Consider the following 243,793-nt stretch of genomic DNA (forward strand, 5'->3'; position numbering starts at 1 on the left):
ACCTTAGGCAAGTTATTCAACCTTTCCAGGCCTAGTTTTCTCATCGGTGCTGTGCAGATAACGAAAGAACCTACTTCAAAGGATTGTTGCAAATATTAAATGAAAAATTAAAGCATTTAGCCCAGTGCCTAGAAGGCAATCGCTGACACATTCCATTGCAGAAAGACATAATAGAAACAATATAGTATCAAACATTTATTATGCCAGCTACTGTGATAAGTACTTTAAATTCATTATTTCATTTAATCCTTTGAGATAAGCATTATTTCTTATTCACATTTAACTCGAGGAAAGGGTGGTTTAAGGAATTTCAGTAATCAGAGAACTATACAAATACCAAGTTAGCACAATCACCCTCAGGTATGCACATGTAATTTCATGCAAACATATGCATGCATGCAAATACAAGAATATTTACATACCCTTTGTTGCCTGTACCATGTTTCCTGGCACTTCCACCTGGATTGATGATGCTGTAATAACATAGTGGCATTAGTGGAATTGGCTGGAGGAGCACCCACTCAACCAGAATGGCTGTTTTATTGGAAAGGGTGATGCATTGCAAAAGGCCCAACTCTGTCTCTACCTTGCCCTCGAAACTAGAATACGTCATTTAACTAAGTCTTTGGGCCTCAGTTTCCTCATCTGTAAAATAAGGGGATTGGCTCAGGTCTTCTCTAATCAGCTCTGAATCAAAAGCAGCTCTCAATCCTGCCAGCTTGTATAGGCAGTTCTTTACAAACACTCTCGTCCCCATGGCAACGGCCACTCAGCGCTCAGCAGCACTGGTATGCCGCTCTACTCCGGCCAGCAGTACTATTTCCATCGCAAATTCCTGGGTGAATAGAGGGCTTGGATCAGGGAGGGATCTGTTCATCAGTAATCTTAAAGCCCCTGGCTTTAAAAGAAAGTCTAGAATTAATTATCTGTGGGTGGTGCATATGTGCTAAATCAGAAAAACAGCATCAGCGTTTAATTCACAATATCACCCATCTAGGAGGTGGAGGACCTATCTTACCTGAGGTGAGATTTAGATGGTCACTTTGCCATTGAAGTGCTGAGTCAATGAGTAGAGGAAACTGTGACCCAAGTTATTTGAAATTGGGAAGGATGGATGCCAAAAGAACATTTCCAGAGGGTGTTTAAATCAATCTAGATTTTTGAGAAGCAATTCCTATATTTATTTCCAAGCTACATAGATAGACTCTTTTATTATCTTATTACAGCAGACATTATCAGAACTCCATCTTGGAAGCACAGAGGTTCTGGGGCAAAGGGACTGAGAGTAAAGATGCAAAAGAAAGAGAACATCTCTTTTAGAAGAAAGGAGGAGATATCCTTGAGAAAGCTGCCCTATATCTGCCCTACCCTCTATTTTCTTTCTTTTTTTTTTTTTAAAAGACAGGGTTTCACCATGTTGGTCAGGCTGGTCTTGAACTCCTGACCTCAGGTGATCCACCCGCCTTGGCCTCCAAAGTGCTTGGATTACAGGTGTGAGCCACCATGCCCGGCCCCTACTGTCTATTTTCAAGGCTTCACCAAGTTGTTTTCAGAGTCTGTTGTTGATAATGGTGAAATGGTGATGATAGCAATGATGAATTCATGGCGAGGATTAGCTCTTGCCTTTTCTTCCTCCACATTGCATAGATTTGAGCCAAAGGGGGCATTATTCTTTTATAATTCAGATGAAAAAGAAGCATATGCTCAATAAGATAGAGTTTGAAGAATTGCTTGTCTCAGAGGAATCGTTCCAGGAGAAACATAAGAGACTCCTCACTAGGTTTCCAGCTGAGGGCAGCATTGTTAGCTTTTGCTGACTCCTTATGGCTGCCTACTGAGAGATCTGCAGAGGAAAGGCACTGAAAACAGGCAAACAATGTGAAGGTGGACTGGGAGGTTGGGAATCAGTCTAGTGAGAGTTCCCAGAAGACTGTCTGTAGTGAGGGACAGAGCTGTGTCGATGAGCTGAGGGAATCCCGGAATGAATGGATGATCTTTGCTGAGGATTGTATGAGCAGCAAAACTTTCTGAGCTATGACATGCAGGGCAAATCAAAGCTGGCTGCTCCTTAGAAACCTGTGGTATTGGACTTGCTGTTTTTCCTCTTGCCACTAGAGGGTAGAATATGAAAAGAAGATTAGAGTATTTTCATCCTCTGCCTAGTTAGCCATGTAGGAATTCTAAGTGTTAAAGGATAAGAAATCTTAATCTTGCTAACATATATATCTGTCCAAGCTATTTCCTGGCTTACACATATTCAATGGCTCCCTAAAGTTTCCAAAATAAAGTCTGAGTTGATGAGAACGGCATAGAAGCTCTTCCCAAATTCGCCTTGGTCTTCCCTCCTAACTCTGCCCTGTAGCCCCCTGCTCTTCACTTAACATACAAATTCATGGGAAGTAGTGTGGTGGAAAGAGCATGGGTGTTGGAGCCAACTGGAAGTCAATTAACCATCCCAGACCACTTATTTTCCATCAGTACCAAATGCAACTCACCACTAATTCCTGTCTCTTCTATCTCTGAGAAACTCTTTGAGGGCAGTGACCGTGTCTACCTTGGTCAAATATCTTTAGTGCCTAGCATTCTTCATAGGAGTTGATTAAATATTTATCAATCAAAATAATACATGAATAATTACATCCATAGCACTATTGTCCTCCTAGTCCAAGTTACTACCATCTCCCAAGTGGCCTCCCTACATCTCCTTTGGCTCCTTACAATCCATTTTATACGCTACAGCAAGAATGATCTTTCCAAAATGCAATTTTGCTTTAAAACTCTTCAATGGCTTTTCATTGCTCTTAAAATAAATACTGTTATTTTCTGAATATGATCCACAAAGTAAATATAATTTCATTTGTTAGCAGTTTGGCCACTTGCTAGTTATGTGATTATTAGAAAGTTAGTAAATCTCACTGAATTTTGGTTTCCTCCTCTTAGGCTCACTCCTGTAATCCCAGCACTTTGGGAGGCTGAGGCGCAGATCACCTGAGGTCGGGAGGTCAAGACCAACCTGACCAACATGGAGAAATCCTGTCTCTACAAAGAATACAAAATTAGGCAGACGTGGTGGCACATGCCTGTAATCCCAGCTACTCGGGAGGCTGAGGCAAAAGCATCGCTTGAACCTGGGAGGCAGAGGTTGCGGTGAGCCAAGACCATGCCACTGCATCCAGCTTGGGCAACAAGAGTGAAACTCGGTCTCAAAAAAAAAAGAGGGGCCAGGCATGTGACTCACGCCTGTAATCCGAACACTTGGGTGGAGGCTGAGGCGGGTAGATCACTTGAGGTCAAGAATTTGAGACCAGCCTGGTCTACACAGTGAAACCTTGTCTCTACTAAAAATACAAAAAATTAGCTGGACGTGGTGGCAGACGCCAGAATCCCTTCTACTCAGGAGGCTGAGGCAGGAGAATTGCTTGAACCTGGGAGGCAGAAGCTCAGTGAGCCGAGATCGTGCCACTACAGACTAGTCTGGGTGACATGAGTGAAACTTCATCTCTTAAAAAAAAAAAAAAAAAAAAGCCAGGTAAGGTGGCTCACACCTGGAATCCCAGCACTTTGGGAGGCTGAGGCAGGCGGTTCACCTAAACTCAGGAGTTCAAGACCAGCCCGGGCAATATGGCGAAACCTCACCTCTACAAAAAAATATAATCAGGTGATCCGCCTACCTCGGCCTCCCAAAGTGCAGGGATTACAGGCATAAGCCACTGCACCTGGCCTACCATGCTTTTTTTTTTTTTTTTTTTTTTTTGAGACAGAGTTTTGCTCTTGTTACCCAGGTTGGAGTACAATGGCGCAATCTCGGCTCACCACAACCTCCGCCTCCTGGGTTCAGGCAATTCTCCTGCCTCAGCCTCCTGAGTAGCTGGGATTACGGGCACGCCCCACCATGCCCAGCCAATTTTTTGTATTTTCAGTAGAGACGAGGTTTCACCATGTTGACTAGGATGGTTTCGATCTCTTGACCTCGTAATCCACCCGCCTCTGCCCGGTCTGCCTTTTTTTTTTTTTTTTTTTTTTTGAGACAGAGTTTTGCTCTTGTTGCCCAGGCTGGAGTGCAATGGCGAGATCTCAGCTTGCTGCCACCTCCACCTCCCGGGTTCAAGTGATTCTCCTGCCTCAGCCTCCCCAGTAACTGGGATTATAGGCATGTGCCACCACATCCAGCTAATTTTTTGTATTTTTAGTAGAGATGGGGTTTCCCCAGGCTGGTCTCGAACTCCTAACCCCAGGTGATCCACCTGCCTCGCCCTCCCAAAGTGCTGGGATTATAGGCGTGAGCCACCGTGCCCGGCACCCATGTTCCTTTTTATTCCTACTTCTCTATCTGGTCCCATGTGGAGTTTCCTTCCTCTAAGAAGCCTTTCTTGACATCCCATGCCTTGTTTGGGTAGCCCTTTCATGGCATACTAACACTTATCAAAGCATTTGTTATCTATTCCTTACATAGTGACTGACATTTAGCAATTCTTCAGTAAATATCTGTTGAATCAATTCCAGACACTGCATTTCTCTTTCTCATGTACTTTGTACATGTGGTTTCTTATTTCTGTTCTAGACAGAACATCATGACTGCTACATCCACATTTCCTTCCTAAGGAAAACTTTCCAACCCACAGCCTCTGTTGAAGAGGTCCCAAGGTAGCCATAGTTATGTCCCTTTTGCCTTAGCTGACTGGACCAGAATTGGCATCTGATGCAATGGTGGATAACCCAGAACCTGGCCAGCAACTTCCAACATATCTGGCAATTAAAAAGGAGTAGGTTGATCAGATGCTGTCTCTCTTTTTAAAAATTTATTATTTTTAAAATATATGTAATATGGGGGTCTCACTATACTGTCCAGGTTGGTCTCAAAGCCCTGGGCTCAAGGGATCCTCCCCACCTTGGCATCCCAAAGTGTTGGGATTACAGGTATAAGCCAGTGCACCTGGCCCAGATTCTCTCTCTTTATTTATTTATCTATTTTTATTTATTTTTTTGAGACAGAGTCTCACTCTGGAGTACAGTGACGAGATCTCAGCTCACTGCAACCTCCACCTCCCGGGTTCAGGCAATTCTCCTGCCTCAGCCTCCCGAGTAGCTGGGATTACAGGCGTTTGCCACCATGCCCGGCTAATTTTTTGTATTTTTAGTAGAGATGGGGTTTCACCATGTTGACCAGGATGGTCTCGATCTCTTGACCTCGTGATCCACCCACCTCGGCCTCCCAAAGTGCTGGGATTACAGGCATGCGCCACCGTGCCCAGCCTTATTTATTTATTTTTATTTTTATTTGAGACAGAGACTCCCTCTGTTGCCCAGGCTGGAGTTCAGCCATATGATCTCAGCTCAGTGCAATGTCCGCCTCCTGGGTTCAAGTGATTCTGCTGCCTTAGCCTCCTGAGTAGCTGGGATTACAGGCACGTGCCACCACACCTGGCTAATTTTCATATTTTTAGTAGAGACAGGGTTTCACTATATTGGTTAGGCTGGTCTCAAACTCCTGACCTCGTGATCGGCCTGCCTCGGCTTCCCAAAGTACTGGGATTACCACACTCGGCCTATTTATTTATTTTATTTTATTATTGTTTTTTGAGATGGAGTCTCATTCTGTCACTTAAGCTGGAGTGCAGTGGCGCAATCTCAGATCACTGCAACCTCCGCCTCCCAGGTTCAAGCGATTCTCCTGCCTCAGCCTCCTGAGTAGCTGGGACTACAGTTGCCTGCCACCACGCCTGGCTAATTTTTTGTATTTTTAGTAGAGACAGGGTTTCACCATGTTAGCCAGGATGGTCTCGATCTACTGACTTGGTGATCCACCCCCTCAGCCTCCCAAAGTGCTGGGATTACAGGCGTGAGCCACCGAGTCTGGTCTATTTATTTATTTGTTTATTTATTTATTTATTTTGAGATGGTGTTTTGCTCTTGTCACCCAGGCTGGAGTGCAATGGCACGATCTTGGCTCACTGCAACCTTCACTTCCTGGGTTCAAGCAATTCTCCTGCCTCAGCTTTCCCAGTAGCTGGGATTGTAGACTCACACCACCACACTAGGATAATTTTTGTAGTTTTAGTAGAGATGGGGTTTCACCATGTTAGCCAGGCTGGTCTCCTACTCCTGACCTCAGGTGATCCCCCTGCCCTCGCCTCCCAAAGTGCTGGGATTACAGGCGTGAGCCACTGCACCCAGCCTCTCTTACTCTTTAAAATTTGTGTTAGCAAAAGGAGAAAATACAGCTTTTTTTTTTTTTTTTTTTTTGAGACAGGGACTCACTCTATCACCCAAGCTGGAGTTCAATGGCACAATCTTGGTTCACTGCAACCCCCTCTGCCTCCCAGGTTCAAGCAATTCTCCTGCCTTAGGCTCCCGAGTAGTTGAGATTGCAGGCAGCTGCTACCACACCCAGCTAATTTTAATTTTTGTACTTTTAGAAGAGATGAGGTTTCACCATGTTTGCCAGGCTGGTCTACTAATTCCTGACCTCAAGTGATTCACCTACCTCGGCCTCCCAAAGTGCTGGGATTACAGGTATGAGCCACCGAACCCAGCCCGAGAATGCAGCTTTGAATGATAAGAACAAAAGCTAAAATGATACCTAAAGAAAGCTAGTAATATTAAGATAAATTCAGAGCCATGAGGAATCAAGAAAAGCTACAAGGAAGTAGAAACTATGAGGTAGAGAATATTCATCTGAAGGGCAAAATAAGGAGTCAGTCAGTACCAGTTGAAGAGGCCCTGCCAGGAGGAAAATAGCTAAGTCATGCTAATGACTGAACACCAGAGTGAAAATATTAAAAATGTCATCTCTTGTGCTTCTGGGTTCTTAATTTTCCTGAGTTTCTGTGACATAGATATTTAAAATAAAATTGTTGAACTAAATGGAGCAAGTTACTATATGCCACACAGAGTTCCTAACTGATGCACCATTTCTCTGTTTTGGGAAAACCCAGCCATCCTTTAAGGCTAAACTTCTAGCTCCCTCCTCTGTTTTCTCTCTTCATTTGGAGAAGCACTTGTCACATTAGCTACATTATTGGTTTGTCTCTCTCTACTCAGAGAGTATGACTGTGAACTCTTTGAGGTTATCTTGTCTGTGTTTCCCAGCAGCATACTGTATCTAGCAGTATACTTGATATATAAAAGATGCTCAGCATATAAAACCAACTACTGTTCTAAGTACTTTGTAGATTTTAATTTATTTAATATTCCCCAAAACCCTCTGAAGTAGATCCTTGTATTTTTCTCATTTTACAGATGGAGAAAGTGAGGCACAGAGAAAGGTTTATGAAAAGTTGCAACGATTCAATCCAGGAAATTTGGCTCCAGAGTCCCAGAGCTTAACTACTATACTATACAGCCTGAACTAAAGGGGAATGAGGACAGGGAATACTAGTTAGTATGAATATTTGAGCACTTATATAAAAGTACTTTCACACATATTATATGAGGCTATCAAGAGTCCCCTCTTTGTTGGAAACTAGCCAGCAGTTCTATCCCTGAAATACCAAATACCCAGATTCTTCCTACAGGCACAGAAAAATGAAAATAAGTAAAGAGCACATGCAGACTTATTTTGTAAAAAAAAATCCATGGGCTCTTATTTTGTAAATTCCATGGACACCTGGTAGGTGAGTTTGATTTATAGGCTAATGTCTAAAGAAATAATTGTATTGGAGTATGAAAACCTTTCATCTGGGGCAAAGCAGCCACTTTCTCAGCTATTCTAAGAACTGAGTCTCTCCCTAAAGCCAACAATTGACGGTATATATGTGGGGTGGTAGGGAGGGTGGATATAGTGGTGATTCCATTTTGTATTATTGTTTTGAAAGGAGTCTGGCTTTAGGAAGCTCTTGCAGATGCCTTTATTGGCAGTGTCAACCGTTTCTTTTGAGTTGCCATGGCACCGAAAAGCCAAAGTTGAGGGGCTGTTTATTAGTGAATGATTAGGAGCCAAATAAAAAGGAAAGTTCTTCGAGGGAAGGCTGGAGTTGTTTGGGGAGTAGAGTGAGCTGGGTGTTTAAGTATTGGTATAGGGTTAATCCAGATACCTCTTGGCATGATTCATATACAAGCAACAAAGACTAGAACAAACAGGAAGGCTACCTAGGAGCTTCCTAGCATGGTTTCTTCTTCCTAATTGCCTATATCTAAGAGAGATCTGAGTAAGTGACCAGGGGAGAGGTCTGAAGCTAGCAACTGTTCAGCACTGAAAATGTTCTTAAGTATTAATGGTGCCCTGTAGGGACAGGAAGAGTCTTTGGGCTCCTCAGAAAGTGAGGGAACAGCAGGAGCTGCCTGTACCTGAATAAAATTCACCAGGGAGGTGAGTGAGATTTCTGTTTGGGATGAATTCCTGGTGACACAGCCATATGGCTTTTGCTGACTGCCATCCTCCAGACAGTATACTCTTTTTGGGGAGCAGCTAAAGTATATAGAGGATTGTGCTTTCCTCACTGTTATCTTTAATCTCTCCCCCATCATTAGCTGGAACTCTTAAATGAAGACTCAAGGTGCCCCAATCTATCCTTCCAGCCTGAATTCCTGCCCAAGATCGTGGGTCCTCCTTCCCTTTCCCCAAGCCACTTCCCCACATCTCTGATTTTTCTCCCTAGAGTAGGAGGCTCCAGGGGACCACAGCTGACTCTGCCAGGCACAGAGGGTTGAGTCATCCTGCAGGCGTCAGAGCTGTTAGCAACGGCTCTGCTGATCTGTATGCAGCTCCAACTCCCTCTCCAGTTCAGAGTTTTGGAGCCGTCTTGTTCAAAAGTAAAGAACAGAACACAGATGGCTGGTAACAGGATCCCACAGGGGCCTCCTTTCCTACTGAGCCCATCCTGCTAATCCTTTTACAGAAGACAAAATAAATGGTGAGTGGAGAGAAAAAAAAAAAAATATCGGCTTCTGCACTGTTCTGTGGGTCCTGGTGAAAGATCTCTAATAATAACCCCAAGCTACTCACTAAATTTCCCAGGCATATTCTCTCCTTGATCCTTCTTTCTCTTCATCCACTTCATTTCCCTTCCAATCTCCCATTCTCCAACCTAGTTCCCTTTTCTCTGTACTATCTTAGAATCTGATGGAGTATTTTGCCTGAATGCCTTCTATTTGTGCCAACAATTCTAATCCATATGTGTATAGAAAAATCAAAAGTACTGGAAGTTCAGAGTGGCCGATTTTATCAACTTTATCTCTTGGGAGATCCCCATAGTTCCTTCTCTTCTTCTGAGGTAGCACTGTACATTATAAAGAACACAGACTTTAGGTCAGGGCTGAGGCTCACACCTGTAATCCCAGCACTTTTGGAGGCGGAGGCAGGTGGATCACTTGAGGACAGGAGTTTGAGACCAGCCTGGCCAACATAGCGAAACCTCATCTCTATTAAAAATACAAAAAATTAACTGGGCGTGGTGGTACATGCCTGTAATCCCAGCTACTCAGGAGACTGAGGCACAAGAATCTCTTGAGCTCAGGAGGCAGAGGTTGCAGTGAGCTGAGATAGTGCCACCACTCCCCAGCCTGGGTGAAACAGCGAGACCTGAACTCTGTGCTAAAAGATACAGAAACAAATAAATAAAAAGTTAAAAATTCTGCTCTGCCATTTACTAAATGTGTGAGGTTGGGCAATTTACTTAATCTCTCTCAACTCCAGGTACGGCATCTGATGATATTTATACTAGCATCTACTTTGCCATTTGGCTTACGGATTAGATAGAGGTAAAACATACTATCTGGAAAATAATAGGTCCCCAATAAATATTAATTCTCTCTCTTTCCCCCCTGTTGCTATAAGTGCCAGGTCCCTGTTTTCAAGAACTGAAAGAAAAAAAATCTCCCACTGAGAAAGTTAGCATTCATGCTCAATTGCTGCTGATACAATTGAGGAGAGAGTGGGAAGTGTGGGTGAGTTTTGCAAGACTAGAAGTCTTTGTAAAAACTAGAATGTGAATACACTAATGTTGGTTTTCCCCAATTTAGGGATTCTTGGTGAAGAGCGCTGGTTTCCTCATGCTGCTGCTGCAGCACGGTTAATACTAATTTATTTTCCTTAGAAAACAAGATGGTGGCCAGGCCTGGTGGCTCACGCCTGTAATCCCAGCAGTTTGGGAGGCCGAGGCGGGCGGATCACCTGAGGTCAGGAGTTTGAGACCAGTCTGACCAACATGGAGAAACCCCATCTCTACTAAAAAAAATACAAAATTAGCCCAGCATGGTGGCACATGCCTGTAATCCCAGCTACTCATGAGGCTGAGGCAGGAGGATTGTTTGAACCCGGGAGGCAGAGGTTGAGGTGAGCTGAGATCGTGCCATTGAACTCCAGCCTGGGCAACAAAAGCAAAACTCCATTTCAAAAAATAAACAAACAAAAAAACCGAAAACAAGGTGCTGAAGCCGGGCGTACAGTGGCTCACGCCTGTAATCCTAGCACTTTGGGAGGCCGAGGCAGGTGGACTGCCTGAGCTCAAGAGTTCAAAACCAGCCTGGCAACATGGTGAAACCCCATCTCTACTAAGATACAAAAAAATATTAGCCAGCATGGTGATGAGTGCCTGTAATCCCAGCCACTGGGAAGGCCGAGACAGGAGAATCGCTTGAACCTGGGAGGCAGAGGTTGCAGTGAGACAAGATTGTGATATTTGTACTCCAGCCTGGGTGACAGAGTGAGAGACTCCATCTCAAAAATAAAAAATAGGCCGGGCGCGGTGGCTCAAGCCTGTAATCCCAGCACTTTGGGAGGCCGAGGCGGGTGGATCACGAGGTCAAGAGATCGAGACCATCCTGGTCAACATGGTGAAACCCCGTCTCTACTAATACAAAAAATTAGCTGGGCACGGTGGCGCGTGCCTGTAATCCCAGCTACTCAGGAGGCTGAGGCAGGAGAATTGCCTGAACCCAGGAGGCGGAGATTGCGGTGAGCCGAGATCGCGCCATTGCACTCCAGCCTGGGTATCAAGAGCAAAACTCCGTCTCAAAAAAAAAAAATAAATAAATAAATAAATAAATAAAAAATAAAAAAATAAGATGCTGGTTTGCTGATTATGTGGCTTTAGGTAAGTTCTTATCCCTTTCTGGGCTTCACTAGAACAAAAGATCACTTTTCTTCTTCACTCCAGGAAATGAGGAGGATTGGAGGATTGGTTGAAGTCTGTGTAAACTCCAGGAGAAATGTTAAATACAGGATGGTATTATCCTTGGCACCAAGAATCCCGGAAGTGTTTTTGTACAATCAGGTCAAATGCCATTGTTCAGTTTATGTGATTACCAAAGACTCAGCTGACACAGAGTTATGGTTTGACATGGTTCCTTTGTTCCAGATAATAAACATGTGTAATGTCAATTATACTAATGTGTTTTGTTCTAGTCGAAACAAGAAGGAGGCTGATGATGAGGCTGGGACATCATACTTCATTCTCTCTGACCCGGCTCACTCTGACAACACGTTTTTCCTGTCTCTCTTTGTAACTGGTAATTAGGTTCTCAGCTGAGCTGTCAGGAATCTTGACAGGTTTCCCAGGCAGTCACCATATGACAATTTACAACTTTGGGCTTTTCACAACTGGTGTGTTCCCTTCCAGAGAATGAAAGTTTCTCAATCCTATGTTCCTCCTATCATTCAAAGAGTCTGATCTGAGAGAAATGGTAGTGTTCTCAATGCATTATCTAATTCCAAAGCAGACTGTTGGGTCTCTTGGCAGTGATGGGGAAAACCTCTGTATTCATGTGTATCCTGAGCAAAAAGGGCTGCCTCTATGGTGTGATAATGGAGTGAAAGTCATCAAAGCCAGAAGTGGCACGGGAGTATGGGAATTTAACATAGCCTTTCAAAAGGAGAGGAAAAATAGTAAAAATTAGTAGAGTTGTTTTTTCTTTCTTTTCTTTTTAAAAAAAGGGGGGGGGCAGGCGCAGTGGCTAACGCCTATAATCCCAGCAATTTGGGAGGCTGAGGCAGATGGATCACCTGAGGTCAGGAGTTCAAGACCAGCCTGGCCAACATGGCAAAAACCCATCTCTATTAAAAAAATACAAAAATTAGCTGGGTGCAGTGGCGCATACTTGTAATCTCAGCTACTAGGGAGGCTGAGCAGAAGAATGGCTTGAACCCAGGAGACAGAGGTTCCAGTGAGCCAAGGTCACGCCCGTGCACTCCAGCCTGGGTGACAAGAGTGAAACTCTGTCTCAAAACAAAAAAAAAAGAAAGAAAGAAATTTTTAAAATTTTGTAAAGGTGTGATAATGATACTGTGATTATTTTACAATAAAAATCTTTGTTACAGATACATACTGAAGTATATACAGGTGAAATGTTATGATGAGTTACAAGAAGTTTATTTAAAAATACTCCAGAGGCCTGGGTGAGGTGGCTCACACCTGTAATCCCAGCACTTTGGAAGGCTGAGGTGGGGAGATCATCTGAGTTCAGGAGTTCAAGACCAGCCTAGCCAACATGGTGAAACCCTGTCTCCACTAAAAATATAAAGAAAACTTGCCAGGCGTGGTGGCTCACGCCTGTAATACAAGCACTTTGAAGGCCAAGATGGGCGGATCACCTGAGGTCGGGAGTTCAAGACCAGCCTGACCAACATGGTGAAACCCCATCTTAAAAAAAAAAAGAAAGAAAATTGAGCATGCTCTACTACAGATACAAAAAAAATTGGCTGGCATGTAAAATGCAAAAAAAATTAGCACGCCTGTAATCCCAGCTACTCGGGAGGTGGAGGCAGGAAAATTGCTTGAACCTGGGAGTCGGAGATTGCAGTGAGCCTAGATCGTGCCACCATGACCAGCTAATTTTTGTATTTTTAGTAGAGATGGAGTTTCTCCATGTTGGTCAGGCTAATCTCGAACTCCTGACCTCAGGTGATCCGCCCGCCTTGGCACACCAGCCTGGGCAACAGAGTGAGACTCTGTCTCTAAAATAAATAAATAAATAAATAAATAAATAAACAAACAACTCCAGGGAGTGTTGAGTGGGTGTGATGGCTCATGTCTGTAATCCCAACACTTTGGGAGGACAAGGCAGGAAGACTGCTTGAGCTCAGGAGTTCAAGACCAACCAGGAACACATAGTGAGACCCCCGTCTCTATAAAAAAATTTTAAAAATTAGCTGAGCATGGTGTCATGCACCTGTAGTCTTAGCTAATTGGGAGGCTGATGGAGAGGATTGTCTGAGTCCAGGAATTTGAGGCTGCAGTGAGCTATGATTGTGCCACTGCACTCCAGCCTCGGTGATAGAGGGAGACCCTGTCTCTAAAATACAAAAACAAACAAACAAAAAAACTTCAGTGGGGAGAATAAAGGTTTATGGGAGAAGAGGTAAAAGATAATGATAAAGTGTTTATTTCAGTTGAAGCTAGCTAATGGACATGTGGAAGTTTATTATCTATTGCACTCCTTTTGAGTATGTTTGAAATTTTCCATAAAATAATTTAAAAAATCCTAGGGAAAGCCTGAATATCTTTCCACTCCCAAATGTATGAAATAATTAGAAGAGAACATTCTTGCTATAACAATTTCAGGAGAAGAGATCAGGATTGGAAGGAGCATCTTTTTTTTTTTTTTTTTTTTTTTTTTTGAGACGGAGTTTCGCTCATGTTACCCCGGCTGGAGTGCAATGGCACGATCTCGGCTCACCACAACCTCCATCTCCTGGGTTCAGACAATTCTCCTGCCTCAGCCTCCTGAGTAACTGGGATTACAGGCACGCGCCACTATGCCCAGCTAATTTTTTGTATTTTTAGTAGAGACGGGGTTTCACCATGTTGACCAGGATGGTCTTGATCTCTTGACCTCGTGATCCACCCGCTTTGGCCTCCCAAAGTGCTGGGATTACAGGCTTGAGCCACCGCGCCCGGCCTGGAAGGAGCATCTTTTAAGGGGTAAATGAAGGAAGAGGACTCTGCCAGGACAGGAAGATGGAAGAAAATCTGGTTTTAAGTGGTGTTGAAAAACCCAAGGAAAAACACAGTTTCAAGATGGAAGGAGTGTCAATGATGTCAAGTATTGCAGATGACAGGAAGAAAATTATTAAATGACTTCATTGGACATTGCAACCAGGAAGTCAGTCTTGACCTTGGCAAGAGCAATTTCAGTGGAGGTAGGAAGACAGACAACTTGGAATTCCAAGAAGCTTGGCCGTAGACAGGAGACAGAATTTTTCTTTTCTCCCCAAAGAGGAATAAACTAGGTTTTTGTTTGTTTGTTTGTTTTTAGACAGAGTTTCACTCTTGTTGCCCAGGCTGGAGTGCAATGGCGCGATCTTGGCTCACCGCAACCTCTGCCTCCTGGTTTCAGGCAATTCTCCTGCCTCAGCCTCCTGAGTAGCTGGGATTACAGGCACGCGCCACCATGCCCAGCCAATTTTTTGTATTTTTTAGTAGAGACAGGGTTTCACCATGTTGACCAGGATGGTCTTGATCTCTTGACCTTGTGATCCACCCGCCTCGGCCTCCCAAAGTGCTGGGATTACAGGCATGAGCCACCGCACCCGGCCCTATAACATTATATGTACCATTTTATCACCTCCTTTGAGAATCAAAACAAAACAAAACAAGTTTACCATTTTAAGCATTTTTTAAGTATATAGTTCAATGGCATTAAGTATATTCACATTGTTGGTCAATGATCACCACCGTCTATTTCCAGAACTTTTTTCATCTTCCAGAACTGAAACTCTGAGCCCATTAAACAACTCCCCTTTCTCTCATACTGCAGTTCTGGTAAACACCTAACCACCATTCTTTTTTTATTTCTTTTTTTTTTTTAGACAGGGTCTCACTTTATCGCCCAGGCTGGAGTGAAGGTGGCGTGATCTTGGTTCACTGCAACCTCTGCCTCCTGGGTTCAAGCGATTCTCCTGCCTCCTGCCTCCGCCACCTGAGTGGCTGGGATTACAGGAGCATGCCATCACTCTCAGCTAATTTTTTTTTTCCTTTTTGTGGAGAATGGGGTCTTGCTATATTGCTCAGGCAGGTCCCGAAGTTCTGGGCTCAAGGTATCTTCCCGCCTCTGCCTCTCTAAAAGCTGGGATTACAGGGGTGAGCCACCATGCCCAGCCACTCCTGGCAAATTTTTAAATTTTTAGTAGAGATGGGGTTTTGCCATATTGGCCAGGCTGGTCTTGAACTCCTGACTTCAAGTGATCTGCCTTGCCTCAGCCTCCCAAAGTGCTAGGATTACAGACATGAGCCACCATACCTGGACTTCTACTTTCTACGTCTATGAATTCAACCACTTCAGGTACCCCTTATAAGTAGAATCATACAGTATTTATCCTTTTGTGACTCACAAACTTCAGTTAGCATAACATTCAGAGTTCATCTAGGTCGTAGCATGTGTCAGAATTCCCTTTCTTTTTTAAGGCCAAGTAATATTCACCTAACCCGTATTTAACAGGAAAAAATAACATAATGAAACCAATTTGTATTTTGAAACCTTGTAAAAAATGACATTGAATGAAACAATGTTATTCCAGGACCTGTAGTATGTCATTTTGCTGAAAGTTGCAGTTTCCAAGGACGTACTATAGATGACATTGAGAGCTTAGTGCATATATATCACATTTTATTTATCCCCTCCTCTACTGTTGGACACTTGAGGTGCTTCCACCTTTTGGCTATTGTGAATAATGGTGCTGTGAACATGGGTGCACAAGTATCTGTTGAGTCCCTGCTTTCTAGTTTTGGGGGTTGAGTTTTTAATTTTATTTATTTATTTATTTTTTGAGACGGAGTTTCGCTCTTGTTACCCAGGCTGGAGTGCAATGGCGCGATCTCGGCTCACCACAACCTCCGCCTCCTGGGTTCAGGCAATTCTCCTGCCTCAGCCTCCTGAGTAGCTGGGATTACAGGCATGCACCACCATGCCCAGCTAATTTTTTGTATTTTTAGTAGAGACGGGGTTTCACCATGTTGACCAGGATGGTCTCGATCTCTTGACCTCGTGATCCACCCGCCTCAGCCTCCCAAAGTGCTGGGATTACAGGCGTGAGCCACTGCGACCGGCCTTTTATTTTATTATATTGTTTTTGAGACAGGGTCTTGCTCTGTCACCCAGACTGGAGTGCAGTGGCACAATCATGGCTCACTGCATCCTCAACCTACTGGACTCAACTGATCTTCCCACCTCAGCCTTCCTAGTAGCTGGGTTTACAGGTGCACTCCACCACACCTGGCTAATTCTTATATTTTTTGTAGAGATGGGGTTTTGTCATGTTGCCCAGGCTGGTCTCAAACTCCTGGGCTCAAGCAATCCACTAGCCTTGGCCTTCCAGAGTGCTGGGATTATAGGCATGAGCCACTGTGCCTGCCTGTGGGCTTTTAAAACAAACAAACAAAAAAGTAGGCTTGGTGCAGTGGCTCACACCTATAATTCTAGCACTTTGGGAGGCTGAGGTGGGAGGATTGCTTGAGGCCAGGAGACCAATCTGGTCAATATAGCAAGACCATGTCTCTATTTTTTTTTTTTTTTTTTGAGACAGTCTCACTCTGTCACCCAGGCTGGAGTGCAGTGGCATGATCTCAGCTCCCTGCAACCTCTGCCTTCTGGGTTCAAGCAGTTCTCCTGCCTAGCCTCCCAAGTAGCTAGGACTACAGGCACATGCTGCCACATCCCGCTAATTTTTTTTTTTTTTTGTATTTTAGTAGAGATGTGGCTTCACTGTGTTGCCCAGGCTGGTCTCGAACTCCTGAGCTCAGGCAATCCACCTGCCTCGGCCTCCCAAGGTGCTGGGATTATAGACGTGAGTCACTGCCCCTGGCCTTTCTTTTTTGAGACGGAGTCTTGCTCTGTTGCCTATCTCACTCAAACATTTCTACAGAAGGATGCCTGATAGAAGTGTGGTTTTACAGGCTGGAAAATAAAAGCTGATCATGTACAGAGTTGCTTCTTGAGCTCTACATTCTCATATAATGGGATCCATTTTGTGAAAATCTTTTAAAAATGCCAATCCTTTTAAAATGCCTGCACACGGAGGCAGCAGATTCTTCCATTTTAACCCATAAGAATAGATAAATACTGGGCCAAGGTATCCAACAGTTGGTAGAATACAATTCAATATGAGAAAGTCCTGACCTAAAAACCTTTGAGTATCAAGTGTCTATCAGATAAGCAGCTGCAGCAAGCCATTAATAAGTTAAAGCAGCCACCTCAGAGTTCAAAAGAAATCCAGCCCTGAAGAAATAAAGCAGTGGATGGAAAAGCAGTATAGTACAGTGGTGGTTAAAAACATTGACTTTGGGTTGGGCACAGTGGCTCATGCCTGTAATCTCAGCTACTCAGGAGGCAGAGGTATGAGAATTGCTTGAACCTAGGAGGCTGAAGTTGCAGTGAGCTGAGATTGTACCACTTCACTCCAGCCCAAGCAACATGGTGAGACTCCGTCTCAAAAAAAAAAAAAAAGACATTGACTCTGGAGTTCCACCTCCATTGCTTACTAATGTCAGTGTCTACCCTTTTGTGTCATTCTCATAACCAAGCTGAGGATTCCTTTCTTCATCTGTAAAATGGGGTTAAAATTACCTTCTTCAGAGGGTTGCGTGAAGATTAAGTAGGTAAGATTAGGTAACATGTAAGGTGCTTAGCACCATGGCTAGTCCATGGAAATGTGTTTGTTTGGTTTTTTTTTTTGAGATGGAGTTTCGTTTTTGTTGCCCAGGCTGGAGTGCAGTGGCTGGATCTTGGCTTACTGCAACCTCCACCTCCTGGGTTCAAGTGACTCTCCTGCCTCAGCCTCCCGAATAGTTGGGATTACAGGCGCGCACCACCGTGCTCAGCTAATTTTTGTGTTTTTATTTATTTATTTATTTATTTATTTATTTATTTTTTGAGACGGAGTTTCGCTCTTGTTACCCAGGCTGGAGTGCAATGACGCGATCTCGGCTCACCGCAACCTCTGCCTCCTGGGTTCAAGTAATTCTCCTGCCTCAGCCTCCCGAGTAGCTGGGACGACAGGCGCGTGCCACCACACCCAGCTAATTTTTGTATTTTTAGTAGCGATGGAGTTTCACCATGTTGACCAGGATGGTCTCGATCTCTTGACCTTGTGATCCACCTGCCTCGGCCTCCCAAAGTGCTTGGATTTTTTTTTTTTTTTTTTTTTTTTTGAGATGGAGTTTCACTCTTGTTACCCAGGCTACAGTGCAATGGCGCGATCTCGGCTCACCACAACCACCGCCTCCTGGGTTCAGACAATTCTCCTGCCTCAGCCTCCTGAGTAGCTGGGATTACAGGCACACGCCACCATGCCCAGCTAATTTTCTGTATTTTGAGTAGAGACGGGGTTTCACCATGTTGACCAGGATGGTCTCGATCTCTTGACCTCGTGATCCACCCGTCTCAGCCTCCCAAAGTGCTGGGATTATGGGCGTGAGTCACCACGCCTGGCAATTTTTGTGTTTTTAGTAGAGACGGGGGGTTCTCCATGTTGGCCAGGCTGGTCTCGAACTCCCAACCTCAGGTGATCCACCCACCTCGGCCTCCTGAAGTGTTGGGACTACAGGTGTGAGCCACAGTGCCTGACTGGAAAATGTTTTAAAGTGTTAGCTATTACTATATATGTGTAAGGAGGTAAATATTCATCCCACTGCTCTGACATTACCCTCTGGCAGGCATCCCATGATCAGTGCATCACGATTATGATCGTCTGGGACATCTGTGACTGTGGGAAGGGTCGGGCAGCATGTTTGTGGACTGAGAGGTTTTTGGAATGTATCTTCAGGACCAATTGGTGATTTTGTTATGCCCTTTGCTTTGGCTGACATCTACCAGGATTTTAAAAAATCCACATGAATTCTTAATAGATTTCTGCAACACAGTATATGAAACACAAACAGCTAGCAATCAAAACATAAAATAAGTTAATATTTTATTGGCTTAGGATTTTCTTTAGGTTTCCTCTTTGGACTTTTCTTTTTTCTTTTTTTTTTTGAGGTGGAGTTTCGCTCTTGTTACCCATGCTGGAGTGCAATGGCGCGATCTCGGCTCACCGCAACCTCTGCCTCCTGAGTTCAAGCAATTCTCCTACCTCAGCTTCCCGAGTAGCTGGGACTACAGGTGTAAGCCACCATGCCCAGATAATATTTGTATTTTTAGTAGAGACGGGGTTTCACCTTGTTGACCAGGATGGTCTCGATCTCTTGACCTCATGATCCACCCGCCTAGGCCTCCCAAAGTGCTGGGATTATAGGCGTGAGCCACCGTGCCCGGCCTGGACTTTTCTTTACTAAAGAGAAGTAATAGACTAGAAAGAAGTCTTTTGGGGCCAGGTGCAGTGGCTCATGCATGTAATCCCAGGACTTTGGCAAGCTAAGGCAGGAGGATCGCTTACAGCTAGAGTTTGAGACCCACCTGGGCAACATGGCAAGACCCTGTCTCTACAAAAAATAAAAATAAAAATAAAAAAATTAGCTGGGCATGGGGTTGTGTGACTGTAAGTCCCAGCTACTTGGGAGGCTAAAGTTGGAGAATCCCTTGAGCTCAGGAGTTCAAAGCTACAGTGAGCTATGATCCACACTGTACTTCAGCCTGAGTGACAAAGCAAGACCCTGTCTAAAAAAAAAAAAAAGTCTTGTGGTTGAAAGTGACAATTCAAATCAGCTTAAGGGTGGAAAAAAAGACATATATTAGGCCCTGTAACTGAAAAATCAGTGCCGCAGGAGCTTAAAGAGTTTTGTTAAGTATTTTACTCTGTCTCCCCTTTTTCTGTCTCTCCACACACCATACCCAGCTCCCAATCTCTGGGCATTTTTCTCTATAGATTAGGTTTTGTTATAAAGTTGTGTGTCCATATTGGGGTAGGGGGTTCAGCTGGTGAACTGGGGACTTGGGTATTGGCTGCTGCCACCTAGTTTAATACATCCCAACACTGAATGCCGCCATTGATACTGTCTACACACAGGAAATGAACCAGGGAAATTTCTAATATCCGTTTTAATCAAATGCTTCCTTTGGTCAGGCACAGTGGTTCATGCCTGTATTCCTAACCCTTTAGGAAGCCAAGGCGGGCAGATCGTTTGAGGCCAGGAGTTCGAGACAAGCCTGACCAACATGGCAAAACCCCTTCTCTATTAAAAATATGAAAATTAGCTCTGCATGGTGGTGCATCCCTGTAATCCCAACAGTCAGGAGGCTGAGGCATGAGAATTGCTTGAATCTGGGAGACAAATGTTGTGGTGAGCCGAGATCATGCCACTGCTCTCCAGTTTGGGCAATTGAGTGAGACTCTGTCTCAAAAACAAACAAACAAACAAAAAAAACAAATGCTTCCTTTACTGATATGTTGTATTATACTCATTAGAGACAGTGAGTGTCTCAAAGTTCAGGTTTTAGACAACCACTTAAGCTTGCCTGTGGTGACCTTTCCTACATAACCTGCTTTCTCCTACCCACTGCCCAGAAACCCCTGAAGAGGGGACAGAGGTCTGGCCTGGTTATCAGATGGCGCTATGTAAATGGTTATCATGAAACTTGTCCTTTATTTCTCCTCTTCATAAATTTACTCCACACAAAAATGTTAGAATATTGAAAAGTAGAATTTGAAGTCATTTGAGACTTTGTGAGGATGAGCAGATCAGAACTTGGAGGAGCTTATGAACCATAGACATACTTTATAAGCAATTAAAGCAGGCTTCACATAGATCATACAGAGGAAAGCTTGGATCTTGGTAGTTTATTTTATGCAACAGAGGGATCCTGGATGAGGGAGATGGGGTCTGTGTGGGAGGAACTTCTGTAGAAATTCTAGATTTACATCATCCCAGTTTATGACCCCACAGGCAAAGCAAAGCTTCTCTCTCTCACATAGCAGTATATAAAATCTAAATAAACATCTCTGTGTGGTCCAGCTTGGGCTCTGTGTCATGTGCCCTTCCCTGCCCTAGTTGCTTCACCAAGGGGTGAGATATTTTGGTTGCCCATGCTGTGATGGTGCCCACCCATAGCAAGAGGCCCAGAGTGACAGCCCCACAAGAGCTCCGCAGAACAATGGAGAGGAAACTTCTCTAAGAACTATAGAGTACTGGTGTTTTTTTTTTTTGAGACAGGATCTCGCTTTGTCAACCAGGCTTGAGTGCAGTGGCATAAACAGGGTTCACTGCAGCCTCCACCTCCCAGACTCAATGATCCTTCCATCTCAGCCTCCTAGTAGCTGGGACTATAGATGCACACCAGCACACCTGGCTAATTTTTGTAATTTTTGTAATTTTTGTAGAGGCAGATTTTCCCCATGTTGACCACGCTGGTGTCAAACTCTTGAGCTCAAGCAATCCAACCACCTTGGCTTCCCAAAGTCTTGGGATTACAAGTGTGAACCACCACACCTGGCCACGGGGAACTTTTGCCAGACGAGGGAGAAATTCTGGACAGACAAGAACCACAGATGTTCACTACCAGTGGAATAGAACTGTACTGAGGGTACCTGATATGGTTTTCGTGGGGATGCTAGCTAGAGTAGAATATATTAGTACTTGTGGTCAGGTGAAAGAAAGCATCTATCACCTAGATACAATAGAACTTTCATATCCACGCCACTTTTGATCTTCACTATAAGTCTGAGATATGGGTAGAGCATACTCATTTTACAGTATATACTTTTGGGAGTCAAGAGACACAGAGAAGCATAGCAGAAAACACATCGTTTACATGACAGGACCAGGTATAACTCTAGTATGTACATCACTTTGGGAAGCAGGTGACTTCCAGACACTCTTAGAACCTTAGACAATCCTGGCCGGGTGCAGAGGCTCACACCTGTAATCCCAGCACTTTGGGAGGTGGGCGGATCATGAGGTCAAGAGATCAAGACCATCCTGGCCAACATGGTGAAACCCCATCTCTACTAAAAAATGCAAAAATTAGCTGGGCGTGGTGGTGCATGCCTGTAATCCCAGCTACTCAGGAGGCTGAGGCAGGAGAATCACTTGAACCCGGGAGGTGGAGGTTGCAGTGAGCCGAGATCTCACCACCATACACCAGCCTGGTGACAGAGTGAGACTCTGTCTCAAAAAAAAAAGAGAACCTTAGACAATCCTGAAAACATCTAACATGTGTTAAGAATCCAGAAATTCCCATCGGCCAGGCACACAGGGCCAAAGTGACAGCAACTTTCAGAGAACTCTAGCATGTGTGTATATCTTTTCCTAGAGTTCTCGATCACACTAACCTTTGCAATAGCTGTTTTTCCATACACTCCAGGCAAACAGCTTTCATTCACTCACTTTTCTTGATATCTCCCACACCTAACCCAATTTCTGACACATAGCAGAAAATGTTTGCAGAATTATTGAACTGATAGCAAACATTTGTTGAATGTCATTATATACATTATGCTAAGTTTGTGGACATAGATATAAATAAGACAAACATTCATATGCTTGTGGAGATCATAGCCTGGTGGGAAAGGCTAACAAACAGTTCTGTGTGAGGACTATTTGGTTGCAAACAACAGGAACCAGACCCAATGTAGCTTAAGAAACACGGGAATGTTTTGGTACACACATGCTGAAAAGTCCAGGATTAGGATTGACTTCAGACAGTTAGTTCCAGAGCTTCAGTGATCTGGTTTTATCTTAAGAACGTGTTTTCCACCGAATTGCCTTTGTTCTGGGGCTTCAAAGCAAAAGGTAACAACAATTTCAGTCCTTATATTCTCTCAAGGTAATAGAATGTAGTAGTTCTGAGAATTACTTAAACCTGGGAGGCGGAGGTTGCAATGAGCCGAGATCATGACACTTCACTCCAGCCTGGGTGACAGAGTGAGACTCTATCTCAAAACAAAAAACAAAAACAAGAATATAGTGGCTCAGGGTAAAAGCTGAGTTTGACAACTGGCTTTACCACAAACTGGCTATAAGAACTTTGACAACTTGCCAGGGATGGTGGCTCATGTCTGTAATCCCAGCACTTTGGGAGGCTGAGGTGGGCGGATCACCTAAGGGAGGGAGTTCGAGACCAACCTGACCAACATGGAGAAACCTCATCTCTACCCAAAATGCAAAAAATTAGCCGGGTGTGGTGGCACATCCCTGTAATTCCAGCTACTCAGGAGGCTGAGGCAATCCGGTTCAAACCTCTGCCTCCCGGATTGCTTGAACCCGGGAGGCAGAGGTTGTGTGGTAAGCCAAGATCATGCCATTGCACTCCAGCCTGGGCAACAAGAGCAAAACTCCATCTCAAAAAAAAGAACTTTGACAAGTTAATCAAAATTCTCTGTGCCTCAGCTCAGTTCTACTATTTCTTTCTTTTTTTTCTTCTTTCTTTCTTTCTTTCTTTTTTTTTTTGAGACAGAGTCTCACTCTGTTGCCCAGGCTGGAGTGCAATGGCGCGATCTTGGCTCACAGCAACCTCCGCCTCCCGAGTTCACGCGATTCTCCTGCCTCAGCTTCCCGAGTAGCTGGGATTACTGGCATGTACCATCACGCCAGGCTAATTTTTTTTATTTTTTGTAGAGATGGGGTTTCACCATGTTGGTCAGGCTGGTCTCGAACTCCTGACCTCGTGATCTGCCACCTCGGCCTCCCAAAGTGCTGAGATTACAGGCATGAGACACCGTGCCCGGCCAGAACCACGATTTTTTTATGACTGCACTTTAGGTACACTTTTAGGTTCGTGAATAAGTACTGAAGGGGTGTTCCCTAAAAAAAAGAGAAAAATTTCGCCGGACGCGGTGGCTCACGCCTGTAATCCCAGCACTTTGGGAGGCCGAGGCAGGTGGATCACGATGTCAAGAGATCGAGACCATCCTGGTCAACATGGTGAAACCCCATCTCTACTAAAAATACAAAAAAAAAAAAAACTTAGCTGGGCATGGTGGCGCGTGCCTGTAATCCCAGCTACTCAGGAGGCTGAGGCAGGAGAATTGCCTGAACCCAGGAGGCGGAGGTTGCGGTGAGCCGAGATCGCGCCATTGCACTCCAGCCTGGGTAACAGGAACGAAACTCCGTCTCAAAAAAAAAAAAAAAAAAAAAAAAGAAAAGAAAAATTTTTGAGATGAAAGAATATAAACTCTACTTCTTCTCTGCATAGAACTCTTCCGTTTGTTTGCTGCTCTTGTTCCAAAACTTCCCATTACTCAACCTGCTAAACCCACAGTCACTTTTCAAGAAGTTTTATCTCTTTTCTACTATCACCAATATATAGAGTGGCTTAGATCTGTATTTCCAAGTCTTACTGTCATTCCAAAAATTACTATAAACTATTAGAATCTCAAAAACTCAACTACATATTGATTACGCTGCCCAGTGTACCTCTGAATTCCACGGGAGAGGGCGTGGCGAACCAAGTTGTGTAGGAATGGGATATTCCACACTACAGGGCAAACTTATCAGTAGCGGGCGGATGCTTTGGGGGTGGGAAGAGGGAAGGAAAGGCAGTGCAGATAAGCTCTTCTTCTTCAGATCTCCGGGGTGAAATGAGTGCACCTGACGCCCGCGTGGCAATTAGAAGCTCCGCGAACTCAGGGAGGCCATGCTGGACAGAGGCTCGGAACCCCGTGCCACCCAGACGGCTCCGCCCGTAGCAAGCGTTGCGCGCTCCTGTGAGGGCGCGCGCGCATGTAGTCGTGTCTCGCGCAGGGTCGGGCCTGTCAGGCAGGAAATCTCGCGAGATCGGAGACGAGGGATGACGGTCGGGAGGAGGGGAGTGGTGTCGGGGAAGGGGGGGAAACCTGGGCAGCGGTCGGGCTCTGTGGCTTCAGGGCTCGGGCAGAGAGAGGGAGGGTGGCAAAGAGAGTGAGTCGGTGCCGCCGCCTGTCTGAGGAGAGAGGAGGGGTCCCGCTCGCCCTGCGCCCTTCGCGGGCCGAGAGCACTAGGCACTCGCGAACATCTGAGGCCTCCCGGCCCCGGGGGACCCCGCCCCGCCGTCCGCCGGCCGGCCCGCGGCCTCTCTTCCCTTTGTGAGCGCCCCCTTCCCAGGGGTGGTGGTGGTGGCGGAGGGCTGCGCGTGGGCCCGCCCGCCGAGGGGCCGCGGCGGGGGACCGAGAGGGCCTCGGCTGTGTGAGGACAAGAGGCGGCCGAGGCCCGGGCCGGTTCCCCCGAGGCGGCGGCGGCGGCGGCGACGGCTCCCGGCACTTCCCCGCGCCATCTTAACTGAGCCCAAGAGCTGAGGGCGCCTCCTCGACCCCGGTCGTCCCCTCGCCCCCCCCCCGCCCCTTGTTGCAGAGCTTGGGCTTCGCGGCTCGTTGGGGCTCGGGGGGGGGGCGGCGGTCTGTCGCCGGGCCCCCTCCTCCTCCTCACTCCTCGCCCTCCAGGGTAGCAGCTACCGGAGCGCTGCAGGGGGCTGCGCCTGCCTGCTCCGCCCCGGACCTGTCGGCGAAAGGGTAAGGGCACCTCTGCTTTGGGAAAGGGAGATATGGAGGGGGGCGGGGAAATTCGGCCCACTGGGGCCTGTGTGTGGAAGAAGGGATGTGGGGGTGGGGTGGGGGAGGGAGACAAGGAGGGTCTGTGATTCTGTGGGTGGGGTGAAGAGACTGGTGAGCTGGGCGCCCTCCTGTTTAAGGGGCGAGAGCAATTCCATTCCTTTTTCCTGAGGGTCACCGGAAGGGGTGGTGGAAGGGGATGTTTCGAGGAAGGTGTGGCCCTCACTGGGAGACTGGGTTGATGTGCACCCCGGTTTAAAGGCACGAGGTCCCTTTCCCTTCTGGTCCTTCTGCTCCTCCCGCTCCTTCTCCTTTGTAGTGTGTATGGATTCTTGGGAAGGGAGACTGCTCTGGGTGGCTTGCTGGGTGGATTCCACCCCCCAGCACAGGAAATCTATACCCCTCTTCTGTAGGGGTGATGGAAGCGTTTCTCTCCCCCTACCCTTCCCCCTTCCTCATCCTCTAGTCTACTGCAATGCTGCAGAAGTCCAAGGCAGTTTCTTCATACACAGACCCATGTATACACAGAAGGGAGGGGGAGCTGGAGAGGGAAGTAATGGCGCTTCCCTTGCAAAGGTTACTCTTTTTCCTTTGGTTTTAAATTCATGACAGTACCGTTTTAATACTCTTTCCCTGACATGTGTCCATGGGAAGTGTATCTGTATCTATTCCTGGTGTTATTGTTGAGGGGACATGGCCTTTCGAGAGGGACCCCGCTCATGTTAGAACAGTTTTGATGTCTTTTTGAGAGATGTGTGGATTGACATTTTTTTGTGAGCAGGTTGGCTTTTCGTTAGAATTCAAATAAAATAATTTTGTACCTCCTCATCCTCATTTCCCTTCTTTTTTTCTATGACTTTTATAGTTCCTCAAGAATTACTGGCCGGGCGCAGTGGCTCACGCCTGTAATCCCAGCACTTTGGGAGGCTGAGGTGGGTGGATCACGAGGTCAGGAGATTGAGACCATCCTGGCTAACTCGGTGAAACCCCGTCTCTACTAAAAATACAAAGAATTTAGCCGGGCGTGGTGGCACTCGCCTGTAGTCCCAGCTACTCGGGAGGCTGAGGCAGGAGAATTGCTTGTATCTGGGAGTTGGAGGTTGCAGTGAGCCAAGATCGTGCCATTGCACTCCAGCCTGGGCAACAGAGTGAGACTCCGTCTCAAAAAAAAAAAATTATTAACGATTGTTAACATACAGACAGGCTGTCTGATGAACATTTCTCCCTAAGCTGTGAATTTTTAGGGTTAATACTGTTTTGTATAATATTGAAATTGGAATTTTCTGAAAATGGTTAGGTTACAAACCTTTCTGTAGCTGATGCTTTGTTTTTATTAATCTGCCTAATTATTCTGTAATCTATTTTCTGTAGTCAGTCATTTTTTTCACTTCTTTTGCTTCCTATCGTATTTGTCTGAAGACAATCTTATCTGGTTTACAGTACTACTTGTTGGTTTTGTCCTTAGTTGACTAGAAATAAATAAAAATTTAATCATTCTGGAAATGTGCTGCCAAGTGCTTTTTGTGACCAAAGAGTAGTTTTCAAGTCTCCATGTACTGATGATACATTTTTTTTTCTTTTTAAGTGTTTAGAAAATACTGGTGACGTGATTTCAAAATGTTCCACATATGACTATTAATAGAATTAAATAATTGTTTTCACAAAGTGAGGAAGAAGATTAAAATATGTACAGATAATGGGTTGTCTTTTGTGTATTTAGTGTTTTAAGCTCTACTTAGTTACTTGTTTTTAAATACCTCCAAATGCCATGTACATTTTATGTTGTCATTAAATGTTGTCCAGTAGAGCTTTTTTGATGTGTTTGTTACATTCTGAAACCTGTTTTAAGATAGGGATATAAAGATGTTAGTAGCAGCGCTAGGTACTAACTTAGTTTCTGTCATTTTATATCATGATTTTGATGTAGGAGACATGGTATGTTAAATACATTTTTTAATGTTTTTTTCTCAGAAGATGGAATTCTCTTTGCTTTATTCCCTTTTAATGGTCATCTCAATTCATTGAACTGAAATAACACTATTCATTTGAGTATTTATTTCATGGGACAAAGCTGCATGTTGTTGATACGTAGAGTTTTCTCCTTTATGGCAAATTAAGCCAGGAAATCTAATTCTCCATTATTATGGCTTGTTGATAATTGATTCATATATACTAGCATGTGTCGATCCAAGTGTACTGCTCAGTAGAGTGACTGCTTTTACCTTGGTAAGTTGTAGGCAGAGCAGATTTATCAGTAAAGGCTACAAAACTTAAAGGATTTACATAGGGTATAGGTTAACTATTTACTTGCTTTGTTTCATCATGCTATAACTAAGGAGTACTCTAAGACAATTGAAAAAAAAAAAAACTTCTTTCATAGCTGGTAGAAATGTTGCCTAAAAGTGGAAAAGTATGTTCATGATCAATTAGATAAATACATTATTAAGGAAAAATTGCCTGAGGGTTATTTCAGATGACCTCTGATGCCGCAGAAAGAAAATGCTGAGAGCTAATAGTCTGAGTTGATTCCAGATTAGTATGGCACTTTATGTTTCTAAATAGTTCATCTACAAAATGGCAGTGTACATCACTTCCTGTTCTTTCACAACTGGCTCTTTCACTGGATTCTCTTTTAATGACTTAATTTTTGGCATTCCGATATCTGATTTGTTAATTTGGTTATAATTCTCATGTTTTAAAGGTGGAAGAATTTCTGAGAATCAGCTGGATTTAAAGTCTTTTAGTTTAAGATTATTTTGATGGTAACAAAACATTGCTTCCAAACTAAAGGATAATATTGCAAATGAATTTAAACTCTGAGAGGTTTTAAAGAAATACAGCAGTGTACAGGATTAAAAATATGAGTGCACTAAATAGAAAAGAATTATCTTATTTTTTATAATGTTGATTTTGGGGAAAGTGTGGATATGGCACATTATTGAATGGATGTTGATATAAAATAAACTTTCTGTGTAACAAGGTATATGCATGACATTTGGTCTCATGTTATGATGCCATTTTAACAATAAGGAAGGAGCTTATTAGTTACAGGATACTAGAAAGACTGGATGCTCATAACTAACCGTAAGAGTATGGTTTATATTAAGAATTTGCCAGTTCTTAGTAGACATGAATATGTAGTAAATCCAGAAATTATCTAGGGGTCAGTTGTTGGCATTGAAATTAGAGTTAAGATTAATCTGTCTTTCATGTCTTTCACCTGGAAATAATTCTGGGTTTTGCATTTGGCTTATTTGTATATTAAAATCACTTAATTTTTCATTTGTATCTCTGTTTCATTATCAGTAATTTCTATTACTTATAACAATTAATGGTACTCATGCAAATTTAATCTTTTAGAAATTAGGAACATTTTTGGTATATGTTAGTTGAGGGCTGCTGTTTGGATGAGGATCATATGTGAACGAATCCCTTCAAAAAAGTATTATTTCTGGGCTGGGCAAAGTGGCTCACACCTGTAATCCCAGCACTTTGGGAGGCTGAGGTGGGAGGATTGCTTGAGGCCAGGAGTTCAAGAGCAGCCTGGGCAGCACAGTATGACCCTATCTCTACAAAAAATTTTTATTTAATTAGCAGGGACTAGGTATGGTGGTTTTTGTCTATTATACCAGCACGCTGGGGCGCTGAGGCAGGGGATTACTTGAACCTAGGAGTTTGAGGCCAGCCTAGGCAACATAGTGAGAATATTAATGGGGCATGAAAAATGAAAATATTAGTGGGGCATGATGGTGCATGCTTGTTCTAGCTACCTGGGAGGCTGAGGTGGGAGGATTGCTTGAGCCCAGAAGATGGAAGCTGCAGTGAGTTGTGATCATGCCACTGCAGTCTAGCCTGGCAACAGAGTGAGACTGTCTAAAAACAAAGCAAAAGCCCATGTTGTGGCTCACACCTGTAATTCCAGCACTTTGAAAGGCCAAGGTGGGTGGATCACCTGAGGTCAAGAATTTGAAACAAGCCTGGCCAACATGGTGAAACCCCATCTCTAACAAAAATAAAACAAATTAGTTTGGCGTGGTGGTGGGTGCCTGTAATTCCAGTTACTGGAGAGGTTGAGGCAGGAGAATTGCTTGAACCCAGGAGGTGGGGGTTATAGTGAGCTTATATCTCGAGACTGCCCTACTACAGCCTGGAGTGGCCCCTGTCCTACAGAGCAAGACTCTGTCTCAAAACAAAACGAAACAAATTAAAAAGTATTATTTTTCTAGTAAAGTTTTGCATAAGATTGAGATGTTCATTAAGCAGAGTGCCAACATATGCTTATCTGCCTTTAGGTGTGTGTGCTTTTTTTTTTTTTTTTTTTTAATTTGAGACAGAATTTTTGCTCTGTCATCCAGGTTGGAGTGCAATAGGGCAATCACATCTCATTGCAGCCTCAGCCTCTTGGGTTCAAGTGCTCCTCCCACGTCAGCTCCCCAAGAAGATTGCACTTACAGGTGCATGCCACCATGTTTGGCTAATTTATTATTTTTTTTGGTAGAGATGGGGTTTTGCCGTCTTGCCCAGGCTGATCTTGAATTCCTCAGCTCCAGCGATCTGCCTGCTTTGGCCTCCCAAAGTGGTGGGATTACATACATGAGCCACTGCACCTGGCCTGATTTCTATACTTATTATTAATGGCTGGATTTTAAAAATTATTCTTCAGGTTTTCCTGTTATAAAATGTGAGAGGATACAACCTATATTAGTTCATTCCATTATATTCTATTGTCAAGTTGAAGTATTTTAGTTTTTAATAATACAAATTGATGTTTAATTTAATTAAAGATGTCTCATACCTTCTAAAAATCTATGTGAATTAAAAAGTTGTGTGGAGTGACTAGCAACAGTTATTTTCCCTTGGGATATTTCTGTCATCATTTGGTAACAGTTATTTCTGTATCAGTCTATTTTGTTTGTGCCAGAAGGAGACTTTTTATTCTAAAATACAGTCTAAGGCTGTACCTTCTTGATAACAAAATGAAGTAGCCTATAAAAGTTGGAAGAGTGTTTAAAATGTTAAGTACCTGGCATGTAAATAAAGTAAGTAAAAGTACAAATTGTTAAGTACCTTGCATAATAGATATATTACAGCCTGCTAAAAGTGCCAGTGACAGTTATGCTGTAGGTTATTATTTAAATATAACTACATTTAATTACCTTCTGACTTATCTTTAAAGCTGAGAAGGAACTAATTTTTCCTTCTGATAAAATTATTCCATCAAATAGTTTTATGCAGGTTTAGAAGTAGATGAATTACTACAACATTTAGAAAGGTATTCAAAGTTTAGTTTCTGAGAAATAATAATCAAATAATAGGATGGAACAAAACTTTCTGGTTTGCAGCTACCAATACACTTACTATATATTAATGTCAGCCTGGCGTGGTGGCTCATGCCTGTAATCCTAGCACTTTGGGAGACCCAGGCAGGTGGATCACTTGAGGTCAGGAGTTCGAGACCAGCCTGGCCAGCGTGGCAGAACTCTGTCTCTACTAAAAATACAAAAAATTAGCCGTGTATAGTGGTGTGTACCTGTAATCCCAGCTACTTAGAAGGCTGAGGCAAGAGAATCGCTGGAACCTGGGAGGTGGAGGTTGCAGTGAGCCGAGATTGCACCACTGCGTTCTATCCAGTGCAACAGAGCAAAACTCTGTCTCAAAAAAAAAAAAAAAAAAGGCTGGGTGCGGTGGCTCATGCCTGTAATCTCGGCACTTTGGGAGGCCAAGTTGGGTGGATCAGCTAAAGTCAAGAGTTTGAGACCAGCCTGGCCAAAATGGCAAAATCCCGTCTCTACTAAATATATAGTAATTAACTGGGCATGGTGGCACACGTCTGTAGTCCCAGCTACTCGAAAGGCTGAGGCAGGGGAATCGTTTGAACCTGGGAGGCGGAGGTTGCAGTGAGCTGAGATCCTGCCACCGCACTCCAGCCTAGGTGACAGAGTGAGACTTAGACTAAAAAAAAAAAGGCTCAGTGCAGTGACTCACGCCTGTAATCCCAGCACTTTGGGAGGCTGAGGCAGGTGGATCATGAGGTCAGGAGTTTGAGACCAGCCTGGCCAGCATGGTGAAACCCTGTCTCTACTAAAAATACAAGAAATTAGCCAGGTGTGGTAGCTTGTGCCTGTAGTCCCAGCTACTTAGGATGCTGAGGCAGGAGAATTGCTTGAACCCTGCAGGCGGAGGTTGCAGTGAGCTGAGATCACACCACTGCACTCTAGCCTGGGCGACAGAGCGAGACGCTCTCTCAAAAAAAAAAAGTATATATATGTCACCATTTACTAGTGGAAATGTATAACTAGTTTTTTTTTTTTTTTTTTTTTGAGACAGGGTCTTGTTCTGTTACCCAGGTGGGAGTACAGTGGCACAGTCATGCCTCACAGCAACCTCTACCTTCTGGGCTCAGAGCCATGAGTAGCTGGTACTATAGGCCTGTGCTACCATGCCTGACTTATTTTTAAGTTTTTTGTAAAAACGGGTTCTCTGTGTTGCCTAACCTGATCTCTAACTCATGAGCTAAGGCAATCCTACCTCCTGTCTCCTCAAGAGCTGGGATTACAAGCATGAGCCATAGTCCCAGGCCTGTGGTAACTTCTTCATTTAACTATTAATGCCTCACTTTTTCTTGTCTTTTCCTTTATTTATTTATTTATTTATTTTTTGAGACAGAGTTTTCGCTCGTTGCCTAGGCTGGAGTAAAATGGTGTGATCTCAGCTCACTGCATCCTCTGTCTCCGGGGTTCAAGCAATTCTTCTGCCTCAGCCTCCCAAGTAACTGGGATTACAGGCGTGTGCCACCACGCCTGGCTATTTTTTCTGTATTATTAGTAAAGGTGGAGTTTCACCACATGGCAAGTCTGGTCTTGAAATCCTGACCTCAGGTGATCCACCGCCTCAGCCTCCCAAAGTGCTGGGATTACAGGCGTGAGCCACCGTGCCCTTTAATGTGAAGATAGTATATACTGGGTTTAAATAGGCTAATTCTTGCTAAGTACGTATTGCCTGATACATACTAATACTCGATAAATTATTGGCTATCACATACTAGGTACCTAATAAATATGAATTTTTATAAGTACATAAGAGTCTTTTTTTTGTTTGTTTTTTTTTGAGTCAGGGTCTCACTCCTGTTGCCCAGGTTGGAGTGCAGTGGCATGATCTTGGCTCACTGCAGCCTTGACCTTCCAAGCTCACGTGATCTACCCACCTCTGCCCCTGCAAGTAGCTAGGACTGCAGGCAAATGACGCCACACGGCTAATTTTTGTATTTTTTGTAGAGATTGGGCTTTGCCATATTGCCCAGGCTAGTATCAAACTCCTGAGCTCAAGTAATTCCACCTGCCTTGGCCTCCCAAAGTGCTGGGGAGAGTCTAATATTTAAGGATGAGTTGCGTTATATAATTTTGATTTGATACTGGATTTTTATATTTGGAGTCTGACATATTTTTGAAAGAAATGGCTAGACTAACAAGGTAGCTTTGTAACTTTTTGCACCTATGATGGGCTACTATGTAGTACTTAATAGTAAGGGGAGTTTTTTGTTTTTTTTTTTCCTTTGGGGTGGAGTCTCACTGTCACTCAGATTGGAGTGTAGTAGTGAGATTAAAGTTCACTGCAGCCTCAATCTCCTGGGCTTGAATGATCCTCCCGCCTCAGCCACCTCAGCAGCTGGGACTACAGGCATGTACCACCACACCTGGCTAATTAAAAAAATTTTTAGTATAGATAAGGTCTCACTATATTGCCCAGGTTGGTCTTGATCTCCTGAGTTCAAGTGATTTTTCTGCATTGGTCTCCCAAGGTGGTGAGATTATTATAGACATGAGCCACTGTGCCCACCTCTGATTGGAGTTTTTAATCTACCACAGGTTTTCTTTTTCCTTTGCTGCATATAAAGCCTGTCTTAAGAAATGACATTTAAGGCTGGGTGTGGTGGCTCATGCCTGTAATTGCAGCACTTTGGGAGGCCAGTGGGGTGGGCAGATTACTTGAGTTCAGGAGTTCAAGACCAGCCTGGCCAATGTGATGAAACACTGTCTCTACTAAAAATACAAAAATTAGCTAGACGTGGTGGTAGACGCCTGTAGTCCCAGCTACTTGAGAGGCTGAGGCAGGAGAATCACTTGAACCTGGGAGGCAGAGGCTGCAGTGAGCTGAAATTACGCCATTGCACTCCAGCCTGGGCAATAAGAGCAAAACTTCGTTTCAAAAAAAAGCAGTTACATTTCTTTTCCAGTACTTCCTTTGTTTATTTAAGAAACATTTAGTATCCCTCTTCTGCCTCCTGGAGCTCTTTTCACCGTCCTTGGCTTTGAAGGCATTCAGAGTACCCATGTTCTTCTAACCTTTTTATATAGACATCTTTTATAGGTGTGTCCTTACCTTGAAAGTGGTTTATATTCCAAAATGTATTAATTCAACAAACTTTAAGTGATTATTATGTGCCAGTAAGACAGTATATCAGCCCTGGGAAAAATCTACCTTCTGAATAGTTTTCTCAAGCTTGATATTCGTAGGAAAACAAGGACTTTCCTATGGTTTTTAGTTCCTCCAAGTCAGTGCTTTCAAACTTCAGGTTGTGATATATTAATGGCTTGTAAATTCAATTTAGTGAGTCATAATAATAATTTTTAAAAGTAATGGGGAGTGTCAGTGTGGTGCATAAAGTAAGGGCAAGCATTATTATGGGAAACTTTTGTTTGCTTCTTTTTTTTTTTTTTGATGCAGGGTCTTGCTCTGTTGCCCAGGCTGGAGTGCAGTGTTGTGATCGTTGCTCATTGTGGCCTCCATCTCCTGGCTCAAACGATTCTCGCATCTCAGCCTTCTGAGAACTGGGACTACAGGTGTGCGTCACCATGCTGGCTAATTTTTGAAAAAATTTTTTTGTACAGACAGGGTTTTGCTATGTTGCCCAGGATAGTCTCAAACTCCTGAGCTTATCCTCTTGCCTTGGCCTCCCAAAGTACTGGTATTATAGGTGTGAGCTACTGCAGTTTGCCACATTTTTATATGTTCTGGGTACCCAGTTACATTTAAAAAAAATTTATATATTAGTTTGTTCTCACGCTGTTATAAAGACATACCTGAGACTAGGTAATTTATTTAAAAAAACAGGTTTAATCAGTTCACGAGTCTGTGGGCTATACAGGCATCTGCATCTTGGGAGGCCTCAGAAGACTTACCATCATAGCAGAAGGGGAAGCGGGCATATCTTCTCACGACTGGCAGGAGAGAGAGAGACTGTGCATGTGTGCACACACAGTCAAGCGAGTGAAGGGGGAAGTGCTACAAACTTTCCAACAACTGTATCTCCTGAGAACTCACTCACTATCAACTAGAACAGCAAAGGGGAAATCTACCCCTATTATCTAGTCCTACCTCCCACCAGGTCCCTCCTCCAACTTTGGGGATTATAGTTCAGCATGAGATTTGGGTGGGGACACAGAGCCAAACCATATTACTTTCTCTCTTTTTCTTTTCTCTTTTTTTTTTTTTAAGATAGGGTTTTACTCTGTTGTCCAGGCTGGAGTGCAGTGGGGTGATCATGGCTCACTGAAACTTCTGTGTCTTGGGCTCAAGCAATCCTCCCACCTCAGCCTCCTGAGTAGCTGTGCCACGACGCCTGGCTAATTTTTGTCCTTTTTGTTAGAGACAGGGTTTTGCCATTGTTGCCCTGGCTGGTCTTCAACTCTTCGGCTCAAGCGATCTGCCCACCTTGGCCCCCCAAATTGCTGGAATTACATGAGCCACTGTGCCTGGCCTAAAATTTCTTTTTTTTTACCTTATCCCTTTTACTTCTAATCTGCTGTCTCTGAAGTGTGCTTGTTTTAGTTTGCTTTTTCCTTTTTCTTTCAACAACTCTCCTTCCATCTCTACTCATTCATCTCTAGTCTATTTGGTGGTCGTATTGGGTATATTTACCTAGGAAAGGTAAATATACTAATAGCTTAGGAGATGGTGAGGACTTTGTCTAAAAGATCCTGGGCAGGGTACTAACAGTTTTGGGTAATCATGGTAACTTCTGAGGTTTTTGTATTGAGGTTTTTGTATGTGTTATCAGGTATCTAATGTCACATGCTATGTGTGAGTGCAGTTTTTCATGAATTGCAGAATTTTTTAAAAAAGAAGACTTTATTTTTTATTTTGTTTGTTTTTAAGATGGTCTCACTCCGATTCCCTATGCTGGAGGCCAGTGGCATGATCATGGCTCACTGGAACCTTGACTTCCCAGGCCCAGGTTTCATTTGAGTCTACCAAGTAGCTGGAACTACAGGCATGCGCCACCATACTTGACTGATTTTTTGGTATTTTTTGTAGAGATGACACCACATTGCCTACGCTGGTCTCGAACTACTTGGCTCAAGTGATCTGCCTGCCTTGGCCTCCCTAAGCGCTGGGATTATAGGCATGAGCCACCTCGCCTGGCTGAAAACTTTTTATTTGGAGCATATTAAGAAAATACCTTTTATTCTTATTTGGGAGCATATATAGATTTAATTTAACCCTATTGAAATATGTCTTCATAAAATTATTATGTGACTAATTAAGTATATTTAAAAAATATCAGGCCAGGCGTGGTAGCTCACACCTGTAATCCTAGCACTTTAGGAGGCCGAAGTGGGTGGATCACTTGAGATCAGGGATTCAAAACCAGCCTGGCCAACATGCTGAAACCCTGTCTCTACTTAAAATACAAAAAAATTAGCTGTTGATGGTGACGGGAGCCTGTAATCCCAGCTACTAGGGAGGCTGAGAACAGGATAATCGCTTGAACCTGGGAGGCAGAGGTTGCATTGAGCCAAGATCATGCCACTGCACTCCACCCTGGGTGACAGAGTGAGATTCTGTCTCAAAAAAAAAAAAAATTAGTGTGGTACAGTGTGTTACATCTAACCATAATTATGTTTTAGTTGATGTTTTTAATTTACTCATGGTAGTAGTTACAAGCCTGTAGTTTGTATTTTGGATTGATTTCTTACAATTTATTTCCATTGAGACTGAGAAAGAGGTTTCAGAAAAAGTTGAACACCATTACTAAACAAGGTCAAGGTTTTTCCGTTTTTAGACTTGGGAAATTTAGTGTTACTGAAAATTGGAAAAGCTTTGTCTTTTTGCCAAAAGCATCCATATCCTTGATTGTACTTGGTAAAGAAACTTTGCTCTTCATTGTTGCACAGAAACTTTGTATAGTATGTGTTGTTTTATTTAATATATAGTATTTAAGTAATCTCCTGCTGTGTAAGTGGTAGATGATGTTGATAGGGGCCATTACATGATAGGAGTATGGTATTACAGTTGGTTTTATTTACTGGAATTTACTAGAATTTACTAGAATTAGATTTCTGAGTCCTAGAGGGGCAATATAATGTGCTCACTTTCAGATTCTTTTTTGTTTTTGTGTTTGAGACAAGGTCTTGCTCTGTCACCCAGGCTGGAGTGTAGTGGCACAATCACAGCTTGCTGAGGCCCTGACCTCCTGCACTGAAGCAGTCCTCATACCTCAGCTTACCAAAGTGCTAGGATTACAGGCGTGAGCCACCATGCCTGGCCTAGATTCTTTACATTGACATGTAGTTACTAGTGATAATGATATTTTAATTCTCTAGAAAAGAACAAATAATTTGAAAATTGCATAATTAAAAGATCATTTTATCTTCAGTTTGGGTAGTGACAAAGTATTTTTGTGTTTTATATATGAATGTCCAATTCTATAAAATAATGCCATAAATCTTAAATCAATAATAAAAAGGTTGGCCAGGTGTGGTGGCTCACTCCTGTAATCCCAGCACTTTGGGAGGCTGAGGCGGCAGATCACTCGATGTCAGGAGTTCAAGACCAGTCTGGCCAACATAGTGAAACCCTGTCTCTACTAAAAATACAAAAATTAGCCAGGTGTTGTGGCAGGCCCCTATAGTCTCAGCTACATGGGAGGCTGAGGCAGGAGAATCGCTTGAACCTAGGAGGTGGAGGTTGCAGTGAGCTGAGATTGTGCCACTGCACTCCAGCCTGGGTAACAAAGCAAGACTCCATCTAAAAAAAAAGAATAAAAATGTTGTAAAAAGGAAAATACATGAAAATATTTCTATTTGAAAAAGAAATGGGCCAGGTACGATGGCTCATGCCTGTAATCCTAGCACTTTGGGAGGCTGAGGTGGGGGATCATGAGGTCAGGAGTTCGAGACCATCCTGGCTAACACAGTGAAACCCCGTCTCTACTAAAAATACAAAAATTAGCCAGGCATGGTGGCGCATGCCTGTAATCCCAGCTGCTTGGGAGGCTGAGGCAGGAAAATCGCTTGAACCCAGGAGGCAGAGGTTGCGGTGAGCTAAGATCGCACCATTGCACTCCAACCTAGGCAACAGAGCAAGACTCTGTCTCAAAAAAAAAAAAAAAAAAAAAAAAAAAAAGAAATGACTGGTTGTGGTGACTTATGTCTGTAATTCCAGCATTTTGGGAGGCTGCGGCAGAAGGTTTGCTTGAGGCCAGGAGTTCAAGACCAGCCTGGGCAACATAGTGAGACATTGTTTCTATAAAACATTTAATAATAATGGTAAAAAAAAAAAAATTTCCTGGGCCTGGTGGCCGATGCCTGCAATCTCATCTACTCAGGAAGCACACACAGGAGGATCACTTGAGCCCAGGAGGTCAAGGATGCAGCAAACCTTAATCAGGCCACTGTACTCCAGCTTCTTTGACCCTGTGTCAAAAAACAAACAAAAACGTGAAAGAAATGTTCTCTAGTAGAGAAAATTGATAACAACGGAAAAGATAGAATTTGGATATTTCTTTGTTTTCATGATATTTTGATTGAATTGATTATACAAACTAATATATAATAAATTGGTTGGAGAGAGCAACTACATTCAAGAATAGAATAGTTTTGCAGGAAAATAGAAATATAGTTGACATGAGTTTTGTTATGAATTTAATATGTATTAGATGGATAAGTCAACAAGTTAGAAGAATAAATTGCTGTGGTGAAAGATGTTATATCAAACCCCTGAATAACGGATTATTGCCAAATGAATTTGTTCTTCCTTTGATTGAATACATGTGAAATGAATGCCATTTTAAATTTAATAATGAAATAATAAAGGTGGTGGTTTTAATGTTTTTTGCATTTAGTAGTTTTTGTATTGGAATTAAATTAGGTTAGATTAGATTTCTGCCTATAAGCAGGGCCAAATGTGATTTGTGAAATTGTTTTTAAAAATGTTTATCAACATGTTGGACTTTGTAAGTTGTGTGCTTTTCAATAGGAATCAAGGAGCTTGAATTTGAATTCTCTTTTCTCTTTAGATGGAGTTGCTCTGTTACCCAGGCCGGAGTGCAGTGGCGTGATTGTGGCTCACTGCAGCCCCTGCCTCCTGGGTTCGAGCGATTCTCTTGCCTCAGGCTCCCAAGTAGCTGGGACTACAGATGTGCACCACCACACCTGGCTAATTGTTGTATTTTTAGTAGAGATAGGATTACACCATATTGGCCAGGCTGGTCTCGAACTTCTGACCTCAGGTAATCCACCCACCTCAGCCTCTCAAAGTGCTGGGATTACAGGTAAGCCACAATGCCTGGCCTTTTTTTTTTTTTTTAAACAGGGTTTGCTCTGTCATCCAGGCTGGTGTGCAGTGGCAGCTATCATGGCTCACTGCAGTTTCAGCCTCCCAGGCTCAAGTGATCCTCCCATGTCAGCCTTCTAAGTACAGGTGTGCATCACCATGCTTGGCTAATTTTTTTTTGCATTATATGTGGAGATGGGATTTTACCATGGCCCAGGCTGGTCTCAGCTTCTGGGCTCAAGTGATTGTCTGCCTTGGTCTTCCAAAGTACTGGTATTACAGGTGTGAGGCACCATTTTAGACCTAGAATTTTTTTTTTTTTTTTTGAGACAGAGTCTTGCTCTGTCACCAGGCTGGAGTGCAGCAGTGCAGTCTCAGCTCACTACAACCTCTGCCTCCTGGGTTCAAGCGATTCTCCTGCCTCAGCCTCCTGAGTAGCTGGGACTGTAGGCATGCACCACCACGCCCAGCTAACTTTTGTATTTTTAGTAGAGACGGTGTTTCACCATGTTGGCCAGGATGGTCTTGATCTCTTGACCTTATGATCCGTCCGCTGCGGCCTCCCAAAGTGCTGGGATTACAGGTGTGTGCCACCATGCCCAACTGAAACTGTGTCCTTTTAAAAATCCTTTTGGAACACAGTCATTAAGCCAGTTGGTTTACTTATGCTGCAGTAAATTTGGAAATCAATTTTAATTTAATACTCTTAAGAGATACTCACATAGTTTTAATTTGTAATTTGTTGATATGTACTATGAAAACACCAAGTAAAAATAGTGGTTGATGGAATTTGCTTTTAAAAACCACCAACTGGCTGGGTGCAGTGGTTCATGCCTGTAATCCCAGCACTTTGGGAGGCCGAGGTGGGTGGATCACGAGATTGGGAGTTTGAGACTCAGCCTGACCAACATGGAGAAACACCGTCTCTACTAAAAATTCAAAAATTCACTGGGCATGGTGGGTGCGCCTGTAATCCCAGCTGCTTGGGAGGCTGAGGCAGGAGAATTGCTTGAACCCTGGAGGCGGAGGTTGCAGTGAGCTGAGATCATGCCACTGCATTCCAGCCTGGGTGACAGTGCGAGACTCCATCTCAAAAAAATAAATAAATAAAATAAAGACCACCAATTTAGGCCAGGTCTGGTGGCTCACACCTGAAGTCCCAGCACTTTGGGAGGCCAAGGCAGGCAGATCACCTGAGATCAGGAGTTTGAGACCAGCCTGGCCAACATGGTGAAACCCTATCTCTACTAAAAATGCAAAAATTAGCTGGGTGTGGTGACTCTCAACTGTTGGGAGGTGGAGGTAGGAGAATTGCTTGAACCCTGGAGGCAGAGGTTGCAGTGAGCTGAGAGCGAGCCACTGGACTCCAACCTGGGAGACTCCACCTTAAAAAGAAAAAAAAAGAAAAAAAGACCAGTTTAACCAGTAAGTTATGTAGCTTTCATATCAAAGTAAGATTCATCAATGAAGCCTGTATTTCTTTTATCTTTTGAGTGCTGCATTCTAGGCAGTGTGGTTATTAAAATAGTTTCAGTAATGACACGTCTGTATTTATTAATAAATTTTTTTGGTATGTTATTTTCTTGATACTGTGCCAGTATACAGAAATGAGTAAGACTTAATCCCTCCCATTTTGTAGTTTAGTAGGGATACAGGCTTGCAAGTAAATACATACAATAGTTTAGTGCAGGGTTTCCCAACCATGACAGTATTGCCATTTTGGGTAGGGTAGTTCATTGTTGTGGGGATCTGTGCTATGCATTATAGGATATTTTGCAGCATCACTGGCTTTTACCCATTAGATGCCAGTAGCATTATCCACAGTTGTGACGATCAAAAAATGTTTCAGATATCGCCAAATGTCCCCTAGGGAGCAAAATCAACTGACTGAGAACTTATTTAGCTGTTATACAGGTAGAGTTAAGGGGTGTTTAGGAGTAGTGACTCCTGAAGGAGCGAGATTTTATGGGTCTTGAAAAAATAATAAAAGTGGAAAGAGTATTATATACCTGAGAGCATGAATGAGCAGTATCGAAGAGGGTGATTACTGATCATTTGTGGCTGTAGGTTATTTATGTGATATGGGATGGCTATTTGGTAAAATGAAGCTGAAAAGGTACTTTTGGGCCCTATCTTTTTGCTTTTCTTTTTTGAAACAGGGTCTCACTCTTTTGCTCAGGCTGGAGTACAGTGGCACAATCATGGCTCACTGTAGCCTTGACCTCCCTGGCTCAAGCAATCCTCCCACCTCAGAGTAACTGAGACCACAGGAGTGTACTACCCACCCCCTACAATGCCTCTAACCAAGCAGCTGGGACTACTGGTGTATACCACCATGGCCAGCTAATTTTTATAGAGACAAGGTTTCTCCATGTTTAGGCTGATCTTGAACTCGTAGGCTCAAGCGATCTTCACACCTCAGCCTCCGAAAATGCTGGGATTACAGGTGTGAGCCACCGTGCTTAGCCATTTTTCTTTTTTTAAAACTGTTTAATTGAGGTATAATAATTAATGCAGCAAAGTGCATAAATATGAAGTGTAAGCCTATTGAATTTTTTTTTTTTTTTTTTTGAGACGGAGTTTTGCTCTTGATACCCAGGCTGGAGTGCAATGGCGCGATCTCGGCTCACCGCAACCTCCGCCTCCTGGGTTCAGGCAATTCTCCTGCCTCAGCCTCCTGAGTAGCTGGGATTACAGGCACGCGCCACCGTGCCCAGCTAATTTTTTGTATTAGTAGAGACGGGGTTTCACCATGTTGACCAGGATGGTCTCGATCTCTTGACCTCGTGATCCACCCGCCTCGGCCTCCCAAAGTGCTGGGATTACAGGCTTGAGCCACCGCGCCCGGCCTGCCTATTGAATTTTTACAGATGTATATGTTCATGTAACCACCACAAATAACAAGGTATAGAACATTCCTAGCACCTCTTATAGTTCTTTCTGTTTTTTTACAGACAGGGTCTTGCTCCTTTGACCAGGCTACAGTGCAGTAATACTATCATAGCTCACTTCAGTCTTGAACTCCTGGGCTCAAGTGATCCATCTCAGCCTCCTAAGAAGCTAGGACTGACTACAGGCGTATATAGGGATGGAATTCGCTATGTTGCACAGGCTGGTCTTGAACTCCTGGCCTTAAGTCATTTTCCTGCTTTGTGCTCCCAAAGTGCTGGGATTACAGGCATGAAACACCATGCCTATCTTTCTTCTTAAAATTTTTATTTTACTGGTTGTTCTTTCTGACTGCTTTTAACAGTAGGTGTCTCTCAACACAATGTTTTTCTCTGTCTCCCTTTCATCCTGCTGACTTCCCAATTCCATCCCTTATACCCAATTGCCTAAGATATCTTTTATTATTATTTATTTATTTTTTAAGACAGAGTCTTACTCTGTTGCCCAGGCTGGAGTTCAGGGGCACAGTCATGGCTCACTGCAACCTCCACCTCCCCAGGTTCAGGTGATCCTTCCACTTCAGCCTCCCTAGTAACTGGGACTATAGGTGCCCACCACTACAGCTGGCTGATTTTTGTGTTTTTTGTAGAGATGGGGTTTCGCTGTGTTCCCCAGGCTGGTCACGAACTCCTGGGCTCAAGCAATTCGCCTGCCTTGGCCTCCCACAGTGCTGGGATTACAGGCGTGAGCCACAATGCCCAGCCGAGAATCTTACTCTTCTTAAAGACATATTGGGGTGAACATATCTAAATTGAGCTCATCTTCTTAATCTTTTGCAAAAGTTTCTGCTTATTTAACTACCTAGTTCAATGTTAATAACATGTTTTGTTTTGTTTTTGAGGCAGATACTGGCTCTTTGACCTAGGCTGCTGGAGTGCAGTGGCATGCGCTGCAGCCTCGAACCCTTGGGCTTAAGTGATCCTCCTGCTTCAGCCTCCTCCCAAATAGCTAGGACTGCAGGTGCATGCTGTCATTCATCCCTGACTAATGTTTTGATATTTTATAGAGATTTTTGTAGATACTGTGCCAGGATACAGAAATGAGTCAGATTTGATCCCTCCCTAGATTTGCCATATTGCCTGGGCTGGTCTCAAACTCCTGAGCTCAAGTGATACTCCTGCCTCAGCCTCCCAAAGTGGTGGTATTACAGGAGTGTGCTACTGTACATTTTATTTATGTATTTATTTGTTTTTGATATGGACGGAGTCTTGCTCCGTTGCCCAGGCTGGAGTGCAGTGGTGTGATCTCGTCTCACTACAACCTCTGCCTCCCAGGTTCAATCAGTTCTCCTGCCTCAGCCTCCTGAGTAGCTGGGATTACAGGTGAGCACCACCATGCCCAGCTAATTTTTGTATTTTTAGTAGAGACAGGGTTTCACCATGTTGGTCAGGCTGGTCTCAAACTCCTGACATCAAGTGATCCGGCTGCCTCAGCCTCCCACAGTGCTGGGATTACAGGTGTGAGCCAGTGGTGCGGGTTTTTTTTTTTTTTTTTTTTTGACACAGGGTCTTGCTCTGTCCCCCAGCCTGGAGTGCATTGTGGCAATCTTGGCACACTCCAGCGTCTGCCTCCAGGGCTCAAGCTATCCTCTCACCTCAGCCTCCCAAGTAGCTGGGATTACAGGCGTGCACTACCACACTTGGCTAATTTTTGTAGTTTTTGTAGAGATGGAATTTCGCCATGTTGCCCAGGCAGGTCTCAAACTCCTGACCTCAAATGATCTGCCTTCTTTGGCTTCCCAAAGTGTTGGGATTATAGGTGAGAGCCACCGCACCTGGCCCATCACATTTTTTTCAATCAGTTTTACCAAGGTATAATTTATTTGCAGTAATTTCACATTTTTAATGCACAGATTAGTGGCTGTAGCAATCACTTTAGTACTTTTTATTTCCCCCGCAAAATTTCCTAGGCCCCTTTGCAGTCTCATTTCAGTCTTACTCCTGTGCAGCCACTGATGCGATTTCTTTCTTTGTTTTTTTGGAGATGGAGTCTCGCTCTTACTCTGTTGCCCAGGCTGGAGTGCAGTGGTACAATCTCGGCTCATTGAAACCTCCGCCTCCTGGGTTCAAGCAGTTCTCCTGCCTCAGCCTCCTGAGTAGCTGGGATTACAGGTGCATGCCAACACGCCTGGCTAATTTTTTGTATTTTAGTAGAGACGAGTTTTCACCATGTTGCCCAGGCAGGTCTCGAACTCCTGAGCTCAGGCAATCTGCCCACCTTGGCCTCCCAAGGCGCTGGGATTACAGGTATGAGCTACCACACCTGGCCTCCAATGTGATTTCTATTACTATGAATGAGATTAGTCTTTTTTAGGGTTTCATAGAAATGGAATTATACAGTATGCAGTTTTGTGTTTGGCTTCTTTCTCTTGGCATAACATTTGTGATATTTATCCACGTTGCACGTTTCAGTAGTTCATTTCTTTTTATTGCTTAGTAATAGTCCAGTGTTTGGCTGTATACCACAATTTGTTTATATCTTCACCTGTTGATTGATATTTGAATTATTTCCAGTTTTTGGCTATTATGAATAAGATTGCTATCAATATTTGTATATTAGCTTTTTTATGGACATATGTTTTTATTTCTGCTAACCCTAAGTCTTCTAAATTAGAAACTTTGGGATTATTTTTGATTCATTTAATCTCTTTTCTCACTTATATTCACACAATAGTTATGAAGTCATGGGATTTCTTCTTTTGAAATGCGTTTCTTTCTTTGTTCTCTTTTCCAAGTATCTGTAACATTCTTGTGAGAGGGGGTGTGTGTGTGTGTGTGTGTGTGTGTGTGTGTGTAGCTTTATTTTAGTAGTAAGGGATGTAAGGATGATTGTGCAGAGGATACATTTGCTCAGTGAGGTTTATAGTCAGGTGGGAATGCTGACATTGAATTTATAGTATGGGGAAAAGGGCTATTGCCGTTGGAAGCACTCTGTCCCTAAAAGTAACATTTTAGTCCTTATTTTTGTTCTGGTCTTATTATTGCTATTTTTAGCTTGTTTTTGTTTTCTTGTGTATTCATGGATATGTACGTGGTTGTAAAGTGGTGAAAAAGGTTATCGTCATGGATGTTCTCATTGCTGTGTGAGCTTGAGCAAAGCACTTAATCTCTGGGCCTCAGTTCATTGTCTGTAAAATGGGAATAATCATACTTTCCACATAGTGTTAAAAGGATTAGAGGCCAGGTGCAGTGGCTCACACCTGTAATCTCAGCACTTTGGGAGGCCGAGACAGGTGGATCACAAGGTCAGGAGTTCGAGACCAGCCTGGCCAATATGGTGAAACCCTGTCTCTACTAAAAATACAAAAAATTAGCCGGGTGTAGTGGCTTGCGCCTATAGTCCCAGCTACTCAGGAGGCTGAGGCAGAAGAATTGCTTGAACCCGGGAGGTGGAGGTTGCAGTGAGCCAAGATTGCGCCACTGCACTCCAGCCTGGGTGACAGAGAGAGACTCCGTCTCAAACAAGAAAAAAGGGATTAGATGCGTTATTATATGTGTAACTCTTAGTTTTTTTTGTTTGTTTGTTTGTTTTCGTTTTTGGTTTGTTTGAGTTGGAGTTTCACTCTTACTGCCCAAGCTGGAGTGCAAATGGCGCGATCTCAGCTGACTGCAACCTCAACCTCCTGGTTCAAGTAATTCTCCTGCCTCAGCCTCCCTAGTAGCTGGGACTGCAGGTGTGTGCCACCACACCCGGCTTGTTTTTCGTATTTTTAATAGAAATGAGGTCTCACCATGTTGGCTAGGTTGGTCTTGAACTCCTGACCTCAGACTATCCGCCTGCCATGACCTCTCACAGTGCTGGGGTTACAGGCGTGAGCCACCGAGCCCGGCCTATATGTATAGCTCTTAGAATAGTACCTAGCATATTGTGTTAGGTAAGTGTTAGCTAGTATTATTATCTTAATTCTACATTATTTAAAAGGCCATCTTTTCCTCTCCCGTTTCAGTTCCTCTTACATATTGGTATAAGACTTTTAATGTAGCATCTTATTTTTTATTTCTACAAACCTACAAAAGTACTTTTTTTTTCTTTTTTGAAGCAGAGTCTCACTCTGTTGTCCAGACTGGAGTGCAGTGGTTGGATCTCGGCTCACTGCAACCTCCGCCTCTCAGGTTCAGTGATTTTCCTGCCTCAGTTTCCCAAGTAGCTCAAACTACAGGCACATGCCACCACGCCCGACTAATTTTTTTTTTTAAATTTTTGGTAGAGATGGCATTTCACCATGTTGGTCAGGCTGGTCTCGAATTCCTGACATTAAGTTATTCGCAAGTCTTTTTTTTTTTTTTTTTTTTGAGACGAGTTTCGCTCTTGTTACCCAGGCTGGAGTGCAATGGCGCGATCTCGGCTCACCACAACCTCCGCCTCCTGGGTTCAGGCAATTCTCCTGCCTCAGCCTCCTGAGTAGCTGGGATTACAGGCATGCACCACCATGCCCAGCTAATTTTTTGTATTTTTAGTAGAGATGGTGTTTCACCATGTTGACCAGGATGGTCTCAATCTCTTGACCTCGTGATCCACCCGCCTCGCCTCCCAAAGTGCTGGGATTACAGGCGTGAGCCACCGCGCCCGGCTATTCACAAGTCTTGACCACCCAAAGTGCTGGGATTACAGGTGTGAGCCGCTGCGCCTGGCCTATAGAAGTACTTTCTATATCATAATCTGGCAACTATTTGTGTGTATTTGTTTCAGCTGTGATATACAAACAGTAAAGCCCTTAAATGAAATGTTTATACAAATGTATCTACCACTTAGATTAAATTATAGAAGGTTTCCAACATTTGAAGGCTCCCCCTTGTTCCTTCTCCCTCAATAACCATCCCTCTGTATCTGTTCTGGCTCTTTACCAAAAATAATCTTTGCATATAGTTGTTTTGTTTGGTTTTTAAGGTTATCTGTGATTGACCTCTCCATATCTATACAGCCTTCTTTTTCTCTCTGTCTCTTCTTTTGTCTCTCTTGTTTGTTCTCTCTCTCTCTCTTTTTTTTTTTTTTTTGAGACAGGGTCTCAGTCTGTTGCCCAGGCTAGAGGGCAGTGGTGCGATCTCAGCTCACTGCAACCTCTGTCTCCCAGGTTCAAGCGATTCTCCTGCCTCAGGCTCCCAAGTAGCTGGGACTACAGGAATGCGCCACCATGCCTGGCTAATTTTTGTATCTTTAGTAGAGACGGGGTTCCGTCATGTTGACCAGGTTGGTGTCGAACTCCTGACCTCAAGTGATTTGCCCATCTCGGCCATCCAAAGTGGTAGGATTACAGGCGTGAGCCACCGTGCCTGGCCAATACAGCCTATTTCTGATTACTGTGCAGCACACTTCTTTGCTTCATGATGTCTCTTCTTTCTCTCTGTCCATTCAAGTCATCTTCCATGAAGTTGTCCCCAACTGCATCAGCTTACACTGTTCTTGTTCTTCTCTAAGTTCTTTTTGGCTCATTTATCAGTGTCCCAGTTTAGTACTTAATGAGATATTTTCCTTTTTTTGTAAGTACTTAATTATCTTAGCTTTTACTAGGACTATGGTTATTTTGTGTCCCTCCCATTTAATGTCTAGCATAGGGATATATGGTACTAATTGTTGAATAGATTCTAATTGAATTTAAAAGTTTAAGTTCTTTAAGTGTTGGATAGCAGCTACCAGTTATAGTAGAGAATTTGGCAGTGAACTAGAGCAATTATTTATAAAACTAAAGTAAAAAGCTCTGCATAGTATCATGAACCCATATAAATCTTGATGCTATTCCACCATATTAGACTGTAGTTGAATCAGAAATGCTGAACCTATGGGAATTGTTTGTATGGGTTACAGTAGGTCTGTAAACTTACTGAGCTTGTGTACAATTTGGTATGAATATGCACATGTGCATTTTTCTAGGGTAGGAATTAATACCTTAATTGACTCTTCCAAAGTATCTGTGACTCAAAAAATTAAGATCCTGTGCGCTAGCAAAAAATGTCATTTTACAGATTAGACAACTGAGACTCAGAGAGAAGACAGAAGAGGAATGGCTTACTCATATAGTCATTGTTATTTATAATGGTAATCCTGAGTCAACAGGAAAATATTAATTAGGTTCAATCTGGTCTGCCTTATAAAAAGGGAAATAAGACTTCATGGAAGTGTCTAATACAGTTGGTAAATGTTTCCATCCCATATGGTTAAAGTAAACTTTAAAAAATTGAGGTGAAATTTATATAACATAAAATTAATCATTTTAGGCTGGGTATGGTGGCTCATGCCTGTTAAGCTCAGCACTTTGGGAGGCCGATACGGGTGGATTGCTCGAGCTCAGGAGTTCAGACCAGCTTGGGCAGCATGGTGAAACCCTGTCTCTATAAAAAGTGCAAAAATTAGCTGGGCATGGTGGCAGGTGTCTGTAGTCCCAGCTGCTTGGGAAGCAGAGGCCAGAGGATCACTTGAGTCTGGGAGGTGGAGGTTGTAGTGAAGGGAGATCATGCCACTGTACTCTAGCCTGGGTGACAGAGTGAGACCTTGTCTCAAAAAAAAAAAAAAAAAAATTTAACCATTTTAAAGTGAGCAGTTCAGTGGCATTTAGTACATTCACAGTATTGTATACCTACCACATGTGTGTTCCAAAGCATTTTCCTTAACCCTCAAGCAAACTCTGCACCCATTTATTGTAGCAGTTGCTGCCTATTTTCCTCTCTTCTGTGTCTGATAATCACCAGTCTTTGTTCTATGTCTATGGATTTGCCTATTCTGGATACTTTATTAAAAAGGAATCATATAGTATTTGACCTTTTGTGTCTGACTTATTTAGCATAATGTTTTGGAGCTTTATCCATCATGGAGCATGTATCAGTACTTTATTATTATTATTATTATTATTATTATTATTATTATTTGAGATGGAGTCTGGCTCTGTTGCCCAGGCTGGAGTGCAGTGGCATGAATTCAGCTCACTGCAACCCCCACCTCCTGGGTTCAAGCTATTCTTCTGCTTCAGCCTCCTGAGTAGCTGGGATTATAGGCACATGCCACCATGCCCAGCTAATATTTATATTTTTAGTAGAAACAGGGTTTTACCATGTTGGCCAGGCTGGTCTTGAACTCCTGACCTTAAGTGATCCACCCACCATGGCCTCCCAAAGTGCTGGGATTACAGGCATGAGCCAGCATGCCCAGCTGTTTAATACTTTTTGGCTACTATAAATAGTGCTAATGTGAACATACTTGTATGTTAATATGTACTGTTTTCAGTTCTTTTGGATATATACCTAGTGGTGAAATTGCTGGGTCCTCTGATAATTCTGTGTTTAACGTTTTAAGGAATGGCCACCTATTTTCTATAGTGGCTGAACCATTGTATATTACCATCAACAATGTATGAAGGTTCCAGTTTCTTTACATCCTCTCCAACAATTATTTCCCATTAAAACAATTTTATAGGCCGGGCATGGTGGCTCAAGCCTGTAATCCCAGCACTTTGGGAGGCTGAGGTCGTTGGATCACGAGGTCAAGAGATCGAGACCATCCTGGTCAACATGGTGAAACCCCATCTCTACTAAAAATACAAAAAATTAGCTGGGCATAGTGGCGCATGCCTGTAATCCCAGCTACTCAGGAGGCTGAGGCAGGAGAATTGCCTGAACCCAGGAGGTGGAGGTTGCGGTGAGCCGAGATCGCGCCATTGCACTCCAGCCTGGGTAACAAGAGCGAAACTCCGTCTCAAAAAAAAAAAAAAAAAAACAATTTTATAGTCATCCTTTTGATTGTGAAATGGTGCTTCTTTGTGCTTTTGATTTGCATTTCCCTGGTGACTAATGGTGTTGAGCATCTTTTCATGTGCTCATTGGCCATTTGTTTATCTTCTATGGAAAGTAGAAGTCTGCTTCAATTAGTAAGAAAAATCTTTGAAGATATAAAGTATTTGGTGTTTCTATATAATTGTCAAACTGGTACAAATAAAAAATACTGTGGTAATTAAAAAGAGAAAATATGGTGAACTGGTTTAAACTTTGAAAGGAAGTTTAAAACCCTTCTAACATTATGTACAGTTATAAACTTTAATGCAAAAACGCAAAAATAGCCGGACGTGGTGGTGTGCGCCTGTAATCCCAGCTACTTGGGAGGCTGAGGCAGGAGAATCACTTGAACCTGGGAGGCAGAGGTTGCAGTGAGCTGAGATAGCACCACTGTACTCCAGTCTGAGTGACAGAAGAGCGAGACTCTGTCTCAAAAAAGAAAAAAAAAGATTATGTACAAGGATTTTATTGCAACATTTTTTATTTTTATTCGATAGATTTAGAGGCCTGAGAAATTTTTTATTCTTCTTCAATTCAAAGCATGGAGAGAAGTAGTCACATGGAAGATTGACAGTACCCATTGGATTTAATGGGAAAAAAAAAAGGGCTAGTTATTCACAGAGAAGTCTTAGAGAAATTAATTGGATCATCAGAAAAGGGACAGTTATACATTGGAAATAAATACAAAAAATTAAATAGAACACATTGAGTGGCTTCTTTCCTTAATACAAGCTGAAGGTATGTATTTGCCATCTTTTAGGCTTGTTTTATTTTAAAACTTTGCTGAGTAATCTTTTTTCTTTTTTTAAGATAGAGTCTTGCTGTTGTTGCCCAGGCTGGAGTGCAATGGTGCCATCTCCGCTCATTGCAACCTCCACCTCTCAGGTTCAAGCAATTCTCCTGCCTTAGTCTCCTGAGTAGCTGGGATTATAGGTGTGTACCACCACACCTGGCCAATTTTTGTATTTTTAGTAGAGACAGGATTTCTCCATGTTGGTCAGGTTGGTCTCGAACTCTCAGCCTCAGGTGATCCGCCCACTTTGGCCTTCCAAAGTACTGGGATTACAGGCAAGAGCCACTACGCCCAGCTGGAACTCATTAATTTTCTGAAAGGGGTAATTATCTTCAGGGCAGGGTTATCTTTTATTCTTTTATATCTTTTAGTTTACTATTTAAAAAATATTTGTTAAATGAAATTACAATCAAGTTTTTATCATATTCCTCCTACGTATTTATTTCTGAACCCGGCATCTAGGGCAGTGCCGGGGACATGGTAAAGTTCTGGTAAATAATGAATGAATTATGCTTATTTTAGTTTGCCAGTTTTCTTTTTTCTTTTTTTTTGATATGGAGTCTCTGTTGTCCAGGCTGGAGTGCAGTGGCCCTTTCTTGGCTCACTGCAACCTCTACCTCCTGGGTTCAAGCAGTTCTCCCTGCCTCAGCCTCCCAAGTAGCTGAGATTAAGGCGTCTGCTACCACGCTTGGCTAATTTTTGTACTTTATTTATTGGAGAAGGGTTTTGCCATGTTGGCCACGCTGGTCTTGAAATCCTGACCTCAGGTGATCTGCCCATCTCCCAAAGTGCTGGGATTACAGGCATGAGCCGTGGTGCCTGGCCCCTCCACTCCATTTTTAAATTGGTTATTTGTTTTCTTATTGTTTAGTTATGAATTCTTTATATATTCAAGATATAAGCCCTTATTAGATGTAGTTTTACAGGTATGTTCTTTCAGTTTATGGCTTTTTTTTCCCCACAAATTTATTCTTAAATGTACAACAGGTTCCAGTACAACACTTCAGTCCAGCTATAGGTGGCAAAAGATGTTACAGCAGGGAATACATTTTTTTTTTTTTTTTTTTTTTGAGACAGAATCTTGCTCTGCCATCAGGCTGGAGTGCAGTGGCGCGATGTTGGCTCGCTGCAACCTCTGCCTCCTGGGTTCAATCGATTCTTCTGCCTCAGCCCCCCAAGCAGCTGGGACTACGGGTGTGTGCCACCACATCTGGCTAATTTTTGTATTTTTAGTAGAGATGGGGGTTTCACCATATTGGCCAGGTTGGTCTTGAACTCCTGATCTCGTGATCCGCCTGCCTGAGCTTCCCAAAGTGCTGGGATTGGCCAGGTGCAGTGGCTCTTTTATTCAAAGTTATTTTGGTTGTCTTGGGTGCTTTGCCTTTTTTTTTTTTTAATGTGTGTTTTAGAATCAGTTTGTCAATTTCTGCAAAAAAGGCTGCTGATCTTTTGGGATTTTGTTGAATCTTTGGATCATTAGTGGGACCATTGATATCCTGACAATACTGAGTTTCCCAGTCTATGAATTTGGTAATTTCTTCATTTATTCAGGTCTTTTTTTGATTTCCCTCATCAGTGTTTTGGAATTTTCAGCATACAAATCGTGTACACATTTGTTAGAGATAAGTATTTTGTAAATTTTTTTTTCTTTTTTGTGATAGTCTCTCTCTCTGTTGTCTAGGCTGGATTGCAGTGGTGCGATCAAGGCTCACTGCTACAGTTATCTCCTAGGCTCAAGTGATCCTCCTACCTCAACCTCCTAAGTAGCTGGGACCACAGGCACACACCACCACCCCTGGCTAATTTGTTTTGATTTTTAGTAGATATAAGGTCTTGCTGTGTTGCTCAGGATGGTTTTGAACTTCTGAGCTCAAGTGATCCTTTCACCTCAGCCTCCCAAAGTGCTGAGAGTATAGGCATGAGCCACTGAGCCCGGCTGTGATTTTTAATTTTACTGAAAAATGTTATCTTCCCCCCAAAAAATTTCAGTTTCTTTATCAGTGTGTAAACATACAATTGATTGTTTTGCTTTTTTGGTTTTTTTTGAGACAGTCTTGTACAGTCGCCCAGTCTGGAATACAGTGGCACAATCTCTGCTCACTGCAACCTCCATCTCCCAGGTTCAAGTGATTCTCCTGCCTCAGCCTGTTGAGTAGCTGGAATTAAAGGCACCAAAAACCATGCCCAGCTAATTTTTGTATTTTTAGTGGTGACAGGGTTTCACCATGTTGGCCAGGCTGGTCTTGAACTCCTGACCTCAGGTGATCCACTTGCCTTGGCCTCCCACAGTGTTAAAATTACAGGCATCAGCCACCGTGCCCTGCCAGCTTATTTGTTTTTTGAGACAGGGTCTCACTCTTACCCAGGCTTGAGTACAGTGACACAGTCTTGGCTCATTGCAGCCTTGACCTCCTGGGCTCAAGTGATCCTCCCACCTCAGCCTCCCAAGTAGCTGGAACTGGCTAATTTTTTTTTTTTTTTTAAGATGGGGTCTCACCCTGTCACCCAGGCTGGGGGTACCGTGGTATGAGTATGATCTCAGCTCATTGCAGTCTCTGCCTCCTGGGCTCAAGCAGTTCTTCCACCTCAGCCTCCCAAGTAGTTGGGACTACAGGTGCATGCCATCATGCCTGGCTGATTTTTTAGAGATGGTTTCTCCATGTTGCCCAGGCTGGTCTCAAACTCAAGCAATTCACCCACCTCGGCCTCCCAGAGTGCTGGGATTACAAGAATGAGTCACTGTGCCAACCATAATTGATTTTTTAATATTGACTTTGTATTCTGAAACCTTGGTAAATTCACTTATTTCTAGTAGCTATTTTTTAGACTGTCTGGGATTTTCTATACACAATTATGTTTATTAGTACAGTTTTATTTCTTCCTTGTCAGTCTGAATGTGTTTTTTTCCTTTTTGCATTATTGTACTGGCTAGGTCCTAAAGTACAACATGTAATCGTTGTAGTGAGAGTGGATATCCTTGTCTTATTCTCTATCTTTTGAGGAAAATACTTAATCTTTTTTTTTTTTTTTTTTAAGACGGAGTTTTGCTCTTGTTACCCAGGCTGGAGTGCAGTGGCGCAATCTCGGCTCACTTCGACCTCCGACTCCTGGGTTCAAGCGATTCTTTTGCCTCAGTCTTCTAAGTAGCTGGGATTACAGGCATGCACTACCATGCCTGGCTAATTTTGTATTTTTAGTATGAGAGAGGGTTGCTCCATGTTGGTCAGGCTGGTCTCAAACTCCTGACCTCAGGTGATCCACCTGCCTTGGCCTTCCAAAGTGCTGGGATTATAGGCGTGAGCCACCATGCCCTGCTGGAAAATACTTAATCTTTTACCATTGCATAGGATATTAGCTTAGGGATTTTTTTTTTTTTTTTTTTTTTTTTTTTTGAGATGGAGCCTCACTCTATTATCCAGGCTGGAGTTCAGTGGTTCGATCTCAATCTCAGCTCACTGCAACCTGTGCCTCCCAGGTTGAAGTGATTCTTCTGCCTCAGCCTCTCAAGTAGCTGGGATTCCAGGAGCCCACCACCACGCCTGGCTAATTTTTGTATTTTTTGTAGAGACAGGGTTTCACCATGTTGGCCATGATCTACCTGCCTCGGCCTCCCAGATTGCTGGATTACAGGTATGAACCACTGTGCCTGGCCAGCTGTAGGGTTTTTATAGATACGATTTATCAGGTTAAGGAACTTTCCTTCTGTTTGTGGTTTTCTAAGAGTTTTTATCATGAATTCATTGTTTGTCAAATACTTTTTTGGGGGACATTTGTTGAACTCATATGCTTATACTTTTTTAGACTGATAACAGTGAATTATATGGATTGATTTTTACCCCTGAGGGGAATCCCACTTGATAATGATATGTTCTTTTTATAAATTGCTAGTATCTATTTGTAAATGTTTTGTTCCAGATTTTTGCATTTATATCTATTTGAGATCCTGGTTTATAGTTTTCTTGTTCATATTTGGTTTTGGTATCATGGTAATATTGGCCTCACAAGGTAAGTTGGTAAATGTTTATATGCTGGAGTTGTTTATATAGAACTGCTATTCTTTCTTTTCTTTTTTTTTTTTTTTTGTTTGAGATGGAGTCTCGCTCTATCGCCAGGCTGGAGTGCAGTGGCGTGATCTTGGCTCACTGCAACCTCTGCCTCCCGGGTTCAAGTGATTTTCCTGCCTCAGACTCCCAAGTAGCAGGGACTACAGACACGTGCCACCATGCTCAGCTAATTTATTTTATTTTTTTAAGTGGAGACGGGGTTTCACCATGTTGGCCAGAATGGTCTTGATCTCTTGACCTCATGATCCGCCCACCTCAGCTTCCCAAAGCGCTGGGATTACAGGCATGAGCCACTGCATCCGGCCTATTATTTCTTTCTTAAATATTTGATAGACGTTTCCTGTGAAACCATCTGGGCCTAGAGTTTTCTCTAGGCAAGGCTTTTAATTATGAATTCCATTCTTTAATACAAACAGTGAGTTAGGTTATCTTTTTTGTTTGTTTGTTTGAGACAAGGTCTTGCTTTGTCAAGCTGGAATGCAGTGGCACCATCATGGCTCACAGCAGCCTTGACCTCCTGGGTTCAAGCAATCCTTCTGCATCAGCCTCCCAAGTAGCTGGAACCACAGGGATGTGCCACCACACCCAGCTAGTTAAAAATATTTTTTTGTAGAGATTAGGTTTTGCCAGTTTTGCCATGTTGCCCAGGCTGGTCTCGAACTCCTGGGCTCAAGTGATCCTCCCTCCTCAGCTTCCTACAGTACTAGGATTATAGGTGAGAGTTACTGTGCTATCCTCTATCTTTTTTTTTTTTTTTTTGAGATGGAGTCTCACTCTGTTGGCAGAGATTGCCACCCCAACTCCTGGGTTCAGGGGTTTCTCCTGCCTCAGCCTCCCAAGTAGCTGGGACTACAGGTGTGTACCACCACACCCAGCTAATTTTTGTATTTTTATAGAGACTGGGTTTCACCATGTTGGTCAGACTGGTCTTGAACTCCTGACCAGCCTCAGGTGATCCACCTGCCTCAGCCTCCCAAAGTGCTGGGATTACAGGTGTGAGCCACTGTGCCAGGCCCCTGTATTTTTTTTTTAGTGAACTTTGATAGTTTGTATTTTTTCAGAGACTCTCCATTTCATGGGAGTGATCAGATTAACTGGTAAAATTATTCGTAATAATCCCATGTTATTCTTTTAATGTTGATAGGGTCTGTAGTGATACCCCTCTTTAATTCCTGATACTGCTAATTTATGTCTTCTTTCTCTTTGGCATTAGTCTGGCTACAGAGTTACCTATTTTACTTTTCAAATAACTAGCTTTTGAGGCTGGGCGTGCTGGCACACGCCTATAATTCCAACACTTTGGGAAACAGGTGGGTGGATCACTTGGGGTCAGGAGTTCAAGATCAGCCTGGCCAACATGGTGAAACCTTGTCTCTACTAAACATAAAAAAATTAGTCAGTGTGGTGGCAGGTGCCTGTAATCCCAGCTACTCAGGAGGCTGAGGCGAGAATTACTTCAATCTGGGAGGTCAAGGTTGCTGTGAGTCAAGATTGCCCCACTGCACTCCAGCCAGGGTGACAGAGCGAGACTCCATCTCAAAACAAACAACAACAAAAACTAGCTTTTGATGTCGTTGACTTTTCTCTATTGATTTCATTTCTTTTTTTGTTTTACATTTGTTTGATATTGGCTCATTATTTCTTTTTGCTGTGTTGTGTTTAATTTGCTCTTCCTTTTTTTAAAAATGTTTCTTAAGCTGGATGCTCGTGTTTTGGTATTAAATCTTTCTTCTTTTCTAGTATGAGGGTTTATGTTATACAATTTTCCTGTGTCTCTTTTTTAAATTCAGAATATTTTCTAATGTCACTTTTATATTTCTCTTTTACCAACCATATGTATTTAGAAATGTGTTGTTTAATTTCTAAATATTTAGGAATTTTCTTGGTATTTTTCTGATTTTTGGTTTCTGATTTAATTCTGTGTGGTCAGAAAACATACTGTCTGAATTTAATTCTTTATTTATTAAAATTTGTTTCAGGCTGGGTATGGTGGCTCACACCTGTAATCCCAGCACTTTGGGAGGCTGAGGCGGGTGGATTACTTGAGGTCAGGAGTTCAAGACCAGCCTGGCCAACATGGTGAAACCCCATCTCTACTAAAACTACAAAAAATTAGCCGGGCATGGTTGCAGATGCCTGTAATCCCAGCTACTTGGGAGGCTGTTGCAGGAGAATTGCTTGAACCTGGGAGGTGGGGGTTGTGGTGAGCTGAGATCACGCCACTGGACTCCATCCTGGGTGACAGAGTGAGACACTGTCTCAGAAAACAAAACAAAACAAAAACCAAACTTGTTTCATGGCCCAATATATGGTCTATTTTGGTTGTTCTGTACATACTTGAGAAGAATGTGTATTCTGCATTTGTTGTGTATAGGGTTCTATAATGTGAATTAGGTCAAATTAGTTTAAGTGTGGTTTATGTTTTCTGTATATCGACTGATTTTCTCTATTTGTATTCTCAGGTATAGAGAGGAATGTTGAACTGTCAACTGTAATTATTCATTTGTTTTCAGATAGAAAGCCAGTAACCATACAACTTACCTTGTTTGTTTAGCTTCTCTGAGAGATCGTAGTCCTGTGTTGCCTCTTATTCAGTGTCCAAAAAGTAGTTTTCTAGTTATTCAGGTGTTTATGGCAGGAAGGTAAATCTTGTTCTAGTTAGCTTATCATTGCTCAGAAGCAGAAGTTGTTCCCAAGTTTGTATACACCAAGTTTTAAAAAAAATTTTTATTGGTTTAAATTTTATCATAATGTTATGGCCAATATTGCAACATCATTATTGGTTGAATTGTGAGAGCATGGAGTGATATCACAGTTATTATGAATATGAATCTGTGCTTTTATGCACCAAGGGATAAATGGAGTAACATACTTCTGAAATGCCTGTTTGGGCTATTTAGCAGAATAGTTTATACCAGATATAGCATTCCTTATAAATGGATTTATAAGGATAGTTGATAATTGCCTACTTATATAAAATTAAATATTTGTATACTTAGCACTTCAATAGTGAGAAGCCATTGCTTTTTCCTTAGTAAAACAGCATCATTTAGAATAACTGCACATTATTTTTTCTTTTTTCTTTTTTTGAGACAGAGTCTCACCGGGCTGGAGTGCAGTGGTGCGATCTCAGCTCACTGCAACCTCCGCCTCCTACGTTCAAGTGATTCTCCTGCCTCAGCCTCCTGAGTAGCTGGGACTATAGGCTTGTGCCACCACACCCAGCTAATTTTTTTTTTTTTTGAGACAAGAGTCTAGCTCTGTCGCCCAGGCTGGAGTGCAGTGGCGTGATCTCAGCTCACTGCAACGTCCGCCTCCCAGGTTCAAGTGATTCTCCTGCCTCAGCCTCCTGAGTAGCTAGGACTACTGGTGTGCACCACCACGCCCGGCTAATTTTTTGTATTTTTAGTAGAGACACGGTTTCACTGTGTTAGCCAGGATGGTCTTGATCTCCTGACCTCATGATCTGCCCACCTTGGCCTCCCAAAATGCTGGGATTATAGGTACGAGCCACCTCGCCTGACTTAATTTTTATATTTTTTAGTAGAGACGGGGTTTCACCATGTTGGTCAGGATAATCTCCATCTCTTGACATTGTGATCCCCCTACCTCGGCCTCCCAAAGTGCTGGGATTACAAGCGTGAGTCACTGCGCCCATGCTATTAGCCACTGCTGTTTTCTTCATGGAAACTCAGCTATTGTTTTTAGAAGCATAATCGCTATAATATAAATGGTTAATTGAATAGAAGTTATAGTTTGGAGGCCAGGCACAGTGGTTCTCGCCTGTAATCCCAGCACTTTGGAAGACCAAGGTGGGTGGATCACTGAGGTCAGGAGTTTGAGTCTAGCCTGGCTAACATGGCAAAACCCCATGTCTACTAAAAATTAGCCGGGCGTCATGGCACACACATGTAATCCCAGCTACTCGAGAGGTTGAGGCATGAGAATTGCTTGAATCTGGGAGCAGAGGTTGCTGTGAGCCAAGAGTGCACCACTACACTCCAGCCTGGGCAATAGAATGAGACTCTGTCTCAAAAAAGAAAAAAGTTTGGAGGTTTATATGGCTTGCTGGTATTCTTTTCTGGCATTTAAAATCCCTTAAACTCTTCTTTTTTCATTTGCTTTATTATATAATTCATATTTTGTAGAAAATATCAAAGGATACAGAGGAGCAAAACCTAGTTTATTGACAATATTGAACATTGGTAAGTTGTTACTTAGTAACTGTGATATTCCACGCTTCTCAAATTTTACCAATGGTTAATATTGTTAATAAACTAGGTTTTGCTTTTCTGTGTCTTCTGATATTTTCTGCAGTATACAACTTACAAATCAACATATTTTACCTCCACCTGTGTGTTAATAAGTAAATAGAGACACGCTAACATTTGCTAAGGAAAGAAAAGAAATATTGGGCAGAGAAATAGGACGACTCATCCACTTCTCCTTGGTTGCTAAAGTATAGAAGCTGGGTGACCTACATATCTTCCTTTGGAAGTTGTGCTTATCAGAAAAAAGGAGGTCAATAGTAGGAGGTGCCTATTTTTGTGTGGTGTTAGATTACTTGTCGGAAGTTGTCTGTATTGACTGCTGACCTTTAGTTTCTCTTTTTGCTGTTTAGAAAATAGTTTGGGCCCGGCGCGGTGGCTCACGCCTGTAATCCCAGCACTTTGGGAGGCCGAGGCGGGTGGATCACGAGGTAAAGAGATCGAGACCATCCTGGTCAACATGGTGGAACCCCATCTCTACTAAAAAATACAAAAATTAGCTGGGCATGGTGGCGTGTGCCTGTAATCCCAGCTGCTCAGGAGGCTGAGGCAGGAGAATTGCCTGAACCCAGGAGGTGGAGGTTGCGGTGAGCCGAGATCGCACCATTGCACTCCAGCCTGGGTAACAAGAGTGAAACTCCGTCTCAAAAAAAAAAAAAAGAAAAAAAAAGAGAATAGTTTGAAATTTGGCACAACTGACGTAAGTTTCCTGTTTTTTTTTTTTTAATGGAGCCTTTCACAAATTTATGTGTCATCCTTGCACCTCGGCCATGCTAATCTCTGTATTGTTCCAAATTTTTAGTATATGTGCTGCTGAAGTGAGCACACATAAGTTTCTTGGTCGGGCGTGGTGGTTCATGCCTGTAATCCCAGCACTTTGGGAGGCCAAGGCAGGTGGATCATGAGGTCAGGACATTGAGACCATCTTGGCCAACATGGTGAAATGCCATCTCTACTAAAAAGACAAAACAGATTAGCTGGGCATGGTGGCGTACGCCTGTAGTCCTAGCTACTAGGGAGGCTGAGGCAGGAGAATTGCTTGAACCCAGGAGGCGGAAATTGCAGTGAGCTGAGATCGTGCCACTGCACTACAGCCTGGGCAACAGTGCAAGACTTCGTCTCAAAAAAAAAAAATTTATTGGCCGGTGTGGTGGCTCACGCCTGTAATTCCAAAACTTTGGGAGGCCAAGGCTGGAGGATCACTTGAGGGTCAGGAGTTCAAGACCAGCCTGGCCAACATGGTGAAACCTCATCTCTACTAAAAATACAAAAAGTATCTGGGCATGGTGTCAGGCGCCTGAAATCCCGGCTACTCAGGAAGTTGAGGCACAAGAATCACTTGAACCAGGGAGGCAGAGGTTGCCATGAGCCGAGATCGAACCACTGCACTCCAGCCCGGGCCACAGAATGAGACTCTGTCTCAAAAAAAAAAAAAAGAATTTTATTATAAGACTATTAAATTGCTGATAGACGGAAAAGGAAGGCTGGAGAGACAGTCTAGGGTAACTCCTGGGGTCTTGCTTGATATAAGGAATGAATTGACAATTTCATCAGGATGCCACCCAAATGAATAAGTACCAATTGTTTTTTTCCAGAGTTGTATCATTTGCTCAAGATTCAGAATCTCCAAAAACCAAGTACATGTTTCCTAGAAGGAAATACCTAGGCATAAGAGAGGTAATCTCTCAAAAGGAAATCTAAGATCATTAGTAAAACATCCTCACAGATGCTGGGAGGCCAGCAAGAAGCTGTTCTTTACAGGTATACAGAAGGGATTAAAGGGGATAAAACTAGAGACTGGAATCTTGAGAGGTGTTTTGCTCTAGAACAGATAAGAGGTAACAGAGACTTGAACAAAAGGTAGTGGCAATGGGATTGGCAGTGAGGGTTTTGATGTGAAAAACATCGTGGAATCTAAAATTTAGTAACAAATACTTCTTTTAAATACACAGATGACTGTGGAGTGCTTAGATAACCTAGAGGAAGTTGATGAAGTATTATAGAAATCTGGCTCTGTTACTTAGTAACTATATGATAGTGAGCAAATTACTTAACTTCTTTGAGCTTCAAGTATAGTTTGAGGTGATAATTATTTTAAAACAGTTGTGAGAATTACATATATATATTATTATTATTATTATTTTTTTTTTTTTGAGGCAAGATCTGGCTTTGTTACTCAGGCTGGAGTGCAGTGGGTCAACTGCAGCCTCTGCCTCCTGGGCTTAAGGGATCCTCCCACCTCAGCCTTCCAAATAGCTGGGAGTACAGTTGCGCACCACAACGGCTGGCTAAGTTTTCTTTTCTTTTTTTTGGTAGAGATGGGGTTTCACCATGTTGCCCAGGCTGGTCTCAAACTTCTGGGCTCAAGAAATCCTCCTGCCTTGGCCTCCCAGAGCTCTAGGATTACAGGCGTGAGCCACTTTGCCCAGTCTAGTTATGAGAATTAAATAAGCAAAATGCCTGGAATATAGCAAGAAGTCAATGAGTGTTAGTTCCCTTCCCCATTAAACAGAAAAATAGGGAATATTTCTTTTGATTTTTTTTGTTTGAGGGTGCTACAGGCAGGTGCTATAGTTTGTTATCTTTGTATACTTGGTTTTAGAACTTAATGCCTTTCTATATGGTTCGTTCTTTTTTTTTTTTTTTTTTTTGAGATGGAGTCTCGTAGTGTTGCCCAGGCTGTAGTGCAGTGGTGCGATCTCAGCTCACTGTAGTCTCTGCCTCCTGGGTTCAAGCGATTATTCTGCCTCAGTGTCCCAACAAGCTGCTACAGGTGTGCGCCACCATGCCCAGCTAATTTTTTTGTCTTTTTAGTAGTGACAGGGTTTCACCATGTTGGCCAGGATGGTCTTGATCTCCTGACCTCATGATCCGCCCACCTCGGCCTCCCAAAGTGCTAGGATTACAGGCATGAGCCACTGAGCCCAGCCCTATATGGGTATTCTTATGGAAACAGATGGAAAGTATTCCGGATTAGAAATCAGTTTCAGATTTAGAATTTTAAAATAAGCGTTTTATTTTTACTTAATAATTTCAGATGTACAGAAAAAATGCAAAGGTAGTACAAAGTTCTTGTATACCTTGTATACCTTTCATGTACTTTCTTTCTTTTTTTTTTTTTTTTTGAGAGTCTCACTCTGTGGCCCAGTCTGTGGGACACTGCAACCTCCAGCTCCTGGGTTCAAGTGATTCTCGTGTCTCAGCCTCATAGCTAGGATTACAGGCACACGCCACCATGCCTGGCTACTTTTTGTATTTTTTAGTATAGCCAGGATTTCACCATGTTGGCCAGTCTGGTCTCAAACTCCTGACCTCAAGTGATCTGCCCTGCCTCAGCCTCCCATAGTGCTGGGATTATGGGTGTGCCTCTAATGTTAACGTTTTAAATAACCATGGTACATTTGTCAATGCTAACAAGTTAACATTGTTATAGTATTATTAACTAAACTACCAACTTTATCTAGATTTTCCACTAACATCCTTTTTCTGTTTCAGGATCTAATTTAGGATACCCCCTTGTATTGAGTACATTTAGGTTTTTTAGTTACAGTTCTGTTAATTAACTGTGACCTTAAGCATGCCACCTAATCCTTCAGTCCCTTGTGCATCCAATATACCTTTTATTTCTGAAGTTTTGAATTTATTTAATGTCTGTTATACAGTGTGCTGTATTTTTATTTTGAAATAAGATTATAAGATTTAATCAATACACCTGATCTTTTTGACTGTAAAATTTAATTTTTATCTTGTAATTTTACTTTAGTATTAAAGGAAAACTATAATAGTGTTGAGTTTTGGGAAAACTCAAAAGAGTTTTTTCTTCCATTTGAACAAAAATGATAAAAAAAGAGGTCTTGTATTTTTGTCACTGGTAGAGGGTCATGACTGCAAATTGTCCAGGTTCATGGTGTTTTGAACAAAGAATTGGACCAAACGTCCAGCAAAGCAAAGAAAGAATGAAGTAGGAAAAGAACGAAAGCAGGGATTTATTGAAAATGAAAGCACACAACAGTGTGGAAGTGGACCTGAGCAGCGTCTCAAGGGGTCCAGATGTAGAATCTTCTTGGGTTCACATACCCCCTAGAAGTTTCCCATTGGCCACTTCATGCTCACCTCATGTAACTGAATTGGTAGCCTGCAATCAGTCTGATTGGTTGCAGAAAACAGCCAACTAGAGGCTCATGTGAAGTTACAATGGTCACACTCCTGTGCAAATATCTGATTGGTTGCAAAATCTTTGTAAGCTCACATCTGCAAAAAGCTATCAGTCAGAGGCCAGGGTGAAGTTACAAAGTTGCAAATGAAGACTCTACCAGCAATCAGTCTGATTTGTTGGGGCCAGCCAATTTCTCATCTGCAGTGCTCAGAAAAGGTCAAAGGGAGTAGCCTCTGGTCCTTTACTTAGGCAAGGAAAGTTAGGGTTTTCCTTTCAATTTAGTTCTAGGAAGTTGGCATGAAACAGCCTTAGGTTCTCTGCCTGCAGACCTATTCTGCTGCCTCATCTTCCCCCAAGAGATGTGATCCCCATAAATCTTTATGGGCGGCAGAGGGACTGAAGGTCTTTCTTCTGTAACTGCTTCATGCTGACTTGGGGCGTAGTCTCTACCTGTTGGAGATCACAGAACTCTCACCCTGTTCTGTCTAGTGGAGGCAGGGTGGCTTTTTGATGGCCAGGGTGATGTCTTCACCTGGAACTGGCTGGAACGTTTGCTGCATGATCATCTGAAGCTTCATGATCTCTAGGTGAGAGGAAATGAATTTGTTTAAAAGACTTAAAGGGGATTTTGGGAGTCGATACCTAGGCTGTCAGGAGTGTTATAGAGATTTGCTGGAGAAAAAAACAAAATCTGGTCTGTTCTGGAATCTACGTGTTTCCTTAAAGTCTTAGCACCAGTGACTCCATTTTGGTTTGGTTTGTTGGGGCCTAGTGCATGAGCTTAGTCCAAAACAATGGCCTCCCAGGATTTTGTTTAAGAAAACTCCCCTTTTGGTCAGGTTCTCACTTAGGTGAGTACTTGAGCTGTGGAGTTTGAGGCCAGTCTGGGCAACAAAGCAAGACTTTGTCTCTACTAAAAATAAAAAACAAAACAGCTGGGCATTGTGGTGTGTGCCTGTAGTCCCAGCTGCTTGGGAGGCTAAGGTAGGAGGATCACTTGAGCCCAGGAGATGAAGGCTGCAGTGAATTATGCTCGTGCTGCTGTACTTTGACCTGGGCAACAGAGTGAGACTCTGTTTCTAAATAAATTTAAAAAAAAACAAAACAAAACTTAGGTTTTCAGATTACTAAATTGGATACATTAGTGTGGCACACTTTTATAGGAAACTCAGAAGATTGGCTTGAATGACTAAATTAAGTTAGAAATTTCTTTGATATTGAAGTGGAGATGTCATACAGTTTTATAAGTAAATAAATGTAAATAAGTATGTTTATAAGTACTTATTTTGTTTTTTTGAGACAGAGTTTTGCTTGTCACTCAGGCTGGACTGCAATGGCGCAATCTCAGCTCACTGCAGCCTCCGCCTCCTGCGTTCAAGCGGTTCTCCTTCCTAAGCCTCCCAAGTAGCTGGGATTACAGGCATGCACCACCATGCCTGGCTAATTTTTATAGAGATGGTGTTTCACCCTGTTGGCCAGGCTGGTCTTGAACTCCTAACCTCAGGTATCCACCCGCCTCAGCCTCCCAAAGTGCTGAGATTATAGGGGTGAGCCACTGCACCTGGCCAAAATTTTTTTTTTTTTAGAGAGAGACAGAGCACGACTAGAGTGCAGTGGTAGAGTGCAGGCTAGAGTGCAGTACTGTGATCATAGTTTACTTCATCCTTAAACTCCTGTGCTCAAGGGATCCTCCTGCCTCAGCCTCCTGAGTAGTTAGGACTGCAGATGTGTGCCACCACACCTGGGTAATTTTTAAATTTTTGTAGAGACAGCATCTTGCTATGTTGCCAGGCTGGTCTTGAACTCCTGGGCTCAAGCAGTCTTCCTGCCTTAATCTTCCTAAGTGTTAGGATTGTAGGCATGGAGCCACTGAGCCTGGCCCTCATTCTCTTGTCTTCAGGGCCTTATCATAGTTATCTTTTTGAATTACTGGTAATGCAAAAGAGTGTAAGTAAAATTTGACTTTCAGTTAATAGGGCTAATGAAAGAGTGTAAAAAGATCCTTCACTCTAGAAATCAACTAAGGCAGCTCTGTTAGTGTTGCAGGACTTTTCCTTAGTTCAGCTAAAGATGGGGTTCTTGTCTGTCCCATGACCATGAAAATTTAGGCTTGCAGACGCTTTAAAGGGTGAGTAAAGCAGAAGGTTTTATTGGGTGAAAAGGGAAAAAATGGGGAAACAGGGATTCTCCACAAGGCCAGAGTCCTCTGCTAGAGCATTTCCTGCCCTGCTGTTCAAATCTCAGGTTCCGCACAGAAAGAGGAAGGGTCAGGTTCCTCCCTGCTGCAAAGGGTGTGAACCTTCTGAGGCTTCACTCCAGTGGGCAGCCTGGTTGGAGTTTCTCCAGGGACCCCTTACCACCTGGCTATCTCATTCCCCCTCTAATCTTAACTGTCCTTAGATTAAGGACACGGACAAAGACCCATCTTAACTGTTTCCTGCTGACAGGGGCACTGTTTTGGGAAAACAGCAGTCAGAGGCCTATTTAGGGGTTCCCAGTAGAAGGGGTCATTGTCAGAGGCTCCGATTGCATGATCATTTGGAGTTTGATGGCCTGAAGGCAAAATCAGACAAACTGGGTTATTAGAAAACATGCATCAAAACGAAACAAGGGGAGGGGTAAGGACAGCTCAAAAATTCTGAGGCCTTTTGCCACTTTTCACAGGGAGAGGGAGGCCAAAAGCCCAAACGGTAAAGATCCCTTTTACTGGCATGTTGGGCATCTGGATTCCCTTCCTCTGAGCCCAATCCTAAGCCAACCAGTTTAAGGTTTGGGAAATAAATTCTTTCTGGTTTGGAAGATGTATTTGAGGGGAGTGTCTTGTAGTACAGAGACACAATACCTATTAGTGAAGAGAAGAAGTGAGAAGAAAGGAAAAAAGAAGGCGCCTTTTAAAGGAGTCCCAGAGGTTCAGGATGCATTTGAAAGGGGTACAGACTGAAGATAAATGGCTACCCATCTAGAAAGAGGGCCTCCCTGGTTCCCTTATCTTCCTAGCAGATACCCAGGATGTGTGAGGGTGAGAGGAAAGAGCTTCTTTTGTCCTTGCATCCCATTGACCTTGGCAGGTGCCACCATGAGTACCAAAGCAGCTTGCACCCATTAAGCTGGGGTGCCTAGACAATAGAAATTACTCGCCTCACCTATGTCTCTTTCCCACCTACTGTCAGTAGCCTTAGAGTTCTCTAGACCTTATTTATGCCATGGATATTAGTGTGGCCTTTTTCCACGAAACAGGAAGCTTGGAGTTGGCTTAATCGGCAGGAGTTAGCCACACTCGCCTGCACTGTGCCTTTTAACCTCTATTGTCATTTGCCTCTGGATCCCTCAGATCCAGTTTTTTTTTTCCTAGGGCTTTGACCCAAAACTTGGAATTGAGTGTGGGACAAAAATGTGTCTTGGGGGTTGCATGGACTCCTTATCATAAGCTGAATGCTAAGGTGAAACTGTGGAACGGAGTCTTCCTCCATTAAGGGAGAGGAAAGGATATAGTTATGGTTGCTAAGATTTGGGTGCATGGTGCTTGGCTTTGGTTAGCTCCCTTGGTCTTACTTTCCCAAAAGGAAACCTCTGAGTGATGGGCATTCTATATATTCCCATTGCCTGGCAGAATTTGCAGGATAATTGCTCAGAACTAGAATATTGGTCCAGATTTTTAAATTACCTGTCTCTCTTGTTCTTTCTGAGATGCAGCTGGAGATTGCTGGTTGGTTCAAAGGAACAGAAGGGTTAGTGTAAAATGTAGGTGAAAACTTAACTAATGAGTTTAGAATTTAATGACAAATAATGATACATTTTGGAACATAATTTCTCTCTTTCCAGTCCTCATTTTTGTTAAAAAAATCATGATAGGACTGAGTGGGTTACAAAATAGACCTTATATTTTGATTATTTGAATAAAGTGTAGCAAGAATAATTATGTCTACATAGGCCTTTTAGATTGGGCTTGATGGAACTCTATTCCTCAAGGAATCTCAGATAAAACCTTTTAAAGCTGAGTCCAGCCATGGGCTGGGTGATCTTCTCCTCTTAAGGTCCCAAGATAAACTTGGAGCTCCTAGACCTGATAGAAAGTGACATTCTTTGTTGACCACAGATCAGGAACCCTGTACAGGGACTGTGAAATGAGGATATTAGGCCAGTTTCCCCATGGTACTTTTATTTGTTCTGTAAGTCAAGCTTGACTCCTTAAAGGGAAGCATACCCTTCCAGTAAAAGCCTTGGTAAAATAACCATTTTCTCCATTTATATTCTGTTGCAAAAGAAAAATGGATTCTCATTGCCTTGATGCAAACACTTATATTGCCATAAGAATACTCACAGATAGGCTGGGCGTAGAGCTCACACCTGTAATCCCACACTTTGGGAGGCCGACGTGGGTGGATCACATGAGGTCAGGAGTTCCAGACCAGCCTAGCCAATATGATGAAACCCCATCTCTACTAAAAATATAAATTAGCTGGGCATGGTGGCTGGCACCTGTAATCCTAGCTACTTGAGAGACTGAGGCAGAAGAATCGCTTGAACCTGGGAGCTGGAGGTTGCACTGAGCTGAAATTGAGCCACTGCACTCCAGCCTGGGCAATAAGAGTGAAACTCTGTCTCAAAAATAAATAAATAAAAAATAATAAAAAAAATAAAAGAATACTTACAGATAGTTTCCCAATTTTAGAGGAACTAAGCAGACAGAAACATACATGCTTCAAATTTTTGTTCATGGGAATATACCTTACTCAATTATTAAAGGCCGTAAATAGTTCAAAGTAAGTTTCCTTGACTCTGAAAAACAAAACAAGGATCAGCATTATTCCAACCAAAAGTCAAAAAGATTGCTTCAGCTTTCTGAGTTCAGTCCACTTAATTAACTCTTGTTTTGCTTGATATTGTAAATACTCAGAAAATGAAGAGCTCATGAGAACTGTTCATTTTCCTTTGTAACAATCTCCATAGTTATCAGAAGTCTGTATTTAAGAGCACCTGTTAAAGTCTTACAGTCTATTATAAACCATCTTCTGAAAAGAATTAAAACAAGACAACAATCATCTGTGAATACCAAAATGTCCAGTATAGTCAGAAACACAATTGACAAAGAAGTTTGGTTATCTCTGTGGTTTACAGTAACTTAACCTTAATTATTATTGATAGCATATACGGAGACGTTAGAAATTTAGAAATCCCATGCAATATTGGAACACATATAAGTGTTATTTACTAAGATATAACCTAAAGAAGATTGAACTTAATTTTGGCAATCCCATGTACATAAATGTGTCAAATAATCCTGTTTATCTCTCTTTTCTAGACACTTCAGGGGCCCTCTGAAGTGTTTGAAAAGCTAGGTGCCAGGGAAGACAATTTTGAAACAAGTTTGATTTTGGGAAGGCTGTTAAATGTTTGAGGTTTAAAACACTTGATATTATGAAATAGATTTCCAGATTACCATAAGTTATTTATTTTGCCAAAATGATGACTCAGAAATTAAAAACAAAAAACACTTTTTTTTTTTTTTTTTTTAAAAGAGAGGGAGTCTGGGCAGGAGTGCAGTGGCAGGATCTCAGTTCACTGCCACCTCTACCTCCACGGTTCAAATGATTCTCCTGTTTCAGCCTCCCAAGTACCTGGGATTACAGGCGCCCACCACCACACCTGGCTAATTTTTTTTGTATTTTTAGTAGAGACGGGGTTTCACTATGTTTGCCAGGCTAGTCTTGAACGCCTGACCTTGTGATCACCTGCCTCAACCTCCCAAAGTGCTGGGATTACAGGTGTGAGCCACCGCGCCTGGCCGATAAAACCTTCTATAATGCTTTACAAGTTTACCCTTTACAAATTTTGCCAAAGAGCAGATTAGCACTTTAGGAAAACCTTATGCTTTTATTTTAATGCTCAATATACAGAAAAACCATATAATACCCTTTTTTGAATTTCGTCACTATGATCACACAGAGAACTTCTGCAAGATTCATTTCCACGGTTCTTCCACCAATTCTTTGAACCATCAGCTTTTTCCTAATTTAACTCAAAAGAATTCTTTAACCCTAGGCAAAATAACGTTTGTTTACATTTCCATGCCTTCTTATAACCTTTTACTAAAAAACACATTTTACTGTTCTTACTCACCTTGCATATAAATCTATTTCTAGTAGTTTCAATTAACTGCTAGAAATTTTTAACTTTAAGGTAAAACTTGGTAAGTTGCTTTAATTGTGTGCTAACTACAGCCAAGGTTTGCCTTCTTACTTAAGGGCATGGTTAGTTCCATATGTCGCCAGGCCTTAACAGTTGTGAAGCAGGCAAGATAGACAGTTCTCAAAATCCAAAAAGCAGTTTATAATCTCAAAACACTTAGGAAACTTTGCATCTGACCTGCATTTTACCGTAGTCTTTAGGGCTGTTTTTATTTGGTAAAGATTAAAGTCAGATGAACTGAAATGTACCACAGCTTTTGTTTTGCCTTAAAAAAAATTAGATCCAGGCCGGGCGCGGTGGCTCAAGCCTGTAATCCCAGCACTTTGGGAGGCCGAGGCGGGTGGATCACTAGGTCAAGAGATCGAGACCATCCTGGTCAACATGGTGAAACCCCGTCTCTACTAATACAAAAAATTAGCTGGGCATGGTGGCGCGTGCCTGTAATCCCAGCTACTCAGGAGGCTGAGGCAGGAGAATTGCCTGAACCCAGGAGGCGGAGGTTGCGGTGAGCCGAGATCGCGCCATTGCACTCCAGCCTGGGTAACGAGCGAAACTCCATCTCAAAAAAAAAAAAAAAAATTAGATCCAAGCCCTTGTTTTTTTTTAGGCCAAATTAGCTCTTTTTACAGGCGTCACACACAGTACACACACAGATAGGTGGAAGAAAACCCAATCACTGGGTGGGGGTCTTTAAAAGACAGGGCTAGGAAAACATGCAGGTATCAAACCAGAAAGAAACATTCCCTAAGCCAAAATTGCTAAACAAAACCTTGCCAGGGAGTTACAAGCCAGGCCCTCAGGATGTGTAAAACAAGATGGGAGGCTTGTAGAACAAACCATACAGACAAGCAAAACACACCATATTGGCCATGGCCCAAGACTAGCCCCACAAATCCTTTTTCACAATTAAAGCTTTACAGAAAAAACAGTGATAGTTGGGGGGCCTGGCCTAGGAAAGGGAAAAAGAAACTTTAAAGGTTAACCTGGTGATGGGGTAGAGATGGGGAAAGAAAAGAAACAGTTTAAAAATGCCTGAGGAAGAACTTCTTATTCTTATGCAAGTGGTTCCTCCACCAGGGAGAAAAGTTTAATTTCTGTCCCACAGGGTTGAAACTCGTTGGCTGGGGAAGGGAAAGGTTGCCTTGGTGTGGCTGGGAACCAGTCTGCTGGCTATGTGGGACCCTTGGGCCACGTGTCCCAGTCCTGGAACAGAGGGGAGAGTGGCTGGGAGCTGCTGCTCCCCAGTCCCTCCTGAAAAAGGAAGAGAAAAGACCATGAAAAGGCCCCAGACCCGCAGGAGCAACAGGGGGTGGGGGTGTGGTTTCCCATAAGCTCAGAAGTCCAAGGATGAAAAGACTTAGAAAACCACAGTTAGAGGTTTTGAGTTCCCATTTCACTCACTGCTTCTTGAGCCCAATGTTGGGTGCCAAAAATGTTGGAGGACTTTTACTTTAATTGCAGGACTTTTACTTTAATTTAGCTAAAGACAGGATTCTTGTCCATCTCATGGCCAGGAAAATGTAGGCTCCCAGATGGTTTAAAGGGTGAGTAAAGCAGAGTTTTATTGGGTGAAAAGGGAATAAAAGGGGAAACAGGTACTCCTCAAGGTCAGAGTCCCCTGCTAGAGAGCTTCTTACCCAGCCGGAATCTCAGGCTCCACACTGGAAGAGGCTGGGCCAGGCTCCTCCCACTGCAATGGGCGTGAACTTCCCAAGGCTCCATTCTAGTGGGCAGGCTGGTAGGAGTTTCTCCAGGGATCCCTCCCACCTGGCTATCTTATTTGGACAGTTTTCCTTGGGAGATGATGAAACCAAGAATACACCCTGGGAAAAAAACAGTGAAAAGAGGGCAAAAAGGGTAAATCTAAATGTAAAATAACAATTTGAAAACAATATATTTTGAATATTGAATTAAATACTTGCTTCCTTTTGGTAATAATTTGTTTTTTTTTACATATTTTATTGAGATGGAGTCTCACTCTGTCACTCAGTCTGGAGTGCCGTGGCACCATCTCAGCTCACTGTAACCTCTGCCACCTGGGTCCAAGCAATTCTCATGCTTCAGCCTCCCAAGTAACTGGGACTACAGTTGTGTGCCACCACATCCAGCTAATATTTGTATTTTTAGTACAGACGGGGTTTCGCCATGTTGGCCAGGCTGGTCTCAAACTCCTGACCTCCAGTGATCCATCTGCCTTGGACTCCCAAAGTGCTGGGATTACAGGCATGAGCCACTTTGCCCAGCCCCTTTTGGTAATAATTTTTTGTTTTGAGACGGAGTTTCACTCTTGTTGCCCAGGCTGGAGTGCGATGGCACAATCTTGGCTCACTGCAACCTCCGTCTCCCAGGTTCAAGTGATTCTTTTGCCTCAGCCTCCTGAGTAGCTGGGATTACAGGCATACACCACCACGCTTGGCTAATTTTGTATTTTTAGTAGAGATGGGTTTCTCAATGTTGGTCAGGCTGGTCTCGAACTCCCGACCTCAGGTGATCTGCCCGCCTTGGCCTCCCAAAGTGCTGGTATTACAGGCATGAGCCACTGCGCCTGGCAATTTTTTTTTTCCTTGAGATAGAGTCTTGCTCCATTGCCCAGGCTGGAGTGCAGTTTCAGAATCTCAGCTCACTACAACCTCCACCTCCTGGGTTCAAGCGATTCTTGTGCCTCAGCCTTCTGAGGTAGCTGGGACTACAGGTGCACACCACCACGGCTGGCTAATTTCTCTATTTTTAGCAGAGATGGGGTTTTGCCATGTTGTCCAGGCTGGTCTCAAACTCCTGACCTCCAGTGATCCATCTGCCTTGGCCTCCCAAAGTGCTGGTATTACAGGCGTAAGCCACCTTTCCCAATTTGGTGATAATTCTTGCCTTACCTAAACTATAGTTAACCAAATTGTATGTGTGCAATAAGAATGGTTATACCAGAAAGGAAACACTTTTTCTTCATATCCCCTATCATATTTGTTTTATGTTGCACTGATAAGTTACCATATTATATTATTTTATACATGTGAGTATCTTGGGTATTTTAACTATTCCCTTTTTAAAAAAAAAAAAATTTATTTTTGAGACAGAGTCTAGCTCTGTCACCCAGGCTGGAGTGCAGTGGTGCGATCTCGGCTCACTGAAACATTGACCTCTCGGGTTCAAGCGATTCTCCTGCCTCAGCCTCCCTAGTAGCTGGAATTACAGGTGTGCGCCACCATGCCCAGCTAATTTTTTGTATTTTTAGTAGAGACAGGGTTTCATTGTATTGGTCAGGCTGGTCTCAAACTCCTGACCTCATGATCTGCTTGCCTCAACCTCCCAAAGTGCTGGGATTACAGATGTGAGCCACTGTGCCCTGCTAACTATTCCCTTTAAATTTTCTTGAAAATCAAAAATGGTATGACTAAGATTTCTTTTTATTTTTTTTCTTTTTGAGACAGAGTCTCTGTCACTTGACTGGAGTGCAGTGGCATGATCTTGGCTCACTGTAACCTCCCCCTCCCAGGTTGAAGTGACTCTCATGTCTTAGCCAATGGAGTAGCTGCCACCATGGCCGGCTAATTTTTTTGGTATTTTTTCATAGAGACAGAGTTTCATGATGTTGGCCAGGCTCGTCTCAAACTCCTGGCCTCAAGTGATCCCCCTGCCTCAGCCTCCCAAAGTGCTGGGATTACAGGCATTAGCCACTGCCCCCAGCTGGTTATTAGATTTTGGTTATTGAGCTTAGTTCAGTAGTTTCATTTATCAGAAAACATGTTGCCATTTTTGAAAGTACTGCTATGGAACTAATAAGACCAAGCTTTCGATGAAGATTTTATAACTTCTAGGTATTTGTAATACTGGTATTTTTGTTACTGAAATTTTTAAATTCTCTGGAAAAAATAGTTTTTTTTGTTTTTGAGACGGAGTCTCGCTCTGTCACCCAGGCTGGAGTGCAGTGGCGCAATCTTGGCCCATTGCAACCTCCACCTCCCAGGTTCAAGCAATTCTTCTGCCTCAGCCTCTTGAGTTGCTGGGATTATAGCCACACACCACCAAGCCTGGCTGAGTTTTGTATTTTTAGTAGAGACGGGGTTTCACCATGTAGGTCAGGCGGGTCTCAAACTCCTGACCTCGTGATCCACCTGCTTCGGCCTCCCAAAGTGCTGGGATTACAGGCATAAGCCACCATGCCTGGCTGGAAAAAATAGTTTTTAAAGTACTTCATGTATAACTAGAACATAAGGAAGATTAAAACCATTCCTGATTTACCACCTAGAGATCATCAGTGTTATATTTCCTTTATTATTGCTTCTCTGCGTATTTACTATATAGGCAATATATAGTGTAGTAGTAAAGGAGGGATTTTCTGAGATGAAACCCTTTGGGTTCAGATTTCTGTTCCACCACTTACTAGGCTGTGTAGTCTTAACAAATTGCTTAATTTCTCTGAATTTTGAGTTTCACATTTATAAATAGGGACTAATAAAAATAGATATTGTTTGCTATATGCCAGGTACCTTGCTAAGTATATTATGTGTAAAATCTTACTTATTCCTCCTCACATCTTTACTTAAGAAGTACTTAAAAGTGACTTTAAGAGGATCAAATGGGCCGGGCGTGGTGGGTCACCCCTGTAATCCCAGCACTTTGGGAGGCCGAGGCGGGCAGATGACAAGGTCAAGAGATCAAGACCGTCCTGGACAACATGGTGAAACCCCATCTCTACTAAAAATACAAAAGTTAGCTGGGCGTGGTGGCACATGCCTGTAGTCCCAGCTACTCAGGAGGCTGAGGCAGGAGAATTGCTTGAACCCAGGAGGTGGAGGTTGCAGTGAGTGGAGATTGTGCCACTGCACTCCAGCCAGGCAACAGAGTGAGAGTGGCTCAAAAAACAAAAAGAGGATAAATTGAAATGTAATGTACTTGGTATAGGAATTTTATCTATTTCCTTTTTTTTTTTCTTTTTTTTGAGATGGAGTCTCGCTCTGTCAATGCCAGGCTGGAGTGCAGTGGCATGATCTTGACTAACTGCAACCTCTGCTTCCCTGGTTCAAGCCATCCTTCTGCCTCAGCCTCCCAAGTTGCTGGGATTACAAGCAGCTGCCACCATGCCTGGCTAATTTTTGTATTTATTTATTTATTTTTTAGATGGACTCTTGCTCTGTCACCCAGACTGGAGTGCAGTAGTACGATCTTGGCTCACTGCAACCTTGCCTCCCGGGTTCAAGAGATTCTCCTGTCTCAGCCTCCTGAGTAGCTGGGACTACAGGCGCCCACCACCATGCCCAGCTAATTTTTGTATTTTAGTAGAGATGGGGTTTCACCATATTGACCAGGCTGGTCTTGAACTCCTGGCCTTGTGATCCACCTGCCTTGGCCTCCTCAAGTGCTGGGATTACAGTGGGAGCCACTGCGCCCAGTCTAATTTTTGTATTTTTAGTAGAGATGGGGTTTCACCATGTTCGCCAGGCTGGTCTTGAACTCCTGACCTCAAGTGATCCACCCGCCTCAGCCTCCCAAAGTGTTGGGATTACACACATGAGCAACTGTGCCAGCCTATGTATTTCTTCAAATTGGTTTTATAGAGTATATTTAACCTATTGTTAAAACTTATTTTTGATTGAACTTATTAGCCTACCTCTGGTTTATTTTGGCATTTAATGTACAAGATATAATAATCTAACTTGGCTTTTTGAAGTAGAAAACATGGAAGTGGGAAATGAGTTTTGCATTCTATTTCAATTCTAATAAAATGAGGAAGCTGTGGAACTGCCTTTATATTCTGTAGGAAAAATGGTGTGGTGGATCAGCAATGTTTTCCATAGGAATAAGGGGATGGTATTGAGAAGACTGTTAGAAAAGATTCATATGTGTAATCCCAAATTTAAACATTGTTCCAATATTACTTTTTCTTTTTTTGTCCTATTTACTATTAGAATTATGTGAGCATCAAAAGAAATGCAAAAGTTTTCTATTTTAAATCCAAGTTTGGTTGAATCATGGATGTGAAATCCAAAGATATGGAGGGACAACTGTACTAATAGCAACTTTATGCATATTAGTAAAAAATTGGAAACAACTCAGATGACCATGAGATGGTGAATGAATTTTAAAAATTGTGTTTTCTATACAGGTGAATGCTGTTCAGCAACAACATGGATGAATCTCAGAAACATTATGTTAAATGAAAAAAGTAGCCACCAAAGACTACAAAGTGTATGAATCCATTTACATGAAATTCCTAAAAAGGCAAAACTATAGTGACAGAAATTGGGTCAAAGAGGCTGTGTGTGGTGGCTCATTCCTATACTTCCAACTTTTTGGGAGTCCAAGGCAGGAGGATCACTTGAACCCAGTTCGAAATAATATAGCAAGACCCTATCTCTACAAAAAGTAAAAAAATTAGCCAGGCATGGTGGTATGTACCTGTAGTCCTAGCTACTTGGGAGGCTGAGGCAGAAGAATTACTTGAACCTGGGAGGCAGAGGTTGCAGTGAGCCAAAATCATACCACTGCATTTCAGCCTGGGCAACAGAACGAGACTACATTAAAAAAAAAAAAATTACATATATATAATAGTATAAAGGGCTATGGAAACTTTCTGGAGTGATGGAAATATTCTTGGTTGTAATGGTAGTATCAAGACATACTATATATGCATATATCAAAAGTTTGATAACTTTTACACTTAAAATGGGTAAATTTTTTTGAATATAAATTACCTAATGCATCTGAATTCAACATATGTAGAATAATTATTGCATTAAGTAGCAAATTAATATCTTTCTCTTTTTGAGACGCAGTCTTGTTGTATCACCCAGGCTGGAGTGCAGTGGCATGATCTCCACCCACTTCGGCCTCCCAAAGTGCTGGGATTACAGGCGTGAGCCACCATACCTGGTAATATCTATTAATATATCATAGAGAAGTATATGACTGATATTATTTATTTATTTATTTTGAGACAGAGTTAGGAGCACAATGCTTCATCAGTGATACATTTAAAAAAAAAAAGAAAACAATGGTTTTAGATGGTAAATGATTAGTAAATACATAAATACTAAATAAATATTGTACTTTACCTTGATACCTTGAGTTTGCTTGTGGAAGTGAGTGCAGGAAGGGATGCAGTTGTGAATTACTGCAAAGTTGGGAAAGACAGGTTACCTGAAATGAGATGGAAAATTGTATCACCAGGCTGGGTGCCGTGGCTCACATCTGTAATCTCAGCAGTTTGGGAGGCCAAGGCAGCCCCACCACTGAGGTCAGGAGTTTGAGACCAGCCTGGCTAATGTGGTGAAACCCCATTGCTACTAAATATACAAAAATTAGTCGGGTGCAGTGGCACATGCCTGTAATCCCAGCTACTCAGGAGGCTGAGGCAGGAGAATCCCTTGAACCCACAAGGCAGAGGTTGCAGTGAGTTGAGATCACGCCACTGCACTCCAGTCTGGGCAACAGAGCAAGACTCCATCTCAAAAAAAAAAAAAAAAGAAAAAGAAAATCGTAACACCAGGTGTGAAGAATAAGTGTGAATAACATCCAGTGAACGGAGGTAGCTGATACATGTTTAAGGTTTGTGTGGATGGGTGTTTGTGTATTTTGCATATATATATTTTTTCATTCTTTGGTTGCTTTTATTTCTAAAACTAGATGTTGCCTAATTTTTTTTTTTTTTTTGAGACAGAGTTTTACTCTTGTTGCCCAGGCTGGAGTGCAATGGTGTGATCTCAGCTTACCACAACCTCTGCCTCCTGGGTTCAAGCAAGCAATTCTCTACTAAAAATACAAAAAATTAGCCAGACATGGTGGTAGGCACCTGTAATCCCAGCTACTTGGGAAGCTGAGGCAGGAGAATTGCTTGAACCCAGGAGGTAGAGTTTGCAGTGATTTGTGCAATTACGCCATTGCACTCCAACCTGAGTAACAGAGCAAGACTCTGTCTCAAAAATAAAAAATAAAATAAAATTTAAAAGGCATGAGTAGTAATTCTGTGACTTCTCTTAAGAATTTCCTGGCCTATAAATTGCACTTTATAAATATTAGTGGAACAAATGAGAGAAACAGTATGCAAGATGGATTGGAGAGAATGAGACTAGAAACAGAATTCAGATGAGGTTATTACATTAGTCTAGACTACCAGCAATGGATAGAGAAAGAGATGCAAGTCTCTTGGATTTAGCAATTTATTGGATTGATGTTAGAGGAGAAAAAAGAGGCAAAAAATACTGAAGATCACATCTAGTTTTGTGGCCTCAGAGACACAAATGATAGTGGTGCCATTATCCCACGTGGGAAATGCAGGATGGACTGCTGAGTGGAATCTTGGAGTCATATGGTAGTTCTGCTTAGCTTTTTAATGAACTGTTAACTATTTTTCACCTCACATTTCTGGGTTTTTTGTTTGTTTGTTTGTTTGTTTTTTGAGATGGAGTCTTGCTCTGTTGCCGGGCTGGAGTGCAGTGGCGGAATCTTTGCTCACTGCAACCTCCACCTCCCGTACACCCCACGTTTCTAAGTATTGTTATTTTCAATATTATAAATGGAATTTTTGGCCGGGTGCGGTGGCTCATGTCTGTAATCCCGACACTTATGGGAGGCCGAGGTGGGTGGATCACCTGAGGTCAGGAGTTTGAGACCAGCCTGGCCAACATGGCGAAACCCCATCTCTACTAAAAATACAAAAATTAGGCTGGCCACAGTGGCTCACGCCTGTAATCCCAGCACTTTGGGAGGCTGAGGCGGGTGGATCACGAGGTCAGGAGATCAAGACCATCCTGGGGCCAACATGGTGAAATCCCATCTCTACTAAAAATACAAAAATTAGCTGGGTGTGGAGGTGCGTTCCTGTATTCCCAGCTATTGGGGAGGCTGAGGCAGGAGAATCACTTGAACCTGGGAGGCAGAGGTTGTAGTGAGCTGAGATCATGCCACTGCACTTCAGCCTGGCAAAAGAGCGAGACTCTGTCTCAAAAAAAAAAAAAAAAATGCTGGGAGTGGTGGCAAGTGCCTCTAATTCCAGCTACTCAGGAGGGTGAGGCAGGAGAATCGCTTGAACCCGGGTGGCAGAGGTTGTAGTGAGCCAAGATAGTTCCATTTCACTCCAGTGTGGGTGACAAGAGTGAAACTCTGTCTCAGAAAAAAAAAAGGAATTTTCTTTATTTCCTTTTCAGAAAGTTCATTGATAGTATGTAAAAGTACAGGCTAGGTGCAGTGGCTCATGCCTGTAATCCCAGCACTTTGGGAGACCAAGGTGGGTGGATCACCTGAGGTCAGTAGTTTGAGGCCAGCCTGGCCAACCTGGTGAAACCTCATCCCTACTAAAAATACAAAATATTAGGCATTGTGGCGCACACCTGCAATCTGGGCTGCTTGGCAGGCTGAGACAGGAGAATCTCCTGAACCTAGGAGACGGAGGTTGCGGTGAGCCAAGATGGCACCACTGCACTCCAGCCTGGGCGACAGAACAAGACTCCATCTAAAAAAAGAAAACCAAAAAAAGACTGTAGTTTCTAAATACCATTCTCTACTAAAAAAATACAAGGGATTGGTGGCGCTTTGGTAGGCCTAGGCAGGCAGATCACAAGGTCAGGAGATCGAGACCATCTTGACCAACATGGTGAAACCCCGTCTCTACAAAAAATACAAAACTTAGCTGTGTGTGGTGGTGTGCACCTGTAATGTCAGCTCCTCAGGAGGCTGAGGCAGAATTGTTTGAACCTGGGAGATGGAGGTCGCAGTGAGTTGAGATAGCGCCATTGCACTCCAGCCTGGGCGACAGAGCGAAACTCTGTCTCAAAAAAAAAGTACAACCAATTTTTGTATATTAATCTTTTATTTTCAAACTTTGATCTCTTGTCACCCAGGCTGGAGTGAAATGGCATGATCTTGGCTCACTGCAACCTCTGCCGCCTGGGTTCAAGCGATTCTCCTGCCTCACCCACCTGAGTAGCTGGAATTAGAGGCGCTTGCCACCAGGAGAATCACTTGAACCCGGGAGGCGGGGGTTGTGGTGACCTGAGATCGCAACATTACACTCAGCCTGGGCAACAAGAGCAATACTTTGTCTCAAAAAAAAAAAAAAAAAAAAAAGTAATACATGCATTTAGGGAATAAAAGTTTGAAAGTTAGAAAGGATCCATGGACTGAAAATAAGTCTCTGATATATCCTTCCATAGATCATTTGTGTATGTGTGTGTAAAGATACATCTTTTTATATAAATGGGTACATATTATTTATACGTTTATGCCTTGTTTTTTAGAAACCTAAATCTTCATATCTTTATCAATGCTATGAATTAAATAGTATTTATAGTGATGTCCTTATGTATACCCTTCTACCCAACAACCATCCTACCCAAAACTCAAATAGATTTTGAACATTAACTTTGCTTTTCATCTTTGCTCTTCTTTCAGTTTGAAATTAGGTGAGTGGTTCAGGAAATTGATTCTGTGTATTTCTCACCATTAATTACCCATGTGATTTTGAGAAAAGACACTTTACCCTTTGGGACCAAATAATCTCTTAATTTCTTCCAATTCTAAACTTTTGTAATTACATGTAATGTGTATAAGTAGTTTCAAACAATAAGCATCAAATTAGTTCTTTGTAGGTAAGCCTGATTCATACTATAATGTCAAATTTCTTGCTGGTATTTTTCAGTTGTATTTATCATTTCAGTTATTGGTATAATTACATATATGTGTGTGTTTGTATGTGTGTGTCTGTTGAGGGAGGATATAGTAGATAGTATGATCTCTACCAATGCAGTGGAAAGAGGCAATTTTCTTTCTCTAAAGGGAGTGCACATTTTACTAAGTTGGCTGTTTTCTAATCCTGAACCCTCTGACCAACAGATATGGGGAAAAGGGCTTTATAATATTAAATCAATTGCTTAGGACCAACAATGTCCTTTTTGTGAAAATCTGAAGGTTCTTAAAAGATGGAATACCATGACATCATCATTGTTGATTCAAGGAGCATTCCTCAAGTAATACTGAATATGCTGTGATTATCAGTACCCTCTCCCATCTTCTTTTTGTTGCTCTTGAATGATGTTATTGTCAATTATTTGACTATGTTTTGCAAATTTGGAGCAGTTACTTAATTCTGAAAATCCTACTTTGGTCTGAGATTTTAAAATAAACTATATTGGATTTTATTCTTTTATCAGCTTTTATGATTGGACAAAGTGATACCACCCACAAAAATTATGCCTTTCACATTTTCCAGTGTAAATAGCCTAATAAGTGATAGGTTTCTCTGGTCAACTTTTGTGGAACCAGGAACAAATTAGATCTCATTGACTATTTGTGTAATTGTTAGTTTCTTTTTATTGTTCACTTTATTAGGAAGGACATGGTAAATTACTTTAATATTTTCCTCTAAGAACAGATTAGATAATTTTTAAAAAAAGTAATCTGGTGCTCACACCTGTAATCCCAGCACTTTGGGAGGCCAAGGCGGGCGGATCATGAGGTCAAGAGATCACGACCATCCTGGCCAACACGGTGAAACCTTGTCTCTACTAAAAATACAAAAAAATTAGCGGGGCGTGGTGGCACATACCTGTGGTCCCAGCTACTCGGGAGGCTGAGGCGGAAGAATTGCTTGAACTCAGGAAGCGGCAGTTGCAGTGAGCTGAGATTGCCCACTGCATTCCAGCTTGGTGACAGCAAAACTCCGTCTCAAAAACAAAAAGTAATCTAATAGACTTTTAAAAAAAGAGAATTATATATGCTGTTTCATAGTACCTTTAAAAACTTGTTACAGATATTTATATTTTAAAAGCCTGATTTAGGCCAGGCACGGTGGCTCACACCTATAATCCCAGCACCTTTGGAGGCCAAGTTGGGTGGATTACCTGAGGTCAGGAGTTTGAGACCAGCCTGGGCAACATGGTGAAACCCCATCTCTACTAAAAATACAAAAATTAGCCAGGTATGGTGGCACACACTTGTAATCCCAGCTACTTGGGAGGCCGAGGCAGGAGAATTGCTTGAGCCCGGGGGACAGAGGTTGCAGTGAGCTGAGATCATGCCACTCCACTCCTGCCTGGCTGACAGAGTGAGACTGTCTCAACAACAACAACAAAAAACCCCACCTATATATAGTGTGTCCATTTTTTTAGTCCTACATTTTGTTTGGGTATTTATGTATGTGTATTTAGCAGACTGAAAGAATTATGGAGTCTAGGATTGCTGCAAAAGCTCCTCGCTGCTGTTTCTTTCCTGTAGTTTTTTTCATGACAGCTATTAAAAGTGAACAAGATCTGGAGGATAGCCTAGAAAAAAAGAAAAAAAAAGTGAACAAGACTTTTTTTTTGTTAGTTTACATTGATGGCTCTGTTATAGCAATATTCTGAAAAGGTGCAGGGCAACCAGGATGGTGCTAATTTTTATAATAAAGTAATTTTGGGAACTTGAGTATGTATAGAAAAGCAGTTATGCACTGAGTGTTATTAACTCTAGTCTAACAGTGTAATGATGTATTTCAGGGTTGTCTTTTGGGGGTTCTCATATATTTATATATCATATTTTTTACTTTTCCCTGTCTTCTAACAATCCAAACAATATACATAGGTGTTCATGGATCTTTTTTATTTATCTTTTTTCCTGGTTATAGAAATGGAATATATAATTATTGTTTAAAAGTTTGAACATAAGGAAAGCAGACTTGTGATACTGGCCATAATGGTCACCATAACTACCTAGAAATAATGCTTAACATTTTGGTATGTTGTCCCCTTGTCTCTACAAATTATTTTGTGTATATGATACTATATTGTGCATAGAATTTTTGTTTTTCTTTAACCTTTTAATTATAAAATCAGATATAGAAAATATGAAAAATACATAGCAGCTGGGTATGATGGCTCATGCCTGTAATCCCAAGCCCTCCTTTGGAAGGCCGAGGTGGGAGAATCACAAGGTCAGGAGATCAGGATCATCCTAGCTAACATGGTGAAACCCCGTCCGTCTCTTCTAAAAATAGAAAAAATTAGCTACGTGTGGTGTAATGCACCTGTAATCCCAGCTACTTGGGAGGCTGAGGCAAAAGAATCGTTTCAACCTGGGAGGCGGAGGTTGCAGTGAGCCGAGATTGCGCCACTGCACTCCAGCCTGGGCGACAGAGCGAGACTCCATCTCAAAAAAAAAAAAAAAAAAAAAAAAGGCCGGGCACAGTGGCTCATGCCTGTAATCCCAGCAATTTGGGAGGCCAAGGCGGGTGGATCACGAGGCCAAGAGATTGAGACTGCCCTGGCCAACATGGTGAAACCCCGTTTCTACTAAAAATACATAAATTAGCTGGGTGTGGTGGTGCATGCCTGTATTCCCAACTACTTGGAAAGCTGAGGCAGGAGAATCACTTGAACCTGGAGGCAGAGGTTGCAGTGAGCTGAGATCGCGCCACTGCACTCCAGCCTGGTGATAGAGCGAGACTCTGTCTCAATAAATAAATAAATGAAAAAATAAATACATAGCTTAATGAATTATTATTATAAATCATACAATCTTGTAACCACTACCTAAGGCAACAAATAGAACTTGCATGAAGCTTGTGGTCTCCCTATCTTCTATCGGTCTCACACCAGTCACAACCGCTTCCCTTTCCCTAAATTAACCACCATCCTAACATTTATAGTAATCACTTCTGGGAGTTTCTTTATGGTTTTATACCCAAGTGTGTACCACTAAACTCTATTACTGAGTTTTGAGAGTGCTTTAGATATTCTGGATACAAATCTTTTTTCAGATATGTGATTTGAAAATATTTTCTCCTGGTCTCTGGCTGGACTTCATTCTTTTAACAGTGTCCTTTGCAAGAGAAAAAGTTTTTAGTTTTGATAAAGTTCAAATTAGCCTTTTATGGATCATGCTTTTGGTATTATGCCTAAGAACTCTGCCTAATCCAAGATAACGATTTTCTCCTTTTTTCTAAATGTTTATAGTATCAGCCTTTTATATGGAGTTTTGAGTTCATTTTTCTGTAAAGTGCAAAATATAAGTCAGATTTCAATTTTGGATGTCCAGTTGCTGTGGCACCATTTTTCAAAAGATTACCTTTTCTTTATTGCACCTTTGACAAAAATCAGTTGATCATATTTGTATGACCTGTTTCTGGACTTCTGTTTTTGTTTCATTAGACTGTGTGTATCCTTTCATTCATTACCACACTGTCTTGATTATTTGTAGCTTTATATTATGTCTTCAAATCAGGTAATATGAGTTCTTCACCTTTATTTTATTATTTTATTTTAATTTTTTCTTTTTTGAGACAAGTCTTGCTCTGTCACCAGGTTGGAATGCAGTGGTGTGATCTCGGCTCACTGCAACCTCCAACTCCCTGGTTTAAGCGATTCCCCTGCCTCAGTCTCCCGAGTAGCTGGGATTACAGGCACACACCACCATGCCCAGCTAATTTTTGTATTTTTAGTAGAGACAAGGTTTCGCCATGTTGGCCAGGATGGTCTCGATCTCCTGACCTTGTTATCTACCTGCCTCGGCCTCCCAAAGTGCTGGGATTACAGGCACGAACTACTGCATCTGGCCCCACCTTTATTCTTTTTAAGTTATTTTGGCTAATTTGGAGCTTTTGCCTTTTCATATACATGTTAGAATCAGTTTGTTGATCTCTACAGAAAATCCTGTTGTACTCTGAGATTGTGTCGAATCTATGAATCATTGAATTTTTGGATCAGAAGAGAATTACCTCATAATAATATTGAGTGATTCACCATAAATACAGTACATCTCTCCATTGAATTAGGTGGACTTTGATTTCTTTCACCAGATTTGTATTGTTTTTACTTTACAAATTATACCCATGTATTATTAGACTTAGGTATACTCAGTTTTTTGCCATTGCTATTTTTTACATTTTTGGGATTTTCTCTGTACACAATAATATTATTAGTAAGTAGAGTTTTCTTTCTTTCTGGTATGTATGCCTTTTAGTTCTTTTTCTTCCTTTATAAAGCAAACACTGACTAGAAATTCTAGTACAGTGTTGATTAGGACTGCTTAGAGGGGATATCATTGCCTTCATTTTCTTTTTTTCTTTTTTACTTTTAATTTTTGTGGGTACATAGTAGGTTTATATATTTATGGGGTACATGAGATATTTTGAAACAGGTGTGCAATGTGAAATGAGCACAAAGGAAGAATGGGGTATTCATCCCCTCAAGCACTTATCCTTTGAGTTGCAAACAATCCAATTATACTCTTTAAGTTATTTTAAAATGTACAAATATGGAACAGTGTACAAATTTGCATGTCATCCTTGTGCAGGGGCCATGCTAATTTTCTTATTCCAATTTTAGCATATGTGCTGCCCAAGCAAGCACCCTTTGCATTATTTCTAATCTTTAGGGGAAAGCTTTCAGTCTTCAAGCATTACATATGATGTTAGCTGCAGGTTTTTTGTAGATACCTTTAATAGGTTAAGGATGTTCCTTTCTATTCCTAGTTTTGAGTGTTTTTATCATGAATAGATGTTGTCAGTTTGATTTTCTGTCTCTGTTTATATTTCTTCTTTAGTATGTTTAGAATGGAGAATGACAATGATTTTCTAACGTTGAACCAGCCTTGCGTTTCTGGATAAATCCTGCTTGATTGTGCTGTGGTATCATTTTTATATATTGCTGAATTTAATCTGCTGATAATTTTGTTGATGATTTTGCTTTTATGTTGATGATTTTTGCTTTTATATTGGTCAGAAATCTTCAGTTTTTGTCAGTGTTTTGGTTTGTTTTGATATCAATGTCATGATGGCTTCATAAAATGAATTGGGAAATGTTCTCTCTTCTAAGCTTGAAGAATTTATGTAGAATTGGTATTTTTTTTCTTTAATATTTAATGGATTTGATAGTGAAACTGTCTAGGCCTGGAGTTTTCTTTCACATACATGTGACTAATCAGGTTTATTTCTTCTTGAGTGAGTTTTTGGTAGTTTTTATCCCTGTTAAAATAATTTGTCCATTTCATCTATATTGTTAGTTTACAGCTGTTCATTGTATTTCCTCATCTTTTTAATGTCTATAGGGTCTGTAGTGATATCGCTTTCGTTTGTTTTATTAGTAATTTGTGTCTGCTTGTTTCCCTTTGTTAGTTTAGGTAGAGGCCTTTCTGTCTTATTGACTTCCTCTGCTTCCCTTCAAAGAACAGCTTTTGACTATTGATTTTTTTCCTCTGTTGGCTTTTTGTTTTCTCTCTTTTTTTTTTAACTTTTTATTTATTTTTTTAAAGATGGGGTTTCACCATGTTGGTCAGGCTGGTCTTGAACTCCCGACCTCAGGTGATCTGCCCGCCTTGGCCTCCAAAGTGCTTGGATTACAGGCATCATCTACTAAGCCTGGCGGCATTTTGTTTTCTATTTCACTGATTTCTATTCTGTTCTTTAGTATTGCCTTCCTTATATTTACTGTTGGTTTAACTTGCGTTTTTGTTTCTATATTCTTTTTTTTTTTTGAGACGGAGTTTCGCTCTTACTGCCCAGGCTGGAGTGCAGTGACATGATTTTGGCTCACTGCAACCTCCTCCTCCCAGGTTCAAGCAATTCTCCTGTCTTAGCCTCCTGAGTAGCTGGGATTATAGGCGCCTGCCACTACGCCTGGCTAATTTTTGGTATTTTTAGTAGAGATGGGATTTCACCATGTTGGCCAGGCTGGTCTTGAACTCCTGACCTCAGGTGATCCGCCTGCCTCGGCCTCCCAAAGTGCTGGGATTACAGGGGTGAGCCACCACGCCTGGCCTCTTTCTATATTTTTAAGATAGAAGCTTTAGAAGCTTAGATTATTGATTTGAGACCTTAGTTTTTCTAAAATAGCAGTTAGTGCCATGCATTTCCCTCTAAGCACTGCTTTAACTGTATCCTATAAATTTTATGTTGTATTTTGGTTTTTATTCAGTTCATAATCTCTTCTAATTTTCCTCAAAACTCCATTATTGACTCATGGATTACTTATAAGTATGTCATTCACTTTCCAAATGCAGTCATGTACCATGTAACAATATTTCAGTAAACAATGGACCACACATACAACTATGCTCCCCATAAGATTATAGTAATTGTATTTTTTTTCTTTCTTTTCTTTTTTTAGAGACGGGGTTTCACCATGTTAGCCAGGATGGTCTTGATCTCCTGACCTGGTGATCCACCTGGCTTGGCCTCCCAAAGTGCTGGGATTACAGGCGTGAGCCACCATGCCCAGCCATATTCTTTTTTTTTTTTTAGATGGAGGTACACTCTTTTTGCCTAGGCTAGAGTGCAATGACACAATCTCGGCTTACTGCAACCTCCGCCTCCCGGTTTCAAGCAATTCTCCTGCCTCAGCCTCCTGAGTAGCTGGAACTACAGGCATGCACCACTATGCCTGGCTAATTTTTTGTATTTTTAGTCGAGGTGAAGTTTCACCATATTGGCCAGGCTGATCTTGAATTCCTGACCATAGGTGATCTGCCTGCCTTAGCCTCCCAAAGTGCTGGGATTACAGGAGTGAGTCACCGCTTTGTTTGTTTTTTTTTTTGTTGTTGTTTGTTTGTTTGTTTTTGTTTGTTTGTTTGTTTTGAGATGGAGTTTCGCTCTTGTTACCCAGGCTGGAGTGCGATGGCGCAATCTCGGCTCACCGCAACCTCCGCCTCCTGGGTTCAGGCAATTCTCCTGCCTCAGCCTCCTGAGTAGCTGGGATTACAGGCACACGCCACCATGCCCAGCTAATTTTTTGTACTTTTAGTAGAGATGGGGTTTCACCATATTGACCAGGATGGTCTCGATCTCTTGACCTCGTGATCCACCCGCCTAGGCCTCCCAAAGTGCTGGGATTACAGGCGTGAGCCACCGCGCCCGGCTGTTTGTTTGTTGTTAAAGAGAAGAGGTTTCACTTTGTTGCCTAGGCTGGAGTGCAGTGACTATTCACAGGCATGATCAGAGTGTACTGCAAACTCACACTCCTGGGCTCAAAGTGATCCTCCAGCCTGAGCCTTCTGAGTAGCTGGGACTATAGGCACCCACCACTGTGTCTGGGTTCCCCCGTTTTTATTAACTATATTAGGGGTATTAGGATGTTGTTCATTTCTTCTTTTTAAAACTCTACATTGTTAAGGATATTAACTCTTTCTTATTTAAGTTTGAGACTTTTTTTTTTTTTTTTTTTTTTTTCTTGGTCCCTCTGTTTGCTTCCTTTCTTTTTTTTTTTTTTTTTAAGAGAGAGAGAGAATAGGAAGGAGAAAAAAGGAAGAGAAAGAGAGAGAGAGAATGGGGAGGAGGGAGAAGGAAAAGAAAGAGGGAGAGAGAATGGGAGTATTGCTTTCTTGCCCAGGCTAGAATGCAATTTAGTAATGGGTATTGAAAACCTCTTTTATACTGATAATTATACTTAATGATGTAATCAGGAAGGAGTAAGGGAAGAAGATAACAAACAAACAGCCAACCAATATTTAATTTAAACCTATGAAATGCTATGCGATTACTGAGGAGTGATTTACTTCCAATTATATAGTCACCTTTGGAATAGGTGTGAGGTGGTAATGTATGTTTTGTGTATTTGAAGTGGAGAGTACTATAAATATTTATTAAGTTTACTTGTTCCGGGTCTGAGTTCAAGTTCTGAATATCCTTGTTAATTTTCTATCTCGTTGATCTATAGAATCGTTAGCTCTTCTTGTTGCATTGATCCTTTTGCCATTATGTAATGTCATTCCTCGTCTCTTTTGATCTTTGTTGCTTTAAAGTCTACTTTATCAGAGGTGAGAATTGCATCTGCTGCTTTTTGTTTATTAGTTTATTTTTACTCTCTGTTCAATTGGTAAATCTTCCTCCTTCTCTCTGAGTCTTTGTGTATTGTTTCATGTAAGATGGGCCCGGATGCAGCATACCGATGGGTTTTGGCTTTTTATCCAATTAAAATATATGTAAGTTTAATACCAGCATTTGATACTAGCTGGCTGTTTTGCCCATTAGTTGATGTGAATTTTTTATTGTGTTAAAGTTCTTTGCTTTTTGATATATTTTTGGAAAGGCTGATATTGGTTGTTCCTTTATATGTATAGTGCTTCTTTCAGAAGCTCTTGTAAAGCAGGCCTGGTGGTGGTGAACTCTCTAAGTACTTGTTTGTTCGCAAAAGATTTAATTTTTCCTTCGCACATAAAGCTTAGTTAGGCTGGATAGGAAATTCTGGGTTGAAAGTTCTTTTCTTTAAGGATGTTAAATATTGGTCCCCACTCTTTTCTGGCTTGTAGGGTTTCTGCTGAGAGATCTGCTGTAAGTCTGATAGGTTTCCCTTTATGGGTAACCTGAACTTTCTCTCTAGCTGCCCTTAGTATTTTCTCCTTCATTTCAACCCTAATAAATCTGGCAATTATGTGCCTTGGGGTTGGTCTTCTTGAAGAATATCTTTGTGGTGTTCTCTGTATTACCTGGAGTTGAATATTACCCTGCCTTGCCAGGTTGGGAAAATTTTCCTGAATGATATCCTGAAGAGTATTTTCCAACTTGGATTCATTCTCTTCATCACATTCAGGTACACCTATCAAACGTAAATTAGGTCTTTTCACATAGTCCCATATTTCCTGGAGACTTTGCTCATTCCTTTTCATCCTTTTTTCTGCATTCTTGTCTTCTCGTTTCATTTCACTGAGCTGGTCCTCGACTTCTGATATCCTTCCTTCTGCTTGATCAATTCGACTGTTTAAACTTGTGCATGCTTCGCGAAGTTCTCGTGTTGTGTTTTTCAGCTCCATCAATTCACTTATATTCTTCTCTAAATTGTCCATTCTCATTAACATTTCGTTAAACCTTTTTTCAAGGTTCTTAGTTTCTTTGCATTGGGTTAGAATAAGTTCTTTTAATTCACAGAAGTTTCTTATCACCCACGTTTGGAAACCTGCTTCTGTTATTGGAATACCGGTGTAATCTATTAAGCCTTGTTCCGTTACTGATGAGGAATTGCAATCCCCTGTAGAGGGAGAGGCATTCTGATTTTGAGTATTCTCTACCTTTTTACGCTGGTTTCTTCCCTTCATTATATATTTGTCCGTCTGTCGTCTTTATAATTACCGACTTTCTAACTGGGTCTCTGACGTCCAACTTGTTGATTCCCTGCGCCGAAATCTGAGCAATCCACTGAGCCGGCCAAAAGAGCGGTGTTAAGATTGATGGTGCTTTTCTGCCCGGGAATATCCGGACTCTGCACCAAGAACTGGCGTGCTAAGGCACCAGCAAAACCGCCACGCCGGCCACAAGAGTCGCCCTGGCGACCCGTGGAGCTCCTCCACTGGGAATCTCGTGGTCCGTGAGCAACTAATATTTGTCTGAAAGTGTGGCGTCCTCTCGTTCTTTGAGCTTTCACTGGGAGGTACGTGCCCGAGCTGCTAATCATCAGCCATCTTGGATCTCTCCAGTTTGAGACTTTTTAAAAGTTTATTTTATTATTATTTTTTGAGACAGGGTCTTGCTCTGTCGCCCAGACTGGAGTGCAGTGGCACAGTTTCTGCTCACTGTGGCCTCCACCTCCTGGATTCAAGCAATTCTCCCGCCTCAGCCTCCTGAGCAGCTGAGACTATAGGCATGCACTACCACACCCATCTCATTTTTTTTTTGAGATGGAGTTTCGCTCTTGTTACCCAGGCTGGAGTGCAATGGCGCGATCTCGGCTCACCGCAACCTCCGCCTCCCGGGTTCAGGCAATTCTCCTGCCTCAGCCTCCTAAGTAGCTGGGATTACAGGCACACGCCACCATGCCCAGCTAATTTTTTGTATTTTTAGTAGAGACGGGGTTTCACCATGTTGACCAGGATGGTCTCGATCTCTTGACCTTGTGATCCACCCGCCTCGGCCTCCCAAAGTGCTGGGATTATAGGCATGAGCAACCACGCCTGGCCCCTAATTTTTATATTTTTAGTAGAAACGGAGTTTCACCATGTTGGCCAGGCTGGTCTCGAACTCCTGACCGCAGGTAATCCACCTGCCTTGGCCTCGCAGTGTGCTGGGATTACAGGTATTAGCCAACTCACCTGTCCTATCTTTTTTAAAAAAAATTCTTAGAGTTGTACTTCCTGCTTTTGTATCAAGTTTATCTGCTTTTTATTCTTTTATTTTATTTTATTTTTTGAGATGGAGTTTTGCTCTTGTTGCCCGGGCTGGAGTGCAATGGCATGATCTCGGCTCACAGCAACCTCTACCACCCAGGTTCAAGCAATTCTTCTGCCGCAGCCTCCCTAGTAGCTGAGATGGCAGGCATGTGCCACTACGCCTGGCTAATTTTGTATTTTTAGTAGAGACAGTGTTTATCCATGTTGGTCAGGCTGGTCTCAAACTCCTGACCTCAGGTGATCTGCCTGCCTTGGCCTCCCAACGTGCTGGGATTATAGGCGTGAGCCACTGTGCCAGCCTGCTTTTTATTCTTTTTGGTGTCTTTTACTGTGTTCCTTCCTCTCAGATTTCCTTTTTTATATTGTCAAATATGTCTGTTTCCTTATTGCTTTGGATGTAGATCATAGATAAGTTTCCTCACACTGGTTACAAAGAAATTTACTCATATTTCCTCCTAGTACTTATTTCATTTTTTAATATTTGTGTATCTGATCCCTATGTAAATCTGATGTTCAGTTTGAGGAAAAGGTATAATTTTTCTCTCATATGGCTATTAGGCTCTCCCAACAATACATTTTTATCAAATCAATCTTTGCCGCATTGATTTGAGATGCCTTTTTGAGCCACTTAGCAGTAATGTTTATGGTAAGATAAGTGATAGGCATATAATTTTTTTTCCAAATGGATTGACAAGTTTTCGCAATTTATTTCTTCTCCTTTAACTGTGTGTGTTAAATTTCAAGGTAGACAAACATGGGTTTGTTTCTGCGTTTTTTTTTAGGTTATTAATATTCTTGTTTTGTTTTAGTATTTTACTCTTGTGATGGTGATAGTATTGTGTTATATTTTGGTCTTTGGTTGAGCAAGTATTTCAATCCCTAATTATTTCTTGTCTATCTGAGTTTTTGGAAGTTGCTATCCTGCATTTTCTCTGTTCTTGACAACTTTAATGTTTTTATGTATCATAGTCTTACGCATTACTGTTTGTTCTGTAAGTATTTGTGGAAGTGAAATTATTTTTAGGAGCTGCAGAGAAGAGGAGTATATTCTTTTATTCAGCAATATTTATATAATATTAACTGTAGAAGGTAAGGGGTAGGAGCTAGAGAGATGATACAAAGATGAATGAGACACATTGTCCCTGCTTGTTTAGGACAGAGAGTTAAATAATAGCAATATAATATGGTATATGCTGCGGGATGCTTTGGGGGCATAAAGGGAGGGTGACCAACTCTTCCTAATAGACTTAAGATTTTACAAACTTTATGACATTTAATCTAAATCTTGAAAGACTTTGAGTGGGAATTTGTTAGGTAGATAACAAAGAAGATGCAGATCATGGACCAAGTTAGAAAATTTTAATGTAAAATAATTCTTGTTAGGGTACTAAAATTTATTCAAAATTCTTAAATGTGGTCTTAAATAACACTGAAGTTTGTTATTTTTTATAGGTTAATTGAAAATTAATACTTTATATGGAATTTAGTTCAACCTACTAAGTTTAGGAATGAGAAGTTAAGTGACTTTGCTATGGTCAAAATCAAGTTTATAGGGAAAGAGTTGTCTGTGTGAAATTCATTACTTTCTCTCACTGTATTTTTCTTTTATGTCGGTTAGAGTTGATTAATACACTGGCATATGGTATCTGAACAGAAAAGGAAGTTTCCTGTTGTTGAAAATACTGTGGGTACATTTTGAGTTATTGTGTATTTTAAAAATCTCTTTTATACACTTGACATTCAAAAGAAAAAACAATCTCTTTTATGTTATCTTCTCTATTGATGAGATAACTGCATCAGAAGTAAATTTTTAAGTATTGACTTGGAAAGCCTGCCAAGACACAAAGATTATCTCATTTTTTAAAAGTGCTGTATACTGGGAACTTTTTTAAGTACCACAGGTGTTTATGATGATGAAACGGGTTTAGGAATTACTGCAGTAGTATCCACACTGCCTTTTCAGTGAAATTGTAGACATGAGATAAATTTGTAGATGCTATCAGTATATGACCTTATACTGACTTTTTTTTTTTTTTTCTATTTCTCTACAGTAGTTTATGCCAGCTTCATTCATACAGATGAACCAAGGATTGGGATAGCAGTATAAAATTAGAATCAGACAGCTGACTGCTCAGCAGGATGCCATCAACTAACAGAGCAGGCAGCCTGAAGGACCCTGAAATTGCAGAGCTCTTCTTCAAAGAAGATCCAGAGAAGCTCTTCACAGATCTCAGAGAAATTGGCCATGGAAGCTTTGGAGCAGTGTATTTTGTAAGTGTTAATGGCTTGATGTCAGTGACCAGCATTTACTTAATGTCCACTCCTGACAGAGCAAAATACAGTAAATAAAAAGAGATATAGGGCCAGGCAGGGTGGCCCACGCCTGTAATCCCAGCACTTAGGGAGGCTGAGGCATGTGGATCACGAGATCAGGAGTTCGAGACCAGTCTGACCAATATGGTGAAACCATCTCGTGCCTGCAATCCCAGCTACTCAGGAGGCTGAGGCAGGAGAATTGCTTGAACCCGGGAGGTGGAGGTTGCTGTGAGCCAAGATTATACCGTTGCTCTCCAGACTGGGCGACAAGAGTGAGACTGTCTCAAAAAAAAAGAGAGAGAGAGATAGGCCACAGTCATTTTATAGTCACTTGCATAGGAGAGAGAGAGTGAGTGTGCGTGTGTGTGTGTTGGGGGGGGTAAGATTCAAATATAAAAATTGTTTTATTGATTGAACTTCTTGGAATATTGAAAAAATGAGAAAGAATATGATTTTGTGGGCCCGGCTTGTTGGCTTACGCCTGTAATTCTAGCCCTTTGGGAGGCAAGGTGGGTGGATCACTTGAGCCCAGGAGTTTGAGACCACCCTGGGCAACATGGTGAAACCCTGTCTCTACAAAAAATAAAAAACTTAGCCAGGTGTGGTGGTGCAGTCCTGTAGTTCTAGCTACTCAGGAGGCTGAGGCGGGAGAATCATCTGAGCCCAGGAGGCAAAGGTTGCAGTGAGCCGAGATTGTACCACTGCATTCTAGCCTGAGTGACAGAGCTAGATCCTGTCTCAAAAAAAAAAAGAAAGAAAAAAAATTACTTTGGTTTAACTTACATGTTACTTTTCTAGAATTCTTAGCACACTGTTTTTATGAGTCTTATGGCTTGCATTGCTATAGAATTAAATATTGCAGAACACAGACTTTCTCTGATTTCTACTTCTGTAAAGTCTCATTCAGAGTCAGTCTTAGTCTTCTGGGGTCTAGGATCATTATTTGACAGATATACCAAAGTATGTTTCTTTTATATGCATTTGTGTGTGTGCACGTGAGTATGAGCTAAAAAAAAAATGCATCAAATTTGCTGTTTTAATTATTTGTAACATTTGTACATTACTACTATCTACTTCTAAAACATTTTCATGACCCAAAGTAGAAACTCTGTATCCATTAACAGTAACCCCCATTTCACCCTCCTCCCAGTCCCGATACCTGTAATCTCCCTTCATCTCTATGAATTTGCTTAGATATTTTTAGATATTCATAGAAATGGAGTCAAACAATATTTGTCCTTTTTTTTCTAGTTTATATTATTTAACTAATTGTTTTTGAGCTTTATCCATATTGCAGTATGTGTGAGAACTTTATTCTTCTTTATAGCTAAATAATATTCCATTGTATGTATAAACCATAATTTGTTTATTCATGCATCTGTTGATGAACACATGGGTTGTTTCCACTTTTGACTATTGTGAACGATGCTGCTGTGAACACTGATGTGTATCTGGTTGAGTCCCTGTTTTCAGTTTTGAGTAGGTACCTAGGAGTGGAATTGCCGGTTCCTATAGTATTCTGTGTTTGTTTGTGGAACGGCTAAACTGCACCACAGCAGCTGCATCATTTCCATTCCCACCAGCAACGTATGAGTGTTCTAGTTTCTTCACATCCTCAACAGTGCCTTTTGTTTTCCACTTACTTTTATTATAGCCATCCTACTAGATATTAAGTGATACCTTATTGTGGTTTTGGTTTGCATTTCCCTGATGACTGATGATGTTGAGCATCTTTTCAAGTGCCATTTGTGTATCTTCTTTGGAGAAATGTATATTACTTTTCCCATTTTTACATTTGGACTGTCTCTTTCTTGTTGAATTTTAGGGGTTCTTAGTGTTTTTTTGTTACTGTCTTTGTTTTTTGAGATGGAGTTTTGCTCTTGTTGTCCAGGCTGGAGTGCAATGGCTCAATCTCGGCTCACTGCAACCTCTGTCTCCCAGCTTCAAGTGATTGTCTTGCGTTAACTTCCAAAGTAGCTGGGATTACAGGCACCCACCACCATGCCCAGCTAATTTTTGTATTTTTATTAGAGATGGGGTTTCACCTTGTTGGCTATGCTGGTCTCAAACTCCTGATCAGGTGATCACCTGTCTGGCCTCCCAAAGGGCTGGGATTATAGGCATGAGCCACTGGGCCCGGCCAGGGGTTCTTAGTATATTCAGGATATAAAATCTTTATTTGATACATGTCCCTTCCCGCCCCTACCCTCTGTCTCCCAGCCTAGCCCAGTGAGTTTTGTTCTCTTCCCTGTGCTCAAGTGTTCTCATTGTTCATCACCCGCCTATGAGTAAAAACATGCGATGTTTGATTTTCTGTTCTTGTGTCAGTTTGCTGAGAATTGACGGTTTCCAGATTCATCCATGTCTCTACAAAGGACACGAACTCGTCATTTTTTATGACTGCATAGTATTCCGTGGTGTATATGTGCCACATTTTCTTTGTCCAGTCTATCAACGATGGGCATTTGGGTTGGTTCCAGGTCTTTGCTATTGTAAACAGCGCCACAATGAACATAGGTGTGCATGTGTCTTTATAATAGAATGATTTATAATCCTTTGGGTATATACCCAGTAATGGGATTGCTGGATCAAATGGAATTTCTATTTCTAGATCCTTGAGGAGTCGCCACACTGTCTTCCATAATGGTTGAACTAATTTACATTCCCACCAACAGTGTAAAAGTGTTTCTTTTTCTCCACATCCTCTCCAGCATCTGTTGTCTCCAGATATTTTAATGATCGCCATTCTAACTGGCGTGAAATGGTATCTCAGTGTGGTTTTGATTTGCATTTCTCTAATGACCAGTGATGATGAGCATTTTTTCATGTTTGTTGGCCACATATATGTCTTCTTTTGAAAAATGTCTGTTCATATCCTTTGCCCACTTTCGAATGGGTTTGTTTGTTTTTCTTGTAAATCCGCTTTAGTTCTTTGTAGATTCTGGATATTAACCCTTTGTCGGATGGGTAGATTGCAAAAATTTTTTTCCATTCTCTTGGTTGCTGGTTCACTCTAATAATTGTTTCTTTTGCTGTGCAAAAGCTCTGAAGCTTAATTAGATCCCATTTGTCTATTTTGGCTTTTGTTGCTGTTGCTTTTGGTGTTTTAGTCACGAAGTCCTTGCCTTGGCCTATGTCCTGAATGGTATTGCCTAGGTTTTCTTCTGGGGTTTTCATGGTGTTAGTTCTTATGTTTAAATCTTTAATCCATCTGGAGTTAATTTTTCTATAAGATGTAAGGAAGGGGTCCAGTTTCAGCTTCCTGCATATGGCTAGCCAGTTTTCCCAACACCATTTATTAAACAGGGAATCCTTTCCCCATTGCTTGTTTTTGTCAGGTTTGTCAAAGATCATATGGTTGTAGATGTGTGGCGTTGTTTCCAAGGCCTCTGTTCTGTTCTATTGGTCTATATCTCTGTTTTGGTACCAGTCCCAGGCTGTTTTGATTACTGTAGCCTTGTAGTATAGTTTGAAGTCAGGTAGCGTGATTCCTCCACCTTTTTTCTTTTTGCTTAGGATTGTCTTGGCTATGCAGGCTCCCTTTTGGTTCCATATGAAGTTTAAAGTGTTTTTTTCCAGTTCTGTGAAGAAGGTCAGTGGTAGCTTGATGGGGATAGCATTGAATCTATAAATTACTTTGGGCCCTTTTGGTTCCATATGAAGTTTAAAGTGTTTTTTTCCAGTTCTGTGAAGAAGGTCAGTGGTAGCTTGATGGCGATAGCATTGAATCTATAAATTACTTTGGGCAGTACGGCCATTTTCACAATATTGATTCTTCCTAACCATGAGCGTGGAATGTTTTTCCATCTGTTTGTGTCCTCTCTTATTTCCTTGATCAGTGGTTTGTAGTTCTCCTTGAAGCAATCTTTTACATCCTTTGTTGGTTGTATTCCTAGATATTTTATTCTCTTTGTAGCAATTGCAAATGGGAGTTTGCCCATGATTTGGTTGTTTGTCTGATGTTGATGTAGAGGAATGCTTGTGATTTCTGCATATTGATTTTGTAGCCTGAGACTTTGCCAAAGTTGTTTATCAGCTTAAGGAGGTTTTGGGTTGAGATGATGGGGTCTTTTAAATATATGATCACAAAAAAAAAAGAAAGAATGAATAAATAAATAAATATATGATCATGTCGTCTGCAAATAGCGACAATTTGACTTCTTCTTTTCCTCACTGAATGCCCTTTTTTTCTTTTTCTTGCCTAATTGCTCTGCCTAGAACTTCCAATACTGTATTGAATAGGAGTGGTGAAAGAGGGCATTCTTGTCTAGTGCCAGTTTTTAAAGGGAATGCTTCTAGTTTTTGTCCATTCAGTATGATATTGGCTGTGGGTTTGTCGTAAATCGCTTTTATTATTTTGAGATACGTTCCATCGATACCTAGTTTATTGAGAGTTTTTAGCATAAAGGGCTGTTGAATTTTGTCGAAGGCCTTCTCTGCATCTATTGAGATAATCATGTGGTTTTTGTCTTTGGTTCTGTTTATGTGATGGATTGTGTTTATAGTTTTGTGTATATCGAACCAGCCTTGCATCCCTGGGATGAAGCCTACTTCACTGTGGTGGATAAGTTTTTTGATGCACGGTTGGATTCACTTTGCCAGTATTTTATTGAAGATTTTTGCATCAATGTTCATCATGGATATTGGCCTGTAGTTTTCTTTTTTAGTTGTGTCTCTGCCAGGTTTTGGTATCAGGATGATGTTGGTCTCATGGAATCAGGGAGGATTCCCTCTTTTTGTATTGTTTGGAATAGTTTCAACAGGAACGGTACCAGCTCCTCTTTGTATGTCTGTTAGAATTTGGCTGTGAACCCATCTGGACCTGAACTTTTTTTGGTTGGTAGGCTATTAATTGCTGTCTCGACTTCAGACCTTGTTATTGGTCTATTCAAGGTTTCAACTTCTTCCTGGGTTAGTCTTGGGAGTGTGCAAGTGTCCAGGAATTTATCCATTTCTTCCAGATTTACTGGTTTATGTGTATAGAGCTGTTTATAGTAATCTCTGATGGTAGTTTGTATTTTCGAGGAATTGGTGGTGATCTTCTCTTTATCATTTTTTATTGGATCTATTTGATTCTTCTCTCTTTTCTTTTTTATTAGTCTAGCTAGTGGTCTATTTTGTTGATCTTTTCAAAAAACCAGCTCCTGGATTTATTTATTTATTTTGAAGGGTTTTTTGTATCTCTATCTCCTTCATTTCTGCTCTGATCTTAGTTATTTCTTGTCTTCTGCTTGCTTTTGAGTTTTTTTGATCTTGCGCCTCTAGCTCTTTCAATTTTGATGATAAGGTGTTGATTTTAGATCTTTCCTTGTTTCTCATGTGCGCATTTATTGCTATAAATTTCCCTCTAGATGCTGCTTTAAATGTGTCCCATAGATTCTGGTATGTTGTGTCATCATTCTTGTTGGTTTCGAAGAACATTTTTATTTCTGCCTTCATTTCATTGTTTATCCATTTGTCATTCAGGAGCAAGTTGTTCAGTTTCCATGTGATTGTGCAGTTTTGAGTGCTTTTCTTAATCCTGAGTTCTAATTTGATTGCGCAGTGGTCTGAGAGACTGTTTGTTATGATTTCCGTTCTTTTGCATTTGCTGAGGAGTGATTTACTTCCAATTATGTGGTCAATTTTAGAGTAAGTGCGATGTGCTGAGAAGAATGTGTATTCTGTGGATTTGGGGTGGAGTGTTCTGTAAATGTCTATTAGGTCTGCTTGGTCCAGATGTGCATTCAAGTCCTGGATATATACTTGTTGACTTTCTGTCTCGTTGATCTGTCCAGTATTGTTAGTAGAGTGTGTGTGAGTCTAAGTCTCTTTGTAGGTTGTTAAGAACTTGCTTTATGTATCTAGGTGCTCCTGCATTGGGTGCATATGTATTTAGGATAGTTAGCTCTTTTTTTTTTTGAGACGGAGTTTCGCTCTTGTTACCCAGGCTGGAGTGCAATGGCGCTATCGCGGCTCACCGCAACCTCCGCCTCCTGGGTTCAGGCAATTCTCCTGCCTCAGCCTCCTGAGTAGCTGGGATTACAGGCACGCGCCACCATGCCCAGCTAATTTTTTGTATTTTTAGTAGAGATGGGGTTTCACCATGTTGACCAGGATGGTCTCGATCTCTTGACCTCGTGATCCACCCGCCTCGGCCTCCCAAAGTGCTGGGATTACAGGCTTGAGCCACCGCGCCCGGCCGATAGTTAGCTCTTCTTGTTGCATTGATCATTTTACCATTATGTAATGCCCTTCTTTGTCTCTTTTGATCTTTGTTGGTTTAAAGTCCGTTTTATCAGAGACTAGGATTACTGCTATCCCTGCTTTTTTTTTTTTTTTTGCTCTCCATTTGGTTGGTAAATCTTCCATCCCTTTATTTTGAGTCTGTGTGAGTCTTGCATGTGAGCTGGGTCTCCTGAATACAGCACACTGATGGGTCTTGACTTTTTATCCAGTTTGTCAGTCTGTGTCTTTGGATTGGGGCATTTAGGCCATTTACATTCAACGTTAATACTGTTATGTTTGAATTTGATCCTGCCATTTTGTTACTGGCTGGTTATTTTGCCTGTTAGTTGATGCAGTTTCTTCAGTGCATCGTTATTCTTTATCATTTGATACATTTTTGCAGTGACTGGTACTGGTTGTTCCTTTCCATGTTTAGTACTTCCTTCAGGAGTTCTTGTAAGGCAGGTCTTGTAGTGATGAAATCTCTCAGCAATTGCTTGTCTGTAAAGGATTTTATTTCTTCTTCACTTATGAAGCTTAGTTTGGCTGGATATGAAATTCTGGGTTGAAAGTTCTCTTCTTTAAGGATGTTGAATATTGGTCCCCACTCCCTTCTAGCTTGTAGGGTTTCTGCCGAGAGATCCACTTTGAATCTGATGGTCTTTCCTTTGTGGGTGACTCAACATTTTTCTCTGGCTGCCCTTAGAATTTTTTTCCTTCATTTCAACCCTGGTGAATCTGACGATTACGTGCCTTGGGGTTGCTCTTCTTGAGGAATATCTTTGTGGTGTTCTCTGTAATTCCTGGATTTGAATGTTGGCCTGTCTTGTTAGTTTGGGGAAGTTCTCTTGGATAATATCCTGAAGAGTGTTTTCCAACTTGGATTCATTCTCCGTTTCACATTCAGGTACACTGATCGAGTGTAGATTAGGTCTTTTCACATAATCCCATAGTTCATTGAGGCTTTGTTTCTTTTCACTCTTTTTTCTCTAGTCTTGCCTTCTCATTTTATTTCATTGATTTGATCTTTTATCTCTGATATCCTTTCTTCTGCTTGATCGATTCGGCTGTTGAAACTTGTATATGCCTCACAAAGTTCTTGTGCTGTGTTTTTCAGCTCCATCAAGTCATTTATGTTCTTCTCTAAGCTGGTTATTCTAGTTAGCATTTCGTCTAACCTTTTTTCAAGGTTCTTAGTTTCTTTGCATTGGGTTAGAATATGTTCCTTTAGCTCAGAGAGGTTTGTTATTACCCACCTTCTGAAGCCTGCTTCCGTCAATTCGTCAAACTCATTTTCTGTCTTGTTTTGTTCCCTTGATGGTGAGGAGTTGTGATCCCTGGGAGGAGAAGAGGTGTTCTGGTCTTTGATGGTTTCATCCTTTTTGCGCTGGTTTCTTCCCATCTTCATGGATTTATCTCCCTTTGATCTTTGAAGTTGGTGATTTCAGGAGGAATCTCTGAGCTAACGTCCTTTCTGTGGCAGTTAGGCTATATCTTTTTGGCCTGTAGAGGTGCTGCTGGGCTGCCTCGGATTCAGTCAGGTTGCTGGGTGGGTGGTCTTCCCCTGGAGTTTGTTTGCAGGTGAGATTAGCCCCGCCTTCTTAGTGGAGTGTCTCCTTCCTTGAGCTCGATCTTCCTGGTTGGGGTCAAACTGGTGTTTTCACTGCCAAGCTCTCTAGTGCAGACTTCAGTTTGAGTTTTGTTGGAGGTGGGGCCTCCTGGGCCTTATAGCATGTTTTCCTGCTTTCAACTCTGCCTCTTTCTGTGGGATGGGTTGTTCTGTCCCGCTGGTGTTGGTCCAAGCTTCCTCCCAGATTCATGCAGATGGCTTGCAACACCAGGTGGGAGCCATTTCTCAGATTTGCCTCGACAACCCACGGCGCCCCTCAGTCTGGTGGGGCTCTTGTGGATGGTGGGTTGCAGGAAGGATGAGGTAAGCACAGGATCCAAATTGGAGAGCACCAAGAGGGTGACATCCCCGACCCTCTGAGCCAGCTGCACGTTTCAGGTGGGGACACGCTCTGCCCTGTCTTGGTTCACCCTCCCTGGGCAGCTCTCGCCCTGCTTTGGCTCCTTCCCTGGGCTATTTTCAGAGTCCTACCAGTCCCACCAAAATGAACCCAGTATCTCGTTTGGAATCGTGAAGTCCTCTAGCCCTCTGTGTCTCATTCGCTAGGAGCTGCATTCCAGTGTTGCCTCCTGTTAGCCATTGTGCACCAACCCCCCCAATTTTTTTTTTTTTTTAAGGCAGAGTCTCACTCTGTTGCACAGGCTGGAGTGCAAGTAGAAATGGAGTTTTGCCATGTCACCCATGCTGGTCTTGAACTCCTTACCTCAAGTAATCCTTTTGCCTTAGCCTCCCAAAGTGCTGGGATTACAGGTGTGAGTGGCCACACCTGGCCTGTTTTGTGTTAGTTTTTATATATGGTGTGAGGTAGAGGTCTAACTCCTTTCACTTAGTTTTTTTTTTTAATTTTTTTTTAGGCAGGGTCTCTCATTCTGTTGCCCAGGTTGGAGTGCAGTGAAGTCATCACAGTTTGCTACATTCTCAGCTTCCCTAGGCTCAAATTTTCTTCCCACCTCAGCCTCCAGAATAGCTGGGACCACAAGTGTGTGTCACGAGGCCCAGCTATTTTTTTTTCTTTTTTCTTTTCTTTTTTTTGGGGAGAAATGGGGTTTTGCTATGTTGCCCAGACTGGTCTTGAACTCCTGGGCTCAAGCAGTCCACTTGCTGTGGCCTCTCAAAGTGCTGGGATTATAGGTGTGAGCCACCACCTGACCCCAGCTTCATTCCTTTGTGTGTGTAAATCTAGTTTTCCCAGTACCATCTGTTAAAGAGACTGTTCTTTCCCCCATTGAATTGTTTTGGCATCCTTGTCAAATCAATTGGCCATATTTTATAGATTCGTTTCTGAATTCTTAATTCTATTCCATTTATCTGTATGTCTATCTTTATGTCAGTACCATACCATTTTGATGACTGTAGCTTTGTGGTAAGTTTGAGATCAAGAGGTTTTACTCCTCCAACTTTGTTATTCTTTTTAAGGTTTGTTTGAGAGCTCCTTGAAATTTCATATGAATTGAGGATTGGCTTTTTTTTTTCCTTATTAGCACTTTCCAGTTGACATGGCTTTTTTATTTCTGTAAAAAAAGACTGTTAGAATTTTGATGGGGATTGTGTTGACTCTATAGATCACTTTTGGTAGTATATGCATCTTAATAATATTAAGTCTTTTAATCCATGAACATAGAATGTCTTTCTAAACATTTATTTATATCTTCAATTTCTTTGAGCATTATTTTGCATTTAGTTGCAAATGTTTTGCTTCCTTTCAACTTATTCTTAGGTTTTTGGTTTTTTTGGTTTTGGTTTTTTTTTTTTTGAGCCAGAGTCTTGCTTTGTCACCCAGGCTGGAGTACATTGGCACAATCTTTGCTCACTGCAACCTCTGCCTCCCAGGTGATTCTCCTGCCTCAGCCTTCTGAGTAGCTGAGATTACAGGTGTGCACACATCACACCCAGCTAATTTTTGTATTTTTAGTAGAGATGGGGTTACACCATATTGGCCAGGCTGGTCTCGAACTCCTGACCTCAAGTGATCCACCTGCCTCAGCATCCCAAAGTGCTAGGATTACAGGTATAAGCCACTGCACCTGGTCATTCCTAGGTATTTTATTCATTCAGATGCTAGTGCAAGTGAATTACTTTCTTAATTCCATTTGAAATTGTTCATTGCTGATGTATAGAAACCTAACTGGTTTTTGTATCTTCATCTTGTATCCTACAACTTGGTTGAGTTTGTATGCTCTAGTATCTTTCTGTTGGATCCTTTGAAATTTCTATGTACAGGATTATATCATTTGCAGATGGAGATGGTTTTACTTCTTTCTTTCTAACTTGGATGCCTTTTGTTTTTCCTGTTTTAATACCCTTGGCTAGAACTTCTAGTACAGTGTTGAATAGCTGTGGTGAAAGTGAACATCTTGTCTTGTTCCTGATATTAGTGAGAAAGCTTTTTCAGCCTTTTACTATTAGGTATGATGTTAGCACGGGGTTTTTAATAAATACCCTTTATCATGTTGAAGAAGATCCTTTTATTCCTATTTTTTAAGTGTTTTTATCACGAAAGTATTGGATTCAAAAGCCTTTTCTGCATCAAGCTGGATCACGTGTTTTTCTTTTCCTTCATTTATTAATGTGGTATATCAAATTGATTGCTTTTCTTAAGTTAAATCACCCTTGCTTGTCTGGGATAAATCAAACTTCATCATGGTTTGTAGTTCTTTTAATATACTCTAGGTTTCTGTTGATAGTATGGTGTTGGGGATTTTTCATTCCACATTTGTAAGAGATGCTGGTCTGTAGTTTTCTTGTGATGTTTTTATCTGGTGTTGGCATTAGGGTAATACTGGCTTCATAGAGTGAGTTAGGAAGTGTTCCCTTCTTTTCTTTTCTTTCTTTTTTTTTTTTTTTTTTTAAGAGATGGGATTTCACCATGTTGGCCAGGATGGTCTCAATCTCCTGACCTCGTGACCCACCTGCCTCAGCCTCCCAAAGTGCTGGGTTTACAGGCGTGAGCCACCGTGCCTAGCCAGTTCCCTTCTTTTCTATTTTTTGATAGAGTTTGTGAAGGATTGATATTACTCTTCTTTAAATATTTGGTAGGGCTGGGCGCGGTGGCTTATGCCTGTAATCCTAGCAATTTGTGAGGCCAACGCAGGCGGATCATCTGAGGTCAAGAGTTCGAGACCAGCCTGGCCAACATGTCAAAACCCCATCTCTACTAAAAATGCAAAAATTAGCTGGGTGTGATGGCGCATGCTTGTAGTCCCAGCTATTTGGGAGACTGAGGCATGAGAATCGCTTGAACCCGGGAGGCGGAGGTTGTAGTGAGCCAAGATCGCACCACTGAACTCGACCCTGGGGGATAGAGCAAGACTCTTGTCTCCAAAACAAAAATGTTTGGTAGAATTTACTAGGGAAGCCATTTGGTTCTGAACTTTTCCTTTTTCTTTTTCTTTTCTTTTTTTTTTAGACATGATAGACCAGGATGTTCTGAACTTTTCTTTCTTGGGAGGTTTTTGATTACAGATTCAGTCTTTTTACTTGTGATAGGTCTGTTGAGATTTTCTATTTTCTTGAGTTAGTTTAGTTAGTTTGTACGTTTTAGGAATTTGTCTGTTATAGATTGAGCATCTCGCATCTGAAAATCTGAAATACTCCAGAATCCAAAACGTTTTGAGTGTTGACATTACACGCAAAGGAACTGCTCATTGGAACATTTCAGATTTTGGATTTTCAGACTTGGGATGCTCAGCTAGTAAGTATAATGCAAATAATAAAAAATGTGAATAAATTTGAAATCTGAAACACTTGTAGTCCCAAGCATTTTGCATAAGGTATACTCAACCTATAATGTTGTCATATAGTTCTATTTCTGTAACATTCCCCCATTCTTTTCCTTTTTTTTTTTTTTTGGAGACAGGGTCTCACTCTATCAACCAGGCTGGAGTGCAGTGGCATGATCTTGGCTCACCGCAACCTCTGCCTCCCGGGTTCAAGCAATCCTCCCATCTCAGCCTCCCAAGTAGCTGAGAATATACAGGTGCATGCCACCACACCTGGCTAAGTTTTGTATTTTTTGGTAGAGATGGGGTTTCACCATGTTGGCTGGCCTGGTCTTGAACTCCTGACCTCAAGTGACCTGCCAGCCTCAGCCTCCCAAAGTACTGGGATTACAGGTGTGAGCCACTGTGCCTGGCCCCCCATTCTTTTCTGATTTACTTACTTTCATCTTCTCTTTTTTTTTTTTTTTTTAATTTTCACCGAAATCTCATCTTGAAGCGTCTTCTCTTTAGTTATATTTTGAGATTTTCAATAAAAGACTCTTAGTAAACTTATCATGTTCATGTAAAGGTGACATATTATATCACCTTTAACTTTAAAAACAAAAGTATTAAAGGAAAGAAACCATTACTTGTAATTATTTTCCCTCCAGATAACCATTGATAATGTTTTATTTTAAATGTTTATTTTCTGTTTTTACTTTTTTTTTTTTTTCTGAGACGGAGTCTCGCTCTCATGCCTAGGCTAGAGTGCAGTAGCGCGATCTCAGCTCACTGCAACCTCCCCCTCCCAGGTTCAAGCAATTCTCATGCCTCAGCCTCCTGAGTAGCTGGGATTACAGGTATGCACACCATGCTTGGCTAATTTTTGTATTTTTAGTAGAGGTGGGATTTCACCATGTTGGCCAGGCTGGTCTTGACCTCCTGACCTCAGGTGATCCACCCACCTCCCAAAGTGCTGAGATTACAGGCGTGAGCTACCATGTCCAGCCTCACTTTAAATCTTTTCAGCTTTTGAAATAATATGTAAATAATTCATATCATCCCTGTTTGATCAGGACCCTCCCAGTTTTAGCAGTGAAAGTCTTATGTCCTAGAAACACCTTAGCCCAGGGCAACCTGAGATTGTTGGTCACCCTATATGTAAAACTGTAAATAATGTTTAATGTGTATTCTGGCATTCATTATGCTTTTCAAAACAGAAGCAAATAGTATTGTTATGTATTTTGCTGTATTGCTCATTTTTTTTTCTATTTAATCATATATGTATTTGAGATACCATAATTTGCTTTTTGTCATTTTATATGATTAGATATTTAATTCATTCCTCCCCCCTTTTTATTTTGCTAGTAAAAGTAATGCCATTATAAATATCATTATATTTCCCCCTTATGGACATTTTTGCCACTTTGGAGGGAAAAGGAGGAAAAGGAGAGTAAGTGAATAACCTAGAAAATAATGAAAAAGGGGCCAGGCGTGGTGGCTCATGCCTATAATCCCAGCACTTTCGGAGGCTGAGGCGGGTGGATCACGAAGTCAAGAGATCGAGACCATCCTGGTCAACATGGTGAAACCCCGTCTCTACTAAAAAATACAAAAATTAGCTGGGCATGGTGGCACACGCCTGTAGTCCCAGCTACTCGGGAGGCTGAGGCAGGAGAATTGCTTGAACCCAGGAGGCGGAGGTTGCAGTGAGCCGAGATCGCACCATTGCACTCCAGCCTGGGTAAAAAGAGCAAAACTCCGTCTCAAAAAAATAAATAAATAAAAAATAATAAAAAAAAGAAAATAATGAAAAAGGGTATTACACAGGAGACGATTAACAGTAGCTTTGAACTGTCGGTTATTAATAACTACAACACAGTAATAAAGCCATATGGCATTAATGCCCAAGTAGGCAAAGAGAAGAGTGAAACCAGCAACAGTAATTGTACAATATATTAATTTAAAGAGCCTTTTTTGGAGGAGAAATATCTTATTATGTGTGTCCATTTGGTAGTTTCTTATGCAGGTATACACACACACACACACTCACACACACAGAACAATGTATTTATTTACTTACAGAAATTAGCTCACTTGATTGTGGAGGCTGACAAACCCAAAGTTTGGAGAGTAGGCTGGCAATGTGGAGACTCAGGGAGGAGTTGCTGTTTGAGTCCAAAAACAATCTGCTGCCAGAATTCCCTCTCCCTCAGAGGGGGAGGTCAGTTGTTTCTTAAGGCTTTCATTGACTGAATGAGACCCATCCACATTATGGAGGGCAATCTGCTTTACTTAGAATTTACTGATTTATTATTTATTTATTTTTAGACAGAGTCTCACTCTGTTGCCCAGGCTGGAGTGCAGTGGTGTAATCTTGGCTCACTACAGCCTCTGCCTCCCGGATTCAAGTGATTCTTATGCCTCAGCCTCCCACGTAGGTGGGATTACAGGTGTGTGCCCCCGTGAACAGCTAGTTTTTTGTATTTAAAAATTTTTTTTTGAGATGGACTCTGGCTCTGTAACCCAGGCTGGAGTGCAGTGGCGTGATCTCCCTTCACTACAGCCTCCACATCTGGGTTCAAGCGGTTCTCCTGCCTTAGCCTCCCAAGTAGCTGGGATTACAGGGGCTTGCCACCACACCTGGCTAATTTTTGTATCTTTTAGTAGAGACGGGGTTTCACCATGTTGGCCAGGCTGATCTTGAACTCCTGACCTCAAGCGATCCACCTGCCTCAGCCTCTGAAAGTGCTGGGATTACAGGCATGAGCCACTGGCACCCGGCCTGAGTTTACTGATTTAACTGCCATCCAAACAGTGCCTGCACAAAAACATATAAACAGTATTTGACTAAAGATCTGGATACCATGGCCTAGCCCGGTTGACAGATAAAATTAACCATAACACTGTTATATGATTACTCCACAGTTTGTTTCTCCATTCTTCTGTTGGCAGAAAGCTCTACTGTTTACAGTTTTTGACTATTATTAATAAAGTTGCTGTGAACAATTCATGTGTAGTTATTTTTATGGATGTTTTTGTTTCAGTAAATGTCAAGGATGGGGTTTTGAGTCATAGGGCAAGTATATGTTAGTTTTTTGTTTGTTTGTTTGTTTGTTTTTAGAGACGGGGTCTCGCTATGTTTCCCAGGCTGGAGTACAGTGGCTATTCACAGGCGAGATCCCACTACTGATCAGCATGGGAGTTTTGAACTGCTCCGTTTCCGACCTGGGCTGGTTCACCCCTCCTTAGGCCACCTGGTGGTCCCCCGCTCCCAGGAGGTCACCATATTGATGCCAAACTTAGAGCAGACACCCAATCGGCATAGCGCACTACAGCCCAGAACTCCTGGGCTCAAGCAATCCTCCCACCTCAGCCTCCCAAGTAGCTGGGACTACAGGCACGCGCCACCGTGTCCGGCATATGTTAATTTTATAATCAATTCCCAGATGATTTAATCAAGAGGTAGAAATTTTATACTCCCATCAGCAGTTTATGAGAATTTGGTTTGCTCTTTATCCTCTCCAATATTTGGTATTGACAATCATTTTTATTTGCATTCTGGTGGGTGTGTAGTGGTATTTCAATATGTTTTGTTTTATTTTTGAGATGAAGTCTTGTTCTCTTACCCAGGCTCGAGTGCAATGGCACGATCTTGGCACACTGCAACCTCTGCCTCCGGGTTCAAGTGATTCTTCTGTCTCAGCCTTCCCAGTAGCTGGGATTGCAGTTTTTTGTATTTTTATTTTTCATTTATTTATTTTTAAATTTTTATTTATTTATTTATTTATTTTTTGAGGCAGAGTCTCACTCTGTTGCCCAGGTTGGAGTGCAGCAGCTCAATTTTGGCTCATTGCAACCTTCAGCTTCTGGCATCAAGTGATTCTCCTGCCTCAGCTTTCCAAATAGCTGGGATTACAGACATGCGCCACCGTGCCCAGGTAATTTTTTTATATTTTTAGTAGAGACAAGGTTTCACTGTGTTAGCCAAGCTGGTCTTGAACTCCTGACCTCAAGTGATCCACCCACTTCAGTGTCCCTAAGTGCTGGGATTACAGACGTGAGCCACTGTGCCTGGCCTAATTTTTGTGTTTTTAGTAGATACCAGGTTTCACCATGTTGGCCAGGTACTTAAGGATAACTTGCAGATTTTTGATCTACTGCTTTTCAGTTTCTTTTTCTGAGATTGTGCTTTTGTCAGCTTCTGACTCTGGTTTCTGTCTCCTAAGCCTGGCTTTCTTCTTGAACTTTATTTTCCTTTATCGCAAGTTCAGAGATGAAGCTGGGGTAAATTTGGAGTTCATTTTGCATGCTGTTGATTTTTCAACGATTGTTGTTCCTAAAGTTATGCCTGCATTTGTTGCCCTCTGATAATTTTATATGATTGTTTTACATATATTGCCTGCTTTGTCGGCTTAATGCAACCACTGCCTCCTGGGTTCAAGCAGTTCTCCTGCCTCAGCCTCCTGAGTAGCTGAGATTACAGGCACCCACTACCATGCCCAGCTGATTTTTAAATTTTTAGTAGAGACAGGATTTCACCATGTTGGCCCGGCTGGTCTTGACCGCTAGTGATCCACTCGCTTCAGCCTCCCAGAGTGCTGGGATTGCAGGTGTGAGCCACCGCACCCAGCCTCATTCTTTTTTTATGGCTGAATAGTACTTCATTGTATATATACACCACATTTTCTTTATCCATTTGTTTGTTGATGGACACTTATGTTGTTTCCAACTCTTGGCTATCATGAATAGTGCTGCAGTAAACATGAGAGTGCAGATATTTCTTTGATAATACCGATTTCCTTTATGTTGAGCATATACCCGGTAGTTGGATTGCTAGATGATATGGTAGCTCCATGTCTAGTGTTTTGAAGAACCTCCAAACTCTTTTTCATAGTGATTGTGCTAATTTACATCCCCAACAGTGTACAAGGGTTCCCTTTTCTCCACATCTTCTTTCCTCTTTTTTTTTTTTCCATGTAACCTCTGCTGTGTAATTTAGATCCACATCCTCACTAGTCATATTTATTGTACTTACCTGGGCTTTTCATATATCCTTCTCTAAAGATGTGGTATTGGCCAGGTGTGGTGGCTCATGCCTGTAATCCCAGCAGTTTGGAAGGCCGAGGCGGGTGGATCACGAGGTCAGGAGTTCGAGACCAGCTTGACCAACATGGTGAAACCCCATCTCTACTAAAAATACAAAAATTAGCTGGGTGTGGTGGCACATGCCTGTACTCCCACCTACTCAGGAGATGGAGGCAGAGGTTGCAGTGAGCCAAGATTGCGACATTGCACTCCAGCCTGGGAGACAGAGCAAGATTCCGTCTCAAAAAAAAAAAAAGGATGTGGTGTTTTGGAGCAGTTGGTCTTTCATTGTTAAATTGCAAAGTTTTGAATTTCAGCAGGTTTTTCTCCTCTTTAGACCTGCCTGTATGATCTACAAAGTGGGGAAAGTAATGTTTCTTGTCCATTTCCTTTCATTAAAGAGACTAAATTAAGTCCCATCTTTGCAAAATATCAGTGATTTAACTTTTTCAAAATAAAACTATAAAATTGCATTATTACGATTCTAGAACTTTGTCAGTAGTCTTTTTTGATGAGTATGACTGAAGTTGGTAATGTCTTAAGATCAAGAAAATAGTGGGAATTAAAGATGCAATGGGAAGAAAGATAGAAAGATAATCAAGGGCTCTTCAAATACCTGCTACAGGCCGGGTGCGGTGGCTCATGTCTGTAATCCCAACACTTTGAGAGCCCAAGGTGGGTGGATCACAAGGTCAGGAGTTTAAGACCAGCCTGGCCAAGATGGTGAAACCCCATCTCTACTAAATATACAAAAATTAGCCAGGCATGGTGATGGGCGTCTGTAATCCTACCCAGCTACTCGGGAGGCTGAGGCAGAGAATCGCTTGAACCCGGGAGGCATAGGTTGCAGCGAGCCAAGATCGTGCCACTGCACTCCAGCCTGGGCAACAGAGCAAGACTGTGTTCCAAATAAAATAAAATAAATACCTGCTACATTACATTAAGAAATATGGGCTTTAGGGGGATTAGGGGTTAAAAAAAATAAAGAAATATGGGCTTTATTCTGAAGACTTCAGGGGACCACTGAAGTACAACAGAAATATTTTATTTCCATTTGTGAAATGTAAGTTTACTCTTTTATTAATGTAGAGGAAATGTTGGCGTGTGTCAGAGATCGAAGCAGGGAGACTGATTAGGAAGCTTTTGTAATAATTTAGAGAAGAAATGCTGAGAACTTAGTTTAGTAGTAGTGAGAGTGGAGAGGTGAGTAAACAGTTTAGAGTGAAAGTTTAAGTCAATAGAATAAAGAGCATTTATATTCTGATAAGGTAAGGGGGTACATGTGGTAGTGACTCACTCTTGGAGCGGAATTATTAAAGGGAATGAGAGGAAGTGATTCTCTGTTGCTTGTACCTCCTATGTAATAGTTGGTGAGATTGGTCTACCCAAGATGGATTATTTCAGAGAGCTGTAGTTGAAGGTCTCGTAGTCCCAGAAATAAGATTCTAACAGGACAACAAAAACAAATTGTTCTAAGTCAGCTTTCTGGAGCTTGTCTAAGAGAGACTTGGAAGTTAGGCATAATGTGAGATCCTGGATTGGAAAAAAATTCCTGTAAAGAACATTATTCAAACGTTGGTGAAATTTGAGTGCGTACTATGTATGTATCTGGATAATAGTATTGTATCAGTTCTTAATTTTCCAAATTTGATCATTGTACTGTAGTTATTCATGAGAATGTTCTTATTCTTAGGAGATACATGAAGAAGTGTTTTAGGACTAAGGATCAGAATATCTACTCTCAAATGGCTCTTCAATAATAAAATAATGATAACAATATGTATGTTTAGATAGTAAATTTCAAAAGAAGTGTGACAAAATGTTAACCAAGAATTTTTCTATAGATGGGGCTAACAAACTTCAGCCCTCACACCAGATCCAACCTATGATGTGTTTTTGTTCAGCTCCTAAACTAAGGACAGTTTTAACGTTAAAAAAAGAAGAATATGAAACATAAATTGTTTGTGGCCCACAGAGCTGAACTGCTTATTTGCCCTTTGGAGAAAAGTTTTGCTCACTTCTGATCTAGAGGAAGGCATAACAAGGGTTCACTGTGCTGTGCCAACTTTATTGTATGTTTGACAGATTTGTGTAATGAAATGTAGGGAGGGAAATTTTTTTCTAAATGCTAATTTAGGAGGCCAGGAAACTCTCCACTTCAGGTTAGGACAATCCCAGAAACCAGTGAATGAAAGCAGAGGAGTCAAGGTTAAATAACTGCTGAAAGCAGGTGTTTTCTGTTATTTTTCTTGATGTGTGGGAAACATGAGTATGTAGATGAGGAAAGTTTGAATGTAGTCCAGAATTGACTCTTTTTGCTGTAATTCTATTTCTGGGTCACTAATCTTCATATTTTCTGGTATCAGAGAAACCCATGCACACACTCTTCTGCTATTACATTTCCTCTCATCCCCACTCCACGACAGGACGCAATGTGCAGTGTTTGTTTATAGACTCTCTAAAGGAAGGACCCTCTGGTAGTTAGTGATCACCTTAAGTTAAAAAATACTCAAATTGAGTCAGCCAGCATGGCTGTTTCATCAGGCAAGCTAATCAAGGGCTGGTATCGTAGTGAGTATTTGAAGCCAAACCAGAGAGTCAGATGTCTAAAAGGATCACTGTCTCTAGATTACCAGGAAGATAAAGATAATCTTTTAGTTTCCAATACCTTAAATAGAACCAACGTGATGTCAGTAGATGGGTCACATGATAAGAAATATAATATAAAAGTCAAAGAGAACACTGGCTTGGAAACCAGGTAGCGTGCTAACAAATATGGTAGACCATGTATGGTCCCAGCGAAATCATTTATTTGCTTTGTAACAAAGTGATTTTTGTTCATTTATTGAAATTGGATGTAATATTTACCTCTTGTTTCCTAGTAAAAGATTTTACTAATCTTTGTTCTTTTAACAAGTTTGCAAGTTTTATCTTTTCAGTGATTACAGTAAATTAATTGTTCAGTATTGTTCACGTTAGTCTTATAATATAATTGATATAGTGATTTCAGATCATTCTTATGAGTTTATTAAAATAGATCCCAAATGCATCTTCACAGGCAATTTCCTAGTTTGAAACAAAACGATTTATTGTATGTATTTTCTTTTTCCTACTCTCTCTATTTCTGTTCATCTCTTTCTCTCAATAGCATCTAGTTTGTCTTTAGGATTACAACTTACTTTGTTTTGCTCTTTTTCTCTCTGGAGGTGAGAACAGATAATGTGTAGTATTGTGTTCTTCTTTAGTTACTTATAGTTCATTTGGTTCTGTTCTATAGAGTATTTGATGATGTAAACAAACACTTCTGCAAGCTTTTCTTACTGTTGTTTTACTCTCTACTAGAACATCCCATTTTTCTTTTTTCAGTTCATTTGTTAATATTCTATCATCTCTAGTAAAATGTAGAAATTATTTACCCCTTTCCATATTCTTTATGCTCTTCCTATCATATGTATTATAGCTACATATAAACATATAATACAATGTAGTAATTTTTGTGTTAGATAATTTTTGCTTTGTATTTAGCTATTTAATGCAAAAGAATAAAATTGGACTGATAACCTCATACTATATATAAAAATTAACTCAGGCTGGGCATAGTGGCTCATGCCTGTAATCCCAGCACTTTGGGAGGCCAAGGCAAGTGATCACTTGAGGTCAGGAGTTTGAGACCAGCCTGGTCAACATGGCGAAACCCGTCTCATTAGCCAGGTGTGGTGATGTGTACCTGTAATCTCAGCTACTGGGAGACTGAGGCAAGAGAATTGCTTGAACCTGGGAGGTGGAGGTTGCAGTGAGCCGAGATCGTACTATCGCACTCCAGCCTGGGTGACAGACCAAGACTCTGTCTCAAAAAAAAAAAAAAAAAAATTTAAAATAGATGAGAGACCTAAGTTTAAAAGTTAAAGCTATAATACTCTTACAAGAAAATGTAGGGGGTAAATCTGCGGAACATTTGTTTTATCAAAGCCTTCTTAAATGGGACACTAAAAGTATGAACAACAACAACAGGATAAATTAAACTTCTTCAAGTTTAAAAACTTTCCTGCTTAAAAACAGTGAAAAGACAAACAAGAGGAGAAAACGTTTGCAAATGATGTATCTGACAAGGGGCTTGGGTCTTGAATATGTGAAGAACTCTTACAATTCAATAATATAAAGACATTCAATTTTAAAAGTAGACAAAGGACCTGAATCAAGATTTCTCCAGAGAAAATATACAAATGCCCAAGGGCACATGAAAAAGAACCTCAACCTCATTAGTCATGAATTTTGAAAACATTATGCTAAATGAAAGAGATCAGTTACAAAAGACCATATATATGATGACATTTATATGAAATTTCCAGAATGAGCAAATCTCTAGGGACAGAAAGTAGATATTGCTTAGGGCTGGGAGGTAGATAAAGAGATAGGAGACTGATAACTAAAGAGTTTATGGAGGCTGGGCGTGGTGGTCCACGCTTGTAATCCTAGCACTTTGGGAGGCCAAGGTGGGAGGATTGCTTGAGCCTAGGAGTTCAAGACCAGCCTGAGCAACATGGCAAAACCCTGTCTCTACCGAAAACTATAAAAATTAGCCAGGTACAGTGGTGCATACCTGTAGTCCCAGCTACTCAAGAGGCTGAGGTAAGAGGATAGCTTGAGTCCACGAGGTTGAGGCTGTAGTGAGCTATGATCACACCACTGCACTCCAGCCTGGGTGACAGAGCAGGACCTTATCTCAAAATTAATAATACTAATAAATAATTTATGGGTTTTTTTCTTCTTTTAAATGGAGGAAGATATTTTTGTTGTAAAATATACATAATATAAAATTCACTTTTAACTATTTTAGGGTTTCTTTGTGAGGAGATGAAAAATGTTCTGCAGTTGACTGTTGTAATGGTTGCACAGATCTGTGAATGTACTAATGGCCATTGAATTGTGTACATTAAAAAGGGTAAATTGTATGGTATATGAATTATTTCTCAATGAAGCTGTTATATGGCCTTTTAGTCCTACTAATCAAAATCAGGGGACTCACAGATAGATGAGTAGAGAACATTTTAGAAAAAGAAATTCATATCTAACAAGACTTATGTAAATAGATCTACTTCACCCTTTACAGCAAGTGGTGTAGTTTTCTATTAACCAATACACTAGCAGATGAAATTAAAATGTCATTAGTTCTTCACTGGATTCATGTGGCAGAACACAGATAATAAGCTCTGTCTTTTTTTTTTTTTTTTTTTTTTTTTGAGACAGAGTCTCCCTCTGTTACTCAGGCTGGAGTGCAGTGGCACAATCTCAGCTCACTGAGATTGTTACTCAGTCTGGATTGTTACTCAGCTCACTGAGATTGTTACTCAGCCTGTTACTCAGGCTGGAGTGCAGTGGCACAATCTCAGCTCACCAACCTCCGCCTTCTGGGTTCAAGCAATTCTTGTGCCTCAACCTCCTGAATAGCTGAGACAACAGACATGCACCATCATGCCTGGCCAATTTTTGTATTTTTAGTAGAGACGGGGTTTCACTGTGTTGGATTACAGGCGTAAGCTGCTGTGCCTGATCTTATATAATAATAATAATTATTATTATTTTCAGACAGAGTCTCGCTCTGTCACCCAGGCTGGAATGCAATGGCAGAATCTTGGCTTACTGCAACCTCCACCTCCCAGGTTCAAGCAGTTCTCCTGCCTCAGCCTCCCAAGTAGCTGGGATTACAGGGACACACCACCACACCCAGCTAATTTTTTATTTTTAGTAGAGATGGGGTTTCACCATGTTGGTCATGCTGGTCTGGAACATTCTGACCATATGATCTGCCCACCTTGGCCTGTAATCCCAAAGTGCTGGGATTACAGGTGTGAGCCACTATGCCTGGCCCTTATTTAATTTTTTAACGCACTCTTTATTGGGGTTTAATTTTACAGGTGCTGTCCTTAAAAAAAAAAAAAAGTTTTTTGAGGTACAATTTATATACCATAAGTCTACTAGTTTTAAGTGTACATTTCAATTATTTTTAGTAGATACAAAAAGCCATCACTACAGTCCACTTTTGTCTTTGGGAATTCATTAGAGCCTGAATTGAAAACAAGTTTTTTCACAGATGCTTTGAGATGGTTTCTAACCCTTTTACTAAGCTCATTTTAAATATTTCACAGCTATTACTTTGTACCTTCTTAATATAGTGAGAGTTTGGCTCTTTTCTAAAGAGTTAACTGTCATGTTTCTGTTTTTTTTTTCCCCCAGAATTTCAACAACAGTATTAAATAATCATCGTGATAGCATTTTAAGGAGTCTTGTCTTGATCTTGATTAGCAGTTGTTTTCAATAGACATGATATGTTGAGCAATTACCTTGCTAATTTTGTTTTTCTAAGAGTTTGGCCTTTCTCTACAATTGAATATAATTAGTGTTAGGCCTATCTCACATTTTCAGCTTTCATTGAGAGTTTATATATATATTTTCCCCTTGACTTTTAAAAAATGTGGTGAATTACAAAATTTTTTTAAATTTCATAATCTTTAGCATTCCTGTCATAGTAATTTTATTTTATTTTAATTTAATTTTATTATATTTTATTTTATTTTTGAGATGGAGTCTCCCTCAGTCACCCAGGCTGGGGTGTAGTGGCACAATCTCAGCTGACTGCAGCCTCCTCCTCCTGGGTTCAAGCGATTCTCCTGTCTCAGCCTCTCGAGTAGCTAGGACTACAGGCACCCACCACCACCACGCCTGGCTAATTTTTGTGTTTTTAGTAAAGACGGGGTTTTGCTGTATAGGCCAGGCTGGTCTCGAACTCCTGACCTTGTGATCTGCCTGCCCTGGACTCCCAAAGTACTGGAATTACAATACAACCATGAGCCACCGCGCCCAGCCTTTTTTGTTTGTTTGTTTGTTGTTGTTGTCGTCCAGGCTGGAGTGCAGTGGCACGATCACCGCCCAGTGCAGTCTCCACCTCCCAGCTTCAAGCCTCCAGAGTAGCTGGAATTACAGGTATTCGCCACCGCACCCAGATGATTTTTATATTTTTAGTAGAGATAGGGTTTTACCATGTTGGCCAAGCTTATCTTGAACTCCTGACCTGAGGTGATCCACCTGCTTCACCCTCCCAAAGTGCTGGGATTACAGGTGAGAGCCACTACACCCAGACTGTAATAGTACATTGTATCCAAAGGAAAAATCTTTTAATGCCCTGTAAAATTTGGTTTGCTAATTTTAGAGTTTTCCCATCTATATTTACGAATGAAATTGATACCTAACTTTCAATTTTGTACTCTTTGTGTGGTTTTACTTATAGGGTTAAATTACCTTTGTAAAATTAATGGGCTGGGTGGGGTGGCTCACACCTGTAATCCCAGCACCACTTTAAGAGGCCAAGGCAGGTGGATCACTGGAGGTTGGGAGTTTGAGACCAACCTGACCAACATGGAGAAACCCCGTCTCTACTAAAAATACAAAATTAGCTGGGTATGGTGACGCATGCCTGTAATCCCAGCTACTCAGGAGGCTGAGGCAGGATAATCGCTTGAACCCTGGAGGTAGAGGTTGTGGTGAGCCGAGATCGTGCCATTGGACTCCAACCTGGTCAAGAAGAGCAAAACTCTGTCTCAAAAAAAAAAAATTGCCTTTGTAAAATTAATGGGATAGCTTTTCTATTTTCCTCTTATATATTCTAGAAAGTTCCTGTGGTAAAACTGTTTTTCACTGAAGACTATGGTAAAGGTCATTCCTTGGTATTCTTTTCAATCTTTTATCATTGTTTTACTCATGTTTTTGTCTTTAGGTCAGTTTTAATAATTTATTCTTTCCTAAAAAGTTGTATATTTCATTGAGATTTCAAACTGTATTAGCATAGACTTGTATTATATTGTCTCTTTGTTTATAGTACTACTCAGATTTTCTGTATTTTTCTTCTCAACTAGATTACTCAAAGGTAAATCTGCTTTATTTTTTTTCTAAAGTACTAGCTCCAGGATAATTTTATAAGTATCACTATTTAGTATTATTTTTTAAATTTTCTTTGAAAGCAGTTTTGATGTCCTTTTTGACATGGTAGCTTACAAATGCTTCTATAGCTGCAAATAAATAATTGCCTAGATTTCACCTGGTAATTTTTACAGTGCTTCTTTGTTCTTCTTTAGGCACGAGATGTGCGTACCAATGAAGTGGTGGCCATCAAGAAAATGTCTTACAGTGGAAAGCAGTCTACTGAGGTAGGTTAAATATGTACATTCTTTTTCTGTCTTGCATTTATCTCAGAATAAATATATACATTCTTATTGGCATATTAGAGGAAGACATACTATTTTTAATTGGGGAGGAAGGGTGGGAATTTTTTAAGTGTTAACATAGGTGAACTGTACAAATCTCAAGTATATATCTCAATGAATTTTCTTTCACAAACTGATGTACCCTTTTAACTCTAATAGTACCAAGAGCCATAAACAGAGCATTGCTGGTATCTCCAAAGCCCCCCTAATTGTGTCTCCTGTTTTTATTTATTTATTTATTTATTTTTTGACATAGAGTCTCACTCTGTCACCTCAGCTAGAATGCAGTGGCACAATCTTGGCTCATTGCAACCTTCACTGCCTCTCAGGTTCAAACAGTTTTCCTGCATCAGCCTCCAGAGTAGCTGGGATTACAGGTGTGCACCACCACACCCAGCTAATTTTTGTTTTTTGTTTTTTAATTTTTGTATTTTTAGTAGAGACAGGGTTTCGCCATGTTGGCCAGGCTGGTCTTGAACTCGTGACTCCAGGTGATCTGCCTGCCTTTACCTCCCAAAATGCTAGAATTACAGGTGTGAGCCACCGTGCTCGGCCTGCTTTTAATTTTTTAAACTGTGGTTTTAAATATTATTATCTGTTTATCTGGAAGGATTATTGGTTTCTAAAACATTAAAGTAGAATAAGATGTACTTGACAGTAAATTATACTGGATATGATCTTTTTTCTTTTCTTTTCTTTTCTTTTTTTTTTTTTGAGATGGAGTCTCTCTCTGTCTCCTGGGCTGGAGTGCAGTGGCACAATCTTGGCTCACTGCAACCTCCGCTTCCCAGGTTTGAGTGATTCTCCTGCCTCAGCCTCCCAAGTAGCTAGGATTACAGGTACCTGCCACCTTGCCTGGCTAATTTTTTCTTTCTTTAGTAGAGGTGGGGTTTCACCATGTTGGCCACACTGGTCTTGAACTTCTGACCTGAAGTGATCTACCTGCCTTGGCCTCCCAAAGTGCTGGGATTACAGGCATGAGCCACTGTGCTTGGCTTATGATCTTTAAAATGGTTTAAACGTTGTTTAATGCCTGTTTAAACAAACTTTAATCAACATGCAGTGTATATCTAGTGTGAGAAACAAGTAATGTATAACAATTTGAAAAATTTTAAATTGAAATTATTAATGCTATATTGAATGTACTTTAGTTCACTAATATTCTAATTAGTTTTTTCAGATTATATTCTACCTAATTTCATAAATTTATTTATGAAATGTAGTCTGCTTTTTAAAATCTAGAATTCTGGCTGGCACCGTGGCTCACACCATAATCCCAGCACTTTGGGAGGCCAGGTTGGGTGGATCATTTGAGCCCAGGAGTTCGAGACCAGCTTGGGCAACATAGTGAGACCCCTGTCTCAATTTTTAAAAAAATACATTTATAAATAAAAAAGGAAAAGAAAATTGAGAATTCTCTTTAATCTTAAATTTTTTACAATTATTTTTAATTGTGGTGAAATATAAATTGTAAAATTTGCCATCTTAACTATTTTAAATTCCACATTTCAGTAGAATTAAGTACATTCATGTTGTTGTGCAGCCATTATCACCATGCATCTCTAGAATTCTTTTTATCTTGCATAGCTAAAACTCTGTAGTCATTTAACAATAATTCCCCAGCCTCTTGCAACCACCAGTCTACTTTCTGTCTTCATAAATTTGACTAGGTACTTAATCTAAGTGGAGTCATTTGGGATTTGTCTGTTCATGACTAGTTTATATCACATAATGTAATATCTCCAAAGTTCATTCATGTTGTAGTATGTGTCAGAATTTCCTTCCTTTTTAAGTCTGAAAAGTATTCCATTGTGTATATGTATATATATTTATGTGTGTGTATCTACCTATATCTGTTTGTACATATACTATATTACAGTCTGATTAGTCACACCTAGAACAAAAATTTTCCTTTACCACATCATCTTTTAATGTCTAATGTTGGCGTTCTTCGTGAAAATTTTATTATGTTGAGTAATACATTTTTTTGAGTTTACCTTCCAGAGTATCCAAATTTGAAACTTAAAGACCACAGAAGAGATTTTGAGGATTTAGCATTTTATAATGTATCTTACACATTTTTCACAAAACACTGTGAATATATTTTGCTGTGTTCTGTTAAGGCCTTGTGCAATCACATAGGAGGTATATGGTCTTTTCGTTTGTTTGTTTGTTTGTTTGTTTGAGATGGAGTTTGGCTCTTGTTGCCCAGGCTGGAGTGCAATGTCACGATCTTGGCTCACTGCAGCCTCCGCCTCCGCCTCCTGAGTTCAAGCGATTCTTCTGCCTCAGCCTTCCAAGTAGCTTGGATTACAGGCATGTGCCACCACACCCAGCTAATTTTGTATTTTTAGTAGAGACAAGGTTTCTCCATGTTGGTCACGCTAGTCTCAAACTCCTGACCTCAGGTGATCTGCCTGCCTTGGCCTCCCAAAATGTTGGGATTACAGGCATGAGCCACTGTGCCTGGCCCACAGCATCTCTTAAAGTATTCCATTTATACTACTTCCCTTGCCATTAAGAATATAACCCAAATCAGTGATTAAGCTTAAAAAAATCAAAACAAGAGCAAAAACAGATTTCTAGTCCCCCTCTCACACCTGCTAAACCTGTAGAATTTCTGGGTATGGACCAAAGGATATGTATTTTTAGAGTTCCCAGGTTGCTTCTTAAGAGTAACTATGTTTAGGATGTGGCCTAAGTAGTTAAGATTGTCATGGAGTAGCTTAAGACCAAAGGTTTATCTGTATTTCTTGATAGGTATTAGAGAATAAGGTTCTTAGTAAACTATGTAGGAAAAGATTTTTGCACTGCTTGGTTTTTTTCTGTGAAATTTCTATATAATAACTAATTATTCACTAGCATTTTATAGTCTGCATTTAGGAATTTAAATCTCAGAGGAGTTACTTCATCTGAGTTAAAAACAAAAACAAACCTTAACATTTGGTAAAAGAAATAAGCCAAAAACACAACAGGTGAACTTTATGATATATGTCAATAAAACTGTATATAAAAAATGAAAGGTTGGACTTTTGAAGAAAAATCACTGAATATGGTGTATAATTATCCACATGATTGGTGTATGGTTGTAAAATTTTAATAAGATTCATTAATGATAAATTCTATCAAACTTAAATTTGTCTTACCTACCTTGAGTGAAATAATTTTGTAAATTTTATAATTAAGTTATAAACTATAGGCATGCCTTGAAGATACTGTGGGTTTTGTTCTCGACCACTACAATAAAGCAAATATTATAATAAAGCAAATCACATGAATTTTTTGGTGCCCAGTGCATATAAAAATTATGTCAGCCGGGCGCGGTGGCTCATGCCTATAATCCCAGCACTTTGGGAGGCCCAAGTGGGCGGATTACCTGAGATCAGGAGTTTTTGAGACCAGCCTGGCCAACATGGTGGAAACACCTGTCTCTATTAAAAATACAAAAATTAGCTGGATGTGGTTGCACATGCCTGTAGTTCCAGGTACTCAGGAGACTGAGGCAGGAGAATCACTTGAACCCAGGATGCAGAGGCAGGAGACTCACTTGAACCTAGGAGGTGAAGGCTGCAGTGAGCCAAGATCATGCCACTGGACTCCAGCCTGGACGACAGCATGAGATTCCATCTTTTTAAAAAAAAAAATTTATGTCTATGGTATATTGTAGTCCATTAAGTGTGCAATAACACTGTCTAAAAAAGACAATGTATATACCTTAATTTTAAAATATTTTAGATATTAATGATCATTCGACCCTTCAGCATGTCATAGTATTTTTGCTGCTCGAGGATCTTGGCCTTGATGTTGATGGCTTCTGACTGATCAGGGTAGTGGTTGCTGCATTTCTTAAAATTAGACAACAGTGAAGTTTGCTCTTTTGCCCATCAGTTGTCTCTTTCACAAAAGATTTCTCTGTAGCATGCAATGATGTTTGACAGCATTTTACCCACAATAAAACTTTCAAAATTGGAGTCAATCCTCTGAAACCCTCTTACTGCTTTATCAGCTAATTTTTTTTTTTTTTAGACAGAGTCTCGCACTTATTGCCCAGGCTGGAGTGCAATGGCATGATCTCGGCTCACTGCAACTTCTGCCTCCCAGGTTCCAGCAATTCTCCTGCCTCAACTTCCTGAGTAGCTAGGATTACAGGCATGCGCCACCACACCTGGCCAATTTTTGTATTTTTAGTAGAGACAGGGTTTCTCCATTTTGGTCAGATTGGTCTCGAACTCTGGACCTCAGGTGATTGGCCCGCTCTGGCTTCTCAAAGTGCTGGGATTACAGGCGTGAGCCACTGTGCCCAGCCTCAACTAAATTCATGTAATATTCAGAAACTACTTTCTTTGCCCATCCATTAAAAGCAGTTTCTCATCATGAAATTGCAGCAGTTTAGTCACATCTTCAGGCTCCATGTGTAATTCTAGTTTTCTTGCTGTTTCCACCACATCTGCAATTACTTCCTCCACTGAAATCTTGAACTCCTCAAAGTCATCCATGAGGATTGGAATACACTTATTCCAAACTCCTGTTAATGTTGCTGATTTGCCCTCCCATCAGTCATAAATGTTCTTAATGGCATCTAGAATGGTGAATTACTTCCAGAAGTTTCTCAATTTACTTTGCCCATACCCATCAGACAAATTGCTGTCTATGGCAGCTATAGCCTTTCTTTCTTTCTGGTTTTTTTTTTTTTTTTTTTTTTTGGAGAAGGAGTTTTGCTCTTGCTGAAATGGTGCTATCTCAGCTCACTGCAGCCTCCGCCTCCCGGGTTCAAGCGATTCTCCTGCCTCAGCCTCTTGAGTAGCAGGGATTATAGACGTGTGTCCCCATACCTGGCTAAGTTTTGCTTCAGTAGTAGAAATGGGGTTTTGCCATGTTGGCCAGGCTGGTCTTGAACTCCTGACCTCAGGTGATCCATCTGCCTTGGCCTCCCAAAGTGTTGGGATTACACGCGTGAGCCACTGTGCCTGGCTGCTATAGACTTTCTTAAATAATAAGGCTTGGAAGTCGAAATTATTATTTGATTCATAGGCTGCAGAATGGATGTTAGCAGGAATGAAAACAACATAAATCTCCTTTTATATCTCTATCAGAGTTCTTGGGTGGCAAGGTGCACTGGCAAAGACCAGTAATATTTTGAAAGAAATCTTCTTCTGAGCAGTAAGTCTCAACAGTGGTCTTAAAGTATTCACTAAACCATGCTTAAACAGATGTACTGTCATCCAGGCTTTGTTATTACATTGAACAACCACAGGTAGAGTATGACTTTTGGAATGATAAATGTGCATTGACTTCAACTTAAAGTCACAAGTTGCATTAGCCCCTAACAAGAGAGTTAGCCCATCCTTTGAACCTTTGAAACCAGGCATTTCATAGTTGCTCCGTAGCCATGGAAGTCCTAGATGGTATATTCTTCCAATGTAAGGCTATTTCATCTACACTGAAGATCTGTTGGCCGTGCATGGTGGCTCACACTTGTAATCCCAGCAGTTTGGACGGCTGAGGTGGATGGATCACTTGAGGCCAGGAGTTTGAGACCAGCCCGACCAACATGGTGAAACCCCATCTCTACTGAAAATACAAAAATTAACCAGGTATCTTGGCACATACTTGTAGTCCTTAGCAACTAGGGAGGCTGAGGAAGGAGGAACGTTTGAACCCAGAAGGCAGAAGTTGCAGTGAGCTGAGATCATGCCACTACACTCCAGCCTGGGTGACAGAGTAAGACTCTCAAAAAAAAAAAAAAAAAAAGAAAAGAAAAGAAAATCTGTTGCGTAATGTAGCCACCTTCATTGATGACACACTGGCTAGATCTTCTGGATAACTTGCATGTAGCTTCTACATCAGTACTTGCTCCTTCCTTCCTTCCTTCCTTTCCTTTCCTTTTCTTTCCTTTCCTTTTCTTTCTTTTCCTTTCCTTTCCTTCTTTCCTTCCTTCCTTTTCTTTCTTTCTTTTTTTTTTTTTTTTGACAGAGTCTCTGTTTGTCACCCAGGCTGGAGTGCAGTGGCACGATCTTGACTCACTGTAACCTCTGCCCTCCTGGGTTCAGACAATTCTCCTGCCTTTGCCTCCCTAGTAGCTGGGAATACAGGCATGCACTACTACATCCAGCTAATTTTTGTATGTTTAGTGGAGACAGGGTTTCACCATGTTGGCCAGGCTGGTCTTAAACTCCTGACCTCAAGTGATCTGCCCTCCTTGGCCTCCCAAAGTACTGGGATTATAGGCATGAGCCACCGTGCCAGGCCTACCTTGCACTTTTAATTTATGAAAATGGCTTCTTTCCTAAAACCTAATGAAGCAACCTCTGCTAGCCTCCAGCTTTTCTTCTTCAGCTTCTTCACCTCAGCCTTTCTAGAGTTAAAGAGAGTTAGGGCCTTCCTCTAGATTACACTTTGGTTTACGGGAATGTTGTGGCTGATTTGATTTTCTATCCAGGCCACTAAAACTTTCTTCACATCAACAATAGACTTGTTTTGCTTTCTTATCATTTACATATTCACTGGACTAGCACTTTAAATTTTCTTTGATAACTTTTTCTTTGCATTTACAACTTGGCTGTTTGGCACAAAAGGCCTAGCTTTTGGCCTGTCTCAGCTTTTGACCGGTCTCAGCTTTTGACTTGCCTTTCTCATTAAGCTTAATCAATTGTAACTTTTGAATTAAAGTGACAGATGTGTGAGTATTCTGTTCACTTGAACACTTAGGGGTCGCTGTGGGGTCATTAATGGCCTACTTTCAACAGTGTGTCTCAGAGATTAGGGAGGCCCAAGGGAAGGGAAGACAGATGGGGGAACCGCTGTTTCGTGGAGCTGTCAAAATACGTATTTGTTGATTAAAGTCACCATCTTATATGGGCACAGTTCATGGATCCCCAAAACAGTTACAATAGTAATGTCAAAGATTACTGATCACAAATCACCGTAACAGGTATAATAATAATGATGAAAAAGTTTGAAATGTTGTGAGAGTTACCAAAAGGTGGTACACATACATCCAGTGAGCAAATGTTATTGGGAAAATGGTGCTGGTAGACTTGCTTTGACACAGGATTGCTGCAAATCTTCAATTTTGTGAAAAAAAAAAGTAATAATATCTGTGAAGCACAGTAAAGCAAAGTGCCGTAAATCAAGATATGTCCATATAAATATGATTTCTTTAAACTTTTCAATTTTGACATTTTATCTAAAAATTACAAATCACATTTTGGGAGGCCAACGCAGGTAAATTGCTTGAGGTCAGGAGTTTGAGACCAGTCTCAGCTATATAATGAAATCCTCCTATCTCTACAAAAAAATAGAAAAATTAGATAAGCCTGGTGGTGTGTGCTTGTAGACCCAGGTACTTGGGAGACTGAGGTAGGAGGATCACTTAAGCCCAGGAGATGGAGGTTGCAGTGAGCTATGATCATGCCTCTGCACTCCAGCCTGGGTGAAAGAGTGAGATCCTGCCAGTATATTAATAAAACCAAGCAAAGTTGCGTGTTCTTGTTAATCCTTCTCAATTTAGTAATTACTTTTATTCTTATATAACTTCCTGAGGAAAAGCCCTGTTCAAAATTCTTTACCTTTTTCTCCCCACAGAAATGGCAGGATATTATTAAGGAAGTCAAGTTTCTACAAAGGATAAAACATCCCAACAGTATAGAATACAAAGGCTGTTATTTACGTGAACACACAGCATGGGTTGGTATTTGCTCTCCCCTTGTTGCAAGTTTAGCTGATTTTGGTTTATAATGAATTAATTCAGATTGTCTCATACTGGTTGTGTAAAGGCATTCGAAAACACCTGAAACGTTAGTTCATACTGAAGGAAAACAAGCAATATTTCCTAGAACTTGTAGGCAATAAGAGATAATAGAACTTTTGCAAGTCTTACTGCAGAGCTATTTTAGAATTCTGTTGACTTGTGTGTGTATGATAAAATGTCCTCTGACAGTTTTAATAGTACCATTCAGACATTGTGAAAACAATCATGTTACTTGAGGTTGAAAGTTAGCATTTTTTTTTTACATAAATGTACTATAATGCAATTAACTAGAAAGATCTTGGTGAAATTTGGGTGAATCCTGGTGAAATTTGAATGGATTATGATTCCTTGGCCGAATAATACTAAAGATAAAGAATTGTTGCACTTTATTATTATTTTTTTTAAAAGATGGGGTTTCACCATGATGGCCAGGCTGGTCTTGAACTCCTGACCTCAGGTGATCCACCCACCTCGGCCTCCCAAAGTGCTAGGATTACAGGCGTGAGCCACCGCGCCCGGCTCTGCACTTTATTATAAGAAGTAGAAATTAATTTTGCCCTTTTGTTACCAGGAGTGTCCCCTTATTTTGAATAATAAGCCACAGCTAAATATCATTTGAGTATACTTACTGTAGATTTAGATTTGTAGCGTTTGGTGCATTTTTATCCAGTTTGTTTTGGTGGTGTTAGTGGTGACTTGTAAAATTGAGGTTATGATTAAAGAAAAAGCAGTAACATTAGATAGGTAACTTCTTTGCCTCTCTGAGGATACTAATAGAACCTCATAAGGTTATTCTGAGGATTAAATTGGTTAGTATGTAAAAAATACCTGGCACGTAGGAGGTGCTTTGTGTTTGCTTTCAAAGAAACAGCTGTAACGTAAGCTTTGTATAGTTTTTCCTCAGTATCTGTGGGGGATTTGGTTCAAGGACACCCACCCCCAGGATACTAAATCCCTTATATAAATTGGAGTGTATCTGCACATAACCTGCGCACATCCGCCTATTATTTTTTTCAATCATCTGTAGATTAGTTATAATACCACTTGTGAATGCCATGTAAACAGTTGTTATATTGTATTGGTTTTTGTATTATTTTTATTGTTATATTGTAACTTTTTATTTTTTCAATTATTTTTGATGCATAGTTGGTTGAATCTACAAATCTAGAACCCATAGATGTGAAGGGATGACTACACATGTAGTTCTAGAGAACATAGTTTTCTGTGTCCTAACAATGAGCAATGTTGTTACTATAGGTTAGTAGTAATGGAATGTGTGCATTTCTTTACCATTTTAATTAGCAATTATATATGAAATACACAGCTTATAGAAGTGATTATATGTTGCCATTATTAAAAGATTAATGTGTCATTGGTTTGACTTTATATATGCACTTAACAAATCACTGAATACATAACTATTTTTTATTAAGAATTTTTAAAAATATATTATTCTGAGTAATATATAACTATTTTCTAAGGTAAATAGTGACTAGAGTTTTACTTCAAACTATCTTCTTGATATCCTGGGTGAGCTTATTTTATCTTAAATAGAATCTTTACAATAATATATTTTAATGCTTTTATAATTTTTTCATGTAGCTTGTAATGGAATATTGTTTAGGATCTGCTTCAGATTTACTAGAAGGTAAGTTTCCTTTGATTATTTAAAAATGATATTTTTAAATGATTCTATGATACTTTATTTTTTTTTTATTTTTTTTTCTATGATACTTTAAAAAAAAGTATTCATAGAATAAAATGATAATTTAGTTAGACATTATTTAAATGATATTAATACCAAATAATGTTAAGCTTTTCAGAAAGAGCAGAACACTTAGTCTTTTTATTAAATATTATATGTTATATAGTAGCTTAAAATAATTATTTTTCTCATTGTGTCTTTACAAGTATTTTTTCTGAATTCTCTGTCATTCTGCGCCTCCTGTTCAAAACAAAGTGAGAATAAAGGGAGAACTCTGTTACTATTGTTTTTACATCACCAAATAATTATTTAATATTGTTAGCTAAGAGAAGAATTGGCTATGAACTATACTTTAACAGCTGGCACAATTGCATACAAATTATAAAGTTTAGCAATCTTTATCATCTTGGGAAATTTCTTCTTGCTCAGTATCAGTTTTTAAAAATTGCCCTATGTATTAGATATGTATTTCTTTTAACAAAAATGTTCTGTGTATTAATTATTTTCAAATAAATTTTAAGTTCACAAAAAGCCATTACAAGAAGTGGAAATAGCAGCAATTACACATGGTGCTCTCCAGGGATTAGCCTACTTACATTCTCATACCATGATCCATAGGTAAGTGCTTTGGAAATTATCATATTTTGATAAATAAATAGCTTGTTGCAATTATCAACTTTAGAATTTATTAACCCTAAAGTTTTTATTGGTTATAGCCAAATAAAATAGTATAAGCTCATATTTTTTAGATTGTTCATGTCTTAAAATGAACGTAGTGCTATACTTGATCTCTTTAGGATCATTTTTTTTTTATATAATTTTTTTTTTTTTAAAGACGGGGTTTCACCATGTTGGTCAGGCTGGTCTTGAACTCCCGACCTCAGGTAATCCGCCTGCCTTGGCCTCCAAAGTGCTTGGATTACAGGCGTGAGCTACCACACCCAGCCAGGATCATTTTTATCTTTACCTATATGTGCTGCTGGACCTTGTAAAAGTATGTGAACTTTCTGGATTTGTGGTAGACATTTAGTTGTAGGATCATTTAATTTGCAAACTGGAATGGGCATTAGAGAATCATATAGTCTTTCTTTCTCATTTTACAGGTAAAATCACTGATGTCTCAATTCGTGACTATAATTTCCTAAAGGTTGCAAAGCAGAATAGATTAGAGCTAGAACTAAATCTAGATCTTTTGTCTTCTTGGTAACTGATAATGACAGATTTATTCCATTGATTCCATGACATGGACGAATAAAAGCTGCTTAAGGCCAGATGCGGCAGCTCACCTGTGTAATCCCAGCACTTTGAGGGATCACTTGAGGTCAGGAGTTCAAGATCAACCTGGCCAACATGGTGAAACCCCGTCTCCACTGAAAATACAAAAATTAGCTGGGCATTGTTCTGGGCACCTGTAATCCCAGCTACTCATGAAGCTGAGGGAGGAGAATTGTTTGAGCCCGGGAGGCAGAGGTTGCAGTGAGCTGAGATGGTGCCACTGCACCCCAGCCTGGGCGACAGAGTAAAACTCCGTCTCAAAAAAAAAGAAAAAATGAAAGCTGCTTAAGACTCTTTATGCTTTTGAGCAGTGATCCTTGATAATCCTTGATAATGGATAGTAACTTTGAAGTTAAAACATTTTATAATGTATTTTTCGCAATGGTATTGGTCCTAGCTGTTTTAGAAGACAGGATTTTTTTATTATATATATGAACCAGGCAGTACATATTAAACTATGTAACAGAGTCATTGCGAGTTAATGGGTTATTAATTTTTTACATGGGGATAAGATCTGAGAGATATCCACAGGCTAGTAAATAAGTGAGTGCCATAGTTGGAATTTCAACCTAACGTTTTCTCAAGTTTAAGATACCTCTCCATTTAAAAAAATCAAATGGAGGAAAAACAGATTCACTTCGTGTTATGAACTGAAATACTATAGTAAGAATTAACAAGTGCTTGGAAATTCAGCACTTTAATTTCTATTTTAATTTTTGAAAGATTAAGTATATATTATAATGCTAATTAGACAGACAATCTTACATATAAATAACTGTAATTTTCTTAGTTTATATGGACAGTATGTTTGCTATTGCAGAAAAGTACGTTTGAAAGTAAATTTGGGATAATTGATACTACAATCCATATATTTCAGTTTTGTTTTATATTTAGGAGAACTATGCTGAAGTTTGGAAATGAAATGAATACATCTTTATTTATTTATTTTGAATAAGTCTTTTTTTAAAAGTTTGGAGAGTAAGGTTCTTTTATATTTTCTTTTTTTGTTTTTACGTTAAGTATGGATATTCAGAAATCTTACATATGATGAAGAGGTTGCTTGCTAATTACAATATATTTTTAAAAACCACTGGTTCTGCCAATAAACAGAAAGTAAAATATGCCAACTATATGCTACAATGAACTAAGTTTCTTTTTTTACTGCTATTTTTCTTTTAGAAAATTGCTAGTGTATGTTTATTTGAATTCTGTAGTTTTTTTGTTTTCTAATTTGCATATTCATTCTTATTATCCGAATTGTGAGATTACCACAGGATTTAATTATTTTTGTTTCTCCTCCTCTGTCTTAAGAATTTTTGTTTTCTTTTTTATCATTTTAAACATAATCTAATGAGGGAAAGAAAAGTAATTTTCTTTATTCCCTAAACCTAGAGATATCAAAGCAGGAAATATCCTCCTGACAGAACCAGGCCAGGTGAAACTTGCTGACTTTGGATCTGCTTCCATGGCATCACCTGCCAATTCCTTTGTGGGAACACCATATTGGTAAGAATAGTTCTATCTGGTATTGATCCTCCTCATAATTGAAATAAGCAGTGTGTGGTTGTACTTTTTTCAGATGTCTTTTCCTGAAAATATAATACTATTTTAAACATTTTACTTTAAGCATTATACTTAGTTTTAAATATAGATTTAGAATGCTGCCCTTGTATCCCCCTATATTTCCTTTTTTTTTTTTTTTTTTTTTTTTGAGTCTCTCTCTGTCATCAGACTGGAGTGCAGTGCCTTACTGTGCAACCTCCACCTCCTGGGTTCAAGCGATTCTCGTACCTCAGCCTCCCGAGTAGCTGGGATTACAGGCATGTGCCACCACACCTGTCTAATTTTTCTATTTTCAGTAGAGATGGAGTTTCACCATGTTGGCCAGAATGGTCTCAATCTCCTGACCTCGTGATCTGCCCGCCTCGGCCTCCCAAGGTGCTGGGATTACAGGCATGAGCCACTGTGCTCAGCCACATCTCCCTATGTTTTCATTTTGTCCTGGGCACATTTGCTTTTCTATTACTATCTTTATCATATGTTGGATGTGGGAATGAAAAAAATTAAATAAAATTCAGTAGGAGCAGACATAGACATGCTAAATGCTAATTTGTATGTTTTCTTTAGATTATATTTACTGTGTATGACTGATCTTCAGTTTAAGAGTACTTAAAGACTAGTAGTTGATTTTGTCAAACATATATAGAAGTAGACTAAAGTATGATACCAGTCATTACATACTTAAATACCAGTCACCCAAACCAGCAACATTATCACATGGCCAATTCTGCTGTATGTGCTCTCTTTTCATCCCTTGCCACCCAGAATTTTGAAACAAATCCCAGACATCATCTTATTTCTTCTATAAACAATTCATTATGTATTTATTAGCAAGTTTTAAGGAAATAATTTTTCAGATCTTTAACTTCCATATATGTCCTCTTTATATGTGCTGAGAGTGGTGATTTAGGTCCTTCTTTCCCACTTGCTCCTTTTTCTTGCTTTATAAAAGAAAGACTTCTCACCTATCCTGAATATTACAGTGATGCATTGTTCTGAGATATATATGCCTTAGATAAACAGAAGAGAGAAATTTTTAGAATGTATATCATCTATGAGAAATATTGAAGGGTTGGGGCACAAACTCGTGTGCCTCTCCAGTCATCCCTTCCTTTTAGTTATCAGTTATCTCTTTATCTTTTCTCCCCTAATACTACTACTCATGCCACCCTTTCTTCTTCCTTTTTTTTGAGACAAGAGTCTTGTTATCTTTTCTCCCCTAATACTACTCCTCATGCCACCCTTTCTTCTTCCTTTTTTTTGAGACAAGAGTCTTGTTATTTCACCCAGGCTGGAGTGCAGTGGCATGGTCTCAGCTCACTGCAAACTCTGCCTCCAGCTAATTTTTGTATTTTTAGTGGAGACAGGAATTCACCTTTTTGGCCAGACTGGTCTTGAACTCCTGACCTCAAGTGATCTGCCCATCTTGGCCTCCCAAAGTGCTGGGATTACAGGCATGAGCCATCATGCCCAGCCCTTTTCTTATTTTTCTAGTGTAGAATATAGGACTGAGATGGTAGTCATGGAACATATTAACATATTTCTTTGCAGTGAAAATTGAAATCGAGGCCGGGTGCAGTGGCTCACACCTGCAATCCCAGCACTTTGGGAGGCCGAGGCGGGCACCTGAGGTCGGGAGTTTGAGACCAGCCTGGCCAACATAGTAAAACCCCATCTCTATTAAAAACACAAAAATTAGCCAGATGTCGAATTAGGTAGATGTGATGGCACATGCCTGTAGTCCCAGCTACTCAAAAGGCTGAAGCATGAGAATCGCTTGAGCCTGGGAGGCGGAGGTTGCAGTGACCCGAGATGGCACCAGTGCACTCCAGCCTGGGTAGCAGAATGAGACTCCATCTCAAAAAAGAAACAAGAAAATTGAAGTTGGACTTTTCCTGACAGGAAGTGATTCATATGTGTCTAATTGATAATGACCATGAAGTCTGGCTCTGCTGATTATGTTATAAGGCAGTGTTTTTTCTTTTCTTTTTTTTTTTGTTACAATAGCTTTGTGAATATAGGTATTGTTTTTAATTAATTGAGTGAACTAATTCTGCATCTCCAAGTTTTAAATATCTTTAAAGCATACATACAATATACAGTATTTGTATATCCTATCCATTATATCTTTTGCAGCTATTAAATATATAAAATGTAGATATGAACCCCAAAATGTACAAGGGATACATAGTTTTTATCAATTCTGGGAGGTAAATGAATTTTAAAAATTTGAAGACTATTGCTCTAGATGACCAGAAATTTCTTGTGTAGAACCCTAGTCTAGATAGAGTACTCTTCCTTTACAAAAAAAAAGGGGGGTTGGGGGGTTTCTGAGCTAATAAAAGTTCTTAATGATTTCCCTTTTTAGAAATTGGTGATGAATATTAGCTATTAAAAAGGCAGCCAGGGGCTGGGCGCGGTGGCCCACGCCTATAATCCCAGCACTTTGGGAGGCTGAGGCGGGCGGATCACGAGGTAAAGAGATCGAGACCATCCTGGTCAACGTGGTGAAACCCCGTCTCTACTAAAAATACAAAAAATTAGTTGGGCATGGTGGCGCGTGCCTGTAATCCCAGCTACTCAGGAGGCTGAGGCAGGAGAATTGCCTGAACCCGGGAGGCGGAGGATGCGGTGAGCCGAGATTGCGCCATTGCACTCCAGCCTGGGTAATAAGAGTGAAACTCCGTCTAAAAAAAATAAAAATAAAAAAAAAAAGGCAGCCAGGCACAGTGGCTTATGCCTGTAATACCAGCACTTTGAGTACAAAAAATTAGCCAGGCATGGTGGCATGTGCTTGTAGTCAGGAGGCTGAGGTGAGAGAATCACCTGAGCCCAGGAGGTCGAGGTTGCAGTGAGTCATGATCATGCCACTGTACTCCAGACTGAGCAATGGAGTGAGATCATGTCTCCAGAAATAAAAATAAAAACATAAAAAAATTTAAAAGGCCCTGGGCTGAGCATGGTACCTCACACCCGTAATCCAACACTTGAGAGGCTAAAGAGGCAGGATCACTGAAGCAAAGAGTTCAGTACCAACCTGGTCAGCATAGAAAGACAAAAAATAAAAGTAAATATTAGCCAGGTATGGTGGCACACACCTATAGTCCTAGCTAGTCAAGGAGGCTGAGACAGGTGGATTGCTTGAGCTCAAAAGGTTGTGGCTGCAGTGAGCTATGATCATGCCACTACACTCCAGCCTGGGCAACAGAGTGAGACCTGTCTCAAAAAGAAAATTAACATAGAAAAGATAATTAAAAGGCCCTGGAAAGTCCTTCAATGAAAAATACAAAAAATACTTTTTTTTGAAAGAGTGTTAAGTAACTTTATTAGAAAGCCTGTCTAGTTAATCAGGTAAACAAATGGATAACATTCTTGACAAGGAGGCATAGCATTCACATTATTTTCAAATATCAGAGAAAAATATTTATTTTAAATTTTAGATTTGGGCAGTACATGTGCAGTTTTGTTATGTGAGTGTATTGCATGATGCTGAGGTTTGAGTGTCAATTGAACTCTTTACCCAAATAGTGAACATAGTACCCACTAGGAAGTTCTTCATACCTTGTCCCGCTCCCTGCCTCTCCTCTTTTGGAGTCCACATGTCTGTTGTTCCTGTCTTTATGTCCATGTATACACAGTGTTTAGCTCCCATTTATAAGCAAGAACATGCAGTATTTCATTTTCTGTTTCTGTGTTAATTCACTTAGGATAATGGCCTCCAGCTGCATTCATGTTGCTGCAGAGGACATGATTTCATTCTTTTTTTATGGCTGTGTAGGATTCCATGATGTATATGTACTACATTTTCTTTTTCTTTTTTTTGAGACAAGGTCTCATTTTGTTCACCCAGGCTGGAGTGCAGTGGCACGATCTCAGCTCACTGCAGCCTCAACCTCCCGAATTCAAGTGATCATCCCACCTTAGCCTCCTGAGTAGCTGGGACTATAGGCACACACCACCACCCTGGCTAATTTTTGTATTTTTTGTAGAGACAGAATTTTGCCATGTTTTCCAGGCTGTTCTTAAACTCTTGAGCTCGGGCAATCCACCTGCCTTGGCCTCCCAAAGTGTTAGGATTACAGGTGTAAGCCATGGTGCCCAGCCTTTTACCACATTTTCTTTATCCAGTCAGTGTTGATGGGCACTAAGGTTGATTCTGTGTCTTTACTCTTGTGAATAGTGTGCTGTGATAAACATGAGTACGGGTGTTTTTTCAGTAGAACAATTTATTTTCCTTCGGGTATATACCTAGTAATTGGGATTGCTGAGTCAAATGATAATTCTATTTTTACTTATTTGAGAAATCTCCAAAGTGCTTTTCATAGGAGCAGAACTAATTTACAATCCCACCAACAGTGTATGAGTGGCTATCTCAGTGTGGTTTTGATTTGCTCTTCTCTGACGATTAGTGATACTGAGCATTTTTTCATGTCTGTTGGCCACTTGTATGTTTTCTTTTGAGAAGTAGCTTGCTCATGCCCTTTGTCCACTTTTCTTTTTTTTTTTTGAGACAGAGTCTTACTCTATCACCCAGGCTAGAGTGCAGTGGCATGATCTTGGCTCACTGCAACCTCTGCCTCCCAGGTTCAAGCAGTCCCTTTGCCTCAATTCCCGGCTGGGACTACAGGTGTGTGCCACCACACCTGGCTTATTTTTTTTATTTTTAGTAGAGACAGGGTTTCACCATATTGGCCAGGCTGGTCTCGAACTCTTGACCTTGCGTTCCACCCGCCTCGGCCTTCCAGAGTGGTAGGATTACAGGCGTGAGCCATTGCGCCTGGCCCTTTGTCTACTTTTTAACTCCCTTATAGATTTTGGATATTGGTCTTTTGTCAGATGCATTGTTTGCAGATATTTTCTCCCATTCTGTAGGTTGTCTGTTTACTGTGTTGATAGATTCTTTTGCTGTGCAGAAGCCATTTAGCTTAGTTAGGTCCCATTTGTCTGTTTTTGGTTTTGTTGCAGAAAAACAGAAAAAGCACTTCTTTAACTTAACTTAGTGAACTCCCAAACTTCAACATCTTAAAAGAATAATTGTGAAACACCAGTAGTTATTGACTATGGAAAGTTTACTTTATTTACATGTTTGTTAATTTATCTATAGTATGATTAGAACACGAGAGCTGGATACATATATGTCTTACACACGTACATGTGTACACACACACACACAAACTGGGAGTGCTTGGTAATAATCTTATTAAAGCAGTCAGCAACTGTCTTAAGCGTCTATCTATGTTTAACATGAAATACAAATGAAGTGTAAAGTAAAGTACCGTCAAGAATGTTAGACTCAGCCAGATGCAGTGGTGTATGCCTGTAATCCCAGAACTTTGGGAGACTGAGGCGGACAGATCACTTGAGGTCAGGAGTTTGAGACTAGCCTGGCCAACATGGTGAAGCCCCATCTCTACCAGAAAATACAAAAATTAACCAGGCGTATTGGCCCATGCCTGTAGTCTCAGCTACTTGAGAGGCTGAGGTGGGAGAATCACTTGAACCTAGGAGGCAGAGGTTGCAGTGAGCTGAGATCAAGCCATTGTACTCTCCAGCCTGGGTGACAGAGTGAGACCCTGTCTCAAAAAAAAAAAATTAAAAATTTTAAAAAAGAATGTGGGACACTAGTTGAAGACATAAATTAGTGCTTAATTTACAAATAAGATACCCCTAAGATTGATAATTGTGTGATTGAGTTGTAAGCTGCCCTAGCCATTTTTATCATGGAACACCATTTTTATTTGAAAGAAAGACACAAACTGTGATTATTCAGTCTTGGTTATTGTGGCAGGTAATTTTCTTTAATAAATGACATGAGCTTGTAACTTCAGGGAAAACAACTGACAAAATTTGTTGCCAATAGTAAAATTCAATCTTTTAAGCAAAAATTAGACTTTTTTTTTTTGAGACAGAATCTCACTGTGTCACCCAGGCTGGAGTGCAGTGGTGTGATCTCGGCTCACTGCAACCTCTGCCCCCCGGGCTCAAGTGATTCTCCTGCCTCAGCCTCCTGAGTAGCTGGGATTACAGAAGCATGCCACCACACCCAGCTAATTTTGTATTGTTAGTAGAGAATACAAAAATACAAAAATGGTTTCACCATGTTCGTCAGGCTAGTCTCAAACTCTTGACCTCTGATCTGCCCACCTCGGCCTCCCAAAATGATGGGATTACAGGCATGAGCCACCATGCCTGGCCAAAAATTAGACTTTTGTAATGAGATCCTGAGACCAAAATATTTGAGAACCCCTGGCCTAAAGGATATGAATCAGTATTATAATCTGTAAACTTGAGCAGATGCAGAATATAATCCTGCGTTGGGAGCCTCCTTCTTTTGGGGTGGCTGTTACATGATAATAACAGGTGGTGAGAATAAATCTCACACTATATATGCATTGCTAAATATTTACCACACAACCTGTAATACACTTAGTTCCCATTATAAAAATTCTTATGTTCAGATATATTGGCTAGAATTCAAACCAGTGATCTCCATGTAGTTAACCTTTACATTCTCGAAGAATAGTATACTTAAAAAAAAAAAAACTTTAATTTAAGTGAACATTTTGTTCTAGGATGGCCCCAGAAGTAATTTTAGCCATGGATGAAGGACAATATGATGGCAAAGTAGATGTGTGGTCTCTTGGAATAACATGTATTGAACTAGGTAAGCATTGTTCTTCATTACTATGGATTAAGTTTTGATCTATGTTTTACCTCAATTTCTGTACCGATATATAAAAATTACAGATTTTTATCTTTTATGTCACTTTATAAGGTGGGCAATACATTTATTAAGGTTTTTACTTTGGTTATTTGATAATTTTTATATATATTAGGGTTAGGTATATTATATTTGCTCTGTTAGGTATATTTGCTTTGTTCCATTTTATCTAAAATGATTTTCCACTGTGGTTTTAATTTTGAGGAATCTATGTCTGACATTAATGAGTATTTGTTAAACACCCAGAATATGTTTGTGATTACCAGATTTACCATCTATAGAAGCTCTATAAAGCATTCATAACTAGCTGGAGTAGTTATTACTTTTTTTTTTTTTTTTTTTACTTTGAATTAGGGATGAAATTAGATGTCAGACTGCATATCTATATACTGTTTTGTAACAGTTTTTTTTTTTAAGATGGTAAGGCTGACTTTATTCAACAGGGGCCATGATGATAGGTATATGGATCACTATAGCAGGATCTTGCAGTGAGGGAGAGAGATTGGACTCAATTTCCTGTAGCAGTTTGATTTTATGCACATATTTGGTTCAGTTGCTCATAAATGGAACTGTGCTAAAAACAGTGGACCGTCATAACTTATGCGAGCCAGTAAACTGTCACTGTAATTGAAGATACTGCCCATCTTCTTGCTCTGGATTTCCCAGTGGAAGTCTACCAGTCCAATAGTCTTTTCCTTTTTATCATCTTATAAAAGTATTGCATTAAACTTTATTTATTTATTTACTTTTGAGACAGGGTCTTGTTCTGTTGCCCAGGCTAGAGTGCAGCGGTGCAATCTCAGCTTACTCTAACCTCTGCTTCCTGTGATCAAGCAATCCTCCCACCTCAGCCTCCCACGTTGCTGGGACTACAGGCGCACACCACCATGCCAGACTAATTTTTGTATTTTTAGCAGAGACAGGATTTCGCCATGTTGCTCAGGCTGGTCTCGAACTCCTGGGCTCAAGCTATCCTCCTGCCTTGGCCTCCCACAGTGGGGGGATTTCAAGCATGAGCCACAGCACTGCCTAAACCCTTCTAAAAGGAGTGACCAAGGATGGAAAATAATACTTTAAAAGTAAAATCCACTGGTAATTTTGATTAATCATTATCTACCTGAGTTTGTCAGTAGTTATGTAAAACAAATAGGGAAAATGAGGTAAAATAAAGGTATAATCTTGCTTATGATTACACAGTAGATTAATGTTATGATTTCTTTTATAACCAGACTACCTTGCAGTCCAGTTTTTTTCCTAAAATGTAATCTTAAGTATTTTCAGTTTTGTTGGAATTCCTATGTTAACTACTGCCTTCAAGCTCTTCACATCCTCCTGTGTTTTGTAGTTTAACAGCATCAACAAACAGAGATTTGGAGATTACCATAATGTCATTCTCATGATTTCTTTGTCTTAATTTGAAGTTTGCAAAACTATTTCTTCCATTTGAAAGTACCTTTAAGTGTCTTAAACTCTAATCTCTATTCTTTTACCTATGATTCTTTTTCCTACCTAGAGATCCTAATTAATTTCTTAAGAAGCCTAGATATACATGTAGGGAAGCTGATTAATGTACTCCTTGCTCAAGGGGTCCTTTTAAATTCTTAATGCTAGCTGGTGCATATATATGCCCCGCAATGATAGTGAAATTGCATTAATGGACCTGTTAGATTTCACTGATACATTATAAGATTTATTTGATTAGGAGATATTTGTTGGCTCATTGTTCCACTTAGAACAAAATCTACCTAAACTCTAGTTTCCGTGAAATGACTTCTTATTTCCAGCTTCTTTTTATTCTAGTTCATAAAACAGAGTTCCTTCACAAAAGAAGTTTTTATATTTATAATAAAGCAACTTTAGATGTGACTGCCTTTAAATAATTTTACGTGGGTGAAATATTTGAAAGAATATTTTAGAATTTTAGGCATTTATTTGGAATCTTTGCTTTTATAATCTTTCATAATAACTGTAAATATTTTACTTACAAATGTTTTGAATATTTTGAAATGCTAAGTCTGATTATGGTTCTAGTTGAAAGATCTAAAGTAGCACTATATTTTAAGCCTGATTATGGTTCTAGGTGAAAGATCTAAAGTAGCAAAGGCCAGGAAAACTTTCTACAGTGAAAGAAGTTGTTCTGTGTCTGTGGCTTTCCAGCTAAGGAACTGAATTTTCTAAGATTTCATTTAAATACATTAGCATTTAAATAGTCCCATGTGGCTAGTTAGCTACCCTGTTAGATAACACAGGTCTAGAGGTATGATTTTCTTTTCTTTCTTTTTTTTTTTTTTTTTTTTTTGAGACAACTCGCTCTGTCCCCCAGACTGGAGTGCAGTGGCACAATCTTGGCTCACTGCAGTTTCCACCTCCCGGGTTCAAGGTATTCTCCTGCCTTAGCCTCCCGAGTAGCTGGAACTACAGGCGCCAGCCACCGTGCCCAGTTAATTTTTGCATTTTTAGTGGAGACGGGGTTTCACCATGTTGGCCAGGCTGATCTCAAACTACTGACCTCAGGTGATCCACCCACCTCAGCCTCTCTCCCAAAGTGCTGGGATTGCAGATGTGAGGTATGATTTTCAATACAAATTAGATTCAGTCTTGGGACACATATTTATTATAATATGCTTTTCTACTTTGGAAGAGTTAAGGATAGCAAATTAAAGCAAACTATTTTCTTACAGTATAGGTAAGAGAAAAAATTTACATCAATTATACTGTTATTGGTCTTGATAAACGTAGTTGTGAATAGATATGACTCTTTCATGCTTTAGTGTCACAAAGGTTGAAATTACTTGGTTATGTCTTAATACCAAGAAATCTTATACATTTTAAGATTTATTTGATTAGAAGATAATTTTTTATGAGTGGGTTTATGTGTTTCTTTATAGTTAATCTGATGAAGATTCTTTGTTCAAGCTGTATGATTATATAATCATCTTTACAAAAATATAATTTACCATTTTTAATTAAATGTCTAGGATGTAAAATTGTAGAAATACAAAAGGAGTGAAAAGAAAATAAATTATCCATCATTCTACTCTCAGCTGGGTACAGTGGCTTACATTTGTAATCCTAGCACTTTGGGAGGCCAAGGCGGAAGGATTGCTTAAACCCAGGAGTTTGAGAACAGCCTGGGCAGCACAGCAAGACCTTGTCTCTACCAAAACCAAGAACAATTAGCTGGGCATGGTAGCCTCACACCTGTAGTCCCAGCTACTCGGGAGGCTGAGGTGGGAGGATGCCCTTTAGCCCAGGAGTTTGAGGCTTCAGTGAACTTTGTTTATGCAACTATACCTCAGCCTGGGTAATAGAGTGAGACCCTTTCTAAACAAACAAATTAATTAAATTAAAATAATACAGGAAACAAAAGGACACAAAGTCCTTCTTCCCATTGAGAGGAATACATGAAAATAGTAACATTTGAACCCATTTATCTAACCTTTTGATGATCACTCTTCTATATAAGTATATATAATTTGAACTCTTTCTCTGGAAATTTTATCATTGGATATTGCTTCTGAGATTTACTTTCTAGACCATTCATTTTTTTCTATCTCAGTTTCATCTAATTTCCTCTTGAGTTTTGGAGGTATTAATTTTACAGAAGCAATCCAAATTTATTGGTAGAGACATTTTAGAAATGTGCACAAGATAATGAGGAATAGTATCTCTAACTTAAAATAAATTTGGTTTAAAGTTTGGTGGTGGCTCATGCATCTAATCCCAGCACTTTAGGAGGCCAAGATGGGAAGATCACTTAAGCCTGGGAGTTGGAGACCCGCCTGGGCAACATGGAGAAACCCCGTCTCTACAAAAAATAAAAAAAATTAGTTGGGTGTGGTGGCAAGCGCCTGTAGTCCCAGCTGTTTTGGGGACTGAGGTGAGAAGATCACTTGAGCCAAAGGGGTCAAGGTTGCAGTGAGCTAAGATCGCTCCAGTGCACTCCAGCCTGGGTGACAAGGTGAGACCTTATCTCAAAAAAAGAAAAAAGTTTAGTAGTAGCTTATAAGAATTTGAGATAGAAAATATTTGGCCAGGTGCAGTGTCTCATGCCTGTAATCCCAGCACTTTGGGAGACCAAGGCGGGTGAATCATTTGCAGTCAGGGGTTTTAGACCAGCCTGGCCAACTTGGTGAAACCTCATCTATACTAAAACTGCAAAAATCAGCTGGGTGTGGTGGTGCATCCCTGTATTCCTAGCTACTTGGGAGGCTGAGGCAGGAGAATCTCTTGGACCTGGGAACTAGAGGTTGCAGTGAGCTGAGATCACACCACTGCATTCTGGTCTGGGTGACAGATTGAGACTCTGTCTCAGGAAAAAAAAACGTTATTTGAATTTATGAGAGTCTAACAGATTGTAAATTCAGTGAATCTCTTCTGTGATTTTTAGCCAAGTTTAATGTTCTTTGATAAAATTGAGAGATTGCTAATTTAATAGTGAATGACAAAATTAAAAAGATATGTTCTGGTTTGATATATTGATGGCATACCATTTAAAAGACTTAGTGACCAAGAGGTTGTTCACACTGTAGGGTGAAATGGAATGGGGATTCAGAATTTGAACAGGGAAAGAAGGGCATCTTCTTAAGAGGAGAGAAGATGCTCACAAAGATAGGATGTTGGTTACATAGGAGGAATTTATCAAATAGGAAAATATATTGAGGGCCGGGTGTGGTGGCTCATGCTATAATCCCAGCACTTTGGGAGGCTGAGACGGGCAGATCACCTGAGGTCAGGAGTTCGAGACCAGCCTGGTCAACATGGTGAAACACTGTCTCTACTAAAAAAAAAAATTGACTGGGCATGGTGGCACATGCCTGTAGTCCCAGCTTAGGAGGCTGAGGCAGGAGAATTGCTTGAACCTGGGAGGTGCAGGTTGCCTTGAGCCGAGATTGTGCCACTGCACTCCAGCCTGGGCAACAGAGCGAGACTCTGTCTTAAAATAAATAAATAAATAAATAAATAAGTGTGTATGTATGTGTGTATTATATACACACAAACATACATATATATAAAGGATAATGAGAGCAGGGTTTCTCATTGTCAGAGAAGGACTTTACAAATATGCAAGGAGAAAGCTAGTATAAACACTATGGTGTTGGATTCGAATTTGAGATATTGTAGTGGATTTATTGTTTTTAAATAAAAATTTTTATATCTTGTATTTGTACACATAGGTGTATAAATTATATGCCTGTATATATTCCCAACTCTGTTCATTGAGCATGTCTGAGAGCAGTGACACCCAAGTAGCAGTAAGCACACCTAGCACAACAGCCCTTTGGAGAAATGATTGATCCAGGGTCTGGGCTAGGGAAAGTACAAAATGAGGCCAGGACATCTGAGTGTACCAGAAAGCACGAAAGTAACCAAGGAATAATGGGGCATGTCCAAAAGACACAAGCCAGCTTAAAAAGGCTTCTACTACTCAAATATGAGACAATTTGAACATCAAAATAAATGATAGATGATAACTTATTAAATCAAATAAAAATCTGTGACTCTATACAATAAATAAATAAAATAATAAAATTGAAAGTTTTATGAGAAGCAGAATATTGATGTAGATTCAGAGTACCATCTTACAAAATGCTTAATAATTACAAAGGAGAAAAGAAAAACTTTATCATGAAGAAGACTGGCAGACATGGGCCTTAAGTGATCAAAGTGAATGCCATCAGTAACAGAACTTCTCAAAGTCATGTGACACTTCATAGGATACAGTGAGCAAATTATAGCATTTCCTCTGTGATATTCCTGCCAAAAGTGTTTAGCCTAACTCTAATAATTGGAAATGTCAGAAAAACTCAAACTGAGGACATTCTAGAGTCCCGTATATCTCAGTATCTTCAGAGAACTGGTTCCAGAACCCCCACAGATAACAAAATATGCAGATGCTTAAGGCTCATATAAAATGGCGTAGTTTCTGCATATAACCTATACATATCCTCCCAAATACTTTAAATAATCTCTGGATTACTTATAATACCTAATACAATATAAATGCCATGTAAGTAGTTGTCTTAAAAATTTGTATTTTTATTGTTGTATTGTTATTTTTATTATTTTTTCCCCAAGCATTTTCAGTCTGTGGTTGAAATACTTCAGTTGGTTGGTTCAGTCTGTGGATGCAGAACCCACAGATTCAGAATGGTGACTGTACTTCCATTTGTCAAAGTCGTGACTGCAATTTTTACCTTAAGAAACTAAAAATGGCCATACTCCCTAAAGTAATTTATAGATTCAATGCTATCCCCATCAAGTTACCTATGACCCTTTTCACAGAACTGGAAAAAACCACCTTAAACTTCATATGGAACCAAAAGAGAGCCCACATAGCGAAACAATCCTAAGCAAAAATAACATAGCTGGAGGCATCATGCTACCTGACTTCAAACTGTACTACAAGGCTACAGTAATCAAAACAGCATGGTACTGGTACCAAAACAGAGATATAGACCAATGGAACAGAACAGAGGCCTCAGAGACAACGCCACACATCTACAACCATCTGATCTTTGACAAACCTGACAAAAACAAGCAATGGGGAAAAGATTCCCTGTTTAATAAATGATGTTGGGATAACTGAGTAGCCATGTGCAGAAAACAGAAACTGGACCCCTTCTGACACCTTACACTAAAATTAACTCCAGATGGATTAAAGACTTAAACATAAGACCTACCACCATAAAAACCCTAAAAGAAAACCTAGGCAAAACCATTCAGGACATAGGCATAGGCAAGGACTTCATGACTAAAACACCAAAAGCATTGGCAACAAAAGCCAAAATAGACAAATAGGATCTAATTAAACTCCAGAGCTTCAGTACAGCCAAAGAAACAATCATTAGAGTGAACTGGCAACCAACAGAATAGGAAAAAAATTTTGCAATTTACCTCTCTGACAAAGGGCTAATATCCAGAATCTACAAAGAATGAAAACAGATTTACAGGAAAAAAACAAACCCATTCAAAAGTGGGCAAAGGACACGAATAGACACTTTTCAAAAGAAGACATATATGAGGCCAATAAACATGAAAAAATGCTCATCATCACTGGTCATTAGAGAGATGCAAATCAAAACCACATTGAGATACCATCTCATACCAGTTAGAATGGCGATCATTAAAAAATCTGACGACAACAGATGCTGGAGAGGATGTGAAGAAATAGGAACATTTTTACACTGTTAGTGGGAGTATAAATTAGTTCAACCATTGTGGAATATAGTGTGGCGATTCCTCAAGGACCTAAAAGTAGAAATTCCATTTGACCCAGCAATCCCATTACTAGGTATATTATCCAAAGGATTATAAATCGTTCTGTTATAAAGACACATGCACACATATGTTCATTGTGGCACTGGTTACAATAGCAAAGACCTGGAACCAACCCAAATGCCAATCTATGATAGACTAGACAAGGAAAATGTGGCACATATACACCATGGAATACTATGCAGCCATAAAAAACGATGAGTTTGTGTCCTTTGTAGGGACATGGATGAATCTGGAAACCATCATTCTCAGGAAAATGACACAAGAACAGAAAATCAAACACCACATGTTCTCACTCATAGTCAAGTGTTGAACAATGAGAACACAGGGAGGAGAGCATCACACACTGGGGTCTGTTGGGGGGATTAGGGGAGGGACAGCAGGGGGTAGGGAGGTTGGGGTGGGATAACATGGGGAGAAATGCTAGATACAGGTGACGGGGGCATGGAGGCAGCAGACCACATTGCCATGTATGTACCTATGCAACAATCCTGCATGATCTGCACATGTACCCCAGAATCTAAAGTACAGTAAAATACATATATATATATATATATATATATATATATATATATATATAAACTAAAACAGAGTAAAGTCAACACAAAATAAGCAGAAGGTATAGGATAATAAAGATCAAAGCAGAAATCAGTTGAGTAGAAAACTGAGAAACAATAGAGAAAATCAATGCAACCAAAAACTGGGAATCTGAGATCAAAAAAATTGTTAAACCTCTAGCCAGACTAATCACAAAAAAAAGAAGACACAAATTTTCAATATCAGGAGTAAGAGATGATAATCACTACAGATTTTACAGACATTAAAAGAGTAATGGGGAAATAATGAACAATTTTATGTCAATAAGTTTGACAACTTGGATACAGTGAACACATTCCTTGAAGATTGCCAATGCTCAAAGCTCACTGTTGCTACTTAGGATATTACTGGGATACTTGAATGAAACTTGAACGTAGTTTGGGGATTAGAATAGTCATGTATCACTATTAAATGGCCTGATCTAATGGATGTACTGTGGTTCCTTAGGAAAATGTTCTTCTTTATAGGAAATACACACTGAAGTATATATTAAGGATGGTGAGGCATCAGGTTAGCCATTTATTTTCGATTGATTCATCTGAAAAAGTTTTTTGAGGCGGGGTGGGGGTGGTGACTGATGCCTGTAATCTCAGCACTTGGGGAGACCAAGTTGGGAGGATTGCTTAAGCTCAAGAGTTCAAGACTATCTTGGGCAACATAGTGAAACCCCATCTCTACAGAAAATACAAAAATTAATTGGGCATGGTGGTGCACACCTGTGGTCCCAGCTACTTGGGAGGCTGAGGTGGGAGGATTGCTTGAGCACAGGAGGTCAAAGCTGCAGTGAGCTGAGATTGTGCCACTGCACCACAGCCTGGGTGACAGAGCAAGACCCTGTCTCAGAAAAAAAAAAAAGAAAAAGAAAAAAAGCTCTTTGAACTCTACTTGCGGTTTTTTTGAGTAAGTTTAAGATTGTTTCAAAACAAAATCATTTTTTAAAAACAGTCGTGACCAGTACTTGAGTACCCCTGGCACATATTTTAACAGTAATGTTTCTTTTACAGCGGAAAGGAAGCCTCCTTTATTTAATATGAATGCAATGAGTGCCTTATATCACATAGCCCAAAATGAATCCCCTACACTACAGTCTAATGAATGGTGAGTATTGTTGAGATATATGTTGCTCAATGTTGAATAAATGAAATGCTTTTTCATAATCTGTTATCAAAATGATTTAATTTCAATTAGGTAAAATGTATCACCTTATAAGATATTAAAATAGGTTATTTTATCCTTTTAAATACTATATTTATCCTTTGTCGTGTCTCCATTTCATAGCATATGTATAACAGTTCAGAAAAGGATGAATGATGTCACATGAATATAGAAAGTATTCATTTTCATAAGAATTTGTATTTCACTTTTCCTTTAAATTTAGGAATACATAATCCTAATTAATACATTTAAGCATCAATATTTTATAACTAAAATATATGTATTATACAACCTATAGTGATATTTGATTGGAGGTTGGTTTATAAGTTATATGAAATATAGGTAAAATTATTTGACTTTATCAAAATTACCAGGTAATTAAAAATTTTGGGATCACTCTAATTATAATATTTGTTACTCATTTTTATCTGATATTCCTTCTAGGGCTTCCTTGATTTGATAAAATGTAGTTTATTTATGTAAAGAGGTTTATGGACAACGGATTCACAATTTTAGAAAACTAGTATTTACATCAACAGTAGAAAAATGTAGTAGAAAATTAATTCCTCAGGTGAATCTAGCATTTGATAAATTCTAGGGGAATGTCTAGCATATTTAATAAATACTTTGAAATTCACAGATATATAAATTAGGGGTAGTAAATTATTTAAAGATTACATAATTATGGCATATTGATATGAGTCTTTGCAACTTAAGAATGTGCCATATGGCCGGGCGCGGTGGCTCATGCCTATAATCCCAGCACTTTGGGAGGCTGAGGCGGGTGGATCACAAGGTCAAGAGATCGAGACCATCCTGGTCAACATGGTGAAACATCGTCTCTACTAAAAATACAAAAATTAGCTGGGCATGGTGGCGCACACCTGTAGTCCTAGTTACTTGGGAGGCTGAGGCAGGAGAATTGCTTGAACCCAGGAGGCGGAGGTTGCAGTGAGCTGAGATCAAGCCATTGCACTCCAGCCTGGGTAACAAGAGCGAAACTCCATCTCAAAAAAAAAAAAAAAAAAAAAGAATATGCCATATAACTCTACTAAACAAATGCTAAAATTCTGTGCCAAAAGATTCTTTCTCTATAACTCTACTTTGTGTTTAGAATTATACAGAACGAATCTTTTCACACTGAGTTTAGTGTTATGGTATGCTTTAGTACATTTTGCACTGCTATAACAGAATATCAGAGGCCAGGTAATTTATAAAGAACAGACATTTATTTCTCACTTTCTGGAGGCTGGGAAGTACAGGACGAAGGCACTGGCAGATTAGGCCCTGGTCCTCCTGCTTCCAAGATAATGCCTTTAACTCTGCATCCTTTGGAGGGGAGAAGCATTGTGTCCTCACATGGCAAAGAACAGGAGAGAGAGAGAACCATCTCCCACAAGTCCTTTTTATAGCAGCATTAATCCATTCATGACCTGAACAATTCCCATTAGGCCCCACCTCCCAACACTGTTGCATTGGAGATTAAGTTTCAGTATGAGTTTTGGAGAAAACAGAAACATTGAAACCATAGCTGTTACATACAAGTAATAAATATATTGAACACAGACTGTGTTTGAGACTTGGGGATTTATAAAAGAATTTTTGCCTACAAGGAACTTGAAATCTTATTTGAATATTAGAGACAAACATTGACAGAGTAATTATTTACTGCCTTACTCATTGAACTCTTGTCAATAACACTATATGATACTGTGTTACAGACTTTTTTGATGTTTTTAAAAATACCTTTTTTTTTTTTGGAGACTGAGTTTTGCTCGTGCAGTGGTGTAATCTTTGCTCACTACAACCTCTGCCTCCCGAGTTCAGGTGATTTTCCTACCTCAGCCTCCCGAGTAGCTGGGTTTATAGGAGCCCTCAATGACACATGGCTAATTTTGTATTTTTAGTAGAGATGGAGTTTTCTCCATGTTGGTCAGGCTGATCTCCAACTCCTGACCTCTGGTAATCCACCCGCCTCAGCCTCCCAAAGTGCTGGGATTACAGGCGTGAGCCACCACGTCTGGCTCTTAAAAATATCTTAATTGGGGGGCCAGGTGCGGTGGCTCACGCCTCTAATCCCACCACTTTGGGAGGCCGAGGCGGGTGGATCACAAGGTCAGGAGATCAAGACCATCCTGGTCAACATGGTGAAACCCTGTCTCTACTAAAAATACAAAATTAGCCTGTAGTCCCAGCTACTCTGGAGGCTGAGACAGGAGAATTGCTTGAACCCAGGAGGCGGAGGTTGCGGTGAGCCAAGATCGTGCCATTGCACTCCAGCCTGGGTAACAAGAGCGAAACTCCATCTCAAAAAAAAAAAAAAAAATCTTAATTGGTTTTCTAGGTTTAAGGGAAGTCTTATCCATTTGCTCAGGGGCACCAAATACTCAGGTATAAAAATACTCTCTCCAGAGCAGATAGAGTGATATTCTAAAACATGCTATATAGAAGACGATCCAAGGGGCAAATAAGAAAGAGCTTATTATAAGAAAGCTTATTATAAGAGGTCTTATAATAAGAAAGAGCTTATTATAAGAAAGGCTTAGCAAAAAGGAAAAGAAAAGGGAAATGGAAAGGAATGTTATTTTGGATCTGAATGCAAAAATAAAAAGATAGGCTTCCCTCATTTTGCTTCAATGTAGTATGAGTTGTGATATATAAATATATAGGAGCAGGGTTTTAAAGTTATCTGTGTGAATTTATCTTTAGAAAATGGTAACCATTCATTGGTTGCTTTCCATAGATTTTCATAGACTTATATGAAACTATATAGTCTCTGCTATTTTTTAATAATTCCCTTTCTATTCCCTTTCCCACCAGTAGGCACTTGCCTTGATTTGTGGATGTATTTTTAAAGGAAATAGCAATATGTTCACTTGATACTTTCCTTTACAATAGGTCTGATTATTTTCGAAACTTTGTAGATTCTTGCCTCCAGAAAATCCCTCAAGATCGTCCTACATCAGAGGAACTTTTAAAGGTCAGTTCTATTATACTTTATTTTATTTTAAGACAAGGTCTCACTTTGTCACTCAGGCTGGAGTGCAGTGGCACAATCACGACTCCTGCAGCCTTGACTACCAGGTTCAAGCGATCCTCCCACCTCGGCCTCCCAAGTAGCTGGGACTACAGACACTCACCACTATACCTGGCTAATTTTTGTGTTTGTGGTAGAAACAGAGTTTTGCCACATTGCCGAAGCTGGTATCGAACTCCTGGGCTCACATGATCTACCTGCCTCAGCCTCTCAGTGCTGGGATTACAGGCGTGAGCCACCAGTTCTATTATACTTTAAATTTGTTCTTAGCCCTAAGAAATGATTGTGAAGAATGTGTTTTATTATATGATTCTGAATTAGGATTAAGTAACTCTACTAGTTTTTACTGAAATACTAGTTTTTTATACTGTTGTTTCTGGGAACTTTTCTTAGATACTAAATTTTTTTTTCTTTTTTTATAGATACTAAATTTTTAAATTTTTTTTCAAATTGATTAGCTGCTTTTACCGTGTCTAAATATATAGCCAAGTATTCAAATAGCTAAATACTTACATGTGCAAGAATATGTTCATGAGTTATAAATTTTAATTCATGTGGAATAGTGTCTTATTTCAAAGTTGATAAAACATGGTTTAACTTTTTGCTGGATTTGTTTTTTTTTTTTTTTTTTTTGAGACAGAGTCTCCCTTTGTCACCCAGGCTGGAGTGCAGCAGCGCAATCTCAGCTCACTGCAACCTCCGATTCCCTGGTTCAAGCCATTCTCCTGCGTTAGTCTCCCGAATAGTTGAGACTACAGGTGCCTGCCACCATGCCCGGCTAATTATTGTATTTTTAGTAGAGACGGGGTTTTACCACATTGGCCAGGCTGGTCTCAAACTCGTAACCTTGTGATCTGCCCACCTTGGGCCTCCCAAAATGCTGGGATTATAGGTGTCAGCCACCATGCCCAGGCTTTTGCTTAATTTTTAGATCTGCCACACTTAATATATTGATCTGTCCAATATTAATATAATATGAAAGAAAGATATATAACATGAATGTATTTACATTACATGTGGGAGAAGAGGAGCTTGGAAATAATACTTCTGTTTCCTTATTTGGAAATATATTTTTCTAACTTAGCAATGAAATATTTTAAAAATATGTGAGTTCTATTCAGTTTTCAGCAGGCTTGGTTAACTAATTTAAATACATGATTTGTGTATGCTTTCTGGTCTTAAAAAATTATTTCATTTGAGGGTTGTCTTATTAATAGCAATAGTAATATTGTTGACTTTATTATAGTTCTTAAAATATCTACATTAGGCAGTATCTTTTTGGGACCCAAGGAATCTTTTTAATCTTTCACTATAAGATTTAAGTAAATTGGCTGGGCAAGGTGGCTCACACCTGTTATCTCAGCACTTTGGGAGGCCGAGGTACAGGTGGATCACAAGGAGTTGGAGACCGAGACCAGCCTGGCCGAGATGGTGAAACCCCATCTCTACTAAAAATACAAAAATTAACTGGGTGTAGTGGTGTGCACCTGTAATCTCAGCTACTCAGGAAGCTGAGGCAGAAGAATCACTTCAACTGGAGGCAGAGGTTGCAGTGAGCTGAAGTCGTGCCACTGCACTCCAGCCTGGGTGACAGAGTGAGACTCCATCTCAAAAAAAAAAAAAAGAAAGAAAGAAAGAAAAAGATTAGTAAACTATATTTACACTAATGTCTTAGAATTTCAAGCAAGTTCAGTTTATTTTCACTGACACATCAGTTAAAGCCACAAATTAATTTGAAAGGATCACATATATATTCAGCAGTATTATTTGCACCCACGGTGTATAGAAAAGCCATGCAAAATTTCAGTAACGGTTGAGAAATCCCAGGCAGTAAGCTTACTCGTCATTTAAGAAATGAAAGCCTGAATAAATAGGCACTCATAGTAGCTAGCAGAAGCGTTAGTATAGCTAGGAATTATGTTGGTTAAAAAAAAATAAACAGCCTGGCACAATGGCTTACGCCTGTAATCCCAGCACTTTGGGAGGCTGACGTGGGTGGGTCACGAGGTCAGGAGTTCAAGAACAGCCTGGCCAACACGGTGAAACCCTGTCTCTACTTAAAAAAAAAAAAAATAGCCAGGCATGGTGGTACGTGCTTGTAGTCCCAGCTACTCAGGAGGCGGAGGTTGCAGTGAGCCGAGATCGTGCCACTGCACTCCAGCCTGGGCGACAGAGTAAGACTCTGTCTCAAAAAAAAAAAAAAGCAAAATCTAACAAACAGTGAAACTTAAAAATATAAGATTTTGTGTTTTTGGATAAGACAATATTGTAAATAGTAGGTCAGGCGCGGTGGCCCATGCCTGTAACCCCAACTCTTTGGGAGGCTGAGATGGGCGGATCACTTGAGGTCAGCAGTTTGAGATCAGCCTGGACAACATGGCGAAACCCTATCTATACTAAAAATACAAAAATTAGCCGAGTATGGTGGTGTACACCTGTAGTCCCAACTACTCAGGAGGCTGAGGCACGAAAATCGCTTGAACCCTTGGAAGCGGAGGTTGCAGTGAGCCAAGATCGCGCCACTGCACTCCAGCCTGGGCGATAGAATGAGATTCTGTCTCCAAAAAAAAAAAAAGAAAGAGGAAGACGATATTGTAAATAGTGGTACGTACCAAACTAAGGAAAAAGGAAGAATGTGACTGGCTTCTTACGTTTGCCAAATATAAGGAAAAGAAGCCTTTCTAACGTAGTAGTAACCCAGCCCACTAGTATTTGGTGATTAGATCCTAAGTCTATATATATTAATAATATTCATTTGCCTGGCCCCTAGTGTGTATTATCACAGCCCTATTTGAAATGATAGGAAATATTTGTAATGAGCATCTTATCTTTTGGCCTAATTACATTTCTGTTACAGTCCATCAAAAAGAAAAAAAATTAATAAAAAATTTTTAATGTATGAAGCTATTTATCATGTAATTAAAAATCGGAATAGCTGCCCCAAATTAGAGTAATGTTTAAATAATTTGGTCACAAACATTTGATGAAATATTCTACAGGCATTATGCTTATGAGTTTTAAATAATAATTATTAATTTTTTGTTTCAGAGACAGAGTCTTGCTCTGTCACCCAGGCTGGAGTGCAGTTACATGATCTCAGCTCACTGCAACCTCCACCTCCTGGGTTCAAGTGATTCTCATGCCTCAGCCTTCTGAGTAGCTGGGATTATAGGCCTACACCTCCATGCCCTGCTAATTTTTCACATTTTTAGGGTTTCACTGTATTGGCCAGGTTGGTCTTGAACTCCTGACCGCAAGTGATCTGCCTGCCTTGGCCTCCCAAAGTGCTGTGATTACAGGTATGAGCCACTGCGCCCAGCTAAAATAATAATACTTATGACTGTGAAAATGGAATAAAATATTGTATAGAGGCTGGGCACAGTGGTTCATGCTTGTAATCCCAGTGCTTTGGGAGGCCAAGCTGGAAGGGTCACTTGAGGCCAGGAGTTCCAGACCAGCCTGGGCAACATAGCAAGACCCTATCTCTACCACCCCCACCAAAAGAAGAAATATTAGCTGGAAATGGTGGTGCATACCTGTAGTCATAGCTGCTTGAGAGGCTGAGGTGGGAGGATTGCTTGAGTCCAGAAGTTTAAGGTTACAGTAGGCTGTGATTCATAGTTATAACTCTGCATAAAGAAGAAACAAATTTGAGCTAACAAAGAAGGTAAAAGTTGTCTAAGAATTCAAAGATATCTCATGGAACTCAAGGGATGGCAGGATATGTCTTTCTGGAATATACATGCTAACTATGTATCTACAAAACAAATTTTATACATAGAAAATTTCTGAAAAGAAGTATGTTACAGTGTAATAGTGATCATCATAATGGTGGAATTGTTTTTTCTACTTTTTGTATTTGATAAGGTTAAATTATATTAAATGCTAGGTTATAAAAAGCAGTAATAATTTAATGGCTTTTAATCCCTGTAAGTATTTTATGAAGAATATTGTTCATGCAGCATATAAAGGAACCCATAATACCTAAGTTCGTCTTTCATAATTCACCATCACTAAATACATTTCTGTTGAAACCTAATATGACTTACAACTGAACATGTTTTTTGTATAAAATCATCAGTTCTTAGAATATGTAAACCTTGAAAGCTTTGATTGGGCTTAATTCTTAGTGTTTAGACCCTTTTTTTTTGAGATATAGCCCAGGCTGGAGTGCATGCAGTGGCATGATCTCGGCTTACTGTAACCTCTGCTTCCCAGGTCCCAGTTCAAGTAATTCTCCTGCCTCAGCCTCCCAAGTAGCTGGGATTACAGGCATGCACCACCATGCCCAGCTAATTTTTATATTTTTAGTAGAGATGGGGTTTCACCATGTTGTTCAGGATGATCTTGAACTCTTCTTGACCTCGTGATCCACCTGCCTCAACTTCCCAAAGTGCTGGGATTGCAGGCGTGAGCCACCGTGCCCCACCAACCCTTCAATTATTTTAACTCTGCATTTTTAGTTGGCCAACAAAATTATTATGTTCAAAATAAAGAAAAAAATATTATGTTCCATTTTTATAAAATGTACAGGAGTAGTTATGCACAGAGTACATGTATGTAAGTTATAATTTTATAAATAGAAGAAATTTAACAGAATTATTTAGCTATAGATTATATGCATTATCTATCATAGGATATTATCTCTAGGGTCTGAGAAGGAGTACATTGGCATTAATTGAAGAAAAAAAGAAAATCAACCTTTTACCTTCTACCCTATTTAGCACATGTTTGTTCTTCGGGAGCGCCCTGAAACCGTGTTAATAGATCTCATTCAGAGGACAAAGGATGCAGTAAGAGAGCTGGACAATCTGCAGTATCGAAAGATGAAAAAACTGCTTTTCCAGGAGGCACATAATGGACCAGCAGTAGAAGCACAGGAAGAAGAAGAGGTAATAGATAAAAGATGACTCCAATGTTGAGTTTTCTCTATTGGTTTCTTTGCTTATGCAGCTTGCCCTGCCATAATGTACCTTATATACCAAGAGTTTCCAGGTTGTACTTTTTTAACATTGGTCCTATAAAATCCCAGTTGGGGGGGATAAAAAAGGTCCTTTTTTCTTGGAGAAATAAGAAAAATAAAAAAAAATTTTGTTTAAACTTTTTAATCATGTTAGATTGCATGTTTTAAATCCAACCCGTTTATACTACACATTGTCATAGTGAAGGTTCTTTATTAAAGAAACCTGTTCACCTTTGTTTAATCTAGTCCTTCTCTAGTTTCTTGGCCACTGAACCGCCCCCCTTTTTTTTTTTTGAGACAGAGTTTTGCTCTTGTTGCCCAGGCTGAAGTGCAATGACGTGATCTCGGCTCACTGCAACCTCTGCCTCCCAGGTTCAAGTGATTCTCCTGCCTCAACCTCCTGATTAGCTGGGATTACAGGCACATACCACCACACCTGGCTAATGTTTTGTTTTGTTGTGGGTTTTTTTTTGTATTTTTAGTACAGATGAGGTTTCACCACGTGGCAAAGCTGGTCTTGAACTCCTGATCTCATGTGGTCCACCCACCTTGGCCTCCCAAAGTGCTGGGATTACAGGCATGGGCCTCTGTGCCCGGCCTGAACCCTTTTTTGACTGATTGTCCAGTTCCATGTGATGTGCTTTTGGAAGTTCTTGAAATTACAGAATCTGAAGGTTGGATGTACTCTCTCAGAAGTCATGAGAAAGTTACTAGGCATTCTACTGTGTCACCAAGGAAACTTGATTTCATTCTATCTACACTGGTTTTGTTTGTTTGTTTTTTTAAGATAGGGTTTTGCTCTGTAGCCCAGTTTGGAGGTGACACGATCTCGGCTCACTGCAACCTCCACCTCCCCAGGTTCAAGCGATTTTTCCCCCTTCAGCCTCCTGAGTAGCTGGGACTACAGGCATGTGCCACCACACCCAACTAATTTTTTTTATTTTTAGTAGACACAAGGTTTCACTATGTTGGCCAGGCTGTTCTTGAACTCCTAGTCTCAAGTGATCTGTCTGCCTCAGCCTCCCAAAGTGCTGGGATTACAAGTGTGAGCTACCGCACCTGGCCTACACTGTTTAAAATACTCATTTTACAGATGAGGAAAGCATGGCTGAGAATTATTAAGTTGCTCACTGTAGATAGAGGAACATGGGTTCAAATTCATACCTCTTTTACTCTCAAGGCCAAGTTCTTTCTGTGTTACCTCTTAGGGAGAATAGAAATGCAGATTTGCTATAGAAGTGTTACAAACTTCCTCATGAAGAAATATACATATAAAGTATATTATGTGTAAAGCTATTTTTTCTCTAAATATTTTGTTTCTTCTTTGCCCCTGTCAGAATTCCAAAAATTTTATTCTTTTCTTTTGCTTTCCATTGAGAGAGACCACTTTGCATTCTGAAACCATGAACAATAGTTTCTTTTTTTTTTTTAATATCACTAAATAATTAACGAACAGTCAAATATAAGACTTTCTAAACTTACAATTTTTGGTTTGGGGATTTTTTTTTTTTAGTTCTTAATGATAGTCACTAGAAAATTGGGATTATTTCAGGTATGTGAAATACTTTAATAAAGTTGTGAAATGAATAAAATTCTATGTAGCTAAATCATTAACAACATCTCTGTTAGGCTAGGGATATAAGAAATGTCCCTATTTATATATATGTCTGTATTTTATTAAATTCTGCATATCTTATAGAATTCTGGTATAGTAAGACTACTGTAATGTTGGTGCCCAGATACTACAGGCTGCCTGTTTTCTTATGATTGTCATTTGAAATAATACAATGTGTAATTGTTAGTTTACACAAGAATAGGTAGGAATTAATGTTAAATTATTTGGTGGTAAAAAGATAAAGTTCCCCCAAAACCTATTGAAATGCAAGAAAAAATAACAAAAGACAAGAAGGGTAATCTAGAGACTATATTTTCAGGAATAAAGAAGAATCTACTTGTAAAAGGCTGATTTAATAAGGAAGAATAACAACTACAATGCGGTTTTTAATACTTTTTTTTTTTTTTTGAGGCGGAGTTTCGCTCGTTACCCAGGCTGGAGTGCAATGGCGCGATCACGGCTCACCGCAACCTCCGCCTCCTGGGTTCAGGCAATTCTCCTGCCTCAGCCTCCTGAGTAGCTGGGATTACAGGCACGCGCCACCATGCCCAGCTAATTTTTTGTATTAGTAGAGACGGGGTTTCACCATGTTGACCAGAACGGTCTCGATCTCTTGACCTCGTGATCCACCCGTCTCGGCCTCCCAAAGTGCTGGGATTACAGGCTTGACTTTTTTTTTTTTTTAAATGCTCCTTATGGAGCAGGGCTACTGCGTAGGCAGTGTGCCCAAAATAACTAGTACTTTTTTTTTTTAAGGAGGATTTGTATTAACTAAAAATTATTGAGAAATGAGCAGGATCTCTATATATACCCCGTGAGATATATTGTAGAAATGGTTATAAAAAAAGTCAAGCAATTGAGAGAAAATATTATACTTTGAAAATCACCCAAAACTGGTCAACTAACTTTGTTGTAGATGGTTCATTGAGTTTTTTGTTATTTACTTGTTGGTCTGTTTTGTTTTTCAATAAACTAATAATTGATAAACTTTCTGGTCTTGGAAAATAAAAGGAATTTCTCATGATAGACCAACTTTCTAATGAGACTCTGTGCCAAATGGTGTGCTAGGTGCTTATAATCAAGAATTCAGAAGAGATATAAATATTTGAACTGAATCTGAATCTTCTTTTCTCTTAGGAACAAGATCATGGTGTTGGCCGGACAGGAACCGTGAATAGTGTTGGAAGTAATCAGTCTATTCCCAGTATGTCCATCAGTGCCAGCAGCCAAAGCAGTAGTGTTAACAGTCTTCCAGATGTCTCAGATGACAAGAGTGAGCTAGACATGATGGAGGGAGACCACACAGTGATGTCTAACAGTTCTGTTATCCACTTAAAACCTGTGAGTATTTGGATTTCTGTGAAAAAATTCATTGTTGGTAAACTGTTTTCTTCATGTGTTAGTTTAAGAGAAGGAAGAAGGAAGAAAAGAAAGTTTCCACAAGTTTGGAACATAGCTAGATGCCTGTAATCCCAGCACTTTGGGAGGCCGAGGGGGTTGGATCACTTGAGGCCAGGAGTTTGAGACCCACCTGGCCAACATGGTGAAACCCTTTCTCTACTAAAAATACAAAAATTAGCTAGGCGTGGTGGTGCATGCTTGTACTCCCAGCCACTTGGGAGGTTGAGGTGGGAGAATCACTTGAACCTGGGAGGTGGAGGTTGCAGTGAGCCAAGATCGGACCACTGCAGTCCAGCCTGGGTGACAGAGTGAGACCCTGTCTCAAAAAAAAAAAAAAAAGAAGTTTGGAACTTTTTTCTTTTATGGAAATAACCTTGGTAACTCCTAACCTGTTATCTCCATTTGGAAAATTAATGTTTTCAGAATAAAAAAAGAATGTGGAATTATTTCAAAATATTAGAAGAAAAGATATAAAAATTTCAAATATATTATTTGATGTCATTTACATGGAAAATAAAATACTAAAAAATAGAAAGGATTCACATGAAATTCATGATAAGGTTGCCTTTAGGGAGTGAGAAATGGTTGGGATGAGTGATGGATGATCAAAAGTGACTTTTATGTTTTATGTTATACATATATCTTTTTTTTTTTTTTTTTTTTTTTTTTTTTTTTTTTTTGAGATGGAGTCTCACTCTGTCACCCAGGCTGGAGAGCAGTGGCCCCGATCTTGGCTCACTGCAACCTCTGCCTCTCAGATTCAAGTGATCCTCCTGGCTCAGCCTCGCAGGTAGCTGGAATTATAGGCACGTACCACCCTGCCTGGCTAATTTTTGTATTCTTAGTAGAGATGAGGTTTCACCCTATTGGCCAGGCTGGTCTTGAACTCCTGACCTCAAGTGATCCGCCCACCTCAGCCGCCCGCAGTGCTGGGATTACAGGTGTGAGCCACCACACCAAGATGTTTATGTCTTAAAAATAAAGCTGAATGTAATGGTAGAAAATGTGGGTTTAGGAAATGTGGCTGTTTACTGTATTATTCTTTACCTTTTTGAGTATAAAATTTTAAATTTTCTGAAAAATATTGGAAAATCAGGTAAGTCCTTTAACAATTAATAGGAATGCTAAGGCTGGGAGTGGAGACCCACCCCTGTAATTCCAGCACTTTGGAAAGCTGAGGTGGGCAGATTGATTGAGGCTGGAGTTGGAGGCCAGCCTGGGCAATGTGGTGAAACCCTTGTCTCTACAGAAAATTTAAAAATTAGCTCAGCATGGTGGTGCATGCTTCTAATCCCAGCTACTAAGGAGGCTAAGGTGGGAGGATCACTTGAACCCAGGAGTTAGATGTGCAGTGAGCCAAGATTGCACTACTGCACCTCAGCCTAGGTAACAGAGTCAGACTGTATCTCAAAAAACAAACAAAAATAGGAATGCTTCCTTTTTCATTTCACTGCTTGCATTATTATCTATAAGTAGTAGGTAATCCCATCACTTTGGCAGGCCAAGGTGGGTGGATCACAAGGTCAAGAGATCGCGACCATCCTAACCAACATGGTGAAACCCCATCTCTACTAAAAAATACAAAAGTTATCCGGGCTTGGTGGTGTGCACTTGTAGTCCCAGCTACTTGGGAGGCTAAGGTAGAAGAATCACTTGAACCAGGAAGCGGAGGTTGCAGTGAGCCCAGATCCCGCCACTACACTCAGCCTGGTGACAGAGCGAGACTCCACCTCAAAAAAAAAAAAAAAATTGCCAGGTTTGGCATATGCCTGTGGCCCCAGCTTCTGAAGAGGGTGAGTACTGGAGTCCCAGTGAGTAGTGGAGGATCAGTTGAGCCTTGGAGATCAAGACTGCAGTGAGCCTTGATCCTACCACTGCACTGCAGTCTGGGCAACAAAATGAGGCCCTGTCTCAAAAAAAAAGTTTGTTCCCATAATTAATTGGTTGCTACTTAACTAATGTTCTTTCTTTTCAGCTAACGAATTGAGTTCAAGGAAAGATATCAGTCCTTAAGTTTTTTACAACTGTTTTTGTTTTTGCTTATTTTGGACAGATGGCAGAAGTATCATTAAAGGTAGCTCCATTGCTTCCAAAACCAAAGAGCCTTTGAGCAATTTATTTTCTACTACTCCTATTTAAAACATTGACTATATTGGCTACATGTTTCACCATCTTTGTTTTCAACTTACATTAAAGCTTTTCAATTTTGCATATAATCTAGTCATGTGCCAGGCACAGTAATCCCAACACTTTGGGAGGCCAAGGCAGGCAGATTGCTGGAACCCAGTAGTTCAAGACCATCCTGGGCAACATGGCAAAACGCCATCTCTACAAAAAATACAAAAGTTAGCTGGGCATAGTAGGGCATGCCTGTGGTCCCAGCTACCTGGGAGGCTGAGGCAGAAGGATCACTTGAGCCCAGAAATTTGAGGATGTGGTGAGCTAATCAGTCACTCTAGTCCTGTGCATTTCCTTCTCTTGAGTCTGTGTACTATTTTATACACTGTACAAAAAATTTATTCTAATTCTAATTGTATTGAAAATAAAGCTCAGTGCATTGACTCGCACTTGTAATCCCAGCACTTTGGAAGGCCAAGGAGGGCAGATCACTTGAGCCCAGGAGTACTAGACCAGCCTAGGTAACATAGGGAGACCTTGTTTCTAAAAACATAAAATTAGCCTGGCCTTACGGCCCATGCCTATAATTCTAGCTACTCAGAAGTCTGAGGTGGGCAGATCATTTGAGCCTGGGTGGTTGAAGCTACAGTGAGCTATGGTCACGCCACTGTACTCCAATCTGGGTGACACAGTGAGATCCTATTTCTGAAAAGAAAAGAAAAACAGCGTTTCTACTTTTTTTTGCTTTTTAAAATTATGTCTTTGAGTTTTATTGATCAAGTTGTCTTTAAACTTTAATTTCCATAAAGGTTCAAACAAACTGTTCACCTTACATAGTATTGTCTCTTTTTTTGCCTAGGAGGAAGAAAATTACAGAGAAGAAGGAGATCCTAGAACAAGAACATCAGATCCACAATCTCCACCCCAAGTGTCTCGTCACAAATCGCACTATCGTAATCGAGAACACTTTGCTACTATACGGACAGCATCACTGGTATGTACTTCCCCGAATTAGAGATAAATATATTTTTCATGTAGGACCTTGGCAATACAGACTCAAGTATAGCTGTGTCTTGTTTTTTGCATTTGGGTTTTATTTTGCGAAATATTCATTCAATATTTAAGTGCCTATTATGAGAAAGATGTTATACAAAGAAATCTGAGAAATGTTAAACTAATAATGTCTTCATGACATGTGTATAAAAAACTAGTATGTTAGAGTATCTTAAATACTTAAGTTAATTACAAGGTACAAGGTACTAAACAAATTCAGATAACTTTTGATTAGGAGCATAAATGAAGTATTTATGAAATAGATAGTTTGAGTATTTAAAATTAGTAGGATTTAGGCATAGCAGGGAGAGGAGAAATGAATGATATTTCCATATAAGAAGAATGGACAATAAGGAAATATATTGTGTGAGGCTAACCAGAAAAAGGAGAATATTGGAAATGGCAAGCAGTACAATTTGATATACTCTAAATGTCATTCTGATTTTACAAATAATAAATATGGATTATTTGTTCATTACCAGGATGCCATAATGGAGTACTTAAATCCTAATCAGATAAGTAAGACCAGAGCATGATTAAGGATACAACAAAATTGAAAGGCTGGGTGTGGTCGTATCACTTGAGCTCACGAGTTTGAGACCAGCCTGGACAATATGATGAAACCCCATCTCTACAAAAAATACAAAATTCCGGCCAGGTGCGGTAGCTTATATCTGTAATCTCAGCACTTTGGGAGGCAGAAGTAGGTGGATCACTTGAGGTCAGGAGTTCAAGACCAGCCTGACCAACATGGCAAAACCCCATCTCTGCTAAAAATAGAAAAATTAGCTGGGCACGGTGGTGTGCACCTGTAATCCTAGTTATTCAGGAGGCTGAGACTGGAGAATTGCTTGAACCCAGCGGAGGTTTCGGGGAGCTGAGATTGTGCCACTGCACTCCAGTCTGGGCGACAGAGGAAGACCCCATCTCATAAAAAAAAAAAAAAAAAAAATTTCAGCTCGGTGTGGTGGCATGTGTCTGTAGTCCCGTATACTTGGGAGACTGAATCAGGATTGATTGAGCCCAAGAGATGGAGCTTGCCATGAGCCAAGATCACGCCACTGCACTCCAGCCTGGGTGACAGAGCCAGACCCTGTCATAAAAAAGAAAAGAGGCCAGGCATGGTGGCTCACACCTGTAATCCCAGCACTTTGGGAGGCTGAGGTGGGTGGATCACCTGAGGTCAGGTTTCGAGACCAACCTGGCCAACATGGTGAAACTCCATCTTTACTAAAAATCCAAAAATTAGCTGGGCATGGTGGCAGGCACCTGTAATCCCTGGGAGGTGGAAGTTGCAGTGAGCCGAGATAGCACCATTGCACTCCAGCCTGGGTGACAGAGTAAGACAATGTATCCAAAAAAAAAAGGAAATATAATGGGAAAAAAAAGATATGAGAGCTATCTGACTTCTCAACTATGTAATAAGCAGATGTTACAAATCCTATGCTGTAGTTCATGAATCTATATGACATATGGGGTCAGGAACTTAGTACCTTACCATAAGTCAGGTTATTCCCACTCTTCTGCAGCATTTCTCCAACATGTAAATAACACTTTGAACAGAGCAAGTGGTAAAGATTGCTTAATTTTTGCATAACTGTTTTGATAAATATGTAGAGAAGGACCAGCTCAAAGGAAAACCTCTTGTTAAGTCACTTTGGGGAGGCCGAGGAAGGCAGATCACAAGGTCAGGAGTTCGAGATCAGCCTGGCCAATATGGTGAAACCCCGTCTCTACTAAAAATACAAAAAAATTTGCTGGGCGTGGTGGCACATGCCTGTAATCGCAGCTACTCGCAAGGCTGAGGTAGAAGAATTGCTTGAACCCAGGAGGTTGAGGTTGCAGTGAGCCGAGATTGTGCCACTACACTCCACCCTGGGCAACAGAGTAAGACTGTCTTTTAAAAACAAAAATTATGTTTGTAAAGCCAATAGTTTCATTTATTTTACTTAAAATATTCAGAGCAGGCTGGACGCGTTGACTCATGCCTATAATCCCAGCACTTTGGGAAGCCAAGGCAGGTGGATCACGCGGTCAAGAGATCAAGACCATCCTGGCCAACATGGTGAAACCCCTTCTCAAATAAAAAATACAAAAAAAAAAAAAATTAGTCGGGCATGGTGGCACGTGCCTGTAGTCCCAGCTACTTGGGAGGCTGAGGCAGGAGAATCATTTGAACAGGGGAGACGGAGGTTGCAGTGAGCCAAGATCTTGCCACTGCACTCAGAGTGCCTGGCGACAGAGCTAGATTCCGTCTCAAAAAAAATAATAATAATAATTCAAAGCATAAGTCTTTTTTTATACAAATAAATGTAGCTATATTATTCTTTATGAGTGCTATATACCATAACTTAGTCTACCTTCTTCTGCCTTGTATTTTTTTCATACAATAAAATGCACAGATCTTAGGTATTCAATTTGAAGAGTTTTTACAATTCTATACACCTGCCTTAACCATCTGAAATAAGGTACAGTTATCTGTCAGTATCTGCTGGGGGTTGGTTTCAGGACCCTCCACAAATCACCAAATCAGCAGACACCCAAGTCCCTTAAATAAAATGGTGAGCTGGGCACAGTGGCTCACACCTGTAATCCCAGCACTTTGAAAGGTCAAGTTGGGTAGATCATTTGAGGTCAGGAGTTCAAGACCAGCCTGGCCACCATGGCAAAACCCCTGTCTCTACTGAAAATACAAAAATTAGCCAGGTGTGGTGGCAGATGCCTATAATCCCACCTACTCGGGAGGCCAAGGCAGGAGAGTTGCTTCAACCCAGGAGGCAGAGGTTGCAATGAGCTGAGACCCCGCCACTGCACTCCAGCCTAGGCGACAGAATGAGACTCCATCTCAAAAAGAAAAATGGTGTAGTATCTGCATATAACCTATGCCCATCCTCCCATATAGTTTAAATCTTCTCTAGATTACACAATGTATAGTCTATGTAAATAATTGTTATACTGTTTTGGGGGTTTTTTGGGTCTTTTTTTTTTTTTTAAATACGCGGTTTCACCATGTTAGTCAGGCTGTTCTTGAACTCCCGAACTCAAGTGATCCGCCCGCCTTGGCCTCCAAAGTGCTTGGATTACAGGCATGAGCCACCACACCCGGCCGGGTCTTTTTTTGTTCAGGACAGAGTCTCGCTCTGTCACCCAGGCTGGAGTGCAGTGGCGCAATCTCAGCTCACTTCAGCCTCCACCTCCAGGGTTCAAGCAATTTTCCTGCCTCAGCCTCCTGAGTAGCTGAGATTACAGGTGCGTGCCACCAGGCCCGGCTAATTTTTTGTAGTTTTAGTAGATACTGGGTTTCACCATGTTAGCCTGGCTGGTCTTGATCTCCTGACCTCATGATCCACCCGCCTCTGCCTTCCAAAGTGCTGGGGTTATAGGCCTGAGCCACTGTGCTTGGCCTATACTGTATTTTTTAAGGAATAATGTCAAGGAAAAGAAGTCTGTATGTATTCAGTATACAGTTCTCTTTTTTTCCCCAGTATTTTCTGAGTTTGGTTGAATCTACAGATGCAGAACCCACCATACAGAGGGCCAACTATGTGTCAAATTGCTATCACCCCAGAAAATTCTCTTTACACTCCTTTTTAGTAAACTCCTCACTCCTATGACCATCACCTCTGTTTCTTAACCATGGTTTGAATGTTCTTGGAGTTCCTGTGAGTGAAATCACATAGAATGTACCTGGCTTTGCTTAGGTTAATGCTTTGTTTTTTGTTTTTGAGATAGTGTCTCATGCCATCACGAGACTGGAGTACAGTGGCATGATCACGGCTCTCTGCAGCCTTATCTGCCCCCACCACCCCTGCTCAGGTGATCCTCCCACTTCAGCCTCCCTAATAACTGGTACGACAGGCATGCACCACCATGCCTGGTGAATTTTTTGTTGAGACAGGGTTTCACCATGTTGCCCAGGCTGATCTCTAACCCCTGGGTTGAAGCGATCCACCCACCTTGGCCTCCCAAAGAGCTGGGATTACAGGCATGAGCCACCAGGCCCAGATGAATGGCCCAACATTCATCCATGTTGTATGGATCAAAGTTCGTTCTTTTTTATTGCTGTAGTTTTCCATTGTGTCAATATACAATTTGTTTATCTATCTTCTCTTAATGAACATTTGGTTTGTTTCACATTTGGAGCTATTACATATAAGGCTGCTATAAACATCTGTGACTAAGTCTTTATGTGAACTGATGTTTGAATTTCTTTTCTGGGACCACCTAGGTTTAGAAGTGCTGAATTGTAGAGTATATGTATGTTTAATGTTATAAGAAATTGTCAGTTTTCCAAAATGATTGTATGATTTCACAAGCTTATTAGCAGTGAGTAAAGAGTTTCAGTTGGTCCATATCCGCTCCAACCTTGGATGTTGTCAGTCTTTTATTTTAACCATTCTGGTAGGTGTGAAATGGAATGTGCTGTGGTTTTACTTTGCATTTTCCTTTGACTAAAGATGTTGACATAATAAGCAGCGTTTTATATGCTTATTGTCTGTCCATATCTTCTTTAATCAAGTATCTCTTTAAGTCTTATGCCATTTTTCATTTGGTTGAGTGTTCATTTATTTGGCTTCTAATACTGATTTGGAGGATTTTTTTTTTTTTTTTTTTTAAAGATGGGATTTCACCATGTTGGTCAGGCTGGTCTTGAACTCCCGACCTCAGATAATCCACCCACCTTGGCCTCCAGAGTGCTCAGATTACAGGCGTGAGCCACCACACCCAGCCTGGAGGATTTTTTTCGTGTAGTCAGGACAGTACATAATCAGATAGTGCATCTCATGTAGCTTGCAAATATTTTTTCTCCATCTGTAATTTGCCTATTCCTTCTTTTACTATTCTCTTACCATTGTCTTGCTGCAAAATTAAAATTTTTTTTAAACTTTTAAATTTAAACTATAAATTTAAGCACTTAAAAATCAAATTTGAAATCCAATTAAAAAATGGACAAAGGGGCTGGGTGCGGTGGATCACTCATGTAATCCCAGCACTTTGGGAGGCCAAGGCAGGTGGATCGCCTGAGGTCAGGAGTTCGAGACCAGCCTGAGCCTGACCAATATGGAGAAACCCCATCCCAGCTACTCCAGAGGCTGAGACAGGAGAATCGCTTGAACCTGGGAGGTGGGGGTTGCGCTGAGCCAAGATCGAGCCATTGCACTCTATCCAGGGCAACAAGAGTGAAACTTCGTCTAAAAAAGAAAAAAAAAATGGACAAAGGACTTAAATAGATATTTCTCCAAAGAACATATACAGATGGCCAACAAACACATAAAAAGATGTTCAGCATCACTGATCATTACAGAAATGCATCTCACAACTATGGCATACCTCTCCACACCCATTAAGATGGCTACTGTCAAAAAAACCAGAAAATAGGTTTTGTTGAGGATGTGGAGAAATTAGAACCCTTCTGCTGTTGGTGGGAATGAGAAATGGTATGGATGCTATGGACAGAATATGGCAGGTCTCAAAAAATTGAAAATAGAGTTACCATGTGATCCAGCAATTCTACTTTTGGGTACATACACAAAAGAATTGAGAGCAGGTTCTCCGGGAGATATTTGTACATGTGTTAAAAACAGCATTATTCCCAATAGCTAAAGTCAGATTTATAGAGATGGAAGGTAGAATGGTGACTGCCAAGGAATCATGGGAGTAGGGAATGGAGAGTTACTGTTTAATGGATACTGAGTTTCATTTTTGCAAGATTAAAGGAACTATGAGCTACTCCACCTCCTCCAAAAAGTGCTTAAAAAATTAGATGAAGTACACCTTGAGTGGAAGAAAGAGGTCCATGGTTGGGTAGGAGAATGTGTATGACAACAACACACAGTGAAGCTCTTTTTTCAAAGTAAATTTGAAGAAATGGTACAAATATGAGATTAGACCTAAGTAAAGGTGTTCAGAAAAAAGGTGTTTAAAAAAAAAAAAAAGAAAAGAACTCTGGAGATGGTTGGAATTGATGGTTGCGCAACAATATGAATGCTTCAATACTACTGAACTGTAAACTTAAAAATGATTAAGATGGTGAATTTTATGTGTATTTTACCACAACAAAATAATTTAGAAAAATTAATCTAGTTTAAACAACCAATTAAAAAGTGGCCAAAGGACTTGAACAACTATTACTCCCAAGAAATTTTTTTTTTTGTTTTTTTTTTTTTTCCTTTTTCTTTTTTTTGAGATGGAGTCTCGCTCTGTCCCCCAGGCTGGAGTGCAGTGGTATGATCTTGGCTCCTTGGCTCACCACAACCTCAGCCTCCCAGGTTCAAGTGATTCTCCTGCCTCGGCCTCCCGAGTAGTTGGGACTACAGGTGCACATTGCCACGCCCGGCTAAGTTTTTGTATTTTAGTAGAGACGGGGTTTCACCATGTTGTCAGACTGCTCTGGAATTCCTGAGCTCAGGCAATCCACCCTCCTTGGCCTCCCAAAGTGCTAGGATTACAGGCATGAGCCACCGTGCCTGGCCTCCCAAGAAGTTTTATGAGTGGACAATAAGCACATGAAAAGATGCTCAGCATCCTTAGTCATTAGGGAAATGCAAAACAAAATCACAATGAGGCACCACTTAACACTAGGATGGGTGTTAAGAAGCAGAAAATAACAGGTGTTAGCATGTGGGGACATTGTAACTCTTGTGCATGGCTGGTAGAAGAAGGTAAAATGGTTAATCCACTGTAGAAAATAGTGATTCCTTGAAAAAATAAACATAGAATTACCGTAAGACTCAGCAATATTACTCCTAGATATATACCCAAATGTATTGAAAATAGGCTGGGTGAGGTGGCTCACACCAGTAATCCTAGCACTTTGGGAGGCCGAGGCGGGCAGATCATGAGGTCAGGAGATCAAGATCATCCTGGCCAACACAGTGAAACCCCGACTCTACTAAAAATACAAAAAATTAGCCAGGTGTGGTGGCCCAGCTACTCGGGAGGCTGAGGTAGGAGAATTGCTTGAACCTGGGAGGCAGAGGTTGCAGTGAGCTGAGATTGCACCACTGCACTCCAGCCTGGGCCACAAGAGTGAAACTATGTCTCAAAAAAAAAAAAAAAAAAAGAATTGAAAATATGGCCAGGTACAGTGGCTCACACCTGTAATCTCAGCACTTTGGGAGGCCGAGGTGGGCAGATCACTTGAAATCAGGAGTTTGAGACCTGCCTGGTCAACATGGTGAAACCCTGTCTCTACTAAAAATACAAAAAATTAGCTGAATGTGGTGCTGCATGCCTGTAGTCCCTGCTACTCAGGAGGCTGAAGTGGGAGAATCACTTGAACCTGGGAGGCAGAGACTGCAGTGAGCTGAGATCATGCCACTACACTGCAGCATGGGCAACAGAGCAACCCTGTCTTTGAAAAGGAATTGAAAATGTTATCAACGAAATGAAAGATAGCAAGTGTTGGCAAAAGGAAACTCTTATACATTGTTGGTGATAAACTTAATTAGTATAGCCATTTGGGAAAATGGTATGGAGGTTCCTCAAAAAACTAAAAATAGATCAGGCTGGGCATGGTGGTTCATGCCTGTAATCCAAGCACTTTGGAGGCCAAGGTGGGCAGATCACCTGAGGTCGGGAGTTCAAGACCAGCCTCACCAACATGGTGAAACCCTGTCTTTAAAAAAAAAAAAAAAAAAACTAAAAATAGAACTACCATATGATCCAGTAATTCCACTTCTGGGTATATATTCAAAGTAACAGAAATTAGTATGTTGAGGAGATTTCTGCACTCCCATGTTCATTGCAGCATTATTTACAATAGCTAAGTCATGGAATCAACCTAAGTGTCTATCAGTGGAAGAATGGATAAAGAAAATGTAGCATATATATACAATGGAATACCATTTAGCCCTTAAAAGGGGGAAAATCCTGTCATTTGCAAGAACATGGTTGAATCTCGAGGATTATGCTAAGTGAAATAAGGCAAGCACAGAAAGACAGATGACTACATGATCTTGATTTTATGTGGAATCTTAAAAAATAAAATTGAACTCATAGAACAGAGGTAGAGTAGAATGATGGTTACCAGAGGTTAGGGAGGGAGAGAAATGGGGAGTTGTAGATCAAAGTGTACGAAGTTTCAGAAAGATAGGAGGAATAGGTTTTGAGATCTTTTGCACAGCCAGCTGACTATAGTCAACAATAATATATTGACTATTTTGAAATAACTAAAAGTAAATCTCAAATGTCTCACCATAAAAAATGATGCAGAAGGAAAGTGATGGATATTTAATTAGATTGATTTAATACATTGAATACATATATCAGTATATCACATGTACTCCATAAATGTATACAATTATGATCTGTCAATCAAAACATATTAATAACATTTTTTAAAGGAATTGAAAACAGGTACTCAGACAAGGGCATGTATACACATATTCACAGCAGCAGTTTTCACAGTAGCCAAAAGACAGAAACAACACAAATGTCCATCAGTGAATGAGTGGATAAACAAATAGTGCTATATACATACAGTGGAATTTTATTCAGCGATAAAAGGAAATGAAATACTGTTACATGCTACAACATGGATACACTTCAAAAATATGCTAAGTGAAAGAACCAGACATAAAAACTCATATATTATATGATACTACTTATGTGAAATATGCAGAAAAGGTAAATCTATAGAGACAAAAAGCAGACTGATGGTTACCAGGAGGGGAGAATGAAGGGCGGGCAACTGCTTAACAGGTATGGGATTTTCTTCTGAGGTGATAAACATGCTTCATAACTAGATAAAGCTGATAGTTGCATGGCATGGTAAATATACCAAACATACTGAATTGTTCATTTTCAAGTGATTAATTTTATGTTATGCATATTTTATCCTGATTTTAAAATTGAGGGTTTTTTTTTCCTTTTTTCTTTGTGGTCAGTGTTTTTTGTGTCCTGCCCAAGAAGTATTTGCTTACTTTAAGATTATAAAGCTATTTTGTGTTTCTCCTTTCTGATTCTGGGTTTTATATTTAGGTCAAATGATCCTTCTCAAATTAATTTTTGTATATGACATGAGTGATATAGGGAGTCAAGGTTTATTTGGTTTTTTTCTATGTAAAGAACCAATTGTTTCAGCAGGATTTCTTAAGAACACTATCCTCTGAATTAACTTGACTTTCTTGGTAGAAAAATCAATTGAACATATGTGGATCTGTTTCTAGTTTTTATTCTATGTCATTGATCTACTTAGCCTATCTTAAAGGCAGTATCACATTGTCTTGATTACTATAGTGCATGTCCTTCAACTGTTTTTTTTTTCTTAAGATTGTTTTGGCTATTCTAGGTTCTTTTATATTTTCTTTTATTTATTTATTTTTTTTCTTTTATATTTTCATATAAATGTTAGAACCAGTCTATTTCTTTAAAAGACTTGTTGGAAATTTCCTTGGAATCTGCTAATATTGGGATATTTTACACTATTGTAGTCAATGTAGAATTGTCTAAAATGTTTTTTGAAGAAGAATGTTTTATTTTCTTCTTTTCCTTCCATTATTTGTATGTCTAGGTAACAAGGCAAATGCAAGAACATGAGCAGGACTCTGAGCTTAGAGAACAAATGTCTGGCTATAAGCGAATGAGGCGACAACATCAAAAGCAACTGATGACTCTGGAAAATAAGCTAAAGGCTGAGATGGATGAACATCGCCTCAGATTAGATAAAGATCTTGAAACTCAGCGTAACAATTTTGCTGCAGAAATGGAGAAACTTATCAAGAAACATCAGGCTGCTATGGAGAAAGAGGTGGCTTATTCAGTATTACTAATTTGCTTATTTTAGGTTTTGAATGTCTCAGAATTAACCAACATGGCAGTTTGATGTTAGAGTATCTGTTCCCAGGAACCAAGTAAGTTGGGGAAAAGGAGAAGCATTTATGTGATTTATATAAAGCTTTCTGTAAAAAAAAAAAAAAAAAAAAATAAGCTTTCTGTAAATTGATACCACAAAAAAAGGTGGCACCTGTGTGTTTTTTCTCTCACTAATTTTGTGTGTGCATCATTTAAAACAAATCAGTCCTAAAACTAATTATTCATTGTAGTAGTCCATTTTATAGTTTTTGTAATAGTCAACAAAATTTTGAGTGTGAAAAATTGATGTGTTTTACTATCAAGTACTAGGTCAGGGAACTAATAAAATATGGAATCATTTCCTGATTCCTGATAGTTTTATAGTGTCACAGTAGATAAGTTACTCAGTTATTTTAAGCTTTTCATTTCCTGGTTATCTGAGGAGTTTGCTAAATCTATCATTAGGTGATTTAGTTCTCAAAAAGTCATTATTCTCTTTTTTGTATTTTTTGGAAACCACCCTTGAATTTCTGTCAGCATTTTAATAACAGAATGATTGAAGATTACTGTAATATATAGAGACAATGTTGGAGATTATAAATTATGAAAGATTCAGATTAAGATTGAGTTTCATTTGATTATTGACAAATAGTTGTCATCATTTTACATGATAAAAGTTTATTTTTTTAGGATTTTTGTTATGTGAAACCTTTTCTTCTAATGTTTTTGGTGTTCCATTGTTTTCACTTTTTTGATAGCCATGTTTGTCAAGTAAAATGTAGACTTCTCAGTAAATTCACAACATGCCATTAAAATATGTCCAGGTAGTCTGCAGTGAGGCATTATTTACCATAGCTGCCCTGTTCTCCCTTTTCACAAAAAAGGAATCATTCTCATAGTAGTAGGGACTTCGGCAAAATAATTTATGGTAGAAATAGGCTGGGCATGGTGGCTCACACCTATAATCCCAGCACTTTGGGAGGCCGAGGCGGGTGGATCATGAGGTCAAGAGATCGAGACCATCCTGGTCAACAAGGTGAAACCTTGTCTCTACTAAAAAATACAAAAATTAGCTGGGCATAGTAGTGCACGCCTGTAGTCCCAGCTATTCAGGAGGCTGAGGCAGGAGAATTGCTTGAACCCAGGAGGCAGAGGTTGCGGTGAGCCGAGATCGCGCCATTGCACTCCAGCCTGGGTAACAAGAGTGAAACTCCGTCTCAAAAAAAAAAAAAAAAATGTATGGTAGAAATAAATATTTAATTTTGAAATAATTTGATAAAACAATGTATAGATATTTAAAATCCTCTGGACGTTGGATTTTTTTTTTTTGAGATGGAGTCTCCCTCTGTTCCCCAGGCTGAAGTGCAGTGGCGCAATCTCGGCTCACTGCAACCTCCACCTTCCAAGTTTAAATGATTATTCCTCAGCCTCCCAAGTAGCTGGGACTATAGGTGTGTGCCACCATGCCTATCTGATTTTTGTATTATTTTTATTTTAGTAGAGATGGGGTTTTACCATGTTGATCAGGCTGGTCTCAAACCCCTGACGTCAGGTGACCCGCCTGCTTTGGCCTCCCAAAGTGCTGGGATTAAAGGCATGAGCCACCACACCTGGCTGATATTATTTTTAATAGCTTAGGAAGAGACAATACTAACATATTTGGGAAAACAATTTCTGAAGCAGATGTGCAATGTGATTACAAATTTGTTTTAAAAGTATATAACCAAGATGGGCACGTGGCTCACACCTGTAATCCCACGACTTTGGGAGGCCAAGGTGAGAAGATTACTTGAGCCCAGGAGTTCAAGACTAGCCTGGGCAACATAGGAAGACTCTGTTTCCACAAAAAAATTTAAAAATTAGCTGAGCATAGTGGCATAGGCCTGTAGTTCCACTACTTGGGAGGCTGAGGTAGGAGGACCACTTGACTCCAGGAGGCGGTTGCAGTGAGCCATGATTGTACCATTGCACTCCAGCCTGGGTGACAGTGAAACTCTGTAACATATTTTTTGAGACAGGGACTCGCCATGTTACCCAGCTGGTCTTGAACTCCTGGGCTCAGGTGATCCTCCTGCCTCAGCTTCCCAAAGTGTTGGGATTACAGGCATGAGCCAACCATGCCTACTTAATTCTATACATGCATATATACATATACATACACACAAACATACACACACACATATATTTGAGACATGTACATTTATAGAAAAAATTAGAGGCTGGGTGCAGTGGATCACCTGAGGTCAGGAGTTTGAGACCAGCCTGGCCAACATGGTGAAACCTCGTCTCTACTGAAAATACAAAAAATTAGCCAGGTGTGGTGACACACCCCTGTAGTCCCAGCTACTTGGGAGGCTGAGACAGGAGAATCACTTGAACCTGGGAGACGGAGGTTACAGTGAGCCAAGATCACGCCACTGCACTACAGTCTGGGTGACAGAGCAAGACTCTGTCTCACAAATGATAATAATAAAAGAAAACATTAGAAAAGATATGCACCAAAATGTTTACATTGGTTATCTCTGGATACTAAAATTATGTAAGATTTTTCTTGTTTTTCTGTATTTTGTAAATGTTCTACAGTGAACATGTATTGCATATAGAATCAGAAATAAAATATAGCATTTGTTTTGTTTCATTGAGGGATTGAGGGTTGGGAGGAGGGTATACTTCTGTTAAATTAAATAAAAAGTTGAAAACATTTTTGACCCTGTAAGAGATCAACATTTCAAAGATGAATTTCATCTTACTGATTCTATGAAGTTCAAATAAGGATGCCAAGTACAAGTAACACGTTTATAATTTGGTTCAGTCTTTTATTTTGATGTCTCTAGTGATTTTTCGTTCTTACAGAAAAAAGGTATTCTTAGTGATGTATATTAAACTGCTGCTTTAAATCTATCTACTTAACTAATTTGATTCATTTTTTAAATTTCATATAGGCTAAAGTGATGTCCAATGAAGAGAAAAAATTTCAGCAACATATTCAGGCCCAACAGAAGAAAGAACTGAATAGTTTTCTAGAGTCCCAGAAAAGAGAGTACAAACTTCGAAAAGAGCAGCTTAAAGAGGTACTTATGTCATTAAAGTTTTCAAGCAAATTATCTGCTTATTAATTATATCCAATGGTGATTAACTCATAGAACTATTAGGATAAAATTATCTTTTGTTGTTTGTGGCCACTAAATGGGTATTAGTTTGAATGATGACATTGATTATAATCTTACCCTTAACTGAGTTATTTAGTTGAGTAAGATCTAAAATGAATCATTTCCTGCAAATATACTTTTTTTATGTTTTTATTTTTTATATGTATTTTTTGAGACAGTCTTGTTCTGTTCCACGGCTGGACTGCAGTGGCACGATCATAGCTCACTGCAGCTTCGACCTCCCATGCTCAAGCAATCCTGCCTTAGCCTCCCAAGTAGCTGGGCCACAGGGCACACACCACCACTCCTGACTAATTATTAAATTTATTTTTTGTAGAGACAGGGTCTTGCCATGTTGCCCAAGCTGGTCTCACACTCCTGGCTCAAGCAATGTGCCCACCTTAGCTTCCTAAAGTGCTGGGATTATCGGCATAAGCCACCGCACCTAATCACATTTGTTACTTTAAAAGTAAACAATAATATCTTACTTTTGGATCAGAAGATTATAATTGTTCTTATGTCAGTTTATATGTAGAATAAGAGTAAGTGGGATATTTGCTTATCAGTTTTTTTTAAAGTAGAATATGCTGATTCTTTCTTTGTGACTACAGGGTTTCATATTGGCCCTTTCTTGTGCTGCCTTTTTTTGTTGTAGAGACAAGAGTCTTACTCTGTCAAACAGACTAGAGTGCAGTGGCGCGATCTTGGCCAATCTTGGCTCACTGCAACCCATCCCCCACATCGATACAGGTGTGCGCCACCATGCCTGGCTAATTTTTATATATATTTTTTAGTAGAGATGGAGTTTCAACATGTTAGCCAGGCTAGTCTCAAACTCCTGACCTCAGGCAATCCACCCACCTCAGCCTCCCAAAGTGCTGGGATTACAGGCATGAGCCACCATGCCTGGCTCTTGTGCTGCCCTCCCCCCTTTTTTTTTTTGAGACGGATTCTCACTCTGTCGCTCAGGCTCGGGTGCAGTGGTGCAATCTTGCCTCACTGCCACCTCTGCTGCCCAGGTTCAAGCAGTTCTCCTGCCTCAGCCTCCTGAGTAGCTGGGATTACAGGCGCCTCTCACTGCACCTGGCTAATTTTTGTATTTTTAATAGAGGTAGGGTTTTACCATATTGACCTCATGATCCGCCCACCTTGGCCTCCCATAGTGCTGGGATTACAGGTGTGAACCACTGTGCCCAGCCAACAGCTTCTTAAAGAGGATCATTATTCAAGATAGTCATCAGGACAAAAAAATGATACGTCTTTTAATTTACCCCTGCGTCTTACAGGCTGACTGAAATTTTTAGTCCCCCCATATAATTAATTAGCACACTGTGATACATTGATTGATTTTGATAAAATAAGTATAATCTACTAGATACTAATGCTTTTTGTGTGTATAGGAATTTACCTTATAATCAGATATGTACGTCTTGTGTACATATTGGTGGCACCAAGACTTGCTCTATACAAAACTCACTCTGCCAAGTGAGCTTCATTGACAAGATTTTTCCAACACTAAAGGGTATAACTTGCAATATATTCCCATGACTATAATTCCAAAGCCAAAAATAATGATAATAATAAAAATTTTAAAATAAATAAATAAATAAATAAATAAAAGGCTGGCATGGTGGCTCACGCCTGTAATCCAAGCACTTTGGAGGCCAAGGCGGGCAGATCGCCTGAGGTCGGGAGTTCAAGACCAGACTGACCAACATGATGAAACTCCGTCTTTAAAAATAAATAAATAAATAACAATAATAATAATTCCAAAGTCAAACTCTATACTGGAAGTTTAAGTTTGAAACAATAGTAAAATAGAGTTTCCAACTATAAATAAATCTCCAACAAAATGCAGTTGTTCTGTTTTCCAGGGAAATGAGAGTTTAGCTTTATGGATTAGTTTAGATAATCCTTTAGGCATATACCATATAGTCAAACTAATAAATTCATTTTCTTTTAGAAGCTAGATATTTGTATATGTATTTGTGTTCATTTAGAACAATGATTCTCAGTAGAAAGGAAGGGACATATCAGAGTCTTGGTGGGGAAAGTTCCCTGACAGAAGATTTTGAAAAAGATAACCCAGATATGGCCAGGTGCAGTGACTCATACCTGTAACCCCAGCACTTTGGGAGGCCAAGGAGGGTGGATCACTTGAGGTCAGGAGTTCAAAACCAGCCTGCCCAACATGGCGAAAACCCTGTCTCTACTAAAAAATAAAAAAAATTGGCTGGGCATGGTGGCACACACCTGTAATTCCAGCTACACAAGAGGGTGAGGCAGGATAATTGCTGTAAACTGGGAGGTGGAGGTTGCAATGAACTGAGATTGTGTCACTGCACTGCAGCCTGAGTTCAAAGCAAGACTCCGTCTCAAAAAGAAAAAGATAACCAGCTATAATACTCTACACATGTGCCCATGTTATTCCTCTGTCTTTCCATAGTGTGCATACACATAAACTCTTAAGTACTAATTTATGTGCTTTTTATTTGTATGTGTTTGAATATTTTATTAACTAAAGGGAAAGACCATGAGGTCATCTAGTAGTCTTGAAAAATGATCCTATACCTAAGAAAGATGCACTATTTACGTTCTGAGCAATGTTGATGGTTTTTTGTTTTGTTTTGTTTTTTTGAAACAGGGTTTTGCTCTGTCACCTAGGCTGGAGTACAGTGGCACAAACACTGTTCACTGCAGCCTTGACCTCCCAGGCTGAAGCAGTCGTCCCACCTCAGCCTTCTAAGTAGTTGGAACCACAGATGCACATCACCACACCCAGCTAATTTTGTAATTTATTTTTTTGTAGAAACAGTGTTGCCATATTCCCCAAACTGGTCTCAAACTTGCTCAAGCAGTCCTCCAACCTTGGCCTCCCAGAGTGCTAGGATTACAGACAGATGTGAGCCACCATGCCTGGCCATAGAATGCTAATACTAGTATATTTTTTATCTAAAAAGTATCAAGGCCAGAGTGGTGGGTGGCTCATGCTTTTAATCCCAGCACTATGGGAGGCTGAGGTGGGAGGATTGCTTGAGCCTAGGAATTCAAGACCAGCCTGGGCAACATGGTGAGACGCTATCTCTACAAAAAACAAAAAATTAGCCAGGCACGGTGGCACACACCTATGGTCTGAGCTACTCAGTAGTCTGAGGTGGGAAGATCACTCAAACCTGGGAGGTCCATGCTGCAGTTAGCTGAATTCATGCCAATGCATTCCAGCCTGGGTCACAGAGCAAAATTCTTTCTTAAAAATTCTAGAGTTTGCTTCGTTGAGTATATCACCAGTTTTTTCACACTGCTTAATATAAATGCATTTTTATTGAGATAGTTTGTGAGTTGATATTTAAACAATGTAGAAAATCATGAGTTTTGATTTGTTTGGTCGTTATTAATCCTGAAAATTAAATACTACTCATAAAGTAGGTCCCTATTCTCCCGTGGTTTTATTTTCCATTTAATTTCTAGTTTGAGTCCTTCCATAATTTTACCAAAAATCAAGGATGTCAAAAACCAAGAAGTGAGATGTTTAACTTTATTTTTGCCCTAGTTCATGCATGATTTTTACCTGAAAGCACTATCTTCTGTCTCTTTTTGGGAAGGTTTTAAAGAAGGATGTGTTTTACTTTATTAACCAGTCATTGTGTCGAAGTTAGGAACCATCAGGAATGTAGCTGTGCAGAGATGAAAGTTACACGTTTTCTGGTGTACATATCTCTTTCTTTTCCGATTTAGTGGGTAACTCAAGAAAGATGTAAATACTACCTGCCTTCTAGAGGTCATTGCCCTGCCTGAGCATTAGAGAAGAAACACACTTAAGAACTTTTATTTAAAATTTACCAATACAAAATGATAGCATCCACATAGGTAATTTTTATGATTTTTCTTTTTTTTTTTTTTGAGATGGAGTTTCACTCTGTTGCCCATGCTGGAGTGCAGTGGTGTGATCTCAGCTCACTGCAACCTCTGCCTCCTGGATTCAAGCGATTCTCCTGCCTCAGCCTCCCAAGTAGCTGGGACTACAGGTGCCTGCCACCATGCCCAGCTAATTTTTGTTGTATTTTAATAGAGACAGGGTTTCACCATGTTGGCCATGCTGGTCTCGAACTCCTGACCTCAGATAATCCACCCACCTCGGCCTCCCAAAGTGCTGGGATTACAGGCGTGAGCCACCACACTCGACTCCTGTGTTTTTTGTTTTTTGCGACATAGTGTCACTGGAGTGCAGTGGTGCAATCTCAGCTCACTGCAACCTCTGCCTCCTGAGCTCAAGCGATTCTCCTGCCTCAGCCTCCTGAGTAGCTGGGACTACAGGTGCACACCACTACACCCAGCTAATTTTGTATTTTAGTAGAGTTGGGGTTTCGTCATGTTTGCCAGGCTGGTCTCAAACTCTTGACCTCAGGTGATCTGTCTGCCTTGGACTCCCATAGTGCTGGGATTACAGGCATGAGCCACCATGCTCAGCCCTATTTTTGTGTATTTTTCACTGAGTTGTTTTTTATATTGCCAGGAGCTAAATGAAAACCAGAGTACCCCCAAAAAAGAAAAACAAGAGTGGCTTTCAAAGCAGAAGGAGAATATACAGCATTTCCAAGCAGAGGAAGAAGCTAACCTTCTTCGACGTCAGAGGCAATACCTAGAGCTGGAATGCCGTCGCTTCAAGAGAAGAATGTTGCTTGGGCGTCATAACTTAGAGCAGGACCTTGTCAGGGAGGTAAGTCTGAATGATGAGAAATTTTACATTCTTTATCTAAACAATCTTTCCTGAAAATATTCCAATCCCATTCTAGTCTCAGGGACTTTGCACTTATACTTGCCTCTGTCTGAATCATTCTTCCCCAGATATTCACATGGATTGTTTGCTCCCTGTATGCCTTTACTCAGATGTCATTTCCTCAGAATCTCTTTCTTAACCACGAACTTTTTTTTTTTTTTTTTTTGAGACAGAGTCTTGCTATGTTGCCAAGGCTGGAGTGCAGTGGCACCATCTTGGCTCACTGCGACCTCTGCCTCCTGGGTTTAAGCGATTCTTGTGCCTCAGCCTCCCAAGTAGCTAGGATTACAGGTGTGCACCACCACACCCAGCTAATTTTTGTATTTTTAGGAGGGATAGGCTTTCGCCATGTTGGCCAGGCTGGTCTTGAACTCCTGGCCTCATGCGGTCTGCCCGCCTCAGCCTCCTGAAGTGCTAGGATTACAGATGTGAGCTGCCATGCCCAGCCTTAACCAACTAACTAATACATTCTTCTTCCTTCTTGAAATATTATTCTTTGCAGCTGGGTGTGGTAACTAATCCCAAAACTTTGGGAGGCCAAGACAGGCAGATCACTTGATCCTAGGAGCTTGAGACCAGCCAAGGCAACATGACGAATCCCTATCTCTACAAAAAATATGTGTACATAAAAATTAGCTGGGTACAGTGGTGTGCACCTGTAGTCCGAACTACCTGGGAGACTGAGGCATGAATATTGCCTGAGCCCAGGAGGTTGAGGCTACAGTGAGCCATGATCATACCACTGCATTCCAGCCTGGGCTGCAGAGCAAGACCCTGTCTCAAACAGACAACTAACTAAATACATATATTGTTCTTTGCACATCTCTTTCTCACATGAACATGTGTGTGTTCACAAAAGCATGTGTTTCTTCAGGGTAGGGAAGTTGTTCCTGACTCCCTCACTAGAATGGAAGTTGTATGAAATCACAGAATTGATGCAGTTTTTTTTTTTAATCTACCAGTTTCTGATTCATAGTAGGCATTCAATAAATATTAACTAATTCACAACTGAAAAATGAAAAATACTGATTTTATTTTTTATATCTTTTTTTTTAATTTTTTTGAGACAGAGAGTTTGTTCTTTTGCCCAGGCTCGAGTGCAGTGGCATGATCTTGGCTCACGGCAACCTCCGCCTCTTAGGTTCAAGCCATTCTCCTGCCTCGGACTCCCAAGTAGCTGGGACTACAGACATGTGCCACCATGCCCAGCTATTTTTTTTTTTTTTCTTTTTGAGTTGGAGTTTTGCTCTTGTTGCCCAGGCTGGAGCGCAATGGTGTCATCTTGGCTCACCACAACGTCCACCTCCTGGGTTCAGTTCAAGCAGTTCTCCTGCCTCAGCCTCCTGAGTCACGGGGATTATAGGCACGCACCACCACACTTGGCTAATTTTGTATTTTTACTAGAGATCGGGTTTCTCCCATGCTGGTCAGGCTGGTCTCGAACTCCTGACCTCAGGTGATCCACCTGCCTCGGCCTCCCAAAGTGCTGGGATTAAAAGGCGTGATCCACCTTGCTGTGCCTAATTTTTGTATTTTTAGTCTAGAGACGGGGTTTCACCATGTTGACCAGGCTGGTCTCGAACTCCTGACCTCAAGTGATTTGCCTGCCTCGGCCTCCCAAAGTGCTGGAATTACAGGCATTAGCCACCACACCCAGCCCAAAAATATTTTTAAAAATTGGCTGGAGCCAGGTGCGGTGGTGTGTGCCTGTAGTCGCAGCTATTGGGAGACTGAGGCTGGAGGATCTCTTGAGTCCCGGAGTTCTGGGCTATAGTGCGCTATGCCGATCGGGTATCCGCACTAAGTTTGGCATCAATATGGTGACCTTCTGGGAGTGGGGGACCACCAGATTGCCTAAGGAGGGGTGAACCGGCCCAGGTCGGAAATGGAGCAGGTCAAAACTCCTATGCTGATCAGTAGTGGGATCACGCCTGTGAATAGCCACTGCACTCCAGCCTGGGAAACGTAGCGAGACCCCATCTCTTTTTTTATAAAAAAAAGAAAAAAGAAAAAAAAAATTGGCTGGACATGGTGGCACTTACCTGTTGTCCCTATTACTCAGGAGGCTGAGGCAGGAGGATTGCTTGAGCCCAGGAGCTCTTGGCTACAGTGAGGTATGATTGTGCCACTGTACTCCAATCTTTGTGACAGAGTGAGACCCTGTCTCTAAAAATGAAAATTAAAAATCTGGCTGGGTACAGGGGCTCATGCCTATGATCCCAGAACTTTAGGAGGCCGAGACAAGTGGAACACTTGAGGTCACGAGTTTGAGACCAGCCTGGCCAACATGGTGAAACCTCATCTTTACTAGAAATACAAAAATTAGCCAGGCATGATAGTGCTTACCTGTAATCCCAGCTACTTTGGAGGCTGAGGCAGAAGAATCACTTGAACCCAGAAGGCGGAGGTTGCAGTGAGTCAAGATGGCACCATTGCACTCCAGCCTGGACAACAGAGTGACACTTGGTCTCAAAAAAAAATATTTTATGTACTGATGTGATTCTGGATACGTGTGTGTTATATTATTAAATTAATTAAATTAAAGCCAGTTTTGTGCCTAAAACATATATTGTTCAGTTTTTAAAACTGTATGTTTTTGTATAATAAACTAATCAGAATAAACTTGGGGAAGGTTGAGAAGCACATGCACCAAACTGTTGACCTCTGGGGAGAGAGTTTGCAAAGGCAAAAGGAGCAAGATTTTTACATTGTAGATGTTAAGTGTTTACTTGTTTCCAATATGAAGCAAAAATTTTTTTTTTTTTTTTTTTTTTTTTTTGAGACGGAGTTTCGCTCTCGTTACCCAGGCTGGAGTGCAATGGCGCGATCTCGGCTCACCGCAACCTCCGCCTCCTGGGTTCAGGCAATTCTGCTGCCTCAGCCTCCTGAGTAGCTGGGATTACAGGCACACGCCACCATGCCCAGCTAATTTTTTGTATTTTTAGTAGAGACGGGGTTTCACCATGTTGACCAGGATGGTCTCGATCTCTTGACCTCGTGATCCACCCGCCTCGGCCTCCCAAAGTGCTGGGATTACAGGCGTGAGCCACCGCGCCCGGCAAAGCAAAAATTTTTTAAGAATCTATTTAAAAAATTTTTAGACCCTTGTGAGGTCTAAAAGGAATAACATTTATTGTGTACCATGTGCTATGTATTATTCTGAGAACTTTCTGGTTTTTGACTCATTTCATCTTCACATTAAATCTGTACAATAGCTATCTTACATGCACTTGAGAAATGATGAAACTGAAGCACAATTAGTTTAACTAACCGAGAGGCTTATTACTCACAAGTAGCAGAGCAAGAATTTAGAAAACAGGCAGTATAGCTCTCTAGTGTCCATGTTCTTAATCACTGCACTAACCAGAGTAGACTGCATGTAAAAGAATTGAATAGACTGGGCGCGGTGGCTCACAACTGTAATCCCAGCACTTGGAGAGGCCGAGGTGGGCGGATCACAAGGTCAAGAGATCGAGACCATCCTGGCCAACATGGTGAAACCCCATCTCTACTAAAAATACAAAAAAAAAATTAGGTGGGCGTGGTGGCGCTCGCCTGTAGTCCCAGCTACTTGGGAGGCTGAGGCAGGATAATTGCTTGAACCTGGGAGGCGGAGGTTGCAGTGAGCCAAGATCGCGCCACTGCACTCCAGCCTGGCGCCTGGTGATGGAGCGAGACTGTCTCAAAAAAAAAAAAAAAAAGAATTGAATAGAATACTCTGAAGAAATTGAAAGGATAACTTGGGAGCCCTCTTCAAATATAAAATTAGTAAGTAAACAAAAGAATGTTCAAATCCTTGCTACAGAAGAAAATAAAAATTTTTAAAAATTAACAAAAAAATGTTAAACCTCTTGATATAGATTTAATAATATCTTAAGCTAATGGCAATAAAATAATATGAATAAATAGTAAATGAATATGATAAGGAAATTTGTGCTACTATGCCCATTTATACAAGTAACAACTCTAATATTTACTATGCAACTATAATTGAATCACTGGGTTAGTTACATCTGTTTACTGGTTATTCTGTTTCTTAGGATTTTTTTCTGGCATTATACAGCTGTAAATTATACCTTTGTTTTTTTGTGTTATGGATTAGGAGTTAAACAAAAGACAGACTCAAAAGGACTTAGAGCATGCCATGCTACTTCGACAGCATGAATCCATGCAAGAACTGGAGTTCCGCCACCTCAACACAATTCAGAAGATGCGCTGTGAGTTGATCAGATTGCAGCATCAAACTGAGCTCACTAACCAGCTGGAATATAACAAGCGAAGAGAACGAGAACTAAGACGAAAGCATGTCATGGAAGTTCGACAACAGCCTAAGAGTTTGAAGGTATGATTAGCTTAAGCTTTGTGACAACAGGGAAGAGAATGATAAGGTATCCATGTAAGCAGGAAAATTCTTAAGACAAATGTCTAGTCATAAAGAAATTGAGTAAGCTTCTTTTAATTTTTAGCATCTTTAGTTGATTTTAATGTTGAGTGCCAGTTGCTACAGTCTTTTGCTTCTATATTTCACATCAGAATCCAAAAAAGTGGCCTAATTTTTAACCATGGGAAATGCTAGTAAATAAGAATCAAGTTTCTTGTTTTAAATTTACCAAAGGGTAGGGCACGGCATGGTGGCTCACAGCTATAATCTCAGCACTTTGGGAGGCCAACAAAAGCCGATCATCTGAGGACAGGAGTTCGAGACCAGCCTGGCCAACATGGCGAAACCCCATCTCTACTGAAAATACAAAAATTAGTTTGGTGCGGCGGTGCATGCCTATAGTCCCAGCTACTTTGGGGGCTGAGGCAGGAGACGCACTTGAACCCAAGAGGTGGAGGTTGCAGTGAGCCAAGATCATACCACAGCACTCCAGCCTGGTCAACAGAGCAAGACCCTGTCTCAAAAAAAAAATAAAATTTTTTTAATTCACATCTCCAAAGCCACTATTATATTCTACATGTCAACAAGCTAACCATTTGGCTTCTCTCTGTTGTTCCAAGTAATAAAATTTTGGAACCCTAATTTGCTGTAAATATGACTTGTACAAATTTAAAGTGCATTATAAAGTAAAAAGTTTCTAGCTATGTAGCTACCAGTTAGAAAGAAAGAAAAGTTTTCTTCTCTGTGCTTGTTCCTCCAGCCACCTGGTCCATCTCCCTCCATCAAAGTCAAGTACAGTTAACAGTTCTGAAATTTTGAATCTTACAACTTGTAATAAATATTTGAAGGAGTAAAATCACATGAATCTTAATATATAAAACCACCCACTGTATAGTCTGTCATCGATGATAAGCACCTCAATTATTCTGTACATTTTAAACTTTTATTTATATCCAATAAGGCCCAGTTTTCACTGTATTTCCTATTTAAAGTTTCCCCTATACCCCTATCCAACCCTTATAAAAAGGGCTTTTTATAAGCTATTTGATATTTAAACTATAAAACGGTTCTTGATTTTACTCTGAATAACTGTGCTGGAGTAAAGTGAAATTCATTCACAGAGGCAATCTGTGTCAAAATCTAGACGCTACAACACATTCAATAGTATTCTCAATGCCCACCCAACTCCATTCAAACAAGCTTTCCTGAACAAAATATAGAAACAATGTTAAAATGCTTTATTTTTTTCATGTGAATGTGCGTAAAATTTCACTTTGCTGTGTCTTCAAAATAGGTAATTATTTACAGAGTAATTACGTTGACTAGTAATATAACCTTCCTTAGTTAATGCTTAGAAAAATTGGAACTATAATGATTTTTTAGATTTGTTTTTGTAGTGTAGAGGTATATAATCATTTAGCTACAGAATAGACAGTCTCCCATGAAAAGATTTTTAAAACAATATGACAGCAAAATCAATTATGGTTTTAAAGCCAACAGCACCAAGGAATAAACCAAACTGAAAGTCATACCGTAAATCTGATATGACTACATTTCTCTGAGGCTTGGGTGATAGATAGTTGTTTGACATTTAACTGTTTCTTTCTGTTTCCTGTCATTAAAGCCTTTTCCATTTTAAAACTTATAAAAAGTAATCTTGATTCTCTCAGTACATTAAAAGTGAGGAGAAAATGAAGCTTCACTATCATAGTGAGACTTTAAATAAAATGCCTTTCTGATGACAAGTGAGCTAAAAGTTTTCTGTTAGGAAAGAAAAATCACCACTTTACTCTTATTTTCCGTGGATCTGTTTACTTAGCTTGAACATTTTAACACCAAGTTATCACATTTCTATTTACTTAAGTAGTTGTTGCCTCTTCCAATTTTCTCCTTAAGTAACAGAGCCAGAATTTACAATATAGCATCAACTGTGTTTGATGGAGGAGAGGAGCCTGCAGTTTGAACATTTTATTTATGTTGATTAGGATTTGTGGGGGTGGGGTGCTATTTCTATGGAAAGGGTCGGGTGAAAATCTGCTGCCTACTCCGCTGTTTCTTTAGCTGCCATCCAGATGATGCTTTGTCAGCACAAAATGAGTAGAAATAAATGTAACTTGCATTCATCTCTTTCATTTGAGTCACACATTGAAGGATATAGTTTATTCTTAGTATAAGCATTAATTTTACTCTTGTTAAAGAAAAAAATTTCAAGGAGTTCATTTTTCTCATAAGGCAGGGACAAGGAATGATTGCAGTATTCCTGGCAAAATGTTTGGTTTAGTGTGTTTGTGTTGTTTTGAAACGGAGTTTTGCTCTTGTCACCTAGACTGGAGTGCAGTGTTGTGATGTTGGCTCACTGCAACCTCTGCCTCTCAGGTTAAAGTGATTCTCATGCCTCGGCCTCCAGAGTAATTGGGATTACAGGCACCCACAAACACACCCAGCTGATTTTTGTATTTTTAGTAGAGACTGGGTTTTACCATGTTGGCCCCACTGGTCTCAAACTCCTGACCTCAGGTGATCCACTCGCTTTGGCCTCCCAAAGTGCTAAGATTACAGGCGTGAGCCACCGCACCCAGCCCAGCACAATGTTTTAAAAAGAAAAACTTTTGGGCCAGGTGTGGTGGCTCACGCCAGTAATCCCAGCACTTTGGGAGGCCAAGGCGGGTGGATCACAAGGTCAGGAGTTTGAGACCAGCCTGGCCAAGATGGTGAAACCCCGTCTCTACTAAAAATACAAAAATTAGCTGGGTGTAGTGGCAGGCTATTATCACAGCTACTCAAGAGGCTGAGGCAGGAGAATCGCTTGAACCCAAGAGGTGGAAGTTGCAGTGAGCCGGGATCACCCCGCTGCACTCTAGCCTGGGCGACAGAGCAAGACTTCATCTCAAAAAAAAAAAAAAACTTTTGGCCAGGCGTGGTGGCTCACACCTGTAATCCCAGCACTTTGCGAGGCCGAGGTCTAGAGATCGAGACCATCCTGGCAAACATGGTGAAACCCTGTCTCTACTAAAAACAAAAATTAACTGGGCGTGGTGGCACGCGCCTGTAGTCTCAGCTACTTGAGAGGCTGAGGCAGGAGAATCACTTGAACCCAGGAGGCAGAGGTTTCAGTGAGCCGAGATCACGCCACTACACTCTGGCCTGGCAACAGGGTGAGACTGTCTCAAAATTAAATAAATACTCTTAAAAGAAAGGATGCTGTTTTACTGAGGCAGAAGGGTACTATCTAAATTTCATTGTTTCATTTCTATCTAGAAGCACTTGGAACAATTTTGTTAACCATGAATGATTTTTTGTTTTTGTTTGTTTGTTTTCAGTCTGTTACCCAGGCTGGAGTGCTCACTGCAACCTCTGCCTCCCAGCTTCACACGATTCCCCTGCCTCGGCCTCCCAAGTAGCTGGGATTGCAGGCATGCACCACCACACCCAGCTAATTTTTGTATATTTAGTAGAGACGGGATTTCACCATATTGGCCAGGCTGATCTTGAATGCCTGACTTCAAGAGATCCATCTGCCTCAGGCTCCCAGACTGCTAGGATTACAGGTGTGAGCCACCACACCCAGCCTAAGAATGATATTTTAAAATGGTGCTACTCAGGCTGAGCAACATAGTGAGACCCTGTCTCTACAAAAAATTACCAGCCATAGGGTAGCATAGGGAGACTTCATCTCTTATTAAAAAAAAAAAAAAAAAAAAAGAGGCTAAGCATGATGACATGACTGTGGTCCTAGCTACTCAGGAGGCTAAAAGGCAAGAGGATTACTTGAGCCCAGGAGGTTGAGGCTGTGGTGAGCCATGATCATGCCACTGCACTCCAGCCTGGGTGACAGAGTGAGACCCCCCATCTCAAAAAACAAAAAAAAAAGAAAAGAGAAATTAAAAAGTCAGCCAGACGTGGTGGTGCCTCACACCTGTAATTCCAGCTACTTGGGAGGCTGAGGTAGGAGGATTGCTTGACCATGGGAGGTCAGGGATGCAGTGAGCCATAATCATGCCACTGTGACACAGACTACATCTCAAAAGCAGTGCTACTAAACATAGCTAAACTAAGAGTTTCTCTTACTAGCTAGACATTTCTTGACCCCCTCACTCACAGAATAAAGACATATTACTAGAATCTAGTGCCTCAGATGGTGAAAAATACAGAAAGGTATATTTAATGTGTAAATTTGGTCACATATCCATTTATTGCATGATGAATCAACCAATCAATACCTGGCAGTATTTATATTAAGGTAAAATAATTTCAACTATAGGTTCTGCCTCAGAGCAGTAAATGAATGTTTTCTCACTTGTAGGGTAAACTAGTATACTTTACAGAAATAGATCTCAACTTATTAAAACTTTTTAAAATCTGAGTTCATGGAATACTCAAACCTGGTGATTAACCAAACACTAAAGCTAAAGGTCTTCTGTCTCTAAACTTAAATTTTTTTTTTTTTTTTGAGACAGAGTCTCACTCTGTTGCCCAGGCTGGAGTGCAGTGGTGCAGTCTCAGCTCACTGCAACTTCTGCCTCCCAGGTTCAAGTGATTGTCCTGCCTGTCTTCTGAGTAGCTGGGATTACAGTCACGTGCCACCATGCCCAGCTAATTTTTGTATTTTTAGTAGAGACGGGGTTTCACTATGTTGGTCAGGCTGATCTTGAACTCCTGACCTCGTGATCTGCCTGCCTCAGCCTCCTAAAATGCTGGGATTACAGGTGTGAGCCACCGCACCTGGCCACTTAAATTATTTTCATCTCAGAAATGTTTATATACTGTAGTTCATGTCTCTTACCCCAAGAAGAGGGTTGTCTCCTCCCTTGCCTCATAACTTTTGTTTAACCTGTGAAAGATTAGTGTTTTTTGTTTTTATTTTTTGTGGGTTTTTTGTTTTGTTTTTTTGATACAGAGTCTCGCTCTGTCACCCAGGCTGGAGTACGGTGGTGCAGTCTTAGCTCACTGCAGCCTCCACCTCCTGGGTTCAAAGGATTCTTGTGCCTCAGTCTCTTGAGTAGCTGGTATTACAGGCACACGTCACCATGCCAGGCTAATTTTTATATTTTTAGTAGAGACACGGTTTCACCATGTTGGCCAGGCTGGTCTCAAACTCCTGGCCTCAAATGATCTGCCCACCTCAGCCTCCCAAAGTGCTGGGGATTACAGGCGTGAGCCACCATGTCTGGCCAAGATTAGTTAACTTGACTGACTTAAGTTTTTGCTTATGTTAAAGAGTAAACCATTGCTAAGTATATCTCTACCTAGTTTATTCTCTTAAGGAAAAGACCACTGAAATAACAATATTAATCAATTTATAATAGAGACCTAAGTCAGCTTCATGTTTGGTACATAAACTATATAGTTGGAGTTGAGACTGTCATTAAAAGAAACGGGGCTGGGCGTGGTGGCTCACGCCTGTAATCCCAGCACTTTGGGAGGCCCCAGCACTTTGGGAGGCCAAGGCGGGCAAATTGCCTGAAGTCAGGAGTTCAAGACCAGCCTGGTCAACATCTCTACTAAAAATAGAAAAATTGGCCAAGTGTGGTGGTGCATGCCTATAATCTATGCTACTTGCAAGGCTGAGGCAGGCAAATCACTTGAATCAAGGAGATGGAGGCTTCAGTTAGCCAAGATCATGCCACTGCCCTCCAGCCTGGGAGACAGAATGAGACTCTGTCTCAAAAAAAAGAAATTACAGTAAAGTGGTTCTGAAAAGAACAGAATAAATGTGCTTTCTGTCTCTAGATTGGGTAAGATACTCTCTTATCAATAAAGTGCATTTATATCTTTTTTTTTTTTTTTTTTTTTTTGAGAGCTTTGTCTTGCTCTGTTGTTCAGCCTAGAGTGCAATGATGCAGTCACAGCTCACTGCAGCCTAGAACTCCTGGGCTCAAGTGATCCTTCTGCCTCAGCCTCCCTAATAGCTAGGACTACAGGTGCATATCACCATGCCTGGCTAATTTTAAAAACTGCTTTGTAGAAATGGGGTCTCACTATGTTGCTCAGGCTAGTCTGGAACTCCTGACCTACAAACAATCCTGCCTTGGCCTCCCAAAGTAGTGAGATCACAGACGTGAGCCGCCATAAATCTATTACAATTAATTCATGAGAAAAAATTTAATTTTCTAAGCCAGGCACAGTGGCTCATGCCTGTAATTACTGTACTTTCAGAGGCTGAGGTGGGAGGATCACTTGAGGCCAGAAGTTTGAAACCAGCTTGGGCAACATCAGGAAACCACATCTCTACCAAAAAAAAAAAAAAAAAAAGCCAGAACCTGGGTATGGTGTCTCACACTGGTAATCCTAGCAATTTGGAGGCCAAGACAGGTGGATTGCTTGAGCCCAGGAGTTCGAGACCAGCCTAGGCAACATGGTGAAACCCTGTCTTTACAAAAAAATACAAAAATTGGCCAGGTGCAGTGTTTCACGCCTGTAATCCCAGCACTTAGGAGGCTGAGGCAGGCAGATCACTTGAGATCAGGAGTTGAAGACCAGCCTGGCCAACATGGTAAAACCCCATCTCTACTAAAAAAACAAAAATTAGCTGGGCGTGGTGGCACATGCCTATAATCCCAGCTACTCTGGAGGCCGAGGGAGGAGAATCACTTGAACCTGGGAGGTGGTGGTTGCAGTGAGCTGAGATGGTGCCATTGCACTCCGGCCTGGGTGACAGAATGAGACTCCATCTCAAAAAAAAAAAAATTAGCTGGATGTGGTGGCTCACACATGTGGTCCCAGCTACTCAGGAGGCTGAAGTGGGAGGATTTCTTGAGCATAGCCTCCTATCTCTGTCACCTCCTCATATCTCCTCACCCTGTCACCCAGGCTGGAGTGCAGTGGTGCACTCCAGCCTGGGTGACAGAGTGAGACCCCATCTCAGAAAAGAAAAGAAATGTAATTTTCTGTCATGAATATGCATAGTAATCAAAGCTGATTTTAATATCTACTCAAGTCACTAATCTTATTAGTGAAACAACAGATATTGTTTGAAGTCCTGTGATAAATGGGGTTCTTTATGTCCTAATATTTTAAATGAGGTTTTTTTCTTGTAAAACTGCATAAAATTAGGTCAGCAGTTTGGCCCAATAGCCAAGTGCAAAAAGTACCTGCAACCTTATGATCTGACCTTTTTGGTTTTCCTCTTTTTTCCTAATATCTTTATTTTCATGTATGTAAGCATAACACATACCAAATGCCTTATGTTACTACTTAAATAAACCTATTTTTTTTTTCTTCTCAGTCTAAAGAACTCCAAATAAAAAAGCAGTTTCAGGATACCTGCAAAATCCAAACCAGACAGTACAAAGCATTAAGAAATCACCTGCTGGAGACTACACCAAAGAGTGAGCACAAAGCTGTCCTGAAACGGCTCAAGGAGGAGCAGACCCGGAAATTAGCTATCTTGGCTGAGCAATATGATCACAGCATTAACGAAATGCTCTCCACACAAGCCGTGAGTTTGCTTTTCTTGGGCAAAACAGATTTAGTGCCCCTTTTCTTCCACCTGAATGAAATCACAGCAATTACACTAGTTGGAAATGATAGCTCTCCTGCAACTCGGGAAATATGGTGGTGGTTCATTTTCTTCCTGTTCTCAACATTGCTTGAAAATGTCATGATGCATGTAGAATTCTCATTGATACATTTAGACATGAGGTTCTAAATAGGTTCCCTGCCAGCACAAATCCCAACACCTTATTAAGATTGGAACAACAGCTTTGGGAAGCAATGGGCAAAAGATATTATTATAATGGGAATAAAAATGGTTGTGTGTGAGTACAAATACTTTTTTTTTTTTTTTTGAGATGGAGTTTTGCCCTTTCGCCCTGGCTGGATTGCAGTGGTGCAGTCTCAGGTCACTGTAACCTCTGCCTTCTAGGCTAAAGCAATTCTCCTGCCTTGGCCTCCCGAGTAGCTGGGATTACAGGTGCAAAATATTTTCTATATAAGAGCTTTGTGAACTTTTTTTTAAAGGGCCAGATAAGGCCAGGTGCAGTGACTCACACCTGTAATCCCAGCACTTTGGGAGGCCTAGGCGGGTGGACCACCTGAAGTCAAGCATTTGAGACCAGCCTGGCCAACATGGCAAATGCCTATCTCTACTAAAAATACAAAAATTAGCCAGGCATGGTGGTGGGCACCCATAATTCCAGCTGCTCAGGAGGCTGAGGTGGGAGGATCACTTGAACCCGGGAGGCGGAGGTTGCAATGAGCTAAGATTGCACCACTGCACTCCAGCCTAGGTGACAAAGCAAGACTCCGTTTCAAAAAAGAAAAAAGGAGGGGCCAGGTAAATCATTTTTATGGCCAGATAAGACTTTTTAGGCAGGAGGCAAAACTAAGGATATTATGTGGATACTTATATAACCATTTAAGATACAAACCTTTCAAAATGAAAACACCATTCTTAGCTCATGGGCTGCAAAAAACAACAAAATAGGCACCTGCCCATACTTTGTTTGTAGACTGTAATTTGCTAGTCTTTGTTTTACAGTTATTTCCACTACAGATGAAGAGATGAGATTTATGTCACCTAATAAGATTCTAGGTGTTTCTTAAGAAAAATAGGGTTATTCAGGCATCCTCCAAATAGCTTGTGATACCTTTTTCTTCATAATGCTATTATTGGCTATTCTGTCTTTCTTTTTCAGAGATGTTTACTCTAAGATACAAGAGAGAAAAATAGTCTAAACTACAAAAGAGTAGTCTATCTTCTAACACTCCTTCTCCTTTCCATAGGTCATGAATAGATAGCTAACAGTAGGTTATATCTGTTTTCTCTCTCAGCTGCGTTTGGATGAAGCACAGGAAGCAGAGTGCCAGGTTTTGAAGATGCAGCTGCAGCAGGAACTGGAGCTGTTGAATGCATATCAGAGCAAAATCAAGATGCAAGCTGAGGCACAACATGATCGAGAGCTTCGGGAGCTTGAACAGAGGGTCTCCCTCCGGAGGGCACTCTTAGAACAAAAGGTATAAGTAATAGAAGGAAAAGTCATTGTTCTTGAATCAGCTTTTGTCAAAAACGTTTTATATATATATATATATGTTTTTTGTTTGTTTTTTTGAGACAGAGTTTCGCTCTTGTTGCCCAGGCTGGAGTGCAATGGCGCATTCTCAGCTCACCGCAACCTCCGCCTCCTGGGTTCAAGCGATTCTCCTGTCTCAGCCTTCCAAGTAGTTGGAATTACAGGCGTGTGCCACCATGTCTGGCTAAGTTTTTGTATTTTTAGTAGAGACGGGGTTTTACCATGTTGGCCAGGGTGGTCTCGATCTCTTGACCTGGTGATCCACCCTCCTCGGCCTCCCAAAGTGCTGGGATTACAGGCGTGAGCCACCACGCCCAGCTGATTAAGGATTTTATTTATTTGTTTATTTATTTATTTTTGGCTTTTAACAATATATTTTCATGTTGGCAGAGGTCACATTAGATTTTTTTCACAATACCACATTTCCTGAATTCTAGTTATCACAGCAGGTTTTTCTTTAAAATTATTGATTCACTAATGAACTTTATCATTAATGAGCTCTAAAAATCAAGGGAATATAATTAAGTAGTAATTGCTAGAGAAAAGATATGGGTGTATGAAGACAGTCAGTTGAATTTGAGAGTAGCAGCTTTGGCTCCTTGCTCCTCACTTGTGTGTACCTAGCTTGCTCTACCTAAGGAGGTCAGAGAAAGACTTAAATAGTGAAGAAAGAGAGCTGCAGTAATTGCCTGAGAGAGGCAGGGACAAAAGATCAGGAATATATACTTTAGTCATATGTCCTTGGCTATACAGATTGGTAGAGGATTACTGAGGGACAGAAGGTAAAATCAGTTCCACACAGGTGAAAAGTCAGGCTGAAAAAAATGTTATTTCTAGATGCACATCTTTACTTTTTCTGAATTATTCTTGTCAGATACATTAGAAAATAGAACTAGAATCCCCAAATTCATTTCCATCCTTCAGGGTACTAAGGTGTGTGTGCATATTGGGGAAAGGGTGACGGACAAAAGATTTTGAGAGGTAAGGAGAAGAAAGGTATTTGTTGCAAGAAGTGGTAGGTTAGGCTGGGCATAGTGGCCTCCCAGCACTTTGGGAGGCCAAGGTGGGAAGATTGTCTGAGCCCAGGGGTTTGAGACCAGCTTGGGCAACATAGGGAGACCCTATCTCTACAAAAAATTTAAAAATTAGCTGGATGTGGTAGCTTGCTCCTGTGGGGCTGAGGTGGGAAGATGGATTGAGCCTAGAAGGTTGAGGCTGCAGTAAGCCATGGCTATACCAGTGCACTCTGGCCTGGGCAACAAGGCAAAATACCATCTCAAAATAAATAAATAAAACAGTGGTCAATTATCAATTGTATCTGGGATTCAGAGATACATTCCAGAACTCTTGAGTCTTAAATTCCCAACAGCTGATGTAGTCTTAGGTCCATTGGTCATTGCATTTAATACTTACCTAATCTAAAGTTGTCATTATTTCTGGACCATAGGCCTGTAGATTTTTCCTCTATGTCCTATAGTTCTTGTGATAAAAATAGAATGCCTTATTAAAGTAAAAAATAACTTTTAAACTGGGTGTTGTGGCTCATGTCTACAATCCCAGCACTTGGGAGGCGGAGGTGAGCAGATTGCTTGCATTCAGGAGTTTGAGACCAGCCTGGGCAACATGGAGAAACCCTGCCCCTACAAAAATTAAAAAATTGGCCAAGTGTGGTGGCACACGCTTATAGTCCCAGCTACTAGGAAGGTTTAGGTGGTGGGAGGATCGCTTGAGCCCGGGAAGTTGAGACTGCAGTGAGCTGAGATCATGCTACTGCACTCCAGCTTAGGTGACAAAGCGAGACCCTGTCTCAAAAAAAAAAGAAATCTTAAAAAAAAAAACACCTAAATAAAATATGAGATGTTACTATTTTTCTAGCACCACTATCTTTATTACTGGCTTCTTTGAGAGATAGTTGCATCTAAATATTATCTCAATTTTATTTCTCATTCAAGATAAGAAAGATAAGGCCAGCACAGTGGCTCACGCCTGAAATCCCAGCACTTTGGGAGGCCAGGGGGGGGCAGATCACCTGAGGTCAGGAGTTAAAAACTAACCTGGCCAACATGGCAAAACCCTGTCTCTACTGAAAATACAAAATTAGCCAGGCATGATGGCAGGCACCTATAATCCCAGCTACTCTGGAGGCTAAGGCAAGAGAATCCCTTGAACCTGGTAGGCAGCGGTTACAGTGAGCTGAGATTGCACTACTGCACTCCAGCCTGGTCAACAAAGCAAGAGTCTGAGTCTCAAAAAAAAAAAAAAAAGATGAGAAAGAGACATAAATTTTGAAAAACGTAGTTTGTTTCATGTACAGATTTCCTAAATCTGTCTCATTCCAACTTTTATATTTAAAATTTAATCTAAAGTTGTCTCTTAGGCTTCAGTATTATCACTAAATGGAAAACTTCCTATAGTATTTGAAGAATGGTGTTATGAAAGAAATAATCAGCACTATTAAAGTATGATTGTAATTTTAGCTCCACCTAGTGGTTAACAGTTAACAGCACTAATTAGCATCTTAGTCTTATTTAATATACTAACCATTTAATATACAAAACCATTACAATGTAGGCTTAAAATCAGTACTCATTGGTGAAGGTATGGTGACACTTATATATTGCTAATACATCTTGGACAGCAGTTTTGGGTTGTGTGCATATATACTTGTTTGTTATTTTTTTGAGACAGAGTCTCACTCTGTTGCCCAGGCTGGAGTCCAGTGGTACAATCTCAGCTCACTGCATTCTCTGTCTCCCAGGCTCACGCAGTCATCCCACCTCAGCCTCACAGCTACAGGCATGCACCACCATCACCACTGATTTTTTTTTTTTGGAGGGGGCAAGGGTAGAAATGGGGTTTCTCCGTGTTGCCCAGGCTGGTCTCAAACTCCTAGGCTCAAGCAGTCTGCCCACCTCGGCCTCCCAAAGTGCTGGGATTATAGGCATGAGCCACTGCTTCCAGCCTGGAGTTGTATGTTTAGCCTTATAAATGTTAACTGTTTAAAACTTTGAGAACTTATTCAAAGGAAAAGAAATCCAAATTACAGAAAAAACAAATATGTTAATTATAACAACTTCATTATAGTTTAAAACAAGCTATTTAAAATAGAGATACAATTAAGTAAATATGACCAAACCAATTTAAATTGGTTTATTCATTTAAATGATGTCTGCAAAAACAGTATTAATAGGGAAAAATGTTTATGGTGTGTTGAACAAAATTTTAAAAGGCAAATCCTACTTAAGTAATGTTAGTAATGGCTATGTTAATGTGATAGATTTTTTGTTTCTTTTTTAAAATATGCTTTTATTTATTTCATAATGGAAAAATGCATAAAGTTATTTAGTATTTGAAGGAATAAAAGAACGATAAGATGATACATTCTATAGTACTTCAAGATATTACTTGGTTTTTATGGCGAATATTTTGCCTTTCAAGCGAAGTATGTGACTACAAGGCAGGCTGGGGTCAATTAGCAATCACTAAGACCCTGTACCCTCTCTACAAAAACTTTGTAAAATCCTAAAAGCTGTAATTTCTGCACTTTATGCTTGCTGGTTGTACCTACAGATAAGAGGGAGACATCTGAAAATAAATAGAAATGGAACTGGAGTGAATGTTAGATGATTCTAGGTGAAAAATCATTCTGTTTGAAGATTGCTGTAAGCCTGCAAGTGAACCAAAAATTGTTCATTTAGGTTGAGACACAGACGAGCCTCACATGTGCATGAAGTCTTATTTTAACTTTTCTCATCCTTCATTTACATTAAATTTTTAGTTAACAATATAACTATAAATGTTAAATCCTATGTAAAATATATACACACACACATACATATACATAAAGTAGTATTTCTAGAGTATGAATGACCTTTTTTTATCATCTCATTTAATTTTCTCTCAAGATTTCACTTAGTATCAACATCATGGTTAGTAGTGTTTTTAAGTAAGAACATTTGGGGGTGGATGCAGTGGCTGATTCCTCTAATCCCAGCACTTTGATTAGAGGTATGTGCTCAGGAGTTTGAGACCATCCTGGGCAATGTGGTGAAATCTGACCTTGTGATCTGCCCGCCTCTGCCAAGGATTAGTAATAATTTTTAAATGCATGTCTAGGTTGGGCACGGTGGTTCACACCTGTAATCCCAGCATTTTGGAAGGCCGAGTTGGGCGGATCACGAGGTCAGGAGTTAGAAGCCAGCCTGGCCAACATGGTGAAACCCCGTCTCTACTAAAAATACAAAAATTAGCCAGGCACAGTATTTCATACGTATAGTCCCAGCTACTTGGGAGGCTGAAGCAGGAGAATCACTTGAACCTGGGAGGTGGTGGTTGCAGTGAGCTGAGATCGTGCCACTGCACTCTAGCCTGGGTGACAGAGTGAGACTCCATTCCTCCCCAAAAAATGCATGTCTAAATTTCCCATATTATCTCAAATCCCCAATCCCAGCACTTTGGGAGGCTGAGGTGGACGGATCATCTGAGGTCAGCAGTTTGAGATCAGCCTGGCCAACAATGAAACCCCATCTTTACTAAAGATACAAAAAGTAGCCAATGTAGTGGCACACGCCTGTAATCCTAGCTGCTTGGGAGACTGAGGCTAGAGAATCGCTTGAACCAGGGACGCGGGGGTTGCAGTGAGCCGAGATAGTGACACTGCGCTCCAACCCGGGCAACAGAGCGAGACTCTGTCTCAAAAACAAACAAAAAACAAAAAAAGAACTTCATTTTAGGCCGGGAGGGGTGGCTGACACCTATAATCCCAGCACTTTGGGAGGCCGAGGCAGGTGGATCACCTGAGGTCAGGAGTTCGAGACCAGCCTGACCAACATGGTGAAACCCTGTCTCTATTTAAAAAAAAAAAAAAAAAGTGAAAATAAATAAATAAAAATAAAGAACTTCATTTTACACATTTTAAAAATATAAATTATGGTGATTCCTAAGGGACGTCTCTTTTGATTTTTAAATGTATATCTAGCGTCAAATAACAGACACTGGGGAGACTACAGAAGGTGGGATCGTGGGAGATGAGTAAGGGTTGAAAAATTACCTATTGAGTATATTGTTCCCTAGTCAAGTTATGGGTGCACTAAAAGCCCAGACTTCACCACTATACAATATATGCATACAAAAAAATCTGCAGTTGTACTCCCTGAATATATAAAAACTTAAATTTTTAATAAAGGAAAAAATATTTAAATAAAATTTGAAACTCATGGACAAATATACATCCATAAAATAGCCACTTCAAAGCTGAATAATTGATTCCTTTATTTATAGACTTAAAAAAAATAAATTGGTTTTTTCCTTTGTCCAACCTTCAACAGATTGAAGAAGAGATGTTGGCTTTGCAAAATGAGCGCACAGAACGAATACGAAGCCTGTTGGAACGTCAAGCCAGAGAAATTGAAGCTTTTGACTCTGAAAGCATGAGACTAGGTTTCAGTAATATGGTCCTTTCTAATCTCTCCCCTGAGGCATTCAGCCACAGCTACCCGGGAGCTTCTGGTTGGTCACATAACCCTACTGGGGGTCCAGGACCTCACTGGGGTCATCCCATTGGTGGCCCACCACAAGCTTGGGGCCATCCAATGCAAGGTGGACCCCAGCCATGGGGTCACCCCTCAGGGCCAATGCAAGGGGTACCTCGAGGTAGCAGTATGGGAGTCCGCAATAGCCCCCAGGCTCTGAGGCGGACAGCTTCTGGGGGACGGACGGAGCAGGGCATGAGCAGAAGCACGAGTGTCACTTCACAAATATCCAATGGGTCACACATGTCTTATACATAACTTAATAATTGAGAGTGGCAATTCCGCTGGAGCTGTCTGCCAAAAGAAACTGCCTACAGACATCGTCACAGCAGCCTCCTCACTTGGGTACTACAGTGTGGAAGCTGAGTGCATATGGTATATTTTATTCATTTTTGTAAAGCGTTCTGTTTTGTGTTTACTAATTGGGATGTCATAGTACTTGGCTGCCGGGTTTGTTTGTTTTTTTAACTTTTGGGGAAATTTTGAAAAGTGGAATTGATATTAAATGTGTGTGTGTGTATATGTGTGTGTACATATATATGTATATGTACACACACACATACACATATATTATGCATGTGGTGAGAAGAATTGGCTAGATAGGGGATATTTTCTGAACACTGCAAAAATAAAACGCAGCAAAAGTGGCTTCAGTCATCACTTTTGGGTGTCTGTACCCTAAGAAGTTTCTGAAAAGATCTAAAGCCTTCCTCCATATCCCAAATTCTTATGAGCCACTCACAGCAGGCAGCATATGTTGAAATAAGTTATTACTGGTACACACCTGCATCCCCTCACCAATGTATTTATTTGTTATTAAATTGATCTGACTTCTCAGCCTCATTTGGACTAAAAAAAGCAGAAATCCATAAACACTAAAGGACTGCATTGACTTTTTCAGAGTAGAAAACAAATTAGTTTTTTTTTTCCTGAATGAGTCATAGGCTTGTGAGTGATTTTTGTCCATTTAGTTGTGCCTTCTTTGTATTTCAATGAGATGGGGGTACTTAAGGAGATGACAAGTTATGTGGGGATTACATTAACAAACCTGTGAGCCTTCAATGGGGAAGACCAGAAGGGTGAAGGGGCACTAAAATTTCATATGGTGGGTATGTCCCGCAGCAGAGTGAGGAGATGAAGCTTACACGTCCTGACGTTTTGTTGCTTATACTGTGATATCTCATCCTAGCTAAGCTCTATAACGCCCAAGACCCCAAACAGTACTTTTACTTTGTTTGTACAAAAACAAAGACATATAGCCAATACAAATCAAATGCCAGAGGTATTTGAATGATGCCATATTTGCAAATTGCCATCTATTGAAATTCTTACCACACTACATAAACATGATTATTATCTCCTTTTGGCTTATGGGATATTCTGTTTACAAGTAGAATAGCCAATTATTTAAATGTTTAGTTGCCACAGTGAACCAAGAGTCACTGAGCCAATGACTTTACCAGCTGCTGACTGATCCTCATCACCACTGTAGATTTTGCTGCACGTGCAGGTCCTCTGTTTTTAATTGCTGTTTTCGTTGCTGCAGTACTTAACAAACTTCTAGTTCATTGAGACTTAGTGACCATTTGGCATCATGTTAACATCACACAATAGGAAACACCACTTTAACAAGTCTCAAGCCCAGTGCTAAAGTACTACTGAAAAGGAACTAGGAAGTTTGGCCAATTAAAAAAAAAGGTAAAAGTAAGTTATAGTGGTCAGGGAATCTCTTGACAAAAGCTAACTTTTTTTCAGGGGGCACATGTTTTGTTTCGTTATGTTTTGTTGTACAATGAAGGATGAACCCAATGCTAAAAAGTCAGTTGTTTTCTTGGTTTTCCATTTCTTGTATAGAAATTGAGTTGGAGGTGGGTAGGAAGCTGTATGACTTGAAGAAAAATATCCTTTTCAGTGACAAATCAGAGTTTCTTATGAGTTATTGTCCTGCTCCCTTCCAAGTTGTCTTGAAGAGTCCTTGCTGCTAACTCTGGATCCTGCTTTTCCTATAGTCAGGGGCTCCAAGGTAGAACTCCCTAAGTCCCTCTCAATGACACTCTTTGCCTAGACCAAACTAATGACCAAGTAGTAATCAATCTATCGCTGTTGAAGTCCTGGTTTGCTCAACCAAATTTTAAGTCTTCCCCAGGTATGTCAGTCGAATCACCATGAATCCTCACATGTAGGAGTTTCTGAGGATTCATTTTAGGGAAACTGGAAGAAAATTAATGTTTTAATGTAAATGTTTTTAAAACCAAGATCACCATAGAGTTCACACAAAATTTTAGGCAGTGTTTGAAGAAGCACTCTGATGTGCTGTCCTTTCAGCCATGCTCCAGGTCACCAGTGTTTAGGTAAACATGACATGTACTTGTCATATTAATGAAAGGGGCTTTTAGTCGTCTCAGTATCTTTTTTGCATTCAGGTATTGTAGTGTTTTCAACAAATTGAGAAATCTACCTATTTGGTGTAAAATCAGAGAGAGCTTTAGACTTTAGTACAATGTCAAAAATATAATGGAATTTGATACCCTTAAAAATTATTCACAGATCTGGTTCCTCTGTCCTACTGGATGGAATAGGGAAGCAGATTAGTTTTGCATACAAAACTCTTTCAAACCCGCAATGCTACCGATGGTACATTTTAAAGTCCAGTTGTGGACTTCTTAAATAAGTCAAATTGGGTTACTGAGTCCATTCAGATCACAGGTACTTACAAAAAGCCTGATTTAATACTGACTCCAAATGTTTATCAAGTAGGATTTTGCATCTCACTAATTGTCCACCAGTTTTACATGTAGGTGATGACTATACCTGGATTTTACTATTAAGTTAATTCAAGTATATATAGTTTGCAAAAATGATTCAAATTAATTGGTTTATGTTTGTGAGATCTAGCTTCTGAGGAATCTCATACGTAGTAGGAACCATCACAGAGTAAAGCTTATAGCAGAAAAATTGGAAAGGTTTTGAGATACCCTAGAGAAAGAGCAAGCACTTTCTGAATCAGTGTGCAAATATCAATATTTGATCAAATTAACACTACCTCCTTCCCAGTGTTGGTATTCACTCACTATATATGTGTTTAAGAAAATTAAAAGTATGGAAAATTTGTCTAGCATATCAGAAGTTATAAATGCTATATCTGGTATCCAGAGGCTGGCTGTAAAAAGTTCCTTGGGGTCATTCTATCTCCCATTTTTTTGGTTAGCATTTTAAAAATGCAAAGCTGCATACTTTGAAATATATTATTCCAAATTGAGCTCCCTTCCCTTTGCACATATTTTTTCCTCCCCTAATTGAAGTCAGCTCTAACCCCAAATTCTAGTATCCAGAAGTATTTTTATTTGTATAATGTTATCTGAAAAATGTGTTTATATTTTCAGAGCTGCAATTCTTAATAGCCATTTCAATACCTAGAGATAAAGAATCCTGCATTTGAAGCCACACATACACTATTATAATATATTTAGTACTCCACGTCAAGGATTTACTGGTAAATGGAACTTTTTAGCATAGTCATTATGATTTTTGGTTGCCTAGACATCAGGTAAACATTCAGTACACTAAATCTTAACTATCCTGGACACTCCCTCCTACTTCCACCAATTTTTTTCTCACCCCCTTTTCAAAAATCGAAAACTCTATGAGTGTCTTCTTCAGACCATAAAACAGACTTTAGTAACTATTTCTGTAAGTACTAAATGTCTGGCATTTTAAACTTTTATAGAATACATTGTGTTGGACACTGGAATAATACTATTTATTTTCACCTGTGAAAAATGACTTCATTGTACTTGAAACACCTCCTTTGCATTTCTCCATTTGTGCCATTCACTAGTGGAAATAAATTGTATTATACCATTATCTACTGGCTTTTAAAAACTGTGTTAAATATGCACATTTTTGGTATAGCTATTATCATTTGTATGTATATATTGTATATACATATGAGTGTATATGTGTGTATAGATGGATGGATGGATGTAACTCATACTGTACATTTCCATCAGGGCACTTAAAGTTCTGTTATTTTTGTTTGGTTTTGTTACTTCAGTCCTCAGTTAAGGCAAGAATGCATGTATTTCTTAAGAATGAGTACTCTGTGTTGATATTTGTGAAAATGTGGTCATTAGATGCGATCTTTTCCTTTTTAATCCCCTCTTAGCACTTCTGTGAATGGAGAGGATGTTAAGTAAAATTTGGAATCATAAGTTGCAGTGCAGTAAAATGGTGCTGGGGAAGGAGCCAGTTAGTGTTTCTATGAGTTTGTGTTGTGATCCAATAAAAGATAAGTAATGCAGAGAGAAATGAACCATGGAAAGTAAGAACACTGGTGGTGATTCCTCTGCAAAGATGATTAAAAAAAAACCAATAAATCACACAATTTTTATGTGCTTTCTGTATGTATTTCTTAGTAGTGATACGATTGATCCTCTTATTATTTTTACTCCATTAATACTAATAATTACAATTTTGCTGAGGATCAAAACAGCCAAGAAATGAATTACTGCTAAAGCATCTAAGATTCTCCTAAACTGTAAAATCAACAGGAAATGGCCACTGGGAGAGAAGGATTTGATATTGGATGAGGGGCTTTCTCCCTTTACCTGCCTCTTCTTGCTTGCTAATAATTTCTTTGTGCACCTTCCACCACTTCTGAGCCACTACTATTCAAGTATAGATTTGGCCAACACATTAACTCTTTCCTTGGAGATTTATATGGTCCTGCATTTTGTCCTGTGCTCACAATGTGAAGTGTCTTGTTGTGTATTCAAGTCAAAAAATAATATATTTAAGGTCTGTAAGTCTGAATTTCCTATAAGGATGGAAGAAGAGGTTCTCATATCTTAGACAAGAGCCATCTCTAGAAGCAATGTCAAAACTTGGGCTGGCATCTTTGAGCTTTTTACCAAAATACACACCATTTTTGAAGAAAAGAAATTCTCTATTTTGTTTTCCCCCATCTAACATGATAATGCCTCCAACCAGGTTGTAGCATTGCCTTTTAAAAGAGATTCACTCACTCTTAGTTTTTAAGAACTGGAAATTTCCCATCCTCAGATTTCTTATAGGATGAAGAGTTGGCTGTACACCTGAGCAGACTTGCCTCTTGTATGCGGGGACTACTGATTGAAGTCTGTTTTGCTGTGTCTGGTTATGTTGTCTGCACTTTTATGAAATCACTACAATAAGTCTACATTGGAAGTTACTATTAATTTGTAAAGAAGTAAGTTTTATTAAACAGTCTAGAAAAAGAAAGTGAAGCTGAGAACTCTTCCTTTATTGTGCATTTATATTTTCTGCTGAATTCTGGTAGTCCCCTTTAAGGTCATGTTGACTAATGTTTTCCTCATTGTTTGTATTCAGATTTCCAAAATTTCACTCGTACAAGGGAAGAGACCCCATTTGGCTTAATGGTAATCTTTAGATCATAAGAAATATATAAATTAGTATACACCTTATCTGCCTGTTGTGGGTTTCTTAAACTTGCACTTCCTACCCACCCAAAGATAGATATCCTTTAAAGAAAATAAAGGCAGAGAATTAAAACTGGGGAGCCATTTACTATGTCACCATCACTGTTAACTCTTTCCCAGCAATCTAAACTTTCTGAAGTTTTAGAGTTTTTTTTTTTTTTTGTATATATGTCTGTGTGATTGATTGTTTTGTTTTGAAATATACAAGGAATTCTTCTTTAAATAGAGAAAAAGGTTAATCCTCACTGAAACACCAGGATACCCACTGGATATACTAATCTGAACATCTGTAGGTAGTTTGTTATGAAAAAGTGGATGAGACTCTGAATGAATGAAAAAGGGTATCTTGATGCCCAGAATTTTCCCCAAAGTACGGGTAATTCAACCTGCACAGTTTTCTTTCACTCATAGTGTTTAGCAGTTGTGAGTGAAAAATCATGTAATTATCTGTAAATATGTAGCTAACAAATTGACCTAGTTTCTGTATTTTTTTGTTTTTGTACTAAAGTTTATAGGTCTGTGCCAGCTAGAGAGAAGTTGCTGTCATTACCAGTTGTGGTCCTAGCATCTAACCCTGAAACCATCCTAGGTGACATTTTTAGAATTAATATTTAAATGTTGTTAAACAGGGGGAAATGAAGCTTAATCATTGGTCAGGTTTGAAATCTTTTGCAGTGAAATAACTTAATATAAATGATCACATGTCCTCAATCATGAATGAGGTAGGGAGCCTCTCTCCCCCAGTGGCCATGTTTACAAAAGTGTGTTTTGTCTATAAAGTGCAAGTGTTTTAATGTTTATGTAAATTACGCAGGTGATAACATTATGGTTTGGAACTGTTTATTGGGCTCTTTAACTGAATTTTCAAATGAAATGAACTATGCTTATTGCTGGCACATTGATCCCATTTCTGGAACATTTTCCTATTTCCAGAGTTACATATGTTCTTTTGTCATTACAAACTTAACCTCCTTTTCTCTGATATGCCTTGTAGCCAAAGTATTAAAGGCTGGTGAACATAGACGAGGGAAATGCATTTCTTAGAAATCCATGAGCCTCGGTTGTATGCTTTCAGTACTCGTGTTAATATGTTTCTATGGCAACTCTGAGGTCAGTGGTTTAGAAATGAGATAACCAGTGTTAATGACAAGTGTGTACTCTTTGCTTTTGCATGGCTTGGCTTAATATCCAGGGTATATTAGGGCCACTTGAAAGCATGAAGACCAGTTATATAGAGAACAGGTTTCAGTGGCACATTTTGCTTTTTCTGAGCCCCAAATACATTGCCTGGGCATGAACATTGTTACCATAAATTGCACATGGTCATGGAGTGAATTATATGACTTTAAAGGATGTAACTGCCCAACATTTGGAGATTCTGGGTGGTCTGTGTGACCATTTGGCACGTATCCGAAAACCCAGGGGCTATTGGAACCCTCCTAACCCCTTTTCCTTTGTCATAGACAAGTATATATATAACTTATCGAGATGTTGGCTGTCATCTGTATTGCCACACAGCTCTCTCTTGGTTCCCATTCCAAATGTGCTACTGTCCTTCTTTGCATTTCATAATATCAAAGAAACCACCACCCTTCCTAACAGCATTTTATGCCTTTTATTCCACATTAAATGGGAATTGTGCCTACTTAGGAGTGCCCCTCCAATTAATTACATGTGTCCAAGAATAATCCAAGCCAGAGACACAAGGTGGGAAAACATTTAAAAAAAAAAAAAAAGTCCTTGTAAGGCCAGTAATTTATCTGAAAAGGTATTTTATCATCACATCTTGACACCTTATATATGAGCCTATTAGGAGTTGCAGGTGGCTTCATAGGGTAAAATCCAAGAAAAGAGAAGGATGTGTGGGGTTTCTATTAGAAGATAATTTTGTTCTTATTTTACCTTTCCCTTTTATGATCCTTCTCTGCTAGAACAGGTTAATTCTCTAAAAAAAAAATTTTTTTTTTTTAGGGAAACTTTTACAAAAGCAATGGTCTGATGTAAATAACATTTTAAAGTATAGTGCACATAACTTTCCCAGACTGTTCCAATCTGATAATTTGTAAATGCTTTAGAGTTTTTTAAATTAACACTTGTGTTGCTAAATCCTATTTATGTAAGTCTGCTAAAGTTTTTTAACCCACTTAAAACTTAAGACAACCATTTAAATAATGGATGGGTTACTATGAGCAATTTAGCTTTCAGAACCCCTTTGTTTTAGTATATGAAAAAGCCTAATGCGCATTAATGAGGTCGAAGAGACTATGAGAATATGTATAGTGTATATTTTAAAACAGCTTTGCTTGTATCGTGAAGATTTAAAAACAAACTTGAGATTTTTAACGTAACTATTAACACAGTTTTAACATAAGTTATCCCACTGGGTTTAAGAGCATCTTGAATGTATAATCCTTTTTAAAACCCAGGTTGGTTTCTACTTTTACCAGTCACCCAAACATATTTATGTTTTTAGTTTTATGTACTCATTTCCCTTTGTTTTCCTCAAACAGCATGATTTTTTTTGCACATGTAGAAATTTTTTAAAAGAAATTAGTACATCATTTTATCTGGATTTTCTTCACTTCCCTCTTCCTTTCTACTAACCCCTTCCTTAAAGGCCATATCACTCCATTTGCATTATTTGTGCAAATGCCAGGGTTGGTTTTTATTTTTATTTTTGCTATTTACCTAAAAAAAAGAAAATGCTTCAGTCAATTGCTTTTTTATTTAAAGAAAAAAAAAAAGAAAAAAAGCTGTAACCTTATCATTTCTGAGTAGACCATTGAGAGATGAATGCACACCTGTAATAGCCCAGGACCAGCTTTGGTGGCTAAGGGGAATATGTTAACTAAGCAAGAGGTTCTTTTCTAAAAGTGGTATCTATTATCCACAATATTTTTCAGTTATTCCCACAAGTCAGGGGTCCAGATAAAATGAGGGTTATCAGCTAACTGATATGCTATCATTGAGGTTCATCAATGAATTTGTACATTTCTAGTTCCCTTTGGTGAAGGGAAAAATGATTTTGCAAGACCTAGATTTTGGCTTGGTTTCTTGCCTCCTTTTTTGGCAGCCTTCATCTTCTCATCTCCCAAAGCCCTTGAGCCTATAGGGTTTTCATAGTGGACAAAAAACTTGTGGTCTTTTAAAACTGGGACTGATATTTTTTTGAGAGATTATCATGTTGAAAGTGTAATGTTCTACCACTTTACCAATAACTAATTTTAAATATACACTGTCCTCTCGATTTTTGGACCAAACAGATGCTCACAGTGGAGGCTTATCAAGGGTTGCATTGGGGAAGAAGCCTCTCCCTCTCTGTCAGCACCAGCTGGTAAAGGTGACTGTACAGATGTGCATTTTCCTTTTGGTATAAATGGTCCACAGCACTAACTGGTAAGGCTTATTGTACAGTATATTGTCAGTATTCTTCTGGTTCAGCATACCTTATAGTTCATATATAACCTGTATTAATTGTATAGATTGTGCATTTAAAGCTGTTACCAAGTTGTCAGAACATAAGAGCGAAAACAAGGTCATATGTAATATTTTGTTTGTAAGTATCCTTTGTATCATAGCAAAGGAAATGTTTAAAAAAATCAACTGTAATAAAGTAATTTTAGTACACGGTGTCCGTCCAGTTTTTTAAGGCAACTGTATTCCCATGGAGATAAAGTATATTTCTATTGAGTGCCTATTGGATAATTACTGAACCTCAGGCAGTGTGCTGGATGTTGGGGTTCCAAAAATGGGATTACCACTCAAATGGTAAGAGTGTACCATCTAATAAAGATATAAGCCCTCGGCTGGGCGCGGTTAATCCCAGCACTTTGGGAGGCTGAGGTGGGTGGATCACCTGAGGTCAGGAGTTCAAGACCAGCCTGGCCACCATGGCAAAACCCTGTTCTCTACTAAAACTGAAAAAATTAGCCGGATGTGGTGGCAGGCACCTGTAATCCCAGCTACTTGGAAGGCCGAGGCAGGAGAATTGCTTGAACCCAGGAAGTGGAGGTTGCATGAGCGGAGGTTTCAATGAGCCAAGATCACTCCACTGCATTCCAGTCTGGGCAACAGAGCAAGACTCTGTCTCAAAAACAAGAAAAAAGACATAAACCCTCTGGTCTAATAATTAATTGCCTCGCCTTCTGTCTGCCCAGAGTGAAGTGTCCTATTGTGTTCTGGGTGTGAGATTAATCTAGTTTAAATTCTAACTGCTTGATGCAAGTTCTTAAGTTTTCTTTCTACCTTGTGGTCTGCATAACTACAACTTCAATACATGGAGTCATAAATGTAAGCAGTTATCTTAAGTCTTACAGAAAGCTTTAAAAGGTAGTCTTATTTGGGCTTATATTCCTAGATTTGAAAATCATCACATTTTAGCCCTATATGGAGGCAGTAAACCATCTAATCAAGTCCTGTTGTTTAAAACACTGGTATTTTTTTGGTCAGAAGCTAATTCAGAGGGGGAAACGTTCAGGGGCTGGGATTTATGTTTTTTAATTCAAGAAGAAAATAGGGCCGGGTGTGGTGGCTCATGCCTGTAATCCCAATGCTTTGGGAGGCTCAGGCAGGCAGATCACCTGAGGTCAGGAGTTTGAGATCAGCCAGACCAACATGGTGAAACCCCATCTCTATTAAACACAAAAATTAGCCAGGCGTGGTGGTGGTTGCCTGTAATCCCAGCTACTTGGGAGGCTGAGGCAGGAGAATCACTTGAACCTGGGAGGCAGAGGTTGCAGTGATCCAAGGTTGGGCCACTATAGCCTGGGTGATAGGGCGAGACTTCATCTCAAAAAAATATATATTTTTCTGAGACAGTCTCTGTCACCCAGGCGGTTGGAGTACAGTGGTGTGATCATAGCTTACAACTTCCACCTCCCAGGTTCAAGCAATTCTTGGGCCTCAGCCTCCCAAGTAGCTGGGATTACAGGTGTGTGCCACCACACCCAGCTAATTATATATATATATATATATAATTTTATTTTATTTATTTATTTTTGAGATGGAGTCTTGTTCTGTTGCCCAGGCTGGAGTGCCATGACATGATCTTGGCTCATTCCATCCTCTGCCTCCTGGGTTCAAGCTGTTCTGCCTCAGCCTCCTAAGTAGCTGGGACTACATGTGTGCCATTGCACCCGGCTAATTTTTTTTGTATTTTTAGTAGAGGTGGGGTTTCACCATGTTGGCCAGGCTGGTCTCAAACTCCTCACCTCGTGATCTACCTGCTTTGGCCTCCCAAAGTGCTGGGATTACAGGTGTATGCCACTGTACCCAGCCTAATTTTTGTATTTTTAGTAGAGATGGGGGTTTCTCCATCAGGCTGGTCTTGAACTCCTGGCCTCAGATAATCCACCTGCCTCGGCCTCCCAAAGTGCTGAGATTACAGGCGTGAGCCACCACACCCAGCCAAGAAAATAGTTTTAAGTGCCATTTTTTTCTTTCTTTTTTTTTTTGTATTATTTGAAGTGCCATTTTTAAAAGTATAGATTATCTACCACATTGAAAAGACTTAGAAAAGTTGCAGTTTTTTCACTCTTAGAGTGTTGATATTGAACTATCTTGAAATTAGCATTTATATAGTGTTTGATTTGCTTGCCTCAAATAGCTGTGTGGCAGCGAGGGGCAGTGGCTCATGCCTGCCTTCCTACCACTTTGAGAGGCTGAGACGGAAGGATTGCCTGAGACCAGGAGTTCAAGACCAGCCTAGGGAATATAGTCTACAAAAAATAATAAAAATATTAGCTGAGCATGGTGGCATATCCCTGTATTCCTAGCTACTTGGGAGGCTGAGGTGGGAGCATTGCTTGACCCTGGAAGGTTGAGGCTACAGTAAGCTGTGATCATGCCACTATATTCCAGCCTGGGTGACAGAGCTAGACTTTGCCTTATAGAGGCAGGATTAGATCCCAGGCCTCATCTCCAGTATTTTCAATATACCCACCTGAATTTGGAGTAACTCAATGGGATTAAAAGACAAGATTTCACTAGGTGAGATGGCTCACACCTGTAATCCCAGCACTTTGGGAGGCCGAGGTGGGTGAATCACTTGAGGTCAGGAGTTCAAGCCTGGCCAACATGGTGAAACCCCGTCTCTACTAAAAATACAAAAATTAGCTGGGTATGGTGGTGGGTGCCTGTAATCCCAGCTACTCGGGAGGCTGAGGCAGGAGAGGCACTTAAACCTGGGAGGCAGAGGTTGCAGTGAGCCGAGATCGTGCCACTGCACTCCAGCCTGGGCGACAAAGCGAGACTCCATCTCAAAAGAAAAAAAAGAAATCCTGTCTCCCTGTCTCTACAAAAACACACAAATTAGTTGGGTGTGGTGGTGCATGCCTATAGTATAGCAGCTACTTGGGGAGCTGAGGCAGGAAAGTCACTGAACCCGGGAGGCAGAGGTTACAGTGAGCTGAGATTATGCCACTCCACTCCAGTCTCAGCAACAAAGAGATTCCTTTCTTGTCTCTTTAAAAAAAAAAAAGAAAAAACATTATGATGTTCAGCTAGCTTCATAGCCCCTATGGCATCATCCACATCACATGACGCCAGCTGCAGAATCAGGGTCTTCCTGTATGTGTCCTGGGCAACTAACAACTTTACCTTTTGCTACCCTATTTTCAGATCTTTGTTCTTAACAGATACAGTGAGAGAAGGCTGTTGAGGGTGTTAGCTTTGTGCAGGCTGTTCAGTGAACTTGAGAGGTTGCCATTTATAGATAATGTGCATGGCTCCCCACAGGCAGTTGTGCACCCCAGCACCTCGAAAAGAGATTCCCTGCACCCTTCCCCTCACCCTTTTGTTAAAATCCTTTACATTTTGGAGTCCAAAATGGACATTATTTAGTATAATCTCAGACAGTGATTAGGTAGGAAAAGGCAAATAATTTACTCTGGATTCCATTAAAAAAAAAGAAAAGGAAAAGGAAAATAATGTGTGTCATAAAGAGCACTAATTTGGGTCTGGTCTTAGCCCCGTCACTAACTGTGAGATCTTAAAAGTCACATCCTCTCTGACCTTCATCTACAAGAAATAGAAATGCAGATGGTTTTTAACCAAAACTGATGTGAAGCCGATTAGCTATGACATGGTATCAGTGTGTGTGTACATATACGGGGGTGGGGATGGGGAGAGTTTGCCCACCCAACCTGTGAGGCTCAAAGGTGCTGCTCTCCCAGGCCCTTCCCAACTTTGCAGTGCAATTAATACCTGGAACACATCTTGCCCTTACAAGATATTGATTAGAGAATAAAGATTGTGATCTGAAACCAGATGCCACTTCATCATGGAGGTCTTTGAGCTCTGGTTGAAAAATAGAGTCTTGGAGGATGGGATCTGTATGCTGTTAACTATCTTATTATATCCTAACAGACCTTATAAATTAAGGCCTATACACATTCCCAGACTTTATATGGAACAACTCATAAAATAATTTAAGTCATAGATGAAGTAGAACTGGAACCCACATCTCCAAACTATTACTTCAGTATCCTATCAATACACAGACACTAATTGCCCACTGAATAATATCTCTGTTGTAGGTACCATCAATGATCAGGGAATTGTGAGCCTGCTGGGAAATTATTAGCCCAGAACAGGGGGCCTGGTTGTTGATTAAACAGAGCTGCCACTGGTTAGTGTAAGGCCACAGGAGGCTAGATCTACAAAAGTGAAGCAGCAACCAGAGATTAGAACGTGCAGGGAGGCTCTGCTAAACGCCGCAGCAGACAGGCATGGCTTAGTACACAGAGGACTTCAGAAGACAAACAGCACATATTTGTTTCTGGGGATTTAAAAAATAATAACATTCCAGTGTTACCAGGAGACTGATTTGTTTACTATTCAGAGGCAAATAAGAGAAATTTTTTGTTCAACAATGCTGATTGATAAGGCAAGGTATTGCGTTATTACAGGAAAGGCTAGAGGGACTAGAGACTTTTGATGCATGTCTTATTGTTTCAATGAAATATCATTTTACCTTCAAAATGTTAGCTCCTCTGGGCAAATGTGACTAAAGCATAATTATTAGAGCATAAAAATATACTCTGAGGTCAGGTGTATACTCACACCTATAATCCCAGGCTTTGGGGAGGCTGAAGTGAGCAGATCCCTTGAAACCAGGAGTTCGAGATCAGCCTGAGTAACATGGTAACAAACTCTATCTCTACAAAAAATGCAAAAATTAGCCAGGCATGGTGGTGCACACCTGTAGTTCCAGCTACTTAGGCGATCACGTGAGCTCGGGAGGTCAAGGCTGCAGTGAGCCATGATCACACCACTGCACTCCAGCCTGGGTGACAGAGCAAGACCCTTTCTCTAAACAAAACACTCTGGGCCAGGAATGGTGGCTCATGCCTATAGTACCAGCACTTTATGAGGCTGAGGCAGCAGGATCACTTGAACTCAGGAGGTCGAGGATGCAGTGAGCCAAGACTGCACCACTGCACTCTAGCCAAGGTGACAGAGCAAGACCTTATCTCAAACAAACAAACAAACAAAAACTACAGACACACACACACACTCACTCTGGTCACTTTGCCAGGGTTATTTTCATTAAAATTTATGTTATCTCTCAATTCCCTGGATCCTGGTCAGGTCTGTGGTTTTCTGATCCTTGAGCCCAGAAACCCACCATAAGTTGTTACAAACACTAAGATCCTTAGCATTGTTTAATTCACAGACCTTAGATGAGAAGAAACTGGATATCTGATCTATTTCATCCTCATTTCTTGGCACATGTTCTCTCCATGATATGTGCCAAGGGGCAGTCTAGCTTGAATATCCCACTGATGATGTGGGACTTACTGCTTCTCGAGACACTCATTTCATCTCTGGGTATTTGGACACTCCCTATATATAACTTCCCAAGCCTTCCTGAATGCAATCTTATCTCTGCAAATTGTGATAACCACTTAAAGCAATTTCTGGTGTCATCCTTTGTGGCCTGACTGAAGACTCTCAAATACTCCTTTTATTGGCATTGTTACCAAATTCTACTAGAGTGGCCAAGCATATCTGCTTGTTTAAGCAGGGAGAGGAATTCATGCTAAAGTTAATCTCTAAAGGAAGATACTGGCCGGGTGCGGTGGCTCACACCTGTAATCCCAGCACTTTGGGAGGCCAAGGCGGGCAGATCACAAGGTCAAGGTGATCAAGACCAGCCTGGCCAACATGGTGAAATCCCGTCTCTACTAAAAATACAAAAATTAGCTGGGCATGGTGGCGTGCATGCCTATAGTCCCAGCATGCCTATAGAGGCTGAGGCAGGAGAATCGATTGAACTTGGGAGGTAGTGGTTGCAGTGAGCCGATGTCACATCATCGCACTCCAACCTGGTAATGGAGTGAGACTCCATCTCAAAATAAATAAATTTAATTTAAAAAGAAAGATACCTTGGCATTCATTACTAAGGGTGACCGACTGAGAAAGGACCTTGAGGTTTGGGTAGAATATGAGTACAGAGGAGTTTCTGAGGTTATGTATAAAGCCAAGATGACTCTTCTTGTTTTGAGAGCTTTTCTCTTTTCTTTTTTTGAGACAGGGTCTCACTCTGTTGCCTAGGATGGAATGCAGTGGTGCAGTCTTGGTTCACTGCAGCTTCTATCTCCCAGGCTCAAGCGATTCTCTCACAGCCTCCCAAGTAGCTGGGACTACAAGCATGTGCCACCACACCCAGCTAATCTTTGTATTTTTTGTAGAGATAGGGTTTCACCATGTTGCCTGGGCTGGTCCTGAACTGGACACAAGTGATCTGCCTGCCTTGGCCTCCCAAAGTGCTGGGATTACTTCTTATTTGTATTTATTTTTTTATCTTACCATTTGAAGGTGTTGGTAAATAATGGACACCAAAAAGGAGGCAAGCAAGTAATGAGGCCTAAAGATCGCTGAAGACCCTCCACCTGGAAACGTCAACTCAGTGGTACTTCTTAGGTGTCTGGGAGGGGCTCACTGAAGTCTTGACCTCTAGGGCTGAAGTGATGCTACTGCCTCAGTCTCCCAAGCGGCTGGGACTACAGGGTGTACCACCATGCCTAGATAATTTAATTTTTTCTAGAGATGGGGTCTTGCTCTGTTGGCCAGGCTTGTCTCGATCTCCCAGCTTCAACCGACCCTCCCACCTCAGTCTCTCAAAGGGCTGGGACTGCAGGCGTGAGCCACCGTGCCCGGCCTATTGGTTGGTTTTGTTGTTTCTTGCTTCCTCAAACTCATAACTTGCCATTTTGTTCAAGGGACACCTATTGAGAAACGCTGAGTGTATGATTGCTGAGAAATGCTGAGTATATGATAGAATATACTGTTTGCTAAGAAGAACGATGGCAAGGAAAACCTAGCCTTCCCCCCACCCCAGTGGAAAACTACTTGGGGCATTCTAAAGTAGCAAGACAGTATATGTATATCATACACCGGTTAAAACAATTCTTTAAGCCCAGGATATGTGAACCTGCCCCTGTGGCTCCCTCGTGGAGAATACTTTCCAGTTTGTCCTTGATTAGTGGTAAGCAGGCACCAGCAGCCTACCTAGTTTATCTTGGGTCTATGAGAAAACACAGAACACCTGTTTGTTAATAAGAATCACCTTTTCAATGAGAGTAACTACATGGGTCAGAATCTGCTCAAGGCCCTCAGCCCGGGCTGCTGTCAGCCCGAGGCTCTCAGCTTGGAAGGCTTTTGGCCCCAGATAGTCCCACTTTACTGTTCTATCTGGCCATCTGCTTCTTAATGCCTTCAGCGCTGCCTGGGTGGGGGTGTCTGTGGCCAAGCTGGTACTCAGTAGACACCCATTCTCAGAACAGTGTGCCTGGGGCTCCTCTAGCTGGCTTCACACAGTTAGCTATTTACCAAAGCAGGAATTCATCTGTGCGATTCTTGAATCATTAGGCTAAAGGGCAGGGTCATCCAAACCTTTCCTGCTTGAACAGAAACTACACTTTCTCAGCAAAAAATGGGCATTTCAGCCCTAGTCTTCAAGTAGTAATGCGAAGATGAGAGGTTTTTGGGATATGCAGTAGGTGCATCTGGCACAAGGGCCATGGAAGAGAAATACTTTAGGGTTCAGGTCATTGGAGTTCAGGGTTCAAAGGAATTAATGGAATCTGAACTGGGGCTGTTCTGCCATTCTTCTGACTGTAACAAAGTTTATACATTTCCCTCCCTGGAAAACTTCCTTTCCTATCAAAAGGGAAAGGAAAACCAACCACTATTTCTCCAAACGCTATTCTCTTGAAGAATCAGAGTCCTGTGGTAACTGGATAGTTTCTAGAGAAACTATAGATTTTCACCCTTAGGGATGCTTTAAGCCTTAGAGTTTAAAAACCACTAGGCTGCTTCCCACTTTTCAGGGCAACTGGACTGCAGGACCCTAATTCACTGAAATCCCCCCTGTACCAGATGTGGAGGGCAGCCAGTGCCAGGGGATGGCCAGATGGCAGTAATTCTCCCTCCCCAAGCCTTTCACCAAGGCTGTTCTTCACCAGCAGTAGAACAGCTTCTTTAATTTCAGTTCCTTTTTATTTATCTTGCTTAGAAATGGCAAAAGAACATCAGATGAGGAATGTGGAGGAAGATAAACAAGAAGTGGGGAGGAGAGAGAGAATTTTTCACAACAGGATAATGTGCCTTAGACAATCAAGTTCTGTCTACATTTCAGTGCAGATTCTTGGAGTTATTTCAGAGTTTCTTCTGATTTTATCTAGAAGAACAAGGCTGGGGCAAGATTATCCAAACCTGAAATCATGGCCTCAGGAATACCTTATAGCAAGTCTTGGGATGTGAAAGTATTTGGTATAAACAGCTCTCTTCTTCACAACTGCTTTGCTGTTGTGAGGTCAGAACAAGAGCCCTCTTTCTCAATGACAATTAAAATAAAACTTTGGGCAAGGTTTTTTTTTTTTTTTTTTTTTTTTTTTTTTTTTTTGAGACGGAGTTTCGCTCTTGATACCCAGGCTGGAGCGCAATGGCGCGATCTCGGCTCACCGCAACCTCCGCCTCCTGGGTTCAGGCAATTCTCCTGCCTCAGCCTCCTGAGTAGCTGGGATTACAGGCACGCGCCACCATGCCCAGCTAATTTTTTGTATTAGTAGAGACGGGGTTTCACCTTGTTGACCAGGAAGGTCTCGATCTCTTGACCTCGTGATCCACCCGCCTCGGCCTCCCAAAGTGCTGGGATTACAGGCTTGAGCCACCGCGCCCGGCCTGGGCAAGGTTTTTGAACCTTAGTAACACATGGAAACATGTCCTATTGCCAAAAAAAATTTAATGGCCTAATCCAAATCAAGAATATTTAGATCAACCTGTGTACTATATCTTATCTCCGATATACTCTATCTCTAGTTTTCGGCATTATTCCTCATAAAACCAAATATCCACTTAGTCGCTGAGTGGCCAGATCTAAGGGGAAGCTTTTCTGCCTTTACAGAGATGGCTTTATGAATAATTGAACAGACAAGGCATGGTAATGTGAAATATTCGTAAATCACTGGTCAGCTCTAGTCAACCTCTTGGTGTTTTGTTTCCTCTGGTCCCACATGTGTCTCCTGGCGCTGGAAAGGGAGAGGCCAGTAGTAGCATCAGAAAAGGGAGCAACTAAGCAGAAAACACTGAAGTTACGAGTTTGTACTTTTCACTTACTTGGAGAAAGTCCACATCTCAGGAGATGAACAGCTCTGGCTGCAGCTCTCTGGAGTCACGCCCTGAAATGGTGCCAGAGGGAGCATGTAGGGTGGCCAAGATTCTGACTTCTTGAACCATGGTCTAGTAAAGCCCTCCGACCCTGAGTGGGAGCACTTCCTAGTTCTAAAATACCCTTGGGACCTCTCCAGTGAGGCTGGAGGGCCCAAATCAGCTGAGACTTGTAGAATGGAGCCCCATTCCCAGCTGAGACTTGTAGAATGGAGCCCCATTCCCAGCTGAGACTTGTAGAATGGAGCCCCATTCCCAGCTGAGACTTGTAGAAGGGAGCCCCATTCCCAGCTGAGACTTGCAGAGCTCCTCTGAGAGATTGGACCTTCGCATTCCTCGAGATGGGCATTCACATTCTCTACCTGCTCAGCCCTTACCAAGCCAGCCCCACTGCCTCTGCCGCCCTTCTCACACACGCAAGCCTGCTTCCGCAGCTGCAGAACATTCGGTCAGAGCAGAGCGCCACAACCACACGGCAAATGAGGGAAGTGGGGCTGAGACACAAACATCCTGTCCTAATGACATCGAGTGGCTCCAGCTTGAGAATCGGGGTCACTGCCTGATGACAACATAAATGCCTCATCCCTCTAGCCACTGCCAGTAAGAGGACATTTTCTCCTGAGTCCATGGCCTGAAACAGTGCTGTCCTTTGGCTTGTGATGTCAGTGACAGGAGACAGTACGGGAACACCCCACTGATGACCGGATGAGTAGGGATGTGTTGAGCCAGCCCAGACGGGAGTTCTACTGAGGGTGAAGTGAGCGCAGGCTCGCTGGATGTCCCATCTCTTTCCAGGCACCAGTTTAAGAGAGAAGGACTGAATGAGGAGCACAGAGCTGATGCTCCCTCCGTTCAGTCCGCCTCATCTTTCCAGGACTCCCTGCTTACCCAGCTCTGTTTTTCTTTGCAGGACTTATGGGTTCTCGGGCCAGGTCTCTCACCTTGTGTATGATCGCTTCCAGCTAAAGATCTCCTCCAGGTTGGAGGAGGAAGAGGCCTCCCGCCTCTGCAAGGCTCCCCCGCGACGGCGGCCGCCAAGGAAGGAAGCTCTGTGCCTGCTCAGCCCTTTCATCCTCTCCTCTGTTCGGAAGAACTCAGTCAAGGCCCGAAAGGACTCCAAGATGACCTCATGGCTCCAGGCTGGCAAGGGCTCCTGACGTAGGAAGCCACAGTGGCCTCCGTGGCGACTGAGCAGGAGGAAGAAGTAGGGGTTGCTGTGAAAGAGTTCAGTTGTCAGAGTGTGGTCTGGGGGTCCACATACGGGGTCGTCAGCACTGCAGATACACAGCACAGGCACGGCCGCCTCGTCCACGTCCCGGAGGGGGTCGTTGCGGTCCCAGTAGGTATCCCAGCTGATGGGGAAGCTTTTGGTATGGCAGAAGAGAGCCTCCTCAAACTCTCGAAGGGAACGGCTCCTGAACAGTCTGCTGGTGTCTACAGTGTCCTCCAGGGCTGTGGCATACCTGACATCAAGACGTTGAGTGGGGAAGGTGGGAAAGAGAGGGAAGAATGAGAACATTAGGTGACAGCAGACGAGATAGAGACAGCCGGCAGGCCAGATCCTAACTGCAGAGGTTTTCTTTGGCCATTTAGGGCTTTGAAAAAATTTCATTTCATGGCCATCATTTAAAACCAGGAGATAAGGCTGGGTGCGGTGGCTCTCACTTGTAATCCCAACACTTTGGAAGGCCAAAGTGGGAGGATTGCTTGAGCCTGGGATTGCATCACTGCACTCCAGCCTGGTTGACAGAGACCCTGTTTCAAAAAATAAATAAAATAATAAAATTAGAGGATTTCACATGAAATGCAGGGGTCTGGCTTCTCTAGGGAAGTGGGAAGATCCGGCCACATGGGCGGGCATTTCTCAGCACAACAATGGGCTCCTCCCTCCTTGTGAGACAGTGCCCACCAGGCCTGTCATTCATAGCATTACTGCACCTGCCTACGTGCCCTAGGGGCAGCATTTGACTACACAGCTGCTGACAGTTCTCCTCCTAACCTCAACTTCTGGCCTTCTGTGGAGAACTTGCTATGAACTGTAACCTCCTGAACTGCTCCTAGAAGAACTTGCTGGCTTAGGCTACCCAAACCAGCAGGTGACACCTCTGCTAATCATTCACGTTTGACTTCAGGTTGTATTCATTGTTTTTATTTTCGTTTATTTATTTTTTTGAGATGGAGTTTTGCTCTGTTGCCAGGCTAGAGTGCAGTGGCGTGATCTCGGCTCACTGCAACCTCCACCTCCTGGGTTCAAGTGATTCTCCTGCCTCAGTCTCCCAAGTAGCTGGGATTACAGGCACGCACTGCCATGCCTGGCTGATTTTTGTGTTTTTAGTAGAGACGGGGTTTCACCATGTTGGCCAGGCTGGTTTCAAACTCCTGACCTCAGGTGATCCGCCCACCTTGGCCTCCCAAAGTACTGAGATTATAGGTGTGAGCCACCAGGCTCAGCCCTTATTTTTGTTTTTTAAACTAACATCCTGTCCTGGTAATCACAAGAGTGTGCTGTTAATCAGCTGTACCTGGGGCAGATATTCCTAGAGAGTGTGCTGCCTGGCAGAGGAAGCAACTGGGGCTGTAATTAATTTACTGGGTTCCCAAATGGGGGCCTGAGAGCAACTGCTTTGGGTTAACAGGGAACATCTTTGCTGTTTCCAGCCCCCTGGAGAGGGCTTGGCATCCTGACAAGGAGGCCAGGATGGGCAGCTCCATCTTTTGAGTAGCTCAATCCAGCATCAGAGAATTGATATTAGATGTTCGTCTCTGACCAAGGACAGTGGCTCACATCTATAAACCTAGCACTTTGGGAGGCCAAGGCAGGTGGATCCCCTGATTTCAGGAGTTCAAGATGAGCCTGGACAACATGGTACAATTCCATCTTTACAAAAAATACAAGAGTTAGCCAGGCATGGTGTCATGTGCCTATAATCTCACTACTCGGGAGGCTGAGGCGGGGGTCTGACTCCCACATCCCAGGTCTATCTGCTACACCACGACCTCATTCTGCCATCTCCTAAGAAAGCCAGAGTACAGGCTGGGAATGTCACCTGAGCCCGGAAACTCTAGGCTGTAATGAGGGGTGATCCCACCACTGCACTCCAGCCTGGACGACGGTCAGATTCTGCCTCAAAAAAACAAACAAGTGGCTGGGCATGATTGCTCACGCCTGTAATCCTAGCACTTTGTCAGAGGCAAACCAATCACTTGAAGTCAGGAGTTTGAGACCAGCCTGGCCAACATGGTGAAATCCAGTTTCTACTAAAAATACAAAAATTATTTGGGAATGGTGGTGCATGTCTGTTGTCCCAGCTACTTGGGAGACTGAGGCAGGAGAATCGCTGGAACCTGGAAGGTGGAGGTTGCAGTGAGCTGAGATCTTGCTACTGCACTCCAGCCTGGGTGACTAGAGCAAGGCTCCCTCTCAAAAAACACACAAACAGGCATGGTGGCTCATGCCTGTAATCCCAGCACTTTGGGAGCCCAAGGCAGGAGGATCATGAGGTCAGGCGTTCAAGACCAGCCTGGCAACATGGCGAAACCCCATCTCTACTTAAAAAATACAAAAATTAGCCAGGTGTGGAGGTGGGTGCCTGTAATTCCAGCTACTCAGGGGGCCGAGGCAGGAGAATTGCTTCAACCTGGGAGGTGGAGGTTGCAGTGAGCTGAGATCACGACACTGCAATCCACCTAGGCGACAGAGCAAGAAAAAAACTTCTGTCTCTGGAAAAAAAAAAACAAACACATACACAAACAAATACAACAACAACAAAAATCCACTTGCCCTGAGTTTTCATAGCCGAACTTTCATGAGAAGGACAGCTCCTAAACATGCAGCATTTCTCTTCATTTCCTTCACTCTGCCCCTGGCTAATGCCCAGGTTAGTGCTGGTGGAGAAGATCATTTGGCATGGAAACTATGGCAATTAAGCCAATGAGGGAACCTTGCCCCTGAATGGCGCCAGTGCCTCTGGGTTGCCATAGCAGTGCTTCAGGCTGTTGTTGAGCTCAGAGTTTGACCTTCTCAGAACAGGAGGCAAAATGAGGCAAGGAAAGAAAGAGAACACAATTGCCACCATTTACTGAGCACCTACTCAGTGGCAGGCACCTACTTTTGTTTTCTTTTTCTTTTTTTGTTTTTTTTTTGAGATGGAGTCTTGCTCTGTTGCCCAGGCTGGAGTGCAGTGGCATGATCTCGGCTCACTGAAATTTCTGCCTCCTGGGTTTAAGCGATTCTCCTGCCTCAGCCTCCCCAGTAGCTTGGATTATAGGCACCCACCACCACGCCCGGCTAATCTTTTTGTATTTTTAGTAGAGATGGGATTTCACCATGTTGGCCAGGCTAGTCTTGAACTCCTGATCTCAAGTGATCCACCTGCCTCAGCCTCCCAAAATGTTGAAGTTACAGGTGTGAGCCACCATGCCCGGCCCCTACTTTTGTTTTCTAACCATCTTGGGAGATGGTTATTATTAACAAATGTATTTGAAGAGGGAAGTGACGCTCTAAGCGGATTGGCTAACTTGCTGGAATTCTGGATTTGAACCTAAATGAGTCTGACTCCACATCCCAGGGCTTTCTGCTATACCACCCTGTTGCCATAATGTTGCCGACCTCATTCTACCATCTCCTAAGAAAGCCAGAGTATAGGAGGGCAATGTCAAATAGGTCTTCTCAGTGGAAAAGTCTCACCTGTCACCCTGGTGATAAACTGTTCTTCTTTTGGAGATTTTAAAAAAATTCTATTTAAATATTAATTTTTTGTATTAAATATTGAACACATATGTAGAAATGTGTAAAACAGTTGACAGGTCTAAACAATTTTAATAAATTAGCTGGGCATGGTGGCTCACGCCTATAGTCCCAGCACTTTGGGAAGCTGGGTGGGCAGATCACTTGAGGTTAGGCGTTCGAGAATAGCCTGGCTAACATGGGGAAACCCCATCTCTACTAAAAAAAATTAAAAAAAATTTTTAACAAATTAAATGCCACTATGCACACACACACACACACATACATTTTGAGACAGGGTCTTGCTCTGTCACCCAGGCTGGAGTACAGTGGCCTGACCAAGGCTCTCTGCAGCCTCAAACTTCTGGGGTTGGGTGATCCTCCCACTTCAGTCTCCTGAGTAGCTGGGACCAGAGGTGCATGCCATCACACCTGGCTATTTAAAAACATAAATTTTTATAGAGGATGGGTCTCCCTATGTTGCCCAAGCTGGTCTCAAACTCTTGGGCTCAAGCGATCCTCCTGCCTTGGCCTCCCAAAGTGCTGGGATTACAGGCGGGAGCACTGCACCTGGCCTCAAATGCCACCATATTTCTGATTCCTGTCACCTCCAGGCTCATAGACTGTAAGTAAACATTCTGGGCAGATAATCGTTTGCAATTGCTTCCAGGGTGGTCTTTGCTGAGTTGTCAAGCTGTGGGCTAAGTGGTAAATGTCAGGTATCTCTGCTGTCGTGGGCCAGGTACTTAAGTTGCTAAGATACCGAGGCTGAGATGAGACAACGGGCCGGGGCAGGAGTCCCTGCTCTAGCACAGTGATACTAGCTGAGTCCATCGATGACCTTTAAACCTGCTTCCCCTGTGTTGTCTAGACTACAGGGTTTGGACGGCTTTGGAAGCTGTGTTCAGAGAACTTTGCCCAAACTGGCCCACGCCTGTTTGTTCTAATGCTATGCAGAGCTGTTTCTGTTTCTCAGCCAGCTCAGGCCCTCTATTCCTTCCATGCCGGTCTGCGGCCTCCGTTACCCACCTGCTGAGGGCGATCTTCTGGTGGAGCAGAAAGCCCCGCTCGTAGGGCCAGGGCAGGCCGGCCTCGAACCACTCGCGGCAGCGCAGCACAGGCGAGATGCAGGCGGCGCCTGTCACGTAGCTGGAGGAGCCGCACTCGCCCAGGTAGGACAGTAGCAGCGCCGAGCCCGAGCCCTCGCTCACCAAGAACAACGGCGCCGCCGGGTGTCGGAAGCGGATGTAAGTGACCGCCTCCTTGAGATCGGACGGGTCCCCGAAAGGCTGCAGCCGGGGGCTGACCAGCGGGCAGCCGTGGTGGCCGCGGCGATGGAAGATAACCGGGTAGTAGCCGCGCTCCAGGGCGAGCAAGCAGAGGCCGAGCACGTTGCGGGTGAGGCGACCCCAGGCATTGGGGATCACCAGAAGCACTGCGGGAAGGGCCCCGGCGCTGGTGATCCGGCGGCCCCGAACACAAGGTCCCACCACCCAGTCCAGGGCCACCAGCCCATCGTCCGCCAACTGCAGGTACTCCCGGGCGAGCTCAGGCCCGGGCGCCACGGGCAGGACGAAGTGGCAGAGGGTCTGCAGGTGGGGCCCGGAGAGCCAGGAGCGCGGGCCGGGCTCCAGCGCCGCCGAGCGCCGCAGGGCGCGCAGCAGGCACTGGGCCAGCGCCGACGGCTTGCAGACAAGGCTACACCCTCCCGGCAGTGGCTCGCGCCCATCGCTGAACTGGTCCTTGGGGCCTCCGCCGTCTGCCTCCTCCTCGTCATCTCGGTCCTGGGCCCCCAGCAGGGTTCTCTCGCCGACGGTGCGCCCCCAGGGGCTCCGGAGCCGCGGGCGGAGCAGGCAGAGCAGGGCGAGCATCGCCAAGAAGAGCGCGAGGGCGGCGCTCCACAGCGGCATGGCGAGGCCAGAGAGCCCCGGCGGGCGGCGGGTGGCGGGTGGCGGGCGGCCCGGCCGTCTACTTGGAGAGCTCCGCGCTCTGCCTGCGGCTCCGCCTGCCGGCGGCGGCTGCCCAGGGCCCTCCCGCGCGGGCGCGCTCTGGATTGGCCGCGGCTACGCAGAGGCAGCCAGTTCGGGCCCGACTCCCCTCGCCCGCCCCCCACCTCCGCCCTCGGCCCTTTGTACAGCGATTGCAACAAGCGGGAGCAGAGGGTGAGAGGAGTCGGGGCCACCAGGGAGGGAGGGCGCGCCAGCAGCCGGAAGGGAGCAGGGGGGGCACGAGCCGGGGAAAGCGGTGCTGGCCAGAGGCGTGGGGAGACTGGAGGCCGAGGCTTGGGGACCCGGGTGTCATCAGGGTCTTTAGCCAGACCCCGGGCGCTCCGCCCTCAGAGACTGATGAAGAGAAGCAGAAGGGAGAGGTGAATAAGTAGCAGCTTCGGGCGCCGACTCCTGGGCCCGTGTGGGGCGGAGGTCGCGCGCTCTGCCCTCGGCGTTTGTCTCCCCCGCCCCACCCTGCAGCCCCGCAGTTACTAGGCCAGGCGGGGTCCGGCGCTGGGCCAGTGAGGGCGAGCGCGGCGTCCGAGCCGCTGGCGAGAGACTGCTACTTCCCTGACTGCATCAGTGCGGGTCCCACGGAATCCTGGTCCCCGTCCCCGTCCCCGCGAGCTCGGGGCTCCCCATGAAGGAAATCCTCAGCCCTGCTGCCCGGGAGGGAGTTCCCCAGAAGCAGCAGACTCACGCCTCCGAGAGTCAGTTGAAGAAAAGCACATTCAGGCGTCCTGCGACAGGGATGCCCCTCCGACCTACAAGGAATCCCTTGTAAGCCGGGGTGCATGGGAGACCACGGAAATAACATGTTCTCGCTATTTCCAAGCTTTGGGATGGCCATGTTGACCCTCGCTCTCTACCTATGTTCTTTCCCCAATCCTGGAGAGGGAACCAGAACCAGCGCCCCGCTGCGGGGCGGGCTGGCCAGCGCCCCCCTTGGGGGTGAGGCCTGTGGCTTCCCCACCACGCGGCGACCAATCTCTTTCTGGACGCGCGCCGGTCACCGCTGGGCGACGGCGGAGGTGGGGAACACAGCAGCCCCTCGGCCAGCTCCGACCTCCCGGGGCTTCTGGGTCTGAGGAGTTTGGGGGGCGAAGACCCCTCGAGGCTCCTCTGGGGTCCCTATTTGCGAGGGCGAAAGTGGGGTGGGCCGACGTCAAAGTTTCAGAAGTGGGACCGTCTCCCTTCAGCAGCTCCTCCTGACTTTGTGATTCAGCCCCTCTTCTCGCTGCAGGTCACACAGACAAAATCTGAAGCAGGGTTGCCAGGGGAGCGTACCCGTCTCCCCCGCTTGGGCCACCCGGTCCACAGGGATCCCAATTCCGGCCCTACACCCCGCTCCACAATCCCATCCAGGCGCTGCAGATGTGCTCTGCAGGCTGCAGGGACGCGCTGGTACGAATCCCTGGGCGAGGCGACGGGGTCCTCGCGGCCCTGCAGCGCCTGGAGCGGCGGCCCTGCAGCGCCTGGAGCGCTGGCCCAGCTCACTCACCCAACTTTTCAGGCTTCAGGTTTAGGACGCGTGCGCGCACGCTCGGCTGCTGTGGGCGGGTATTGGGGCGGGGCGGGGGCGCCTAGGGGCGGGGTGAGGCCGGGGGCCCGCTGTCTGGGGAGGGGCGGGCGCGAGTTCAGGGCACGCGGGCGCGAGCCCGGGGCCACCGGGCGCGCGGGCGGCGCGGGGGCGCTGGGGCAGGAGCGGTGGGACGCGCGCGCTCCCTCGCTGGCTGGGCGGCTGACCCGGCCCGGGGCCGTCTGGGATGGCGCCTCCTCCGCCTTCTCCCCAGCTGCTTTTTCTGGCCGCCCTAGCGAGGCTCCTGGGTCCCAGCGAGGTAAGGTGATCAGCTCCTCCTGAGAAGGCCTCGGCCCGGGAGCTCAAAGCGCTTTGCCGAAAGTTCGTCCTGGAAGGAGTGGCGCGCCGAGGGGGAACGCGGAGTTCTTCCGCTGGCGGGCTGTGCCTGGAAGGAGAGGGCAGGGCCTCACCGAGTCCAGCGCCCCAGCTCTGCGCTTTGGACCCACAGGTGGTGGCTAGACCAGCGGAGGAGGCGGGAGCCCGTTGTTCCGAGGGCCTGTGGCCTCTTCCCCCGCAGGTAGGAGCCCTGGAGGGCCCAGGGACAGAGGGGCGTGAAAGGCTAGCCCAGTCCCGCTCCGTTCTCGCCGCACCCTCCACAGTCAATCTTTGGGGACCTCTGCCGGTTCCTCCCGTCCTCAGGCGCCCTCTCCATCCCAGCCTGGCGCTTGGGGCCTGCTGCCCCCTCCCCATCACACACACACAGAGTCCCCCAACTGCCCTAAGCTCTGTTCTTTCCCCATGTATAGGTGTCACCAAGAGTGACCTCCACACGAGTGAACCCAGGGAAGGTGAGTACAAGCAGGGGCCCACCCTTGGTGTCCACGCCTGGAGACCAGAGCTCCTAGAAGGCCTCCGATTCCTTACCATTCCTTACCACTTCCCTCAGGCAGAGGCAAGGGTTTTAGTTCTCTGCCCCACCCCCAAGCCCAGGACAGATCAGCCCCAGTACAGATGGTCAAGGACCGTGAGCCATAGGCCTGTCACCTGCAATACTGTGTCAGGATGCTGTTGGGTAGCTGGCTGTGAGTGGAGCTCTGAGAGTAGCTGGAAGAAGCCCAGGCTCCAGCTACCTGGGGGGACAGTGGGAAGTCTCCTTTGTGGGCCCCAGTTTTCTGTAGAAGAGGGTATTCTGTCCCTGCGTGCGAGCGGCGAGGAAGGGTGTGTGCCATCACCGTGGACGGTGCAGAGCTGCATCGTGGAAGGAGTGTGCCTGCGGTTCCCAGGCTCTACACTGCGGGCTCAGCTTCCACGGCGGCTTCCATCTTCATTGCAGCCCCTCTGATTTTTCCTTTGAAATACCTTTTATTATTAGTAGCAGTAGTAGTATTTGAGATGGAGTCTTGCTCTGTTGCCCAGGCTGGAGTGCAGTGGGCCTCAATGCAGCCTCTGCCTTCCAGGTTCAAGCAATTCTCCTGCCTCAGCATCCCCAGTATCTGGGACTACAGGCTTGCGCTGTCACGCCCAGCTAAATATTTGTATTTTTAGTAGAGACGGGGTTTTACCATGTTGTCCATGCCGGTCTCGAACTCCTGACCTCAGGTGATCTGCCCACCTTGGCCTCTCAAAGTGCTGGGATTACAGGCATGAGCCACCATGCCTGGCCTGAAATACCTAATTAAAAAAAAAATTCTCTGTAATAGCTCCAGGCCAAGAGATGTTGCCTCCCACTGCCTACTAAATTCCTTTCCTCAAACAGCCCTTTCATGAAGTCATTCCTCTGTTCAGAAACCATCAATGGCTCCTTATTTCCCACCTTATCATGGCCATACTCTCTAGCCTGGCTTTTCAGGCCTTACTTAAGTAAGCTTCGTCTGCCCTCTCCAAATCCTTGGTTCTTCTCCAGTTGTGTCAGTCTGCTTGCCACATAAATGAGTGCCAGCCTTACCCCTGCCGCAGTCCCTTTGCTCCTGTTTATTCTCCACACCTGGGCTATCCTGACTCGGAGTGTACAGTTCCCTCCCCTCCTGCCATCCGCCTCCAGCTGTCTTCCAGGCCTCAGCAGGACTCAGCTCCTCCCAAGAACTTGTCTGATGGCATCAGCCTTTCTTCCTCCCCTTCTCCTCTGAATCTATGATAATTTAACAACTAATCACTAAGTTTTGTTAGTTTGCCCTTTCATTTGCATTAGTTGTTTCCCTGAGTTTCTTATACATTCCCTGCAAGCAGAGTCCACGAGTTCTTTGGCATCTCCCACAGCATCTAGCACAGCGCTGAGCATCAAGTCAACTCAATCAGAGAATAATAAGGCCGGGCATGGTGGCTCACACCTGTAATCCCAGCATTTTGGGAGGCTGAGGTGGGTGGATCAAGAGATTGAGACCAGCCTGGCCAACATGGTGAAACCCTGTCTCTACTAAAAATACAAAAATTAGCTGGGTGTGGTGGCGCGAGCCTGTAGTCCCAGCTACTTGGGAGGCTGAGGCAGGAGAGTCACTTGAACCCAGGATTCGGAGGTTGCAGTGAGTCGAGATGGTGCCACTGCACTCTAGACTGGTGACTCCATCTCAAAAAAAAAGAAAAAGGAATAATGAACGATTGATGGAGTGTTTCCATCCTCAGATTATGCACCTGCTGCCTGCCTGCCTGCCTGCCCTGTGTTTGGATGCTTCTGGGAGATTGACTGTACAGATTGGATCAATGTTCTTCATTTGGGGATGCTTATGGCTTAGATTGTGGACCTATAGAGCCATTCTTACAGCTGCAGGGAAATATGGCTAGTATGGTCTGAGTCTGGCAGGGTTACCCAGGCATCCTGTGAGCTTTGAAGGGTAGCATTTGATGGAGTGGAAGGGTGAAAGGAACACTCAGATGCAAGAGGGGGTACATGCCAGTACCCAGGGCCCTTTGTCTTTTTCTGGGCCTTTTGTCCTTTTCTGAGCCATCTGGCCATCCTGGGAGTCCCTTTAAACTGTCCTCCTGGATGGGAGAACTTGAGATTCTCTGGGAGGGCCCTGGGCCTGCTTTGATGTCTCTGTGCCTTTCCTCTAGGCTGAGGATGTCACCTTCCTCTACCACCCCTGTGCCCACCCCTGGCTGAAGCTCCAGCTTGCCCTCCTGGCCTACGCTTGTATGGCTAACCCGTCCCTCTCCCCTGACTCCAGCCTCACGCAGGATCGGGTATGTAGCCGATGAAAGGTGCTTGCCTGTCCCTGGTGGAAGGCTATGGCCCTGTGTGCAGGGAAAGGAAAATTCAAGGGGCTCCTCTTGCTTGTCCCCATCTTCCTTGTAGCTCTAACAGTTACCTCCTCTCATAGCCTCTGGTGCTGACTGCATGGGGGCTGGCGCTGGAGATGGCCTGGGTAGAGCCAGCCTGGGCTGCCCACTGGCTGATGAGGAGGTGGAGAAGGAAGCAGAGGAAGAAGACGGCATGGACCTACCATGACAGCCTTTTGGGGCCCCCTCCCTGTATGGCAACCCCGGGTAGAGGGAGGCTGTGCCGGAGAGGGTGTGTGCAGGTGAGAGGTGCTGGGCGCAGGCTTGTTGGTCTCAGGTTCTCTGAGGAGGTCAGCAGGGTGATTGCTGTCTCCCCTCTCCTTAGGCCCTGGCTCTGGCCTTTGCTCTTCGGAGCTGGCGGCCCCCTGGCACAGAGGTGACATCTCAAGGGCCCAGGCAGCCCTCTCCCAGTGGTGCCAAGAGGCGGAGGCTGCGGGCTGCCCTTGTTCCCCAGCCGACTAGCTCAGCCCTGAGGTTTCCCTCTGCTTCCCCAGGGAGCTTGAAGGCCAAGCAGCCCATGCTGGGAATCCGTGGTAGGGAGAGTAATGCCCCATCTGCACCCACTGCCTCCCTGCTGCCCGGGGCACCTGGAGGCAATGCCAGCTCCAGGACAGAGGTTCAGGTGCCCAGTGGGCAAGGCAGCCCAGGGGGCTGTGTCTGTTCAAGTCAGGCTTCCCCGGCCCCCCACGCGGCAGCGCCTCCACGGGCAGCTCGGGGCCCCACCCCACGCACGGAAGAGGCCGCCTGGGCCGCCATGGCCCTGACCTTCCTGCTGGTGCTGCTCACGCTGGCCACGCTCTGCACACGGCTGCACCGAAACTTCCGACGCGGGGAGAGCATCTATTGGGGGCCCACAGCGGACAGCCAGGACACAGTGGCTGGTGAGGAGTTCCTTCCCCACCCGAGGCCCCCGCCCCATCTCGCGTCGCCCCCCATGGCTTCTCTGCCCTCCCGCCCTTGACTGCTCAGCGCCCGGCCCACAGCTGTGCTGAAGCGGAGGCTGCTGCTGCCCTCGCGACGGGTCAAGCGCTCCCGCCGGAGACCCCTCCTTCCGCCCACGCCGGACAGCGGCCCGGAAGGTGAGAGCTCGGAGTGACGGCCTGGGTCCTGCCACTGTAGCGTGCGGCTCCTCCCCGCGCCGCGAGGCCGCGACCTCTGCCACGTGGACCGGGCGCGGGGCGCCCCCTGGTGGCGACGGTGCAGTCCCGGCCGAGCACCGCGGAGGCTTTCCTCCTCCGCGTTGGTTGCTGAGTGAGCGGCGGCGGAGAGAATAGGAGCCGCTTCTGCCTCCCTTGCCAAAACTCCGTTTCTAATTAAATTATTTTTAGTAGAGTCTGGAGTTTAGCTGGTGCATCTGCCGAACAGAGACACTACCACCCGGACCCTTGTCCTAGGCCGTGGAGGTGGTGTTTTGGGCAGGGTTTACCAATCAGACTGGGCACCACCAGCCCACCCCCACTGGCCAACCAGTCCCTAGACACGGGGCTTTGGGAGTGTGGCTCGCTATCATCATACATGTTAACCTTGTTATTCCCAAACTCCTCTTAACGCTAGACAGACCTTCCCAGCACAGGGGCTTCCCTTCGATGAGGAGTCTTAGGCACTTGCAGCCACCCTTCCTTTCATGTCTGCCACCTCCCTCCAGCCCCCGTTCTCTAGGCATCAGAAATAGCTCATGGTCACTTCTTTATTTTTGATACAAATGTACATGACACATGTCTTGACAGTCAGCCCACCCACCACCACACGGGTAGGGCCTGGCCTCCAGGGAAGAGGCCGGATGGGAGAGAGCTGGTGGGTGCCACAGTCTGCCTCTCCAGCCTTCCCAGGCTGCGGCCAGGTTCCCAGGCCTCCAGAGGGTGGGACCACAGCAGGTGCAGGTAGTGATGGTGGGTGGTGGCCTCGCAAAGGTTACGGGGAGGGGACTCAGCTCCACAGCCACCAGCTGAGTCAGGGACCCCGGGGAGCCAGCCCCAGGCTCAGGTGCTCAGTCCTCTGCCCTGGCCAGCACACGTTCCCCCTCCACGCAGGAGCGGAGAAGATGGAGGGAAGTGGTTTTCAGTTTAAGTTCATAGAGAAGAGGCGACAGTGGGGAGGGATCAGGGAGGCAGTGGGCAGGACCACAGCTGGTTACCCGGGCAGCCCCTGGCTCCAGGTGGGGAAGAGAAGCCGACCCCCACGTTGGTCCCACTGCTCTGGTCCCCTCACTCCAAAGCTCCAGATGGACCAGGCCTCCGGAACGGCACTGCCGCCCGCACACTCACACGCAGGCACGCAGGGACACTCAGTTACCACAAAGTTAAAATTAAGGGGTGGGAAAGAAGAAAGGAAAAAAAAAAAGACTTTCCAGTGTTTGCTGCTGGGGACCCCAGCACACAGGTTGGGGCCTGTGCCCTAGGCAGGGGCCGTTTGGCATTAAAGGGAGAGCAGCAAGGGGCTGGTGGCTACAGGGCAGGGACATCCACAGAGACTATATACAAAGGAGGGGATGCCCCTGCTCAGCCCCCAATAGGGCTGAACTGGCTCATGGGGGTGGGGCGTGTGTGGGGAGAGCTGCCCCACTTGGAGTGTCCCCACCCGCCCCTTTGCTGACGGTGCCCTAGAGGGCCAGGGGCTGGGAGTGATGCCTTGCAGGCCCCTGCTCACTAGGAGGTGGGGAGATGCTATATACAGGGAAGAGGTGCATGGAATGTGGGGGACAGAAGCTGCTGCCACCCCACCTCCCCATCTTTAGGGGCTTGACAGGGGTGGGCACCAGGGCGCCTGACTGCCAGCGAGAGTGGCAGCACTAAGGGCACTTGTGCCAGTGGCTCTGTTGGGGTGGGGATTAATGTCTGGAGTGGCCCAGCTCCTGTGGCCAGTGAGGTCCTAGGGTGCAGGTGAGGGTGTGGGGAGAGAGGTCACTGCTTCTTCTCTCGGGTGGTGATGGTGACCAGCTGCTTGGCAGCTTTGGCGATGTCGTAGGCGCACTGTATCACCTGCTGAGTCAGCAGCTGGAAGTCCACTGGGGCGCCAGGCTCTGGGGGCACTGTCTTCCGGCATTCACTCTGCAGCCGGTAGGCGCTGGCGTTGAGCAGGCGCAGTGAGCTCCGCACTGGCTCCAAGGCTGGCCTCTGGAGGGTGGGGGAGTGAGGCTGGACCTTAGACTTTAAGTCACCAACTGCGATCAGGGCCCAGTTTGTCTGAGTCTCCACCCAGGCAGCAGTCAGACAGGATTCTCCACATCTGCCCCAGCCCAAGGCCCCCCACTCCTGGTCCTCTCTTTGGCCCTTGTACCTTTGGGAAGAGGGAGGCCATCTCGGTCACAGCCAAATGGATCTTCTCTGAGCAGGGCACAAAGCTGCGGGGAGAAGGGAGGGTATAAATTAGGGGGCTCTTGAGGGAGGTTCCCAGGGACACCAGAACATAGGGCCCCTCATGCCCTCTACAACACCCCAGAAGCCAACAGGAACCACACACCCGCAACCCTGTACCTGTCATGCTTGAACTCTTGGGCTGCCCGCAACAGTTCCTGAATGTTCTTGGTGACCTGCTCTGTCTTCAAGATGACATCCTCTGTGCTGGGAAGCCCAGGATCTAGGTCTCCATCCAGGCTTTCCAACTCTGGGTGGAAGTCTTCCTCTTTGCCTAGCTCTAGAAACCTCTTCCCTTCCAGCCTAAGGCCCAGGTCCAGAAAATAGAGAGAAAGATAAAGAAATGTTCCAGCCTTGGAGCCGCCTGCCTAGGTCCTCTCAGACACGCTGGGGACCCTCCCAACCTCCCTGCCTCAGCATGTGAGCAAGCTGGGCTGGAGACCCAAGGAGCCTCACCCAAGCAGCGGGTCCCCACTTTGCGTGTTCTCATAGTCACTGTCAGCTCCGCTGCCGTGGCGGGAAAGCTTGCTCTGGAGGGCAGAGGGAAGGGGCGATGAGTGCATGTGTTCCTGGAACCACACGGCCCCCAGCCACCCTGTGAGCACTGGGCATGGAAATGTTACCGTGTGGCGGCTTCCTTCCTGGGAGCAGGATAGCAGTGGGGAGGAGGGAGTGAAGGGCACAGCCGAGGCAGACACCCCCTTCCGGATCTGAAACCCAGGGCAGTGCTGGATGGAGTCAGAGTGCCCCACCGCACCCACTCGCCAGAAGTCCGGCAGGGACAGGGTCAGTCTAATCATCTTAGGCCCCGCATTCAGCACAGAGCCCAGCACCCCCTGGGGCTCAGAACCTACTGGCTAACATGGACCTGCTTTCCCCAGGCCCTGCTTACCCGGTAAAGGCCAGCAGGGACATGCACTGAATAGATGGCGTCGTCCTCTAGCTCCTGGGGATGTTAGCACAGCGAGAGTCACGGTGGACCCTGTGGCAGCCCTACCCATTTACCCAGGCTGTGAGACCCACAGGTGACTTACGGTGCTATGGAAAGGCTGCAGTCGCGTAGTGAGCTCGTCCCCAGGTGGGCCCCCGAAGGGCTTCAGGGCAGAGCCTGGTTCGTACATGGAGAAGGCCTGGCGGTCCCTGCGGTGTGTGCTCCCGCCTGGCGCCATGGGTGTGTGTTCTGCCCGTTCACTGGGGAGTGGGGGTGTGGGCACCGGCCCCGGAGTTTGCCGGAGCTGCAGATTCTCCGCCTGCAGCTTGTGGATCTGTGAGTGCAAAGTGCTGTCAACCCCCTGGAGTCCTGGGGCTCCCCCTCCCTCCCACTGAGGCTGCACCTCACCTCTCGCTGCAACCTCCGGAGCTCATCGCTCAGGCTACTGTTGACCTTCATGAGCTGCTGCACCTTTGCCTCCGAGGTAGCCAGGGCCTTCTTCAGCTCCAGGTACTCCTGCAGCGTCACAGCCCCATCAGACAGGTCCGAGGAGTCCATGCTCTGCAGAGAGAGACCTAAGCCTATCAGAGCCGGAGGCAGGGGAGCCAACACCTGCAGGGGGCAGTTATTAAGGTTATGAGCAGCCCGCCTGTCCCCCAGGCCCCTGGGCTACAAGAGGACAGAGCTGGGCCTCGGTGGAGTGGGCAGGAGGGCTGGGGAGGGCGGCCCTCGGACCCGGGCGCGGTTGCTCCGAGTGGCGCCGGTGCTGCGCAGGGGCTCCTGGTCTGTGTCCTCGTCAGAGGCCACGCTGTCGTAGTCGTGCTGGTCGTCGAGGTCACTCTGGCTCCGCATAGACAGCTCAAGGTTGTCTGAGGACACAGGGCTGTCACTTAGGCCTCACTCCACCACAGGACCTGTCTCTCAGGCCACCCCTGGCAGGGAGAGGCAGGAGAGGCCCCTGGAGCCCCACCCGCTGTCCACAACCCCCGCCCCCCACACCTGTGGGGCTGCTCAGGCTCTTGCCCTGCTGTCTCCGCTTGGCCTCACTGAGAATGTCGATGATCAAGGTGGCAAACTCTCGGGCATTAAAGCGGGCCAGCTTCTGTCGACCCTGCAAGGCAGAAAGGGCCAGGCTGGCCTCAGGGGACCCCTTATGACTGATGGATGGCGGTAGGGACCAAGCAGCAAGGCATGGCCCTGCCATCTAATTTAACCCCAGCTAAAGCATCCCAGCCCAGCTTTATCCGGCCAGTCAACAGCCGAGGCCACCCGGGGCCGGGTATGACAGAGGAGGGTGCCTGGGCAGAGGCCAGAACACCCGCTGGAGCTGCTCACCAGGTGCTCAAAAGAATGGCCTCCTGCCCCTTTCCAAATCCCAGTGCCAGCTGGGCCCTGAGGGAGGCCCTGGCAAATGCTGGAGAGCTGGCTTAGGCCCTAGCCCACTGCCAGATGAGGAGGGACCACAGGGATGAAGGAGCCCACCCTAGGCCCCCAACCCAGCCCCCTCACCTGATTCCGAGTGGCTGAGTATTCCGGGTTAACAGGCAGGAAGGGCACAGCACTGCGCTCTGTCACTAGAGTGCTGTGGTTTTGGGTAGCCAGCCACACTGTAAGGGAAAGGAGCAGATCAGCCACGGTGGCCAGGCCCCCACGGTGTGGGTAGGGAAGCACTGCGCCTGGCCTTCCTAGCTGCCCCCATGCCCACCGAGCACTGGTGTTCAGAGCAGGGGTGGTCTTAGGCACGCAGAGCTAGGCTGGGCCAGGGCAAGGCTGGGCGTGGCTGGCTGGGGACGGACAAATGAAACAAGGCCAGTCCCACCCAGTCAGACCTAGAGTTTGGGCTGGAATCTGGCTGTGGCCAGGAAGGAGTGATGCAGAGGGGCGGAGCAGTACCAGGGAGACAGCCAAAGTGGGAGGCTGCCAGAACGAGAGGAGCCCCAGTCTGAGTCTGGGGGAGGAGCAAGCTAGCCGCCTCCTCCTCAGCACTCTACCCAGCCTGGGACGCTGCCTAGGCAGGCTCACAGCCAGCAGGGGCTCATCTGCAGGCCTCTGAGCAGCCCCAACCCCAAGCACCCCTTCTTTGCCCAGTAAAGAACCGGAGACCCATGCCTGCTCGGGTCCTCCACACCAGACACTCCTGCTCCCCGACTCACCTGCATCATTTTCTCTTCGATCCACCTCGTCATACACGTCCATGGCAAGTTCCTCAAAAAGCCGGTTGCTGAGCTGGAGGAAGAAAGGGGCCCAGATTTTGTCAGATGCATCGGCCCCTGTGCCAAGGCCAGCTCCCCAGGATGTGGTGAGCCTCGGGGAAGGTGGCCTTCCCTGTGCCGCCCGGCCCTACAGTCTCAGAAGTGGCAAGTGGGCAGGGGTCGTGTTCCAAGCTGCAACGTAGGAGAGAAGAGGCCAGTCCATCCAGTCACAGGGAGGTCAGGGAGAGGGAACTGCTGAGGCCAGTGAGGGGACAGGTCCAAGCCTTGGAAAAGGGCATCGAGTCAGAGGAAGGGGAAGCAAGAGCAGGGGGTGGGGGATCAGAGAAGGGCCAGCTCCAAGTGTCAGGGCACTGCTGGAGCAGACTTACTGCCTGCAGCTTCTTCTTAGCAGCTTTGGCCAATTCGGATAGGTCCAGGCTGCGGGTGGAGGGAGACGGGAATTGGGAGAAGGGGAGAGACCTGAGAGGTGGCCAGACTTGTGCCAGCAACCTCCCCAACATGCAGGGATCCCAGGGAGACGGCACCCCAGATGCTGCACACCAAACGCCTTCCCGCCCTACCCCACCTCTAGGCCTGCTGCCCCAGCAGGCACCATATACCTCTGAGACATGCACTTTTGTCGAGATCTAAGTCCAGAGGAAGGCAGCAGAGGGAAGAACAGGACAGAGGCAGTAGTTACCCAGGAGCAGGGCAGAATACGCACCTTTTCATGTCAGGCCCAGACCCACCTCCATGCACACCCAGCCCAGAAGGGACAAAGCTGAGCTCGTCTCACTGCATCCCCCACCCCTCCTCCTCGGTCTTCCTCTGCCTCTCAGTGACCTGTTCATCCAGCACCAGTGTCAGCCACCTGAAGCCTCCCTCACCCTGCAGTCCTAGTGAAACTCCCCGGTTCCACAATCACTTCTTCTTGCCTGGGCTTTGCAAGTTTCTTAATCTCCCTCCTAGTCTTGCCTCTACAATCCTGTTGCACCCACAGCCAGGGTGATTTTTTGGACACAGCTGGCTGCACTACCCCTTGCCTTCAAGCACTGCAGTAATAACAGGTGCATATGGCACACCCCAACCAACTTCATTAGAATACCCTCGGGCCGGGCACAGTCGCTTACACCTATAATCCTAGCACTTTGGGAGGCCAAGGTGGGAGGTTCGCTTGAGGCCAGGACCAGCCTGGGCAACACAGAGATACAAAAGCAATTTAAAAATCAGCTGAGCATAGAGGCATATGCCTTAGTCCCAGCTACTCAGGAGGCTATGGTAGGAGGATTGCTTGAGGCCAGGCACTTGAGGCTGCGGTGGGCTATAATCAAGCCACTGCACTCCAACCTAGGCTACAGGGTGAGACCCCAACTCTTAAACAAAAGCTAAATTTCGCATGTTATCTAATTCTCTCCTCCCTGAAAAACAGACACTGCCATCTCCATTTCCAGAAGAGGTAACCAAGGCTCAGAGAAGGCAAGCAGCCTACAAGTCACACAGCCAGTAAGCAGCAGAGCTTACTTCACGCTTCCAAGCCTGGAACTCTCTCCTTCCAGGATGGTCACAGGTCCTGGCAATGCTCTCGGAGCTGCTCATTCTTCTCCCCATCTCTATTCCAGTCTTGCTTGTGGGGTTCCCGGCCTCCCATGCTGTGCTCCAGCCCTGGGAGCTGCCTCAGTTCCCATGCAGCATTTCTACCCTCCATGCCTCTGCCTCTTGCTGCACTCCCCCATGGGGACTAGAATCACCTCCTAGGCTGCCTCCCTGGCTAGACTGTGAGCTCCTGAAGGGCAGGGATTGTGTCTCAGGTGCCTCTGTGCTCCCAGTCCCAAGAGCAGTAGCTGGCTCGGGGAAGGTGCTCAGTTAATGTGCTGTTGAATGGAGCCCATATTGGGGTCTATTCACCATACACACGCACTCATGCACACACAGCTCAGGTAGAATCAGACCATAGAAATAGGGTCTTGAGGAGGTCTGGGTTTAGGATCTGAGTTGCCCAGGCCTGGCAATGCCCATCTGCCCACGCAGGCCTCTGGGGAAGAGAGCACCTCCTCTCTCCAGATCCAGGCCAGCAGGCACAGCCCGGCATGAGGATGTGGCCATCAGAGGTGGCCACCAGGTGGCACTAGCATCCATCTTATGTGCTGGGTGAGTGGCAGGGGGTGTCCCATACTGCCTGGGCACTTGGGGCCTCTCAGACAGAGGCAGAAATACCTCATTTGACCAGCCCCAGGGCACCTGCCCAATTTCTGAGCATGCTACAGAGGTCTGGCTAGCAGTCTCAAAGTTAGTCACATCCCTGGAGCCCCCCCATCTTTTCATTTAAGAGCAGAGGCTTGTCTAAAGACAGCAGGGTCAGTTCTACTGGGACAGAACCAAGTGACCCACCCTTCCAGCCGGAGGCAGCTTCTTACACCCACGTCCTTCATGTACTTGACAGTCATGGGGCTCAGGCTGTGCTGGTCACGTACGGAGCTGACATTTTTTACCTCATTTAGGGCCCAGCATTACTGACTGACGACTAAGCTGTGCCTCCAGTCTCTGGGGGTGGGGAGGGAGCAGGGTCCCAGGCCCCTGAAGCCTGGGCTGGAAGCTCTGGGGGTCAGATGCCCACATGACATCCAACATGGCCATGTGGAAAGGGGCATCAGGTGGGCACTCACCTGTCAGCCATCTGTGGGATGATGTAATGCCCATTCTTGTGATCTGAACAAAAATAAAAATGCCAAGTCACTCACTAGTGCCGGGTGGCCTCAGCAGCTGGGAGCCCACCTCACTGCCATGAGCAGGGCTGGCACCCAGAAGTGTCAGGAGAAAGTGGGGAGGGCAGGCCACCCCCAGGAGTGCTGGGAGCTGGCGTGAGGATGCAGGATGCCCACCCCCACTCCCTAGCCCAGCACTGCTGCAGCCCAGAGCCTGCAGCAATTTCACGGGAGCCAGTTGCCTAGCAACATTGCTCCCCAGCTGCTCTGTCACCATGGCACCTGCTGCAGGGTGTGTCCAGGTCCCACCTGCCCAGCCCAGCCAGGGCCGCCACAAGCTCTGCTCACCCGGCTTGCGTCCACAGAGGTAGAAGGCCAACCGGTCAGTGAGCTCGTATTGGCACTCAACCAGCCTTTCCGCCAGCTCATGGTGCCCCGCCTGCCTGTGAGAAGGGGGTACGGCTCAGTCCTGCAGCAGCAGCCCTCACCCACACCCACACCCACCCACACTGCACCCTTTAGCCGACCCTCACCTGGCATAGTCAATGGGTGTGCGGCCATTAACATCAGGGGAGCCAGGGTCAGCCCCATACACTACAAGCAGCTCAGCCTGCAGTGTCTGTCCTGCCTTGGCAGCCACATGCAGAGGTGTGGTGCCCTTCTCTGGGTGGAAGAAGTTGGCCTGGGCACCCAGGGATAGCAGGCGCAGACATGTCTCCAGGTTGCCTGTCCGCACGCTCGAGTGCAGTTGCTAAGAGGAGCAGAGTGTGCAATGAATACTCATGTGTACGAGGCGCGCCTCCCCACTCAAAAGCTGCACCCAGCCTTGGCTGCCCCGGGACGCCCAGCTGCAAGGCCTGCCCAAACCAGGCTGTGTCGTGAGGACAGAGGCTTCCCACTAGGGGTTAATGCCAATTAATAAGCGTTGCTGTCAGTCACCATCTACGTGTGCTGGGTGCTCTGCTTAGATACGGTTTATGAAGTAGATGCTGTTATTTCTTTCCCATTTTACAGATGAGAAAACTGAGGCTGTGACAGGCTAAGCAACTACCCCAGGTTTTCCCAGCTTCTGAGTGGCAGTTGTGGGCTTCTAGCCTTGTGTGTCCACTTGGGAGCCTGATGAACCTCAGCTGCACGCGGCTTGACCTGGCAATCTGGTCTCTCCATCCTGCTTACTGTTACCCTGCCTTTGGGGCCCAGGGCTCGGTGGGGACAAAGGCGAGGCCTTCAGGGAGTCGTGGGTGGAGAGAAGAGGAGGAGGCCACCCGTCTTTTGTAGGGCCCCTCAAACCTTGCTGAGGTCTTTGGCAGTGACCCCATCATCGTCCCGGCAGGGAAGCTTGTGCACAAACGCCAGCATCTGGTACTTGGCCCTGATGAACTCTGACTTGATGGGGCTGCATGGGGCACACAGGAATGGGGAGCACAGTGGGAGAGGGTGGTCACCTAGCCACCTCCCAAGGTCCTGTCCCAGGCTGCGCAGTTTCTGCCCACCACCCCTCCAGTCCCACTCACTGGACTTTGTCTTGGGGGTTGGCTTTACGCCGGCCGCTCTGCACTTGTGCGGGGTCCAGCAGGGAGTGCTCCCAGATGGAGTTGGCCCCGTTGCTGGCAAGCGTGTGCACCATCTGTGGGGAAGAGATGCCAAGTGAGAGAGTGCCCATTGCGTGCTGGGCACTGGGGAAACACCTCCTGAGCGCTTGCTGTGGCTGGCGTAGCTGGAAACAGTACCAAGGGGGCCTACTGTGTGCTTGCACCATCACACCTCCCTCTAGTCCAGCTGCCCAAAGACACAGATCCAATGTAGTGCTTCAGGTCGCATGGTGAGTGTGCCAAGGCTCAGAGAGGTGAAGCGACTTGCTCAATGCTACACGACCATGTTGGTAAGTGACAGAGCGGGGGTGAGTGCTGCCCTTCTGCATGAAGTGAGCAGATGAGAGAACAGGGTCAGGATTAGGCTCTTCCCCAGGGAGTGCTGCCCCTTGGAAGCTGCAGATTCCAGATGGGGGTGTATGTGGGTGAGGGGGAAAACGCCCTCATGCTCAGTACACTCTGTCTGCAGGGAAGGAAGAACCACCCGGCCGAGCCCTGTACCTGCAGCAGTGTGGGAGGCCAGGCGCTGTGGCGAAGGTGCTTGACAATGGAGATGTGGCGTCCCAGGCTCCGGTGCACACTGCAGCACTCGTCACACACCAGCACACCCCTGCTGATGGATGCCCAGCCAGGGTCTGCCAGGGGGAGGGCAAGGGTCAGCTGGAGCCAGACCATGGGTCAGACCTCATGAGCACCTGCTCTGGCCCATGCTATGCTTAGTACTCCACACATTCACTTAGTCCCCAATAGCCTAGGAGCTGGGACCATCACTACAGTCAGGTTACCAGGGAATGATCTCCCCAAGGGCTCACAGCTAGGGGCTGACAGAGCCATGCCCTTTCCTACATCCTTACCCCTCTGGGATATGCAGTCCCCAGGGCCCATTCAGCAGGCACAGCTCCCTGCCCTGCAGCCACTGCTACCAGTCTCTTAGCCTTTTCCCAGGAAACAAGGCATCTACCCTAGCCCTTCCTGTAGGGAGGTAGGAATCCCCAAGGGGATGCAACCCTGATGCTGCTGCATGCCAGATGCTGTCAAAACATGCCTGACAGATTGCCACCCATCCACAGGTCCTGACTCTGCCCACCTGCCAGCAGGTGAGGTCCTTTCATACTGGAGCCTCCTGCCACCATCACTGAGAGTGTGAGCTGGAGCCCTCTTAAGGAGGACAGACAGAGCAAAGGAGCTGGGCTTGACTGGGCACCCACTGGGTACCAGCTGGGTACATTATGTATGATGCTGCTTACAACTGTTAGGCGGGGTAGGACATGCTACCTCTGCGATGAGGAAACAAGGGCTCAGAGAGGTTAAAGGGCTTGTTCAAGGTCGCAAGGCTAATGAGTGGAATTGCCCGGATGTGGCATTCTGATGCCTGAGACCATACCATGTCTGCACTTGCTGCTGTCCCTCTGCCTGTATAGCCCGTTCTCCACTCTTTAAGGAAAAGTGAACTTTGGAAAGAAGAAGCAGAGCCAGGACTGGGTGGAAGTTCTGGGGTTCTTCTCGAGGGAGGAGGAGATGCCACCCATCCTAGGCCCCTTGGGATATGGGGAGGAGACAGCTGCATACAACTCAGGCTGCGGAAAGGTCACGAGGGAGAAAGCGGCCATTGTGTGCCTCCTGAGAGTGGGGGCAGGGTGCCTCTCTCCCAGGACACTCTGCTCTGCCCAGTGGCCCCCGCCCTGTCTCAGGGAACCCTGTCCTGGGGTGGGGGTGGGGGACTGGCTCTCTGCCTTGCCCTATAGCGCTCAGGGTGTTCAGAAGTGTACCCGCCAGGGGAGGGACAAGTTTGGGGGGATAAGAATCTCTCCCAATCAGAAGGCAATTCTCAGGCCCTTCCCCTCCAAGGACTTCCACCAAAGTTCCCAGGAGAACTGAGGAGACTCTGAGTCAGGGGCCCTGCCTGAGCTCTGCCCACAGCAAGTGCCCCCAACTAAGGCATGAAAACAGGAAGGAGAGAGGCTTGTCTTTGGGTTTAGGCTTTTTTAGGGACCCCCTTCAAATCAGGGCAACAGAGGGATGCCCAAGGTGACCGCCAACACCTTCCTCAGGGGCTGACTACAGAGCTCAGGAGGAAGGAACCAGCCTTCTTCACCAAGAGGGGGAGCCCTAACATGCATTTCTGTGCTGGCTTTACCTAAACAATGAAGCACCCCAGGCATGGAGAGCTCCCTCTCCCAACTCCAAACACCACTGGGTCAGGGGGCTGCCGCCAGCCACCTTTGGCAGCCCAGGCAGGAAGCCGGAAATGATGCAGCCCAAATTCCTCTTGCTGAAATGGTGGGGTTTCCTGTAAGTGGGGAGCCGCCCAGGGCAGGATCATAAATGGGCTTCCCTGAGGTCTGTGGTCCTACTGGAGAAGCCAGGCCCGGAAAGGCTGACTAGATATCCACGGCCAGTGGCTCCAGAGCCCCAAGTTGTGGGCAGACCAGATGTAGTGCACTGACCCTGGATGTGGCAGTAACCAAGACCAGGATGCAGGAATGTGGTCCAATGGTTTGCCTGGCACTCTCCCCCAGCCTGCGGGAGGGGTTCTCCCTCTCTTCCAGGTGAGAACTGAGGTAGGAATGGTAGGCAAAGGACACTGTCCTGGTCGGGGCAGCTGACACTGGTGTCAGCTCAGTTCTCGATGACACAGATGGGACCCACCCTGAACATTCTACCTTCTCCCTCTGTGCAAGTGCCCTTGGTTCTACCCAGGCAGGAGCCCCCAGGCTCCACCCAGGCCAGTTCCAAAGCGGAAGGGCCAGGAAGTGTTTCTGAAAGTCACACAGTGATTATAGTTTAAGGTGAAGGGATCCTTGCCTCAAGAGGTTCTTTGGACCAAACCTGGGACGGAAGGGACAGGAACTGTAAGGGAACTTGTCAGCCCTCCCCCGGGCTTCACTGTCAGGCTGTGGGTCTATTTGTGCAGAGAGGTAGCCAGCGTGACCCTGGGATCACGTTAACTAGTGCCAACCCCACAGAGGCCTCTACTACAGTGAATTCCTGCCACCACCTGAAGCCATCAGTGGCCTCCGGGGCCAGCAGGTTTGCATATACAGGCCAGCCTCAGGCCTCCCTCCCTGAGCTAAGGGCCAGATCTTCACTAGACTAAGGGAAAAGCCCACATCATGAAGGCTGGCAAGAGTAGTCCTTGGGGTAGTCAGAATGGTAGTTACCTCTGGGGTGCACTGACTGGGAGCAGGGACTTGGAAGCCCCCTAGAGTGATGGAAATGTTCTATAACAAGCTTGTCCAGCCTGCAGGCCATAGGCGGCCCAGGACAGCTTTGAATGCGGCACAACACAATTCATAAACTTTCTTAAAGCATTATGAGACTTTTTAAAAATTTTTCTTTGGCTCATTTTAGCTCCTCAGTTATCATTAGTGTTAACATATTTTACATGTGGCTCAAGACAATTCTTCCAGTCTGGCCCAGGGAAGTGAAAAGATTGGATACCCCTATTCTATAATGTGATCAGAGTGGTATATACAGGTATACACACATGTAAAAGCCCATCAGGATGAACACTCAGGTGCGGGCACTGACACACACAAGTTCTACCTCAGTAACGGAGGAAGAGGAGCCCAACATTCGTCCCACTCTGCAATCTACATTATGAAGAGATAAATCAGCCTGCAAGTGGTCCTGTGACATGTCCCCAGCCTTGCTCACCAGAGGTGCCTACAGGATGAGCATTTTGAGGCCTTCACTCTCGTCCCCAGGGCTGCCGAAGTGGAAAGGCTGAGATAGAAGCCCATGGAGTGAGGAGAGGCCCTTGACTGAGACCTTGTGGCAAGGTGGGCCAAGGTAAAGGAAAGGGGAAGATGCACATTCTCCAGGGCTCCCCACCCCCTTCCTCTCGGACTCCCCAGGCAGCCAGGGCACACGGTACCTGACTAGGTGGTGCAAGCTGCCAGAGCAGCCACACCATGTCCAGCTCCCTCGCAACACACTCACACTTGTCCCGTGTGCCCAGGCCTGGGAGCAAGGGGCTCTCTGGGGACAGGCTGCATCTCACCTCTGACCTCCATGACCTCCCAAATTAACCAAGCACAAAAGCCCCTGAGCCTACTCAAGTGGCTGGAACTGCAGGGCTCCTGCAATAAGAGAAGCCTGTGACCCTGGGGTGGAGTCATACACCATGGGGGCTGGCACTGGATCTGGACTCCAGACTACGGGGTACCCTCATGCCTCTCTGCCTGAGATGCCATAGGACCCAGGCCAAATGTGCCACTGCTCGCCAGGGCCAGCATCCTAGTGTCCGGGTGTGGGACAGTCCCAAGCAGCCAGCCAGACACTGGCAAGCAGCCAAACACTCAAGGAGTGCCTGCCACATGCCAGACACCTTGCTGGGTGCTAGGTGGGATAATAAGTAAGACTTTGTCCACATCCTCCCCTCACCGCCATCCTCACCTTCTCACCACCTTCCTGACCTCTACTGGGGATCAGGGGAAAGGGGATATCTGGGGCACAAATGCCTCTGACGGATGAGGACCTGGGGGTAGGAGCTGGGCAGTCCAACATACTGCACGCTCACCATTCCTCCCTCAGTTCACTGGGTATCCAGAGGCTTCGGCCAGATACTCAACGCAACGCAGAAAGGACAACTCCCAACAGGGCTCGGTGGCTCAGACCTGTAATCCCAGCACTTTGGGAGGCTGAGGCAGGTGGGATCACCTGAGTTTGGGAGTCTGAGACCAGCCTGACCAACATGGAGAAACCCTGTCTCTACTAAAAATACAAAATTAGCTGGGCATGGTGGCACATGCCTGTAATCCCAGCTACTTAGGAGGCTGAGGCAGGAGAATCGCTTGAACCTAGGAGGTGGAGGGTGCAGTGAGCTGAGATCACGCCATTGCACTCCAGACTGGGTAGCAAGCGAAACTCCATCTCAAAAAAAAAAAAAGGAAAAAAAGAAAAGGGGATAACTGCCCTTGCTGGTGCTGCCCTACACCTCTCTGCCCCAGAAGCAGACCACAGGTTCAGAGATGGCAGCCCCTCAAAAATAATTTCTACTCCAACTTCTTTGCCTCAGAATTGAGGAAACTGAGGCCCCCACAGTGAAGAAAGTCTTGCTGGGGTTACAGAGTAAGCTGGGAACAAAGGCACACTAAAGCCCAGGCTCCTCTGATAGGGTACCTGCTAAGCCTCTCCTCCCATCATGCCATACCCACCCCATGGAGGTGCGGAACAATGGGACAGACATTTATAAGGCAAGGTGTCCTCAGCCCTGCCATCCCCAGACCTGCCTGCATCTGGGGAAAGGGAGTCACAGTTTCTTAGGGGTATGGACCCCCACCCCCAGATAGCTCCTCCAGGGCCCTCTAAACCATGATAAGCCCCAAGGAGGCCTCCAGTCATAACGTCCATCGAGTATCTTGTCCCCAAGCCCTGCCAGGTTCCCAGTTCCCAAATACTCTAGCTTGGCACCCCCAGAACCACCAGAGCATCTGTGAGGCTCAACCTGTGGGGTCCTGGGCCTGCTCAAGGGGTGGCGGAAAGTTATGGGTCCACAAAATAGCACCCCGTACTCTCACTCTTAATCATGCCCACTCCCCCTAGAGTCCACAGACCTCCGGAGCCTGCCCAGGGACCTACCAGGGAGATAGCTCCTTTTCTAAAGAAAGAATGGATGGGGCTAGAGCTTCCCTCCCAGGCCAGCTGCAGAGCCCCATCGCTGGCTGTCCTCCCCCATCAGAAGGGAGCAGCCTCTTGGATCATTACCCCTGACTTCCTCAGCAGGCCAGGGGGGTTTCACTCCAGCCCAGTCCTAATTCTGCTAGGAAAGAGAAGGGAACCACCATGTAAATACGTCCAGGAGGCAGGCCAGGAAGCCAGCAGGATGGGGGAATCTAGGCACTTTCTTGCCACTGCCCTCCATTTCTGACCAGACTGGGCTAGGGGACAGGGAGGATCCCGGGCCCAGGATAGTTCAATGCCAAGCTCATTTTCCCAAGCAGGCCTTACCGGGGAACAGCAAAAGCAGGGTCCAGCCGAGCTGTTCCCAGTCACCAGCAGGCCTGGGGATGCCCCAGGGAAGACACCCGGGTCTGGACTGGCCCTGAACACCAGGCCCCACAAGGAGCCCCAGCCTTAGGAACCCGAGGCAGGGAGTCCTGGGAGTAGCCACCGCTCATCTGCTCCTGAGGAGACGGTATCCAGGCCCCATTGGCGCATATGCCCGGCCCTCTGCTCCTTGCCCTCCGCCAGCCCGGCGGGCGTGCCGACCACGAGAGCAGCAGGTGCAAGACGCGGGGGTGGCACTGAGATGACACAAAACCACACTCGCCCCCACCGCCCAAGCCCTGCCGGCCTCCGCCACGGCCCTCATGCCACCCCAGGCTGGCGCTTCCGTCGGATATAGAGATGGAGGTGGAGGGGCAGCCAGCTGCCCGCCTCCCTCAGACCGAGGGGTGGGAGGCGGCGCCGGGAACGTCCTTCCTCGCTCGTCCACGGCCTCCAGGGAGCAGGGCCCCCCCCCACGCCGGCCCTCCAGCCGAGGACGCGGCTCCGCAGTGGCCCGGGCGGGGGCCGAGCCTGGAGGCCGAGGCCCCCCGCCCCGCCCCGCCCTCCGGCCCCGCACGGCGCTCCCGCCAGGCCCCGGCGCCCGCCCGGCTGTGCGGTCCCGCCCCCGGCCCGGCCGCGCTTACCCGGGGCGCTGCAGTCCGCACACACCTCCGTTCGTGGCCCCTTCCGGGACATCCTCAGCGGCGACGCGGCCGCAGCCCTCTGGGCCAGGGTGGGGGGCGCGGGCGGCGGGCCCGGGCGGCGGCGGCGGCGGCCCCTGCTGCCCGGCCCGGCTCCGGCGAGGCTCCGCGCGCCCGGCCAACCGTCCGCCCCGGGGCTGGCCCGGAACCCGCCGTGCCCGCCTGCCCGCTCGCCCTCGGGCGCCCTCCGCCCCGCGCCGCCCCGCGCCGCCCCGCCGCCGCTCGCCGCTCCTCTCTCCGCCCCCTGCGCGGCTCCCGGCCGCTCCTGCAGGAAGCGGCGCAGGCCCTGCCCACCGTGGGAGGGGCCGCACCCCCGCCCCACCGCGCGCTGCCGGCCGCGCCCCCCGGAGAAAGGAAGCCCGGGCGCGGGCGGGAGTGGGCGGGAGAGCTTAAAGGGGCCGCGGCCGCCGCCGGGTCCCGGCGGGCAGCATGGCCTGAGGGCCTCGGCCTCTGCTGCAGCGCTCGCCTGGCCCGGAGGCAGTGTGAG

At 42.8% G+C, this 243,793-nt stretch overlaps 4 protein-coding genes, 1 non-coding gene and 1 pseudogene across 14 annotated transcripts; 2 read left to right on the forward strand and 4 right to left on the reverse strand.

The window, feature by feature from the left end:
- The first annotated feature begins 25,183 nt into the window (after positions 1–25,183).
- On the forward strand, positions 25,184–205,296 carry TAOK1 (TAO kinase 1). 2 transcript variants are annotated; one of them, XM_012449312.3, is made up of 20 exons: positions 25,184–25,291; positions 92,172–92,391; positions 117,189–117,260; positions 124,902–125,003; positions 126,670–126,715; positions 127,294–127,390; positions 129,440–129,553; positions 136,180–136,271; positions 145,208–145,301; positions 148,257–148,338; positions 153,120–153,287; positions 156,111–156,314; positions 159,352–159,486; positions 169,060–169,296; positions 172,283–172,411; positions 177,003–177,206; positions 181,369–181,608; positions 188,873–189,085; positions 190,420–190,602; positions 195,986–205,296. In XM_012449312.3, the coding sequence occupies exons 2-20, from the start codon at positions 92,260–92,262 to the stop codon at positions 196,445–196,447; spliced, it is 3,006 nt and encodes a 1,001-aa protein (XP_012304735.1). In that variant the 5' UTR covers positions 25,184–25,291; positions 92,172–92,259; the 3' UTR covers positions 196,448–205,296. The 2 variants fall into 2 exon arrangements, with proteins under 2 accessions (XP_012304735.1, XP_012304736.1); XM_012449313.3 differs by lacking the exon at positions 25,184–25,291 and having other exon boundaries at positions 91,848–92,391.
- Positions 59,439–59,544, reverse strand: LOC135271025 (U6 spliceosomal RNA). Its single transcript, XR_010339174.1, has one exon. It is a non-coding gene; the product is annotated as a U6 spliceosomal RNA (small nuclear RNA).
- LOC135271022 (U6 spliceosomal RNA) lies at positions 84,277–84,377 on the reverse strand (annotated as a pseudogene).
- Positions 205,297–213,545: 8,249 nt separating the features above from the next.
- ABHD15 (abhydrolase domain containing 15) lies at positions 213,546–220,974 on the reverse strand. Of its 4 annotated transcripts, XR_001106975.3 has the most exons (4): positions 220,094–220,974; positions 214,716–215,801; positions 214,288–214,349; positions 213,546–214,199 (listed from the first exon to the last, which is right to left on the reverse strand). XR_001106975.3 is itself a non-coding variant. In XM_012449308.3 (2 exons), exons 1-2 carry the CDS (start codon positions 220,972–220,974, stop codon positions 215,276–215,278), a joined length of 1,407 nt encoding a protein of 468 aa, XP_012304731.2. In that variant the 3' UTR covers positions 213,546–215,275. The 4 variants fall into 4 exon arrangements, 1 of the variants encoding a protein (XP_012304731.2); XR_001106973.3 differs by having other exon boundaries at positions 213,546–214,349; XR_001106974.3 differs by having other exon boundaries at positions 214,288–215,801.
- On the forward strand, positions 219,983–227,176 carry TP53I13 (tumor protein p53 inducible protein 13). 4 transcript variants are annotated; one of them, XM_012449311.3, is made up of 8 exons: positions 221,618–221,832; positions 222,278–222,456; positions 223,080–223,148; positions 223,378–223,419; positions 225,620–225,748; positions 225,886–226,086; positions 226,170–226,725; positions 226,828–227,176. In XM_012449311.3, the coding sequence occupies exons 2-8, from the start codon at positions 222,427–222,429 to the stop codon at positions 226,938–226,940; spliced, it is 1,140 nt and encodes a 379-aa protein (XP_012304734.1). In that variant the 5' UTR covers positions 221,618–221,832; positions 222,278–222,426; the 3' UTR covers positions 226,941–227,176. The 4 variants fall into 4 exon arrangements, with proteins under 4 accessions (XP_021525459.1, XP_012304734.1, XP_064223722.1 ...); XM_021669784.2 differs by lacking the exons at positions 221,618–221,832; positions 222,278–222,456 and adding an exon at positions 219,983–220,311; XM_064367652.1 differs by lacking the exon at positions 221,618–221,832 and having other exon boundaries at positions 222,102–222,456.
- Positions 227,177–227,517: 341 nt separating this feature from the next.
- On the reverse strand, positions 227,518–243,573 carry GIT1 (GIT ArfGAP 1). 3 transcript variants are annotated; one of them, XM_021669779.2, is made up of 21 exons: positions 243,250–243,573; positions 237,116–237,249; positions 236,537–236,649; positions 236,313–236,418; positions 235,556–235,773; positions 235,371–235,465; positions 234,984–235,026; positions 232,941–232,967; positions 232,710–232,758; positions 232,282–232,354; positions 231,638–231,735; positions 231,128–231,239; positions 230,864–230,997; positions 230,537–230,689; positions 230,232–230,462; positions 230,090–230,143; positions 229,821–229,907; positions 229,654–229,727; positions 229,318–229,500; positions 229,121–229,184; positions 227,518–228,957 (listed from the first exon to the last, which is right to left on the reverse strand). In XM_021669779.2, exons 1-21 carry the CDS (start codon positions 243,299–243,301, stop codon positions 228,745–228,747), a joined length of 2,313 nt encoding a protein of 770 aa, XP_021525454.1. In that variant the 5' UTR covers positions 243,302–243,573; the 3' UTR covers positions 227,518–228,744. The 3 variants fall into 3 exon arrangements, with proteins under 3 accessions (XP_021525454.1, XP_021525455.1, XP_021525456.1); XM_021669780.2 differs by lacking the exon at positions 232,941–232,967; XM_021669781.2 differs by lacking the exon at positions 229,821–229,907 and having other exon boundaries at positions 228,619–228,957; positions 243,250–243,322.
- Positions 243,574–243,793: the final 220 nt, after the last annotated feature.

This window comes from Aotus nancymaae, unplaced genomic scaffold (assembly GCF_030222135.1).
Source record: "Aotus nancymaae isolate 86718 unplaced genomic scaffold, 86718_ANA_hifiasm-v0.15.2.pri h1tg000072l, whole genome shotgun sequence".
NCBI lineage: Eukaryota > Metazoa > Chordata > Mammalia > Primates > Aotidae > Aotus > Aotus nancymaae.

Bases quoted from the DNA above. Each gene is read 5' to 3' on its own strand.
- TP53I13 (XM_012449310.3), top strand. From the start codon at position 222,819: ATGGCGCCTCCTCCGCCTTCTCCCCAGCTGCTTTTTCTGGCCGCCCTA. The intron at 223,149-223,377 runs GTAGGAGCCCTG...CCCCATGTATAG, and splicing joins TGTGGCCTCTTCCCCCGCAG to GTGTCACCAAGAGTGACCTC. The intron at 226,726-226,827 runs GTGAGGAGTTCC...CCCGGCCCACAG, and splicing joins CAGCCAGGACACAGTGGCTG to CTGTGCTGAAGCGGAGGCTG.
- TAOK1 (XM_012449312.3), top strand. From the start codon at position 92,260: ATGCCATCAACTAACAGAGCAGGCAGCCTGAAGGACCCTGAAATTGCA. The intron at 126,716-127,293 runs GTAAGTTTCCTT...ATAAATTTTAAG, and splicing joins TGCTTCAGATTTACTAGAAG to TTCACAAAAAGCCATTACAA. The intron at 169,297-172,282 runs GTGGCTTATTCA...AATTTCATATAG, and splicing joins AGGCTGCTATGGAGAAAGAG to GCTAAAGTGATGTCCAATGA.
- GIT1 (XM_021669779.2), bottom strand. From the start codon at position 243,301: ATGTCCCGGAAGGGGCCACGAACGGAGGTGTGTGCGGACTGCAGCGCC. The intron at 235,466-235,555 runs GTGAGGGTCGGC...CCCTTCTCACAG, and splicing joins ACACCCATTGACTATGCCAG to GCAGGCGGGGCACCATGAGC. The intron at 229,501-229,653 runs GTGAGGCTCCTT...CCTGGGCCTTAG, and splicing joins AGTGGGGACCCGCTGCTTGG to GCTGGAAGGGAAGAGGTTTC.
- ABHD15 (XM_012449308.3), bottom strand. From the start codon at position 220,974: ATGCCGCTGTGGAGCGCCGCCCTCGCGCTCTTCTTGGCGATGCTCGCC. The intron at 215,802-220,093 runs GTGGGTAACGGA...TCTTGATGTCAG, and splicing joins CAGAAGATCGCCCTCAGCAG to GTATGCCACAGCCCTGGAGG.